Source organism: Hippoglossus stenolepis, chromosome 17, assembly GCF_022539355.2.
Source record: "Hippoglossus stenolepis isolate QCI-W04-F060 chromosome 17, HSTE1.2, whole genome shotgun sequence".
Classification (NCBI taxonomy): domain Eukaryota; kingdom Metazoa; phylum Chordata; class Actinopteri; order Pleuronectiformes; family Pleuronectidae; genus Hippoglossus; species Hippoglossus stenolepis.
The window spans coordinates 6,109,060-6,333,914 of NC_061499.1; the positions used below are offsets into that span (position 1 = coordinate 6,109,060).

The following is a 224,855-nucleotide window of genomic DNA, read 5'->3' on the forward strand; positions in this document are numbered from 1 at the left end:
AGCTGTGATTTATCAACAGCCATCCATCATTTTTTTTAAGTATGTTTTAATTAGCAATAATTAGAGTTGTTTACCAGATGTTTCTAGTTTTACACTCTCCATGTTTTGTCATTTAGACAAAAAATGCTTTTCTTTTTCTTTGTTTTAGATAACTTTTGTTTTTTTCTATCGTTGTTTGAAAACGTATTCACATCATTCTTAAAACGACCTATTTCCAGTTCTGTATATATTGGAAATTTACCATTTTTTAAAATAATTATAGTTTTTATCATACACCCTGTGTGAGATTTTCTTTTCTCACAATTGAAAGTCAAATCTATAATCAGTTTAAAAAAGCTCTTTAACCAAGTGAAGTGTCTCTGTAGGTCAGAATCCTGCAGGTCCCTGGATGCCAGTTTTGGGACCAATGACAAGAAACACACAGTATTGAGTTATGGTTTTCACTGTTGACGATACAAGTTCATTGGATGCAGATGAACGCACAAGAACTTTCTGAATGACACTTTATAGGTTTTCCACAGTTTTTCATGTCAAGTTCAATCTTTGAAGGCAGCAAATAAAGTACAGCTAAATATCCCCCTCTACTGGTCCCTTACTGCACTGCAACACACTGAACTTAAATATTTTCTATTTTGTGTTTTTATATCATGAGTTTTGCCTGTGTTCTTGTGTGTTTCTATTGTGCTTTTGTTTCTTTTTTACATTTAAGCAAAAGGAATTAAAAATATAATATGATCTAATACAGGAAAAAATATATATAGATACTAATTCTGCTGCTATTTAACTGTATTACAGAGTAAGCTGTAGGTAAAGTAAACTTCTGGGGAGACTAAGCTTAAAACAAATGTATATTTTATAGTTTCTTGTCAAACACCATTTTTTTGTGAGTTTCCAGGAGAATCCCATCCTTCTTACTCATTCACCAAAGTGTTAAAACTATCTGTAAGGTTCTTTGTGAGACATATTGTCATTCAGACTATACAACAATTAGGAAATTGTGTTTCTCCCAGCTCCATGTGCAAACATAAAAAGGCAGGGACACTAAACCCAACAAGAATAGATATAATATACAGACAAAAAATATACGTATAGCCATTTCACAGTGGTTGGGTTATTGCAAACAAACTGTAACAGTAAATGTAAAGTTGACACTGGTGAGTCATGGGTCAAACTCAGTAATAAATCATGACATCTCACCCTGTTTTATATATTTAAATAAACCAAACTTATTAGGAAAATTAACCTTTAAACATATATATCAGTATGATGGGAAATACCTGAAATGACAGAAACCATCTTTGGGAAACGTTTTTTACTTTGGTTTATGTCCCACCTACAAACATTTGAGGAGGTTGAGTTTATAACCAGCCACCAGGGGGGGCGTTTGAGATGATTTGGCTTCACTTTTGGGTAGCTGTCATGTCGTCCATCTTTCATACAAAGTCATCCGCCACGTGACTTTCAGCTTTTTTAATATCTAGCACAGTTTTGGAATCCTCACGGATCAGCCGGGAGCCACCCGTTGGCCACTGGGGCGAAACCACCGGCTAGCTGTTGAGGAACCTGTTTGGCGGTTTCTCTGCGGTAATTCCGACAAACAGCCAAAATAACACGTCATGTCACAGCGGTTGGATTATCGCACACAGCAACATTAAATGTAAACATGACACTGGGGAATATTAATAAAGTGTTTTACAAAAGAAAAAAAAAGTGAAAGTACCCTTTAATTTGGTGAAATTGGTTTATACCTTACAGATCAAAGCTGTGTCTCTTTTGGACTTAATTGCCCTTAAAGTGAATATAAGAGCACAGCCTCCATCTTTAAACCTCTTTGCTTCAATCCTCATCCGCCTTCATGTCTGCCTTCAGCGGGGTTTTCTGTTTTTTTTTCTTTTCTGGTTCAACGCGTCTTCCATCATGAGGTCGTGGCGTCGCCCGGGCACCAGGAAATGGAGGCAGAGCCGCGGTGGATGAGTTTGTAGCTGCGGCTCAGAACTGGGAGGAGAAACAACCGAGACGACAGGCGACGACTTCCAGCTCTTGAGAGGTATTTCACACGCAAACGACAATCAAAGAGTTTATTATTAAACTTTTCAAATCGTTAAAATCATCGGTAACATCCTGTTTCGTGTTCGCGCTGCAAATGTTCGCACTTTTTTGCCGCTTCCTCCGCGGGGCTCGAACACAGCGACACGGGGGAGATTCCGCTTTAGGTTCTCGTTTGTCAAAACTCAGCTTTCTGTTTCGCTCGGCTTCGCTTTGACCCCGCGTTTGTTTCCTCTGTCGTCGTGTTGTTGTTTTAATCTAAACCTCACAGGCTTCGTGCATCCGCAGGAGAAGATGAGCGACGCGACTCAGCCCAAAGTGGAGCTGTTTGTGAAGGTAAGAGACGCGAACGGAGGAGAAAAGACGCAGAAGGTTGACGCAGAGACACGATGTGACTTTACTGTATTTCAACTGCACACACACACACATGCACTCCTATCTTAGTGAGGACACTCATTGACTTAAACCCTTCTCTAGGCCCTGACCCTAACCGTAACTATCACAACTAAATGCCGAACCTAAACCTAAAACCTCAAACAGCTCATTAGAAAAATGGGGTCAAAATGTCCTCACTTTCTAAAAGTGTCCTCACTCTGTCGGGGGTCTATGCTTAAAATGGTCCCCACAAAGATATACATACACAGCCCCTTCCCCTAACCATAAACTAACCCAAACCCTAAAACTAACCTAAACTTCCCCCCCCCCCCCAACAAGCCTTTGAATTTGTGAGGAACCGCCAAAATGTCCTCAAAATGACCAACTCACACACACACACTCATGTTTGTACTCCTACTGTCTCTTAGTGAGGACACTCTAAGAGCCTCTAACCTTAACCATCACAACCAAATGCCTCACCGTCATCCTTACCTTTACCTGAACCCGAACCTAATTCTAACCCTAATCCTCAAACCAAGTCCTGACCCTCAAACGGTGGGTCAGAAAGTGAGGACCGGCTCCAAGATGTCCTCGCTTTCTCAGAATCTGTACGTTCTAGGTCTCAAACTGGTCCCCACAAAGACGTCTGTTTAAGTGCACACACATGCTGGAGTGCTGATGTTTGGTATCTTATCTCTTCATCTCTGTTATCTCTGTTTATTACACGCTGGTAACGTACCTCTGTCTGTGTTTTCATATCCATGTCAGTCAGACCACCTGTGCTGACTCAACACGCCTATAAACCACATTAGGACTAATCTAATTAAAAGCACATTAAGATAATGGACAGACGACTTTAACCTATATTTAGCATGCTAGCCAGGGGACGGCTAATCCCATGTTGTTTGAGCTGTTGCTCCAATATAACCAATATGTCTCCCCCCCCTGCCTCCCCTCGTGGTCTCACACCAGTTTCAATAATGATTCCTCTGTATGAACATGTGAACACCACCCTCTTCTCCTTTTTTCTTCTCCACCTTCAGGGGTGAATGATGCTGTTTGTAACGTCTCTAAACCCAATTTTTTTTGGTTTTTCTAGTTGCCCTCCTCCATGACACTCGATACCTGTAATTAAAAGAATATCTAAGCATAGTTTCACGTGGACGGTGGTAAAAGTAAAGAGTTTTCTGATTTACTGTACAGGCCGCACAGGCACAGACCCTTAAAGGAGGTATAGAGCGAGTGAAACATGAGAAATGGCTTCCTACAGCCACACAAAGCACATTTCACAGCTGTACGGTCATTTCCTGACAGGATGAAACGCTCCATTTCTTTTGATTTATGTTGCTTCCTCAACCAAACAGCTGTTTTCATTGTGGATTCTCATTATTTGATCTGCTAATTGATTGTTCTGCCGTTTTGAAATGGTCAGAAGATGGTAAAGAAAGTACATTTTCCATTTTCCACAGTCATATGTGATCGTTTGACAATGTTCTGACAATTGTTTTCTTCATTGGGCCACTTATTTAGCTCTGAACATTTGGTCGACAAAACTGCAAAAAAGCAAAGCTAGACAAAGACAGTGATAACAAATCTTTACACAGAATGTTTTGTCCAGATGAGAATCAGCCGATAGACGCATCTCACAGACATATCAGACATATCAGTACCAATGTATATGTTTGCTAATATGAAAACTTTTATTTTACAGAATAAATAAAGCAGAATATCACTTTTGCTGTTGGAAATTGTGTCAAGTCAATACAAATTCAAGTTTGTATTTGTGTTTTCACTTCATTTATAGTTATTTTAATAAAAGTTTATGGTTAATCTGTAAAATATCAAGCTTCAATTACATTTCTTTGCCTTAAGGGCTTGATACCGACATCTTAGGAATCATTGCCCAATTTTTTTTAATATAAACATAATATCGGTATTGGGATTGGCCGCCAAAAATCCATATCGCTCCGACTTAAGACCAAACCAACACTTCAAAACCGAAAGATATTTATTTTATTATCATATACAGAGCTGAAGTGGTAATCAGCTTGTCCAGTGACAGAAGTTGGCGACTGTTTTTAAAATCAGTTGTGATGATTTTGTGATTTTTATTTCATATTTGTTTTTGCTTGCCAGGCGGGGAGCGACGGCCAGAGCATCGGAAACTGTCCTTTCTCCCAGCGTCTCTTCATGGTGCTGTGGCTGAAAGGAGTCACCTTTGACGTTACCACCGTGGACATGAAGAGGTGAAAACACACTTCTCTCAGCTGCCTGTGTGTGTGTGTGTGTGTGTGTGTGTGTGTTGTTTTTAATCTCTGCCTGTGCTGCAGGTTTCTATTGGCAAAACAGAAGTATGTCCGCTGACTGTTTGAATTCTCCCTTATGTGCTGTGGAGTTCATTCGTTTAACAGGTGTTAAAAGATATGTAGCTGCGCTGGCAGGTTTTAGCCACAAACAGAAGTCATTTCCTTATTCGATTTTTCCTCCATTCCTCTCCTGCTGTTAAATCTCCTTCGATCCCTGTCGCTCTGACCGTTTCCTTTTCCATCCATGTCCAGGAAGCCTGACATCTTGAAGGACCTGGCTCCCGGCGCTCAGCCGCCCTTCCTGTTGTACGGTGGCGAGGTGAAAACTGACACCAACAAGATTGAGGAGTTCCTGGAGGAAAGTCTCTGCCCTCCAAAGTAAGTGATGTTTGAAGAGCTGCAACGAGTAGTTGATTCACACAAAATTAATTAGCAAACTATTTGTGATTATTGACTAATCATTTTATATAATTTTTCCAACCCAAAATACTGAACATTTTCTAATATCAGTTGGTGTTTTTTTTGCCTTATCTGGTTGTAAACTGAATATCGTTGAAGATCTTGTTAAACACATATTTCGGATGCTGTTTTTTGAAAACCTCACACATATTTTAGAACAAATGATTAATGACTCAAATGAGGAAATCATTAGTAGGTTAATCATTAATGAAAACAAAGATTTGTTGTAGCCCTGGTGGTGTAGCTTGTCCCCTAGTTTGACTTCCTCTCAGTTTGTGTGTCATCCTGTTGGAGGGACTCAGGCTCCTCTTGGTCTAAGCTTTATATTTTGGACCATATGTGAATTATTATCCATCTTTCCATTGCTTAGATATCCACGTCTGGCCGGTCGTAACCCAGAGTCCAACACAGCCGGCATGGACGTCTTCTCCAAATTCTCGGCTTACGTCAAGAACTCAAACCCTCAGGCCAACGAAAGTAAGTGAGGACCAACCTTTGTAATGATGTTTAATTTGAGCCTTTCTGTAACTAATGCTGCTGAGCTCCCCCTGACAGATAGGCAACCAGCAGGGAGCGTCCCAGTTAATAACATTATGTTCTGAGCTTTTCTGCCTCGCTGCAAACAGGTCACCTGCTGCTCTGGGTGTTGAGCCACTCGGAGTTGGGTGATCTCATTGGCAATGTCCCTGTGGTCGGATGAAAACTGTGTGGATTTAATCGACATGGTTATTTTGTTTTGAACATAATTCACTCAAAAGAAGGCTGCATAGTCTGGACTCAGGGTGGATTATCTATTTTAGTTCTTTAGCTTTGATTACTTGATGAAATATCACATTTTCTGTCTGTGCTCTTGTGCTCAGATCTAGAGAAAGGCCTGCTGAAGGCTCTGAAGAAGCTCGACGACTACCTCGGCTCCCCACTTCCTGATGAAATCGACGAGAATAGCGCCGATGAGGTCACTACCTCATCCCGCCCCTTCCTCGACAGCCAAGAGCTTACTCTGTCTGACTGCAACTTGCTGCCTAAGCTCCACATCGTGAAGGTAATCTTCTGTTTAAAGCGCCGCAGCACAGGGATGGTGCCTGGGTTGAATGGTAGTCGAATGTGTTTTGTGATTTATTGCTCGTGTCTACTCCAGGTGGTGTGTTTGAAATACAGGAAATTCAGCATCCCTCAGTATCTAACGAACCTGTGGAGGTACCTGAATGCTGCGTACGCCCGGGAGGAGTTTGCCTCCACCTGTCCGGTCGACGACGAGATCCACATCGCCTACTCCTCTGTAGCCAAAGCTCTCAAGTAGGAGGACAGCAGGATGCACAAGTCGCACATACACCAGCAGAACAACACACAAAAAGCACAAAAACAACACACATTCAATCTGCAAGCAACGTGATGGCTCTGATTCTCTGTTCCTGCAGCTTTTATGCCCGTTTCCTTGTTTCATGCAGCTTTAAAAGTTCATATTGTACTCATCACGGTTTCATAACCAACCAAAAACATTTAAAAGTATTTGAAGGATGCTCCCTTCCGCTATCGAGCCACAAAGTTGTTACCGTCTACGCAGACAATTCGACCTCATAGTTTCAGCTGCAGTCGTGGATGTAGTTCTCTCTCGTATGTCTAAAGTTTTCTTTCACTCTCAAGTCTGTGTGCCTGACACAAATGGGTTCTTTCCCGACTCATACAACATCCGTCGACCAAGTTTGGTGGTAATCCGTCCAGTAGTTTTTGTGAAACCCTGCTAATTTACAGATAGAAGAACAAAGCGAAAACATAACCTCCTTGGCCGAGGGAAAAAGTTCAATCCAGATTAAAGTTACTTGTTACTTGTTGACTGCCCTCATAGCATCTGAGTTTTCCTGCACAACCTCATCACGTTGCTTGAAGACACACACACACACACACACACACTTAAAACTACAGCCTTGCTTGTGTACATTTTCACCATCAGTAGATTTACACTGTAACGTTGGAAATGTTTCTTCATCCCTTCTCGACAATGACAGTGGCTACAGTTTATTCCTAATAATTGTTATTTACGGAGAATCAAACAGACACAAAGCTGCCTACGAGATCAGACTTTCACTAGAACCTCGCAAGCCTCTTACAAGCTGATTCAGCTCTTATTTTCCGTCTTGGTATTAAGGACATTTGACGATCCTAAAAAACTAAAATTACCAGCTCACCTGCCAAAGTGTCTTTTGTGGTTTGTCTGTAATCGCAGATGCTTCACATTTGAGTTTTTTATTTCATTACTGAGGGAACAAGGCCTTGAATTTTGTATTAAAGCCAATTTTCATTCAAACAGTGTTTTATTCTTTCACTCAGAGAGGAAGAGGGGTGCACACCAGGTGCCACATAAGGGAGGCAGGGCCGAAAACGGTTGTAGAGACAGGAAACGGTTTCAATAGACTCGGGCTTCCTCTTTCTCTGCTCCCACAGCAGGCGCGGAGGATTATTCAAGATTACCTAGCTCGGTTGTGATCCGCTGTAAGAGCCTCCTGCTCTGCTCTGCCCGTCATGTATGAAGTATCTTAATGTAGTTGAAGAATCCTATGAATGAAGGAGATCGGGTCGTCAGTGGAGGAAGAGGTGAAGGTCGTTTGTTGACTGCAGAAGTTTTCAGTGCAAACACTCGAGCTGCCGCGTGCAGCAGCTCGAGCTCTGTCATGTTCCTCATGACGTGGGGGGGGAGGAAAAGAGAAGTAAAATTTAAAATGCACAAAATGAAAATAGGATCTGCAACTTTATGTTGTAGTTTGTTATTAAGTCAAAGAAAAGGCTCATGTTGTTTATATTATCAGCAAATCCCATGAAAAGACCAGTAAGGTGTGCTTGCCTCTCTCTTTACTTTCTGTTCAGAGCCGCAGTGATTAGTCAATTTACTGATTATTTAATAAGAACTGAATCTGTAACTAGTTTGATAATCAAATAATTGTCGTAACACTAGTGCCACCCCTCCAAACTGAAGTCTTGCATATCTACACTTCGCCGTTTTACTTGTTGGACTTCCTGGCGATTCCTGACATTTTAGCTGACACTGGTTAACGCTGCACCACCGGAAATCAAAATTGCCAAAACTGCTGGTTTCGAGCAGCAAAAGAAAAGACACGTCAGGTTTTTATTTATCTTTCAACAACATGTGCAGAAGAAGCAGAAATGCTGTGACCCTGTAAGGTGTCTGATTAGAGAGAAAGAAATGGCAATATCCGATCGCCACATAGATTTCCGAACTCGTCGATGCCCGACCCGGCTTCTCTGACTGAATCAGAGGTATTTGTGATGCTTGTTCTTTTCATGGGATTTGTTGGCAATAAGAAGAACACAGAATATTACTAGTTTGCAGTCTGACATGTGTTTCCACCGGCCTGAAAATAGTCAGTAACACTCTGTACCAGCAGCTTGTGTAGAGGATTTTATAAACCGCAGGGCACCGTGCACATTAACATTTACTGAGGCTGTTTGCAATTAAAACTTAATTTTAACCGTATATAGCAGTGTAGACATCTTTTTGGTCGGCGTCTTCATATGTCGGGTCTCTCAGATCAGGGTGAAGCACATAAACAAAATGAAACCTAAGTGCAATTTAAACTGAAAAGACAATCCTCTGCACAGACTTTGATTTTAGACATGTGGTGTCATCACAGTTGGTTATTTTTTCCCCCAGATGTTTAATGAAACATGTTGAACCCCTCCGCTGTCTTTTACTGTTTTGTGTAATTCAAGTGTTGATCAAACCGAATGTTGTACTTGACTGAATTGTTGTGGATTTCATCTAGTTTCAAAAACATTTAAAGGGATCAAGTCTGAATAATTTAATCGTTAATGTATTTCAATATCTCTTCTCTCCAAGACAAAGAGTTTTTCATTCTCACCGTAGGACTTCATACAATTTCAGGGACCATTCAACCTGTTACATTCATTTATTTTCATTAGTTTTGTTTTTAACCCTTGATTATTATAATTTTTTTGTCTTTACCATGCATGGGACCTATATTGTGCTTTTCACTTTGTTTCCTGCCGCTTTGCATTTTCCTCCCAGTATTTTAGCCTTTGTCTTTTTTGCCCCAGCTGTTTGCCATGTAGTCTGAAGCAGTTGCACTTAAACGTCCGCCGGTTCAAACCGGTGCTGTGGACATTAAATAACAATAAAAACATCCAACTAATAGCACAGCAGAAATGCATTTTATACTTAAAAGCTCTTTTTTAAAAAACCACATTTATTAATGTCCCAATAAAAATATCTTCATGACGAAACAAACTGTGACAAATGTGTTTTCATTTTTAATCTTTGTAGAGAGTAACTTTGACATCGAGATGGAAGAAAGTGTCAAAAAAAAGATTGCAAACAACAAATTGTCTGTTAGAAGCAGTGCATTGGAATCTTAGACAGAAACATCTGTAAACATGTTAAAAAGAATAACTTTTAAAAATGACTAATAAAACACAAATGAGAAACATGATATTGAATAGAGTAGGTTATGGTTAAAGTTTTAAAGTGAGCAGAAAAAGGAGAACAGTTTTATTTTGGTGCAGGCAGGGATGAAGGTATATAAGGTATAATTCAAGAGGTGATATATTGTAGTATATTTAGTTTTTCCTTTATTTTCTTATCAGTTTTTTTGCTGATTGTATTTTTGTAAATTGTGTTTGGCATTTTAATGATCTTTTATTTTGTTTAAACCATACAATATTTAATTTTCTATCAAATGGTTTACAACCTGGAGACCCAGTATAATTCTACTTATAATATTTTTTTCTAGGCTTTTCTGTAATTCTTTCTCTATCAAGTTGTATATTTGACAACATCAAAACATATTTGTTTATGTAATCCACATTTTACATAAGGTTTTAGTCTGCAGTGTGTAGTAAAATATTGTAGCATATCTTATTACAGGCTTTTCAAATCTATTTAAGTGAATCACTCCTGTTATTTGCTGTGTGGCCATGTTTATTCTTTTTAAAAGCAGAATTGTTTTAAGCCTTCTTTCGTGCCCAAGTGCGTGTACATTTGTATCCATCTTTTCCAGATGATCTCTCTCAGGGCACCTACAACCTCTACGTCTGACGGCTCCAGCTTCAGGCGAGCAGCAGAGCGAGTGCAGGCGCGAGGCAGAGGGCGGCTCCTCTCCAGCTGAGGGCAGCAAAGGACACGGCACCGTTGCACAGGTCAGTGTCACAGCAGACGTTGGTGTAGTTGAAGGAGAGGCCCGAGGCGTATTTCTGTCCGCTCACGTCACACTGGACGGGGACGGCACAGCTCTTCTCGTACATCGTCACCTGTAGAGCTCCTGTGAGAGCAGAGAGAGGACAAGAGATTTATTGTGGTGCAGTGATGTGGAACAGATGGAAATAATATTTGATATTAATACAATAAAATAAATAAATAGAAATAGGTTAATAAACATTTATTGACCTTTCTTGAATCAGAGGTTAGACTGACTTATTAATGAAATATTTATTCTTGGTAGGTTTTGTTAGCTCGGGTGTTCACCATCGTCCACTGTGATACTGACTTGTACAATGGTGCAGTTTTTCTTTTATTAATGTTGGTTACATTGGAATCGTGAAAAAATGGGAATGAAAAAAATTCCTTGCACAATTTGAAATCTAGAAAGTTTCCAAAGAGGTGATTCAAAATACAGGAAATCAGCTGATTTTCACAATAATTTCTCAAAATTCTGCTATTTGTTTTATCTTGTCACATAAACATCACAAGATGTTAGGACACCATGTTTACTGAAGTGATTCTCATGGGTTAGTGTCACGTTATAAGAAATCGCCAGAAAAACAAGAAGTAGATTACTATCACTTTCCTGTATTGAGTTCAACTTTTAATTTATAGGAAGTAAACTTCTACTTTACTTGTTTATAGAAAACTTGGCCTTTACTTGGTGAACAGTGTTGGAGCTGTAGTTACACAAAGGATGAAAGCTTCTGCTCATTTCTTTGGGTCCGGGTGTAAAACACATGTATTAAAACTAAAAGATTAAAGTCAGCATTTCTCTTTAAATCCAGACGTCTGCAGATGAAAACGCGACAAAACTGTCTTCATAAATACAGACGGTACATTTCTCGAGTCCCAGACAGTTCTCTGCACAATGAGCCTTTGTTTGCTCATTCATGACCATTGTGCCCTCGACAATCAAAAAATAACCTCATCCACACACAAACTCACACACACACACACATCTTCACACGTCTTTGTGTGACATAACCCCTTACGGTAGCCATGACAACTAAAAACCTAAACCTCTAACCAAACCCTGAGACCACGTCAAGTCCCCATGAAGCTCCTGGACCTCACAAGTACCGCTGGGGCCCCGGTTTCCAGACCCCACAAGACAGTAAAACGAGTCCACGTGCACACGTGTGCACACAGACATGTATGTTACCTCGTTTTCCGATTGCAGTACTCGACAGGCAGCGCTGCCCGGCCGGACACTCCTGAGGGAACCTGAAGCAGTCCAGAGGAGAGATGGCGGGAAACACACAGGTGTAACAGCGCAAACAGGCTGACGGGGAAAAATAGAAGGAATCAAAAGTAGTTATTCAGAGTAAAGTTTGTCTGATTCAGGATTCTTGGGACTGAAATCAATTTGAGTTTTAATACATAACATAAACAAGCCAGTAATTTGTCTCCTAAAGACCAAGCAGCACATTAACCTGTCACTGCAACAAATTAAAATATATGTCACTTCACACACGAGGAGTTATCAGTTCCCTAAATGTGCCTGATCCATGAATCCCTGGGAAAATGTTGAAAAACGTCCCAACTCGCGATTCCTGGACCCCCACCCCCCTTGATTAGGATCAACACCAAAATTTAATACTCCTCTCAGACCCAAACCACATCCTTCCACCCAGTTTCCTGGAAAGCCGTTAATTTGTTTTTATGTAATCTTGCTCACAAACAAACAGACAGAGGTGACAACATAACTAATGAAGGGAGAGGAATCTAATCGCTTCAGTAACTCTGATGAAGAGTGAAGGGTTACAGGACGTAGTGCTCAACTTTTGATTAACTTTTGTTCTTTTGGTTTCATGGTTTGTTATTTGAAATGTGACAGAAAGTAGTCAGCTGGTTAATGGGGCTGTCTATGCGCTGGATTTTTATTGTCACTGTACACGTACGAGGATATTTTGTGTGGGCCGAACCTGTAGACGCCTGATTACACACACACACACACACAAATCGAGAGTATAAAAGGAAAAAGCAATACGAATGTTAAGATGAAGATAAAGTGGAGGAGGATAAAGTCAAAATATTTCGTGGACATTTGGCTTTTCTTTAAATTATAAAACTTAAAGAACTCTTATCGAAAGTCATCGAAGAGCCACATGTTTTGACAGCAGATCTGAACGTAACCTTAGCATATTTGCACTATTGCATATTTGCACTATTGCACACACTTGCACTATTGTTTTTCTTTTTTTCTTTAGGTGTATATATATATTTTAGATATGTATATTTTATTTTAAATTTTAAATTTTGGTTGAGCATTGTTATAAGAGAGCCTGTGACCCAAGCATTTCATTGCAAGCGACTGCTTAATGTTATCGTTGTGCATATGACAATAAACTCTTGAATCTTGAATCTTGAACAGAAGAGGAGGAAATGTAAAAAATCTTTACAATCAACATGTTTCACATTGAGTCAAACACTCTTTAAGTCCACTTTTGTAATATTTCCACCATTGAGATTAAAGGATCTTTTTATTGCTGTATTTATTCCTCTAACTTCCTAATAAGCCTCGAGATGAGGGACAAATTTCCACAGCCCTCGTTTTGTGCAAACATGTTTTCCAAAGTTTATCTGTAGCAGATTTATCTCAATAAAATGGTTTATCATCTTTTTAGTGTAAAATCCCCCCCCCCCCGTTTTGTTTCTTGGTAGGACAACAAATTGAAGAAGAAATTTTAAACTGAAACTAAAAACACTTTCACTGAACGTACCTGCCAACGGAAGACAACACAGGAAAACAAAGAGAAGCTGTTTCATGATTCTTCCAGTGAGACGTCTCGAGATAACTCTTCAAGCTGCTTGATACAGAAAATAAAATCCCCTCCTGGCGCTACAAGTCTCTCATTTAACCAACTGCAGCTGATCTACGCCCTCAACTCCTTCCTAAATTCAATTAGTTTTTCTTACAAGCCTGAAACTCTCGTCGTCGTGTTGACTTTTTGTCAAACTTTTTTTTGCTCTGGCACTTCCTCACATATCATCATTGGTTAAATATGAACGCTTGTGTTGCCCCGGCCGTCAGCGTCTCCGCCCTAAAACTTGTAATTTTATTTGGAGAGTTGATTCTGATCATACGAATTTAAAATGCAAATGATTTCTATCTGAAACAAATTCACTCAGCGTTTTGTTATCATTTCTTATAAATGAACAAACAAGGACAAAGCAAATGAGACGACTACATTTTCTCAGTTCTCTGCTTTGACTTGTACTTTACTTGAGTATTTCCATTTCATGCTACTTTATACTTTCACTCCCTGACAATTCTCAATTTTTTACTTGTCAACGTTTGTTCTTGCAGTTAATTTTCAGACGAAGACTGAACCATGTGGATAATAATAATAATACGTTTCATGATCTTATAAAATACAATGCATTATTTAAGACTAAACCAAATTTTAAAATGTTGAATTTAAAAATGTGTGAAGGACGTTTCACTGGGTTACTACAAATGATAACTAAAGATATGAATAAATGGAGTGTCCGAAAATTACCAAAGTAACCTGATTGTTAGGGGATTAAAACCTTTAGAATCTGTTATTTGGATAAGAACGTTTGTGTTTATGCATGTGTGAGATAATGGATAGGAAGTTAGAATGAGTCAGATAAAGTCAGCGGAGTGAAGGAAGAGTCAGCAGATAGAGGAACACAGAGAGAGAGAGAGAGAGAGAGAGCCTGTTTAACTGAATTATCCTTCAGGCTGTAATAGGAGACGTGAGGCCAGCATGCAGGACAGTCTGCTGACAGCAGTCTTGTGATGGAGGGATCCAAACAGGCTCAGACTGAATAAGCTGTTTACCACTTAATTAATTACACAGAGAAAAGCCTGAAAAACAGGGTGTATAGGTCGGGATGAAGACGGGCGTGTGAGCAGGATGACGAAAGGGTCGTAAATATCATATAGATTTTATGACATTGTCTGAAGTTTGTTCTTAAAGCAAACGTTTTTTTAACTGAGTTTGGTGTGAAACTGAGTTTGGTGTGAAACAGATTATGTTTCTTCTTTTATTCTCACGTGGCTGTTGACAGATGATTTTTTTTGTCTTAACCTCCACGAGAAATGCACAATCAAGAAATGTATATCTTGCTAAATGAAACGTGGAACCAAGTTCTCTTCAGTCAGATGATAAAATGTTGTCGTATGTTCACAAACATTTCAATTAGGTGATGACATTGTTTGACATAAAGATGTCTTACAAATTAAGAATCAGTTTTCTTCCAGTCGTCACTAACGAATCTGCAAAGCTTCAACCATAGACGACAATATTGACGACATGACAGCTCCTCTAAAGTGAATCCAAAGTGTATCGTTGCCCCCTGGTGGCTCGGTGCAGTATAGGTCACAAATTCCACCTCCTGACCCAATCCCTACTGAGCAAGATGGCGATGTTCGTATCCAGTTTCTGAATAGTGGAAGAATGTGGACACATGTCATCCGTCTTTATTTACAGTCCATGGTTCAAACCTGAGTTTATGGGCAACTCCGTCTCATTCACACAAACTACATTTGTTATTGTCTCTATGAATTAATTCTAAGAAAACACAGGCCAGTTGGAAAAACGTGAGGACAGAAGTTTCACTTTAACTCTAGCGTTGTGTTTAAGTGCAGCGTGTTAAACCCAGCGATGTGATATTTGACAGGGATGTTTCCTGTGCTGGCTAAAGGATCTCTGTGGACAGATGGTTCTTTAATCCCGTCTGTGTCCTCTACGTCCCATCCCCCACCCCTCCCTCTTCATCCCTCTGCTTCTACACAAACCTCACATTTCTTTTACTGTTGACGGATGATACACTGAGGTCTTTTCTTTCTTCTTTAGTCACCGTGTGGCCTCCGTATCTCTGACGCTCTGTCGCCGAACAACCTGGAGCAGCTGTAATTCAGCCGTTTCAAAAAGTAGTTGCACAAACTCAAGCGTCCACATTTACATACACAAAGCTCACAGCCATCCGGTACCTGGGATGTGTTTCTGCATGGTAACATCACCGCCGTCCAAATCTACAAATATCAGGTTTGCCAAAAAGCAGGTTTGCAGGTTAAACAGAGGGCACAATCAACAGTAGAGCTTCTCTGGGGTCTGACCAGGAAACCTGTTTATTTCAGTCTCTGCTGAGTCCAACATCATTTGACCCACATTTCCAGGAAAACCAGATTATAAATTTTTTTTGGCCATGTCACACAGACAAAAACAGACAGCGAGGGATCAGCGAGGACTCAGTAATACAGATACAGGCCTTTGTCTATGATGAGTTTGATCAGAGGAAGAGGAGGAAGATGAGTGAACCCTGTTTATACACACAGGTCAAATTTATCAACTGTAAACCTGGTAAATTAATAATTAATCCAGACATTTATCTAGACCTCTGTGGCATAGATAGATAGATAGATAGATAGATAGATAGATAGATAGATAGATAGATAGATAGATTAAAAATATAAACTTAAAATTTTATATTTTTTAATATATCTACAAACTTTGAAATATATAGAAGCAAACTGTTCTGTTGTGATCTGATCTTTCGTAAACTATTCATCAGGATTATGGGAGATATGAAAAATACCTTCATATAAAGTATTTTATTTTATAACCAGGAAAAGGGTAAAGAGAATGTCAGAAATTAAGATGTTTGGAGTTGGGCCCTGTTTTATTTTTCTAATATTATATCATGTTGAATTAACCTGGTTTATTTTTTACCCTGAGTGACATAGAGTTTTTTGTTTTCTTGTCAATAAGTCGTCGGTTTTCGGTCAAAAGGCCCCAAAATGGTAAGACTGGTCAAAACAGAGAATAGTTTATGTTTTGAAGGGAAATCAGCCTCACGTAAGACTTCAAATATTTGTTTGTTTGTTACTTCACAAAATCATAGTTCAATAAAGTCCAACTCTACACAGTAAAGTGACTAGATTTTGATTAGTTTACAATCAACTAACGCCTTTTGTTAACGAAGATAAAAGCCTCCGCTCGTGTTCATCTGAAAGTGTTCTAATAAAGTAATTGATTTTAAAGTGATTGCTTCTGTTTATTGTGTGTAAATAAATTAAATCAAACAATATTTAAAGCTGCTACAACAGTGACTGTGGAGGAAGCAACTCAAATCAACGCTGATTGGATCCGGACAGGACGTGTGGGGGATGGGGGGGGTGAGATGGAACTGTTGGAGAGAGATTCGTCAAACTGACCATAAATACACGAAGAGGACCGGAAGCTGAACCACTATGTTTTTCCAAAATAAGAGCATTATGGTTGACAAATTAAGACTTTTAAAAACTTGTTTTGCTTTTTGATTCATATCACAGTCATTATTTAATTAAAACTATCAGAAGGGGAGGAAACATCAGATCCTTTAGTTGAATTAAATATGAATGCAACAGCATAGATTATTTTTATCAGCTCATACTGGATTCAAAGGTTTTATCTTATTTCGTATCTTTCATATCACTTGATCTTTATTACTCAGTTAATTGTTTTTTGAAATGCTCAACAAGAAGCAACACGTCACAATCAGTCTAATCAAACCTTTAATTAGAACTTTTTTATATATATTTTTAAATGAACTGTTTTTACATTTTCTTTCAACGTGTTTCTATATTGTTACTTTTTAGGTGCGTTCTCTTGTGTTCAATATTCTTTTGTGTCCTTTAGTCTGTTTCTGTTTGCACTGTACAGATGTAGCAGTCTTAATTGTGTGTTGTTGTTGTTGTTGTTATTTTGTTCCTATTTTTAATAAATTCCTTTTCATACCGTGGGATCACGACATGTTTGATATCTGTTCTAAAATTGACGGATATCAAAATACTAACTGATTAATAGATTAATCTTCTCATGTCTAATTTCGCATTATTTATTTTTGTTTTGTTTGGCAATTTTATGTATAACAAAACGTATTTTATAAATACTTAGTGTGTTTTTTCTATGTAAAATGTTGACAAATAAATGTAGTGTAAAACGTTAATAATTTCAATGCAATATATAAAGTTCATTAAGTGGAAAGTACTTAAAGTAAAGTACTCAAAGTTAGTCAAATATGCACTTTAGTACAGTTTATTAGATACTTCTCACCCTTGGACACATTTATTTTGAAAGCAGTGACCGGAACTACTCGGCTCCACGGCGGCCATCTTGACAGGTGTCTGAGGGCACACAGGGAATAACGGAGCGGGGTCTGTTAGGAAATTAAATCACTGCGGAGGGAAACGAGGTCGAGCGGCAGGAATCGAACCTTCAACCCGGTGAGCGACAAACACACCTTTAAATACTCGTCATGTTTAGGGACTCGTGTGAATGTTGCGGACAGTTTCCTGCTGTTTTGTCGGGAGGAGACGGAGTTGATCCGCGGGGCGGTGCTCCGCTGCTCCTCCAGATGCGTTGTGTTCTGGCTGATGTTCACCTCGGTCTCTGCAGCTGCACAAAACAAACACACCTTTTTTCTCCTCCCGAACTCCAACGTGCTGCTTGAGGAGGAAAAAATCACTTTTTTAGTAAAACTCTTGTAAAAGTGTTAAAAGTTCAACTGGTTCTTTGGGGACACGTCCTGTGTGGAAGTGCCCCAGTGGGAGTCTGTGGTTTTCAGGAACTTGATGAAAGAGCGATTGTCCCAGATGTGAACCCGAGTCCAGAAGAAGAGAAGCTCTGCAGCAGATTGTTTCTGTAGGATCTGAGTCTGCAGGACAATGATCCCGTTGTTTACTCTCAGCTCGGTCATCTCTCTCTGTTGTTTCAGCTGCATGTGGATGGTTTTTATTATAATAATAATATATAATAGTACATTTTATCTGCAGCTTTACAATAAAATCCAAGACATGAAATAAGATGGATCGGTAAGAACATGGTAGCGATGAAACTAAGACTCAAGGTAAAAGCATAAAACTAGTAAAGGGTATAAAAAAAGAAGATAAAATTTAAATAAAAGCAGGATCATAGAAATTGGTCTTGAGTTGTTTCTTATCAACAGAAGTAGTTTGTCTGATGTGTGGTGGGAGTTTCCTCCAAACCGTTGGTGCATAACAACAGAAAACTGCTTCCCCAAAGTTGTTGTAGTTAATTTGTGGTTTGTTTAGCAAGAAGACCAGAGGGGACGGTGAGGAACATACTGGGGTGAACAACCAGACATGTATGAGGGTGCTGCACCATTAAGAGACTTAAAAACAAATCAATCCTCATTGACAAAACCCGAGTAACGGGATCTATTTTCCTTTTTCTCGTAAAAACTCTGATTGCAGACTTTTGTACAAACTGGAGCAGATCAATGGCATCTTTTGGCATCTTCCAGAGTGAGGAATGGTCTTACTTCATATTTCTTAAATGATAAAAGGCAAATCTTCGTGACATTATTTATGTGTGGATTAATATCTAGTTCTGAGTCAAGGGTAACACTCAGGTTCTTAACTTTTTATTTGTTTTGATGGATTTAATTGAAAACCAAGTCACCAAGTCTCAAAAGTAATGTGATCTACAACCTAACCATGAAATAAGAAGGCTTTTAGGTTTTTAAACAAGTCTTTTGTTTTATAATGAATACAAATTGACATTGAAAACCTCCTGAAATGCAGGTTTAGATGAAACTATAAATTAGTTCATCAAATGTGCACAGAACAGTAACACAACCACGTGTAAACAAGTCTAGAGCTTAAAGACATAAAACCACAACACAAAGCAAGCGGAGCCAGAGTGGAGGAGATAAGGGCGACAGCTCTTCACGTCGAGTGTAGACGTTGACCCCAAATGTCTGAATCAGGACCAAACATCAGCGTTTCTTAAACACACACAATTTGTGGATGCTAGTAGTTTCTAGATATGAGTACTAGCAGCTCTCCTGCTGTTACAGTACTAACTAAATCACAGAGGTTATCATGGTAGTTAAAGATTGAGACGGTAAAACGAACTGTCAGGAGTCATTGTGTTTGGCCGTTTCCTTGATGTGTCTGTTTGCTTCTCTCTAAAGCTGAGGTGGTCTGTTTCTGTCTCTCTGCAGACGGAGGAGCAGCCGGGACAGCGGTGAGATGAAAGAGGAACCACAGCGATGAAGACGAAGATGCTCTCCGCTCCCCTCTGGACCTCCTGATTCATCCGATTAGCTTCCACAGCTCATCTCCCTTCATACACAATCACATCTATCTCACTGGCTCCTTTTGGCTGAACACTAATACTCGCTACCACTTTACAAACAGCCTCTCTGTGAAAACATGGCCAACATGTGTCCATATGGCCGCTTCACCCACGCCGTGGTGCGGGGCATCCCAGAGACCTTTGGGAAGGCCGCGGCAGACGCCCGGGAGAACGGCGAGGCCTCGGTGGACCTGGCCAAAGCCCAGCGTCAGTTCGGCTGCCTGACGGGAGCCCTGAGGCAGAAGGTGGGCCTGCAGCTCATCGAGATCCCCCCCGACCCGGACCTGCCGGAGAGCTGGAGGATGGAGGACGTGGCGGTCATCCAGGGCGACACAGCGCTCATCACCAGGCCCTTCAAGCAGCAGAGACGCAGCGAGGTAACGCCAGGAGGGGGAAGAAAATGCTTTTAGTGACCCACTTCCTCTAATCTTAGGATAAAGCACTTAATCTTGCTTCGTGAGATAAACAGGCAGCGAGGAGAAGCCTTTTGTTTCAGTTCATATCATCGTGGTGTACGAAGAGGGAAATTAACTGGCAATGAATTATCTTCCATAGTTCCAGTATTGATACATAATTAACTGGATGAATTTAGTTTCCTTTGAGACTTGAGAGTAAAATGCAGAAAACAACCTGTTAAATATGACACATTCATTATTGTGACACATTATTTAAGAGCTGTTAATCAGTAAGTTGGTTGTAGTTATAGGAAATAATGGACCAATTAAATAAAACATTGATAAAATATTAAAAGCTTTCAAATGTTACTTATTTAACATGTCTGTAAAACCCTAATATTTTTTTCTATCGACAAAACAGGAATTAACTGAAGAAAAACAGCTCAAAAGCCCCAAAAACCTGAAATGATTGTTCTGCTATTATTGGCAAGTTTATGATTTGCATACGTTTGATTATTTGCTTTGTTAAGCTGGTCCCTCTCTCATTGTGTCTCCAGGCGGAGGCGGTCAGGAGGGTGATGTCGGAGCTGAACCTGACCGTGGTGGAGATGGGGAACGAGGAGGGCGACTCTGGAGGAGCCACGCTGGAGGGCAGCGACGTCCTCTTCACGGGGAGGGAGTTCTTTGTCGGCATCTCGTCCCACACCAACCGCCGAGGAGCCGAGGTGCTGGCTGACACTTTCAGGGTAAGAGGCGGATGCATGAATGTGAATCGGTGCGTGGATCAGAGTCCGACCTCTGGCTGCGTCTGTGAAAACATCAGACAAAAGCTCCTCAATAAACCGTGAAATAACCAGTGGAGTTTCAGTTTGTCGCCAGTGCAACAAAGATGGTTGTGTTGTCAAGATTCTTGTCAGAAGATGAACCCCTGCTGCCAAAGTGAGCAGGTGGCCACTTGCTGCAATGCATTGGGGGAATTATAGTCTGTAAACAGTGATGAATGAGGTTGTTCCTTTGTCCAAATAACAGAGACCACACAGAGGGACCCTCTGGCTCCACACATCAGTATTGATCCCCTCACTTCACTTAAGTGCATGTCACACACTTTTCATCTGTGTGTGTTGGGTGGGGGTTTGTGTGAGTGTGTTGTCAGTCTGGTATGAATCAGTGTGTGTGTGTGTGTGTGTGTGTGGGAGGTTTCATGTGGTCAGATCAGGAGGGAGGGGGTGAAAGAGGAAGAGCAGCAGATTGAACAGGTCATGTTTCAGTTGTTACTTGAGGTTTTCACAAGGCCCCCCCCCCCGTCTGTTCTTGTTAGTTAGCTGGATTATGCAAAAACTACTCAGTTGATTTTCAGATCATTCTGTGGAAGGGGTTCAGGTTGTGACCAAAGGACGAACCGATTACATTCTAGATCTGATCAGGATAAATGGGCGGATCTTTAACATTGTGAGATTGGGCGTTAGCTTTGGCGGAGGAATGGGATCTCCGGGTGCTAAAATACTAAAATGACTTCCACCAAATTAAGTGGAGAGATGAGGCCTGAGTCCGGGAATAACCCATCAAAGTTTGGTTCAGATGTAGATTAGTTAAGTGTTGGATTCAGGAAGGATTTCTCACTTTCTTCAACATTGCAACAAAAGCCGTTTTTAGGGGATAATTCATGGATCTTGATTTTTAAAAAATCAGGCATGTTTAGTGTATATTCAAGTAAAAATCTGAATGTTTGGTTGTTGAGGAATTGACATTTGGAGAAAACAATGAACACGTGGCTATAAGTGGTAAATTAGAATGGGGGGGGGAGCTGTACTTAAACCTGCATGTGTGTATCTGTGTGTGTTTGTCTGTGTGTGTGAATTCAACTTTTCAATCTCTAACTGCTTTGCAGGACTTTGCCGTGTCCACTGTCCCCGTCTGTGGTGGAGCCCGACTGAAGAACATCTGCTCCATGGGAGGACCAGACACGATCATCATCAGCAACAGTGACGGGGCCAAGAAGACACTCCGGGTATTGATGACATTTTGAAAATCATGAGCAGTTAAACAAGATAACGAGTCTTAATTAAAATCATATTTTTCAAATTTTCTGTCAATAGTCATTAACTGTTTCTCTGAGTATTAGAAAATCATTCATTAGCATTAGACTCTAACATCTCTCCCTTGTTATTTATCATGCGTGTGTTTCTCTTCTCTGTCCTAATGTGAACCACAGACATCATCTCAAAGCTGCTGATGTCATATTATTAATGCTGTTGTCCTCGAGTGTGTGTGTGTGTGTGTGTAATGCTGGGTGTGGTCTACTGCATTAAGTGTGTGTGTGTGTGTGTGTGTCTCCAGATGATGGAACAGCTGACTGATCACCATTATGAAATCCTGACGGTCCCAGAGGAAGTGGCCGCAAACTGCATCTACATCAAAGGTCCATCGAAACGCGACTTCCTGGTGCACCGGCCTGCGGAGGAGTGTCCTGAGAGCGTCTCTGTGAGTACAGCCAGAACCTTCACGTTCAAAAGGAGCCTCATCTTTGTCAAATTAAAGGATTTTCATCTTCCCTTCATTGTTTCTTATTGGGATTAAGAGGGCAGCCCAGCGTTAATAGCTTCTTTCCCCAGGAACTAGGAACCTTTGCAGGAACTCTGCGTTTCCATCGCAGGCCCCAGGAAAATCTAAATATAGCATTCAAACACAATTGGTTTTATTTACGGGGCAGATGTGCAGGAGTAGATGATCAGTAGATTTAACACAGGAAAATGGCCACTTAAGTAAAATCTGAAAATGATGACGGAAACAGGAATAATCATTAAACGATAAAAAAAAAGGGGATTAGGTATTGTTGTTGCTCTTTGCAAAGTTAAGTCTATCGTCATCTTTCAAGACTCATAATCTAACTTTTAGATATGGAAGAAAAGGGGAAACTACAGTGAAGATAAATCACTAAAGTCATGGTGTGATTTTTTCCTAATATAACCTCTGATTCTAGCCAGTGAAGCATTTTTTCCTTCTTTTGTTGGACTTCTTCCTCTTAGTGTGTTCTTCCAGCTCAGTGTGTTCCACTGCAGACGAGTGTGCGTCTGGATGAGTAACTTGTTTCCCCTCCGCAGGCCTTCCAGAAGCTGCAGGACTACACCCTCCTGCCTACAGCCTGCAGCGAGGCCTCCAAGCTGGGAGCGTCTCTGTCGTCGCTCTGCCTCCTCATCAACAGAAAACACACATATTTCTGAAGGGTTCGCTCAGTTTATTACACAGCATTTAACCTGCACGTGTTCATGTAGCAGTGGAGGCTTCCCACACTTTCCCCCCTCATCAAAATCCTTGTCTATTTATTGTTATAGGAAACACTGACATGCAGTATTTGTATGAAGGAGAGTATGATCCATCTGTTGCTGTGGTAAACAAGCTGATTGTTGGCACAGCTGCCCTCTGTTGGACAAACAGTGCAGCCCATTAAGTCTTAAAACCACTCATGAAGCCACTGAATTCATCTGTAGTTTCTCACTGTTCAACTCGTCGCTCGTGAGCCGACGACGCTTTGCAGAAACTGACGGACATGTAAAATAAAAATGTTTAAAATTGGACTGTTTATAATCCTCCGCCTGTTTCAGTTTGAGTTAACTAACCTTTATAACCGTGTGGTACCAAAATCTAATTCCAACCCATTTATAGCTTTTACATTGTAATACAAGTTTGGTATTAATTTCATGACAAAATAGCTGCACGTTAATTTGCTTTAACTTTTTCAATGTATGAATTTGTAGCTGGTGTAGATGCCAATAAAGTTCTACCGATACTTGTTCTGTTCATCTTGCTCCTGTTTAGTTTACTTGGAAGACCTAAATAAAAACAGTATAAATACAGATGTGCAGTTAATCCTGCGTTATGTCTTTATTGAAATCAAACTCGGTCAACTTAGTGGTGACTGGAGGCTGCAGTTTAAATGGATTGCATTTTACCCATTTGTCCCATTATTAATGAATTGAGGCTAAATAAACACCTATATAATGAAGGTTTAACAGCAGCACAAACAAATACATCCTTAAACCAGAAAACTGTTGAATCTTCACAACTTAGATTGATTTTAACCTTCATGAAGGGACTAAGTTCTAGCTAGGTGTTCCTAATAAACTGGTAACTGAGTGTCTGTTTTAGATACTGCACTTCCTGTCAAAACATTTGTGAGGAGTTTCATTAAAAGCCTGGAGCCAAACAGAAGTTTCTTCAAATTTATTTGTTTTGTTAGAAAGGAAACATGTTTAACGGTTGGACTTGGCGACTCTCTCCAACTCGTCCTTCTTCTTGATGGCGTAGGAGTTAGATGAACCCTGAAACAGAAGAGAGTCAAAGTTTACAATGCATCACAACTGATGTTTATGAGACTTGATGTCATTTCCAGTCATTAGGGACAAGGAAGACAGAGTTTTACACCAAGAATGAGGAAAAACGGTGTGAACATTTACCTTAGCTGCGTTGATCAGCTCATCAGCCAGACACTCGGCGATGGTCTTGATGTTCCTGAAAGCAGCTTCTCTTGCTCCTGTGCACAGCAGCCAGATGGCCTGAGACAAAACAAGAGAGAGGATGTGAAACAATCTGACAAATGATCAGTGAAGTAAAACCCTAGTAGGTGGTGAAATGTATCTGAGCTGGTGATTGGCTGGGCCACCTGAGACTACAGCCAATGAATAAGCAAAGACGTTCCTCTGCGAGCACTCTAGCACACTCAGGACAACGGTAGTATCCAGGCGTGACTCTAGCCTCGCACACAGTAGAAAACAGAGTAATGCACATCGTGAAAATAAAGCAGTGAATGGATGATTTATGGAATATTTACAGTGAAAATTTTAACTTCTAAATCTTAAATCTAATTTAAAAGCACTACATCCTGTTGATGTCGGGCTGTAAAAGGGTTTTATTGTAATTCCACATATTTAAAAGAGGAAACAGTTTTTAAAGTGAACAGGTGTGGTCATATCACCTGGTTGACTCTGCGGAGGGGCGACACGTCGACAGCCTGCCTCCTCACGGTACCGGCACGACCGATACGGGTGGAGTCCTCACGCGGTCCACTGTTGATGATGGCGTTCACCAAGACCTGAAGGGGATTCTGGAAAGAAAATTTTAAAATAGTATTTAGAAATATCCAAATCAACACACAACACCGGGTAACCAATACCATGCCTGTTATCTGCTTAATGTGGTGTTTTGCCAACAGTGATATTTTTCAGTTGCTCTCACACCAGAACAGCTTCTGCCAACAAGTGACCTATGTAACATGCACTATGACTTGTAGTGTTTCTTGAGTGTTGGTTAAATTAAACTTTAACCAACTTTAGACCATTTAATACCACTTTCATGGTCATACTGGATAAAAACGTAAGTACAACCAGAATCTGTGGAGACTTTTAACAGTTAAAAGTAAGTAGTGTAGAATTACTTTCCGGATTACTCTTTATACCTTGATTACAGACTATTTGAAGGTGTCGCCTTGACAAACAATGGTGGAAGGTGTTGCACATTAGCCGTGTGTACCTCTCCAGTCAGCAGGTGGATGATCTCGAAGGCATGCTTGACGATGCGCACGGTCATCAGCTTCTTGCCGTTGTTGCGGCCGTGCATCATCATGGAGTTGGTCAGACGCTCCACGATGGGGCACTGGGCCTTACGGAAACGCTTGGCGGCATAGCGGCCTCCAGAGTGTGGCAGGTACTTGGCGTACTTCTCTTTCACTGCAATGTAATCCTGTAGTGACGAGGGGGCAGTTTAGGTGAGGTGGTTCATACAGGTTCATTTTAAAGAATAACTTTGCACAACACATATGGAGACATCATGTATCTGAGCTGGTGGTTGACTGGGACACATGAGACTACAGCCAATGAATAAGCAAAGATCGTTTCCTCTGCGAGCACTCTAGCACACCAGGACAACAGTAGTATCCAGGCGTGACTCTAGCCTCGCTTTGAATCATCAAAATTACAACAACAAGCAGCTGAAGAAGGGGAAATCTCACCTGCAGGGAGATGTCGTTGATCTGAACATCGTCGGTGCTCCACTTGCCAAAGAGCTTGATCTCTGGGCTCTCAGCCACGGCTGGGGCAGTCTCCCACTCAGTCACTGAAGGGGCAGAAAGATGGATAATTAATGATCGGTAACATCATCCAGGCATGTGGCAGAGATGAATGGCTCAATGACAAACATTATAAATATTATGTAGTTATACACAGAAACAATGACTGACGGGTGGGAGTAGCTCATCTGTTGTCTGCTTTAATTAATTTATACCAAACACGTTAACTATTATAAGATGACTTAAAGTTTCCCATGGATCAAACCGTGTGTTACTTACTTACAAAGGTTTGAGCATCATTCACGACTTAAATGTTATAAATCGACGCAGATGAAAGCAGGAAGTGCAGCCTCACAACGCATAATGTTACTAAATGGAGGAAACAACGAGTTTTGATTTATCGTTAAGCTGCAGAGAACATGTCTAAGACTTTTAAAAACATCGCAGATAAACAGTGAACGTGAGATCAGAGCAGGCAGAAGTGAAGACGGCTTCACAGCAGGGCCGGAGATGGAGCCCGTTTCCAACATGGAGGCTGAGAAACCAGCGTTATGACGATATAACGCGACTTTTAACCAGCGGCGGGTTTTCATATCGTGAGTATACGAGGATACAGATCTAGACAAACGCAACTTTTTTTACGCAATTAGCCTCTGAACGTGAAATCGAGCGACTTCCATCCGGCGCTGGTCGACATGCCGCATCCACACGTGCTAACCAGCTAGCCACATGCTAACGCTAACCGCCGTTGTGACATTTAGGAGGAAATAAAACCTTCGTTTCCGCCAAACTACCGCGTCCGCGTGGTTTGTCCCGAACAACGGGATCGTGCGAGGCTTCTTCTGCACGATCACATGCATTTCAGCGTGAAATAAACCGAGTAAAAGGGAGAATTTCTCACTCACTCGTGTCTGTCGCTCTGTACGACGCTGCTCACAGACGGGAAAGGGCCTGCCGAGGCGCCGCGGACTGATATCCGGTGGACTGGCCGGGCACTTCCGGTGAGCAAGGCATGCGTGGAAATGTAGTCCTGGAGTTCAACAGGCGCCATCCTCCAGATTTTAGAGGCAGGGAAATAATAAGGAAACTTTAATGCTGCTGGTGTTATACTTTTACATTGAGGGCTCGAGCACCTATTATTATTTTACTATTATTATTATTATTATTTGGGCCCAAACTCATTAAACTCAAAAGTGGTGGAAATGTATTTTCAACAATCACAGCATAACAAATAACAAGGAAAGAAACAAAACACTCAACCCCCTCCCAATAAAAACACAACATATATATGTGGATGCAAAATACAGAGTAAAATAAAAATACAGTAAAAACTAGTGCAAATAGCATCTGCTCGGTCTCGTTATTTAAAAAAAAATGATGATGGGGGGGTTCAGTGCGCTTTATACTCAAGTACAATTGTGTGGTACTTGTACTCCTTCAGAATAAAACGTACACGCACAAGCCTATTTGTGCTCACAGAATTTGACTCCAGTTTCTGGTGGATTTCATTGCACTTATTGGATTTCAATAGGGAGAATGTTCAGGAAGATAAACATGAGGGTAGAGACTGAGTAAATATTTAAACACAAAATGAAAAGTAGCAGCAATAATGTACACAAAATACAATATCTATAAAGAAGCTGACTAGTTTACTGAAGTTGTTAAACAGTTGGTGCAGGAGAGCTGTAATAAATAAAAGTATTGAAAGTAATGCTTTACATTTATACACGCAGGAGGCGGTTATGGGCATTGTGTGCATGTATACACATATTTGTACAGTATTTGCATATATAAATAGAAAGATGGATGATAAACCTGTAATTGCACAAACAGTTTTAAACAAAAATAAAATTCAGTGGTTCTTTTAGTTCTTAATGGGTTATTTATTATACATTAGTGTCATTTCTGATGTTACTTGACTGATTCGCTGTTCTACATGAGCATTTCTACTGTCTGTGTTTTTATACAACTACATGACTGAGAGAAATCTACCTTTTACGCCCCTCTTTTATTTGACAGCTAGAGTATGATCAGAATATTTCTCATGTTTCTACTACATATTCTTTTTACTCATCAACACAAAGAAAATGTGTGTGACTGTATAAGCCTTGCTTCTGTATCAGTCTGTGTTAGTTTGGTTCATTTGAGGTATTTTGTGTCGTGAGCTGACCAGACTGTGACACTTGAAATAAAACTAAACCTGAAGCAGATCTTCAAAAACAGCCTTTTATTGAGGACGTGACAAAATTTGACACATTTTCAGTCGCAGATCAAATACTGTAGAAACAGTGGGATAATGTCAAAACAGCAATTTCTGTTTGAGTTTTAAAAAGTTGTTATATCCACATTTAATACCTGCAAGAAGACTGAGCTTAGAGGACGTCCCTTAAATCCTTTATCCACATGCAGTCGCTGAGGATCAATTCATTTTTAACAAGCATCAGTCAACAATATTAAAAGCAATACATCAAATTTAGCAACTTCAAATACTTCAAATCCCTCTTTATCATTTCCCTTCATCTGGCTGAACATTGTGCAACAGTAGTTCACTTTTTTTTTTTTTTAAAGACCACAGATTAGATATTTCAATTTCTTCTTCTTTGACAAATATCTGTAAATACAACAGGCAGCAAATATAACATCCTACAAAATGCAAAGTTACAATAAAAACAAATCCCTTTTTCTAACAGAGACAAACAAACATGGTTGCTCAAACGCCTGAGATATCTAAACGCGATGGGAGGTAAAGAGCGTCACGTACAATAGTCTGGTGGACAAGTAAACACTGACACACCACTGCCGCTCTCCAGCCACTCTACGTCTCCAATCACTCTACGTCTCCAATCATTATTTGTAACACCGACACAAGAGGCAGTGGGTCGTAGCACTTCGGTAATGGACATGAAACACTGAGGCATGAGGGGGAAATATTAAGGCTCGATCTAAGAACACGATAGAGTACAGCTCCGAAGCACTGCATGATAAAGACAGCAAGATGTACACACTAAAAAAAAGGATTAAAAATGGAAGGATTAAAAAAAATACATAAATTACTGCATCAAAAGATGAGCGGGAAAGTGAATCTGTACATGTGGATGACAGAACGTCGCTCAGGCACTGTTGTGGGGGTGTTTCTGAGGTATGTGTGAGGAAACACACACATGGGTATACTGTATGTATGAGGGCTCGGTATTTGATAGTAATTCACTCCCCTTTTTTTATATTAATTAATTAAAAAGGGCACTCCACCAATTTTTAGGTATTGTTTGAAAAACGTTTTCAGACAGTCTCTCTCGAAAGACATTCATTTTGTCGCATTTGTGTTCACGTGAAAACTGACAGTCAAATAAATAAACATGAGATAATTGTGTAAAGAATTAAAAAGGAGAGAGAAGCCATCCAAGCATTAGACAGGTACTGTAGCTCTGATGGCCTCTTAACTCTCACCAGGGTCTTCTCTTTTTAATCTGTTCCTTGCTAACTTCATGAAAATGCAGACTCAAATTCACGGAATGCTCCTTTAATGTCGGATATGCTTTTCCCTTTGCAGAATGTGATAATATAATCAGAGTTAAACCATTACCAGGTTTATGAAAGCCTATCTGTGTTGGATTTGACTTTTTAAAAGAAACACTTAGAAATTTGGGAAAATGATGGAAAATGTCAAACCATTCATTTTAAAGTTACCTCGTAGACAACAGGATGAACATAAGAACAAAATGAATCTTTAAAAACATAAACTTGATCAAAACAAGGAGAAAAATAGGAGGAAAAGTTAAACATAGCACTGTTTGATTGAGAGGAGATCTCTGTGAAGGGTAATCCAAAGTGTGTTAATGACCTTAAAACTCACAAATGTTTGTGAGGATACTACAAAATGATTTCCGCGCCCGAGTTTCAAACAGGTGGAAAGTTAAGAGCTTATAAATCTGCAAATGTGTATATCTTTGTGTGCGTGAGTGTGCGTGCGAGTGTGCAGGAGTTTGGATCTACACCAGCCACTTCTCCATACACATGTGGAACACAGTCTCGTTCGAGTGCCACAAGGTGTGTACAACGCCGGGAACAGAACAGATCATCAGATCCCCGCGAGCCGACAGCGTCTTCAGACCAAAAACATCCCTCAAGAAGAACTGGAACGAGACGAACAAAACCCACAGTTAGTGTTAAGTTAAGTTAAGACAATGTACTACTGATCTTCCTTCTATACATGGATCTACTACAGTTCCTATTATATTTTAAGGGGATGTAAAGAGGAAGCATAATGTGGGGCAACAATTATAGTTAACAACCTGATAATATTTTAAGCCTATACATGTTTACATTTTGGCCTTTGGCTCCATTAAAGCTTTAAATTGAATATTGTCTGTCTCTGTTTGCAGTGGACTCATGATTGCACAGATCACTGGACTGACCAAACCTTTAAAAAATGTTATGATTGAAGGCCAAATTACACACTTATATTTTGAGTTCTGCACTTATATAGTATATTAAGAATTTAAGAATATTGTTTCAGCACTACAATGACACCGTGTCCGCTTGTGGATGACACGATAAATAACTAACAAAAAGTTAATAATAACACCAGAGAGGCCGTAAACATGAACCAACATCCAGTGTTGTGTATGTGTGTGTGTGTCTGTTGCACGGTGCACACTCACATCTTGCTGCTGCATTTCCACAACGGTCTCATTGTCGTCAAAAAATCCAAACTGACTGTAAAGTTCAGACAGGATGAAAATAATGTGTGAGAATCACATGAGAGTCATCAGATCATAAAAACACATTTCCCTAATGTGTGAACAGAAAGTGGAAAAAAAACAGACTGTGCTGTCAACAACTACTGAATTGTTCTGTTTTCCTGTGGGAACCATGTGAACGAGCGATGTTCACAGAAGTCCATTAACACTGGTTTCTTAAGAGGTATTTTAGCATCATGCTCAGTTTAATGCAACTGGCGAAGTAGAAAACCACAACTTTCACTTTGTCAAAGCGGGAATAATGTGCATCTATGTTCTGATTCTTTACAACAAAATCACATGCGCAGTGTTTTCACAGATTACTGGGAAACAGATGCGTCTGTAAGAAAGATCACGACATGAAATCGCAGTGTTTGTCAGGTTTAAAATCCACGAGAACCAAAACAGTTTACAAGAAGCTGAACAGGAGAACTCACCTCGACTGCCAGGGAGTGATGACGCCATCGTCAGGTCCACCGATCAACACCAGCTTTGTGATCTTGAGGAAGTTTTTCTTCCACTCTGAGATTTAGAAGCGAAACACTGAACAGATAAATACGCTGTGTAGCTGATAATTACATATCCATCACGTTTGGTGTATTCTCAGGAATAACAATCTTCTGCTGCTAAAGAAATGCGCTGACCTGTCGAGTTGGGATTGGTTCTCTCACTGTTGAGCAGAGCCAGATAATCACTGCTGTTCACATACAGGTCTCTGTGGTGGGGGTCTGGAAAAGGAGAGACAACAACCAGTACGTCAACCTGAGGCTCACGTGGCTTCACAAGCTCACTCAGTCTATGTGTGAGATATTCCAGATGTTTCTCACCGTTCCAGTAATTGCAGATGGATATTCTCTGACCTAACCCAGTGTAGCAGAGGTGGAAGAGGTTGGACTTGACCAAATGAGGGAAGAGGTACTTTAAGTAGTCTGTGTCTGAAAGGGAAACAAGAGACGAGATCAAGAGCTGGAGAGAAGAACCCAGTCCAGAAACCAGTTGACATGTCCTCACGCTTCATGTCAAACTTCAGCAGAAAGTCAGAATCTTGACTATAGCCACTCTTCAGCTTGTGAAGTTGAACACACCTCCATACTGCCCGGCCTGAGGCGAGGACAGAGAGATGAAGGAGTGGACGTTGTGGTCGGGCAGGGTGGAGAGGATTCCTCTGCAAACCAGCCCGCCTGTAAAAACAAACACAGAATATTTCCCATCAGGCTTTGAGGATGCAAGTAGGACACTGCAAAGTAAAAATCTTTTGTCAGCTTCTGATTATATTAAATACATGTAATGTTATTCTTCACATTGATGTACCTGAAAATACAGGACTTTTAATCTGAAAAAATGAATTGAAAATGAAATTGAAAACCTAACTTCTTTAAAGAAACATTCATGTTCTGTGGAAAATTGTTCCACAAAATTGCCCAATGGTAAATTACATGTATGTTGGGAAAAGAAAATCTCATTTGAACAAACAGGAACATTTAGTGCTGCTGGCTGGTGAAAGTATAAATCATAAAAATGTGTCATAGAAAACTCAAATTGAATCTTTTAAAGCCTTATCTTTAAATAAAGATATGATGATAAACGTTTAGTTTATAGAAACAAGTGTCATACTGAGATCAGTTTTTGTCAGAATGAAGTAATAAATTAATTACATACCAAGCATTATCTTAATGTTTATTTCACCTGCACAAATACACTCACACACCTTGAGAGTAGCAGATGAAATGGACGCCGTCTGCTGCGTTTTGCAGGAGTGGATAAATAGCTGCCTTGAATCCCTCCACCTGCTTCCACATGGGCTGCAGGCTGGCACTTCTGTCAAACAGGTCGATGACGGTCACGTTTGTTCCAGGGTGAGACTGCGGGAGAGAGCAGGAGTGGAAGTTATTCCCCCAAAACACGAGCCTTAGCATTTAAACAACAACAGCGTTAAGAAGCAGACTTTCACTACTGTGCACGTTTGGCTTCTAATTAACCTGGATGTGCTTTAAATATCATTGATTCATAGACGGCAGGAGACAAACTAACTGAAGCAGAAAGAGCAAGGTCTGACTTTGCACTTGTGGTTGTTTCGGTTTGACTCTTTCTAATACAGCGGAGGTGAAAAACAGGAACCGAAGCTTGGTTTAACCCCATCGACCTCGCCATTGTCCCCTGAATTAAACCTCCATGTGTGAAACGTCACCCCCTCAACTAGGTGGTCCTGAGTTTCAGTTACATGGAATTGAATCTCTTCGTTATCTGAAATAAATAAAACCAAACTGATTCCCACGACCGTAATGCACCAAAAATGAATTGAAATCCAAATGAACATAATAGAACATTAAAATGAAAACTGCATGTTTAATTAAACCAAAATAATGTAGTTACAAGTCTATCACACCTTCAAGTGTATGGACTCACATTACAGTCTCTCTCCTGCTGTTGTCAGATCTTTAACTTATAGAAATACAGTGATTTCAACATTTTTAGTGTATTTTTAAATATATACATGACTTAAGCGACGACAGTTTGGCCTCTAAGAAAGTGTGATATATATTTTAAATTTTTATATTATTTTATATAAACATTTATATAACAAAACAATGAATTGAGGAAGTAATCAGCCGATTCGTCAATGATACAAATAACTGTAACCTGCAGCTCTACTGGGAAACTTGTGAATCCCAATAAAGAGATTAATACACTCTAATCTTGACCTGTGATAACATAGGATCATATATTTCTGTTTTAATAAAATGTTGCTTTATTAATTTTTAAAAATGCAAAGTAACTGTAGTTTTAAAGCACCTGTAGAGTAAAAAGTACAACATCTGCCTCTATGAAGGCGAATAAAATGGAAATACTCAAGTATAATAACTAAATATTGTACATAAACAAAGTACTTGAGTCAATGTACCTGACAGTTAACGTTATAAAACAATCTCCTGGCTCTACCATTAAAACCAGTGAATAGTACACAGTGTATCTGAGGAGGTGATGAAAGGCCTGTGTTGACACTGGGAGGGGAAACTGTACATGACACAAGTTTGTGTACTTTGAACGAACCCACCGGGGGAAACTTCCTCTTCCTTCTGCCCACTCACCTCGTTGATGAACCGCTGCAAGTTTTTAAAATCCCCGGAGCTGTCGAACAAACCGTGGACGATGATCACCGGCTTGAATCCGACCACCGCAGCCCAGAGACACGCACCGAGCAGCGGGTACAGGAGCCCGGCCGCCCCGCTGCTGCTGCTCCTCCTCCGGCTCGACATGAGGGAGCGGGAGCCCTTCATTTACACGCAAAATGATTTATAAAAAAAAAATCCAAACTAAACGTCTCGGTTTACGAATTAAAAAATACAATAGGTGATGTTAAAATAAAATAAAAACATGAAATCCTGATGTTTGGCTAATGTTGTGCTAACATCTTCAGTTTCTTTCTCCGGCTGCAGATGAAATGTGTGTTACTCTGCTCCACACACACACAGACACACACACACCGGGAACTTCAATATTTAATCTGAACTCAAACACGAACAGCTGATCTGCTCCTGCTGCTTTTTGTTTGTTCCGGTTTTTCCACAAGACGGGGCGTCACATCCTACTCGTTGCTTGTCCAATCAGCGTCGAGCAAACCGATGACGTAGTGTTCCTTTCCTAAACAGCACCACTTTTATCTTTAACCTCAATAATCTTTTTTGGTAGTTTATTATTATCATCATTATTGTTAATATTATTATTTTATCTACATGTATATTGTATGCATTTCTTGTATGAAAGGTGCTATACACATATTTATTATCATATTCATAATTTATTAATACATATATTTCTTTGCCACACATTTTCCTTTCTCTCTTTAAACATGTTTAACAATATATAAATCTGATTTCTAATTCGAACGACAAAAACTAAAATATGAATAAGTGGCATTTGGGGCCCTGATGTTCTGGGTCCTGAGGAAGTTGTCGGTTTCCCCCTCCAGCCTCTAGTTCTTATCACTGCTGTAGAAATGACTTGGTGAGCGCCACGTGGCGACTTGTGGTTTTTCTGCATGGCTGACATAGCTCAGATTTCCGTAGTGATGCAACGAAAGTTGCACCAGTCAACACAAAACACACACACACACACCTCTGAGCAGTTTTTCCTCGTCACTGTCATACTCACATCACACACATACACAACGCGTTTCAATGATGATTCATGTGATAAAAGGCTTTATTAACCAGTCCTCTTCACATACAACATACAGTGAACACAGTTTCTTTGTACCGTCACCAACAACAACCTGCTTTCTGACTTTTGGTCCTTTTCAAGCGAAATCACTGATCCAACAAAATCAGAGGGATTATAAACATTTGACAATAATCACTGACGGCAGTGCAGCACATTTAGTCTCTGTAGAGGGAACTAGAAATGATACTGGTCATTACATGACTTGGAAAAAGGAGTGCGGACAGTTTCAAAAACACTTTGGCTTGATCTGATAAATGCTGGAGTGTCAGGTTAGCTTTACTTTTGCTTTGGATTCATTCGGAATTACAAATAGAAGACACTTGCATCCATTGCAGCAAATATAATGCAGCTAAAAAAACATCTACTGTTTCAAAAGCTTAAAAAAAGCATCAAAAGCAGATAAGAGAGAACAAACCTCATCCAGAATTGAAAATGAATGAAAAGAACGGGGGTTTTTTTCCAGGTGGAGACGAGTGGGTTGATCCTGTTGGTTATGTTGTGCGGATGGAGCAGCTCTACACAGTAGGCTGCAGCAGCTCCTGGAGCTGACCCAACGTGTCCTTCAGCGTGAGCGCTAGCGTTTCAGCATGCGTCTCCTCGCAGCAGTTGAAGGCGGTGATGGAGAAGTGGACGTGGTCCGCCTGGGGGTTGTAACAAATGGCGTAACCGTCGGGAACCAGGGGCCCGAAACACATCACGCTGTCAGTGTTCGCAGGCACCTGAAGGGACAAGAGAGGAGAAGATGACTGTTAAAGCTCCATTTTTTTTTTTACTAGTAGTAAACAGTAATGAATCCTTTGATGGACTAAATTGATAATTGACCAGATATATAAAATATAACAGAACATGATCATATCACTCCACACCACACAGCCTATTCAAGAATATTTCCTTTTCATAGTTCAGAAGTTTGGGGTTATTAGGGTTGGATAATTGGTAACTAAGGTAATTGGTATGTTTACCAAATCGATGAAAATGACTATTTCGATAATAGATTTTGCTCTGTGCTAAGAAAAACCTTCTTAAACGTATCCCTCTTCAATTGAATACTAAACTACAGGAGGAACTGCTGATAGACAAAGTTCTCACATGTTTGCAGTTTCATGTAAAAACAAAAAATTTCTGTTAATCAGATAAACCCTTTCACACGGGAACACACCTGCCCTGTTCGCAGTTTCCAGTGCGTCGCCAGCCCGTACGCCGTGTCCATGAAGATCTTGGGGATGGTCAGTCCTTTCTCGATAGACTGCAGCTTGAGCCCCAGCAGGTGTCGGTCGATGCCGAGTCCGTTAAGTGTCTGAACAGAGCAGCAAAAACAAGAGAGGATAAGCATACAAGCATTTAGCCGTTTTCTCAGCATCAAATAAGTGATTAAAACCAAACTCATTTCAAAAATTAACATTTGGACCAACACCAGTGTGACAAGAACTACCTAAAATGACAGAAAATAATCTTGTGTACTTTGACGTTTTAGTTTAGTCCTTGTCCCGTCCACTAACATGGAGGAGGTTGGGATTATGACCTATGCTGCAGCAAGCTTCACTTTTGGGAACTGTCATGTCATCCATGTTTATAAACAGTCTCTGGTCCGAGCTTGTTCACTCGGTATTTACCAGATTAGTCAGAGCTGTGTAGGCGTCGACAGCTTCTCTGAACAGTTGTAGTTTGGCTTCCCGCTGCAACACAACAATAAAAACACACAATGATCACAAACCTACAAACACATTTCCCTCCTGTTAATAGACTGTCAGTGCTGTTTTTCTCACCGACACAGTGGGATCGTCGAAGGCCAGTATGAACCTCAGCGTCTGGTTTGTTGGCGAGCGAATAAATTCCGTCCTTCCTCCTCGAAACATCCGCTGAGATACGATGTCACAGGCCGGACAGACCTCATTGTGAACTCTTGAAAAATAAAAAGGAGCGCAATATTAAAACTGCCTCTTTGTCAAGTCAACAACAACAACAACAACAACACTTGACAAGGATGGAAATCTTTTGATAATCTCTGACCTGTAGTAGGCGAGCTGCAGGGCGACCTGGATGAAGGAGTTCGGACTCATGTCGTGCTTCTTGGGAAGCTCCTTCCCGAACCTCTTGAAGTTAAACACGTTGACGTCGAGGTCGTTGATCAATCTGCAGGAAATTTGAAATATCGTTCAGGATTTGTGATGAAATTATCTGGCTTTGTCTGGAACTTCTGGTCAAACCTCAAGGTCCTTTAAGGCAATTTAACGGCTGAGTATGGAAGCTTGTTTGTGTGATAACAGGTGACTGTGTAACCGAAGCCATGACTTAACCTCCATCCACCTCTAAAACTTAAAAAAGAAGCTAAAAACACATTAGTACAACCTGGCATCTTGTGTATTAAATGCTCTATACAAGTAGAGTTATTATAATTACTGTTGCTTATAAGCACATTTTAAAGGGTTTTCTCATGCAAAACATTTGTCAAGTTAGTTTGTTATGTACCTTTAAATATTTAAATACTGCTTATAAATGATAAATACAGGGGAATATAATCCTTCAATATTTACAGCAGTGGTAACATCTGTCCAATCCAAACCCACAGCACGTGTTCGAAAAAAAACTATGAAGTCGGTTTGTGGTCAGGAAATAAAAAGCCTGGATCACAATAACAACTTCTTCTTCTATTTCCTCAAGGTCACGTCAATGCAGAGGAGATAAATGTGTTTACTCTGCTGTGGCTTTTCTTTCAGCTCACTTTCAGCTTTGTTAGATAAGAACAAGCAAACATCCAGCTCACACTGAGCAGCGGGTGCCGAGTTTTGTTTACGTTTAAACCCTCACTCCGCCCTGAGCGGGGAGACGGAGAGCTTACATGTCGAGGTTCTGCTTGGCGTGCTCGATGTCCCTCTTGATTTCTCTGTCGATGTGAAAGTAAAGCTTCTTGGGCATCGGCAGAGGGACCAGCGGCGCTCTCTTCGGGTCTGGTTTGTCACTGCAGACAAGAAAACACACGTTACCTCAATCCAACGTAGAAAAAGAAAAAATAAACAGCATAAAACATCAGGAACAACCACTTTGCTCTTAATTAACCCCTTTGTCTCACCAGTACTGCTGGATGTGATCCAGCAGCGTTGCGATGGGCGGACCCTCAGCAGTGGCCTGCTCGTACAGAAGACCCCACGATCCGTCCTCGCCCACCACAAACTGTCAAAACAAACACAGACCGGAGTTAAAGCTACACTTCTACTTAATCTGACATTTCCTGGTCAAACTGCTCACCTGCAGCGTTTTGTCGAACCAGCGGTTTCCACTGTTGGAGAAGGTCCCGCCTCCGTGCAGGATCTGAGCTGCTTTGCGGCTGGCGTACCTGTCAGTCAAAGTTGGAACAGGAACAAGATACTAAGAAAATAAAATTGCCAAGTAGCTAGAAAGAGAATAAATTAATAATCAGTTTTTCCCAAATCTGGAGATAGTAAGTGAATACTTGTTTGTTTGTAAATCTTTAAGTCAAAATGCGAGTGATTTTCCACTTTTGTACTGAACTGAACATATTTGGGTTGAACCTCAAACCTATTTTAAAATTAGGATGTTAACATGTCAAAACTAAATTTCTCTCCACCCTCCACCCTCTGGTATTTCTGTGTTTGCCGGATGTTGTGTAATCCTGTGTGTAATACATACTTCTCATCTGATATCCTCATCACCGGAGAGTCCAGACACAGAGAGAAAAGTCCCGTCTCTATCATCCGCACTGACTCCTTGTTCAGTTTGTCTGAGTCACACACAGACGATAGAAACACACACTGAACATGGAACATGTCCGATATAACAGTTTCACTTATTCATTCAACAGTGATCAATAAATCAGCTTTCTTTGTTTCTGTTGGATGGGAGTGTACTCCTTCCTGGTGTCTACCTCTCAGCAGGCGGTTGTAGGCCTGTCCCCAGGTGTGGCGGTGCTCGCTGGTCAGGATGCCCATCGGCTCCTTGTCCGTCTTCCAGGACTGAGACCGGATCCTCAGCAGCTGGCTGTGGATCTGACTCTCCGTCAGTCGAGAGCCGTCACTGTTGTAAACCTCCAGCTGGAAGAACTGGGGACAGAAAGACATCAGGAGACAGCAGTCAGTATTTAACGTGTAGAAAGAAAGAGAGATGTGAGACAGCACTCGTTAATCCTGACCCACAAAGTCCCATACACAACTCTGTGTTTCCAAAACACACACAAAGAAACCTGAAATGACCAAAACAGAGTCTGGGACAGGTCACATATTCAGGGTTGGGTCTGACAAGAGAAGCTAAATAAATACCCAGCAGGATTGTCTTAATAAAAATCTGACTTGTTTTGATTTCTCTGTCTGTCAAAATCTCTAATCTCACAGGACGACCTGCTGCCAAACCTCTGTCCAATCACAGAGCTCCTGGTGAGGCCATGTGACTGGTGTTCACAAGGCTGGGTTCAGGTGTGACAGCACAAGACCCGACACGACTGCTGCGTCGTACAACTTGTAATTGGAACAGACGCTGAGTCAACAAACAGGAGAGAACAAAAGAGAGAATGTGAATCTGGCTGCTGGCTCGTCCCACCTGGTAGTTCCTGACGACCGTGATGTGCGTCGGAAGGCGGCGCGAGCGGCCATAGTGAGCGATGTGGTCATGTTTGGGACCAGGGATCCTGCAGGAGGAGAAGAGGAGCGGGTAGAGCTCCATGCACAGAGGCTTCCCTCGCATGTACTCCACCGGCAGCTGGCCGCTGACAGAGAGAAGTTTAATAGTTGTTACCCTGCACGGCGCCATAGCAGTATGTAAGATAACTCAGCAATGCACGAGCAGATTTTCACCAAACTTTGTGGGAATATTACTTAGGAGGGTATCTGCAAAATATTAACTTGTGCAGCCTTGATCTTAACGTATTGTGTGTGTGGGTTCTGTGACAATTATTTTTGGGAGTGTAAAATAAGCGCCCTAAAAATAAAACCATTGATACCTTTCGAGGTTGAAAACTTTACACATCACTTGGTGCAGTAACCGCTCTCGGCCTTTGCAGGGCAGCAGACTGTTACAGACTGTTACCATTAGATGATGATACTGGCACTGAAATGTGTGTGCAGCTAATATTTCACCCATCAGGTCAAAGAGTTTTCATGACAAGTTGTGTTTCAGCGGCGAGCAGCTGTTGACTTAGCAACGATGCAGTTACTGACAGGGTGTGCAAATAAATTTAGACAGAGATTAACTTAATACAGCAGAGAAATACGAGGCCTAAAATACTACCACTAAAATAGAAGCGAGGCAGGCGACAGAGACTGTTGGACGACAGGTTAAAAAAATTAAATATATATATACTTACGTTTTGATTTTGGCCTTGAAGTCCAGAACTGCTGCTATAAGTTTGGATGCAAACCTACGGAGACAAACATGAGGTCAGTATTTTATTATGTAATAAACGTGCAAATGATTCATGGCTCATATTCAGTAAAATGTGCAAAAGGTTTAAAAATTTACATTTAGAAATCACTAATAAATAACTAAACAGGACTAAAAAAGGACTTTTCTGTTTATTCAGGTGAAAACTCTGCATCATCACACTGGAAAAGGGGAAGAATCTCAAATAATCAATATTTTAAACTCGACATAATGATTTGTTATAAGTTTAAAGGTTGTGGAGTTTGTTATGAACACAGTGGGACAGATAAACAGGTGTTTGTATCGTAGCAACACAGGCCCAGCACCTCGACTGTAAACACAGCGAATGACCCTGGAACACAACACTTAAGTGAACATGTTATCTGCTCTCACGCTGCAGCGGAGTTCAAAACTAATAGAACTGAAGTGGCTGATTAATTGATCTATTGGAAATATATGTATCTTAGTAAAAGTGTTTCTCTTAAATCATTGAAACAAAGCAGATTTTAAAATATTTAATGTAATGAAAGAATGAGCTAATTTTCAAATTGACATATATATACGATAAATTTACAGAAAATTAACTATCAACTCAAAATGTCTCAGTCTATTGGTGAACCAGTCAACAGGTGTGTGCAGATTCTAAAGGTTTTCTCAGTAGGAACATGGTCTTCCTGTGTTTTAACAATCGTTAAAACAGATTTAAATTGTGTTTCGTGGTATAAGAAGTGATGTTTATCCTGGACTCTTCTCTGCTGTGTCATTGTTAGTTTGTGCTGACTCACACTAGCTGGCTCCTCCAGTCGTTATAATCTCTCCTGGGCAGAGAGATGGCCGGACTTGAGTGCACGGGCAGAGGCTGTCTGCTCTCCAGGTACGCCCACTGCACCCACCAGTCTGAGATCTGCAGGGAGGAGACACCACACACCCACACCCACACACACACACACACACACACACACACACACACACACACACACACACACACACACACACACACACACACACACACACACACACACACACACACACACACACACACACACACACACACACACACACACACACACACACACCTTTCAAATTAACAAATTAGCAATTTGTTGATTTTGTTTTGTTGGTCTTAATATCCATTGCGAAGCCCTAAGTGACGCTTTACCAGCACTCTCTAGCCTATATTCATTTATTTAGCACAACTGTGGGAATGTGCTCGTATTAAAATAAAAACTACAGAACTGGAAGTAACAACTATTTTCCTTATCGATTAATCCAGACTAGGGGCCTGCATGCCTTTGGGGGTCACGAGACACGGAGGGGGTGATCGTGAAATGATCAAATACAATTTAAAACCAATTAAAAATAGAATATCTTAGCTGTAATTGTTACAAAAGCTGTGCAAATTTTAAATATTTCAACAACCATGTAGTTATTTTCCTCGTCCCCACGTGACCCCTGAGGTGATTATGAGATTAGTCAAAGCACCAGTGGCAGCAGGTGAATTTATAGAACCATAGGATTCAGTGCAACATGTGCACAAAGGAGTTTTAATGCAAACAAGCTAAAATCAATATCCTCTGGGATGATCCTAAGTTATGTTTGTGTGTATAAAACATGAGAAAACAGAAGAAAATGTTGCTAAACAAAAATATCAAATCATTATATCAGCCTCAGACACACCACACCAGCTGTATCTACATTTGAAACCACATCCCTCTCCGACACGTGTCCCACTTCCCACACTGACGCAGGACAAAACAAACCCAGTTCTTGTTGTGTCTCGCTCTCTTCTCCAGCCCCTCCTGCAGCTGAGCGCCCAGGCCGCCCGGCCGGCCGAACTCCTGCACCATCTTGCGGGTGTGGCTGATCTCCTCGGGGGGCAGCAGGGGCTCCAGGGCCCTCAGGTACCCCTGCAAGGTGTGGGCCAGCGGGGGCACCGGCTGGGGGGGCACGGAGGAGAAGAAACACAGCTCCTGCCTCAATGAAACCTGGAAGAGAGGGAGAAGGTTAAGGCTGGACCACATGGCAAAAAACATCTAGATAAGAATTTACATATCAGTCGATAATAATCATGATAAATGTCACGTTTTTATTTCTTTTAAGTTTAAAGACTGATTATTGATCCTGAGTGAAGATTGTGGTTTTAAACTTTTCTGTGTAAGTTGACAAAGTGCAAAACAATGTACAAATCTGAGGTAGAACAACTGTGTGTTATACCTCCTCACATGTACAGTGTCAATAACCTTTGTTATGTTTTGTTAAGTTCTGCTTTCAATGAATATAAGATAAGATAAAACATTATTGATCCCACGCCCGGGGAAAGTACACCTTTCACTAAGGAAATAATGTTTGTTTACAAATGTACATGTAGAGCAAAGGGACACTGGATGATTGCATGAGGGTGTAAACTATATTTGTGCATTAGTATATGGAGATTTCAAAATAAGATAGATAGATAGATAGATAGATAGATAGATAGATAGAAATGGGTATAATTTCCCCATAGTATGAAAACTTTGTTGCTTTAATTATTTGTACTGTTTTATTTCCCAGGCCTACAGAAGTTGAGAGGTTTTCTGCAGGTATGTTCATGTTCTACAGTGCAAACCCAGTTAAAGTGTCCTGACAGAACAGTAAGTGTGTATATGAGCTCTTCCATGACACTGTGGGCAAATGCCAGTGACAGGCAGGGCACGACTAGGGCGTATCACCAAGAGGAAGTGTAGGAGCCTGGGAGTTTCACGGGCCCGCAGCTCGCAACACAAACACTGTGGCCGAGCAAGTCGAGTGTCAACAAAGTCCAGCAGCCGAAAAACAAACTCACCCGGGACAGCCACGCTCTGCAGGACCCGGGCTGGATCCTCCTGAAAAGCATGGTTCCTCAGATCACTGGTCCCGTGCGTGTGCGTGTGTGTGTGTCCGCGTTGTGCACAGTTTCCTCAGGGTGTGATCGTCAAAGAGAAGCTCAGCCCTCCTCCTCCTCATACTTCTCCTGCTCCTCCTCGGTGCTCCTCCAGACGAGAGTCCGCGGTGTCCTCGGAGTTTCAGATCCGGGTTTGAAAAGTCATGTGCACGAAGCAGAGAAGGAGAAACTCCCCTTCTGGTTTCTGCGTCTAGGCTGCGAACATGCACGGGTTCACGTACCGAGCGGAGCTGGACTGAAGGTGCATACAAGCCTGCACACGTGTTGACCTAAAAGGGTTTCCGTAAACAGCTACGTGACTCCAAACTTCGCCCGCAGTACCGCATGTGGCCGCAGATGGAAAGTGTCGCTGTTGCTAAGCATGCAGTACCGCATGTGGCCGCAGATGGAAAGTGTCGCTGTTGCTAAGCATGCAGTACCGCCTGTGGCCGCAGAGGGACGCTGTTACACCTCAGGATGATGCATATACATATACAAGTACATATACTTCAGGTACTTATGAAATACTACTACTATTCTTTTTGGTACTATAACTGCAGGTGTAGTGGAAGAAAACAACAGTAGAGGGAAAAAGGATAATGGGATAATTCTGAGAAATGCTGATGCCAAGTCGTGGAGAGATGGTTTATTGTGTTTATTGTGTATTTTAAGGCAAAAACAACACATAAAATCCGTAAAATTAGCATGAAATCAACCATTTAAAATCAATTAAAGAATTCCGAAGCCCAAAAAAGCTTATTTCCGCCTGTTAAATCAAACCAAGTATGTTAAACACAAGTTACCAGTTTGATGTCACTAAGCAGAAGAAGAACCTTCCAAAAGATTCAGGCCTATAACTTATTATAATATTTCAACAGTTTTCTCAGGTGTAATCTGCTCATTTTCAAAAGAATATATATATGTGATAATATATTTGTTAAGCACCATCCTCTGAGAAAGACCATGAGATACATAGAATTTTAAAAAAGGGTATTTTGGGGGGAATTTCTGTTTTATACGATATCAACAAATGAAAGAAAACAGGAAACCTTTTTTCAGAATTATTTATTAGATTTTTGTTTCTCTCGAAGCCAGCTTCTCTTATCCTTCATATAGGAAAAAATTAATTTGCAAAGAATGTGCACATCATTTATATCACACACGTCTTCTTTTACCAATTCAATTATTCATTCACAACAACATTATACAGCCAAAAGTCAGATCAGCTGCAATATAATGTTAATCCAGTTATAAAGACTTCTTCCTCTCAGGGACTTCCACTCACATAACTCTCTCCACTTCCACAAAAATAACAAAATAACACCTTTATTTTAATCCACACACACTTTAACTGTTACGTTTCCAGAGTTGTTTATTGAAGAGTCAGGCTCAATTAAACCCCCCATGAGACAGAGACCCCACACATTGCACCAACACCCTTTCCTGCAACGTTCAACACGACCGCCGCTGAGAGGAGGTTTTTTTTCCCGAAAGGCTTCAGACGTCTTCACGAACTCATCTTTCACATCATCCGTACGAGCAAATCCGGCAGGCACATGAAAACAGATGACACGAACATCACTCTTCTGTGCGGAGGCAGTGCTGATTTTCAACTTAGAAAATAACGAACAGAGAAGAAACTATCAAATACATTAACTAAAAAATAAAATCTTCAATCAGTATTTCCATATATTGCATAGACAAGCGACCCACCATCGCCCGACAGTGCACACCTGAGGGTCTTTTTAAATATTACAAATGGGATTTATAATATTTTTGCAATATGTACCATTCTTATACATTCACATTTGTCCCCCCCCCATTTCCCTGAAAATAAACTAGGTCATATTTTCCCCAGTAAACACAAATATGTCTTTTTTTTTTTACATCTGGATAAATCAACTGTACATTTCTTACTCAAAAGTTTTTCATTTTGATGCTATATCTAGGTACAATGAACAAAAAAAACAACATTACAAAACACTCAATAATTAAAATGAAACCAAACATGATAACAATCACATTAAAATGTTGGTGATCTCATCACAAGGGCAATTTTGGCGAAGAAGACCGAGGGCAAGACTCATCTGGAAGACAGAGAGATGGAGGTGGAAGGTAAATAACGGGAATCTAGGATTTCATGTTTCAATTCGGAATCTGATTTGATCCCATTTACCAACAGCGACATTTATGGTTTTGTGAGAACCATAAATACGATACCGTTCCATTTGTTCTCCAAAAATCAACAATCATCATTTTATATATATTTAATATTGCTGCATTTAATGTTGCGTGGGATTGTTAATGTGCATTTCTTCCCTATGCTGAGCTTGCCCACACTGCGACCACTAAGAAAAGACTGAAAACTGGCCAGTTCATCTGTTTAAAGGACAAGGCTGCTGTTATTCCAAATTTTTCTTTTTACCAACAAACTCGATGGCATTAATTATGTTAAGGCCAAGTCCCAGTCAGGTGCATAATTTTTGTGCTTCTAGTTCGACTGAATGAACTCGCCAAACAGCAAACTGTCCAAAATGAAAGCAGCAACTTGTTTTACCGATAACTTTAAAACTCCTCCGTCCAAGTATATGAAAATGTTTGCATATGGGTCAGAAGTTGATGATATTACAAATAGTTTGCACTTATTCAAAACAGGCTTTGTTATTCACAATAAGCTCAGTACAGAGAAAATAAAAGGTTCGTAGAGTTTTCTTTTAATTGGCTCTTTTCAGAATTCACTATCCTGTCTGTATAGCAATTAGTTAATTGGATGATACTGAAGATGTGGCCTCAATCTTTAAACAGGTCACAAATATATTGTTTCAGAGTAAACAGCCCATTCATTAAGGACTTTATAGCTACAATTGGGACTATTTTTTGCAGATTGATTTTGTATTTGTTGTGTTAGTGAGTATGTGGGTTTAACAGAGTGCTCATGTTCTCTGTAATGAAAGAACATGTGGTTCGACTCCTTTATGTGTCTTTACTGGAGTTCTATGGCACAAAGGAATAAGATACATCAGGTTTACTTGTTAGTTGGATAAATTCATTGTTGGTTTTGGGCTTTTCATGGAGTTTGTAGAAAAATATAAAATAGCGCCATCCTCATCCTTTAAGTAAAGTCTGTGGGAACTTTCCCAGCAGAGCACAGAAGACTGTGAGAAATGTTGACAAGCAGAACAATCATCATTACACGCTATGTTTTTTGAGAAGAGGGTGACACTGACCCACTCTTAGACCTCGTCCTGTCGCAGTCCCAATGTTCCTTGTGCTCTTGGACACGATCATTTCTCCGTCCATGTCGGCCTCCTCCTCCTGGGCCTCGTCCCCCTGCAGCCTCTCCGTCCTCCCCAGGTCGGGAGGGTGCGGGACACACGCCAGCATGGAGGTCTCTGACGGGTACTCACAGACCTGCTCCAGCCGATCCTCGTTGAAGCACACTTTCCCCTGGAAACACGAGAAGGGGAAATGGTAAATGGACTGCACTTTGATGTGTGGACCGGAGGAGCGTGGACTCAAACCACCCACGAGCTGAGATTATGCCTTTAGCTCCAGTCAGCTACATTTGTGTAAACAAATTTGCTGCCACGTGTAAAGCACTTTGGTTGGAGTTAAAAAAGGCTTCATTCTTATAGTGTAGTCTGTCTTCTATTCAGATAATGTGAGAAAAATGTGGCTATAAATTTGCTAGGCTGTTTCTAAAAGGTGTGTACTGTGACCAAAAAATTGCATGAAAGAAGCAAAGGAAATTAGAAAAACTCAAAGTTAAAATACACATTTTCTGCAGAATAATCACTATATTTTTTAGACCGACATGGTGAACGTAAAAACAGTCTGGAGGAACTGAGTAGTGCTTACGCTGTCAGTGTAATGTTAACTGACAGCATGAGGCTTAACACAGCAGAAATACTCCCTCTGTGAGAGTGTTTACTGACTGAACACTTCATGCACTGAGTTATTAATCATTCAGGGAAATTCATATCATATTGAGAAAGTACGTGACACGTGTTCAGTTGGAGAAACAGAAAAACCAGGTCAGATTGCAGCTTCTCCTCAAGTGTTGAAAAGGAAAACGAGATGTTTCAGATTCTTACGTTGAGTTTGTTTACTCAAAGGTCAACATGCAGTAAACTGACGGACAGGAAGCAGCAGCACTTCCACAGTGTGCCTTACAACAACAGCAGCCTCGACTTGTAAACACACCCGGATGTACAGAGCCAGGCTGGGCAGAGCCTGAGACCTGCAGACACCAGACTGCACACGCTCTACAAGTCACTTCACCCTGGGGCTGTGGCCGTCTGCAGAGTAGTGCAGATAATAGCTCTGCATTAGAGAGGCTGGGCCAATCATGGTCAGGCACAGGAGGCTAATCCTCCCTCCCTGAACCTGATTAACCCAGGCAGCACAGCAGGACAGCAGAGGCGACCAGGGAGACACAGAAACTGAAACAGTAGAAGAGACGGAAAGAGGGAAGTTTGAAGCTATATTATATAACTGCAGTTCTTCTGAGTTCAGGAGAGGTTTCACCTTTCAAAATGCATGCATCTGTAGCAGAAGAAGACAAAGTGAATATTTAGATAAAAGTTAATTTCAACAAAAACAAAAACAAAAAAATCTATTGGGGGATTTTGACAAAAATAATTCAGGATAATTTCAGGATTTGATGCACAAATGTCCAAGATAGAAAGCACATGTACGAGGAGAAACTTCAGAGTAAAAGAGGACGACGAAGGCGGGGAGGAAGCAGGTGAACTCCCCCACCCCCCACCCCCATGATGCCGTGGTTCGGTGGGGGGAGGAAAGGCGACCTGACGTCAAAGAGTCTGAAGGGCATGGATGTGAGAGTGACAGGTGGTCAGAGAATCACCGGGTGGTCAAAGAGGAATTAAACGACTGCGTTCCTGAAACTAAAAAACAAACCGTGACGGATGAAACTAAATGTTTAGTTATTTCATTGGGAGTCACTGTAGATGGGAAACCTGCGCCTGCAGAAATACATTTACAAGGAAAAGCACCAAATCTTTCTGACCTATAGTTTCTCTTTCGCTCTTTTAGTCGAGTCTTTTGACACCTGCTAAAATGGCACAGATTTAAAAAAAGGGACACCACGTCACTTCCCTATGTCGATCTTTGTCTCTTGTTTGGAGGAAGTGCAGAAGTTTTAAAGAGGAAGTGAGCAAAAACAAGCAGCTTTTAACACAAGCCTTTAATCGCCCTTAATCCTCTCAGTATGACTGTCAAACTGTCATTTTTCTCTGCCCTGCCTCTCCTGGCGGGTGTCAGACCTCCATCGAGCTTTTTCCTCCCGTCTCTCTGCAGCACCCTTCTCTGTCTTTATTCTCTTTTCCCTTCGCCCGTGTCAAACTGTGAGTGGGCGGCCCGCTGTCAGAAACACTCAGGCGTGCAGTGGAAGGTCAGCGTGGTCAAAAAGTGTTTGCCAAGACTCCAGTCTAACAAACCAAACCCCTGCTGTACAGCCAAGAAGATACAAAGAGAGATTTGTCTGAGGGGAAGGGAGGGCTGACTCTGCAAAAAGTGGCAGAATTGGTGTGAGGGAACGAGGAAGCAGCCCGCAACGCACTCAGATGCAGACTGAGGGGAAACTCTCAGCAGTTTGACAACTCCTATTATAGGAAAATGGTACTAAAAAAACAATGCAATTCTTCTAACAGGCTGTCAGGTGCAGTAAAAGCCATGAGCACACCATCCTGTGTTCACAGGAGAGTCAGGATAACTTCCACTCAGGAAAAGAGGAAACACAAAGTCCTTACGTGAACTTTAACTACAGCAAGATTCATTTGCAGTTTCAGCTGGCAGGTCTCAGAATGAATTAGTGTAAATACCAGAGAGGTTAGCTACAAAAAGAAGAGACGGAGGAAGGAGCTGGCTGTGTCTCATTGTGGTTTCCTACTCAACTTGTCTGTCAGTGACGTCTGCAACGTTCCTGTGAACTGTCTGTTTCTGCAGAGGAGTGAAGATGAAAACACTGGTCTTTTGTTTTCGTTAGGCCACAAAACAAATAGCTTCAATTACTGCGGACTAAAGCAATCTGCTGTCGAAGCCACTGCTTACACGTGTTGGGGTGAACATGCGTAGGGTGGCGAATCCAAATCAGGGGCGTAAAGTCAAAAGTCTGCAAAGCATCAGACTGCACATCCGAGTGGAAAAGCAGATCACAGCGGGATTTTATGGCTAAGAATCAAGATGTCGTGCTTGATAAGGCTTTAACCGGCTTAGGTCGGTCTCTGTGATCGCACTTCTCAATCAAAAGGGATGTTCTCCCAGTGAAAGGGGATTCCGCTTGACGACCGGGGGGGCCGTCAGACAGGTGACACAAGGTGACACCGTCTGGACCACCTACGATAACCTGTAGTAGGGGAGCGACCATTTTTGCAGTCTTACAATTTTCGCACAAGGACATGGCAGAATTATTGGAAGAGGACGATATGTTCTCTGAGTTTTGGTGACAGTGTTTGTATCATCAAGAGGTCAAAGGCCAAAAAGAAAATGTGCAGTTTCTACTCACCCTTTTCGGGGTCCCTCTGTTTTTGACCAGGCAGGACTTCTCCAGATTTAGATATCCACCGATCACCTTGATCTCCTCCGCTGTCGGGTACTTCTTCTTGATTGGCTGAGCCACAGCGGGGTTTGTCTGGGCCTGCTGCGATGGAGTCTTTGCAGGACTCGACCCAGCCGATGATCCCGCTGAGGGTGCGGATGCCGTCCCTTCGCCTCCTCCTCCAGCAGCGACAGGCTTCTTTGGTTTGATTGTAACGGTGGCGCCTCTCTTCACTTGGCCCCCAGAGGCACTCCTGATGGAGAAGAGCGTGGGCGACGGGCTGTGTGATGGAGACATGCTGGGAGACTGGGAGGGAGACGGGGAACACGGGGAGGAGGCTGGTGTTGGGGCCGTATCAGAGGGTTTCAGAGCATTGTCTGGGGATTGGCTTCGGAAAAATGAGGGGTTAACAGCGACGGTTTGTTTGAGCTGAGCTGTCGGAGAACAAACACGTAGAGGCGACATTTTGTAGTTTGATTCTGACTGATCCTTCTCCTGGCTTTTGACTTCGTCCTTCACCTGCTGCTTTAACCCTCCTCTGGGGCTTTGCTGCCATTGTGTCTCTTTGTCCCTCAGAGGATTGTTTGTTGACTTCAGCGCTTCCTGCTCTTTCAGCTGAAACTGCTCTATCTGTCGCTGTATCGTCTGAACCCCAGAGACGTCTCCACCCGGTAAAGTTTTGCCGTCCCCCTGCTGTGAGTTTGATATGTGGGGCGTCACTTTTACAAGATGCACCGATGGACAGGTCCTGTCCCTCAGGCACAAACCTGATCTTGAGCCGACAGTTTCCAAGTTGTAGATCCGGCTCATGGCTGCAAGGGAGTTTGGATGAGGGGGCGAAGGGGAGAGAGCTTGTGTTGGATCGAGGGGTGATGTATATTCCTCTACCTCCTCGTCCGACAGCTTTTCCTCCTCCTCACTCTCCTCTTCTCTGCTCTCGCGTCGGCCCCCGTGGCTCCTCAGCTGTTCCTCTTCATGTTTCAGGGGCTCGTCTTCATCCTCAGATATCAGAGAGCCGTCAGAGATAACTTCAGCAGCAGCAGCGGCGTACCCGCTTGATACTTCCTCTCCTCCGGCGGCTTGTGAGTGTGGGGCTGAAACAGGAAGCTGAGGGCAGGTTTTCAACACTTCCTGCGTGACGTCAAATGCAGCCGTGGCTGACTGCGCTGCTGCTTCTTCCTGTGCAGTATCTGCGTCGACCAGCTTCTTCCGTATATGAGCTGCAGCTTCCCACTCTTGCTCTATTTCAGTTCCCCTCTCGTCATGCATGTCCCCAGCTGTCGGAGTATCACTGTCCTCTGCAGCCGCGCTCCCCTCTCCATCCCGTGTCTGTCTCAGCCTCTCCAGCCTCTCCAGCTCCTTTTGTCTGATTTTCTCTCGCAGGGACTCGATGCGGCTCAGGGGCTTCCCGATCCTCCAGCTATCCCTCCTCTCGACCCCTTGTCCTCCTTCCCTGTCTCGGCCCTCGTCGTTTTGGACGGCCACCTTTTTTCTCTCCACCACTTCTTCTGCGACATAAAACACAGTCCTGGGGATTTGAATCTCGAGGGGACCTGGAGGCGCGACCCTTTTTGGAGATCTGGGTGTTGCGTCCTGGACGAGACTCTCTGATCCGACATCGCTGTAATGCTGTCCATCCTTCCTGCACTCCTTGGTCAGTTCGTGACCTCTGTTAGGCCTTTCCCCTCTCTCGTTGCCATAAACAGTTGTGTCCCCTATTTTTTCTATTTTACTGATGAGCTCCTCTGTGTGCTGAGACAAAACGGAGTGCGTAGGGAAGGGTCCTCGTGGTCCAGTCCACTCGGCCCCTCGTTGGGGGTCTCTGTTCCTGTCTGTGACTGTGCAGAGCAGACTGGAGCACTCGGTGAAAGCTGACTCATGTCTGTAGTGAGTCTCCGCACTGAGGCATGGACTCGTCGTGTCTGCTGATGCGGCCATGACGTAACTCTGCGTCGCTTCAGCTGGGATTGCGCTTTCAAATCCATCTCCTCGTAGAAAATCCTTTTTGTTGCTAACTTGTGCCTCAACTCTTTCCTCTGGGTCGTTCTCTACACTCAGCTCTCGCTCTAAACTTTTCTCATCCGCCAGTCGCTTTGCTTCTCTTTCAGCTCTTGCTTTCCCATCCTGCCTGATTGGGACTCTTCTAGCAAATGAGATGCCCTCTGTGTTTTTGACAGACGCAACCGTGAACCCCTCATCTCCGTCTCCATTACCGGACCTCTCTGCCGCCCTCTTATCAATGGGCTCGACTCTCTTAGCTTCACCCCTCTGTTGGATGGAGATGCACATGTCGGCGTCATTCCTCCTCTGCATTGATCCTGCCTTTTCATCTGTTTTCACACATCCATCCTTGTGTTTTCCCGACTTGTCTAAAAGCCATGCGCACCCCATTTTGATCTTTGCCGTGGCGTCCCTCCCTAAACCTGCAACATCCACCCACGCTGCCACGCTCTTGTCTGAGTGTATCCTCTCACGCAGTTTCCAGTCGTAACACCTTTCGTCATCTAAACCGTTCTCCTTTGCACAGATGACTCGATCAGAGAAGCTAAATGAGCGCTTTGGGATGCCTTTCAGCGGCATATTCCTCCCGTCCACCTTCCTCTCCTCAGATTGTTGGACATCTTCATCGGAGTATTTTCTCCTCCCAGGCCGGAGGAAGTTATCAGAGCTTTTGGATCGAGATGGCGGTTTCGGGAGCTCGCCGAATTTGCTCAGCAGCTGGCTGACCCTCCCTCCTCTCTCAATAAACACATTATCCTCCAGGCTGCCTGTCCTGTTATCCTTGATAACTAACGCCTGGCCCCAGGGTCTTTCTTTCTCCTTCCCAGGCTCTTTTTCTCTGAGCCAGGATATGTCTGTCCTGAGCTCCCTGCTCTCCCTCCTTACATCCATGCCGCACTTCATCTCTCCATCCTCTCTCCCTTTTCCTCCTGTACTCCTCTCCTCGGGGGTTGTCGAGGGCTTTATGATCAGAACCTCAGAGGCTCGGATCTCGGTGACGCTCCCTCCTCCGGCCAGGATCTCCCTCAGGTTCATCTTCATCCCTCTGTTCCCCTGGTGATCCTCCTCTGGCCTCTCCCTCTCCCCCTCCCTCCATCTCCCCCTTCTCTCGTCATTACCCTTCCTGTCCTGTTCGATGATGATGATGTTGTCGGCTCGGATGGTTCGCAGACAAGGGACATGGGGAGAAAACGATCCAGATGGTGAATCTGTTTCTTTCTCCTCCTCGTCTTTTCTTACTTTGAGGAATTCCCTCTCCCTCGTTACATCTTTAACCGACTCTTTCCATTGGTTTTTATCTTTCTCCCATCTCTCCCTGCTATTATCTCTTTCTCTTCCCTGACTCCTGTCCCTGCTTCTCTCTTTTTCCCGTCCCTCACTTAAATCTCTGAACCTCTCGATTTTCAGCTCTATGTCTCGTCCTCTTCCTGAGTCTCCATCTTGACCCCTCGGGCTGGATTTGTCTTTCTCCCTCTCGGACTCGTTCCCTACATCTGCATCCTTGCCCTTCCTCCATGCACTCTGCGTGCGAATAAATGGGTTTTCATGGAACGGCACTATAGTTTCCACAGACACCTGACTTACTGATCTGGGGTCTGCATCCAACCATAGCCCCGGATCTGGACTGAGCGACGGTTCACTTCCCAGATTGACCGTTACAGAGCTGTCTGTGTCGCTCAGGCCTTCAGAGGGAGATCTGAAATCCACCTGCAGGAAACACATGTCCCTCTCCTTCTCCCTGTCACCCACACAGTCCTGCTTTGCCTTCCTCCGCTGGATGATCCCTCGCTTCCAGGCGGGCATGCTGGCAAGCTTCTCCTCCTCCTCTTTTTCTCTCCTCTCTCGTTCCTCCTCGTCTCGCCTCTTTTTCTCCAGCAGGAGTTGCTTCCATTCCGGCAGAGAGGAGACAGACATAACAGAAAAAAGGTGCAGGGTTTCTGGTCAAAACGGTCGGCGCTGGTCCTCGAATGGTCTGCAAAAAACGGGGAATGATAAAGTAAAATAAAGTTGTCTCTGACAGTCATTTTAAATAAAGGTGTGCATGAACCAAAATAAAACTTTTGGCATATAGAAGACAGCTGAACGAACTGAGTTCACATCAAGTAATTGGTATATAATTAACAATGTTTAACAGCATATTGGAAGAGACACATCAATGCACCATCACAAGGTGTTGATCATTTCTTGCAGTCTAACTTTATCTGTTGTCTATTGGGTCTAAATTTCTAACTAATAATATCCTCAACTTCTTCAGATTAACTTGCAGCACATGATGCATATGAATTACTGATTAAAATAACATTAACTGAAACTCACCTAAAGTTTTTGCCTGGATATCACTGCATCCGCTTCGTCTTTACAGTTGTCATCTCCACTCGTGCGTCTTGGCTGTGCGTAATGCGCGCTCCGGTTGCTCGATGGAAAATAGTCCAATAACTCCGCGTCTAATCGAAGCTGTCAAAACAAGAGGGTTTAAAAACCTGAGGGCAGTCAAATCACCCCCTGACCTGCCTGCGCATCGGAGCAGGAAAACTCCTCCGTCGTCGGTATAGTAGTAAATATTTGCAGCGTCGGAGCAGCAGCGCAGTAATCCGATAATTACATTAAATTCCGTCAGGAGAGTTTAGTGCCCCACACCATATTGTCGGACCTAAGAAAAGGCGTTTACAGCCGTCTGCCCGGGCACCAACCCCCCCCCACCCTCCTCCTGTCCTCCCCCGTCTCATCCCTCCGTCCTGCGGGGGCTAATTGGAAGAGGAGGAGGAGGTGGAGGGAGGTGGAGGAGGTGTGGCTGTGAACCATGCAGGCTGTGTGAGTGGGAGGTGCAGGAGTTTACCTGAAGCAACACTAAAAACACTCATGTTGTGCTGTTACACTGAGTTTAGTCCTGATTGTTTGATTCCTGTCAACACGTGTTAGAAGAAGGTTGTTACATCCTTTACTTAAATACAAGTATAACACCACACGGTGAAAAGTGTCTGGTTACAAGTTGAGTTTGCAAAATCTGAATTCAGTGCATTTCATTTCATTAAAGAAATCAAAAATACTCTATTCTATTATTGAATATGATGCAATTTGTTGATTATTACACAAACATGACGTCTAAATGGTGTTTAATGTTGTAGCAGCTCAGGAATATTAACTAATCTACATTTTGGGTGTCTCCTGTCTTTTGAACACTTTCTGCTGCTGTTAGATTTTCCTGCATTGTATAGACTGCACATTATAGACTTCCAGTGGGTCGGATCTATTGCAGGACTTTTATTATAACTGACTGTTTTAATTTGAGCTCGCTGTACTTATTAAACTGCCAACCCAAAGTATAGCAATATTTTTATTCTGTTTGTATTATTTCTGTTGTGTATTTTTTGATGCAGATCAATAGACAGGATCAATGACTCTCTGCTGTTTTAAAGTATGTGTTAAAAAGAGGTTATATAACAGTGGAAATAAACCAAATTTAAACTTGTGTGACTATTACAAATAAGTTACAGACCAGATAAGATTACGAACACATACATTTAAACAAGAAAGGAAAATGCCACCCACCTACGTTATACCGCTTATTACATTTATTCAACATTGTCTTGAAAATAATGAAACTTTATACATATGTATATACAGCACAATACATATGAAACCAAGGATGTTACTTCACGTAACATGAACTGGGAAATAAGAGAAATACATGAAAACACGAGTAGTTAAATTTCCAGTGGCTTATTCTGACGTTACCACAGACGCACCCACGACATAAAAAATACAGCAAATACATTCACAATCTGAGAAATTGTTGTTTCCATTATAGCTATAGGTTCGTTTTGCCAGTGTGAAATCTCAATTTTACATTCTCTTCCAAGGACAATTAAAATTCAAAATCAGTGTACTGAAAAATACAGTAAAATAAACCTACTTGGCACATGGTATTTAACAGCATATAAAACTATACTCTGATAATGACATTCAATGTTCATATTCATTGCAAAAATATTTCAGCTTCAACTTTAAGTGTTTATTTTTTATTATGCATCTTGGTGACAATTTAAAGATAAATCTACATACATCTAGTTTTTGTTTAATATTTAATACTACATATTGTTTTAATGTAAAGGCAAATGTAGATATATTACTTGTACTAATTACTACTACAATTCAGTATCAGCCCAAAAAATCTGGTATTAGTGTGGCTATACGATACATGACATAACATATCCACTTTAAATTAATTCTTTCTTATAAAATTGAACGTGAAGATAAATTTATTTATAAAAAATATAACCATTAAATTGAGTTGGCTCAGAAATGTAACAGTAATAGTGGCCAACCTTCAGAGACCTGATCATCATCAGTAGTAGAGGAGGTGTTTGTTATACAACGTTCCCTGTCTGAAACCATTAAAAAGAAAATGTTGAAAAGATAATGTAAAGTAAGGTTACGTTTTTTTTATGTTCTTATTCAGCACAGCAGATTTCAGGCTTACAGAGGATCACAGTCTCTGCTGAAGTCAGTTTTACAAAAATACTTTTGGTTAGTATTAAGACAGCAGTCAGCGTCACACCTCAGCAGTCACACCTTTGCTTCACTTCTCCTTGCTGTAGCTGTCGGTGGTGTCGGTGGTGTCAGTGGTGTCGGTGATGCCGCGCTGTGGCTCGGCAAGGAGCTGCATCTTGCTCCTAATCTGGACGCAGAGGTAGGCTAAATCCTGTTTGTCCAGAGAGTGTGCCAGGGCCAGGTAGGTCGACAGAGTCCCCGCCAGCAGGAGCCGGTCCAGGGACAAGGCCGGCAGGAACCACAGCACGACACCCAGCTCCAGGCACACCGGGTGGCGGAGGTGAGCCAGGAAGCGCTGGGCGCGGGTGGACTTGTAGGAGAGAGGGTCTCCCAAACCGAGACACTCGTAGTACACCTGAGAGAGAGAGAGAGGAGAGGGTGAGACAGTGGAACCGAAATGAGTTTGAGCAACAGCACCAGGAATAAATCTCTATTTACATTTGAGAGGTTTTCATTGCCACAGATTACACTGTTACACTTAATTACATCTGTTTTATAAATATCTCATGTTGCTGTTTTTAATTAAAATGAGGACATTAATCCTGTTTGTCGAATGATGTGGATTTTTGAGTTTGCCGTTGAATTAATTGAAATGTGTGGGTTAGATAAAATAAAACCTTCCTGTAACCAGAGATGAGTCGTATATATACACACAACTCAAAGGTGTGGTGTCGTTAACATGCACACCACACACCTTAACAACAAAGATGGTAGTTTGAGTCCCTGGGTACCTGCTTGATGCCCAACAGTTCTGGGTAATCAAAGATCATGAGGATGCTGCAGATGATCGCCCAGCAGAGGAAGTGCAGAGTGAAGCAGAGCAGAGGGAACCAGATACTCCAGGGTGCATGACGCACCGACCACAGACAGGGGGCGCCAGTCACTGGCTGCCAGTACCTCATCAGGATCTAACAAAGGGGGAAATAAATATATTTAAAGCTTATGTGGTGCTATGTGTGATGAATTTAAGTATTTGCATTGAAATGTGTATTGATAATACAATAATTATAAAATCGTGACATGATTTTTTTTCTTTCTGTTTGTCCCATATAACAAACATATCCTTTTTTATTGTTATATATTATATAAACACAACAGCATTTACATACTGAGGCTATGAGAGTGTGTGTTGCTGTACCTGCAGGGCCAGTGCGGTGGTGAAACAGTATGCCGTCCGGTTCAGGGCCCCCAGCACCGACTGGAGAGCCTGTTTGACGGGCGCCCAGGCCAGCAGACTGTGCTGGGTGGTGAAGAGAGCCAGCAGCCCCACGTCCACAACCAGGGACCAGAGGACGGAGCCGTCCTGCAGCGCCTCCGCCCACGGGATGGAGTCTGAGGTTCAGGCAAACGACGGGAACAAGAGGAGGAGGGAACAGAACTGAACATTAGTTAGTTTAAATAACACATACAGTAGAAACCTACTTTATTTGAACTGTTTAATCGTTTTCTCATAACACTGTAGAGTTGTGTACATTCCATTCATGGCCTGATAACACGCGGTCATCCACGGAGCCACTGAGAACACACCACTACTGTTCACAGGCACTCAGGCATCAAACGTGTGACAGAATTTACACAATGTTCTAAATGGATTTACATCAAAGACCAATTGTCACTGCAACACAAATGAACATTTTGTCCAAATAAAATCGTTGAATTTAATTAAATTCAATTTGAGTTAAATTAAATCAAATCAAACAATTGATGTAATTTCCCTGAGATCTTTGGAAAGTGTTTGTGTTTCCACTGAGGGACAACAAAACAAATCGTTGTTGTTAGCTGGTCTTGTGTTTAGTTTTTTTGTGACCATAGTGTTTTATGGTTTGTTGTTGTGTTATGTTATTTGCCGTTGAACAGCTGGTGGTCAAACTACAAAAAAAACTTATAATGATGTTGGGATATTATTACTTTAGAGACCTCGGTGATGTCGTGTGAGTGAAATGTTTGTGGCTGCAGGAATCAACACTTTCTGATCTGTCCTAACAAATCTGATATACTCTTATAAACTTATAAACTTATTCCATGAGGATGATACTATTTGCTATTCCACGGGTAAACAGATAAATCCCAGTAAATGACACACGCTATCAGATAAAGTGCTGAAACAAACTCAAACTACTCCAATATAAATATTAAACTACGTCAGCAACCAACGCAAAAAGTAAACAGTTGGAATTTAAGCACTGGCGCTGAACTGGAAAATGAAAAGTGTAAGCGCCCAACGTGGGGCTCGAACCCACGACCCTGAGATTAAGAGTCTCATGCTCTACCGACTGAGCTAGCCGGGCGGTGCTGCCATCTGCCGGCGATCCCTATATCAACATCAAGGAAGTCAGAAGTTATTTAGACTCTTGTTCTACTTCGTTATGAATCATGTTGTTGTTAAAATCCTGAAGCTTTAACTTTGTAGTCAACAACAGCAGCAGCGGAAGCAGCGGAAGCACCGGAAGCCTCGTGCTGCGCTCCGGCTCGGTGAGTGTTACCTTGACACAGGCTCGTCTCTCCGGTGATGTTGTGGTAAATCGCCCGGAACGACACGAAGCGGATGAAGTCTGCGGCGGAGATGAAGACAAACCCGAAGTTCAGCAGCGACACTGCGCCGAGGAAGCAGCCGCGACCCGTGAGTGACGCCATTTCAATCCAGGAGTCTTCATTTGCACACTTCACCCGGTTTCTTCCGGGAGCTGGAGGCAGTACCACTTACCGACACACGGTGGCGCTACAGGGAGTTGTTTCTGATGATACATGATTAATTTATAATCATCAACGATTCAATAAAATATATGAAATTAAACTAGAGTATCAAACTAAAATATACACCTAAAATATAAATTATAAACTGAAATAATGTATTTTACTGAGTAGAATCAATGATAGACAATATTAGACTCGGATGAAGATGTATTTCCTTGTGATTGGTCTGATCTGTCAATATTTCTGAGTTCATTCAAATGTTGAAAACTAATTTAAACATCAAATAAAGCCTGAGCTAAAACTTTCCTGTCCCACTTTGATCTAAGCGTCGTTATTTAGTGTCGAGGAGCAGAACGTGTGTGACTCCATCTGCAGAACCGCCGCCATGTAATGTGTGCACAGCTATTTCAGCTTTATCGACCTAACACTGATACAGTCGAGTCAAAGAATTTGATTTATAGATCTGTAGAAGTAGAGTTGTGCATTATTTGTATTTAAATAGGAAAAACAAGCAACAGTGTTTGACCACAAGGTGTCAGAAAAGATCACATTTAGTTACAGACAACATCTTATAAACAATGTGAATATAGATAGATAGATAGATCGATAGATAGATAGATAGATAGATAGATAGATAAAGAAATAAAGTGCACACAAGAGTTTGGGTCTTTTTTCTGGGGATTTTTTATTGCAGACCACAAATGGTGTAACCACTTACTGAGGAATGAACTCATAAATAAACTATATACATGTACAAACAAAGAGCAGCAGGGAGATGTGCGTCAGCCGGATTCTGTCCTTAGATGAGGCTCACGTCACCACTGTAACACTCGACATGGTAACTTCTGCTTAGTGACACCACTCTTACAGACTCTGTAGACCCCTGAAATAAAACACAACACATGGAGGGAAACTGTTTTTAAAAACTGTCCAAAAGTTAATATGTGAATTTTTTTTTTTTTAAATCTTCCATTTATCAAACAAAGGCACAAATGTATGAATTTGAATGTAGCTGCAGCTCACCTCAGTTGGCAGTATCGGTGTTCTGCAGGCGGCACAGCAGGGGGCCCGGAGCCTGAAACCACAGAGGAGTCTCAATATAAAGTGACAGAAACTGAGAAGTGAGGTCACTTGTGGGTGTGACGTATCTCGTCTGACAGGCTTTTGATAAAAATCTCTTCTTTGGAGTGTGAATCAAAGGCTTGGGGCCCATTGTGTAGAGCCAGGGTAAGAAGGTCACCTGTGGTAGTCGCTGACACAGTAAACCCGGCTGTCTGCGTCCACAGAGAAGGGCTGACCCTCCAGGCTCCGGCTGCAGACCACGCAGCGGAAGCAGGACGGATGGTAGGACCTCCCACGGGCCTGCAGGACCTGAGCGTGCAAGACGAGCTCTTCTTTTACTCACTGTCACGTGCACTCACACAAACTGTAGTGAATAAAATCCAACTTACCATATTATCCATGATTAAAGACCCACAGCTGTTACACACCTCTGGGGCCGGATGAACTCCTGAGTACTACGGTAAATAACAATATTTGTAGATTTGCTGAAGTTTTTCTAAACGTGGATTCAAATTGTCACTTAATAACCAACTTTACAGCCATGATTAAAAAGTAGGTACTCACCAAAAAGTCATTTTCACAGTAGATTCCTCCCGACACTGTGTAGAATGGTTGGCCACTCAGCTTTTTACCTGAACATGGAACAAAGCACAGGGAAGAAGCTGAATGCAGGGAAATCTCTCATTTCCCGTAATGTGACATTTGATATCTGACAAATCACTTTAAACACTAAATATACTGTGACACATTTAACGTTACATTCTATCAGTAGTTTTAATAGTTGATCTTGAATGATGTTTAATTTTGTAAACCTGGAGAATTCAACATTTACTGATATTTCAGCTGTGGAAGGGTCTAGACAATAAACATAAAAGCATCAAAAGTGAAAATGTTTATCAAAAGTCTGAATGTCTTGAAAACAAACATGTCTTTGTTCACATTATCTCCACAAAACCTTTGAGGAAAATGACTCAGTGTCACATGCAGGAAAATGACTGATCCTGGTTCAGTTTTTAAGTTTATTTGAGACAAGCTTTTCACAACAAACCCGGCTTTTCTGAGCCAACTTGATGAAACCGCTCTCCGATGAAGCAGATTATCAATAAAAACATTCTTGTATTTTTAGTTGTGAATATTCAAAGTTACAGTTTTTTTGGTAAGTGTAAGATCAGACACTGAGAGGACTCACTGCAAACGCTGCAGGTGAAACATGTGTCGTGGAATAAATGTCCCATCGCCCGGCAGCCTCTCCCTGCTCCGTACACTGCTTTACTGCATCTTGTACAACTTCCTGTACACAAAAACACGACAAAAAGAAAGACACACAACAACATGATTACTATGGTCCACTTCATTCACTGGAAACAAACTGACAACACACTCACACACACGTGCTGATCAATGATCTGTCTTCAACCTACAGAGGGTTGAAATATCCAGTATATTTCTGCCTTACCAAAGTAAAGACTGGTTCTGTAGCTGGGGTCCATCTCCTGCAGGATTTGCCTCAGCTGTCCTGTCCTGCTGGAGGCTGCAGTATGACTGTGTGGGGGTCTAATTTTATGTGACAGCTGTAAGGGGAGCTCCCATCTCAGTTTATGGGTGTTCGGTGCTTTTGGTCTCAAGTGGGGCGACGAGTCTTCAGACGCTCTGACTCCTCCGAGGCCGAGCAGGCGTCAACCGATATATTTCACTTGGTTCACACGTGGAACCTGCGTAGAAATCCTGGGCAGTTTCTTATTAAGGTTATTGTCATCGTCTTGTCACTTATTTACTCTCCGCAAATGATGACAAATGATGTAAAATAAAACTTTGAACTCATTTTCAAAAGACTGATAATAGGTGACGGGATATGAGATAATGTTTCTGAAATGAGTGACAGTGAATCACACCTGCATTTTTAACATCTGGAGGTCAGCATGTAAAGTGAAACTAAATGAGTAACTGGCTGCTGTAGGTTTTTCTGCTTTTTTCCAAACCATTTCCTGCTCCAGTGAATGTTATACTGTAAAAAACACACTGGACTTTGATTGAGCCTCACTGCTGAACTTTTCATTTCGATCAGGGTCCAGAAGCTGTTGAATCATTAGCGGTGAGCGGACGACTGCGGCTGCTGCTGCTGTGCTTCACTCAAATCTACATTTAGAAACTTCTCGAGGCCATAAATTATATTTTACCTTTATGTTTATTATTCTAATAAAAATGCTGCTGATCCAGTTTATGTATATTTGCTGCCCTCACCTGGACTGTTCCTCGTTTCACAGCTGCAGTACCTCCTGACCTAAAAACCAGACCCGCCCAGATATCAGTCATGTTGGTATTTGTGTTAACCGACTGTGCCAAGAGAGCGGGGATGATGTAACCGAACAATTCATAGAGTCTGTTTTTTTCTAGTCTAAATTCCTCCGCTAATTTTACATTAGCCCTGCTTTTATATACTGTATGTCCCATATTTTTCTTTATAAGGAATGAGGAAGGCATTAAGCGACGCCTGACTTTCACATTCTTACACCTTTCCACTTCAACCTATCACAACCCAGTTTAAAATAATACAAAAGCGACGTATAATACATGGACAGCTCAGGGTTAAAAGTGCCGTATCGGTTTTAAAACTTGTCGTGACCTCTCGGCGGCAAATGTTTGGCCTTCGTGGACCGACAGTAACGTGGGAGGGGAGGGGGGGGATGTGTGACAGCTGCCGATTCTCCACTGAGCTCCTTTGTTGAGACACAGTGTGTGAAGCCGTCTAACTTCACCACAACAGCCACTCTGCATGCTGCCAGACTGGTTCAGCCAAAACCTCTCTGTGTCACCACTGTGTGACCGTAAAGGTGTGTGAGTGTGTGTGTGTGAGTGTGTGTATGTGTGTGTGTTTGTGTTTGTTTGGGGGATTAAAGAGCTTTTATACAAATACAAAGATTAAGACAAATGAGAGAATTCTAACTTTTTTTCTTCTTTTTATGTTTCGTGGCTTAAATTTAAGATTTAGATGAGAACACCTTAAAGTTGAACTGAGGCTACACGGGGTTAAACTGAGGTTAATCTGGGTTTTGGCCGTTTGTCGTTTTAAACATTGTGTTGATTGTGTAATTTGTGACGAAGAGCAAATAAGTGTTTTAAAAAAAGTGAGCACATGTGGGTGTTTGTAAGTGGTCGTGCCCTCAGGTATGTTTCTGAGCAGGAATGTCTTGTGTCATGAGGCGTGTGGAGGCAGGAGGGAGCCTCTTCTTCACAGGAGTGTTATTCACGAAGTCTGCGATCAAACACAAACACACACACAATCACAAATATTGTCATCATCATTTTTCAAAAGCAGAGAACTTCCTGCCAGCGTGACACAACCTGAGATTTTTAACATTAACAGTAAACTTGTGATATTGGATTTAACCTTATTCTCTGCTTTTTATCTCCACATCATTTATTTGGGTTTTAATCATGCATATAACACTGTAAACTTAAGTTAGAGAGAAACTTCTGCTTGGAGCTGTGTTACCACACCCTCTCCTGCCTCATTGTGGGGACACACAGCCCCATGCCAACAATCCCTGGCATGTCTGGGTCTTAAAGGACAAATTATATATATATGTATTTATGTTTTTAATGGTGCAAATAATACAATAACCTTAACGTAGTCACACACAGATACACTTCTGCTTTAAGCTCAGTTTCCACACCCTCCTCTGCCTCCTTTTGGGGATACTCAGCCCCATGCCAACAATCCTTGGCATGTTTGGGTCCTAAATAGGGCAGTCATTGTGGCGCACAGTCACACAAGGACTCCTCTTTACCCCACAAGTCCATATTCTGTGAGTGTGTGTGTGTGTGTGTGTTAGTCCTGCAGGCTCAGGGGCACCTCGGCAGGACCTGATCCTCCACACTCGTCAAGTTTGGACAGGTAACCGTAAACCACCTATAAGGTCCACGCCCTCCGTCGCGCCGTTGCGCACAGGTAATGTGGAACAGGAAGTGGCTGCTGTCAACCCCGTCGCTGCTGTTGTGGATTGAAATGCAGCGGAGTGTTTGAGACTTAAAAGAGCTGCTTTTGGTTTTGCTTTTATTATTTTTACACCGTTTGGATTCTCTTTTTTAAAAAACAGGAGGAAGATCCTCATTTCTGTCAGGAGAAGATGCGGCTCCGTGAGACGCGCGCGTTGCTGGGACTTTTGGTTTGGACAGTGTTCGGGTCCTCAGGTGAGAAAACGCAGGGAAATATTCCCTCTCGGGCAACAAGCAGATGTTCCTCTAATGTTTGGTGAAGCTTCGTTGCTTGTTTGAGTTTAAAATGTCAGAATAAAAGTAGGAAAACATCCTCAGGAAACATCCCGGACTTCTCTTGACAACATTGTGCCAAATGGGTCGAGCTGTGATCCTCTGTTCGTTGGGTTCAGACGTGCTCAGGTGTGGGAGAACGCAGAGATGCACTCGTGGGGAACTGTGTGGGTGTAGCTGTGTGGGTGTGAACGCGCAGCAGAGGCACCATTACATGTGATTGATTGATTGATTGACAGGGGAGATGAGAAATGACTGCAGCACATTTCATCAGCCCGAGCCTTGACTTCTAGACCTCCATTTTCAAACTGTTTATGAGGCATTTATGGAGCTTCCTGGAGGCATGAATTCATCACAGCGTCATTAATGATTGACCAAGCAATCTGCTGCTGAGCTCTGAATCATATTATTAAGCTCTGCTGCTTTGTTCTCCCCATGACTTCATCCATTTCTGTTCCCAGCAGCCTGGTGGAGCCATAAACATCTGTGCAAATGTTCTCTATTGGTGTTAAATATGATCCTTCTGAACTCTGTGATGTCCCCAAAACACTGACTGTTTGCTGTCACGTCGAGAAGAACGTCAGCACACGTTCCCTGTAAATGCTGCAGATTTGTTCTGTGCTGCTTTCGAGCTTTCACAATGTCAGGCGGACGGTTTCTCATATCTTAACACACACTCGTCTGTGAGTGACTCCAAACTGCAGAGACATTTAGATGAATGCAAAGTGGCCTGAAGCTCACACCGTGGAGTCCTTTAGGTTATAAATTTGATTTACATCCTGTAGACTGTGACGTCTACAGTCCCATCAGGTAATAATCCACACAGCCGTAATAGAGGAAAGACTTGTAGAAGATTATGTGACCGGTCTGTGGAACATTAATCTCAGTGATGAAATACAGAACAATGAGAGGAAGTAGATTTGTTTATGTTGGTATGTAGGTTTTTTTGTTTGTGTGCTTGTAGCTGTGCAGGTCTGTAATACAGCCAGTGTGTTTGTACTCAAGCCTATTTGCTAAGCAAATGTGTATGCAGGTTTATATATTCATGTTGTTCCTAATTTTTTGTATATATTAAGAGATCATTAAGCATCGTTAACATTAGGGCTGCGATCAACCATTATTTTCATGATCGATTAGTCTGTCGAGTGTTTTCTTGATTAATCGATTAGTTACTTGGTTCAGAAAATGTCATAAAATGTGTGTTTGTGTTTCCCGAGCCACAGGATGACCTCCTCTAATGATATATAAAATAATATATATGGCCAGAGCAACTACATATATAGACATATACAGAAAAAGAACATGTGGATAACATTGAATCAGAGCCCGTCAGTTAGTTTTTAACTGTGACCATGATAACTAGGCTATTGATTATTGATTGCTATTTATTTTATGATTAAAATATTAACTGGGCGATGAACTTAAATGACCTTAAACCTACTTTTAAAATGTCTGTTCTGCAATTTTTGGTTCTTTCCAGCCGACAAATACTTTGAAAACTGATTAACATCTATGTGCATTGAGTTGTTGGTGTATCAGTCTAGTTTCACAGGAAATACTTTGATATGACAGTGTAAACGGATCAGGCTCCATATCAACAGAAGTTTGTGGTCAGCACAGGATAATGTGATATCACAGAAAGTTAGTAATGAGTTTCACGCTCTGCTTGAGCTCCTGTCATTAATCTGAGTTCATATGACAACATATATATATGACAACAATGAGAATCTCATTAATTGGCTCTGGTCCGTCACCACAGTACATGAGGATAGGTGTGTCTGGGACCTCTGTGTTTACTCAAGCATCAGACTGTGTGTGTTTGGTTCCTTTTGTCCTTCTCGAACTGATGCTGTACCTTAGATTAACATCTGCTTTGTGTGAACTCGCTTCTCTGGTTCCTTCCTCCTCTCTGATATAAGATATCATCACGATACTTTAATGACTTAACAGTTAGTCCTCTCAGATTCAGCTCTGCAGGTCATTCAGCTAATTTGAATGATATTTTTATGAGATAGTGTAATGAGCCTGTTGGAGTGTATGATTGTGCAATATCCAAAAAGACTGATGTCTAAACACGAGAATCTGTCGAAGCATGCACTCAGACATTCTACTGTGCAGCTGAAACAGGACGACACTGGTCATAAAGATCCTTTCTCTCATTTTACTTTGTTAATATGTTTTTAATTTCTTTCACCGTCTGACCTGTGTCCTCAGAGTGCCTGCAGACGGTGGTCCGGTCCGGCAATGGCTCGTCGGTGACGGTGTCCACCGAGCTGCCTCTGGATCAGTGTGCCGTGTGCACGGTCAGCGGAGTGAATGACACAGAGACTTCCTGCCACCCCTCTTTCACTCTGGTACCCGAGGAGGAGGTCAAGCTGCTGTTCAACTGCTCGCAGCCGATAGAGCAGTCTTACACTGTCACGGTAACCCGGGCCATCGGTGAGTGTTTTTAATTTGAAATATACAGAAATGACGCCTCATCAAATCATAAGTTATAGAATATTTAATCCTCAAACCAACCTGTGATACTTTTCCTTGACTTTAATTGTAATCCAGAATGTACTAAAGACGCCTGCAGCCCAGCGACGGTAGAAACTCAACCCATCCTCACAGAGTTCAGCAGAATCTTCATCTGGGAGCTGAAGGCCCCCGAGAAGACGGTGGTGAGTCTGAACATCCTCGGGGATGGACTGAAGGAGACGTCCCAACCGTGCACTGATGGATTTCAGTACTTGGTGGCCACGTCCAAAACAGACAGCAAGAGTCAGACTCAGTACTGTCGAGGCGGATCGGTGACTCGTCTGGATCTGCCCAGTGAAGCCGTCGTGTCTCTGACAGTTCAACCAAAGGCTCAGGTGGAATCTGTGTTTCAGGCGTCTGCTGGACCGTTAAGTAAGAAACGTTTACTTAATACACACTCTTTATTTTATTACAATGATGTTTTTAGTTGGAGCTGTTCAAACGTACCCAAGATATAATGGTCACTTAATATTTGCCGCTAAACATGAACGAATTGTGGTTATGTGCACCACACATACACACACATCACTAAATATACTGTAGCTCCAAACTTTTTCGATACGTTTCTAATGGTGTATTCAGCCCGCTGTAGGAAATCCCTTTTGAAATTAGCTCACACTTTGTCCTCCTCCTCCTCCTCCTCCTCCTCCAGAGGGCCGAACGATGGTCGTGAGCGTCGATCCCAGCACCACTGCCGTCGTCAGCCGGGATCCGGGCGAACCGGAGTGTGAAGTTTGCACCGTTGATGGTTCTGCTCCGAACTGCAGCCCGACAGAGAAGACGCTGACCAACGTGGACAAACTCTCGCTGGAGTTCAGCTGCCCCAAACCCCAGGAAATGTACAGTGTGAAGATGGAGAAGAAGATAGGTGAGAGCTTTGGACACGTTATACAATTTATTTCATCTGCCAGCAAAAAATGGGCTTGATGCTCGTAAAATAACTGTACATGTATGGAAGACAAAGACATAACTTACTTATCAATAAATATATAAATTTATAATATGGTCAATTAGTAAAAAATATATAAAAGTTAGATAAATTAATTCCTAGATTATTATAATAAACAACAATAATATAATAATGTATTGCAATGTAAATAAATTACAACTTAAATCTGTAATTGAATAAATAAATATTGATCATTCATATGTATACAACACTGTTTACTCAATTTCTACTAGTTCTACTATAAATTCAAAATTTTAATTTCATTTCTGTATTTTCTGTTATATACAGAAATATACAAATATTGAAACAAATAAAATCTGAAATGTGGAAATACAGAAATAGAAATTGTAGGAATATATGTATGTATTTATTAGCTCAATACATTTATTTGTGATTTTTTTTTTTTGGGGATGCAACCTAAGATTCCTTTAATTATTACCTAATCTGCCAATTATCTTCTTGATTTAAAAAATTCTGGTTTTGTAAAATGTGAGAAAAGAAAAGTGTCAACCATTTTCTCTCTGTTTCTTGACTCAGAATGCACACAGACGTCCTGCGCTCCTGCGGCAGGAGACGTGGATCCCAGCCTCTTCGTGGATTTCAAAAGATCCATAACGTGGGACATCAAAGTCCCAGAGAGAACCGTGATATCTTTGGATTTCACCGGTGCTGGACTGAAGGCGATTTCCGGAGCAGAAAGCTGTAAAGATGGCTACCAGTACTCTGTGAGTACAACCAAAGGTGACGGAAGCATCAAAGATCAAAGCTTCTGCAGGGGCGGGACGGTGTCTCACCTGGATCTGCTCGGAGCCACGACGGTGACGGTCGAGGTGCCCAAAGAAGGAGAAGTGGAGCAGAAGGTTTTCAGTGTTAAAGCAACACCAAGAGGCAAGAGGCTTTTCCAGATCTTTGCACACACACACACACACACACACACACACACACACACACACACACACACACACACACACACACACACACACACACACACACACACACACACACACACACACACACACACACACCCATTCAATTTATTTGAATAGTGCCAAATCACAACATACTGTATCTCAAGGTACTTTACCACTACACTACTACACTACCACTACTTTATGTACAATACTATTATACTGAATTATTAGTCTATGGTTCAGACAAGAAAGAAAGAGAATGAGCTATAAGTGTTATTTTATCAAACTAAAAATGTAAAAATGTCTTTTACATAATTATATCACAAATATGGTTCATTAATCATATTGATATAATTTTTAATTAAGTTGTGTAAATCTCTTACAGTCACTGTTGGGTAACCAAATGCTAAAACTTATAGACTAGTTTTAGTTTATTTTACAAAGCCAGTGATCAACTTGAGAGAAAAAATGTGAAGTTACAGAGAAGCCTTATACTGACGTGAAACATTAAAGTGAAGTGTAGTATTTTGATACAAAATTTCTCATTTTACTTGAGAAGCCATTGTTCTCAGAATGTCTGGGCTCTTGGGTGTGATCAGTTTCTTATCGTGTTTCTCTTCAGGCAGCAGAATAATGTCCGTGACCCCTGACCCCAAAACCATCATCCTCATCACCAGGGTGTCAGACGAGCCCGACTGCAGCGTGTGTGTGGACAAGGCTCCTGAGCAGAAATGCAACCCGAGGCATCTGAGAATCGTAGACCCTCGCAACACGTCCGTGGAGTTTACCTGTCCTCGCCCTCAGGATGTGTTCAGGGTGGAGATCAACAGAGAAATTGGTACGAATATCAGATTATGGCCATTATGGATATTTATGTTGTTCAAAAAAATATGTTTCATTGGGATTCTCACAAGTGCTTCTCGGCCACTTTGCAAAATGTATGATCGACAAATTAAAAATAGACAAGTCTGTAATATACTGTGGTCTTTAAACACAAGTATAACTCTCATCCAACCAGCGGAGAAATACAGTGGAATGAATATTTTTTTTAAAACAATGAAATCAACGAAGACCGAAATATCAGAGCCATCTTGTTATGACCGTCAATGTATGTATTTTTTCTGGAGATTCTCTGGATTTTAAAGTTTACCTTCCATTTAAAACATTTTCAAAGTCCTCATAATTAAAAGAATAAGCACGTAATGTTCTTGATGATGTTTTTCCTGCACAAACCCCCAAACTAAGTGAGTTTGTTACAAGTTTTCAGTCTAGTTAACAATAAAAATGAAAATGGTTTGGTTTTTATACTAATTTTTATGCCTTGACAACGCAGCAATTTGAGTCTCTGTCGACACAAAACTCTTTGAAAACCTGAATCCCCGTCTCTTCCTCTAACTCTATGATCCCCAGACTGCACAGAGACGTCCTGCTCCGGTGACATCGTCCAGGCCGAGTCGTCGCTGTTCCCCGACTTCAACCGCACCTTCACCTGGGACATGAAAGTCGTCGCCACTCGGGCTTTTCAACTGGACTTCCCGGAGACGGGAATGCGACAGATTCCCAACAAGGAGGCGTGTCCGGACGGTCACACGTACACTCTTATCACGTACCTGCGTGGGGTGACAACCGTTGGGACCTTTTGCAAAGGGGGAACTGTGACCACCATCCTGGCTCGCTACAAGGGCCGAGTGTCTCTGGAGGTGGCCGGGGACACGAAGCTCGACCCTGTTGACTTCAAACTCAGAGTTGGACCAGAGACCAACAGTAAGTTGGCGAGTTTTTGGTCACGATAAACATTTGGTCCATCGCACAATGGATTGGAAGACACCCCTTTAGAATATAGAAATCGTATAGTAACAATTAGAACTATAAACATCAGTTATAGCTTTGTATATACTTCTTTGTAATGTCCTGTTATTTACCCTATTGTCATTGATACAAATGGGGTGGACAAAATAATAAAAACACTTCGACAGCACATCAAACATCATCTTATGAAACCCAGCTGCCCTTTTCTTCTGCTAGTCCGACACACCATCAAATCTCAGCTGGCCACGTAAAGATCATCACTTCTTATATAAACTTTAAACAATATTGTCAACAAAATCACATGTTTCCTCTCCAGATAAATGCCTTTTTTATTTAGTCTTGACATCAAGACCCTTTCAATCTCAGCAATCATTGCTTCTCTTAATTATTATTACTGATATTTTTACTTTTACTATTTTTCTTTACAGGCTGTAAATACCATATAGTTGCATGTCAAAGCGTAAGAGATAAACCGTATATGTGCGTGTTTCTAACCATCACATTGTCTCCTTGTTTCCCTCCAGTGACTGCCATAATGAAGGTCAATCTACCACGAGGTGTATCAGACACAGACTTCATGGCAGCCAACTATCCCGCTAATTTCCCCGATGACCAGCAGATGCAGTGGAACTTCACGGTGCCCGGCATGCACAACTACACCGTGCATTTTCGGAACCACACGGCACCGGAGTGTCTCAGCAAAAAAGTGGAGGTGGAGTACAAGAAAGAGGACAAGAAGGGGAAGACGCTGACTCTGACGGACGCTCAGCCGGCGCATCAGCAGGGCAACTTCAACATGGTGCTGAAGAACTGTCAAACCAACCAGACGCTGCAAGGACTCACCCTGAACTACACAGTTTCTGTGATGAGGAGTGGTCATCCAGGTACGGTGTTCAAACTTCACAGCTGGATGTGGTAAAAACAGAAATGTGGTCATTTGATGTGGATCTTGAGCGACCATAGACGGCCGGGGTTCAATTTAGACAGTGTTAGAAATTCGGGATCAAATTCTCCCAGTGTGACCGCTATCGTACGTTTAAGAACATGTTTACATGCACTGTAGCAACCATGTCACTTTAAATCCACAAATACAAAAATCTGATTTCGACCTTGACCTCCAACCTTATTGTGAACTCGTGTCTTACTTATTGTGTTTTCAGTTTTGATCGAACTTTGGATTATTTAATCATTTTAAATACGACGATGCATCACTCTGTAAAGTTACCACTTCCTTCTTCCAGCTGCTTCTTTCACTGTCTGTAAGCTGGTTACCTAAATGCATGCTGGTTACCCAAAGTCACTTTTTCAATAACAATATAACTTTGTTTCACTGAGTAGATCCAAACAGACTAAATGTTCCATTCAATGAGCCATAATTAGGAAGGGATGTGTATGTGAATTTCTAATGGTGCATTTTACAAAAGGCGATTCCACATTTTAGATGTTGTAGGATCTATGATAAAACTGTCTTGAGACATGATGTTGATGAATGTCGTCTGTGCTGCGTTTCCCTCTCAGTTCTGTGCACCGTGGATCTGACCAGTCGACGAGTGTCCCTGCAGATAGAGAAAGTTGGTTCTGATCCGTACTGTGAGATGAGCATCGGCTCCAAGGTTGAAAAGAAGATAAACGTGGCTGCAGGCACAAAGGCCAGTCTGTCCTTCCTCGACTGTCCCAATGAAGAAGTGCGCCTGACTGCCAGTGAAGTCATCGGTACAATTCTTATTATTTCTTTATATATAGCTAGACGATTTTTTTTAAGAATGGTTCATCCTTGTATTTGTTGCCTAAACTGATCCTTTACATTGAAAACCCTAATATTCTCAATCTCTTTTAAAACAGGCTGCGAGAATGTGTCGTCGTGCTCTTCGATTCGCCTCGGTTTGCCCAAACTGGTTTCCTGTCTACCGATGCCCCTCCACAGCTTCACCTGGCACATCGACGTCCCTCAGGACGGCACAGTGAACCTGGTGTCGCCCAAGGGGGGCTTCCAGCAGTCCCTGCCGGCCCAGAGGTGTAATGGGCAAGTCTTATTTAACGTGGCAGAGAGGGACGGGTATTCGCTCGGAGATTTCTGCTTTACTGGAATCATCCAGAAAATCCAGGCGAACGCCAACGTCTCCATCACGGCTACGGCCAAAGACTTCAGCATGTTCAGGGGGCCTTTTCCGAACGTCAGCTTCAGTCAGGAGATCCCAGGTAAAACGAGGAATGTGCTGTAGCTAATGATTATTTTACTTGTTTAAAAAATACCTGTGGGTTTGGGACTTCAGGTCAAACTAAAATGTAGTACATGCAAATACTTTTGAGCAAATAATAAGCAGATGAATCTATAATGAAAATAAAATTGGTTGTAATGTGCCGTCATTTTGATCTGGAATAAGCCGTGGAAAATATGTTCTATCTGTTTTACTTTGAAATTCCACTCAGGGGCACTGTTGCACTGCAAATGCTGGAGACACACTCTGAATGTATTGACCAGCAGCGACTCACACTTCTGAGACTCAGCATGTTTCCGCTCTTCTTTCAGAGACCTTTATTTACAGAATCAGCCCTAAGCCGAACACTCCCACCCTGCTGGCCACCCCCAACTGGCCCCAGGGTATGAAGCCGTCCTCCACCATGTCCTGGATCGTCACCCTGCCGAGCCAGTACCAGGCGCACTTGCAGTTTGTCAACGTCAGCCAGCCCAAGTGCCTCGACCGGCACACCGCCATGACGGTGAAGATGCTGGGCTACGAGGAGGAGATCATGAGCCGCAGGGAGGACGAGCAGGCGGAGGACAAGCTGCTGGTGCCGCAGAGTTTCTATCTCAACATGTCCAACTGCATACCGGAGGAGGGACACTTTGCTGCAGTCACCAAAATCGTCCTGCAGAAGAAGACCAGTAAGAAAGCACTAGTCTCAGCCTTTGTAGTGCTTTCTAAAAAAAATACTTACTTTAAAAACTAAACAAATAATGTTTTTCTTAATCCCGCCACAGATCTGCTGGCCATCCTCCTCGGGATAGCAGGAGCCCTTTTGCTTGTGCTGATAGTGCTGGCTGTGGTCTGTGTCGTCACAAAGTGAGTACACCAGAATTATAAAAAATTATAATATCAACAACTTTGATTTATTCAGCGTCTACCGAGGTACCTGAGGCCGCTTCACAGAGTTAGAAAAGGGGAATAAAGATAAAAACAAACCGAGGACAGGAAAATATGAGTGGAAATGTTTGCTGTGAAGAAAGTAGTGGTCAAAAACCAGAGGGTTCAGAGGGTAATGATTTCTGACGTGGTCAGATTTAGTAAGTTTTATAATATGTGGGTCCGTATTTAACAAACTATTAGAAATCCCATTCTGCGCACAAGTACAAAATAAATGAACGAATCCTCCACTTTGACTTTTAAGCACTTTTGAAGCTCATTATCATTGACTATGATGAGTTTGTTGATGATGAATTATTATTTGTTTTCACTGACGAACCTCGTCTCTCAACAGTGGAATTTCCACTTCAGTCAAGTTTTCATTTGTTTGTTTGTTTCCATTTTATCCAGATTATAATCGTCTTTCTTTTAATAAGCTTTCTTTGATCAATTGTTGACATATTATATTTTATTAGATATTTTACTACATTTTGTCAGTTTTGAGTCTTTATTCTTAAGTCTGATGAAGACTGGGTCCTTGTTTCTAAGCAGGTCGACGCTGTCTTAGATAAAATGATATTTATTTGTATTCTGGCAGCATTCTCAAGCTCTCTCTCATCGATTCTGCTCTGCATCATCTTTTCAAAACAGGAAAAAGAAACAACAAAGAATGAACAAAGAATCCTCCATCTACATCGCCAAGGGGAATGTCTTCCGCCCGGGTGACCGTCATTTCACCAAAAACCGCTCTGACAACGAGTCCCACGTCTACGCCTCCATCGACGAGTCGATGATTTACGGACATCTCCTGGGCGACACCAGCTACGCCGACAGCATGCAGGACCACTTCAACGGGATGCCGGTGGACTCCTATCAGACCTTTACGGGCCCCAGTGATGGACAGCTGCCGGTAATCAATGAACCGGATCCCGAGCCCCAGATGGACCAGTACAAGACGTTCCTGGACCCCTCCGAGTCTTTCATCCCGTCCCGTCCGCGCACCCCCATCACCCGGGAGGACAGCCTCGGCTTCCAGGACCGCAGGATGGTGGACAACGAGCTGTACACGTTCAAGAGCACCGGGGACATGAACACCATCCGGCTCTCTGCTGTTGACCTGGAGCCGGAGCCGTCGATACTTGAGGATTCCTTGTAGTGGGTCACAACTGGCGCTGGGTGATGGACGGCTGTTACTCCGTACCTCTGGCCTGTGCTGATGTGAATGTCCATGTCTCCATCACACACAGTGGACCCGAGCTCGATTTACGTTTTTAATGTGACGCTCGTCGTCTTCGTCGGTTAATTTCTTAAGCTTCAGGAGCAGAAGCTGTGATCGTCTTCTTTGAAGAACAACATTTTGGGAGATACTTTTGCTTTCCTGCAGAGTTCGGCAAGAGCACGGATTCCAACCTCATGTCTGTGAAGTAAATATGACTAGTACTAGCTTAGCTTAGCTTAGCATAAAGGCTGGAAACAGGACAACAGCTTGACTGGTTCTACTTGAACTCACTCACCCACCAGCACCTTTTTATATCTCGTTTACTTTTACTCCGTGCAGCGACTTGTTCATCATGAGGGTAATATCGATGTTCTCCGAATTTTCAGCAGGAAAGCGAAACACTTATATTTCGCAAAATGTCAAACTGTTCCTTTTAAAGTTTGATTTGTTTAGTTTTATTAAATCTCTGACTGTAGCTGTGTCTCCAGTCGGGGGCCGCATCCTTCGGAGGCTGCACTTGAAGGCGGATTGCGTCCAAGCAGTGTGACGAGGCTGTCCCATTGCAGAGGCTCCTCCCAATGCAGCCTTCCATCCCTGAGAAGCAAAGCCTCCAGTGGGTGAATCCTTCGCAGGACTCATTGTCGCTTCATTTTTTTCAAAGCAGACCTTTCATTTTGGTTCGGCCCACCAAGGAGGAGGATGCAGCCCCTGAATTGATACACAGCCCATGTGACGTGGACTCAGGAGCAGGAATGTGTTTCTAAATGTGTTTTTTTATAATGTTTGATAGTCTCTTTTAAATATTTTTGTCTTTACTTGTAAATACTGCTGTTTCTTTTGCAATAAATTCTTGCTAAATAGCTTGTTGGGGAAGCACTTCTCTTCTTGGGGGTAATGGGAGCCATCACACTTCTGGACACTGAGAACAATTTCAACCACAGGAACTCCAGCCATGAACAACAGGTGGAAGGAGGGTGTGGAAGAGACGACTGCAGAGCTGCAGCCAGTGTTTACTGTGGAGAAGAAGTGTTTCACTGGAAACAACACACCCAGACGCCATGTTCACATAGTTGCATCACATTTCTCGTAGCTGTAAGTGTGAAGAGTCTGCGTTTGTCTTTCAGTTCTGAGCCTTTGAGACTTTAGGGTGCGACGTATTCAGTGTTAAATCATATTCTGCAGGGGATAATTCTGTACAATTATTATTCAGTCTTCGAATAAGTGAAGGAGCGGTGAAGTACCTGACTCCATTTAAATAGATTTGATTTTGTTCAGTTTTCAGGCACACGTCGTTGAAATTAAACACTTTTATTCTGCAGGTCCTTTGTCGAGCTGCTCCTGACACTTTGAATAATAATCTAGTAATTATTAAGAATTTATTATTTCCTCACTTCCTCATTTAAGACTGAATAACAACATCAGGGGTCAACAGGAGCGCCCCCCTATGGTCACATCATAGCATGCATATAAAGATGGACGACATATCAGCTCTCCATAAAGTGTCTTGATCACCCCCTGGTGGCTGTCTGCAGCATAGATTATGAATCCTGCCTCCTCCCTGTCAGTGGATGGGACATGGACCCAATTTAAAAAGTGCATGTCATAAATATTTTTCTCCAAGATGGTTTCTGATTTTCTCCAGGCTGGTACCAAATGCCAGGCAACCAGTGAAGGGTTCACAATAACTCCTGTATCTCAAGCTCTTTGCAGTTCACACACAGTTTTTTGTTTGAATCAACCGAACCAGATTCATCATGTTAATTTGTGAGTTTTCTACTCAGCAGACGTGACCATTGCACAGAGCTGTTTCCAGTGTTTCTGCCAAGTGGAAAACTAAAGCAGAGGAAACTGTCGCCTGGTTGTTGGCTGCAGCTTCATATTTGCTTCATATCCTCTCATATAAAAACTCGACAAGAAAACACAAAGTGACAATAGAGGAACATTCTTTTGTATTTTATTGATTGTTTTCTTCAGCTTATATCAGGCTTGACATTATAGGAGACTACAAAAACTAGCAAGCTGAAATAATCTTAAAAGAATTCTCAATTAAGGTGTTTGTTTTCTTTATGCGTCTTATATATTATTCTGGCTCCATGTGCGTCTTGTCGGGAAACTACAGTAGTTATTATTTGTGAAGGGAGGCCTGAGTTTAAACCAGCGGTTCTCTACCAGTGAGTTGAGGAGCGTTTTGTAATAGAGATGTGGAAAAGTGAAGTTACACCCAGTTTTTTATGACTGTGAAAGGTGCCAGCACCTTCACACAACTCTTATTGCTGGAACATTTGTATTTTGAATCATGGACATCTAACAGCCTGCTTATGTTTTTATATAATTGGAGGAAATAAAATTTGTGTACATATTCTTTTTAAACAAATGATAGAAGATGCAAAATTACTGATGCCTTGGAAATAAGACAATGTCCCATAATTTCTTTCTTACTCTCGACTGAACTTTTTGGGTTTCCTTGGTTTTACTGTGGCCACGGAGAAAGCTGCAAATTACACATCACCGGGTCTATTTTGTGAGAAATAACCACTTCATGACTTTTTTCCATTTGAATTTGGTTTCAGGTGAAAAACCAGCTGAGAACCACTGGCTTAAAAACTCCTTTAAACTTTTAAAAGTAGCAGGCAAAGTGGCGTTGCAGCAAGAGTACACAGACAAAGCAGCTATGAGCATGCGGAGTCACTGATGCGATAAATGTGTTCAAACAATGTTGAACTGGCAGACAGACGCCTTCTCGTCACGACAGTTCTCGTCAGACCACTTCCCACGGGCGGCCCCGGACAGGCTGGCACAGTTCTGGGACTTGCCGCCATCCGGCTGAGGGGACCGGGAGTTGGAGGTGTCCCAGTTTTTGTATGTGATGCTGGAGGCGGTCTGGTCCATCCAGGTGCCCTCGGTGATCATGTCGTTGACGCCCAGCCAGATCTGCTCGTCCGGGCCGATGCTTTGGCGGACGTAATCTCTGAGCTGGTCGTTCTCGTCGCTGGATGTGGGCGTGCCGAGGACTCCGCCCATGGCGTTGCAGTCTTCGCTGGCGGTGTGATAGCCCTTCTTCACGGGGTCAGCTAAGAAACACTTGCCATGGAACTTTATGCCTTTCAAACAGACTAAAGAGGGACATACAAGAAAGTCATGTAAAAATAAACTGTGATTCAGTGTCACCTTTAATTTTTTCTCTAGCGATGATACTAGTGCTCTGTTTTCTGCTGGATATAATTTAGTGTTCTGCCCTGGAGAGCAGACCAAGGTTTGCCATCTGTCTTCCACATTAAGAGATGTGGTTCAAACGCTACACATGTATCCCATCTGTCTTTATTTTGAAAAGAAGCAGAGCTCAGTCTGTTGGATACAACTTGGAAAAATATCTGTGGTGTTATTGATGTAGCTCATGTCATGATATTAAAGGATTTAACAATTTAAACCATGTCTCTTTTTTATGACTTGAATGTGCCCACAATCTGTAATCTCGACATTATTATTATCCACCTTGAGCTAATTAGTATAACTTAACTTTTAGAACAGATGTGATCACACAGTCATGATTGGACCAAAACAGTCATGTGACACATGCAGTTGGAATAAAATAGGTTAAATGATAATAATGAATAAATGAAACTAATATACAGGAACTTTCCCAGGTTGGTCCACTGGATTGCAATATGTCTGCAGGTTTTTAAAAAGGCCAGGTGTGAAGCGCTGCTGCACCAGCAGATACATTATGTTGATATTTACTTATGCTAACTGCTAAAAACACTATGCTATGACAGTTTAAATGAATATAGGCTCTAATCCACTTATGCCTCTGCCTATTAAAAGAAATTGCACATGTTAAGCATTACTGATTTTCATGCAGTTGTGCACTTTGCCTGATTAGGAGTCCACCTTGGTTATCGATCAGACTAACACCACTGTTAGTATTCATCAGGACCTTCATGTCTCCGTGTACCTGTCTGCAGGGCCTGTTGCTCCTTCAGGTGGTTGAGCTCCTCGAAAATGTCGTTGATCTGTTTCTGCAGCTTCTCGATGGCAGAATCATTTGTTGCTTCTGAGTCCAACAGCAGCAGAGACACAAGAACATTCATATCAGTTGTGCATAAAAAACACCTCATAGAGTAAAAGGAAAATCAAGAAAATTCAATTTGACAGCAGAATCTCAACCAGCCCATAACAAGCTTCATAGGCTTCATAGGCTCTGAAGAATAGGCTCTGAAGAATCTACCTTTTTTCACCGGCTTCTTCCTCTGCTGCAGCGAGCAGTTCACCAGCAGAAGAACTCCCAGCAGCACGCACACTCCTCTGAGCTCCATGATCAGACCTGTTGAATGAAACTGTTCCGACGTGGACGTCTGCAATTTATCTCTCTCTCCCTCAGTCTCTCTCTCTCTCTCCTTCTTACACCCTCCCTCTCATACCTCAGAACAGGGGGAAATACTCCAGTCCAAAACTGTCTTTTGCAGGAATAACAATTCAACCTCAGGAGCCTTAAAGGATGGTGTGTGTGTGTGTGTGTGTGTGTGTGTGTGTGTGTGTGGTTGTGGGTGTGGTCCAGGTATTACTCATGTTGTAAGGACCTAAATCTGTTTACACAGTCCCATTATGGGGACCTGTGTTCCTTATGGTGCCACAAAAACAGCCCCAACGTAAATTATTACATTTTCAGACGAATACATATTTCAAGGTTAGAGTTAGGTTCGGTTTAGGTTTAGTTTAAGGTTAGGGTTTTGCAAGTAGTAACTATGTGTGTGAGTGCTCCAGGTATTACTCATGTTGTGGGGACCTAAATCTATTTACACAGTCACCTAATGGGGGCTTGTCTTCAGACAACCAGACCCCATAACATAAATGATTAAATTTAAGCTGAAGATACATTTTTACGGTTAGGTTTAGGTTCGGGGTTATGTAAGTATTAACTGTGTGTGTGTGTGTCTCATCTGACTCCAGACACTTAACCAGAGCCAGGTGAGGCCTGTAGGTGGAGCCAGGCAGACAGGGCGAGACCGTGTGGAAAAGGTTAGGACATAACCTGGTGCAGCTTTCATCAAAGTGTATGAAACAGAAATAAACACTGACTCATCTGTTACATAAAAGCCTCAATAACCCAGGTACAGTTTATTTTTGCCTTAAAAAGAAAGAATAAGACTTTCTTTCCTAAAAAACGGCCAAGAGGTGCTTTGAAAGCTCGGAGTTACCGGCCTCATTCGGAAAGAATGTGATTTCCAGGTGTTTTTGGCTGCAGTGAAGCACTGAAATCAAAAGTTCTTCAATCATTACATTTGAAACATCTCATCATTTCATGATTCCTTCTATGAAGAATTTGTATCTTTTAGTTTCAAACTCTGCAATGAGAGCTCAGGCCATAAATATGAATTTGCCTGGGAGCTGTTTGCTGCACAACAACAGGCTGCGTGGAAACGGTCCAGTCACATCTGGTGTTTCCGTGAAGACTTCAGCTTCACACAATCCTCCACCGACACGTGGCAAAGACAGAAGGACGCACAGAGGCTGGACTTTTACTGTGAACTGCAGCTTAACTGATCACTTATCAGTGATAGTAAAATCAATTAGGAGTTGCTGCCTAACGTAATGTAAATCCCATCTTTTTGTGTTTATTAAAAACATTAACACCACACTGCATTGTCTCCATTCTCCACGTTTCAGCAAATACAAAAACAAGCAGACTCTACAAATTAAAAGTTTTATTAGAAAACTACGTTTACATGTACACACATCATGTAGATACAGTCCTAACCGAGGAAGCCGACTTTCTGCTTCTTCTTTCCCAAACTCTCCTCCTGCCGCAGCAGCTTCATGAGCGGAGCATGAAGAGCTTTACCGACCCGTTTACCGGCCTGGAGACAGAAAAAAAAAAACGTATTCATGCACAATCAGATAAAAAAAAACATTTACATTTAGAAAATAATCAATACTCTGACATTTTGGTAAATATACTTCATGCATATTAAAGATGCATCAACAGCTTCACCCGTCTGACACAATAACCTGGTTATTAGCTCAAGGTCGACTCTCGCTGCTTTTGTCATAGTAACGATTTATAATAATAGAAAAACAGCACATTATGCTAATGTGGCAGCTGTGGAGGGAGAGGGCCAGATGGTGGAGGAGGACGGCCGGACTCACCTGTGTCATTTCAAAGATGCTCTCTGGATCCAAGCTGCCTCCGCCCACCTTCCTCGTGCAGGTGACCGTGCCCTTGTGTGTGACCGAGATGATGAGGCTCGCCACCGAGCACGCCTTCTCCTGCAGCGTTGCGTCCACCACGTGTCTGTGGCCCACCTGCACATAAACAGTGTGTACGTGTCATCGTTTGTGCGATCGTGGGCTTTATAAATAGAGTACCAGTCAGTGAGCTCACCTTGCACAAGGTCACGATACAGGGGACGTTTTCTACATTCAGTCTCATGCAGTCATACGGGTCGTCCGACAGCTCAATTTCCTTTGCCCCCTCCTCATCTGCGGAAATGTGCACTTTGGGAATTCTGTCGGTAATGAGGTCAGAAGACTTTTTTTATAACTGAACAATATAACAGCTGTGAGAGATCTTAGGCTTAACAATCCAGACTTAAAACAAACAGCAGAATGACACTTTACTTACTTTGTGTTGAAGAGCGCTGCTTTGATCGCTATTGAAATGGCATCGTACAAGTTTCCATCGCACTGCAGGAGCTGTAGAAACATACAGGAGTGAAATATTATGAATCAAATAAGCAGTTCTAGGAGCAAAAATCCTACAAAACTCCTTAAAATGTGGACAGACGATGGCAATGTGCGACCACCCACCAGCACGTCCACGTAGAGCACCCAGCAGTGTTCTCCTGCACTGATACACAGACTCTTAAGGTCCACACTGTGTTTGTTGTTGAACACTTTGTAGAGAGTGTTGCTCAGCTCCGTCCCCAGCTCGTCGCCTCCTCTGCCCTCAAATTCGGGGGTTGCATTGGCCGAACTAGCGAAGGAAGGAGAAAACAAGACAATAAACATGCGCTGTAACAGAATGTCTATCCGTCTGTGTTTCTATTCTTTCTTGAGTTAGTGGGAAAGAGGTGAGGAAGAATATGAAGGGAGAGCAGAGACTGACTGAGCCTACTACACCTCTCCACATGCATGTTGAAAGTTGATTGTGTTACATTACACAGGGAACAGACTATACAACTCTTCCTAGTGGCAGGGAATCAATTAAACACTACTAAACCTGTTCACCTAAAATTACAATTATATTAATTAGGACAAATGTCATTTTGATACAGTAATTGGGTTGACATGGATGTGTTGAAGACCAAACATTTCACAGTTTTTTATCTTCTTTCCCATAACACTGAGGGATTTGTTCCAGATCAGATGGGAAAAGACCAGGTGACTGAGTTCGAAAAAAAATACCTGTGGTGTGCTATTAAAATCCCATTTTATTGAATATATATGTGTATATATCTAATGGATGGTAAATGGAAAATTGAAGTGATGAAAGGAAGATTAAAGTTAATACATTCAAAAGTTAATTAATTTGAAAACTAAATCTCACTTGATTCTTGTAACTCATGACTTTATGCACCACACCTACCAGTCAACAAAGAACTCCAAGTAACCTTCATTAGGTACCAGGGGCCTCGGTTTGCCAATGTCCGCCTTAATCCCAACCAGCACTGCAGTGTGGCCCTGACGGAGACACAACACGAAATCAAAGACTATCAGTCAGTCAGCGAAAATACACACAACAAAAGGGAAGACACAATTACAATGTGCTAGTTGTGTGCACAAGAAACGAGTCAGAGCCTGTTTTAGTTTAAAGAGAAAATTAAATGAATGTTGGACTTGAGCTGCAGATGCTGAGATACTGTGTGTGTGTGTGTGTGTGTGTGCGTGCGTGTGTGTGTGTGTATACCAGTGTGACTTTAGCAGATCCGTCGGTGTTGGACACCACGTCAGTCTCTATCTCCACGTGTCTGTAGTCCTCACAGCCTCGTCCATCCACCCTCAGATCATCCTGACGGTCAAAGGATCAACATGTCAACAACAACAACACTGGCTCTGTTAGCAACGTGCGGACGCAGCTCGCCTTCCGGCGTCGTACGGCGCAACCCACAGCTCCACAGGGACACTATCTCGGGTGGAGAGTTAGATACCGACGTGTGAAAGCAAACTCACCCGTATTCCGTGTAAAATGTAGACTTTCTCCGCCTCACTGACTCTTACAGTCGCCATAATGCTGTGAAAACCACCGGCGGCCGTGTGTGTGTGTGTGTGTGGGGGGGTCGCTTTTCTTCTACGTCATAAAAAGACGACGGCAAGAAAAAGAATCACTCTCGCTTGTTTTTGTCTGATTTGCTCACCTGCGCGTCCCGGACGAGGAAAGAACCCGCCCAACCGGTGCAGCCAGACTTTAACATAAAAACACTTTTTTTTAAAATAACCTTTCTGTGCGTTTACGGCCTATTTCACATGTTATTATGTAATTCAGCTGAACATAGTGTATTACAGCGGTTTACAGAGAAATAAAGAGTCTCACTGCTGAAAGGAGCCGCTCCCTGTCAGACGTCACTCAGGGCAGCAGTGCTACACACACACATACAGACAGGGAGACACTTCCGGGTTGGCTCTGCGGGGTTTTGTTGTCCCTCCGCCCGCAGAGCTGTTCTCTGGACCCGAGGCCTGTTCGGAAGCTCGGCCCTCGGCTGTAGTTTCCACACGGACCGCACACCCACGACCGGCTCGTCGGAACCGAGGAGGCGGCGGCGGAGAGAGGCAGCGGGAGCAGCGGGGCCGCGGAGAGCAGCTGCCCGGGGATCGGTGAGGCTGGGCTGGGGCTGAGATATCAGGAGGAGACTCCCACCCCCATGGTGGATCTGTTTTAACCTCACAAGCCTCCAAACTACCAGAGGACTTCAGGGAAACTTGTGCTGAGCCGCCGGGAGACTGCGAGGTTTGTGTTTCACAACATATCGACCCTCTACTTGTTATGTCATTTAATATAACGTTAAATTATAACACCGGGAAACACAGAGATATCCCGGCTGCACAGTTACTTCCTGCTCCGGGTTACTTAACTTTCTGGAAGTTCACTCATTGCAAACCGCTGTGATCCTCATGATAACGGTGCAGTCAGCACCAGAGGTTATTTTAGCAGCAGAAGAAACCTCTGCTCAAAGGCACTACAGCAGGACAGTTCATTTAAATCCCCGTTATTAAGTTTTATTTTGTTTCCGTTATCCTCCATTAAATCAAACTCCAAAACATGTGCAAACAAAGATGCCATGTGTATTTTCTTATCAGTATAATGAAAAGTAATTCTGCAAGCAATTCACTTTCACTATCAAATCATTTGTCGTCCATATATTTATTAGATATTCTTTCAATCATATGAATCGAACTCAAACAGAGTGAATGCTAAGTTTCCAGGTTCAAGCTTCACACAATCAGGAGTTCACACTTTACCTTTCAAATCTGATCTGAGGTTTCCCGTGTATTTACCCCTCCAGTGCCACAGATTTCCCTCAACTCAAATCCCAGTTATCATCATGTATGACCCTGTCTAAATACCACGGAGGCACCGTGTTTGGTTACTGCTGGAAAGATGTGATGAAGTTGAATAAATACACCCGGGGGAAACGAAACTGAAATTACAGGTTTCCACTTTTTCAGTATCACAAACCTCTGATTTCACAAGCCGCCTAATGAAAATCTCAGTAAACTGACACCGTTAGTTGAAGGGTTATCTCACCGGGAGGTCCGATCTATTTCCTTCTCATCTCTGCATCCCACACCTCTGAGTTCTTATCATCCTCCCTGCCCATGAACATTCCTGTAAATCATTGCCTGGATATGTGTCTGTGCCGTGTATACATCTGGAGTTAGTTCCCGGACTCAGGGGGCTGTAAATCTGCAGGGACGTCATGATTAGCAGCATTTCAGCGGCTCTCAGCGGTTGAGTCTTTTCCTCTGGTTTTGTACACATGAAGAAGGGCTGTTCTCTGGAGAGTTTCTGTTACTTTCAACTCATCCAGTCAGTCCCCCGAAGTGTAAACACATAGTCAATGAGTGAAAGAAGAAATCTATAGACTTTCACAAAAGAATCCATTCACCGAGTTGTTAATGAACCCTGGTTGTTCAGTTTCAGTTTCATCCCAGGTCTCTTGTGACTTTGTGTGTTTCGGTTTCGTCTGATCATCTGCCTTTTCAGGAAACATCCTTTTTAGGGCCCCTTTTTTTTTAATCTTTTTGTCTGGTGGAGTAAAGTTATTAAAGCAGTCGAGCAGTTTTCAATCTCTGTATCCCCCGTCCTGGAACCAGTTTGACTTGAAATGGCTCCGCTTCCAACATCTGAATGGGTCTGACACACAGTCACATGGATGACTAACAGTCATTTTGACTGATGAAACCAAAACCTGCTTAACGAGGATTTCGTCCAAGAACTTGAAATTGTTTTGTCCTTTTTTTGACGTAGATGTGTGAAATTGCCTCGATGAGATTGCCTGTGCTGAAACTGCAAAAGAGAAGTGGTTGGGTTGAAACGTTTGTTTTGCAGAATTCTACGGTTCCTTCCTAAAAAAATATATGAATTTCACGTCTCTGTTAGCCTAAATGTAAAAATATAACATTTAAGTAGACTACAATGGAAAGTAACAAAAAAAACATTGATTCCACATAGTAAACATACTGAGACAACAACACATACACATAGCTTTTAAGGGAAGTTGTATTTTGTTGTGAAGTTGTACCTTTTTGTTTAGACCAGACTTGACTTTGATTATTTATTATTAGAACACGAGTTTCTGCCAGGATCACTGACCGGGGTTAAACCTTATGGTTGGATTGAATCCTCAGGAATGTCCAGACTGTTTAAATACGCTCACTGAAAGCTCAGGTTTAGGTTAGAACTACACTGAGGTCCAGACGTCCTCAGGGAAGAGGCAGTTTTATTCCACTCTTTGTTATGTGTATAATAATGAGGCCTATTGTAGGTTTTCTGACATTTGATCCTCTTTGAAGTCTCTTCATCTTCGTCCACACACACTCAGACCGATCGCTTATTCATCAGCCTCGTCTCCAGACAGACCTGGACTCGCACTCAGGTCCAGTGCAGCTCACGATTCAACTGTGTTTTAAGACCAAATGTGAATTTCAGCCTCTAAATCCAACTCCATCTTCTTTTTGGTGTGAGAGGAAAGTTGGCCTCCTGGGATCAGATCAGTCAGTGTTTGTTCCTCCTGCAGTTAAAGCTTCCTCCAGAGATTTGTCCTCAACCTCATTTGCTGATTCTCTTTATCTTATTAGTTCCCATCCTTCTCCATACTCCTCAAGGATGTAGTGTCCTCATTAGTTTGTTAACACAGACTGCTAATTGTTGAGGGACAGCACTCCTACAGTTTGAATGCAGTCGGGACATATCTGCTTACAAAAGGGCGATTGACTCCTTTCCCATTGCCAGTAGAAGAATTATCTGTGTGCAGAGTTTGCAGCTTCATCTCTCGATCGATATCTGGGATGTTTTGGCTTCATATTTGGATAGTGGGAGGACGTGGAGATGCATCGTCCATCTTTATAAACATCTTTATCAAGAAATAATCAGCAGATTAATACTCATTATGAAAATAATCACCACTAGCAGCGCTACGATGAAACCACAAACTTAATCCTAATCCCCTGTCTAACTCTGTCGTTCTGTTTTCTTTTCATGTCTCTTCCCCTCTCGTCGCAGTATGTGGTCGAGGCCACGGGCGTTGTAGGATGAAGAGCCCGGCGCACCGCACCAGGGACATCGAGCGCCAAGCTGGCTACCTGAGGCCCGAGCACTGTGCCCCTCCCCCGCTCCGCAACAGCTCCGACACCATGTGGTTCATCCGCGACGGCTGCGGCATCGTGTGCGGCGTCATCACCTGGCTCCTGATCTTCTACGCCGAGTTCGTTGTGGGGTTTGTGATGCTGCTGCCCGCCAAGAACATTATCTACAGCTTCTTCAACGGGGTGCTCTTCAGCAGCCTCGCCTTCCTCGCCCTCGCCTCTCACGCCAAGGCCATGTGCACAGACCCGGTCAGTAAGACTAAATTAGACTATAGGAAACGTATCAGGTGACACCCAATGTAACAGATACTACAATTTCTTTTCTCCCCCGTCTCACCCAGGGAGCCGTGCCTAAAGGAAACGCTACCAAAGAATTCATCGAAAGCCTGCAGCTCAAACCAGGACAGGTGGTGTACAAGTGTCCCAAGTGCTGCAGCATCAAGCCGGACCGAGCTCATCACTGCAGGTACACTGACACCCAGTCAATGTGTGAGAAGATTCATTGCAAAACCCTGCACCCTGATTGTGAATCTGGGCGTGCAGCGTTCTGCTGATGTGTGCAGCTTCCAGGGGAGAGTCCTGGAGAGCCTCTCCCACAGGGACTCCACTCCTCTGCGTTCCTGCCCCTCCCCCGTCTCCCCTCTGTGTTTTGTTTTAAGGGGTAGCTATGAGGCGTCTCCCTGTAGACTCTGCAGCTTGATGTTAGGGAGTTTCCTCTGTGGCTGCTCAGTGTGCATCCTGGGATCTGGAGGCATGAAAAGTGCAATAACACTGCAGAGTAATTGAATTGTAACGGCAGTGAGTCAGTTTGAAAGAAATGGATGATTTTCTTTTGCTTAGTATTGAGTCATCCTTGCCTGTGGTTCAGATGACACTCTCGTCTCTAATGACCCATAACAATCATATATTACACACAGTTTGGGAGCTTTTGAAACTGCTGAAGATGGACTGACAGTCTGTTATTAAAGTTCTATATATATATACTCCACATCTAGATTGGTCTGTTGCCTATTTTTGTCCCATTTTCTCACCGTCCTGATGAATGTGTGTGTGTCCACAGTGTGTGTAAACGCTGCATCAAGAAGATGGACCACCACTGTCCCTGGGTGAACAACTGTGTCGGAGAGAGCAACCAGAAATACTTTGTGCTCTTCACAGTGAGTGTTGGAGCACGACACGATGCAGAATAATGAAGGAATCGCATTAATGCTCACCTCTTACATTATTGTCTGATTTTGTTTTTCAGATGTACATTGCACTTATATCCTTCCATGCACTCATCCTGGTGGCTTTTCATTTCGTGCTCTGCTTTGAAGAAGACTGGACAAGTGAGTAACCACTTTCCACCAGTGACTGTACTGGTTTACCACCTCAGTTTCAAGGGACTGGTTGGGGTGGATCTTCTTGAATGGAAAACTGCAGGATTATAATTTTGATTCATTTAAAAAAAAGGGCCTGCATCAGGATACATTACTATATGTATATTACAAATCATTTTTAGCATTTAAAACCAATCAGTTGGAGCTGAGTGTATTTTCAATGTACAACTCCATTTCCAAAGGTTTTATACTGGTACCAAACTTCTTTTTGAAATGAAAACTCTTCCTCTTCTTCCTCAGAGTGCAGCAACTTCTCTCCACCAGCAACCGTCATCCTCCTCATCCTCCTCTGCTTTGAAGCTCTCCTCTTTTTGATCTTCACCGCCGTCATGTTTGGGACTCAGGTTCACTCCATCTGTACCGATGAGACGGTGAGTGAAGCTGCGGTAATTTCTCCTCCTCGTCGCTCCACTGTGACCCCTACTGAAAATGAATTTCAGCCACGTGCCCAGTGTCAGTGATGACGGTTGGGTTCAGGCAGTCGAGTTAGGATGTAGGCATTTTGTTTTTTTCTGTTTGAACATGCCCGAACCCAACGTTTTGCCGATTCCAGGCATCTGCAGCGTGACAGAACTCGACCCGAGCCCAAATATCATTTCAAATATTTGTCCGAACCAGGCCCGGTCCATCGAGTTTAGTTAACCGGGCACAGGTGAAGGTTATAAACAGAAAAACAGTTTGCAGTGGAGCTGCAATTTATGCCTCATATCTGTCATCCTGAAGTACGTCACACAGGGTTAATGGTTCTAAATTCACTGAGTTGGTGTTTACAATAATACTCCGATGTAAATAACAACAGGTAATTGACAGTTTCCAGGGAGATGAACTCATAAGGTATCTGCTCCAAACCCCCATTAGGAGGGTGACTCACACTGTCATAATATCCACCACAGAGATCATCTGTTTCAGTCGACTTCTGTCTCATAGAGCCGTGTGTGTGTGTGTGTGTGTGTGTGTGTGTGTGTGTGTGTGTGTGTGTGTGTGTGTGTGTGTGTGTGTGTGTGTGTGTGTGTGTGTGTGTGTGTGTGTGTGTGTGTGTGTGTGTGTGTGTGTGTGTGTGTGTGTTACTCATCAGGCAATACTGGGAGTGGGTCACTTCACCCTGATAAAGACTTCAGAGAGCTTTATGCTTCATTTTTAAATCCCTGTGGTTATTTTCTGTTTGTGCATTAAATTTTAAAGACGCAGCTTTATCTTCACAGTTGATACAGCCTGTATTTTGCATCAGCTTTGAATTTGAATCAGTGTTGGGAGACTCTTTCTATCTTCTCAAGTCTTCCATCCTATCTCACTCCTGCAGGGTATCGAGCAGCTGAAGAAGGAGGAGCGACGATGGGCCAAAAGGTCTAAATGGATGAATCTGAAGTTGGTGTTTGGCCATCCCTTCTCCGTATCCTGGCTGAGCCCGTTTGCTAAACCCGACCACGGCAAGGCGGACGTTTACCAGTACATAGTGTGAAAGCCGGAAACGAAGCTGAGCTCTGCTGCTGTGGAATAAGACTGATCGGTCCCGGGTCTGACGTCCTATTGGCCGGACCTGAACGAGCATGAACTCCTTTCAACCACATACACATTTTCTTTCATTTATTGAAATTTCAGGGTATTCTAGTGTTGTTGTTTCTTTACATTTTATAGTTTCCCTCTTGGTGCTGACTGAGATTAATGATGTGTAGCTCAACAAAACCAACTGAGCAACTTGCAAAGGAGCACTTACTAAGAGTTGGTGAAACGACACAGAGAGAGTTCCGCCTTCTCCCGAGTCCATGTTCCTGCATCATTTCCTGCTTCCAATACTAAACAATGGGAACTGAAGTGCAGGAGTTTTTTTTTGCACGGAGCAGCACTGTCCATGTATTTCTTTTTTTTTTTTCACCATCTCTGTGATCCTGTCCTGTTTTTTTCTGTATTTCTCTTGATGCAATAGTATTTAGCTGGATGCTGCGGATCATGTTGCCTTAGAACAGTGCATTAGTGAACGGTGGCATCTATTGTTTTTAAAAGAAATGTTGTTTTTGCCTTAATGTGAAAGTCAGGGTGAGACACCAGTTCATATTGTTTTAAATCCCGAGTCTCGTTGAAGTAAATGGGGAAAGTATTCTGACTTTTGGTGGATTTGTTCAGGTGATCTTTGTCCATTTGATAAAGTTTTGATTTACTCTGTGGAGTTTTTGTTGGAAGTAAACCTCCGAGAAAGTTAGAACAAATCACATGTAAGAGCAATATGAGTAAGTTTTTAGTGCTGTAAGAAGAAGTAGAGAAGCATTAGTCTCACAGTGGCCAGTTAAAGTCTTAATCCTTAAGATTTTAGTCCTGGTTGATTTGGTGTTTATTTACATTGCAACCAAACAAACTCATGCTGCTTTAATTAAGAAGTGGGTCAATAATTAGTAGTTTTACATGATCATCAGCAAATTAGATCTGATTCATGCTGCACAAGTAGTTTACCACCATAGACAGTTTATAAAGATGAACGACGAGTATCCGCTGCCTCCTGCTATCCAGAAATCATGTCAAAAATATTATATATAATAATTTGACTTCTTACTTTGGTCTATGTCCCATCCACAAACATGGAGAAGGGGCCAGTGGTCTTACTCAGTCAGTGCTGCTTGCTTGTCAGTGCCAACTCTTGCGACAAATCAATTGTTTCCTTTTGATTCCTTCACAGTGAAAGCGAGTGAGTGTTTTGCAAGTTGAGTGCTTTTAGTGTGAACGGTAAATGTAAAGAGTGTCAGTAAACACAGCACAGGTTTTAAATGAATTTGCAGAAATGAGTCGAAAGAAAATAGAAGTACCCGTTTCCTTCCACATTCGTTCTAAGAGACAGTTGGTGTGTATTTGCAGAAGAATGAGATGACGCAAGTGGAGGAGCCCCGATCGGATGTTTTAATCTGCAGCAGTTTTCTTTGTCTCTGCAGTGGAAGTATAATTGAATGAATGTTTTGTGATTTATTTTTGTTACACTAAGTCTTTTTCCGTTGACCTTTGTCGCATTCTGTTTTTTATCGTTACACAAACTTTTCCACCTCAGCCAAGCGTAAAAACATTTAAAAATTGCTGTTTGTTGTAAAAAAAAATTACTATTGATTCATTTCAGGACAATCTTAAGGATTACAACTTTAAAATCTGAGACATTGCAGGTGAAGACAATTGTTTTTAATCTAAGAGGAAACATGTGGAAGGCTGTGTGTTAAACTCCCATCAGGCAGTTTGACCGGCGTCCTTTTGTTCATTTGACACGTCTGTGCAGTAAACGTAGACGACCTCCTCGCTTTGATCATTATCACAGTCACCAGCTTAGATGGAAAAGTCAGGGAATAAAAAAAAAGACGTTGCTCTCTGAATGCACTGGAGTGTAATTGACACGCTCTCATTTGAGGGAATTAGTTCATGGATAATCCAGTTTGTCATAGATGGTGGACGTGAGCCTGACTGGAGGCAGCGGTGAAGCCTCACAGGGTGAAAGTGTGATTACAAATTTGGGGCGAGTGGAAAACGTTTGCCTGAAAGAATGAGTCTAGAAATGCCCGTCACAGCTGCGGACATTGCCGGGGCCACCCAGTGTGACGAGGAGAATTTCACCCGGACAGGAAACGGGCCACTTCCGAACATTTCCACACAAACAAAAAAGGCCTTTGCCCAGATGTGTCTGAACGCCTTACTTATTACTGCATCATGTTTTATAGATGAGCAGAATCCTGAGAACATTAACCTACGTGTTGCCAAATTGAACCCCCTTGATCAACGGAGGCAGTGAAGTGACCATTTCAAGTGTAGAGCATGCATTGTCAGGAGTGACGTTTTCTTAGATTTTTAAAATCACTAGGAGTTTTTTAATCGATGTCAAAACGTTGCTACACGGTGCACAGACACAGTAAACCAGCGTTCTTCTTTTTCTTCAGTGTTCTGCGTGGTCGGGGTTTGAATTACCGAGGACCACGTTTTGTTTTTCTTTGTTAATTTTGACTGTGGTATGTTTAAATGGGAATGAAATAAAACTATGTGACTGCTTTATAGTTTTTTTTATAGTTTATTGACTATCACTTTGCTTTGGTAGATAAGGTCTCACCTGAGGAGGATTTGGGCACTAGATTTTAATTTAATGGATATAATTGATACTGTGTCTAAAACAAAATGAAAATAGCCAAATATCCTTTAAACTAATTGATTATTTTCTTTTGCATACCATTATTTAACATCTTTACAATGGGAAAAGTATAAGTATTTTCAGATTAGCTCAAGGCAAACATCCCATCCAGCTGTATTATAATAAGCCCTTTCTGTATTAAAACATCATGTTTGAATGCAAAGAAAGGACACTGAGCTTAATGGGTTCAGTTCCTCTTCGCTGCAGGAAAACCACAGACCTTCACATCTAATTGTATTTATGTGGATGAAGAGCAGCTCGGAGAAGCTGCTCTGTGTGAGGCCGTCTCCTGAACGTCTCCCTAAAGCCAACATGAGCGACGGAAACAGGAAACTTGTTTGTCGGATAAGATGTTTATTTAATAATTTAACAGTGTTTCTTCTTTCGGGCGGAGACAACAATTCACCCATCATCCATTAAGTGTCTGCTATCAACAGAATGTATTTACACTTTTACAAACATCTGTAAAACACATTGTCAGGTTTATATCAGAGCAATCAGCCTCTCTCTCTTATGATCTGCTCGTGTGGAGAGAACCAACAAAGATGAGCTTCCTTCACTTTAAATTCAAAATATTAGGACTGAACACACTTGTGTGGCTCTGCTGTCAACAGAACAGCTTCATATAGTTAAAATCCTAATTGATTCAATGGTTTCTGATACTTGTTTCCTTGCAGTGCAGCACATGAACTCGTCAGTATAGTTTTATAATCTCTCCGTACGCTCATCTACAGTTTATGTGCACATGGACATAAATACATCCCACTCAGGGCCATGCCTCTGCCACAGGGCTGCAGAGCTCTGATTGGTTATATTACACAGAGTGGGTTCACAGGTCCATGGTTTCCCCTCAGGTCACATCATGTCATGCCGTTAAGTGGAAACAAAAGCCAGGCACCATAACATTTTCAAAATCAAAGCAGAAATCACAGATATTAAAGGTACCGTATGTTAACGGAGTTGTTTGACGTTTTGGGAAAGTCTGCTTGTATTCGTTTTCTCGCCACAATTCAAATGACTACACACTAGTGAAAACATTATGAGGATTATTTTATATTCAAGTCTTACACACTGGACCTTTAATGATGCTCCTAGGAAGGTTTTGTTATCTTTGCAAAGACCAGGCTACCTGTTCTCTCTGTTTCTACTCTTTATGCTAAGCTAGGCTAATTGACTTCTGGCTCCAGCTACAGACAACAAAACAAAACGCGAATAAGCAGAATTTCCCAATTCGTCTGACAACTCATAAACGACTCAACACACCCAGGATCCCAAAACACGGAGGCACAAACAAGGGCTGAAAAAATCCTGCACGGTGAGTGAACGGCCCTGCTACAAACACCACTCAGCTGATCCTTAGGATGAGATCTAGTCACATTGTCACTGCAGTCACATTAACAGGGATGCATGTAAATCTCATGATACGATTCCTGCACAGCAGCGGTTGGAAGGACGTGTGGTAGAAATGTTTGTGCGACGCTGCTGTGGGATATTACAGCCCGGTATGATAGCTACCATTATGCAGTTATATTATGATATGTATCCAAACAACAGCACAGTGTGATTTTTTTAAAAATGCCATTCAACGAAGCAGCCTCAGATGTCATGCGAACAGAAAACATCTGTCTTGTAGCAGGTATTGCCATTTTTCTACGTTCCATTATTAATGCTCAAAGCTCCCTCGCTTACACACGTCACAGTGTCATGAGACTTTAAAGGAAGTACGTTATTGCACTCTTGCAGACAACTCCAGGGATGAAGAGGGAAGCTTAGGGCTCTAATGAACCCACATAGATGACGAGCCATGGACTGATATTTCCGACGTGCAACAGAATAATACGAGATTGCAAATGCAGGGATATATAAATCTCAAGCAGCCAAAAAAGTCCAGTGTGATGTGTCTGACGCTGGAGAGACAGTTTGGCCGCCTAAGTCACGAGATAAATAAAACGATGCGGCTCACAGGGACGTCCCTCCGACGTGAAATGACGCTGCAGGAGAGACCAGCTGCTTCCGGATCACAACACGCGGCATGCTCGTATCTTGAGGTTAAGATTCAAGCTGCCGAAGAAAAAAGAAGAAGAAAGACCCTGGTGCCGGGGCGAAGTCGTCACACCAGGGTCGAGCCTTTCAGCGCTACATCACTGGGGTTATTACTTGTGAAATACACCTCGTTAGCTTCGTGTATACAACATCGCTTTGAGCATGCAGACGATGGAATGTCGGTGTAGGATGTTTACAGTGAGTGTCTTAGTAACTCAAGGAAAATGTAAGTAAGGAAAGCTGTCGTGATCAAACAGCTGCAGTTTATAATGCACAGTTTGATAGATGGTAACATGCACATGGGAAATAAAGCAATTTACCCAAAAGATTCTGTCAATATGAACAAAGGTCCTCACATTATATTCACATAACGTGTTTTCTTCCTCCCTGAAATACGCTTATTGTTTTTCCTGCTGAGAGTTAAAAGAGAGGATTCGGTGCTTTTACTCCAAAAAGCTCCAAGCACTTTTAAGTTTTGATTTAACGTTTGAGATTTTCAAGCCAAATTAACAAAAAATATAATGACACCAGCTTCTCAAATGTGAATCTTCTGGGTTTTTGACTGATGTCTGTGTCTGTGTCTTGTTTGTTTCCTTATTTGTCAGCAGGATAACACAAAAAGAACAGAACTGATTTGCACCGAACCTGGTGGAGGGTTGAGGCAAAGACCAGGAGAGAATCACCGGCTCCAGAGTGGATCCGGTTAAAGGTTCGGATCCAGAATGTGTTTTTATCACTCAACTACATTGCGAGTTAGGGGCATTATTCAAATAACAAATCCTCTCTATTCTCAGCAAGAAAGCAACTAAAAGTATTTCACAAAATGTAGAATTATTCTTCCTTCACATCTGCTGTGTTAGCCCATGAGTTCTTGTTGTGCTGTTGTTGAATAAATAGTTTCCAAAACATAACATAAAGCGAGTGTAATTTTTGCTTCGTTGTGAGTCTCTGGAGGAGGATGATATTGGGACTTCAGGGGAAACTGGATGCAGGCGTCTGTTACTTTGTCTCCACCAGCCACAGTGAAGCTGCACCATGGACAGAGACGGCATCTCCTCTGATTTCAGAACAGCAGCTGGCACGGCTTCACCACCTGCACTGTTACAAAAAGAAGGATAAATACTTTTAAAACGTATTTTAAAATCGTATTTTAAAATCAGAGGAGTTGCTGAACTGAAAACACACCACGTACCACAGCCAGCAGGAGCCAGGCTGAACTGAACTAGTGGAGACCAGACATATTATTCATCCTTCTGGGCGACGGCGCTCCGGTGTCCCTCCTGTGGTGAGACCCTCTGCAGTACCAGCAGACCGGAGAAGGTCAGAGAGATCCCAACCCACCACAGTGTTATCTGGGCTTCACCAAAGATCAGCTGCCCGAGGAAAGCCTGCAGAGGTGGAGGATAAATCAGGGTGAATTAAGTTCCTTCTAAATAGAGTCTGAGACGAGAAAGGAAATGAGAGCAAACGAGAGGACTTGTGCGAGAGGCTGCTACTCACGGAAGATACGAAGTTGGAGGCGGTGGTGGTCACAGTGGTTTGGGTGGAGGAGGAGGAATACCTGAGTGCTTTGGCAAGGAAGGTCCACATCACAGCGTTACAGGTGAACAGGAGTCCGCCACACAGCAGCCTCAGAGGGATGTGGAGCTGGAAAACACAAACACGAGCTCGTACAGACAGCTCACGACAACTCGAGACGAACGACAAACTCAAAGACAGTGGGGTTGCCATTCGATTGAGAAAGCAAAGTGGCTCGGTTTGTCCATTCTGGGCTACTCTAGAAACATGGCGGCCTCCGTGGAAGGAGACCCTGGATATAAACATCCATTCTAAGGCAACTAAATCAGGATTCCTACAGTTTCACATGATTAATACTAAAAATAACATCCCTCTGCCAGCCAGGGCCACGGGGACGTGACTTCTATTGTGAAATCTAATTGTGCCGAGTTTAAACCTGGGGCTTTAGACGCATGGAGTTCTTTAGTTCTCCTGCAGATTAGAGGTCACTGTTTGACGTCTCCACTGCCTCACGCTTCAAACTGCTGCCTGCGGAGGTTTCTGACATCACTGTGTGCAGAGAGCATGAAGGTCATTGAGGAAACATGACCCCCAGCTCCAACACCGTCAGGGACCGAGCAACGCGACAACACATCACACTGCAATGTCATTCAGCACGAGGACACGGCAGCTGCAGCATGGGGTCTCCCGTGTGATGCTGCTGCTGATGCTGAGGGAATCAGGGAGGAGAGGGGGGAGGGGGGAGGGGGGAGGAGGGGAGAGGAGAGGAGAGGAGAGGAGGAGAGGGGGAGATAAGATGAGAGTAAAGGAAAGGAGAGGAGAGGAATCAGGGAGGAAGTGAAGGGTAAATGAGAGGAGAGGAGAGGAGAGTAAAGGAAAGGAGAGGGAAGAGGTGGACAGGAAAGGAAAGGAGAGGAGGTAAAGATGAGTCAGGGAGGAGGGGGAGAGTAAAGGAAAGGAGAGGAGATGGAGTCAGGGAGGAGGTGGACAGGAGAGGAGATGGAGTCAGGGAAGAGGTGGACATGAGAGGAGATGGAGTCAGGGAGGAGGTGGAGAGTAAAGGAGAGGAGAGGAGGTGAAGATGAGTCAGGGAGGAGGTGGAGAGTAAAGGAAAGGAGAGGAGATGGAGTCAGGGAGGAGGTGAAGAGGAGACAGGCAGGAGGTGGACAGGAGAGGAGATGGAGTCAGGGAAGAGGTGGAGAGTAAAGGAGAGGAGAGGAGGTGAAGATGAGTCAGGGAGGAGGTGGAGAGTAAAGGAAATGAGAGGAGATGGAGTCAGGGAAGAGGTGGACATGAGAGGAGATGGAGTCATGGAGGAGGTGGAGAGTAAAGGAGAGGAGGTGGAGAAGACGGGATCACCAGCACCTCCCGTCCCAACTTCCTCCGGGAGAACCCAGCCCTCTCTCGGACACACACACGCTCGCCGCTGCATTATTCACATCACATCCTCATCAGGTGAATAATTCACAGTAACCGCGGCGGAGCCTCCTCACCCGGTCACAGGTGGTGGTCTCGTCCGCGTGTCTGAATCTGCGCTGCTCCCCCCACGTCCGGAGTCCGGTCTCGCACACTCCCTTCAGGTAGTCCGCTCCCAGGGACAGCTTGGCCGAGGACGACGCCACGGCCCCGAGGAAACCCGCCAGCAGTGCATAGCAAACTCCCGGGAACATGATGAGGATGATGGCGGCGGCCGAGGCTCATTATTCTCGAACAAACCTCCACATCTCTGCTGCTGCTGCCGCTGCTGGTCCGGATCGAGCTGCCCGCATCGTACTGTGTGTGTCCGTGTGTGTGTGTGTCTCCGTGTGTGTGTGTCACCGAGCACGTTTTCCTGCACTTTCTACCCACAACCGTCCGGTGGCAGTCAAACAGCACATGTTCAACCCGGAGCAGTGCAGTGGTTGGACCGATAAGACCCCGTGGCATTCTGGGAATTGTAGTTACATCATTTTATAACCTTATAAAAAATTGTATAACTTAGTAGCTGCAATAAGGGGTCTGAAATAATAACAACTTTTTTTTAATCTGGGATTTATTTTTTATAAAGTACATATTATGATTATATTTATTTATATATATGATAATAATACTTTTATTATGACTACTGTTTTTGTTATCATTACTACTGCAACTACTACTACTACATCTTTATTGCGTATTCATTTTTATAATAAAATAATACTAATGTTATGTATAATACAAAATCAATAATTAAATACTCAAATAACACGTATATTAATATATATATGAATATAGTATTTTTACAATGCAGTCACCTACTCTGCACCCTTATTCTAGGAATTGTAGTTCAATAATTTCATAACCATGGCTGAATAAAAAAAATACTTTGATGCAGTAAAAGGTGTCTCTGAACATGCTGGAATTATAATAATTGACACCATAATAAAAAGAAGAATAACTATTATTCTTCTTATTAAAGAGGGAGTGTATTCAAGCAAAGCCTCCTGTTCCTCTGCGCCGGGATGCTGGCTGGAGAAGAGGGCAATCAATGCTAACGTAATGTCCTTGAGTGTGGGAACGACTCCACTCTATCCAAACGGCTTGAATCCCAGGGTCAGACCTCAGTTCCCTCCAGCATACTGATGAGCTGCATTATAAAGAATCATTATAACACAAAGCGTATAAATGGGATGCGTGGGAGGTGAGTGTATAGGCAGTAGATGGCTGCACATGTACGTCCACACATGATCCTCATTCTCTTTGCTCTGTGCCCTTTACAGAGAGATGAGCTCGTCAAAGAGGACGAACCAGAATAGGACTGAATTCTTCTTCTTATTAGGGAAGTGAAAGGAGCCATTGTCATGAATGTATGGGCCTGTACTGACTGTATTAATCAGAGCGTCACGATTAAAAGTTACCATTAAATTCGATGGCAAGCAAGAATGGCTCGTACCTCCGCCAAGGTCGACATTCCTACTAACGATTGTTTAGTTCTTATGGTAGGAATATATTTATACAAAAAAGGAAGTGGGCTGAAGATTTATTTATCAAAAAACATTGTTAAAAATAGTGAGACCCTGTATCCGCCCCATTAACGCGCATCCCTCTACTAAGTTTGATGGTAATTGTAGTAGTTTTCTTTTTGGGTAATCCTGCTGACAAATAAAAAAACAAGCAAATACACAAAAAGACAAATTCCAAATTTCGGTTCATTAAAAGTTCTCTGTAACAAAAAAAGTTTACAGACGGAAAATAATCTATATTAGGAGGCAGCTGCACAACACCAGGGTCCGGAAATGGAAGCAGACAAATATAATTCAACTGTTCAAATATTAAAGACTGCGCTTTTCCTTCTGTGACATGTCTTCTGAAAGTCTACTTGGCTGTATCTCAGTGAGGAGGGTGGAATTTCTAAATGCTCCCGGGAAAAATACATCACACACTGAAGATGAGCTCATCATTTTCTCCGCCAGACCAAATGTAAACTAAATTAGTGTTGTTGCCCAGCAGATGTCTCCAGTGTGCTTCTGTAGAGAGACACGTCCACATTTACCACAACTGGCTGTACATGTGTAAATCTGTATTTTACTTACACAGCTCAGTCTTATATTGTCATTTTGAGCAATTGTGAGCAATAAAATTCTAATTATTTTATAAAGTAGCTGTTATGGCGTCATCGCTGCTTTAAATATATATTGACCTCTGACCACCCAGATCTAATCAGTTCATTGATGAGTCTTAGAAAACGTGTGAGCCAAATTTTAAAAGATTCCCTCAAGGTGTTCCTGAGATATCGCGTTCACAAGGTAAACATGTTGTTTTGTGAGGTCACAGTGACCTTGACCTTCAAAATCAAATTGTTTCATCCTTGAGTCCAACTGAAGGTTTGTAACAAATTTGAAGAGATTCCCTCAAGGCTTTCTGGATATAATGCGCTCACAAAACGGGATGAACGGATGGAGAACCAGAAAAAATAATGCCCCCGGCCACTAGCTGTCGCCAGCGTGGAGGTGTAAAATAAAAATGTAGAGCCAAGACTTCCATGTGTCTGTATGTGTCTGTGTTTGTGTGTTTTCCTGTTGTTTGTGAAAAAGGATATTAGAGCTGTTGTGACGGAGCCGAGAAGCAGAGGTTGTTGTTTCTCTTACAGTGTCCTCTGTTCTGATCTCTGTGAAACAAGCTTCAGGGGGCCGACCGCCCTCAGTCCGTCACACAGTCATTGTTCTGTCTGCCTCGTCGGAAAAGTCTGAAATCCAACTGAGCCATTAGCTGTTGTCGCCAGAAGCTCCGCTGACAAACACAAGTGTCAGGTTAGAGCACTAATTGGGACCCTCGTGCTGCTGCTCAATAGAGCGATAATTGAGCCCACAGAGCGTCAGTGACACTTTTACAGAAGGTCTGTCATCGTCTTCCTGTGTCTTTGTCCACATTTGTGCTTTTGGACCAGTGAGGTGATTTAATAGGGGGGGAAAGGCTTTCTTCAAAGTGTAAGGTTCATTAGTGTAAGAACCTTTACTATGACCTTTAAGTCTGATGTCAGCTCCTATAAATCAGAAATAGATTTGAATGAATTAAAGGAAGAATTTAGCGGTTTTAAAATGGACCTCTTATATTTGCAGGATTTTTCTCTCCATTTCCTTTGCATCCATTTACCTGATTACATCTAAATACGAGACCTGTTCATTTCATCTTGAGATGCATCGAAACATAGTTAATCACATTTTCTTTAAAAATCATTTAACTATATTTAAATTTACATAGCATGGAGCAGAGAGGATGTTCAAGGACATAAATACCTTAGGAACAAACCTTTTTTTTTGATCAAACTGCAATAATCAGGCTACTTTTGCTCGATTGTTGAGTGTCTGTGATATAAAAACACAAAAGATGACTTGAAAACAATGTTCTCCATCGGTTTATGGTCTCTTGGATGTTGATGTGCTGTTCCTAATTCTTCACTCTTTCTTTTAGAGATGTAAAGATGCTCTGACCTTCAGGGAGATTCCTGACAACTGAGGGTTCCCAACACAACAACGTAAAAACAGTAAGAATATACAGCCTTTATATTCATCTCTGTTCATCACTGAGCTTTATTCTTCAGCTGATCCAATTGATAGTCATGGCGTCATCTTTCAGCTCTGCATGGAAAGAGGCAGCACAGGGAGAGGTATGGTCAAATGTTCACTTACAGGCAGGGCCCACATCCTTGAACTATAAAATCTCTCGCTCCTGCTATCAGCTACACACACACACACACACACACACACACACACACACACACACAAATGCTGTATGCTGACCTTGTCAACATGCAGGGTCAATAGCCCCCCTCCAGTCCATTATTGGCGAGGTTGCAGCTCTTTGTGAGTAATGCAGGCTGTTGTGCAAACAGTTTCAAGCTTTTGGCAAGTCGAGCATCCCCACACGTCGGTTGTACTTTAGACTGAACCGAGGCAGAAATGAAATCAGCCGAATCACAGTTATACACCAGGTCAAATCAAAGTAAGAGCCCAGAGACAAAGTTAAGTTCATTTGGGCTTCTTCTCCAGACGGTTTATGGAGCCATGTTGCCGGGCGGCAGACTTCACATCGAGCAGATAAAATGTTCCCAAAACAAACAGACTCCAGATAATGTCCGTTCCTGTTGTTGCCAGGAACAATTAGAGCAGGTGAGATGCTAATCTGATCCAGCTGTTCTTTGTGAACGCAGCATAAGCAGAACGCGGAAACAATCCAAGGTCGGCCGAAGCTGTCTGTACGATATAGTTGTGTTTTGTTTCGGGCTCTCAGAAACTCGAGGATGTGGATTATGTGTATTTGTACATTATGGGATGGACAGCAGCAGGGTGCAGATAGCTGTCAGGGGCAAGGACAGCGAGGCTCACACGGCCAAACGCTGATGAGATTTCACTGATGAAATACACCCATCCTTATTCAAATTCTGACAGCCTGCTCCAAAAGAACCTGCACTACTTTTTTCCGGTAACCTTTGAAGATGTGCACCGACTGCACAACGATGGTCTTTCCGACAAACAGTATCAACGAAAACTCTCTGTCCTGCCACTCACGACGGACGCGCTCGAAATGCCAGGATCCATTAAAAACTGTGAAAGATCATGTCGTGGAAATTGATGCATTAGAAGTGAGAGATGAAGATGTGTCCTGAGGGAGGACGTGATCGCACGACTTAATCTTTAACGCTGAGTCTCTGGCTTTTTATTTGCTGAGCCTTGTGGTCAATCATCAATTATTTTCTTAAAGGCTGTCAGACGTCCGGTGCTGGACAGCCGCTCGCTTTGATCAAGTAAAGTTTTGCTTGCTTAACTTTTGCTGCGGCAACATGCTGAAAAATTCTGAAACAAAACTACTTCCCACTACACTTCATGGACGAAAAAATATGGACATGCAATATATTAATGTTCCTATTCTATTAACAATCAGTGAGCCACTTCATCCCAATTGTTTTGACGATCTGGGCCAAAACAATTTTGCTATGTGGGATGCACACGCAGACGGTTATGCACCAATCACTGTGGGTTGTAAGCTAGTTAGCCAAGCATGCTAATGTGGACGGCTCGTATTAGAGCAGATAAACTCACAGTTTAATCATTGGCTGCATATTGTTTTATGGTCTGGTGATAAAAAAGATACATAGCCAATCAAACTATACATTGACTATGTGAAGGAAGGGTTTAGCAAATGCTAATTTCCTTTATGTTGAAAAATGAACATGATGATTACATTTTTCTATAATATTTTAGATACATTATCAACTGAAATGGGATGATGAAGGCCTCAGAGTCAAACTGCCATGGCCTCTTATAATGAAATGCAGTTGACCGTTGCTTGACTCTCAGCTCGAGCTTTTACCAAACCACTAACTCTCGGTTGCACAGGGATTTTCTTTTCCGCTGCCTCGTATTGATCTTTGCTTTGTGGCTGCCTCAGCTGACAAGCAGCAGGAATCTATCCGTGCTCTTATAAGTGTCCTGTGGAGATTCACGCCTTCGATTGCTCAGCGCAATCTCGGCCTCCTGCTAATAGCCTGCAATGCTCTTCAGTCTGGTCTTCATTAAAGGTTCAGTGTGTAAGATTTAGGTGAAAGGGATCTATTGGCAGAAATTGAATATAAAATAAACCTGATGTTTTCACTAGTTTTATCTAAATAGTACGAGTTGTTTGTTTTTTTTACCCTAGAATGGGCCCTTTATATTTAAATACTTTATATTTACATCAGGAGCGGGTCCTCTCTATGGAAGCCACCATGTTTTTTACAGTAGCCCAGACTGGACAAACTAAACCTTTTGAGTTTTTATGACAACTGAAGTCTACCACAGGTTCTCTTTTCGTGTTTGGAAGGGGAGGGTGAGGTGAGGGGTGTTCAGCTGCAACACGCAACTTCACCACTGGATGTCACTAAATTCTACACCCTGAACCTTTAACGTGTGAGTGTGCATATGAGTGGATTACATAACACTTTGATGAAATGTATAATGATAGTGTATATATCACAAGGACATACACGTATGTATAGACCATATTCACAAAACACAATTTGTCTCATAGGGCTTAACAAGGCTAACACGGCATCCTCTGCCCTTAACCCTCGACAAGTGTAAGGAAAAACTACCAGAATTTTTTTTATTATCATGGGAAAATAACGTAGAAACCTCAGAAACGGACAGAAGTGCATTTGATTAGAAGAAACAGATTTGAGCATAATGGAAAATCAGTCTTGTGATGATCAGATGCCACCATGTTCATGATCCATTTTCCATGAGGATCCACCAGCCTCATGCATGAGTCATCTGAGTTTTTCCTGCAGGTATTTGCAGTATTTGTATTTGATAAATTTTCTCTGTCACTTTTTCTTTTAGTGCGATGATGTGTCCATCAAGACTGTAACATCCGGGGGCGGGTCCACAGTGGAGTGGGCGTGTCTGCGCTGGCTACCAGGAAAAACGCTGGAGGAGAACCGGACTCACACACACACGCACGCACGCACACGCACACTCACTGCAGAGGAGCGAGCGGGACACCAGGAGGAACATGTCCGCCTCCTCACGCACCGAGGGACGGTCACACCACCGGAGCAGCGCGGTCCAAGCTCGCCCTCCACCTCCTCCGCTGTAGTTGAGCAGACACTCGCCGCCTGGTTCCACACTTATGTTCTGAAGGCTTCTCTGCTGCTGCTGGTCCATCCTCCTCCTCCTCCTCCTCTTCCTCCTCCTTCCTCCTCCTCCTCCTCCTCCTCCTGCTGCTGCTGTTCACCGTCCCGTCGCCAGGATGGACAAGTCTCTCTGCAGTCCGCATCACGGGACCAACAAAACAAACTCTCCCTCCACGGAGCGGGGGAACTCAGCGAGGAAGCCCGGCGGCCGGACCGGGACGCACAGCCCCGGCTCCAGCTCCTGCTCCGGCTCCGGCTCTGGCTCCGGCTCCGGCTCCCTGGGCGGCCCGGCCGGAGCAGGAGGCAGCCGGGAAGCGGGGCTGGGGAACAGCATGAATGTGCAGCAGAGGAGGAGGCAGCTGGAAGGAGTGCTGAGCAAATACACCAACCTGATCCAGGGCTGGCAGAACAGGTAAGAGGAGCACGGATGGAGTTCAGGTGGAGGGAGGAGGTGGGAGGAGGTGTGAGGAGGTGTTGGCTTCATGTGTCCGTGGCTTCATGTTGTTTTGGCTCCGTCCACGTTGCACTTTTACCACCACGTCACTGTGAGGGGGGGGGGAGGAAGGGAGGTGGGAGGTTGTGGGGTTCAGATCCAAACAACCCCCCACACACACACAGGCCTGATGGTGACTGACCATTATCACTCATACCTTCATATATTAAGTATTTACAGTATTTCAAATTAGTCAAATCAAACTTCATTGTACTCATTGATGGTGAGATGCATTTTAAGAATCTAAAGTTCAACTCTGCTTTTGCAAATTATATAATAAAATAAGTATTTACAGAGATTCCTGCATTGAATCACATGGCCCGTGTTACATTTAGACCTGGATCAGCAGGTGTTTCATTGATTCATAATTTACTTAAGTCATTCTTTGACTAAAAACTATTAGATATCAATGATTTTTGACTAAATACTTGCTGGTTTTCTTTGGCACCAATAAGAGTAAGAGAGGAATATCTGTTTGGAAAGTTGTGAACTGCAATTTCCACTATTTTGACATTTGCCAGTGAGAATATTAAAGACTAATTGATAATGAAAGTAATCAGCCATTGTCATTCTAGTTGTGTTGGATTGCATTTTCTAATATTGAGTTGCCTCATGTATGTATATTGGCAAGTATGTTTTATTAAAGACAGGATATATCAACACACTCCTCATTCCCATAAAGAAAATAAATGCCCTCATGAAAGCATGTATTCGTCTGACATGTAAACAGGAATATGAATGCAATATTCGATTAGCAACTCATATAATAAACATCATGATAATGTCTTATTTGGAATAATGTCAATAGCAGGAATATTGCTGCTTAAAAGTAGTCACTGACATTTCCCCTTATGGCAGAAATACTTAAATACAGTCAGTCGTGCAGCAGCTATGGAGAAACATCACCATTCATGTGCAGTCGTGTTTCTGGCCACCTGATGAGTGTAAGTCCAACACTGACCCTCTCTTAAGTCTGTGTTTGCTTTCTAGCAACTCCTTTTCTACCAGCTTATCCCTCGGCTGTGTGTGTCTGCTGTTTGGTGCTGAGCAGGTAAAGCCCAGTGGGAGTTTTCAGAGGCTTTTCTCTGGAGACAGGTGCCCGCTGCGGCTGAAAATCACTCGGTAAGAGCAGCGAGAGGGAATCAGACGAGTGAAGTTGTGAGATGGACAGAGAAACAATGAGTCGGGAGTACAAAGGAGCTGCAGACGCACACCGTCACACTGTTTTCAACTTCAGTATGTCTTAACTACATAAATACACATGATGGTCACTTTAAGGGATGTTTATGTTCTATATTTATTCAAAATAAATATGATTTGTTGTCAGCAAAAAGTAATTGTTATAAGTAGAGCTGAACAAATTAATAATTTAATTATCGATTAATCTCCTGGTTCCTTTTTCACATTAATTGCTTAATCATTTGCTCTGTGACATGTCAGAAAATCTTTAGATATCTCGTTTCATCATAAATAAACAATAAATAGTAATATAATGAATAGATCATCCATTAATGAGTCTGATGTTTATAGGCATAAAGCTTGATGTGGCTCTTTAACTCCTGAGGATAAGTGACAGTTAGACAGTTTGTGTGTGTGTGTGTGTGTGTGTGTGTGTGTGTGTGTGTGTGTGTGTGTGTGTGTGTGTGTGTGTGTGTGTGTGTGTGTGTGTGTGTGTGTGTGTGTGTGTGTGTGTGTGTGTGTGTGTGTGGTGTCTGAGGCGAATTGATTAATTGACCAACTGTATAAGATAGGATTTATTCAAGGGCTGCTGCATTGGATTGTACAGGTGTACCTAATAATGTGGTAGCATAAAAGTGTATAGGGGGCGTTCACGCTGCGCTGTGCGCTTCCTGCTGCAGGTTGTAGATAATATGACTTATTGGGTTTATTTGACTGTTTCAGACATCTTACCTGTAGTTGTGTGATATTCCGTTGCTCGTTGGGAACAGAATATCTCGGTGCTTTACTGTGCGACTGAACGTCATGTAGCATTTATGGGTTCGCTCCCTGATTAACTCAACTCCCACGCCGGAAACCAAGTTTTTATGAGAAACTGTGAGTGTGCTTTTAATTTGAAAACATCACTGCAGCCTGCACTTGTTGCTCTGAGCAACACATACAACATCTGGTTGCTGTTTAGGATGTTCTAATGTAATGGAAAAAGCCTTTTCTTGCAAATTTCCTGTGCACTGCTGAACACCTGTACAGCTGATGAATAATGCAGGATTTCGGCTCTGCAGCTGTATAATTTTGTGAATGGAATTTCTTCTTCTTTTTTACCCATATGCACACAAAAATAGCTGATGTGTGCTGCTTCGCTGTAGTGGTGCTGCAGAGGAGAAGGAAGCCAGTGTGAGTGGGAGAGGTGTGGGGATATATAGGGAGGTGGAGGTGGAGAAAACGAACGGCTGCTCCCTGCTCTCCTATCAAACTGACAGACAGATGATGCACTGAACTGGATCTCGATCTGCACCCCCTGAGATACCTGGGTAAAAAAATACACACATGTTCTCTTCAAAGAGGAAACAGCGAGGTGGCGTTGATCAAAAGAAAATTATGTCTGCGATGTTCATGTGGGATTTGTCGTCAGTTGCTTGAACACACTCACACACACACACACACAGTATGTATGTAAACAGACATGCTGTGCAGGCTGTTTTCTGCAGGGTTAGGTTATTTCCTTTGAGATGGTGCCTTGCTCTGTTCCAGTGTCACAGAGCCTGAAGGCAAAGGTCCCGCTTTCAACCGGAGATTCCTTTCAGTTCATTGACCAGAGCCTTAGCCTCGGCCTGGAGCTCCACTGTGCACACACAGATCGTGAGCATCGACTAAAGGATCCTGAATATGTAGCCCGGAGCTGGAAATGCTATCAGATCAGATGTTTGCACAAACCCCTGATTTTCTGCAGTACTGCTCCTCGTTAGAACTATGATGACTTGTACCTCCCAGGTCGCCTGTGAAGATTAATAATTATCACCAAGACTCCTCTTATCTCATCAGGAAGCAGTTTTGATCTCTCAAAGAGCCGCGCACAAAGACGGAACAATCATCGTGTCATTTGAATGCAAATTTATGAAATTAAATTTCTTAGTTTAGTCTTTAGAAGGAAGGGAAAGGCTTCATATTTTGTTGAATGCTGCCATTCCACACATCCAATACACGTGTTGTTCATGTGAATCTGAAATGAAGATGAGTTAATTCTACACTACGTGAATTTAAATGACTCCTGGGGTCGTGCTATTATTATGTTGTATAAAGCCATTATGTCACTCAGTGAAAGGGGGCTTTGATTTGCAAAAGCAGAGTTGTCCTCCAGATTCTTATCAGCAGCTTGAATATATTCTAGATATTTGCTTTCCTTTGTGTGTGTGTGTGTGTGTGTGTGTGTGTGTGTGTGTGTGTGTGTGTGTGTGTGTGTGTGTGTGTGTGTGTGTGTGTGTGTGTGTGTGTGTGTGTGTGTGTGTGTGTGTGTGTGTGTGTGTGTGTGTGTGTGTAATACATTTCAGGAAAAACTTCAGTGCACATGGGATAAATGGCTCTGGTTCTTATAGAAGCTTTCAAACACAGAATCGTTTGAAGCAGGAGAGACTGCGACTGGTGGAACTCGGTGCCGGAGTAATAACAGTCACGTTCTCAGTGTTCGTCATGTGGAGGGAGTCGTAGTGTGTGTTTGGCTGGTGGTGTCGTGGTGGGCCGCGGACCTGAGTGGAGCTAATTCTGCCACTGTGTGGGTGGCCATGTGTCAATGTGAAGTGCTGCTAGGTTGACGTGTGTGTGTGTGTGTGTGTGTGTGTGTGTGTGTGTGTGTGTGTGTGTGTGTGTGTGTGTGTGTGTGTGTGTGTGTGTGTGTGTGTGTGTGTGTGTGTGTGTGTGTGTGTCAGAGAAAATGTGAAAAGGTAGCAGTTTTTTCTCTATACACACAAACGCACACACGTATATTTGCACACGTTCAGACTCAGCCTGTGAAAACAGATGTATGAAGACATGTTAAGTAAATTGCAACAGAACGGCCGCATTACAAACTGGAGGTGTGGTGTTTCCTGTGCAGTCAGGATGCAGATAGGCTGCTCTACAAAGCTGCTTTTGAATTGCTTTGGAGGAAACGTAGGATTCAGCGTTTTTTGGAGCTTGACCCATAATAGATAATAATGAAAGAAAATCACCTTGGTTCTGTTAGACTGGGTCAGAGTCGCGTATGAAGTGCAACAAAGCTTCTGCAGCCAGGAGTCAAACCGTGTATGTTTGGGTTTTGTGGAATGTGACCTAATCACTGGAGCCCCGACTGTTCTATTTTTAATCTGTCTCTCGGGATTCCCTCAAATTAAAGTGCAATTTGAATTCCACCTTTAAAAGATAATTAGTTTCTTACTATTGTAGGTTTGACATATGTATATAAAAAAAGCCAATAATTCCTAAGATCCCATACAATTCTTCATGATATAATAATAATAATAGACATTGCATGTTCTCAGCGCATATGTAGATTTTCCCTGGGTACTCGGGGATGTTGGCCCTGCCATATGATGGCGACCTGTCCCGGCTGTACCACGCTTCTGGCCCAATGTCTGCTTTGATTAGCTCCACCACACATACAGGATAAGTGGTGTGTATACAGTAGAAAATGGATACAAGAAATACAATATTAAACATAACGTTTCTGCACTGTTTCTCTGTAAGATAAAACTTGCATCATATTGGAACATATCAACAAACATAAACCCTGATACAATATGTCTGTGAAAGTCATATCAGACAATTTTTCATCGTCCAGGTTATAAATCGGTCGGGCTGTCGCAAAAAGACCAGATTTATTTGCAAACTGATCAAACAAATGTGGGAGATATTCCTCTGCGTTCAGCTTTTAATTCAGGTTGTCATCTGTTTATCCTGAGGATTGTTTGTGCACCTAATGCCCAACATTTACACGCAGATCACAGAAATCGTGCAGAGCTCTCTCTCAGTCTCCTCTTTAGACATCACGTTGTAGAAAATCAGGCTGTAAGTAATGCTACACGTGTTTGTTCTGCATTTATATGGTCTTAAGTGGCCAGTGGAGTGGGGAGTTAAGGATTGTGAGGGATGAATCATCTCTTTGCAGATGTGCTCGGTGGAAAGCTGCACCGCTGTGCCTTCTCTGATCAAAGCTGTGAGTTGAGTTAATGTGGCTCTGCTGTTTGTCTCTCTGGAAGAGGAGGAGGAGGAGGAGGAGGAGGAAGATTTGGATTCATGATTTCTTTTCTTATGCTGGTAGCTTCAAAACAACAGGTGTGGTAGAAGTTGACAAAACATCTCAAGTCAAGGTTCACCTCCTCATTTGTTCTGGAGCTTTTGATCACATGTCTTCGTTGGCAGATTGTGTTTTCTGTACATGCTCAAACTCAAAGTGCGGTTAAAAGCTCCAGAACAAGCATGGATCATTTTGTCACCTTCTGTTTCTCAGGTCAGGAATCACCCGTCAAACAAACTTTTAACTGCAGCTCCAAATGGTCCGGCATCAATATTTTTGATGTTAACTTTTTGAAAATGTCTCCCTTTTATATAAAGTATAAAGTAAAGTCTTTTTTTTTACTGTGATGTGTCAATATAGTTGTTTTCAGACGTGCACTGAAGTCCAGACGTTTTCCTGAAAATGGCTCAACCCTTTTTTGCCCCACATTAGTTAAAAATCATCTATTGCTACTTTAATATTTTCCTTTGATTAGGGTGTGATAGTAAAACGTTGGCTCACATCACCTCTGTGACACTGCAGTGCTACACATTTGACTCCAGGACAAGCATCAGCCACATCTCCTGCCAATAACCGCTGTGCTTTACAACTTTCCTCCTGCTCCGATTATCGTCTGAGCATTTTTTTTAAAGAACTATCTACCAAAAGAGCAGCAAGGAGACATCACAACAAATCCTGCTGACGAGCGGTTTCCTGCAGAATCCGTGTTAATGCCATTAGGAAGTAGCAGTGTTTCTGTGGACGTGGGCGAATGTGCTCGACTAAGCTCTTTGTCACGGCGTCATTCTCGTTATGTCGGTGATTTATTTGAATGATATCAGCACAAATGCTCAGTAGTAGAAAGCTCTCTGTTGTTACAGATGTCTGCTCTTGAGTGGGTGAGTGATTTCTGAGCTGTGAGCCAGGGATCAGAAAAGCCTCTATATATAGATCCGAATTTTCCTTGCCAGAAAAAGTTAGAAAGTGTTCATGTCCTTATACAGATAAGGTGGAAATTTGCCTGAAAATGTTATGATTCTATTTCCCAAACCCTGACAACAAATCATTTAAATCATGCCATTAATGCCCAAGGGGGAAATATTTAGTTGGGTTTTTTTTGTGGGTGAGGACATGTTGGTGTTTGGACTGGAAACAGCCCTGCGTCACGAGGAGCTGCAGTGGTAATCCTATGAGAAAACATGACCCAGTAAGCCCAGTTTGAGAAAAGCAATCTTGAGGTTTTTCAGACATCAAAAACACGAGTCATTACTCTGGCGTTTTCCCATTTACACCGAACCAAACAAGCATATTGCTTCTTCCTCACCCACTATGCAGGCTCTCCTTTTTTACATCGCCTTATCTCCCTCCCTTATTCTAGTACACGGCCGTGGTATTAGATCCGTCCATCCATCATCTGTACCGCTTATCCTTTGAGGGTCGTGAGGGGGATGGAGTCAGTCCCAGCTGACATTGGTTGAGAAGCGTGGTACACCCCGGTCGCCAGTGTATCACAGGGCTCTCATGTATCGACAAACGATCTCCAATGAACCGAACCTGCATGTAAAATGGACTGTATTCATTTAGCACTTTGCTAGTCTTAAGTCCCACACACTAAAAAATCCGTGCAGCGATTCTTCTATCACACACTCCAGGTACATTCACAGTACAGTCGTCCTGCAGTGGCCACAGGTTCGATTCCTTCCCTCGTCGTCCCTGCTCTGTCTCCTCCTTCCACGCTTAAATCTATACTGTCAAATAAGGGATTGAGGCCCAAAAATATCTTTAAAATACACAGATAAATATGTCGACTAAATTAAGTTCACAACATCTTCAGCTCAACTCGACACCGTGAAACTAATTCACTGGAAATGACGTGAAATTGACTGCTCGTGGTCTAAGTGGTGAAACAAGCGCGGTGCCAAACTTCATTGATCCATCAGTCCATCATCTATTTCATTTTCTCCGGTTTGCTGCAGCTTCTTGCTTCCAAAGGTTAAGAGTTCAGCCTGAGCTCAGAGTCTGCAGCGTCGCTGATCGGGTGATGTCAGCACTGTTATGACACCAGCGAATGTAAGGACCAAGCTTTGTTGTCCAGCTCCATCCATCATGTTAAAGGTCTGCGTTATGGTTTAACTGGTGCCTGGAGGGGGTCAACATAACTGCTGACGGAATAAGGGATAAGACTTCATACATAGGACAGTGTGTGTGTGTGTGTGTGTGTGAGAAGCCTGGACAGAAACTGACGCAGGCAGATTGTTCCCTGGTTGGCTGTGGTCGACATAAATCACCAGCTCTCCTGGTAGAAGGCGGCAAGCCTGTGAGCGGGGATACATTTTCAGACAGCACCATTCACTGCTTCCTCTTCAGGGAACTCCAGAGGGTTCATGGGAAAATGCCTCCAGTAATAAGGATGCACACACACGCACGCACGCACGCACGCACGCACACACACACACACGCGCACACACACACACACACACACACACACACACACACACACACACACACACACGCACACACGCACGCACGCACGCACGCACACACACACACACGCGCACACACACACAGCGCCCTTTCCTCTTACTGCTGGCATATTTGAAAGCTAAAGCTATTTCTGATGTCATCTGTCCTAATATATAACAACTGTTCGATGTTCTAGTGCTGAAATATAATTGCTCACAGAAAATATTTGGGTTTTGCAATATTAATCGGACAAAACAAGCAATTTCAAAATGTCACTTTGGACTCTCAGGACTTGTGAGTGTTTTTGTTTTTGTTATTTGACATTTTATAGACTATTGATTTATTAAAAAAATATAATAGGACTGTACAGCCAAGTTATTGAGTTTATCCTGCAGGTGAACACAAATATCTGAAGCAAGGTTCATGATAATCCACACGCTGGGACATTTCACTCAAGGCTGCAAATGGTGGCGCTAGCGGAAAAGTCCAGCAACATTTACTGGGCTTCATCCTCTCAGAAATATCAATATAGTCCATCCATCAGATGTTAATGTATTTCAGTCTGGACCAACATGATTGAGCGATTCACAGACGCACGTGTCGTCGCTGCAGCCACGAAGCTAACATGGCGAGAAACTAGATCTAACTTTTGCAGAATACTGCTACCAGGGCTTTTTTTTCCTAATCTTAATACACTTAGTTACCAGGTTTTTAGACACATCTCGCTAAAACTAAAACAGTCTTGCAATAGACCCAGCGTTTGTGTAGGTTTTATGATTCAGTTTTTGTTGAATAAAAAGCAGTAAGTCTAAGACTACAGCATGAGGGCACGTTGAAATCAACTGTTGCTGTTCTTTGACACATCCGTGGAGAAATCAAACCCTGAGAGACAGCGGGGCGGACAGGTGTCTCCTCGCAGTCTCTTCAATTATCACATGCAGCCGCGATGTGGCGATAGGAAGAAGCAACATCTGTATCTGTGCCATGGACGAAGCTGCTCGATAAACGCCCGATCAATACTGCAGCTTCTTTAATCGGGGATGAAAGGGGAGCATTGATTGGTAAAATGGTGAATCTCGGGGGCGGGGGAGGAATGAGGGCGGCGCAAGGAGCGGTGTTCCAAACCGAAAGACGCGGACAAAGACGACCGCCGTGACCTCGGGTGTCTTTGCACAAACATGCAAAGGTTAGCCAAAGCGTCCTAGTGGCTCTCCGCTGTGTTGAGCTGCAGAACCAGAACAAAGAGTCGAGTGGAGTGGCCTGTTTCTTAAATGTCATAGAGAAACCTTTCTGGTAACAGGAAATGAAATGTGTGTGTGTGTGTGTGTGTGTGTGTGTGTGTGTGTGTGTGTGTGTGTGTGTGTGTGTGTGTGTGTGTGTGTGTGTGTGTGTGTGTGTGTGTGTGTGTGTGTGTGTGTGTGTGTGTGTGTGTGTGTGTGCATATGGTTGTGTGTCTGGCTGGCATTAAATCTTCCATCCAGCGATTCAATTACACAGTGATTGAATGTGATTCATTAATCACAAAAGGGGAAATGTGGGGTTTAATTTCCACGCCTGGAGCTGCGGGTTCTGCCAAAGATGACCACACTAATCGCTACCTTTAGTAATTTGGAACGAGGATTGCCAGCTTTATGTTGGTTAAAGCAAACTTTAATATGCACACAGGGGAGTTTTTTTTTTATGAATCTTGTGTGAACAGAACAATATCCCGCAGGTGTCGTTGGAATGAGAGGTAAGAAATTTAAAGGCGTTCGTTTTTTACGGCATCTCCCTTCGGTGTCATCTCACACACATTCCTCGCTCTCCTCCTCATCTTTCCTTCTCCCTCCCACATCCTGAAAAGTTTGTGTATGCAGCAAATAAAAAAAAAAGGTTTAAGTTTCTCTGGTAAACAAGATAATGAGAGCATAAAACAAAATGATGATAACATTGCTGGCGCTTCCAATATTTCCCTCTCTGGTTCATTACTTTCTTATTTCCCTCTCTCCGTCTCCTCTGTTGCAGGTACTTTGTGTTGGATCCAGAGTTGGGACAGCTGCAGTATTTCGTCAACGAGCAGGGGAAAAGCCAGAAGCCCCGTGGGTCCCTGCCCCTGATTGGTGCCTCCGTAACCCCGAGCGACGAGGCTCCGCACATGTTCGTCGTAAACTCCGTCAACGGAGAGCTGTACAAGCTCAGAGGTATGACCTCACGCCGTCCTCAGGCTGCCCGTATATGGCAAAGCACAAACACTGAGTGGAGTGTGTGTTTTATGTTGGGAGTCACTTGGAGAGCAGAGTGCATGCTGGGAGTTATGAATTAATTTTTTTTTCTTTGTGTTATTTTTGAATGTGCAGAACCGCTGGTTATCAAAAGAACGTGTTTTATTTCTAAAGCTGCTCTAATTCATATTTTTATGAAATTATTATGCTTAAAACCAAAGAAGTCTGTTATTAGTGATGGAACATTTCGCACTTAGCAGCTCATTATTTGGCTTTAACGCTCAATAGCTTCACTGGCTTGGTCGGCACAATCCTCAACTATAGTAAAGATGTTTCCGAGGCCAAACTCTGAGCACCGCTGCACCGGAGTGGAATATTTCTTTAAGACCTGGTTCCTGACAAAGCGCCTGTAGCTGGTCCCTGTGCTGAAGGCCGCTGCTTTCAGTGACCTGTATCCACTGCTTCAAGAGAGACTCCTTTTCACTGCTGCTCCACTTGAGTCGCTGGAATGTCCCCTCGCACTCTCAAGGGGGAGGATATCAGAATAACATGGCCTATATTCCCTGTGTAACGCAGTGATCCATGTGTACTGAAGCTAAGAGGAAACACTGATCCCACTGAGGAGAGGAGGTTGTGGGGCTGAGCAGCTCACAGACGGAGGTGTTTTCATTTCCAACAGCTCTGTGAGATTCAAGAAATATCAAGAAAGTCTCTGAGGGAAAAATATTTATCTTTTGAAGTTGATCTGTTTTTCGAGGTTCAGCTGCTGCCAAAACTATGCCAGCGACGAAAAAGCAATATTATTGATAAAAAACTTCAATTTGTTTGAACAGCAGGGGACAAAGTGCCTCATGTGTGAGTCCTCTGCAACCTGTGATTAAGCCATTAGACTAAGATGTGGTTACCATGGGAACATCCAAAAGACCACCTTAAGGGAGTGGGGGGGCTATAAGGTTCAGTCAAGAGTCACTGTTTTTCCGGCTTCACTTATAAGCACGTATCATCTTACAGAAGCTTTAAATGCCACCTTTGTTCTGTGGTTCTTTTCACAAGAAGGTTTTGAATTCATTTCCTTATCGCTAACTGGTGTAAGAAGATACTGGACACCGAGAGAACCTGGAGCTAATGCAAAGAGCCCACTCCTCACCTATATAGTTTCAATTCACGCTCTAAAAGACCATTCACTCCTCTGAATGTCAAACTGCCCAAATCCAGATGAGAGACGGTCTGGGAGTCATCAAGGAGTTTAGTTTCAAGTCCTCCTGAATACAGCATGATGTTCATTTTATGAATTATGGTCCCATTTAAAGTCAAATAGACATGAAACACCATATGTATTGGGGCATAGATACCGATTGATTGACAGCTATTATTATCCAATGGGTGCAGGTGTCAGGTGTAGGTGGGCTTTACAAAAACCAAGATGGCGCTGCGCAAAATGCCAAAGACTGTAAAACAGCAGCCCACGAACCAACTTGATGACGTCACAGTGGGTTGCCACTTGGCGATATATCCAGTCCATTTACCATCGACTCCTCGGGGGGGCCCCTAACCCCACCACCAATACCTGAATCCAAACCTGCACAGCTGCCTTGAGGTGTCTCTTGTGCAACCACTGATCTCAACGTCTAACTTAATCCGTCAGGGGACTTTCGTGTGACATCTAACACAGCTGTAATGTAGCCTGAGGGTTTTTCTGGCTCCGACCCAAAAGGAGCACAGTGTAATTAGCTAAAGCCGAGGAATAGAAAGGGAGTATTTCATTATTGGATGTAGGGAGACTGCAGGGCCTTGTGCTCCGTCTGTGCTGCTGAGCAGAGGTGAAGAGCAGGGGGACTTAAATCATGTCTGAATGCTCGGATTGTAAATTAAGCTGTTAATCATAACGACGTCAGCCAACGGAAGGGTCAAGTTGTGTTCAACAGGGCTGATTAAGATGCATCAGAAATAATGAAAACTCTACATTTCATCCTGTGTTTTGATTTCGATACGTCCTCGTGATTGATGGTTATAAACCCGGCGAGACATTACGATACAAACGCGGCGTTCTGCAACAGCATGAGGCCGTTTAGCTGCAGACTTGACATTTTCAGCTGATGTGATTATCCACAGCAGCGTCCTCCACGTTATTATCTTGCTGGAAGTGAGCATCACATTTCGCCAGCTACAAACATTTAAGTGTCCTCCGACTGTATTTCATGGATAGTTTGACATTCGGAAAAGCTGTTACCGATGAAGATGATTGATACCATTCTTACATTTGAACATTAGATATGGAGTCAGCATCAGGAGATGCTTAGCTTAGATTAGCATTAGAATCTAAGGCAGTGGGACAAAGCTAACCCTGGTCTGTGTCACTAAAACAACATCAGCCTACTAACACCTCTAAATATGACAATTTGATAAGTGAGGTTTTTATTTGGTGCGTGTGGTGGTTTTGACTGTAGCTTTATATGTACAGAAAATATAATGATATCAAACTTCTCATCTTACTTTCAGCAAGAAAGACACAATTATTCCTCTAAGTCAATTTTGAGTAGCCTGTGCGTACTTTTCTGTATCTCGAATAAATTTATTAAATTCACAAATATGTGGCAAAAGCTAATTTACCTGGATGTTTCAGGCTCTTGGCTTCACTTGTGTCACCTTTCGTGCCGATGTGGTAAAATATCATTCTGCTTAAATATGACATTCAAGCCCATTCAAAGCAATTAAACCTGAAATAAGGACTAATTCACCTTTAGTGTATAATATAGTGTTACTGCCCGAGTATGAATTATCACAGGGTCGAATTACATTGTGTCATATTGACCAAATACATATGTTTAAAGTGCCCTGCTCATAATACCTCCCAGCACTTGAATCAAATCCAACTGCCGATCAATCCTCACACTTACCATCGTCATAACCACATCTCTCACAAAGCTGTAATTAAAAATTGTGTAATTAGATGATGATGGTGGTGATGAATGATTGAGTGGGAAGGAAGTTTCTCTCCCTCTTACTCAGCAATGTCCTGATATCATTTCTGGGATAGATATTTCCAGTGGAATATAATGCACAGACCCGGAAGGGGGGTGTCTGTTGTTTTTCATTTGAAACCTGCAGATGGACCAGATTCTCATTTCATTGTTAATCTCCTCAGTTTCTGACACGAGCCCTGTGCATTCATCAGACGAATCGGAAATGGCACAACGTCACCTCCAGGTCTCTTGTGACAAAAACAACCAGCTGTGCCTTTTTTTTATTTATTTTTTTTTAAGTATCAGGATCATAGAATTCTGCCTGAATGAGAACATCACGTCCTGCTGTCGGCGGAGAGCGGTGTGTATGTCGTTTGCGTCACCACATCACGAACAGGTGCTTATTAGCATAGCCACATGCGGAGGCTGCTCTGCTCAATACAGACAACTAATTATCTTTAATCACAGCTAAGCTTGTGCACATCACAGAGGAAAATATCAGATTTAGATGCCTGCTCACTGTCAGGGTACAAGGTCCCGTTTTGACTCGGATGACAAGAAGAGGAAAAGTGCTGGGTGCTGGGTATATTTTCTTGGTTCAGGTGTTTCTGTACGAGGCGAGCAGACGCTCCCAGTGGGAGAGCGCACGTCTAAATGCAGCACTTGACAAGAGTTTCATCTCGTTTTCTCAAGACTTGCCTCTTCACTTAAAAAGGACTTTTGTTCTCATGGCGGTGGCAGGTGTCTGCGGTGCAGGTGACTGACAAGTGTGAATTGAGTTCTCCATACTTCTGAAATAGCCTCCATCAGCATGGGGAGAAAACGCTTAACGTAGTTCGTAAAGAATACAGTTAAGTTTTATATAAAACTAAAGTGTTAAGTGTGTTTTAAACAGAAAGATGGACGACTTGAGAGCTCTGCAAAAGTGAAGCCAAAGTGTCCTGATTGCCACCAGGGCGTACCGGGACCTTCCCCCTGCGGCTCCCCACTCTGATCCAACTCTGGATCCATGTGTACAAACATGGCAGCGTTTCATTTCTGGATAGTGGGAGGAAGTGCAAACATTTGTGCATTTTAAGTGTTGTGAATGGGTTTATATGCAAAAAGTGACGTATGTAGTTTCACACCTCCAAACCTGGCGGCAAAGAAAAACTAATAGATACTTTATGTAATAGATATTTTGTTGGGGATGCACCAGGTGCGCCGGATTGGCATCTGCCCCGATACTGACCTCTCCAATAATTAGTCAGTGAAATGGGATCAGAAGGATATCATTTTCTGACCTGGAGCGAGTCAGCACAAGCAAACAGTCAGCGTCTCCTTCACCTGGAGTTCTGCAGCTTTCCATGTCCGTCATCAAGTTTTGGCTATTTCTGTTCAGATAGACGGAATCTGTGCCGGGGGGGGGGGGGCCACCACAAGCAGGCAGAGGGAATCAATGCACTTCCTGTGCTGCGTGCAAATCGGCCAAATGTGTCGCTGGTGTTTGTTGAATACTGAATGCTACAGGACATCATTCAGAGGGCAACGGGATCAAATGGTCAGGTAGACTGTTGACAAGTTGAATAATAATAATGTGGCAGCAGATGAGATCAGTGACATCCGGCAGGACGTCCTCAGTCAAACACTGTCCTCGTCACCTTTTGTCCACATGGGAAACTTTCTTTAAATCACATAAACACTGATGTTGGCTGTTGTCTCTCCTAAAAAGAACCTGCAATTATTATCATTAAAAGTCACAAAATCCTAGAAATTCTCAAGATTCAACATTCGCTTCGTTCCTTGTGCTCAGACAATAATTTTACTATAAAAAGTGCAATTTTTTGAATTGTCTTCGATCACAAGCATCGTGTTCCACAAGCTGCTGTTTCCAGTACAATAATATAAATGTAATAGTAACTATCTGTGGATGTGGAGACACTCAACAGACAGACAACTCTATAACTGCATATTGACACAACTGTGAACGCATGTAAGGACTTATTGGTCTTTCTGAATGTCATGTGTGTCTTGTAATTTTATCAACATCTTCTTGTTGAATGTCTCTTTGCAGCCTCTGACGCCAAAGAACAGCAGTTGTGGATCACTCAGCTCCAAGCATGTGCCAGACGCCACTCCGACAGCAGCGCCAAGGTAACACACACACACACACACACACACACACACACACACACACACACACACACACACACACACACACACACACACACACACACACACACACACACACACACACGAACAGTAACCGTTGGCTAAGCTCTTGTTGTGTGCTGCTCAGGAGGAAATGCCTCGACATTTCCCTGTGGATTCCTGTTCTCCTGTATGTTTATAACTGCGACTGTATCAGTACACCCAGGTTCATGAGTTCAGCTGTTGGTCATTGTTACACATGAGGCCATCCGGCCTTGTCTTTCTTTCAGTTCTGCTTTTACTGAGTGTGAAGGTGACTTCTCGTTTTAATTTAAATGGTGTTATCTCCTTTCCCTCGAGTCTCTTTTAACACTCCAGAGTTTTGAAGTGGTGGGAAGTGTTTTTTTAAATAGTTTCAGCATTTTTTTTCATCTCTTTTCCTTCCTTCATCTTTTTGGTCCATGTAAAACTAGCTGTTCTTTCTATGAAGTCTTGAATTGACACCAGTTCTTTAAAAGTACAAACTAATGAAATGTGGTTGATATATCTAAACAGGTAATTGATTAGAATGCTGTTTAAAAGACTATTTTATCACTTTGCTAAATAATAATAAATGTACAGAATATTATGCTAATACCTTTTGGCTAAATAACACTTAGTGAGGCTATTTGTCTTTGCTCTGTTTTCTCTGAACAGTGTGAAAACTATTTAGGTCTAAAACAAATATTTCTTCATATTCATACATAAATATGAATTTATTTACTTGGTAAAACCTTGTTGTTTTATTGTGGGCATTTACCAAACAGCTGTAATATAAAATATGTCCTCCGTCTGTATCTTGAATTTCTTGAAGCTAATATAAGTGTGTGGATTTACCAGTGACTTGGTTTTGAGGGGCGGATGAATGACCTGAAGCAGATGGTGGAAGCCTTCTTCAGATATTTTAGCATGAAAGCAAAACACGACTGAGCCAACTCGAGGGGGATTTCGTCTCAATGCACCACATGATTTTCTTTCATGTGCTGTTCAGAGCTTCCTTTAATTTTCTGACTCCCTTTCATTTTCTCCTCGTGAACACAAACAGAGCAAATCCACAGTCGCACGCGTTAACAAATGTCATCCGTATAAATGCCACGTCTCCGCAGACAACAATTAATTAAATCTGTCAGCGTGTCTCTGACATTAGAACTCAGCGTTCTGCTCAAAAAAGAAAGGAAACATTTAACAAAAGTAAGGAAATTATTGAAAAGTGAGGAAAAATTTGTTTAACAAAAGAAGAAATTATAAAAATTTAGCATGGGGGGGATAAATGAGACAAGCTATTTTAAAAAGCAAAACTAATGATAAGATACTAGAACTGAGAAATAAAGAATTTGAAATTTAAAAATGTAAAATACATAAAGATGTGGGTCTTTCCAAACACAGCTTCTTCTGCACGGAGTGAAGAGCTGAGTTTCCACCCACCAGGTGAAACTTGTCTAATTCGAGTGTATTTTTAGCTCCTCCATCCACAGAAGATGATTTTGGTAAATATGGAAGCAAGCTCCTGCTGCTTCATTTCAACTTGAGTGTTTAGCTAAATGTCCCTGGTGTCACTGTCGTCCTCAAATCCCTCTGTGGGCGTATTTCTGAAAGATTACTGTGTCGGACGTAGTTTAACCACATTTATCCACAACCACTCTTTTTTTTTTTAACGTGGGCTGCATGGATTAATATTTAGTCATGTGCATTTTTGGGGGGTTTAGCGTGGGTTTCAAGGGATTAGACAGTGTGTGTCTGTGTGTTTTTGTGTGCTGACTGTATCTCTGTGGGGTGTTTCTCCATTGGCCGGATCCAGTGGAGAATGAGGCTTGTTATCGAGCTGCCTCTGGAGCTGCACCACAGTTCGTGACAATGTGAGAATCAGCTGCACTCGAGGGACAGAAATAATCCAGGATGTATCATTTCCATCGTCGACTTTTCCAATAAAGTGGATTTTGTACATTGACTTTGTGAAGGGAGGTCGTTTCCTTGCTCTTCGCTGCAGCTTTGAAGGAACGAGCTGATGTTGTTGAGATGCTGGTCGTGATGAGTTTGGGTCTCGTGTATATTGATGCCTTGTAAAGATTACATTTCATACCACTGACGTTTATCATTGTAGGAAAATGTATGACTTTATCAGTTTAGGAGCATCTGTGCTATTGTTCAATAAAACCTTGCAGTAAATCTGAACTTTGTGAAGCTTATAAAATGTATTTTTTATTGACCCTGTCAGACAGGTGTTGATTAAACTCTGCTTTATGCTCGTTAGAGATTTTATTGTATTTGATTGCATTAAATCAATAGATCTTTCTACTGTATCCACCCAGTTTGCAGACATACGAGTAGCTGCATACTGTAAATTGTTCATACAAGACATGAGTTGTTTTACAAATTTATTAGAGAATTTGGCTGAAAGCAAAGTGTCCATGACTATCCGACTACTTCTCACTGTACTAACTTTTTCTTTTATTGGTTGACGTGGGTTTGTTAATTGTCTGTAATATAAAAATACTTCCAATTGTATAGTATGTAGTTATATACCTCCAATTGTACTATGTATGCGTAGTGATAAGGGGACAAGTAATAATATAAATATCACTGTGACTTTACAGCAAATTTGGGGAAACTTTCAGAAAGTTTTGTCTAAACTACTTACACAAATAGTTAACCAATTAAAGATAAAGAAGGAAGATAAGGCATCTTATCAAGGTGTTGGGTCACAAGCTGCAACAACAGCCTTAATGCACCTTGGTCGAGATTGTCCAAGTTTCTACCAAATATATAAACACCACTTATCAAAGATATTCCCTCATTTAGAGTTTTAATGATGAGCACTGACAATGTTTACCATAGAACCTTCCACAGGTGTTTTAGCCTTCAAGATCTCAACACAGTTAAAGTGAATACTTCACACATTTTCAAACCATTCAGTGTCCAGTGGTTTCCTGTTGCGAGGAAATTACAATTGTTTTGTTTCTTCTCAAAGTTGTTCAGGCGACTCATTTCATTTCTCTCTCGCTCTCTTTGTGTGTGTGTGTGTGTGTGTGTGTTTGATTTCAGGTGAGGAAACTGAAGGGCTCAGATGAGCACCTGAGTGTGGAGAGAGCAGGAGGAGGCCAGGAGGTGCTGGTGGGTCTCCACACACACAGACACACACACACACACACACACACACACACACACACACACACACACACACACACACACACACACACACACACACACATCTCAGAGCACCTGACGTCTCTGTACTTTACTTTCACAAACTTAGTTTCACCTTCAAACAGAGGAAATGAAAGGGAAAGCTCCGTCTGTCCTCTAATGTCCATTTTCCCCCCACACACACACTCTTTCATGTGTCTTTTTAAACAATTAAATACTACAGCCTCATTATAATGCCTCATTGCCGATTCGCTTATTCAACATGTATATATCTCCTCAACACTTGAAACTGCTGCACAGCTGGAGCGAGGGGGGGAGGGGGGGGAGTCCTATTACTCTGCTCAGCCGTGATGAGAAAAGCAATCAAAAGATGAGAGAAAATTGGATAAGCGAGGAAAAAGTGGCAGTAGAAAGACGGCCTCTCTCTGTCTTTTTTTGTTTCTCCTCTGCCCTGCGGAGCCGAGCGGGCGTTTTGTTCCTGTTCGGTGACTGTGGGGCTTTTCCCCGGCAGCAGCTGTTGTGACGATACCCACTGCTGTGGTCTAATCCTTCCCTGAGCTGCACTGTCTGCCTCTCAGATCGTTATCGCAGCTACTCTGCTGATGAGGCTGCCAGCGGTGGGAGGCTCTGCACCGTCTCTGATCACGGGAGCTTGGGCAGAATAATTTATTTATCACAAAAAAAAGGGTCAGAAGCTGTTTGACAGAGCGCTGACTCATTTTACGCTGCTGATCGATGCAGGTGCAGTAAATGCATATTTCAAAGTATACTTTATTTTGAAGTTCATCTTGTTTAGTATGTTGGGATGCTAGTTTTCTCGCAGCGTTTTGTATAATACAGTAGTTGGTGTGTGGATAAATCTGCAGGGGGTAACGACCTGGTGGTGCTTCTGTGGGTGAGGTAGGATATTCCTTGTGGTTCATAAAATCTAATTAGTTTAAAAGTAATAAATAAGTAAATATACAATATAAAAATCTACACAAATATGAAAATAGCAATTATATGGACAATGTAAACAGAATTAAAAAATTGTTGAAAATTGTATTGAAAGTATTTATGTATTGAAAGTACAGGGACATATTAATTCCACAAACAAATGGGTTTTGCACAGTTGAATGAGTGAACTAGTCGTGCAGCTGCAGAGTGTGAGTGTGTGAGCAGAGCTGCAGGAAGGAGAAACCTGTGGATCAGTCTGTGGCTTTACAATCATGTGTCCTTGTAGGAGACACTAGATATCAGGCATTTGAGCTGTTTGTCTTGGACCCAGGACGTCGGTTCATGGTCCCCCAGGTGTGTGTCGGGAAGCTGGCTGCAGGTGGGGAGACGAGGCGGCTCGGTCGGGTAGTTGTAGGTTATCGAGCTGATGAATTCAGCTCGCTGTTTTTGTTGATGAAGCTGAATCTACACACACACACACACACACACACACACACACACACACACACACACACACACACACACACACACACACACACACACACACACACACACACACACACACTCCTGACAACTCCTGACAGGAAGGGCACATGAGTCAAACCATGGACTTTGAGTTGCTGGTAATGTTGTTTACTCTCTGCTTGACTAAAGTGTATTTCTGCGGCTGCTGCACAGCTCAGGCTCCACCGCTGTGTTTGTCTTTCAAACTCAGCTTGAGCTCAAATCTCCACATGTTGAAATACGGGTGGAAAGAAGAAACCAGGAGGCTGTTTCCGAGGCTTTTCCTAATAATAAACCTTTAGGCCAGAAACAGAATCACTTGATACTTTTATCTGAATGCAACTTTGAACCAAGGTTGTTCCTGAACAGCACGCTGAAGAGCGTGTAATTGGTTTTGTTCCCTGTTGTGTAGAATATGACAGGTCGGCAGCTGACTGGTTTCGACCCACGCTGCCTCACGTGGGGCCCAGTCCGCCCACGCTCGAGTGACCACAGAGCACCTGTGAAGAAGAGACAGTGTTTTATACCCAGAAAGAACTTAAGTCACACCAGTCCCCTAATTTTCCAATGGACGACAATTTATGTCATAAGTGTATTTAAAATTTTAATTGGAAAGGCAGATTTCACAGGTTTGACATTTAAGTCTACTTGTTTGAAAACCTGACATTTGAATGCTACTACTACTACTGCTAATAATAATAATGATAATATTAACTTCTTCTTACAAATCTTTTTTCCTTTAGTAATGTAAAATCTTTCTTCTTGGAGACAAGTCGCTCATTTCTTGAACATTTTAAAAACAAGTTTCTACTATAAACTGGAATCCTCTCTTTTTTTTCACTTGTTTGAAGATAATTTGGGTTTTAAAATGTAATTTAGGTGAATTTTTGGGGGGGAAAAGAAATACAATTATATTCATTCTTCCTGACTTTTTAGTAGTAGTTGATATTCACTTGTAAAGGGAAAAAGGAAACCACTTACAGCAAATGTTCACGCTGAGACCGGAACCTGTGACGTGGGGTCGCAATCAGACTTTGCTTCATTTTAAAGGAGTCACAAGCTCCACAGTCTACAGTGACGAGCCCAAAGGAGCTGGACCCCCTGCTGTGTGATGTGATTACACCTCAGTTTTAGTTTATAGCTCTTATATTCCCTGCGTTGCTCACACCTGTACTTCTCCACCTCCCTTCCATCGCTGCCCCTCTTTTCCTCTTCCTCTTGGTCGGACGTCTTCCAGTTTACGGACGTCTACGGAAACTCTCGGGGCTCTGTGCCAGTTTTGGAGGACAAAACCTCCGAGTGTCGATCTGTTCTCAGCACGGCTCCTTTTTCTGCTTACTCACGGCTCGTGGCCCAAAGCCTCGCACAATACGACAGTGTTCTCTCATGTAAGCTGATTATTTTCCGTTAAAATGATTACACAGGGACCCACCTACTATAACTCACTTTATTTACTGTTTGGCTGCATCTAATCTAATCAGGAGAATGTTCTTGCAGTTATATTAACCTCTGACACTTATATTAACATGTTTGTATAAATGTGATGTTTTTGCCCCCAAAAGAACAACTCAAACAAGCAGAATAACAATAAAGTTGTTATCCCAAATCATAATGTGACATGTTACAACCGCACATTGGCCATAGATTTGATTTTCCTGCTTTGCTGCAGAGCTGGCAGCGTTTCTGCAAAATAACAAATGCGAGTTGTGTCCCTCTCGGTGAGCAGTGCGCTGGGGTGGAAGTTGTTTATTTGATCCATTTTATTTTCACGGCTGCAGTGACCAGACCTCTGTGTTTATCTTCTGGAGGATGAATCTCTGGTGGCTTTTCCTCGCTGCGCTGCTGTAAACTAATGGAGTGCGAGGACGGACGAGAGGGAGAGACACTGGTCTGACATGGCTGCGTGTGTGAGCGCTCAGGTCAGCGGGCGGAAGAGGAAAGAGTCACACAGGGGCAGTGCAGGAGGTGTCAGCATGAAGGATGTGATGTGACTGTTGCTTTGGCACAGAGAGAAACAAAACAACATAATGGATGGCTCCCTCTTTGTTGGAACTTTTTTTAAATAAAACTTCTCAATTCTCAGACCTAGACACCAAAATGACTGTTATAATCCATCAAATGTAGCTGCACACGTCAGGGACAAATGTTTTGGAGTCATGACTCATCAGGGGACACATTATTGGACTTTCTATGGATTTGTAAGTTTTGTTTTATATCTTAAAAACATTCGTTCAACCTCTCACCTGCAGCTCCGTGCAGGTGTACTCACATGCACAGTGACATCACTGATGGGTGCGGCTACAGCTTCAGAACACATTTATGACCACGCAGGTGAAACTTTAAACAGCAAAACACTGTTACACCCCGGTGTTATGTTGCTCTTTAAGTCATAAAATCATTATGTTATGAACCTTTACCCACCTGAGTTGCATATATAATAAAAAAGAATAATTAACTTCTCTATATTGAACCTTTGGATATAAACGTTATAATAATCAGAAGAATAAATTGTTTGTATTCCCAAAAAATGTTTTTAAACTCTTGACTTTCAGAGTATTTGCATTTACACACAAATATACAGTGATACAGGAGCATAAATCTGATTACATGTACACAAATAATCATTCTATTAATGATGCTCGGCTATTTTCTTTATTGATTTATTGTTTTATTTCTTGAAGTACTTTCCTCAAGGTTAATAAGCAGAACATTGACGCCCTGTCAGCTCTAAATAATTATTGTTAGGTTCATAGATAATTTTAATTGTGTTGATTTACAGTGAAGGGCAGCATCTCTCTTGAATCCGAGAACCAAGAAGAATGCTAGTGGTTAATAGTAGCCGACTAATGGCTGATATCAAAATAGCTACTAGCACTTTATTTGTTTACCCAACATTAATAGCTCATGCTGTTGCTGTTCATTCACCCTCTCCCTCCCTCCATCCCTCCTCCAGGGCTACTCGTCCTCCGGTCGGACCCGTAGCTTCTCCCTGCTCCCCCACCTAACCCCATCCTCATCCCCGGGTTCCCAGAGGCACCTGGGCCACGCGCCCGCGCCCGGCAACATCGTCTCCATCACCCACCACAAATCTCCGGCTGCGGCTCGGCGGGCCAAGAGTCAGTACCCGGGTCGGCTGCTGGAGGTCAAAGAGGTGGGTGTCGAAAGGAATGACGGTTGTCTGCACAGTATGAGAGTCAACAAGCTGAGACAGCGTGAATGGACAGTTGGTCTCATTTTCATTATTTATACCAGTTAAGATCACGTTGTCGTAGTCACCACATCTGCTGCTGAGATCTGGAAACACAGCCACGTTGTCTTTAGGTTACCATGGTTACATTTCAGCATGACATCCAGGCGCTCGGTGCCTGTCCTGAATTAGAATGAGGTGATATTTGAACAGATAATGGATACAACTTCAAAAGAACTCATACACTGTAGTTAAGACATAAAACGATTTTAAACGTGGACACAGTTTGTCCTCGGTGACTTCAGCCACACAGCTGCGTTGCAGTTTGCGTGGCCTCTGTCTTCAGAGCCTTTCCTCTGGTCTCAGGTGGGACCGTGGTGCAGTGAGTTCAGCAGATATTTGTGGCGTCCTGGCAGCCTTGACTCTGACTGCAGAGCGTCCCAGTGCTCCGCTGCACCTTTAGCTTTGTTGGCATTTTCGCGGTGTGCAGTATATCAATACTGCTTAACATGTCTGTGACAGAGGCAAGAGCTGGTGGAGCTTAGGCTGCGGATTCAGGGTCCGTGTGGTGGAGTGTGTTCAGTCATCAACATATGAGATGAGTTGGCAAAGAAGATAAACTGTGAAGGTGATGAGCGGAGAGAAGTGACTGAGCTCGTCCATATGGAACATTTCATATTATTTAATCCCTGAATGAATATGGAGCAAAGCTTGTGCAGTTTAATAGTTTTTGCCACGATTTCCATGAGTTTAAACATTTATAGTTGTGCAAGCACATTCGGACTTAATTAAAAATAGGTCACCAGACCTGTCAGTTGTGGTTAACACGTTGTCCTCATCTGCTACATCTCTACACACTCATCACAGTCATTCACTGTTCTCTGCTTATCTCTGGAGAAGATTGTTTTCCCCCCGTCTCGTCCTAATAGCCTGTCTTCATTTGGGCTTTGGTGATTAATTACGAGAGATTTGACCAGAAGGCAGGCGAGAGAAAAAGATACAGAAACAAATATATGTTTGTATACCTGGCCGGCAAACTGCAGATCCATCAGCTGCACTACTTTTGCCTTCCCCTTTTTGTTTGGAGATGAAATGTGGTTTTTCGGATCGTGACCAGGAAGCGTGTGTGTACCTGGCTTCTGAATTATGGAGATGAAATGTCCTCACAGGTGAAAGAAGCGTGGACCGGGAGAGACAGGAGGCTTTCTAAATGTAAAATACTTCTGCTGCTGTAAACTGTTGGTGCAGATGATGAGAATACAAGTTGACGTACGATCCTCGCAGGATGAGCAGCAAACCGTCGCATTTCAAAAGCTGGAACCACTGGACGTTTGTCTTTGCTGAATAAATGAAGGAAGTGAATACATGTTTGTTTGTGAGACAAATTGTTTCAGCAGTAATTACCCGTATAACTTTGTCTTCTTGACGCTTATTTATGCTGCCTTTACGTACAAAAAGTGAATCGTCAAATACGGAAGAAATCAACGTAGAGTACGGACAGAAGGCTCCGTCTCTTTTCTGTGTAAATATCTATTTAAGGTTTAGTTTTTATTCAGACACTGCAAGCAAAGGTTTTGATCTTGTTGCTCATTGAAGTTTAAGACAATATTTCCCCTGTACGACTCTCAGTTTGTGACTTGTCTGAAAGTCAACACCCCACAGGAACAAAAGAATTACACACATTTTGCCTAATAACCTGTCGTGTGATAGAAACCTCACAGTCGGATCTGAGCACCTTCAGTAAAACTGGTACCCCAACAGTTCATCTGTCTCCTCTACTCGTCTTCCTGATGACTCTTTGACGAGCATCAGTATTTCATGCAAAGCTCTCTCTCTCTCTCTCTCTCTCTCTCTCTCTCTCTCTCTCTCTCTCTCTCTCTCTCTCTCTCTCTCTCTCTTTGAGGACCTGCCTGGCTTCGACTTGTTAAATTCCCCATTCGGATGCGTCACGCTGTGTGTCTGCGCCGCTCTGCTAAGAATATCTCTCCTAAATGATTCACTCTTTCACAGAAAGAGAGCAACCAGCGATCAATGTGAGCGGAGACTAATTTCTCACCTCTCAGGAGCGGCGCCTGCCTCCTCAAACCGACCTGGGACACTTTGAGTAAATAGCGAGCAGATGGTGTGATCATTAAGCAAAACAAACACTCCTCTGGTGCCCGGGTTGTCTCCGCAGACAGAGAAAACGAGGCCCCTCTGTGATGGTGCGATTCATTTTTCTGTTCTGCTTCACGTTTCTTTTCGGTCCAGACGAGCTTGGCTGCCGCTTCCTGTGACCTGATTCTTATCTGTGATTTAGCTCCTCTTGTCATCTCTCGCTCCGCATCCACTGCTCCTCCTGCCTCAGCCCCCCCTCCTTCCTCTTGTCATTTGTTGTTCTCCAGCCCTTTATTCATAACAGGCTCATAAACTTGTCTGACGGGTCTGGCAAAGGGCCGGGGGATGCTTGAGTCGACGGTAAAGGAGTCTGCTTGAAATGTGATTAATGCACCACTGGTCACGGCAGAGACCGGAAACCTGCAGCGTGCTGATTGTCAGGCGATTTATCGTCAAGCAGAAGATGTTGCGTTATCCATTTGATTTCCTGGTCACTATTGCTGATGATAATCATAAACACCACTCTGGTTCTTCCTGTCCAACAACTTGGGTCGTGCAGGGAAAGTGGTTCTTGCACCTCAGTGAATCTCCACAGGATCTCCCTCCTCAGATTTGCCCTGTGGAGCTCCGTCCCTGCAGCGCTCGCTGAACCAGGCAGAGACACAACGAGAGACACAACGAGAGACACCACCGAGTCGGACATGATTGTTGTTTCTGAGTGTTCACCGCTCACCTGGATCTGAGGCTCAGCTAGAGGTGTCAGAACAGCAATAACAAGCGGCACAATAAAGAACTTTGAAGCTACGTGCATACAAATATGATTTTAGCTCGGTGTCAGTAATAATAATCCCCGTTCAAACTAACAACCCTGAAAATGCACATCCCCAGATCATTCACCTTCACTGGGTATGTGTGCGCCAGTGTAAACAGGAAGTAGATTGTCTACCTTGCAGCCGATTCGCTTACCTACAGAAAATAAAAGGAAGGAGAAACGGCAATGATGAAATGGAAGATGAGGGATTTCTTTGACTGAGGGCGAGGTGGAAGTATTTTGCCTTCACTGCTTCTAGCGAAACATATTTGTTCTTTTTGTTTTTACATCTTGGGAAAACAGCAATCATTTCTGTGTATCATGCTTAGATGCAAGTGATCAAAAAAAAGTTCAGTCTCGGCTAGAGTTGAAAGAGGGATTGAGGTAACAATATAAAAGTGTAACCACCAGAAGCCTTGTCACTGGTTCTCCATTTGGGGCTTTCATCTGTTGTGTGTTGTTTCCCCGATTCTGTCACTTCTGTTTCTGACGCATTTGTGACGTCGAGCATGACTCAGCTGAGAAGAAAGTCAAAAAGGCAAACTCCTCTTTTCTCAATTGGAAAAGAGGGAATAACCTTTTTTTTTCTGGATTTACCTGCATTGAAAAAAAACATGTATACCTGCTAATTTTGGTGTAAAACAGGTATAATTGTAGTGTTTCTGGATTTGGCTTCATCTTAACGAACGTGGGCTAAAACATTAGAATTACTCTATACCAGTACATACTGTTGTTATGTATGTTTGAAGTTGTAATTAAGCACAACATGCTTATGCAATGTATGTTTTGTGATTATTATTTTTGATTGACGTACATTTGGAGTCCTGATAAATTTCAGGTTGTAACATTTTACAAAATGCATAATTTGTTCTGGAATAATTTAACGTCCAGAGTAGACTTTAAAATATTCCTCTTTATGTTTGAAACAACAGATTTCACGCTGACTTCTCTGTAAAGCAGCAGCATGTTGCCGTGGTTTTGTGTTTCGGGATCATGTCACTGTCGTGCTGTCGCCTTGCATCCGTCTGTCCGTCCATGAACGCATCTGTCTGTCCACTGAGTGTGTGACAGTGGGAGTCAGACCACATCACTGTCTCTCCTGCGCCTGCTTGTCACCGCACAAACTCATCAAACGCCTCCTGGCGCAGCAGCACCACTGGGCACTTACTCTGCTGCAGCCGAGCTGGATCACTGGGTTAGGCTATTTCTGGAAGCAGCACTGGTCCTCTTGGCTCCAGAGGTGTGCGTGTGTGCGTGCATGTCTATATGTGTGTACGTGTGTGCATGTGTGTGTTCTATAAGTGTGTACAACACAACCAAACTGCCTTTACCGTCAGCCCTCTGACTCTTTAGCTTTGTGTTTCTTTTATAATCATGTCCACTAGAATAACCTGCTTTAAAACCATCCAAAGAAATGTGTATTATGTAATATTAACTGTATCACAGAGAACAACATCAATTCAAAACTCAATTTCTATGCATATATTTGTCTTTTTTGACATTTATCAGCTTGTTTGTGTTGTAATATGAGGAAGAAGAAATTAGTTTTATGCAGAACATTTATTATGAGTGTTTTAGTGTGGTGGTTTGAAGGTGACTCTTGTTGAAGGCTCATTTATGATCTTCACCTGCTGACAGCTTTACACTCAGGACCTGTACAAGGATTTGTGTTGTGTGTCCTTATTCTGTCAGGTGTTCTGAGGGATTAAACCTTAGTTCATATTTAGCTTTTACTCTTTAGACTTGGTTTTCTCCTTTTTTAAAAAAATACTATGTTTGTTTTTCTCCTTTTTTCCGTAGCTATTTATCTCTTTTCATCTCGTCCTCTTTATCTCGTGCTTGCGTCTCTCTCGGTCTGATTATCCTCCACTACAGGCGCTTTTTCATGCTTCTGGGAAAATGTCATGTTTTGCTTCTGTCAAGAAAAGGTGGCTCAGTCTCATTTTACTCGGCACTATAAAACCCAGTGAGCTGTGTTATTTTCGACTATGTTATATGGTTGCATGGCAACACACTTTATGTACTGCCACCCGCCAAAGGCCACTTTGGAGAATATAGGCGCCGAGGCAGCTCTGATTTCTGGTATCATTAGTCAAGCACAGATGCAGTTATACGTCCTCTAAATCTCAGTGTTATGTTACTTGATGCCTATGCTCCAGTAAATGAGAGTATATACTTTTAAATAGAGATGTTCTCTATCGGCATATACAGAGACACCTGTATCAGACACCAAATGAATGATACAGTGTGTTTTCACAGCTGTCCTAACGCTGTATGGAAGTGATGCTATCATTGTTGTTTGGCCTCAGGTGGAACTCTTTGGATAACAAATACATACAGATAATAAATGCCGTACAACTTCTTTAACTATATCAGTCTTCAGTCGTCTAATATAGACTTATTTTTTAGCTCTTCACAAAATACCATTATCCGATCTGTAATAACCCTTAAAGGTCCACATCTGTTTCAAAAATCTTATCTTACAGTCTGACTTTTATTAAAGATCATTTTTCATGATTAAAAACATCCAGAGTAACATCTGGAGCCACTTCTGCATCTTAATCCCCTCGTCATCCATAGTGAATGTTCCCATCATGAATATGTTATTAAGCGCTTATGATCTCACGCTGCAGCAGATTGGTCAGATTGAACTCATCACACTTGCATGAGAATTGTTATATGTTGATGTAATGGAGAAAAACTGTCACGATATAAAGTAAAAAGGTAAATTATGATATTCAGCCGTGTGTGAACTCCGTACATGCAGTAAAAATTCTGTCCATCTTTAAAAAGCCACATCAACATCTGTCTCATAGCTTTAAAAAAAAATAGAGGGCTGTGTGAAATGAAATAGCGAGTCATGATTATTTGAAGGGCAGTGAGGAAACGATAGGGGATCAGTTCAGCTGAACACCAAGAATCTATTTATAACAAGCAACGGAAACAAAAAGTTGAGCTCCATCTGCCTGAGGAGTTTAACATCCGACCCCAGTTTAATTAGCAGAATAATTGGACGAGCTCGGTGCTTTTTTCTAAAAGAAACTCGCTTCACATGAACGTCTCTGCCACATAAACACGCTGCTCTCGGTGGCTCGGAAACAGCTCTGCGTTCGGATGCAGGCAAACAGATGTGTGCGACTGAGGTGCGTGTGGAGGACGAGATTTCGTGAAGCCATACAATATTAATGAATACAACATTTCCAGGCTGATAAACAACCCAGATTCATTAGCCCCGGGAGAAGCTTATCACCTGCGAGCGAGGACTGACTCTTTCGTGTTTTCTTTTTTACTTTTCTGATACATTTAGACTCTGCTGGGTTGAGACGCATAAATAATTCTCAGAGTGAGAGCATGTGGAGAAGTTTTATTATTTGCAGAGTTTTAGCAGATTATAGTTTCGGCAACGCAACAGATGCTTGTGTGGATCAGTTGACGTCAGTGTTGAAGACCACAAGATGCCACAAGAATTAATGTTATGTCGGTTATAATAGAAAAAGTATGGACCAGTGGTTCTTTTACTGTTGGACGTAACCCCCTGGGATGGGGAGCATAGATTTTTATTGCTGCTTTCAGACCTGCACTATACTACAAGTTTCTGGAGAAGCCTTTTGTGAGAATGCAAACGTCAGAGTCAGATTCTTCTGATCCTTCTCTGCCAGCCCACTCGTAAAATCTGTGTTGATGATGTTTCTAACATACAATGAACATGAAAGTGGAGGAAAAAGAGGGGCAATAGTCCGGAGAATGTCCAGACCCAGAGTGCATGTCTGAAAACGGCTTAGTGTCTCACTAGTAATTTGAGTAATGATATTGTTAACTGTGTTTTTAAATACTGTGCATCACTGTTGTACGCAGGTGATGTCCCAAGCCGAGGGCCAACAGAAGAACCTGGTCCAGTCCATTGACTCTCTACCCACCAAAGGCCCCCTCTCCTGCCTGGACCAGGACCTGCTGCTACTCAAAGCCACATCTGCCGCCACACTGAGCTGCCTGGGAGAGTGCCTGAACATCCTCCAACAGAGCCAGAGCCACAGCCAGGCGCCACCTCAGTCTCAGGCCTCCCAGCGCAACCACGCCGACCACGGAGCCCCCTCCGGTGAGTCTGCCGCCCCGGGCCCCGTTCCAGTGCTGCTACTGGAGCCCCCGACTCCTCCATCTCCCCTATCCCCCTTGTCTTTCCAGTACCCTCCTCCAGATCCCAGCACCAGTGGCAAGGGCCAGCTGGGGCAGCTGAACTGTGGCTCTTGTCCCTGCCTGATTGGTACCATGAACTTCCGTGTTTGTAGTAAATGTTGTTGAACGTCGCATTTGAGTGTAAATTTCTTTCCGTTCACATTCTTGTCATAGTTTATAATTGTCTGTGCAGTTCTGTGTTGTGTTCCATTAAGTGTTGTACGTTGAGTTGCATTGAAATGACAGTAACTCCTCCCAGATGGTTGTGCCAAGTACAAGCATGAATGTGAAGTGTGTTTGAACTTCTCGTCAATAATAATAATGTTTACAGAACCTTTGATAGCATTTCAAACTGTGACCTTACGTGCATGTCGGGAAAAAAAATCAGGGTTCAGTGTGAATGGGTAAAACTAATTATAATGACGTATACTATGCACTTCTGAATCTCCTCGAAGGATTACGTAATTTGCCAAAGGAATCCACACTGGTGCCTAAAATGTCAGAGCTCTGCCATGTTTAACCCTCTTTGTGCCAGGTCAGGATGGATCCAATAAAGTTGTTTCGATTTAAACCATTTGAAGCCTGAGGGTGGTTCTATTGGCATAACACCAAGGATTAGGATTAGCAAAGTGTTCCCTAAAGGAGGAAGGTAGAGCCAAAATACAGGTTAAGTGGAGATTAAACATCAGGTGTTGGAACTATTCTCATTTTCCCAAGTACAAAAAAACATTTGTAATCAAGTAACAGTCTCCTGGTTACTGTAAATCAACAGCAACAGAAATATTTTCTCCAGGATCCAGTAGTAGAGATGATTTTAAAGTAATATTCCACTGAAAATCCTAAAGCTCACTTCATGCTTCTGTGTCGAAGCTACGTGGACGACGTCTTTCTTTTCTTCATTGCAAATCTTTTAGAAAAAGTAATTGCTCTTCAACATCTATCAGCTCCAACACGATCCGCTTACTAACTGAGGTTCACAAAGACGCCAGAGAATTTGTAAATATGTGAACTGGAAACCGGAAGACACTCAACACCAGCATAGAAACTCGTCCACCACTAGTGTTTCGGCTGTGTAATTGCAGCGTGTCTCACAAACACCTACGCACAACTTTAAATGCTTGACCCCGTGCGTTAGCTACGTGTGTAGCTACAGCGTGGCTTCAACACAGAAGCATGAATTGAGCTTAATGTGTGTAGGTTTTGGAAAGTGGCTCTGGAAGTTTATAACTTGCTCCGATGCTGTGCGATGGCAGGCGTAGTGAGTTTGGATTCACAGCTGTTTACAATGGATCCTATGAGAGTTATTGGAAACCATTGTAATTGCCGTGAATCCAAACTGATGCCAACGGTTTTCCTCCCAGTTAGCAAACTACAAAGATTTCAGAGCCATCTTTTAAACCCTACAGGTTCGTCTCTTTTCCGTGATGAATGTTGAGCGTAGTCCACCGATGACCTTGAGATGGTGTTTTGGGATCTGGGTTTGGTTGGGTGCTGGATCCCATCCAGAATCTGCTGGTCCTCACAGTTTGTTGGTCTTCTCTTTGCACCAGCGATCCCCCTGCCCTGTGCCTGTTCATCAGACAGGGGGTGGTGTGGAGTGGGAACGCCGGGCCGCAAGTACAAACTTCTTTCCTTCCGCTGCCTGGCTGATAAGTCCTGTGGGGGTCCAGCTGCTCCCCGCTTCCGGCATGTACCCCCCACACCTCAGTGAGGAGTCTTTTGTTAGGACCCTCGGTTCAACCGGGGGAAGGGTAGCGTGGTTCACTGGCATGGGCAGCATCCAGATTTGCTGCAGCTGATAAAGGGAGTGGCTGGCTGGTCGGTTTGTTGGTTGGTTGGTTGGTTGGTTGGCTGAATGGTTGTGTTACGACCACACGGGGAAGCTTTGCCACTGCATGGGCAACACAAGCCTTTGGTAGAGAGCCGAGCATGAGGTCGGACTGAGTTTGGCCGGCACGTCGGTCCCTCCTGGCTCCTCTTACGACAGAACCAGAGCAGCTTGTTTGTGTCGGCTCGAGAGAGTCAAGGAACTTGAATGGATCTTGCCACCAACAACCTGCCAGTCACAAACCAGACAGTGTGTTATCAGCTGAAGTCAGGGAGGATCTCTGCTGCTTGCTCCAGCTCTTTGTGGATCCCTCCTTCCCTCTGTTATTGCCCTAAAGAGCTTGAAGCCCAACTCTCCACCACCCACACACATTTTCCTTTAAAGGACTGAAAAATCCATAAAGGAAATTTACTTTGCAAACACCTTCTGTTGCAGCCCAACATAAAGAATTTAAAGCACCATGAGAAATTGAAAAAAAGGGCAAGAAGAACACGTAGTGTCAGAGCTGGATCACAAAATCTGAACTGATGTCACTGCCCAGAAATGGAAGGTGAAGTCATTGGAAACATCTTCTGCATGAATGTTTGTCTCTTCACTGTTTGATCTGCAACAGCCTCTGGATTCACCTGCATGCTTTCTTATCCAATGGCCCAGACACCCCCAAGCTCACTGAATATTTCTACTTCTGGTGCTTCATTGTGACATCTCTGAGAACGTAGACGTGTCTGTGATTGTATTTGTAAAGCAGCCATTTGTGTCCCTTTATATCTTTATCCTGAAATGAACTCTCAGGAACCCATTAACCTCCAAATGTCTTGAGAATCACACTTTCAAGAAATACCTCAAACATTCAATTTTCGCCGTATTTCCAGCTCACTCACGCCTCACAGAGCCACTCGAGCTCATGTCTCCGCTGAACCATTTCCAGGGATCTGTAGAGGCGGGTTCGCTAACACTCGTCATGTTCCCGTCACTCAGACTGTCAGTCGACTGAAGCGCCGGCCTGGCCTGAGGGCTACTGCAGCACATTCGGTGGAGGCAGTCTGGCCTCGGGCTCGGCAGCGTCCTGACTTGTGTCAGCGCAGCTTGCTTCTCACTAATGGATATTAAAGAAACCTCCTGGTGCATTAGACTTTTAACCCAATTTCGGTATTGGGATTGGAGACGAGCAGGGGCCTCCGGGGCTGTTCCATTAGCAGTACTTTGAAATGGGATCATAGATGCACAGTCGCTTCAGGAAGTACTCAGACCCAATCTCTTTTGGCGCATTTTATTTATTGTGTTGTGAAATATATTCTCAGGGGATAACATTGCCTTTCTGCCCACCACTCTGGATGCCTGGGAATTTAGACATGATATATCTCTTGTTCACAGAACTATTCCGACCTTTTGTGGCGCTCGCAACTGTCGTCTGTTGCTTTAATTATGCTTGAGATGTGTGTAGAATTTGATTGAAGTGGACCGATTGGACACAGGTTAGAAAAGCGAACAGCTGTGTACATACGATCCAATAATTTACTCAGGACAAAACCCAAATGATGAAATCTTAAAAAACCCTTTGGACCTCCACAGTAAATTGTGTAATAGTATGAGGAAACATATTCTCTGGTCTGATGAGTCAAAACTAAAACAGTTTGGACATTATGGACAGAGGAAGGTAGAGTCAAAAGACAGGTTAAGATTGTCCATCAAGTGTTGGGAACTATTCTTATTTTTACAACTACAAAAGAATATTTGTAATCAATTAAAAGTTCCGAACCACCATTCAATCTGATGGTGTTTGAGAGGATGCACAAGGAAAGAACTGCCCAAATCAAGATGTAGGCTACAAAGCTTGTAGAGACTTTCCCATGAAGAATTTAAGGGTCTGAATAATCGTCACTTTGGGTTATTGATGGACAAAACTCCCAGTTAAATCTACAACACAACTTTTGCCAAAGACGAAGAGGTCTGAATACTTTATGAAGTTGCTTTATGAAAAAAAAACATTTAAATGTCACGAGTTCATTTATAGATTAGAAAAGAAACATTATCGAACACATGACAACACAATGGCTCTGAGCTCGTAGTGCTGCTCGTGTGGCTGTAGACTCTAAAGTCACTTGTAGAGATTTATCTGAACAGCACCGCAAACTATGGCCTCAAAAACGACCCTGGTGTTGAATTATCACCTCTTGAAGTCCAAAGTCAGTAGAAGTCGGCTGCTCTCACACTATTTATTTCCTATATAACTGTAATAACTGCAGCTGTTTCCAGGCTCAGTTACTGTATATGAGACAAACAGTCCTGGACGTAGGTTTCTTATATCCCTGCAGTTTATTGTTTGTGGCTCGGAGTGAAAACGGATCGTCATTTTTAGTCTTTTTCTGTTTATTGAGGTGAATCGGCACATCGTAACAGATCCAGGATATGATAAAGAGCAAATATTACATTTCAAACACACACACACACACAATTTCCTGTTGTCTAGCCTCTGTCCATCACACACCCTCAGCTCGATAACATTTATGAGAACTTCAATATTGAATGTGAGAGATGAGTAGGAGGCGTGTGAGTCTTCTCCCTCGTCCCTCTTTGATTCTGCCAAACCTTAAATTAAGCATTAACACACACACACACACTATAACAACACAACAGTGTAAAACACATACAGTATCCTCCCCTCACTGTTGTTAGCTAGCAGCCAGTAACCGGCTCTGACCCGGCTCTGTCATGTCCTCAGATGGTGTTCCTGTGTGGACTGTACCAAAGTCGCCCTCAGGGGAGCAGCTGAAGAACGGAGGTCTGACCCCTCTACGATCAGCCGAGCCCTCGCCGGCCCTCAGGATAAGGAGTCTGTCCCATGGTGCTGAGGTGAGGAACGTGATGTCACATTGTCAATTATCACCTTCTGCTCTCCATCGTGCTCGTCTTCCTCTCTCTCTCTCTCGCTCTCTCTCTCTCTCTCTCTCTCTCTCTTCCTCGCTGTGTTGGAGGGTTTATAATGTGTCAGATGTGGGACTGAGACTCGGGCTGCACAATCAAGAAGAATTAAGGAAACCATTTTCATTCCTACATCTGAATCCTCCTCGCTGTGCCTGCAGACTCTGAAACATTTCCGCAGTAATGACGATGTAAAGGAAGGGAGGATCTTTCCCTCTCGCTTTCTTCTCTTCTCTTCGCCCCCTTGTTGCGCAGCGGGGGGAAGCAGCCGTGGCTTCTCAAAGTTTGAACAGAGCTACTGTCGGATAAGTGGGTCACACAGTATAGAGCTGGAACTGAGCCCGATCCCGTGAGGGGGTTTCATTAATTCCTGCCTGGTTGCCTGCTGCAGAGAGCGGCTGTCTGACTGTCTAGACCCCCCCCTGCTTCAGTGGGGCCGCTCGGCGATGACGTGAACGTGCGTCAGTCAGGTGGAGAGAAGGAGTCGTGGGTGAACGTGTGACGCTCAGAAGGGATTTGACATCGGTGCTTTGGCTTCAGTCCCACATGGATAAATCACGTCTCAATAATTTTGTTAAAATTGCTGTTTGATAACTTGTTTTAATCCATTGGAATCTTTTTTACAAACTGCCGCGTTAATTGTACATGAGAGATTTAATGCTGTTAAAAAGCTGTTAATTTATCCATATGTTGCATTTTGCATGTTGGAGGCGTATTTGGCCTGTTGCCTTGGAAACAGATCACTTTGAGATGTGTCATCTATAGCTACAATAGATATATGCTCTAATATCAGAGACACATCGTCTCTTATAGATTCACTAAGTCAGTTATTCTGTTGTAAACGGATTAGAGGGAACACAGAGACGCCAAATCCTAACTGGATGGAATCATAGTCACATTTATCAATCATGTCATTATCCAACGTAAGTTTCTTTCGATAGTCTCACCGATTAATCAACTATTTCTCGAGCTCAGTCACAGATCTGATAAAGTGGCGGGTGCATCAGCTGTGTCTCAATTCAGGCGTCTCGTTCTTCAGAGGCTGCGGCGTCAAAAACTCAAAACTTCAACTTCTGATGCTTGCACTTTTAAATGTGATTATCAGGAAAAGAAAATCCTTGGCTCTGTTATTCAAACTCTGCAGAATAATGAGCTTTTCATAACAAGGTGATGATTGATGGCGTCTTCTCAGCAGCCGCCCATAACATCCTCCATGTCAAATGTTACACTCGTGTCATTCGCTGTGGTGTTAAATCCAAACTGCAGAAAGAGGAAGGGACATTTCACCTTTCACATAAGCAGTGAATCAGCCTCAACCCCACGAGGGACTTCCTGTGCCCACAGCCGTCTCCTCCACAGACACCGAGATGTATTCTGTCACGTTAATGATCCTTTCCCATTGACATATGAGTGGAAAATGGATATAACAGCGTCGAGGTGTCAGCTAATTTACTGCTAATTGTCGAGCTGTTCAACGTTCGTCATGGTCCTCAGCGAAGAGCGGAGGAGCGAGGGCAGCTCCTCACGGCTATTTGACGCATTAAAGACAATTCACGATGATATTATTGCAGTTATGATTCAGGAGGCCACGGCCAAGAAAGAGATTTCTGCCAAATAAAGTAGGATACTGTGCTCCACTAATGCCAAGTCTTAAAATGAAATAAACTAAGATATGGACGTTAAGGAAATTATAAAAAAAGTCAGACGTAGATCTTTGTTTTGTGTTAAACACTGAGGCCTCAGACACGAATCTGTCAGGCCAGAAAAATGAAAGCTGTGCCCTTCAATATTTTAAGATCATTATATGCAGCATTATCACTGCGACTAGCTGCTGTTTCTCATGTGTCATAGTTGCTGCCAGAGTTGTCTGTCAACTGAAGAAAAAAAAAAATGTGAGCAATGCAAGAGTGTGTGCAGCTTACAAATTCACTGTCAAACAGGGATTTTCCTGCAGCTGCTTTAGTGGAAATGATCAGCTGTTACGACACGAGGAAATGTGTTTTCTGCCCAAGTGCTGTCTGTGACAGAATCTGGAAAAACAGGACATTAGGGAAACAGTGTGGACCTGGTGTCAACGCGGTTTTTACCCAGTAGGTGATTTGTTCCTTTTAACCGGGGGGGTCACCACGTCACTGCTGAAGACAGTAAAATCTTTTCTGGATGGCCACTGACCCCCAGACGTGCCTTTATTGTTTGTAAACGAGAAACCTGTCAATTTATATTTATATATATGTGTCTGTGCTATTTTCTGGATCTTTTTTAACCCGTCATACATCAAATCAAAGTATTTTATAGCTTGTGTAGATGTGTACATTTCCTTCTGAAATAGTACCATAACATTTGTGATGTCAAAATAAGCGTAAGCATCTTAATTTGCAACAACAGACTTAAAGTCGTGTTTGTAGCTGCTCCCCATCACTCCTCATACGTTGCTGTGCTCTGCAGCTTGTGGCAGGTTTCATCAGAGCCTTTGGAAGATGCTCTGGCTGCTGTTTGAAGAAGCAGGACAGAGGTGTTATGATCTATGCAGCACGGATTTACTGAGGCACATGAGTGCAACTTGACACTTTATTCACGTTTTAACACGATCAGCAGCGTCATGCGTCTGATTGCATCACGTCCAGAGTGAAAGTTAGAACAGAGCAGGAGACGGAGGAAGGTTGAGGTCTCTTCAGTCGATCGTCTTACCTTTAGTTAGGAAGCTAATGTTTAGATGATGGAGTGAAGTGATTTGTATGATCATTTACGTGTTTGTCACTGTGAAGGTGGATGTGGTGAGATGGTTATTTTGCCATCTTGTGGCAGGCAAACACAATGCAGAGGATTAACTGCAAAGTGCTCTGGGCCACTGAATCACGAGGTTTCTGATCAAGACGACTTTAAAAGTGATATTTGATATTTATTCTTAGAACGAGGCCAACGAGAGACAGAAATACTTTTGATTAAATGTTCTTGCACTGCTGCAAGCTCCAGCCTTTGTGACTCAGGTGTCACCGTGACATTGTACCTTCAACATCAGAGCTCAAGGTCAGTTCCTCGATCTAATCTTGCTTTTATAATCCTGGTCGCTGGCCAGTTTACCATTTCCCCTGTAATCTCGGGAGTAGTCTTCAGAGCTGGGGAGAAAACGCATTACCTCGGAATAATAAAGGTTTTCTGCTTGAATTATGTATCAGCGCAGCAGCTAGTGTGGAGAGAGAGAGAGAGAGAGAGAGAGAGAGGGAGAGAGAGAGAGAGAGAGAGAGAGAGAGAGAGAGAGAGAGAGAGAGAGAGAGAGAGAGAGAGAGAGAGAGAGAGAGAGAGAGAGAGAGAGAGAGAGAGAGAGAGCGCACAGGGGCTTATGGAGGAAGAATTGCTGATGCTGGCAGAAATCAGGAGGGTTTATGCATTTGGAAACAGCAGCAGCAAAACTCCCCAGACACATATTAGACCTGTCCGCTGTTATTCAACCTGCTGCTGGAGAACAGAGCGCTGATCACAGACCTGCAGTCAGCGCTCACTATTTTACTGAAGTTTTTTGATATCAGACAGAATTTATTTTTTCGCTTTAAAAACTCTGGGGAACTTTGCCCTGTCATATTTGCTTGTGTTTGACTTTGCCCTCTTGGTGCTGTGTGTGCAGAATAAACAGAAAAAAACAACATATATAATAACAATAATAACGGTTGTGTCAGAAAATAGTTTCATTTTCCTTCTCTCTTGTCCTTTTCCTGTGTTTTTAAGCTAAAAACTCTTTTCCTTTTTCCTTCTCTCTGAGTTTGTGTCTGTGTTTTCCCAGCAGAGGGCAGCAGAGTGTTTAAGTTTCTCCCAGGAAGCACAACACGTGTACACAAGATGAGTCACATTGTTTAAATAGTGTCAATGAAATCTGCCTCTAATAATCTTGTGGCTTGTAGCTCTTGTAGTGAGCTTCAAAATGTTAAAATGTTGTTTTTCCTAAATCTTATCAATAGACATAAATGTTCTGTCGGTTCCAAATCACTCGATATGTTCTCCACCTTTATTCTGTCTGTTCAGCATCAACCACTGAATTACTCTCTGCTCCTGAAGCAGCTTTAGTTTGGGACAGTAAATATGACGCCTGTCTATTAGAAACTGACACAGAGTTAATTAATATTAATCCAGTTAACGAATCCTCTGATCAGACTGAGTTACGTTATATTCACAAAGGGATTCTTTGAACCTGATTATTATGCTCCTCTGCTCCTTTTATGGTTATTTTGAGTGTTTAACGAGAAGAGTTTCATTTTAAAATTAGTTTCCTCGGCTGCTTCGACTCTTTGTTGTTAAATCGCCTCAAAGCTCCTTGACAAAGACAGTTTGATGCTCAGTGTTTGATCTTCTTCAGGTTTTATATCAGAGATGGAGAAGTTGGCACTAAAGAGATTTCCATGTGAAGTTATAAGTAAAACACTCGATATTAAACACATAACTGTATATAAATACACAAATACAACCAAAAAATATAGAACTTTACTGCAGAAAATACATTTTTTCGAGTAAAATATAAATGACAATTTAAACATAAACACTTATTCGTTTTTTTCAGAGCTAACTGATAAAAGACACATCACTGACTTGTTTAGTATCTCAACATGGATACGTGTTGTATTGTTTTACTGTTAAAAGCTGCTAGAGCTTAAACTTGTAGCAGCCTGAAGATGACTCACCCTCAAGTGCAATTAGTTCCTTTAATCTTGGCGTTGGTACGAGTGTGTGTGCGTGTGTGAGTGTGAGTCTGCACCGGCTGTATTTCATATCCTCATTAGATGCTGCACTGATGTAACTGCTCATTATAATTTATATATGAAGCACTGGAACTCAACATCTCAGACCCACTTGCCTCATTTTTATTTAAAGAAGAAGAAGAAGAGGAGGAGGGAGAGATTTGGGAGATTTGTATCTGACTCTGACTCTGACTCTGATTGCGATTCTGACCCTAATTTTATTAGTGGCAATTTTTTGTCTTGCTGGTGCTACTGGGCCGCTCCCTTTACCTTCTTTCCTCATATCACTGCTTTACAGCTTTTAATACATTCACTATTATGCTTTTGTCTGGTCTGTCTCAATCTCTGCTTCAATTATGTTTTCATCATTTTTGTCGATACAGTTTGGGCAGAAAACCTTGTGCTGATTTAGATCTGCACCTATACCCCAAAATAACTGGATAGCTTTAAAATCTATTGTTAATCACGTGTGTTGTGTCTGTGCCTCAGGTCTCTGCTTAGTGCTTTAGTCTTTCCAGACATCTGTTCATCACTAAAATCTCTTTAAAGCTCATAATCAACTTAAAATTGCTGTGGATCTTATTAAATATAAACCATGAACACTCATGTACTTTAACATACCAGGTAAATAAACAGTATCTTTGAGATGAATGCCAACCGGGACCCAAGCTGGAAACTTTAGAAGCTGCAACTCAAAAGCTTCTCAAGAAGCTGACATTCAAAACACACCTGACATTTAACAGGAAGGAAGAGGAGCGGGGGGGGGGGGAAATGAAGGAAGAAAAACTCCCACTTAAGTTGTGAACTCATCAAGTTATTTAAATGTCTGGCTCCTGCAGGCAGCGATCCTGGTCTGAATAAAGGATGAGTTCAACTCACGCAGGGACTTGAGTCACAGTTTGACTAAATGTCAAACAGTCGAACAGGAGGTTGATTTTTTAAGCTTGTTGAGATATTTGGTGTCAGATACTTAACTGAGAAATGATGTGAAACAAAACAGATGTTCCACAACAGCTGCAGATGTGTGTGATCTATCAGTCAGTATCAACAGGCAGGAGAATAACACGGTGGCATTTTATGTGTCTGGGCAGCAATGACATGATTATGTGGACACACAAATAGCACTGATTTGTTGCTTATGAGATTATTTTCCTAATCAAACAATAATTTATTTTTAAAGTACGTTGCATTTTCTTTCTATTTTGAAATCTGTGCTTTAGATTTTGCGTTATCCTGCTAACAAACAGAAAAAAACAAATAGGTGTAAAACACATGGAGATAATAATGACAACATTTGTTCGTTGCCTTGACAACTCTCTACTCTGCTATTGAAATGGATCTGTTGTTCTAACATGTTCTAACTTCAGCCGAAGACGTGTGAGCCGCTCTATTTCATTTTGAATCTGAGCCGCTAAACATAATGAAAACTACATCTTAGTAGATGCTGTTTTATTTATTCTGCTGCTCGAGATCCTGGTGATAGGTATAACTTCAGTTTACCATCTTTTCTGCTCTTTACGGTACAAAAAGCAGCAGAAGGAGGAGAAATGAACTGAAACTCACACTTGAAAGACAGAACTAAAACAAAACAGGGCACGTCTGTCAGTGACTTCACAGCAAAAGGACTGAGTGAGTGGAGATGGATAGAGCGATGAGGAGGATGGATGGTGAAGGAGGAGAAGTGAGGAGGAAAAAGGAGTTCTGGCTCATCTTCATCCCAATCTGAGCCTCCTGCAGCCGCCCACACTCTCCCCTGACGCTCCGAGAGAGAGAGAGAGAGACACAAGCAGAGGGTGAGACCGAGAGGAAAGTTAGGGAAAAAAACCGAATGGAGGGGGAGACGGATGACGATGAAACAGAATAGCGGATGGTGTGATGTAATGAGGAGACGAGGAGGAGGGAGGGTGAATGGAAGAAGCGGCGACGGAGATGACAGCACGAGGGCGGAGGAGGAAGAAGAAGAAGAATGAATCAAAGGCAAGAGTGAAGTGAGTTAGAAGTGACGCTGACGGGATGAGAAGACGGGCACAGAGGCAGGAGGAAGACAAAAATAATAAGAGAAGACGTGTTGTCCATGTGTTCCTGAGAGAGAGTAGAGGTGGAAGGAGGGATGAAGCTGGAAGGAGGGATGTCATGTCAAGAGGAGAACAGGAGGGAGGTAGTGACGAGGAGAGGGAGGAGGTGGAGGGAAAATTGGAAGGAGATGTAGCAGAGGGACGATAGGAGGGTGTAGATGGAAACGTCACAGGGACTTTCCTCAGCTTCCTCCTCCCCTCCTCCCTGTTTCTCACTCTTTCTCCCTCAGAGTGGGTGGTGGGTGAGAGAGGAGAGACTCTCTCTGTCACGCACAGCAGCTCACCACCACCTCCACTCACACTTTGTCTCTATAACAAGACCCAGGACGCCGGTAAGAGAGCGGCTCCCTCGCTCTGTGAAGAGACCCTCGAAACTCTCTTTGACAGAGTTCACCTGTGTAATTGGATTATAGTCCCGTCCTGTCTGAGCGGCGGTCGTCCCTTCCCTCCTCGTGCTGGATTTCACGCTTGTTGGTGTTCACCTGAGGCCGCTCTGAGATGAGATCCAGCTTCATGCAGGTCAAGCCTGTAGCTACACAGCAATGCAGCGTGCAGAGTGTGAGCGTGAGTATCAGCTGGTGTTTGTGTGGATGCATCTTTGCAGGATGAAGTGTTATCTGCTGTGGATGTGGGGTGAACAGTGGAGCTGCAGCCTGTGGGCGCACTCTTTGCATTTTGGTTCTAAACATCTCTCGTGTGAAATGTTGAGCCCAGTTTCCTGCAACACCGAGGCTCTTTGTTGACTTCATAAATTATGGAGTAATCTCCCCAGGGCTGCTCGTTCTGCTGCTCAACATTTAGAGCATCTGCAGAAGTTGCTGGAATTATTTTTCAAACTAAAAGACGATGAAAAATGGGATCTGTTTCTACTGTAAAGCATAAAAAATCTGATCAATAGAACAAGTTTTTACTAATAGACCCTTTAAAAATGAGTACTTAAATATTAAATAAACCAATGCTGTATACATCATACAACTTACTCTGGGTTGTCAGGTCCTTTCTATTCAGAAATAATCCACTTATAGATTTGGTAGAATGAAAACAAGTATCTTTAATAACTATATTTCCCTTTCATTTTACTTAATACCTCGATTCTTTGGAGGCAAATCATGTGCTTTTTAATCTAAATCATTTATTTGGTTACACAGCAGCTTCTGATTATTATTACAAAATATAAATCAACTATAATTTCTGATTATTATTATTATTACATTATTATAGATAAAGCTACACTGCGAGAGGTAGGCTAGTAGAAATTAGCCCCAGCTTTAGCCTCTGTAACATTAATGATACATAATGTGTATGTTTGTCTTACGTATATTTAATTTAACACATTTAATGACAGGAAGTGCTGATCAACAGTAAAAACTACAGCTTTCACTACTGTTGATATGCGGAGCGGCCATCTTGGATTTTGAAGTCACCACCCCGGTGAGGTGCCTCCAATCTTCAAGTTGCAACTTCCGACTCGGGGGTCGGAAATTTCAATTCGCGGCATAAAATCATATTACAACTTAAAGTGAAAAGATTTCATGCTGTAATGACCAACGTGATTTAAACCTCTCTTTCCCCTCAAAGTGTCAGATCATCAACCCAAACACACTCTGTGCTAATGTGTGACTTGTGACACGTTATTTTTCCACTTTTGGATTAAACTAACGATAGCCACCAGAGGAGGTTTTTATCCAGCGTTGCCACATGGGAAATGTTGAAGTATCGTACCAGAAGCTTCAATTTATCGTATTTTGGGGGAAATTATTGTACATGATCAGAGTAGGGATGGGACGCTCCATATCGACGTTTCCAAGTGTCGAGATTCCGAAGCGATTTAGTCACAGAAACGATTCTTTTTTTTAATTTGAAACATGATACAGGAAGTGTCACAAAATGATCAAATTATCGCACATGATGAATTATTGATCGTACATCGTACAGAGGCCAGAAATGATCGTACAAATATGATAATCATCTGGCTACACTGTACAGCAGTAATATCCTGTTGCTGCCAGGAGCCTCTTTAATTAGTTAGAACCAGTGGAATCATAACAGACCTCCCCCATCCTCCTTCTCCCTTCACGTCTATATATATCACTCTGCAACCCGCTCCTGTATGTGGGTTCCCTTGTCAGTGTGTGTGTGTGTGTGTGTGTGTTTGTGTGTGTGTCTTTTGTGCATAAACGTGTTGTCATTGTGTTAATGTGTGAGTGGATGTGTGGAGCTTTTGGCATGCATGCATTGAATGAAATATTCAGGTGACAGGCAGGCACGCCAGTCCTGGAAATCTCGTTTTCTTCAGTGTTTTACCCCCGTCTCTGCAGGGCCACTCGATGTAATTATGCTGCCTGGAGTTTCATCTCAGATCTTTCCTCAGCTTTTCTGCTTACTTAGCTTTTTTTTTTTAAATCAAGCTGCAGTTGCGTTAAAATGAGATATCAAGTTGAAAACAGGACGCATGTATAAATGATTGTAATTGCTCAGAGACACAGATAGAGACGGAGGATAAAGAGCGGTGGGGCGGATGGGGGTGCAGGGAGTTGTTGTTGCCCACAGGCTCCAGAGCACTTTCTGCATTATACATCAGCCTCTTTCTTGTTTTTTTCTTTCCTCTCCGTCTTCCTTCCTGCCCCGAGTCACTGCAGGAGATATCAAAGACATGTGCTCTTCTTTAACCTCCACTGGATCCATTTCCACTTGAATGCTGGAACACAAACGAAACACGCGTCTCTGTGCTCCGGCCAATGGAGGCATTGTGCGGATCAATGCTGAAGGCGAACAGGCGGGGGGGGGCTCCGGCTGCTCGGAGGAAATACGCTGCTTCCATTGTCACGTGAAACTCTGAGAGTGGCTCAAAAGACATGGCTGAACGGAGTATGAATGGAAGGCAGTGTCAAGTAAATGAGGTTGTGCCCTTTGGTATTTATAGGCTGCTTCTCGAACAGGTCGTCGCCTCGTCTCTAAATGAGCCGGCTGACCTTATCGCTGGTATCAACAGTTGAACGTTGGGCGAAGGGAAAAACGGCTTCATCTTCCTCCGTTTGGCCTTTTCTAGTGACAGGTTCCACAAGGAACCTGTCACTAGAAAAGTGAGCAGTAAGTGTAGAGGATGAAGTGGAATAATTTGAGTCCTCTTCAAAAGTCAGAATAATTTATATGGAAGGGTTTTTTTTTTATTTCCTTTGTTGGCTCGTAATAGTCTATATCATTTAGGGTTTTATTTGAGAAAGTTGTAAAACAAATACCTGGAACCATCCCCTGATCCAGATCTGCACTAGAATGTATTGAATTCCTTCCCGGACTCATAGTTCATCCTTCCACCAAGTGTCATCCGTAGCTTTCGTGTAATTTACAAACAAACCAACAAACAAACAAGGGTGAAAACACAACACACTGATTCTCTCACATGCTCCTTCATCAGATTTTTTCCCCGCTCCTCTTGTCTTCACAGCACCCCCCAGGGCTGGAAGACATCAGCCCCAGTGAAGAGGTCACAGACACGGAGGACAACGACGAGGAGGACCTCGGCGTCCTGGACGACCAGCGGAGCATCATCCTCCACCTGCTCTCTCAGCTCAAACTGGGCATGGACCTCACACGGGTAAGAACAAAGTGTGGATGGATGTTCTGTGTTTCCCTGAACAAACACTATCCCTTTAACATTTTCTTTTTCTTCAGGTGGTGTTGCCTACCTTCATTTTGGAAAAGCGATCGCTGCTGGAGATGTACGCCAACTTCATGGCCCACCCCGATATGTTCCTGTCCATCACAGCCGGGGCCACGGCAGAAGACCGCATCGTCCGCTTCGTGGAGTACTACCTGACCGCCTTCCACGAGGGACGTAAGGGGGCCGTGGCCAAGAAGCCCTACAACCCTGTGCTGGGGGAGACCTTTCACTGTTCGTGGGAAGTGCCGCGGGACAAAGTCAAGCCTTCGGTCAGATCGAACCAGGGGTCGACCTGGGAGCCGAGCAGGGGCCCCAACAACACGCAGCAGGGGGACGAGTCGCCGGGAGGCTGCTACAGAGTGCGATTTGTGGCCGAGCAGGTTTCCCATCATCCACCGGTGTCAGGGTTTTACTGCGAGTGTCGGGAGAGGCAGATGTGCGTCAACGCACACGTCTGGACCAAGAGCAAGTTCATGGGGATGTCGATAGGAGTGTCCATGGTGGGAGAAGGTGAATCAAACACAACACGACACTCATGAAATATTTATATGAATCACTTAAAATCTGGACCCTTAAATTTTCTCTGTACGGGTCATGAAGGTCCAGCTAACAAGGCGAGTGGTGTTGGAGAATCTTTTACGGGTCTTATTTCTCACTTTTGACACGTCTCACTTTAGCGTTCACACATGAGAAAAGTTAACAGGCTTAAAAAACCTTCAATATAGGTGATTATTTAGGTTATTTATTCATTTAGGCTGCCAGTATAAATACAGTAATGAGCAGAAGCTATACACACATATTTATTTAAATAAATTCATTGTGTAACAAGGATGCACAATTAAAACAGAAATCAGACAACGTATCATTCACTTGATAGAGGTTGATTATTGTTATTCATTGAAAATAATGCAAAAATTAAAAATTAAAAGGTCACAACAACCAATGACTTAAAGAGGGAAAGAGGCCTGTTTTTTTAAACAACACTGAAAAGTATAGTTTCAAAAACAACCTTTGAATTAAACCAAAGATCAAAACAAGAGCACTGCCCTTAAAACACAGTTCTTTCTTTCTAATATAAATTACTTGTTTTTATGATGTCAGTTGAATCACAGGAGGAACAGAACATTTTTAGACGATGACTGATAACCCACCAGGTGCTCTCTCTCTCCTCACATGAGAGCAGACTGAAACCTCCTCTGTGTCGTGGCTCTGGGGCTTCGCTCAGTAGATTTATCGCTCTGTGTCACGATGTGGCCACAGCGACGCCTCGTGCAGTTCAACCCTGCAGGCGTCAGTCGGAGAAACGCAGCTGCACAAGTCGTCTCTTGTAATCATGAGTTTTTACGAAGAACATGTGAGGAGCTGAGGAACCTGGGAAAAGTGGTGACGAGATAAATGAACCCGTTGATCACGATGATGACTTGTGTCTAAAGTAAAAACAGCGAGTGAATGTGTATTTGTAACGTCCGTACAAGTGGTGAAAATCAATTCTGAGTATTTTACATCACATGTAATAGAAAACAATTATTGCTGCCTCCAGCCAGGTTAATGAATAATGTATTTCCCTATTTACCCAGAAGCACCCTCAGTTTAAAACATAACATGAAGATTAAAAGCTTCAGAGACGGTTTCTTGAATAATATTAACACCATTTAAAAGCACTATAAAATGTTTTTAATGTGATGTTCATATGGAATATTCAGCTGCTGGCTTTCACAAATACATAATGAAAATCAGTGGCAGGCACACGATGGAATTAATGTTTATCACCCCTATATTTCATGATGCATTTATACAAAGAGAGGGTGTGTGTGTGTGTGCGTCGTCATAGAACCTTGTGGGTTTCTGATTTTAAGTTCTCCCCAGAATTATATTTTTCCCAACATGAGGAGATAATTTCAGCATTTTCTTATCACGGTTTAAACGTTTTCCTCCAGGAGTCCTCTGTCTGCTGGAGCACGACGAGGAGTACGTCTTCACGCTGCCCTGCGCCTACGCCCGCTCCATCCTCACCGTGCCCTGGGTGGAGCTGGGGGGCAAAGTGTCCATCAGCTGCGCCAAGAGCGGCTACTCAGCCACCGTCACCTTCCACACCAAGCCTTTCTACGGAGGGAAGGTGCACAGGTGGGAGATTCTCCACGCACGTCCACGTCACTGAGAGAAGAAATCACCTAAAACTCATCCGTTACACAAACACTGACGGTGTAACATCAGATATCAGGCTGAGGATGTCACATACTACTGATGCAATAAAAGTAATGGCTGCATAAAAAACATTTAATAAGTTTAAATAGCTGTAGATTTAAAAGATAGATTTAAAAAGCTGCTCAAGTAAAACTTTAAACAACACATGAATGCTACAAATCAAAATTTCTCTGTGGCGCTTTAAGCCAATTTCACTTTTTTTAAATATTTCTTCCAAGCATGTGCACAGTCTTTGATTCTCACAAACATATCTAATAACAATAACATCTTAAGATCAGATCTCATCACTGGTGCAGACAATTTAATGTAAAAACTAATTCCCTGCCTAAAATATGTCATTTCATATTAACATATAAATAAAATATTAAATTGATTTTTTCCACAACCTTTTTGTGGCCCTCAGAAATGATCTTGTGAGGCTCAGGACACAATGTTTCAAAAATGCCAAATGAAAACGCTCAAGATAAAGTTTGCTGTCCTGAATGTTCAGTTCCAACTCTCTGTGTGTGTTGTGTTGCAGAGTGACGGCAGAGGTCAAACACAACCCGACCAACACCATCGTGTGCAAAGCGCAGGGCGAGTGGAACGGCACGCTGGAGTTCACGTACAGCAGCGGGGAAACCAAAGTGATCGACACGGCCAAACTCCCGGTCACCAGGAAGAAGCTGCGGCCGGTGGAACAACAGGGGAGAAAGGAATCCAGGTTAAAAAGACAACAACTAAACACTGACTCAAAGCAGAGTGACGTCACTGATCTGGGAGCTTTTAATGCAACCGTGTGTTTTACAGGTTGTTATGGCAACACGTCACCAAATCGCTGAAGGAAGGAAACATCGACGAGGCCACGGAGCACAAACACAGACTGGAGGAGCGGCAGAGGGGGGAGGAGAGGAAGAGAGCGGCCGACAACAAACCATGGACGCCCAAGTACTTCACTAAAGAGGTACATGAACTTCTCCTGATACGACTCACTAGAGGATTTAAATGTGGTTTCATAAGGAGACTGTGGGGCCCTGGTGGAGGTGCACACACACTCTACTGTAGTGTTGTCTGTTAGAACCCTGCTGATCCCCTCACGTCACTGTAAACAGCCTCTTCAGTTGAAAGTGTTTCTTCTGAAAACTGATGGCAGAAAATTCACGTTTAATCCAGATTAACCAAACAATCACCTGCGCACCAAAACGTTCCAGGATCTAAAGCCACAGAATGAAAACTACAGACTGAAAATCCTGTTTGCGTTTCTGAAGCAGACATTTTTACTGTGTCGGGAAACACAACAGGAAATGTCCATCTCTCAACGTATTATGATGCCACCGCTGTTTACTTTGTGAACTGTAGGGTGAATACTGTACTTGGGCCAAGGCTACTGCCCCCTGTGGCCAAACTAAAGACAGAGACAGAGATAATATTCCGGGAAATCGGTTCAGTAGTTTTTGAGTAATCCAGCTGAGTTCCTGAAAACAGTCTTGTTAACGATCTTATTTCCAGGGAGACGGTTGGATCTACAACAACTCACTGTGGAAGTCGACCTGACACCAGAGCAACGCCTCTCAACAACCGAGACCCTGCCTCCCCCCCCACCCCGAGGGCGGAGGTCCGGAGGTCGGACGCAGGGAGCAGCGCCTCCCGCAGGCCTCTGGACCTACAGACTCTGAGCGACACCACGGAGACACAATCATACAAACAAGCAAGGTGCCAAAGGGATCTCCACTGTTAGAACCGAGACGGGGGGGGGGTTCCAGAGCTCTTGGGACAGAAGTACATTTTTATATACAGTTAATAGTATTACTATTCAAAGTAGAGTATTTCTATTTTTCACCTTGCCAAGGCCTTTTTTGCACATGCACAGTTATGACGTTTGCCACTGGTGTTTTATGATCAATCGGTTTTCTCTCAGACATCATTTGGTTCAGAGCTTTTAGTTTATCGTGCAGCGTTAGTCGATGGACGTTCCCTGTAACACATAATACTGTAGCTGTGTGTAAGTACATATAAAGAGTCGTTTATAAGAAGCACTTTTCCCATAGAAATAAATTTAATATTTTATATCTATGGCTTTTACCAATCAGGGTCGTCTCCAAGAGCTTTATGGAAAAATAAGACCACCTGATCAGATAGAAACCGAGTGTGTGCTACATTAGATCATGTGTTAAAGTATATTATTATTCAGTACATTACAGTGAGCTACTAGAAAGTAAGAGGTCCTGATTGTTTTGTCTGCACTATGAATGTATCTGGACACATTGTAATGGAACGCCACATTTCCCCATCTTGTCCTGTGCACGACTTCACCTCACGCTCTTTGTGTCTCCTGTTGTATTTCACCCACCGAGTGAGACGCCTCCACTTTCCATTACTACCTCTCTCATTCAGCTTCTCCATCGTGACGTTATGACTCCAAAAGGAAAACACAGGTTTGTCTGTGGTGAAGTAGAATCACCTCGACATTAGGAGACAGTTTTCACCCCTTTGTTTGTGAGCAAGATTTCACAAAACCCACAGGAAGGACTCAAAAAGGAAATGATGAGTCTAGATCGAGCTATTCAAGCCCTTTCTGAATCTGTGCCCCTCATAACGACCCTTTGAGTAACTAGATTGGCTCTCAGGAGAGTGTACACCACCACCAGTCCCCTTGAATTCAATCAAGCTGCACCAAATTACACAGATAGAAACCAGTCCCCTTAACCTGCCTGATTTGATCCTGTGAGCCGTGAATTGGGAAAAGGGTGAAAATGTTGAAAAACGCCATATGGCACGTTTTTTAAAATGTGGGTAAACCTGCCAAAAAAGGTGATGAACTCCTTTCCCATCGCCAGGTGAGTTTGCCTTGTTCTGTTTGTCCCGTAAACGCCACAGAAGCCTGATGTTTGTGGGGTTTTCTGACCAGTGGAAGAGGAGATTATGTTAAAGAAAAGATTCCTGGATCCACACCAGATTTCAACAGGTTCTTCCCTGACCCACGTCTTGTTCTGTAGTTTTTAACAGAATCTCGCTCACAATCAAAACCACCAACAAGCAAACGGACGGGTATGAAAACCTCCTTGGCCGAGGTGACTAAGCAGCCGCCGCACGTCCAGGGCAACGCTTCCCCTCATGATGAATATGGATGAGGGTTTGCAGGAGAGCGGCCATGTTCTCGTATCATGGGGGGGGGGGGTTGGAAGGTCGGTTCTGTGAAGGTAACGGCCCGTTGGATAGAAAAGGGTCAGACGACTGTAGAACCAGACTGAAATACAAACATATCCAATGAATCATGTTGTTCTTCACCGAACGTTTGCTTTTATGGCCTTTTTTTCTTTCACTCTTCACTGCTTCTTCCTTCAGTTGTATTCGTAGTGTTGATATTTTTAGCCAGGTGAATTTACCAGATGCCAGTTTGTAGCCTCGGCCGTGACAGCACACGGCCGATTCCATCTCACTGCAGGGCAGAGTGAAACCCGTCACCTCTGCTCCACCCTGTTCTCCGACACTCGCCTTACGTGAAACTGTCAACAAGGAGTTTTCTATATTCCAGAGGATCCGGACTCACCTGAGTAGACAGTGATTGTGGATAAATGAAGGAAATGTCCATTAATAAAGACCTTGTACCTTTTTAAAACAATGTCCTCTCGTTGTGAATGTGCAACTGTGACATGATGTCGTGCATCTGCGAACTCTTCAACAGGGGCGGATCCAGGAGGGGGACCAGGGGGCACTGGTCAAAATATCGTATTGTATGTTGTATGTATGTTCGACATATAATTGGCCCCTCTGTGTAAACTGTGGCCCCCGATTTAGACAAATCCTAGATCCGCCACTGGTTGTCAAACACTTCAACATGGATCATTTAATCCTCATCAACTGAACGGAGCAGTTTGAATACTTTTGCTTTAGACTTAAAATGCATGACTTTATCTATTGTAGTTTTTACTGTGTACTTCTACACTGTGTCACTGCTCATTTTACTTATGTTTTTATATTTCCACCACTACCAATTAGTATGAGTACAACTTGATGATCGCTAAATATGTTGAAACTAACAGGTTGATCTGCAATTTATCGAAAGCCAATAAGACCACCAAGCATTCAACTACTTTTACTATTTCAAAGTTTAAAAAGTATGCAATGTATTTTTAGTAACTGTACTCTATAGCTAGTTACAATTTAAACAGGTAGTAATCAATGACTCATACTTTGTATCAAATATGTTACATGTCTGTTATTGTTACTTCCCCACCACTGAAAACGTATAACATTAAATAATCAGTTCCTCGGTGGCAGTAAGTAGATGTTGGAACGATGGATCAACATTTCTTTAAAATACTGCAACTAATTCTCAAAAGAAGCTAAAGCAGCAAATATTTTGACAGTTAATTGTCATGGATCAAACATAAATTTGTAATTTCTACCCACAATCTGTAAATACCTTCTTTTTCCTCACGTTCATGGTAATAAATTAAAAATAGTTGTGTTTTGGACGGATTTACGGACAAAACAAGTGTTTTCAGATTTTTGAAAATTAAATTTTAGACTTCGGCACCTCCCAAGTCCTATTTTGAGGAAAGTGACGTCAGTGCTATTTCAGGAGCCGCTGATCCGCCGCTACCAGCTACATCCAACTTATGTTTAATTCAGGGATTTGCTGAGCGTGTGGCGTGCAGCTTTTCAAACTGTGTGTACAAGTACAACGCTTCACGAGGTTCTACTCGAAAAATCAACACCACCCGACCAATTTTCACGCACATGCAAAGTGGCTGCGTCTGAATCCCCCCCCCCACCACCACCAGCAGGACCAGCAGCACCAGCAGCAGCTTCCCTCAACACACTGAGGATTACGTCACTTTCTGCACAAACTGCTGCAGACTCGAGAGCGACCATCTTCATTCAGAGGCTACTGCTGCCATCTAGTGGTTCACTCTGTCTTCACCATGTGACAGCACAGCACTGTCTAATCAACCGACACTTCTGAGGAGGAGGAGACAACAATAAACAACTGACACAAGTTTTTCATTGAAGTGTATATTTAACGATGACTGAACAGAACAACAATGTAAAAATGTAAACTTTGAAGGTGAGCAGAGAAGCAGGGGGGGGGGGGACTGCATCAAACAAAAGAACGGTGTCTGGGACAGACGGCACTGAGCTACTAAGAAATGAGCAAACTTAGTAGAGGAAAGAACTGTTCCACCGTTACTTGTTCTAAAAAGAAAAACAACAAAAAACAAATCAGAAGGTAAGAGGGCGACAAACTGTACATCACATTAAGGCTTAGTCTCAACTTCTTCTCCTCTCCACAAATGAGAAATCAAAAAGAGCCTAAAAGCCGAAAAACGTGACACAGTTCCAGGCTTTGTGCGAACAGGAGGAAACGACGCGGCACCGAGCTGAAGGTCTGACGCCTGAAACGGTGGCGTTCAGTTTCCGAGAAGATCAAAAGCAAAGAGAACAAAGTGATGGAGACAAGTTTTTTTTTGTTTTTTGTTTTTAAGTAGAAGAAAAAAAACAAAAAAACAAGGAACAGGTGAAAGTAATAAAGTCACTGTTTGATGTGTTAGTCGTTTGATGTGTCACTTGATAAAGAAAATAAAATAAAAAGGTAGCTGAAGCGTGCACGTACAGAAACTCCTCTCGTGTTTAACCAACATAAAGAACAGTGCAGCGCCCGATCAGAGGTCACAGGTCACTGCTGATCGGAGCCATGTCCCAACCCCAGTCTGTTCATCCACAGATCCAATGACTTATCGATTAACAGAAGTAAAACAATTATTTATTAAATCATCATTTTTAAAGCAAATTCTAAGATATTAACCTACATTTGTTTGAGTTTTTGGACAGAAACAGAAAAACATTCACAATATTGTCAAACCTGGATTTTTGAAAATGAAATAAGTGAGTTGCAGCTCTACTGTTTACTAATATTACAAAGAATGGACCAAGTAAAGAATTATTTCTGAAGTATTATCATAGAGCAGATTTAAGGGTTTTAAAAAACCAAAAACATTTTGAATCTCGTATCTGTTCTAGAGCTGAAACCATGATAAAGACAGGTAAAGGGCCATTCCACCATTTTACACATGACACAAAGATATCAATTTGAAAAACATAAGAGAAGTTAAGTCAGGAAATCTCAGTCGCTGCAAAATCCCAGTATTGTTTTTACTGTCAATCATTGGAGTCACGATTTCGGCAAAAAAAGCCAAATGTAGATTTCTGTATTTCCAACTTTTCATATGTGAAGATTTTATATTTTTGGGTTTTGTATTATTCGTTTTCCTATTTTTTTTTGTTATTTTTCAACATTTTAAACACAACAAAGTTAATCGAATCATCAAGAAACAAATTGGCAGATGATTAACAATAATCAAAACGCCTTGTTAGAGACGTATTTGAGAACTGCTGTTAATTCTGCAGAGAACTTAAAACTACATCTAGAAAGTTATTTACTTATAAATCATTTTAATCATTAAAGCATCAACAACAAATACTTGTTTCCGCTTCATACATGTGAGAACTTGCTGCTTTCCTGTTTAATATCAGGATCAATTATCGTAGTTTCTTTTTAAACCGTTTAGCAGGCAAGACGAGATGTTTCAATGCATCACACCAGGCTTATTTTTTTTTTTACTTTACAGACAAAAGAAGTCATTGATTAACAGTTGGTTCTAATGATTAGTGACATGTTTTGAGAACAGCAGCTGGACTTGAAGGATTCGCCTGTAGTGTGGAATTGGGACACAGCTCTATCCTAAAGTTTCAGACAGTGATGGAAGTTCTTGCCTCTGTTCTTTTTTCTGCCGTCAGTGTCTGTGAACGAACTCCACCTCTTCACCGGCTCGCGGCTGAAGCAGTCGAACGAAACGTTAACGAGGGCGACGGTTACAAATTAACGAGGTTGACGATGACCAGGGATGAGGCACTAGGCTTCGCTCGCTGAACTGCAGAGCTCCCTCCGCCTAATTTATTAGCACTACTTTTTACACACAGTTGCGCGCGTCCGTCTTTAAAACCCTAGCAGCAGAAATATACAATCTACGCAATTCATGAAAAACAGGGGGAGGAACGTTGTAAAAATTCACATTCATTCTTTTCAACAAAATCTCGAGCCCCTCTGTACAAGAATTATTGCATTCACTGTTCTATTTGCTGTCATACAAAAAAAAAAAATAAACTCCGAAAAGAATCACAGAATGAAATTAAGAGAAAAACTGCATATTTAAAAATCACCACAATAATCCAATATATTATCATCCTTTTAGACATTTTCTTTACATCACATATTTACACATTCGGCCAATTTTTTTGTCTTAAGAATTAGTTGAAAAATAAAGGTCAGGGAGCCAAGCAGACAGAAAGGAGATGATGAAGATGAAGAAGAAGATGATGATGATAAAAAGGTTAATATTACAGATGAGCTGTGCCTAGACGGTAACGTTCCTCCATACCGCATACTGTCCTCTGTACACGTGTCAGGAACAAAGTCCTCAGCTTTCACTCCCGCACTTCCACATTCTCAGCAAGAAGTTCACATGTGCCTCGGAGCAAGGTCGATGGGTCTTTGGTGCAAATGTTCCTAAGTCTTCTTTCGTTTCCCCTTCACCCCCGAACCCCCAACTGATAAGCAATCGATTAACGTACCACGAAAAAAAATTAACAGACGCCAAAAAAAACAAGTAGAGCAGCCCAATACCTTACCAAACATTCAAGTACAAAAGAAAAAATCAACAGCAGAAAAAACAAAAACAGGGAGGGAGGAGAAAAAAAAACAAAAACAAAAAAAAAGCAAGACAGCAGTCCTCGGGAAAAAACGGACAATAGTTCTGGTGCTAGCCAGACGTTTACACTTCAACTTCCTCAACACACAGGGACGCCCTAATGAGAAGCTCTTGAGACCAAGTGCCACAGAAACGGCCCCCCGTGTTCTTCTTCATTGGTTGTTAGAGGTTTCTTCGCATTTGTTTGTTTGTTTGTTTTCCTAGAAGAGTTCGTCATCGTCGTCATTATTTTTTCTGTAGCTTCTTGCCTTTCCTCAGGGCGAGCTTGTTCTTGATGTGTCCTCGCTTCCTCTTGGCCGTCTGGTCGGAGACAGAAGAGGAAATATATATCGAAAAAATATCTCAACAAAATATTCTGGAACCAAAACAGCTTTGATACAGAATCCAGGAGAAACCACTGCACATGAATCACTGGGTATCAAACTGAACTTTTTTCCTACAACCTAATGATTCGGATGAATGATTAATACTGGTTTTAAAAAACACGATGCAACTTTTTAACCTTAAAACAGCAGCTTCACAGGGATCATGAGTAATATCCTCTGTTCAGTTGTGTGGGACGACGCAGTGTTTTCTCTAAATGAAATGTACTTTGACCAATAACGTCACAATGATCTAGTTTTTATTACAAAAAAATAAAAATAATAATCCTGTTAAAGCTGGGAGACATAATGAACCACCCACACGCTGTGAGGCGACATGAATCACGGAAATATCCCCGGTACCTTTTTGGACGTGTACTTCTGTTTGGGCACGACGCTGCGGAGCTTGTGGTCCAGCGGCTCTCGGTTGTCCAGGTTCTTCACCTTGTAGATTCTGACCAGCCAGTGCTCCGAGGTGAACGCCTCCTCCAGGTGCTTGAACTTGATGTCCTTGTTGCCGATCTCAGCGTTACGCGTCCGGTCGAAGCCGGGTGGCGTCCGGAAGTCCAGCTGGGAAACAGAGAAGGTTGATATCTGAAGTTAGACTTAAATTCACGTCTAAGATCTTTTGAAAAAGAAACATGAAAAGACATGAATGCGAGTTGATACCTGATTCACGATCACGCTGACTTAAGGTCATGATTAATTAAATGATTCTGTCTTGAAACTGGATGAGCAGCAGAACGGATTAATGGATTTACCAATTAAAAATAATTCACTATTTTTGAACTGCAATGATGAGTCAACGAATGCCAGAGTCTGTCAAAAGAAAATTACTCTTCATCATAAACTAATCTTGCTCGTGTCATTTACAGCAAATTGAAAACAAAATGATCTTTTTTCAGTCGCGTAGAGCAGGAGCTGAAAATATCTTTTGAGCTTCAGATCAATGTAGAGATAAAATAAAACAGCAGGCGAGAAAATATCCAAGTCTTTAAAATCTAAGACTTCTTAATACCTTATAAAGCTTTTCACTGAGGAATATGAAGCTTTTAAAGACTTTAATAGCCGCAGATGCACAGTAATGGCTTGGAATTCCAGGAAACAACACTTTTTAGTTAGATGAGAAATTAACTGGGAGGAGCTGGAAAACCTTTGCTTTTGAAAAATAAAACACGTTTAAAAGAGAAATAAACTGTTTTATAGAACTTAAATAAGCATCATTTACGTTTCACTTGGGTTGAGCCACTTTCACCCACTCTTTCCTAATATTCTGCTCCAAAAGCCTTTGACGTCTCCTCCAGTGTCTCCTACTGTTAAAATGTCCTTCTCACATTTGATGCGCCCTCATCACCTCTATTCTTCTTCTATTCCTCCTCCAGTCTCCTCCCCATGTTTCTATCTACAGTATTTCCTGTGAGGGTTCAAGCTGCTTCAGAGGACACAGACCATGAAATGTTAAGTTTATTATTAGCCACCGAAGTTTATTCTCTTGACACAGATATTAATGCTTTTCACACTCTCTATTTAAATGCTTAGAGAAGGAGATAGATGTGCCGGTTTCTGGGAGCGAGCATCGATTCTATTCATTATAATCTCTCTACTCTGGACTATATTACACATTTTCTCTATTATCCTCTATTCTCCACTTGCCTCTAAACAGCTTCCTCAACCATCCTCTACCCACCACTCTTCTTATTGTCCTCATAGCCTTTATTTCCCCTCGTCACACCCTGTTTCCATGAAGCTAATCTACTCCCCTGATGCTAACTCTCTTTCCTCCCTCGATGGACTCACTCCCTCCCATCCTCCATGTCTCTACCCTGAATCATGGCTGTGAGCTGCACAGAGCGTTGCCTGTCTGTCTGCAGATGGCGGCTGCATTGATTCTCCCATCTCAGCCGAGCCGCTGGCCGGGCCACATCTACGGGGGGGGGAAGCAAGCACCTGGCAGGAAGGATCCCTCTTATCTCTGTGCTCCTACCTGCCAGAAGTAGCCGTGGCACATTTCAAAGCTTCTGCCAATCCTTCATATTCCTCCTCCATCCCTTTCTTTCCTCCAACTCGCCACTCTCTGAACCTCAGGAAATCCCAGAGGCATCTCCTTAAATCCTGCTCTGCTCCCCTGTCAGCCACCTCTGCTTTAAGACACAGTAGCAAGAGGTTCGACACCTCTGGTGGCAGCAGCTACTCGTTCCTTTCTGATCCCAGCACAGACCTGGAACTTTTTGTTCGTACCTATGAAGTGAATCAAAACTCTCGACCCTAAAGTCAGTGGAGAGTTTCTCTGAAGCTCTGACTTTACCCGACAGAGGTGGAAGAAGGATCAAACACATGGTTTCAGTGATGAGTCTGTGTTCCTCACCTGCATCTCACCGAACCGATAATAGGACATCTTGTACATGAGGCAGTTGAGTAGGGTTGGTGAACCGGCCTTGTCCACCCTGAACTCGCCCTGTGGGGTGAAGTAGTCGCTCTCCTGAAGAAGACGAGGAGGGAGAGTGAGGTCCAGACAATGAGAAGATGGATATGATGATGGTATGGGTTAGGGAGGTGGGGGGAGTTATCACACAAGCTGCTTTCAGACATGCACTGAAGTCTGGACATTTTTTCCACAGGGGCTGTATGTCAGATACCAAATGTCCAAGTCGGCTGCCTGGGACATTTTCAGAAATTTTTCCTGTCAACCCCCAAAGTAAAATGTCCGATTGAGCCCACAAGAGAATACAACAGTAAAATGTCTGGAAAGGTTACAGTGAGAGAGTCCTGCACCCCCCCGCCTGAATGTTCTGGACATTTTCCTGCTGCGTTCTTCATGTGTGAAAGAGGACATGTCTGAAAGCAGCTACTAATTGATGGGTCAAATTAATAATGTTCACATACACATAAATATGACAATTATCACATTGAATGCTACACAATGGCATGTACAGTAGATCTCTGCAATAACTACGGACTGCGTTCTTCAATCAGTGTGTGGGTGTGTAGGAATAGTTGATTTGTGAACTTTAAAAAGGTGCTAGTTTGTGTTTTTTAAACTTTGGATTAGAAGGACGTTGATCTCAAAGCTGGATGTTCCACTGGTAACTCCAAGTCAATGATTACATATAATGAATACGTCATAACTGGCTAAACAGAGTCTCGTCTAAGCTACAAACGTGTGTAAACATCAGTCTGGCCCCGAAGCAACATGTGAAGCCTGAAGAATATTGATTTCACAGTGTTTACCACATGATTTCCTGCAGAACGTCTCACACTTACCCTGATGTCCTTTGGGTGCTCGCCCTCCGCTATCCTCACCATCCACAGGAACTTGTTTATGTCGTCGCCCGAGTATCCGATCACTCCTCCGAAGATGATCAGCACGTAGTCCACATCGAGCGACCTCATGATTTTATAGGCCGCGGTCTCATTGGATGACATGGCTTTCCCCACCTACAAACGAAAAAACAAGTCATACTTCCATAGGGGTTTCCTCCATTTCACCAAACAGTGCTTTAAATGCAGCAGAGGTATAAAAAAAAAAAACGGGAATCATTAAACAGATCCATCATAGACGCTGAGGAGACGACAGATGAAAAGAGAAGAGAGAAGAAAGCTAGAGGGCTTTCACAGAGTTAACGAAAAGACAAATCATTCCTCCACGTTTGGCAGCAGGGTGAGAAATAAAAAAAAATCTATCAAAACTGCAGAACCTGACAGCAATTAACTTACATCCCCCTACAGTGTAAAGTCAACAGGAAAAAGTTTAAACAAACAAGATTATCTGGCTTGTTGGCAAGAGCACTTTTATACATTGTGGTAATTACATAAAAAAAAAAAAAAAGCAGTGAAGAGCCTGAATCAGGAGAGAGAAACAGGAAGAGAGCGTAGAGATGAGGGCGAGAAAGAGAGTATGATAAAGACTGAACAGGGCTCACCAGGGCTATATGACTGTTGTTCCAAGTGTTATTATCTACGAGCGTGGTCCGGTTGGCCATGCCGGCGATCTGGTAACCGTAGTCCCACCACGACATGACCCGCGCGTGCTCGTCCGTGTTCTGCCTCAACCAGTAGTAAGCCTCCCTGAAGTCGTCCAGGATGTTGCGCGTCCTAACAAGGAAAACATGGTTGACAGGTAACGGTGTTGACAGGCTGCGGAGGCTATTAATATTTCAGACTGAGACTTTCAATAAACAAGGGCAGCAACTGTTGGAGATAGAGCATCCACGCGTAGTAATATTAATAAAAAGAAGACCTCACACTTTTAAACCCTTGTGTCCTCAATTTACCTCGAGCGGCAGCAGCAAGATATGAAGCCAGACATCCAATTAACAGTAGGTATGGTAATCGCACCGCATCTGTGTGTCCGCGAGTGTGTGTGTGTGTATATAAGAAAGAGCAACTGCCAGTGTATTGCTGTGTGAATTCGAGTCTAGCATTTAGTCTTGGCCTTCGATATTCCCCCCTAATGCTTAAAGAGAATAATTACGCCTGTAAAGGAGCTCAGAGAGAATAATATATCAGCTTTCAGTAAATTCAGCGATGGTCCGCAGACATTCTCTTCTCTGTGACCTAGAAACTCTAAGTTAAGCAATCATCTTGAAGCTTATAGGTGCACTTACCAATATTTCCACAAAACCTCTTACTATGAAATATACATGAACTCCCTCTCTATTCTGCTGCACTGTGTTTCTGCATGCAAACACACACACGGGCTAATTTGCACACGAGGTGGAGCACTCCATCCGCCTGCATTATGACCCATTACTCTGGGCTCTGCTCCACTCTTTGCAGTTATTTAAAAATCCATTTACACGTTACAATGCAGGTGCGTGTGTGTGTGTGTGTGTGTATCTGTACCCGTCGTGGTTATAGGAGGCGAGCACCACGCTGGGGCTGGAGTAGGCGTTGCTGGTGACCCAGGTGCAGTGGACGGCGAACATCATCAGCAGCATCAGCATCAACATGGTCACGATGGACTTGATGTTTGGACCCAAACCCTCCTCAGCTTTCTCCTGCTCTGACACATGTTTGCGCACCTTTCCGGCCTGCAGGGGGAGACAAACACTCTCGTGAAGAAGGGGAAAGCCTGACACATTCCAGAATTATGAATTAATGTGTGTGATAAATTATTGAAATGAATTATTGAATGAAGTAATTGTATCTTAGCGTATCCTCAAGCTTTATATCTGAAGACACATCTGTGGGGATTATGAGATGAACCCTGTGATTATTTAATATTATTTTAGAGCAGCTGCAGAGAAATGCTGGTGAGACGATGATTTGCACAATATGAACGTGCTTCTTTCACATTCTCCTCCAACTACTTTCACTGACACTGAAACGAGGGCTAATCATGTGCAATGACAGACGTTAGTTAACATAACGACATCTGAATTCTGTCAATAATGTGAGAAACAACCAAACGCTGAGATCACTTGTGTTGGGCTGAATTACAAACATAACTCATTACATCAACATAAAAGTAACTGGGCTACAAGAAACTTACGTTTTTCAATGTGAACCTTAAAATCAAATATTTTTCAGATGTTCAGTTTTTACAGAAAATCCAGTGAGCCTCTAAAAGATGTTTTTTTTTTTGCTTGAGAAGAAAACAAACACTTGTGGAGATCACAGCTGACTTGCTATGTCAAACTGTTCTTTGTATTTATTTTTCCTTCAAAAATAAATTCTGTTTCTTTCATCTTGAAGAAAATACGTTTCTTTTCTGCAGAGCTGTTCTGTTTATAAGCCCAGTTTGTTTCTATCCGATTGGCACGTCTCTGTTTTACTTATCAGTTTATTTAAAATGCGCAGGCAGCAAGTATTAAAATAAGGCGAAGACTTCAAGTATATCCAAAGTGCATCACTGCCCATTTTTCTGCCAGTGCAGGGCAGCGAGGATGTGTAACAACCAGACTCAGCATAAAACACATCACAATCATACTGAATTCTTCATGTTCAAAAACTAAACATGTCATTTTCACAGAACGTCTCACGCAGCTTTGGATGAAAGGTGTGAAATTATGTAATTATGAGACAAACGAGGGAAAACACACAGCTCAACTGTGATTACACCAATCAGCTCAAAATTGACCAAAGGGAAACTGCTAAAATCGTGGCGGCTGATTCACAGTTGAATGGCAGTTTATCAAAAGTGGTGGGGGGGGTGAGGAGAGGAGCTGACAAATCCAAATCCCAGTATGTGCTATAAAAGAGGTTAACAGTAACTGGGAAAAACATCTCAGCTACTGCTGTTTTATGATACTTTTTTAATCATCTTGTTTTTCTAGCCTTCCACTTGGCAGGTTAAATCTAAGTGTCCTGACAATTTGACCTGAAAAGGTGTTTCAATAACTTATACCACTGTAGACTTATGCAATATTCTGCCTTCACCTTGTCATAGAGATTCCCAGAATTCCTCTTGTCGTCTTCGTCGCTGCTGTCTTCGGCGGGGGGCTTCTCCCTCTTTGTGTCGTCTCCCATGTAATGCTCGAAGACGCTGGAGAACGCCACCGCCGACAGCATGCACACCACCGGGGTCAGCGTCAGCATTAGACGCACCATCACACCGGCAAAATACACGGCGCTGATGGCGTACAGGGCCACTGGAACGGAGAAGGAGGAAGATAATGAGAGAGAGAAAATAAAACAGACAGAAGGTCAGAAGAGGAGAAGGATGGTGTGAAATGTAGAGATAAGAGAAAAAATAGAGATAAAGACATGAACAGGAGAAATTTAGTTGTTAAAGTAACGCTGCATAATCAGTCTGTGTTAGCTGTGTTCAAAACTCTCCATGGAGACAGAGCTGGTCTCTCTCCGTCCTTGAGAAGCGTCGACCCGGCTCAACAGGTGCACGGCTAATCGATAGCTGTAATTGGCTGATTAAGTCTGAGGGAGAAACAAGCAGCCGAAGGACTGTGTTTCTCGGAGCTTCTCTGCCCTTGATCCGGGCCGTCGTGTGGCTGCTAAGTTGTTTTCTCTTGTTGTTTTCTCGTGCGGTTTAAATGATAAGAGCTCATCACACAGGAGACAGAGAAGAAACGGGTACAGGTGGGAATCTGTTCTGATCTGGACATGTTTTATGTTTAGAGACTGTTTATAAAGATGGAGGACATATCCACTCATGAGTGAAGCCAAGCGCTTCAAATGCCCCCTGATGGATTCTTTAATCTTAGGTAGTTCTTATCACACTAGTGTATGTGTTTGGTTTTCATTTGATAAATCATTATACACAGTCTATGGTTTATACACTGTTTACAAATCAGGCACGTTCATCACTGTTTAGTGTTAATAAAGCAGATAAACGACAGTAATAGCAGAACAATTAGTGAGTAATGAACTGTTCTTGTTACACAGAAATGATGAATGACAAGAGAGTTGTGATGCAGGAAGAGCTGTTTGAGGATCACATTCAGAAAGTTAGGTGGCTGACGGCTGGAGGGATATGAACTATGAATCAGCAGAAAAAATGTCAAGGTAGGTGAGAAAGGGAACTTCTCAATCACTTCTCCTTTGATAAAACGCTAAACGCACAAACCTTTTGTTCATAAAACACTTGAGGAAGGAAGCTGCTTTTTCTCTCATATATTTATGATAGAACCGTCCAATCAAAGAGTAAAATTCTGCGATGTGTGATGCTAACAGCTGGAGGAAGTTACAAATTATGCTGATGTGAAACCTCAACACAATTATTTTTCTCTCTTGGATGAATTCAACGACTGAACTGAAACGCTTTCACAACTGTAACCGCTGACTCCGGCCTCTGTTCCAACTGCAGCTGAGGCTCATGGTATATGGACTGTATTTAATGGACTGTAGTTATGTAGCACTTTTCTAGTCCTATCGACCACCCAAAGCTCTTTCCAATACAAGTCACCCATTCACACACATTCATACTTCTATATATAGCTTTTATTCTCCCAGACACACTCATACACCCTCAATTTGGGATTCAGCGTCTTGCCCAAGGGCACCTATGCATGTACACTCAAGGAGCTAGAGATCGAACCACAGACCTGAAAGTACTTTTGGGTAATGTAGTACTTCTGGGTACGCACCAAGCTGCAGATCATCCTCTACTGAGCACAACTATCTGTACAAAATTGCATGGCAGTACATCCAACAGTTGTTGAAATATAAAATAATTCTGGTACCAGCGGCTCTTTGCACCTTAGAACTCTGTGCCACAGGAAAAATTAAGGTTTTGAAGCTTGGGGGTAAAATAAATATAGAGCTGGGAAATTAGATTAAAGGTTTCCTACCAAACACCCGTTCATCATTGATGTTCTTGATGCAGAACCAGAGGCCTGCTGGGAAGGTGCACACCAGGATGTGAAGGTCAAAGAAGAAGGAGACCCACGTCGTCGGCTGGTGCTCCGACACAGACGCTATGATGGGGATGTGGATCTTGGCATAGCTGGAGATACGAAGGAGGGAGGGAGAGGGGGTGAGGAGGAGGGAGAGACAGACAGATGCAATTCATGTTGGGTTTAGCGCATTGGGAGTGTCGAGACAAATTATACAATAGATCCTCCCGATTAACTCCAGAATTATGAGCAGCAAAATAGATAATTCAGCTCCCCTAGCATGCTTCTGGTAAAATATGAAGACATTTAGCTCTGCTGATGAGTACGGTTCTTTGTTTTGCTTTTTAGTTTCTGATCTGCCTCTTCCCTCTTTATTCATTATGTGCTTTTACACAGCAGTTTCTATATGATTCTACATTTTTCTCTCTTAAGTGTTTTGTGATTACAGCCGGGAAAGAAAACACAAAGCACATTAACAAATTAGTATAGGTCTCCAAAGGAAAGAGGAAAAAAAACAAAAACACATTCTAATCTGCTTGAGTCAGCAAACGTCAGAAGAATTGATGATGTGCGGATATACCACACATGTTGCAGTGCACTCTACTGAGCACCGGACAGCACAGAGCCCGTGTTGTGCTGTCCTTGCATGTAGGATTGTGCAGACGGGGTTTAGAGCCGTCTTGGAAAACAAACGCATGCATTCGATTGAACAAGTGTATCCATCGATAGTGAGAGCGTGAAGGTCAGCGCAGCTTACCCCGTGTCCCAGAGAGAGTAGAAACGACCGCTCCAAGGAGCAATGTATCCTAGAGAAGGAAAAGACAATCAGTAAAGCAAAATGTTAACTTCTCCACTTAAAAGCTTTCTACTTGAGCTGTGGTAAACAAGAGCTGTTGATACATGTGCAGGAAGTTTGTTTAACAGAGTGAAGTAAAGAGACAAGTGAGCTAAAGGTCAGTTACATAAAAATGCATTAAAACAACCCTAAAACTACTTCATGTTGTTTGTTACAACAAAGTTTAATTATTGTTATACGGCAAATTCAACCCAACTGTGCAGCTTTGAATGAATAAAACACTATTTGACCTAAAGAGCAGAAGAAATGTGAGGCGGAAATTGCCTGAGGATAATACAACAGATATCTACAGTATAAGTCTTACTGTTTACTGCTGGAAACTAAACTGGAATATAAACTTTATATCTACTTATCTAAAGCACCAGAGCTTTCTGAGGAAGTAAACTCATTCATCATGTTAAAGAAAACATTCAGTGAGGAACAGTGAATGTAAACTTTTGTTTCGTTAGAAGACGGCTTAAACAATCAACTTAAATGACCACTCTGCAGTTTCAGACCCTCCCGGTAAAAATAATGCCTGAAGCTAATCTGCTTCATCAGGACTGTGTGGATGTGGTTTGATCCAATGACAGCACTGGCATATACACAAACAACCCCTTCATCTACCATCACATTAGAACTGAAATGATGCAAAGCTCTGATTGGCGCGTGCACACATTCTTTATACTAAGAACTTGACGGAGAAAATCGGTTTCCAGAACGTTCATGTGTTCAGTGACTAAGCTGTGAGACGCTGGACGGTGCCAACCGAGGTTCAAAACCAAGGCAACACTCAGAAGAGGCTCCGTCAGCGCTGGAAATATATTCTATTGATGATATCTAATTAATGCAATTGACTTGTTTATAAATGCAACTAAAACCGTTTAAGCTGCAAATGAGAGCGCACAGGGCATTTATGTGCACATACATATGTCTTACTTTGGTTTAGCTTTGATCTGGAATACATTTTAGCTGTGAACTGTTGCCTTGAGGCTCACAGACGCACACGCATGTACACAAACAACACAACAGGCTTGGCTCCATATTTCAAAATTCCTCCAACATATAGAACTGTATCATGTCATTGTGAAAATTACATTTACTCCCGATGATGTCGTAATGAACAGCGTAAGAAAAAAGAGCACTAACGTAATTTACAGAGCACTGAACCAGGGCGGGCGCGAAAATGAAGTTTAAAAAGCAGCAAACGTGCGATGGAGCTATTTTTCGAGAGGTGATTTAAAGGAGGACACTTGATTCAACCAATCAATACTTGGCTCCGTGTTCACAATACAGAGGAAACCAACCCGCCATTTTCATCTTTATGAAATGAAAACGTCTGTCAGACGGACGAGGGCAGGACATGCAGAGCTTTGCTGCAAAACTGGCTCATCACCAAGCATTGACTGCCTGCCCCCTCCCTCCGCCCCACTCCGTTCAGATGGATGACAGATAGCAACGTTTTCAGGCCGGGCCAGTCGAAGCCAGTATCCCCAACAGACCAGTCGTCTGCATCAGACAGGAGCGGCCAGTCACTTCTGAAACAGGCGGGCGACCAATCTGAGGACGCCGATATATCACTGCAGATGTAATGTGCCACCATTCCTTCTACTGTGTGGCTGCAGTGTAAACTGGATTGACATAAAGTCAGATTATGGTTTAAGGCGAGTAAATAATCTGCTACCTAGATCACAGCGAGAAAACCAATATGTGATGTCAGGTAAGAACAGTCACATACTTTATTAAGGCTCATTACACAGCAGGAACACTACCTAAGGGGATAAGTGAGTGTCCTTTCTACGCAATAAACTCTATTAGGTTTCTTGGGACCAGTCTGAGCTAATACACCACTAGATGAGAGAAGTAAAGCCAGTGAGATGCTGCGGAGAGGATTTAGAAATAGTTTCTGTTGGGGAATTTGTGCACTAAACTCTCTGTCTCTCGGTGCTTTTATAATAAGATTGAACTCCGTGTATTTCTTTTAAGTAGTTCAAGATGCCGCATTTGTCCTCCTGGATCTAAACACTTCAGCAGACATACAATTAATAAATAGCAAGGAGGCAACACTTTGCCTTAAACCTCCAGCCCCCCCACTGTGAACCCAAACCCAGACAGAGCTGAAATAAAAGGCAGAGCTGGGGGAAAAACTGGAGGAAAACATTAACCAGGACAAAGATCAAGCAGCTGGCTGTGCACATCAGGGTTCAACGAGGCCAGTCAAAAACTAAAACTACACAAGTTCACAAAAAGTCACTGGATACTAGAGCACGATCCTCCACCAATGTTCAACGCATCAGTTTAGATATGTTTATCATTTGCCTTCCGGGCAATTTTCTGACAATCCATGCGCCGATTAGCAGCCCACTATAGCAGGGGACTGGAGGTCAGGGCATGATGGGATAGTGCATTAACCACATAAATAAACACTCAAATGAAATCGGCTAAAACGGCTAAAATCCCAGATCTGGATCGCCATCAAAATTCAAGTCAACTGATCCCTGAACAAAAGGCCATTTGCTCACCAACCCTCAGAGGATATTTCCACTTTTGGCTGTTTATCTGGTTCATAGCACCATATGTAAATTTGACAAATTTATTTGATTCTAGGAGTGTTACACACAGACTCCGACTATTTCCAAGATCTTGAAGTGATGACTACATATTTCTTGCTTCGTCTGATCAACTGTTTAAAACCATAGACCAAAGAATTGAATATTCACTCTGTTTTTATAGCATCAAACAACTAATTAAAACCAAACTTTCCTGTTAAATGAACACTTGCATCTCAAATGACAGAAACCATCTTTGAGAAAAACTGATTTGACCTGTATTGTGATTTTTAGTTTGGTCCCCCTTCCATTAACAAGGAGGAGATGGGATTTATGACCTATACTGCAGCCAGCCACCAGGTGGAGATAAACATGCTTTGGCTTGACTTTTAGGCAGCCATCTTGTCCTCCATCTTAAATAAAGTCTGTGGTTTAAAAGACATTTCATTTACCTCGAAAACTAACAGAAGAGAAAACAACCAAATGTGAGTAAATGTTTAGAATTTTCACCTAATAATTGACTGAAATAAGTAATTGATTACAATTCAAATAGATTTTCAGATAATCAACAAATCAAGTATTAATGGTAATGACTTCAAAAGATAAAACACAATTCACTAAATGAAATGGTCTTTACATGAGTGCAAAACTGTTTCTACATGTGAGCAGGACATACAGACCTGTGTACGTGAGATAGATCACAGTGAGGAAGACCACACCGGCAGCCAGAGAGACTCCGAGGAAGAACAGCGTCTGGAACTCCTGTTTGGTAAGCCTGTCCTTCAGGTACTGCAGGAAGGCATAGGCTTGCAGAAGTGCGAACACACCTGAGAGAAAGCCACAGGGAGGAGCAGAAAGAATGAGCAGACATAAAAAAAGTGAATCTCGCATTGAATATCTGACAAGGGCCTGATTCATCCTGCCTCCTGCAGGGAACAAACTGGGTTTAAGGTGGTGGAGAAGTGCCAGTCAGTTCGGCAGAATCTCAGACAAAGCAAATCGCAATAGCCCCTTTGGCTGCTCATCCAGATGTGAAAGACAAATACTGGGAGGACAATACATTTCAAATTCAAGAAACAGATCTGTGTAAATAAGCCCTTCTCTTTCCCTCGCCTTGTCTTACTTGTCGCAGCTCCTTCGGTCACGCTCCCCCCCATTTCTCTGCTCTGTCACGTTTTCTCCAGTGAGTTGTTTTTTGTTTGTCTGGTGAATTCAACATAAAAAAAATTGAGAAGAGGCCTGGTTTCCCCCCCCGTTTCGTCACCTCCCATCCTTTAACAAACCTTGTGTGAAATAGCCTTACTCCTCCTCTGGCCCACAACCACCCCGAGCAGGTCTCACCCACTTCTAAGGTGACGCTCCTGAACGTCTCCTGGAGAGGCGCCATTGGGGCTCACACTCTTGTCACTCTCTGCCCGCCTGCCTCAGAGGATGATATCACAGCGTTACCGACAGGTCCACGGCGCTGTCACTCTCTTCCCGTCCCCCACTGAGCTCCCTGAATGCCACCACCAGATGTTCTGAGCAGCTGCTACCCCGGTGACATGAAAAAACACACTTGCTCTTTGAGCGATAGGCAGAGATGATTTTTGGTGGTGCATTCTTCAAAGCCTCTCAGGATGTTGTTTGTGCAGCCGACACCCAGGAAAACGGGGACACTTCAACATACGCGTGCTGCGGTGTAAAGAGAATTCTCAAAAAAGATGTCAACGACAGCACCCTCCCAATCTGGATGTATACGAACACGAGATCTGTGCACGTAAATGCACACATCCATGCTGTCAGGCAGCAGATGGGCCGTCTCTGGAGGCGAAGATGAAACTTTAATCAGGTACCAACATGCCAAAACTAAAAAGTACTTTATGCTAAACACCTATATGGGTGACACGCGAAGCTGCTTACTTATTTCTACTTGGTTAATGTATTCCAGGCAGGTCCTGTTGTGTTCCTCTACAGACAAAGCATGACTAACGCAATCAGAGCAGACGGATTCAAGTCCCGCTGCAGCCAACTAATCTCAAGTGTGTATCCACGCTGCTGTAAGGTGCTTGGGATAACAAGCAAGTGGCTTATGGAAAGTCACACCTTTAATACATGAACTGCTGCAGTCAGCCTGAACCTTCTCCCCGGAGCTTTGTGTTTCACATTTGTTAGTGTTTCCTGTTTTTGGGGTCAGTTGTACGTTGTGTAACAAGCTCACACACACACACACACACACACACACACACACACACACACACACACACACACACACACACACACACACACACACACACACACACACACACACACACACACACACACACACACACACACACACACACACACACACACGATATAACTGAAGCTGCTTATTAAGACATTTAAAATACAACATTAGCATAATTCATCATATATAACATATTCATAGCATCACTTCATGATGATATGTTTTTATTAGGCTACACATGGTGTTGTTAATTTGCTGACTCTCATTGCTAATCACAATTTTCTGCTGTTAATTTAGCATTTTCTAATTTTGTGAAATGTTAATATTTAAATAAGGGCTTTAAAGTAAGTTCACTGGGTTTTCTGCCTCCCTCTATTATTAGTCATTCTCTATGCATTATTTAACCTGTGCTAAATAAGAGTTAATATGCAGTTTGTATATATGCAGGTAGGTGCTTGGCAGGAGGGGTGCAGCGAGAAACCAAGTTGATGAGAGTGAACCAAGACAGTAAAGTTTGCCATAAAACCAAACTAATGAGTTGAAAGACACAAACACTCGGCAGAGCTGAGGGAAACTGCTGAGTCAAGTTATAGTTTCACTTACCGGCAGCAGCCATGTGCTCGCTTGTCCTGATTGGTTGGAAGCCGACGAAAGGGATCTGCATCGACAGTACGAGACCCACGATGTAGAAAGTGCTGTACGCTGTGAAGAGAAAAGGACAAACCAGACCAGATAAGAAATCAATTAATCAAACTATCCAATTCACCACTGAAAATCCTCTCCACCACTCAAGTTCTGGTTCCACTGAGGGAGTAAATCCACCTCAAACCTGGTGTTTAAAGTTGACTGATTTTCACTGTGGCACCTCAGAGGGAGTAAATACAAAATACCTAATTCAATGACATTTAATGAGAATGAGAGTTGGCTTGGCGCAGTGTGGCGGTGAAGTCTGGAGTGACACAACGGCGCTGAGAACATTTGAACTCGCACCTTCGTAGCATCTGCGAATGAAACCGATTCGCAGATGCAGCAGCTAAATTAAGATCTCATATGCCTCGATTTTGATTTAGTTGTGACCGCCCTCAGCGATCTCTTCCTCACATCTGCTATTGACTCAAGACAGAGCGAGATGAATAGTGAAGGAACATCGACTCTGAGGCATTTTTTATTACTTTTTCTCCTTTTGTATGTTCCCGTGCTGCAGCCGAGAGACACCTGGCTCTGAAAAGAAGAGCTGAAAGATGAAGCGAGGAGGGAAGGTGAGGAGCACGGAAAGCGCTTGAAGACCTAATATCTGTTCCGCCGACAGAACATGTCTACAAATATATTTCTCCGGCTCTCATTTGCTACCTAAAGGTGCAAAGGGGTTGCTGGATGATGCTCAGGCTGCAGATATCCTTGAGGAACAGTGAAGGGAGAAGGAAATTTTCCACTTCGTCTGACAGCCTGTATCACCAAGTAGAATCTCACTGTTGAAGAACCGATGCAGCAGAGGTAGGTTACTTTGAAGAGGCCATAATTCGTTTTCAAAGCTCTCAAAAGACTCTGAGTAAAACATATAATCATATGTAAATGATACTTGACATGGTATCATTTATCTTGACCAGAGCAGCAGCGCCTGCTGCGAGCTCAATGCTAAGCAGTGTGGATGGTGGAAGGATTGAGCTCGAGTTACGCTGGAGCAGCCACGTGTTCCGAGTGACCAGGATGTTCAGTGGAATAACAGAGCCTATCCACTTCACCAGCGCTCGGTGTCTGGTTGTGAACAAAATGAGGATCAGGTAGCAGGTGGCTGCGTTTACTGTTAAGTGGTGTGTGGGTGTGTGGCTGTCTGCACTGTCAATGATGGAATGCTTATGGAAGTGAGAGATGAGCACAAGCATGACTGAGCATTTGAGCTCGTTTCAGGGTCAAATGCATGGGGAACAATGATGGGAGACGCACGGGAAAGGACAAGCAGGTTGTCTGCTTATTGCATTCACTGCTATTCTAATGGGAGAAGATCCGAAAACACTTTTCCATTTCAGATAGTGTATGTGGGGGAGTTTTAAACATCATGTTGAACACTAAAAGTGATTGCCTGGTTTAATTGCCTGTGCTCGTGTGTGAGTGTGCCCCTTACCGATGTAGACTCTTTTGCTGTAGCGTTGCATCAGCAGCAGCACAAACACGTGCAGAGGAATCAGGTTGATAATAAACACGTAGCCTCCCCATGCCGACACCTGGAACACACACAAAAACACACACTGGTAAACATACTGTCACTGTTCTTCATTTGTTTCAGATTCTTGGGTTTGTTTTTTTCTGAATTAAATGAGCCAACCCTGTCTAGTGGAGGCTTTCCTCCAACAAATTAGCTCAGCAGGAAATGTGCTCAGGTCTGCCCCCATGAAGGGAGCTATTCAAAAAGGTCCAGTGGAGACACACAGCACATTCATCGTCAAAGGAAAACTATACTTCTACAATTTTTTAAAGCAAAACTGCAGGACCAAATATTTATTTGTGAGTTAGTAAATTTCTCCTGTTTCTCAAACTGAAAACAGGAATAATTTAGAAACAAAATGGAAAAATACCTGTCACAAAAAGAGGGTTTACAGGGTTATCATGAAAACAGCAACAATAACAATTTATTTGAGCATCAAACGCAAACAAGCGTTTTATTGTTCAAAGGTTTCTGTGGAAAGGACAGAAAAAAAAAACCTGTTTATTCACGTGCGATCATATGACACAATTAGTGTTGCTTGTGGATTCACTGCTGTTTGCAGCCTTCTACTCCTACAGAGTCAGCTTCTACAATCAATTTTTAACCTCTGGCAACACTGAATGTTTCATGCAATGAAGCTGTCAGACAATTCTCATTTAGCCCCTTAAACAGTCCTAAAATGACTAGAGGATCAATTAATTACCATTTCTATTGCTAATTAGCCCACTGATTATTTTCCCAATTATCAATTGTTTAGACTTTGAAATAACATCAGTCACGTTTTATTGCAAAAGCAGAAAATCCCCACATTTGAGAAGGATGAGCTACAAAAACTAAATAGGTGCAAAATACATGTATAACAATGATTTAACTCATTTGTATCATTTAGATTACACGATTAGACACAAGCAGCTAAGTGATATAGAGTACATAGATATTATCTATCAAAACTAGGCAAAGATATATGTTCTGTAAAATGTGAGATGCACAAAAACCTTAAAAGCTCCACTCAAATTTAGCCAAACTGCTTTTGAGGTCCACACATCTACCACCTAAAACCGTCCATGATTAGTTTTCAGTTGACTGCAACTTGAAACAATGAGCACCAGACTGAAAGGTAGAGGGGCATGGAGAAGGAGTAAAAGAAGAGTAAAAGAAACCAGAAAAAAATAAGGTGTTAAGAAAGATAAAAGGGAAAGAAAAGAGTGAGTACTAGAGTAAAAAAAGAAGGTTAACAGCAAAGGAAAAATGAATTTAGCAAGAATAAAAAGGGAGTGAAGACAACAGCTTGTCAGTAACGCCTCCATTTCACCTGCTGAGTGCAATGATCAGTCTACACTTCCGGAATCACAGGAAAACCAAGAACATCCTGTTTAATTGATAAACACATTAATGCGCTACATTAACGCAAGAAAAAAACCCTCCTAAATAAGTTCCTTGCTAAATGTTTAGGTACAATTATGTTCTGGCAGCCATCTGCATCTGTTCTTCCAGATGGTGACTGTCAGTCAGTATCATGCGAACCATAATTTGAATGAATACCAGAGATGACTTTAATTTAAGACTCATTTTGGAACAGAGGCGGCGGAAAAAGTCTCTGCTGCTGACTGGCTGAGAACGTATTAACAAGACGAGGTCAAAACCTAGTGCATGGCTCCGCCTCTTTGCCACTCCGAGAAAACACAGGAAGGTGAGTGTCTCTGTCACAGGGAAATACTGCCGCCAGTGAGTCTATCTAACAAATTGCTGGATTTGTCACTCGAAAAAATGTCTCGAAAGGTTCTGAAAGGTCAGTAAATCAAGCTGCAAAAGTGCAAAGTTGGCAACACCTGCCTGTGAACACTGTTCTGATGATGCAATACAAACTGTCGGTGCCAATTTACTTCGAAGGAACAAAGACTTGAAAATCCCAGTGATGGAGGTCACCAGCAGCACAGATTGACCAAACAAACTAATCTACTTCAAACCTACAAGATGATAAGAGAAGGACTAAAGATAGTGGAGTTACCCACTGGCTTATAACCATTACCTGCATTTGTTACAAATACCTGGTAACCTCAGCAGATTTCCTCAAGGTAAAACTAATAAAAAAAAGCTTTTTTCAAACATCGACTCCCTGATTCAGCAGGGTTTGTCGTTGACTTAGAAATTCAAAGTTACACAACATTATTTTTGGCTTGTTTTCCCCATTTGGATACTTAGCTGGGCACCAGTGTGGGAGGCTCAATGCCAGCTCAATGGGATGAAAGATACTGACTGGAAATGTTCCCATAGTCACGATTTTCAAATGTTCAGGGCAACAAAGCAACTAAAAATTCAGATGACCACCAATGTCATTTGGATATTGTCCTGAATGGTTTTTTAAAAAACGAGTCAATACTTTGATTTCTATATAAATGTGAAGATGGTGTGATCGTCTGTTATTTAGCCAACTCCACAATGCACCCTGGTTACAGATTTACTTCCGCAATCTTCAGAATAAATGGTCCAACCAGCAGAGCGAACAATCGACTGGAGGAAAAAAGATTGGGAGAAAGTGGCCATCTGGTCACATTAGAGGACCATGCAAAGATGAATGCCTGTGACAAAATACCAAATACGTGTGTGTCTGCACGAACAGGCTCCATTTGAAACCGTGGTTCTAACAGCCAGTCATCCGCCCGAGCCAGCGGCCAACAGCTGAGGGCAAGAATCGGAAAATATTGGGAGCAAAGTCTTTGCCGTTATCGCTTTCTGCATTTCATGCAGGGCTTATCTGATGACCATGTGGCCACATTCAACAGTATATAGAGAACACCGCATGCAACAGGAAGAAAGGCTTTACTGTGTTTGCTTGTGTGTGTCTGCGCACATCTGTTACCAGCCAGTGTATTTGCATCTTCCCTTCTATTTATGACAGTGAAAATGAATGTTCCGTTTGTGTGTGTGTACTCCTCTCTAATAACATTGGAGACTTTCAGGTTCATTAAAAAGACTTTAAGTGGACTTCATGATCAAGGTCAACAGAGGTTGTGCGGCTGTAACAGAAACTGTGAATCTAGATGACAGTTCTTTAGCAGGTCATGTATTAGAGTGTATGCACACAAGTCAGATGCTGATCGCTGCACAGCGAAATTCGGTCAAAGGCCGCTCCCCTGCAGGCTTTTCTCTGACCACGGTAATATTCTACTCTCCTGATAAGCTAGACTGTTATCACTTACTTATAATTAAACAGGACTATCCAGCTCCACAGCCATGTTAATAGCTCTGTGAGGGATGGTTGTGAACTAAATGCTAATGTCTGCATTCTAACATGCTGATAATGACGATGGTAACATGCTGATAATCAGCAGGTATAATGTTTCCCATGTTCCTCCTCTTAGTTCAGAGTGTTAGTAAGCTAATATTTTTGGTAAGCCAAACCCAAAGTACAGCGGAGGCTAATGGGAGGATGTGAATGACATTAGCTTTGCAGGGATAAAATGTGCATTGAAAAAAACTGGGAGTGGCATGGTGGTACAGTGGTTAGCACTATCGATCTAATAGCAGAGACTTTAAATTGGATGTAGATGTGAATGTGTGAGAGAATAGATGCTTGTCTTTGTGTGTCGGCCTTGTTACATCGACATCTTCTCCATTCAAGTTTAAAAACACACTCATCTCATGAACAAGTTCAATAGTTACAGCTCAAGGAAGAAGCAGGTCTAAATAGCCTGTAAATGATTAGCCAGAAAGTTGCTTAAAGAAGTAGAAAGCAATGTGAGCACAGCTAGTGTAAGTTTAAATGTACAGAGGGTATTTAGTTGCTGTAATTAAAGGAACATCTTGGGGCTACCAGCGTATTCTCTCCATTCCCAGGAGAGAAGTGCACCGAAAGCAACTAATTCAGTTGCAGTCAGGCACTTTGCAGCCTGTGCAAACAGATAATTACAAATATACACTGAGGTGGCAGTTTATTAGGTACATGTAGCTAATACTAATGCAGTCTAAAACAGACCTGCATTAATCCTCCCTTACTCAGGGTCCAGTTTGGAATCATAATTGTTTTACAGAAGCAACTGTTGGATGATTCTGGAGGATGTTAAACTTGCATTAAACAGAGGTGATCCTGTTTTTGAAACTCCTCTCATTGCTATAAATGGGATGGATAAAATAGACTTCATATAGCAGAAATTGTATATTGGAGTTTGTATTATTCAAAATTTTAACACCACCGTTTTGATTTTTACTGCAAATGCATATTGATTCCACATATCTCCCATCAGTCTCCCTGATTCGATTTTGGCCCTGAAAAAAAACCATATCTTTTAAATATGCCGTTTCAGTAGATTAAATTTGAGTGCCAATCTATTTTGCAGATGTTGAGATTTTTTTGGCTGGACAAATGAAAACTTTTTGACCCACTGCTGGCGTTAGTAGAAGGCTTCATCTTGTCGTCTGTACAAAATGTCCTTTCTTCTGCTTTTGTTCTGTCCTCCGTTTTTCTCCCCCTCGCTCCACCCTCACCCTCTCTGGGGATGAAGAGTAGGAGGATATTGCAATGCCAACCGTCCGTTTCCTGTGGCTGCTGTCTTTCAGTGGTTATGGCTGCTCTGATCCTCTTCTTAATCCCATCCCTCTCTTCTCTGATCATACCAATTTCCAGGTTGGAGTTCTCTCCCTCTCCGTCACCATATCTGCCTTCACGTTCACTTAAATCCCATCAGAAAATCTATCCATGGCTATATCCTGCTTCAAATAACAGCATAACGTGTCTGGGTGGTTAAAAAAAAAAGGTAGATGGGGTCAACGAGTGTATGCGGCACTTTGTGTGCAGGTCCAACATGGACAGTTTTTACTCCCTGTGAGAGGAATCATCTGCATCAGTGGGTGGGCCGCAGAAACAGTACAAAGGAACATCACATCACAGAGGAAAGAAAGAGGGTGCAAAGGAGGAGAAGAAGGAATACGGAGAAAGAAGCATGAAGATTCATGTCCCCATTGCTTCTAACTGAGAGTGTGGAACATCGCAATGTATTATATTTATCAGTCCACACCTCTCTCCAGTCCTTCTCTTCTGCTCTCGGTTTTGTCTCCCATTCGTCTTTCCGTAACTCCTGTCTCCCCTTCTCTTGTCTACAATACTCTGCACTGCCATTGGATGCTGTGGCCCAGAGTGATCGATGAAGGTAGATTTCAGTAATCTGTTTCATTTGACATCTATCTCACTGCTGGCCATAGAGATTTAGCCTAGAATGGGCAAGAAACTGGAGATCATAGGCTCTCCCACTCCCACTCACACACACGACCAAACAATCTGTCGCTGAGGCAGTGTGCCTGGATCTTTTTTTTTATCTAATCTCTGTTATCAAACCCTCGATGGGCCTGTGCCTGAATTTATAAATAATGCAGAATCCGCTGGCCTAAGTGCACAATGCATTGGGTTGTCCATGTTACACAGAGAACAGTTGCTATTATTCTCTCAACTGATTGTTTTGTTGGAGAATAGGGAAAAACTTTTAATTTAGAAATGATTTGTTCTGTAAACATAATTAGTTTAAAATCCATACAAAACAGAAAAGAACAGAAAATCCTCACTAATGATAAACTAGAACTGGAATGTGTGGCAAAATAGTTGCAGATTATTAGTACATTAGTGAAATAGAAACAAAATCAACATAAAAATATCAACCATTCACATCATATGTGTGATAGAAATACTATCGTAGACATGTGTAAAAGCAGATTGCACAATTTCAAAGAAATTATATATTAAGTTAAATATGAATGAATTAAAATAAAAAATTTGGATGAGAGGAATCCATACAATCATCATCTGTACCACATATCTTTTTGGAATATATAAAAAATTCCTGTTGAAATAAGTCAAATCAGCCTATGGATAAAACTGTAAATACCCATGTGTTTGATATTCTTACCATGTAGAAATAGCAGAGACAGCAGCCGATAGTCCAGAACACCGAGCCTGTTTTCACCGACTTCACCTGCAAGAGAGAAAGAAAGAACAAACAGTGATACAAGAATCACAGCAGTATGTTTTCCATATACGCCTCAACATCAAATGAGACGCGTAGAATTACAGTCTGCGGTTCGGGGACACTACAAACTGAAGCGTCGCAGGCGGCACATTTTCTGTGATAATGACATGTTCTCTTTCAATCATAGCAGGAACATCTGAAATCTGTGCAGAGGGCAGCGCGTCTCTTTCAGTCGCCATTTGTTTTATAGTCCACGGCTGTCGCTGTGGTCGAGAGGCTTGATCACATCCAACAATGCATGAGATGTTACTGATGAGGGGCCGTTAATGATGGCTGGACCTAAGGTGGTCTCGCCTTGCCCAAATACCCGGCACAGACCGACCGTGGATCAAACACCAATCAATCGGCTGCACAGACACTTCTTCAAACTGCAGATGCACGCAGAAACAACTTGAGACTAAAATAAATCGTCCTCGAGTTTCCCCGCGTGCTGAGGAAGGCCACGGTAAGTAGGTCTGTAGTGACCTGATTATCACTCTGTCACATGAGAAAGTGGACGATCTGCTTGTTGAAGAAGGAAATGACAGTGTTTTAGGCTCTTGTTGCTCTGATCACATAAGAGGACCAAAGCCCCATTCACATGGGATTTATTTCTCCAGGGCACACAGGGTGATATGTGCACTGATCATTGATTTTAATTCCTCCCAGAGAGCATATGTCTGATTTGATTTTTCTCTGCCGTCTATTCTATGATCACACCGATGATGGTGATGATAAAAGCCAGTAATTACTTGCTTACAGTGAACTTGCTGGTTCCTTAACTTAGGTCCAGTCTGGAGAGACATTTTCCATTTTAGAAGTGGATTCTTACAAAGAGCTTGGTTGATTGTTGCCAAGTTCCATCAGCTCTGCAGTGTTGCAAGTGAAGAAGAAAAGGATTTTTTTTACTCAATAGATCGTTTCTTAAAGGCAGTCAAATCAAACAGGGAAAGAGAAAAAAGAAAAAACAGATTTTATGAGACAAAGAACCTGAAATTTAATGTGCTGCTGTAATGTCACATTAGAAGATGATTCTGGTTTAATTAGTCCGACTTTGCTTTAGTTAAACTGATTGTTGTGAGTTCATTTTGTAAATAATTTTATTGCAGTGCCTTTCTTACTATTAAAGTTGACATTTAAGAGACACTGAATTACTTTAAAAGTGTTGATAGCCCGGAACCCTTTTATTTCATTATGTTATTTAGAATATTTTTTAGATTTTACTGTGCTCTCTGTCAAACAGGTGCCTCTTTCTTAGACTACAAACCAACAGGTACAAACAGTAACCTGAACCTGAAAGACACATATCACACACTTGACCTGACTGTCATGATGGTGGAATGTATTACTATATTCTTGTATAAGACTACATTAGCTTTAGCTACACTGAAGAACTGAGTGGACACTGCCCTTTGCCCATGGGTGAAACTGCATGATGATGAGTAGGAGGACAACAAACTGCTTTGTTTTCCTCAGACAATATTCACACTCAGGCTGGGTCACAGCCAGCGTTCAGCCGTGTGTCACCCCATTCAGTGCATGTACGAGCCATGCTCAACTGGTGCCTCAGCCCAACTCTTCCAACTGCCCTCCCAGCCACATCTCCTTTTGTGAAGACACAGCAGTCACAGCGTGATACTGGTCCAGCTAATTAAATTTGAGCTGGGAGAAAGAGTGGAATTACTGTTACAACAATGTAGGCATGGTGCACAGGGTTAGAGCAAACGAGGAAGGCAGGAGGGCAACGCTGTGTGGGTGGGTGGTTGTGTATGTGCATCTGTATGTGTATTCATGTTATGAAGAGCTACAGTGTTAAAAAGAGTAGCTCTCCTGGGTTAGGGAGGATTCAATTATAGATTATGGGAGGGTGAGAGCATGTGTGTGTGCGCGTGTGTGTTTTGGGAGAAAGGAGGGGGGGTAAACACAGATTAAGCGGCTGGAGTTGGATGGGTTATTAGTGGATAAAATGAAGGAGTGGGATAATGAAGATTGGGCTGAGACTTGAGAGAACGACGCGTTTGCCATGTGGGGGAGAGGACGGCTGGAAAGAGACGAGGAAGAGAGCAGGAGAAAAGAATGAGCAATAATGAGTTACAGAGAGAGAAACCAAGGCAGGAAGAACAAGATGAAAGACAAAAGGCAGATAGCAGAACGCAGCACAAGCTAAACAATGGCGGGGACAAAGACAATTAGAGAGAGATGAGATGGAAGAACGACAGAGTGGAGGAAAGGAAAACACAAAGACAAATGTGGGTAAATGGGACTGATAATGGGAAGCAGTGGTGCATGGCCGGGATGATTGTTTTTCCGGCCCCTTGCCAAATAGAACGGACGACGCAAGAGGGTGGTGGGTGAGTGGCGGGGGGATTTTTTTCTGATGGCACCGCTCCGCTGATGACACATCACCTTGAGAGGCAGTGATGGCTGCCACAAGGAGCACCTGCCTACCTGTGTATTGTCCATACACACAAGATGACAAGAGGCCATTAGAATAACACAGAGACAAACAGATGTCCCTAACACCACCCCCTAATACACATTTCCAGGAGCGAGATAAATAATTGTGGTGACAGTTTTCTGGATGAGCCCTGAAAAGTTAAATGGGGGGGGGGGATTTGAAGGCTCCTGCAGAATAAAAAATGACTTTGGATTAGGGTTCACACATCTACTCAAAATCGTATTCAAGGACTTTTCTCAGCCCAAGTCCCATAAATTAAAGAACCCGACACAGCACATTTTGAGACAAAGAACTAGCTTAATTACCGTTTAAGCACAAATAATGTTTCTAATGAGAACTAACAAGCTTTACAGAAGCTCACAAACAATTAAAAAGGGAGGGTTGATTGAGCTGTGCTACAGTTGTGAGGGTTCTTTGACAAAGACACATTATTCAAACCATTCGCCTTCTGTTGCTACTAGTGGTGGATAAAAAAAAATCTGATACATCAATTCTTTAAAATCTTGAACTCAGTCTTTGCATATCAGCCTTTTCTCAGTGTAAATCCGGTATGAAGTGGTTACTTGTTGTTCAGTCGGGGCGGCACGATGAAGTGTGAAGTGGTTTATTTTTGCAAAAAGGTAATTTTAGGTTTAACGGTCATATATAAGCAAGCTGACAGATGAGCCGCTGTGAGTCACGACATTACGCACTGTAAAGTGAATAATTACAGTACTTGTGGACTCGCTGAAGTTTACAGGGGACTGTCGTGACTGGGGACGGATTGTGACTCTTGTTATCTTGTTGTGGCTCTAGAGAGTTATATCTACAAAATGGATAGAATGTGGAAAAGACACTGATCAGAGCGTGTTTTGTGTTTGTTGAAGAGATATCTCTGGCTACTTGATGTGAGGATGTCGACTGTCCCGCGTGTGAATTCTATGTTCTTCAATCTGTCCCTGTCGTGTTGTTAAACTTAGCGAACAGCTCTCTGCAGATGTCAGGCCGACGTCTAATCCACTCTAATCTCGCATATCCAGACAATACATATCTTGGTTTGTGGGTTAGGGTTTGTTTTATGTTTCTCTGTAGCCAGGCTGTATGTTGTAGTGTAGACTCTCCCAGTGAGTGACACTCTCAGCTGCTTGGTTGCGCTCCGTTGTGCACAGTCCCACAGACACTGATCCAGTTGTGTTGTGTTGCGACTTTAGCTGTAGACACAACAGGCGCGCTCAGCCAGCCACCCGGACACTAAACGGTGGGTCGTTGCCAGATCAGTGATAGTGAGCGAATTCAAAAAAGCCACAGAGCTGTGTGCAAGCACAGTCAAGCTTAGTGACTCATGCTACCTTGAAACCACATGCAGCGATGCAGCCTTACACAAAGTGACAAACTGGGGTGGCTGAATCCTTGAACGGATAAAAAGGTCCCTTCCAACCTGGCGCCAACTGTACTGCAAAGCTTGTTGTGCTATGCCAAACACCAGTAAGACATGGCATGATGAAATACCTGCTAAAATACTTCTCACTACATCCACCTGGATGAAAGCCACTGTGCAGCACGTCTTTACAATACAGCATCAAGCAATGTGAAAGCCTAAAGTAAAATCTACCACTCACCTCGTGTCATATATAAACACAGTTGGAGAATTAAATTTTCCTGCTCATCATCGTGTGTCTTTGCATTAGCTGTGTAGATAGATTATGTATTTTGTATCTGCGACTGTGTGCTGTGCAGTAACCGGCTCACCAAACTTTCGGCTAAGCCAGAACATTTATCCTGAACGCTGACGTGCACCGTTGTTTAGCGTCTAAATACGCGTCCACATAAATGTGGGACTCCTGCGGGTCTTGCACTGTTTTGAGAAGCGATGGTATTTTGCTGCAGCTGCAGGCGATCACGCTTGAACACCGGGGGTATCATGAAAAAATAATCAATCTAGTTTAAATAAAACTGTGGTTGCGTTTGTATGCATTATTTGAGCAGCTCGAGTCTCGCTTTTGAAGCAGCAGTGAATGATGCATCTCCCTACAACTACACGGCTTCGTTGGGTCAATAAAAGACACGCGGCTTATTTGCCCTAGTCTCACTGCGGCATCGTACCATGGAGTAATCTCTTCTAAATAATAACAGCTTCTGGGCTAAGAAAAAACAAGACAGTGTCCTCTCTGCAAAGTAAACTGAGCAGCAGGTGCAATGAATAGGCAAAGAATGTAAGCAGCGTGTGATTGGCATCTGAGTTTCTTTTATTTCTGCTCTAACAAATTAATAAATATATGGTTTAAACCCCAAGTTACTGGCACAACTGGAGGATAGTCAAAATCAGGCTTTCATTTACAGCCAAATATTAAGAATAAATCATTTCATCAGTGTCTCACTGTTGTATGCAATTTTTTGGAAGAGGTTCATCGGGTGGAGGTGAATGACTCGGTTTGGATTTAATAAATAAACCCTGTGCAAATTACAAACAATTCCCCTTAGAATAAATTTTATCTTTTGCCATATATCTTTTTACATTGATAAAATCTACAACATTAAATCAAGTCTCACTTTAAATATGCTGCCATATTCATTTGACACCTGCTCCCGCGCAGGTTAACTCTGCGGCCTTTAAAATTATTTTAACAGCAATGACGGTAATTGCTCTAACTTTATATTCCATCAATGCTGTTGACATGAAAAGGAGGCAATTTTCTTAATAGAAAATCATTTTATGGATTCAAGAAGATGACATGATGCTCTATAAATGAGAAGTATGCCCACTGTGCTCTAACGACAGGCAGTAATATTTATGCATTCATAGTATCCGCAGTTTGCCTCCATCAAGCCTCAGAGGCAGGAACAAGATTAACATTGATTTCTACATTATCCTGCATTGATCACATCTATGATCTTTATGACAGAAGAACACAGATGTTTGAAATCCACAAGTGTCGATTATCTAACGTGTTCGAAGTAACGTCAGCAAAATCAACATTATTCCACATCTATTTTTATAAATGAATTGATGTTATTTCATTCAATTGTATTTTTGCAACAAGATTATTTTCTACTGCATTGTTCTTATCAGTTGATGTAGCATACACAAGGGTGTGTACATTCTCAACCCATTTTTTTAATGTTAGGAGAAACCTGGTTTACTAGAAATAGTTGATTACTCATTAAGCGTGTTATCTGGATACATTAAGTATTTCTACATCTCAAATTTCCTTTCCAAAGTTGTATTTTCACGTGCATCCTTTCTGGGTGTGACCATGTTTATTGTGGGTTTAAAAGTAAAAGATAAAAGCGCGTGTCACTGAACGGATACGGCTCAATGCAGAATGAATTGAGCCGTACTTGTCTCAATACTAGTCACGGTCAACTCCAGTAACAAGGAAGAAGGGAATGCTGATAAAATTGTTTGAAAAGCAGTGCTCTTCAATTTCACACGCGCACGCACATACACAAACAGTGATCTTTCTATAGTTGTAAGGACATCCTACCCCTAACCTAAACTATCAGAAACACTCAGCATAAATGAGCTGAACCTTAAAACACAGTCTGAACCATTAAACAGTCATGTGAGGTTTGTTACATACCAAAATTTGTCTTCACAACTATAGAAATGCATAAAACACAAAAACAGCATTCAAAGTATTGTGGCTGGAGGCTTGCAAGGCAGCTGCTGATGCAACTGAGGAGTGGACAGACTGAGGTACAGACAAGGTTGAACTGGACAAATTATGTTTTAAGCAGTGAAGGAAACAAAAAAAACATAACATCTAACACAAAATAAATGTGAACGTGTTGAAAACAGTGATGCAATAAATTCAACAAGGTCAGTTAACCTGTGGCGTAACCTGCTGTGCTCCCCTTAAGTATGTTTGGAAAGGACAGCAGAAAAGGAGGGGGCAATTCAACCTTTAACCTGAGATATTTTCAATTCAACTCTTTAAAAGGTCATCTGACTGAAGGTTTTAGAGTGCAGCATGCCGTTTCCTGGGCTCCACATGGTCGGTGTGCCTTTCAAGGCTCTGGATAAATAATTCAACATCTGAGGCCAGGCTACATTTGAAAACAGGGCTTCCTTTCTGGCTTCATAAAGCATATCCCCTACAAAGTAAAAAGCATATACTCAACTGAGGTCGACTTTGACATATTTTTCCTGCTAAAACAGATTTAATACCTTAGCGAGCCTCGTCTATCATACATTTGCAACAAGATTCTCTCTTATTGCACTTTTCCATCAAGTAAAAAATGTACATACCCAGAGGTAGTAGGTGAACTGCAGGGCGAAAATGGCGATGCCCTCGTTGTCGAAAGAGCCTGCCACCGAGCGGGAGATATAGCCAGGGACGATGGCAATGAAGCAGGCCGCCAGCAGCCCTGCACCCTGGTTCCACAGCTCCCGTGTCAGCAGGAAGGTGGAGATGGCGGTCAGACCGCTGAACACTGGTGCCAGAAAGACGCACACATCACGGATGTGGACAGTGATGTGGAGCAAGTTGAGCACATAGTGGATGAGGCCTGCAGTCACCATTAACCCTGGGTATACCTGAGGGGGGGGAGAAAAGAGAGGTTGTAAGAAGGAGAGCAACATAAAAAGTAGGTGAGATTGCGAGTCCGACATGAGAAATGGTGGCTGAGGGAAAGAGACAGAGAATCTGTGGAGGTAGAATGAGAAAACTAGAATTACCACCTCACAGTTGTATGTCTCTGCCAACCAGTCAAGAAGTGGGTTATATTTGTGTCTGTGCAGGCATTTCTGTATTTGGCCATTAGTTAGTGCATGAATGCTCCACTTAAAAATGTTTTCTGCAACATTTGCACATTAAGCTTGACCTTTGAACCCCGTAATGTACTCAGTTCATCCTCGACACCAAGTGAGCTTTTGTGCTAAATTCAAAGACATTGCTTGTAGGTGTTCCTGAGATTCCTCAGATATTTTCAGCAGAGACATGGTTCTACAGATGGCATGTAGCTCTGTAGGTAGATCTATAAGTGGTTGAATGCTAACACACTGAAATAACACGGTGAACATGGTAAACATTAAATCCGCTGAACTTCAACATGTATTGTGGCTGTTTGTAGTTAAAGCAGTGCTTTGCAAAAGTCACAGAGTTGCAAATACGTGCAACGGACATCACCTAGTGGCACAACTAAATGAATCTACAGTTCATTCTGACAGTTACACTTCAGTCTTCTCTTGTCTCATGAATTGATCGAGTCATTAGTCAGTCAATACGATGTGAGCAAATAGTGAAAGAAATGCAGAATCCAATTTTTCCAGAGCCTGAGGTTGTCTGACTAACACTTCAAACCGATGGCAGACAACAGAGGTGAACAAGCTGGAACAGGCAGTTTTTGCTTGTGTTAAAAAAAAAAAAATCAATGATCAAAAACTATTGTGTTTGTTCTCCAAAACAAAGTTGAGGAATAATTAAACCCTCCACACAGTTGAGGCTGGGGCCTGAGTTGGCGAGGCCTCGTGGCCCTGTCTCGTCTGTACATGAGCAGATCCAATTAGGGCCCGGTGCAGTGCACTGGCTGTCTGAAGTAAAAAGCAAGGCTATGTTTAACGTGTGAGTGATGTCCCTGATGTGTGTTCACTGTAGCCGCAGTCCATGCACTTTGCCTTGCAGCTAATAAACTCAGGTTTTCACGTCTCTAATTAGCCAGTGCCTAGGAGACCTGAGCTTCACCAACCAATCTGCTTCAATGAAAATCAACCTCGACTTTCCTCTTGGCTCTGGGGATTGAACTCTGTCTAATGGAGCAGTATCCTGCCATTTATAAAACTACTCTTGTAATTATTAGTCATTTTGAACTCTGTGGTGGGGCCAAGGTCCCCAAAATGTTAGAGATGATTGAGATCTTGATTCATCACAGCAAAGTTAATTCTTGCACAAGCTTCGGCTTGATGGGTACAAGTCTATGGTCTCTAAATTGGCATTCAAAATGCATTACAAAGCCTGTTCATTAAGACAACATCAGCAACTAGAAGTGACAAAAGCTGTTAACAAAAAAATGCACTTGACTCATTGTCCTTATGGCAACAAAGAGTGGCATCGGCTGCGTCCTATTATATGGACTGTCACATTAGAGGGGCCTTCATTCCTGATCTGTGGCTCAGGAGGAAAAAGCCACTGGCAGTCGTCCTCTGGGGAGCAGAGGGTCGGTGGGAGTGAAAGGCAAACAATAAGGGAGGGGGCAGCTGGACTGGTCACATTAACTGATACTGGCTCATCTGTCTTGTGACCCATCTGAGTGCTTCAGAGACTTAACGCTACCATACACAATTAATGAGGATAGTCAGCATTATCCGTCTGATTTTGAATAAAAAAAGAAAGTCGGGCATGTAAGGATACGGGAGGGAGCGACCATGGGGGTGAGAAAGGACAGTGGCCCATTAGAGAAAGGCAGAGGCAGACAGTAGAGGAGAGATGATAAAAGATAAAAGGGAGAGGGCGAGAGATAAAGTGAGCTATAGGGGTTGAAGGGGGAGAAGGGACGTGTAAAACAGAGTGCAGGCTGGGTAAAACAGTCTCCATCACCGCCCTTGGAGCAAAGGTGGTTTTACGAATTCCACCTGGATCTGGAGGGGTAACAGACCACCACTCACACTGGCAACATGTCGCGACAGGTGGAAATAAGAAGAGAAGCTTGTACTTTAAGTTAAATTCAAGCATAAGGCCGTGTGTTGTCTGTGCGACAAACTGCACCAATCTGAGACGAACCCGGTGCTTATAAAAACACCCCTGCATGCTTTACAGGCACGTGCTTGATGCAAATCAGACCTCTCGCACTTTGACTTTATGATTGTGAATGCAGTGTGGGAGTCAGCTAAATGCCTTCCTTCCCTGAAGCCTGTTTATGCCGTACAAAAAAATTGATCTAGCTCAGTCATGCAAACAAGTGGGATTTTGACAATTAACCTTCACAGTAAATGAGTGAGTGGCTATTTATTTTTTGCAGCAGCTACATTTGTGGTGCCTCTGAGCAAAGCATCAGATTGTCCTCGCAACCAGTCACAGCCAAGCCGCTCAGAGTCAATTTCAGGCTTTCAGGTAAAAGCCAGAAATTGACATGGATCCATTGCTGAGCCAGCTGGTCAGGTCTCTGCAGCAGCCGTCAGATCTCCTCTATGCATCAATTCATGGTTCTTGCTCTATTTTGCATAGATTTGCATGATATAGGAGGACATTTGCATTTTAGTACGGCCTACAGAATGACCCGTCCACCTGCTATTGAGGCCAGTTAACGGCAGAAGAGTTAATTTTCCATCTGGCAACTCAACTTATTCCAAGTCCACTGTGGGCTACAACCGATCTGCTCCCTTCAAGAATAAGATATATTTAATTTCTTGCTGTCATCTCTTATAATCCCATTAAAAGACCAAAACAACAATGCATTAGTGTTACTCTCAATAGTTTGACTTCCCTACATTCTCTGTGACAGTCACACCAATTAAGATTAATTACTTACGATATAAACCTTAAGAAACTGTCAGAAATATATAACTATGACATTCAAAGTAATTTCCTAACACAAGCAGGAACTATAGTTTTAAACAAACCTCAACAAAACAGAAGAAAATAGTTAATCTGTTGAGAACTCAGGGTTATGGTAAGAAATGCCAACCCATTACAATGAAGGGGCTCATTGATGTGTTATAATAGCCTTTGGACGGCAATGGAACTCAATTGGCACATAGAAAATAGCCGTACACAGACAATACTTGACCTCACTGTCGATAGTGGTCTTATCACCTGACTAGACTGACACCTTCTCAGTCTGATACAATCATTCTACTACAGCGCATCTTTTTGGGACATAGTTGGTTGCGTAAAGTGGCACGTAAATCAACTAAATGATGCCAGTAGACCTACTATTTGTGTCTAACATATCCCAACAGTAGCATCCTTTAGCGTCTAGAACTAAAGGTGTAATTAGTGGCAGTGGTGTGGAAACATTCATCCACTGTTCAAAATAGCACACGTTGCAAGGACAACATGACCTATGTAATGGCTTTGTAATTGCTAAGAGACGCACCCTGGCCAGAAGAATCGCTCCACAAATTATACCCGCTGAAATCGCTCTGCTCACACTCACTGCTCGGTTTCACACTTCGAAGACAGGAGCATCAGGATTCACACGGCTATGCCTCAGAGTCACTTTTAATTCTAATGTCTTTGCTTTAAAAAGGTATTCAAGTCATTGTACATTGTGTGTTGGTATGATATTTAACTGTTTTCAGTTTTTACCTGCCTGACAAAGCCATCCAAGGTCAAAGCAACATTTTATATCTAAGATAAATGTTATACTTTATGACAGATAGATTATGTTCAGAGCAACGTAGTCGATGTTCATAAAGTGAAATCATCTAAAGATATAAGTCAGCTCCGCTCCAGACCCAGTTAAACATTAAACTGACTCACCACTGCACCCATCTGTCTTTGTACCTCACACAGGACCCCCAGCTGTGATACAGTGCGAGCTCTCATGTCTTCTATTTTCACATTGGTTTAGTTTGAGGGTCGTCTGGTGAGCGTAGTTAAATATTTAAAGCAATGATCAAATGAAAAATCTAATGATTTTTAAGTGAAACTAAATGTGAGCTCAGGGGAGTTTTTAAGTGCTATACAAAGGCAACTGTACTTGCTTGGGGCTTTTAAAAACATCTCACCTCTCATCTGAAAAGGCTCCTTCAAGAACATGGTTAATTTGACGTAAATTCTTTTTCAGTGGTTTTATTTATTTCTTTGCACATTCATTTATGAAATGCCAATAGAAGTTTACAGAGGAAGGATATTCTTATTTGCATGCAGAAGATAAAGCGTCGTTCTTCCCAGGAATCGGAATTCTGATTACCAGTCTAATCATGAGTTTCAGTTTGCACCTTGTGGGTACGAGGCCTAACTCAAGTATCCATGTACAGAACCAGCACATCCATTATTATAAGCCAGGCTTGTCATATGCAATTACCAGTAGCTGATGGTAATTGCTTATGACGGATGAATGCTGATGGATGGCTTTTGGATTCCAGTGCCTAGGGTCTCCTGTTCAGTAATGAATACTATATTCTAACATCAGAATGTAGAGCAGCTACAGCTCCTGCCCTGCACCATCTGCTGGGTGCTGTAACGGTAACAACATGCAATGCACAGCATTAACCGGCCTCCCTGTCTCAACTATGCAAAGAGACATTCAAATTAATCTGCAGGTCTGAGTCTATGCAGAAACGAGAAGAAAGAAGAAAGAGCTAACCCCCTCTTAGCTGGACCCAATAACGGAAACACGTTGGGAGAAATTTCAGCATTTATCTTACACGGAGGACCCGGATTATGTAGTCCTGATGCATCATTAGCTAGTGCAATTACAGCTCTGAGTGCAGCCCTGGTGGGTCCGTGAAGCTCGGCTGAGAGAATAGACGGCAGGTGGAGTTGTTAAAGACGAGAGGGAGATGGATAGGCCAGAGGTATTTTACTCACACAGACCTCACCGCTCACAGGAGGCAGGGCTGAGAAGATGAGGTCGGGGGGAGAGACTCACAGAGGAGGGGAGGCAGGGAAATGGGAGATAAATTGCGTGGAATCAGCACATTGTATTTTTCACAGGAAAGGCTCAATGTTTCACAACAATCCTTACTGCAGGTAAACAGGGAAGCAGTGGCGGTCTACGGGGATCCGTCAAGTTGAAAGCTCAGTGTTGCTACTTGATAGTGACTTAAATCCATGCTGCCCAGTGGAGTCTTGGACGGCTCTATGGTATCTGCACTGCCGAACCTCACCTCAGATAATCCCATGCTCCCACAACACGCTCCCATAACAACAGACTGTTCCTCGTATTAATCATTGATTACAACATAAATAATGGCTGCATATGAATGTGTGCTCATGAATAGAGCTTAACACACAAAATGTTGTATTTTGATAATTTAAACACATTGTGATTAAGATACGAGTACATTTTACCTTTATCAAAAGTACTGCGATTACTTCAATGTCGCTAAAACTGCATATAGATATATATGTAAGTACTTAAATCATAATTCAATGCCTGACTGACACTTACTGTTGGGAGGATTAAAGACAGGTTGGTGTTACAGAAAGGCTGATGTGGTTTTTCATATTAAACTTTTTTTCACACATCCCTCGTTTTAAAACCAGGTCAGAGAAACCATGTCGAGGCACTTCAGATTTCCTTATTCCCAGCATGCACCTCCTGAGGAATCCCAAGGCATTTCCAGGACAGGTGAGTAATCCCTCCAGCATGTTCTGTGTCTTGACCATCTCCATGGGGACTTGTGTGGGTGGTTTCCTGATCAGACTCCCAAAGTGGCCAAACTGTTTTTTTTCTGGCAGAGTATCTGATTCTCGGCCCAACCACTTCATATTATGATGCACAAAAACACTTCACATCGCAGGTCACACAATGATTAAGCTGACAGCTGTGCATCATCGGAAAAAATTAGCAAACCAATCTGTGGATGACCAAATTAGGAATTCTCTACCTCTCTGCTGTTCCTCAACTAGAGAAAAACCGTTGGTGGAGTCCAACGTCTTGCATACAGAGCTCTCATTCTAGCAAACAACTTTCTCTATCAGTGGCCTCAGCATTTCATATTTCCAAAATGCGCCCCATCATACCAGACACCCAGTGGGACACTGTCCAGGAGGGCTGCACTGCTCCTCATCAGTCAGATGGAGCCTCCTTTGCATCTGCTTTCCATAAGCCCTCCGGGACAGGAGGAGCAGTACGATACCGCAAAAGCATAATTTTTCTCCCCCCTTATTTGAAAAGGGCAAACCACCACTCCCATGGCTGTATGTGCTCATGTCAAATAATTCAAACACAAGACATAATTTCCTTCTTACTTCACAGGGATGACATTTTGACTGAATCTGAACTCTAATAACGACGCCCCAGAGATGACAAATAATGAAACAAGTGAATGTGGGAAAAACTTACTGTGCCGCCAACGATCCTGCCCAAGGGGTACCAGGCCCTTTCATCAAACCAGTTGAGGAACTCATAGAAGCCATTTGTGGTGAGATGGTGTGTTGATCTATAGTTGAACCTGAGGCAACAGAAGAGAAAGAAGAGGCATAGTTCAGTAGATTGTAAGATATTAACCACACACAGAAGACTATATATTTCCATTTATAGACCACACTTTGACAGAATGTTATAGCTATTGACAGAGCAAAAAAATACAAAACACTAAACTCGAGGAAGAATGGGTTATTTTATTTTCAGATTTTCGGGGGCAGGAGGAATGGGTAAGCTGCGGAGACGTTGCCTTGTTAGAATTGGGCAGATAAAGCCTCAATTTCGCTGCGTGAGCTTTTGTGCTCACGCCAACAACTCCAACACATTGTGGCATTTTTTCAGAACAAAGCCCACTTATTGTACAGATAATTCCAACAGCAACCACTGGCTTGTGCTGAGGTGACAAAGACATAAATGGCTCTGGTGTTGGAACAGAGATATGACTATAAAAAAATACTCAAAATAAGGAATATGACTGCAAACAGGCCTTGATTCACACTGTAGCTGTGGTAAGCTGAGGGGGTTGGATCACTGTCAAGAAGCAGAACGAAAGAGCTGACAGTGTTAAGAGGACTGCTGCCAACGAGAATGAAGCAAGTGTTAGGTACATTTTCAGAGGCACCTTTTTCCCTACACAACTCGTTAATGTGGGCTGCTTTATGTTCAGAGGCCCGTGTACCCGATACACTTGATGCATAAAGAACCCACACCACAGCTAAAAAAAAAAGACAGTTACCCGTTTTGGCTTTGTCTAATATTGATGTGCAGTATACCAAAGAGGAGGAGTGATAACCTTGTATGTGTGACTAATCGGCTCAGGAGAGGATCTTTGATTCGTATTACATATGTATGACAATACTGTCAACCAACAAAAGGTAGGAGTACAATAAGGAGCTTACGCAATTCCAAATAATACAGTGCAACATTCACATGGATGGCTGGTGAGCTGCGGATTGTCAGTATCATGGTGTGCACTCGCAAATCATCTGGTCACCACAACTCACTCAATACACTACTAAGCTTTCATCACCCATCATGTCAGAGAGAGTATATGGCTTCATCCAAAACCTTCTAAAACTATCTTTGACTGAGCATTTAATCTCTGTATCAGTGATAATCCCTGTCCATACTGAACACACATGACTATTTACATACATTGGGCATGTGTGTACTGGTGTGAACGAGAAGCAGATTTTCTACTCTGCAGCTGGTTGCTCTGTTACATAAAGAAACAAGAAACTAATGTTAAAAAGTAAGAAAAGGGATTTCTTTTCTTGAACCAAGGATAAGAACTGCTACAGATCGTTTTTACAATGTTTTGTCTTCAGCTATGGAGGTTGAGCTGTGACTGAATGGAAGTGAACTGCGTCATTGTGTCAAAATGCAGTGATACATTTAAAAACTAAAAACATAGTAGTATGGAAGAAACCTATAGAGCCACAAAAGTACAGTTGAGTGCTCAAATAAAAATAAATACGTTTTATGTTCGTCTAAATCAAAATCTGCATCGTAATGGACTGACAGACAATCGTGCATGTTTTATTTATCAAGTTGCAATCGTTAATGAGAATATCAGAACATTTTGCAATGTTTAAATACCTTCAATCAGGAAATAAAACCATTCTGGACTTGCAGCAGTAGTAACATTCTGCAAATTTAATTTAAAGCTCTACTACCCTTAAATACTAACAATTAAATGGGACCAACACATAACCTGCTTAGTAGAGGTAATTATGAGCAAATAAATTTTTACTGACATTCTGGCAATTAAGTCTCCTGGTACATTAATCATGGCCTGAGTATAAGAGTCGACTCAGACACACGAGCAGGGGAAAAAAAGCACGTCATCAGCCCAAAACCAAATCCCCACACTTGAGTTTCAGCAGGCACTTATTCGGTTTATGGCTGTTTGTGTTTGTGTAAATACAAGTCAGCCGATGCTAGAGGGAGAGGAAGCAGTCGTGGTCACAAAGCAGCAGCAGTGTGGGCTGCTCACACTTGCGATCAGTACAGTGTGCTTAAAATGCTGGCATGAGGTGAAGCCCATTTATCATCACAAGGTGCTTGGTTTTCTAACGCCTTCACATTGCACCTGAAGCCCTCCTCCATCATCCAGGGCCTCCCATCTTGGCTCTCTTTCCCAGACAGCACGGGGTGGCCACTCACTTCAAATCCAATAATGGGAACTGATCTCGTCTCCATACTGAGCCCAGTTTTTCATCCTTTGGAAAAAGTCCACTTTTCCCAAAATATCCTAGATTTTTTTTATCCCCACTTACAATTTAAGTCACAGTTATTATAAGGTTGCTGCTGTGAGTGAAGAGAATAGAAATTAAATGTGAAATCTTCTCCATACATTGTATGAAAACATGGGGGGGAATAGAAAGTGTTACTTTAAAGGGCACTGTGTCTCTTAAAGTGATCTTGAGACGCTATGAGAAGCTGGCCTGAGTGTTTATCCTTGTGGCTCCTCAGACAATCGTATATCACTCAACAACCTGCGGCCTGAGGGTTGGAATCTGGGTGCAGGACAGTCTAGGACAAACAAACTGCCACACAGACACAAACATACTTGGATCTCAGTGCTGGTGAAGTAAAATTATATTTAAATTTAATAAGCAATTAAAGACTCAGTCATGTCCTTCACAATGTAATTCTTCTATCCTGGAAAAGCTTAACTGGCTTCATATTACTTGCACCGCAAACTAATCAAACTGCTATTTCGTTCCATGGATAGCAGTCCAGACAATACTATTGTTCTTCCAGTGACTGAGTCCATTTCCTTACATACTGAGGTGTGCGAAGAGCCCCGGTGTTATTAAATACAAAGCTACAGAGGCAGCCAGCTGTGAGAAAGCTCGAGCACAGTGGGACCTCCCATGCAGGTGGAACTGGCCACTTCTGCCTCATCTTTCTGCATCTGTCAAATCAGCGACGCGGAAACCAAGCAAATTCTAAGAAAATATTATAAAAGACAACTTTGTACACTGCCAAGCCTTATCCAGAAAACCCCATTTTCCAATGATCTCATGGACAGCCAAGCAGAGTGCTTTATCCCTGCCCTTGTCACTTTGATGGTGCGGATAATGTAGCTCTGCCAGCCACATTAGCAATTTAATGTGCAGCTGCCAATATGGTCTCAAGCGACAGAGCACATGATTAGTCGTGATGCCACTGCAGCACCTCCAACCACTGGCAAGAGAAACTTCATGCTGAGCAACACACCCTTTACACCACAAAATTCACTCCTGGATTCATGGCTTGATTCCTACTCTTTTCCCCGAAGAGCACATGTGGTACTCAGTTAAAAAAAAGAGTAGTGCATGAAGAATTTTAATAGCACATTAACACAAATGTGCTTTTTATTAAGAATAACTCTGCGTCAAGGACATTCAGGAAATTCTTTAGATTTGGATTTCTATTTGAATCTACGTCAAATTGCACACACTCAAACATATCAGTCCCAGTTAACATGCCTGATTTATTTCATCAAGATCAATGAATCATTCTCTGAGAAGTCAAGAAAAATGGAGCAAAATGGTCTAAATCACAATGTGTCCTGGTTCGGAGCCACACCAAAATCTAATGGGTTCCTTGCTGTCCCATTTCCCAAGCTGCCACCAAGTGGTGGTTGGTTGTGGTTATGCTTCCAGTAGTTTCCGCGTAAACATGCAAAAAATACAACCAACAAGCAGACAGGGGTAAAAACATCATCTCCAATGTTATCTTATTCATCTGAATCTATAAGTACACAAATTATAACATTTCCGCTTTAACGCCTCAAGACTTTCTAAATAGAAGCTGCTTGTGCTGAATTCTTAACAGTGTGATTGCTACTAAATAGATTTTTACAGCGTACGTCTATTTTTAGTATCAAATGCTACTAAAATGGTGGCACTGTCGAGCCCTGGGATTAATAGCAAGGAAGATGAAGGGGAAAAGGGGGCCCCTGTATCAAATCCTCAGATAATATCTCAAAGCCAAAAAAAAAGACAATTAGGAGTGGCATATTGTGCACTTTAGATCACTCGAGGCCTCCTGCAGGCATCATAATTCATTTTAATCAAGGTCCGTTTCACTGATTATCAGATTCCTGTTGAGACAGGGCCATCATCAGCAGCATGACTAAGTGGGCTCCATTGCTGTTTACAAGCCAGTAATGCCTCACTCTGCAGCGACTATATAATCAGATGCATCATTGCTTTTCCCCCCACTTGTTCTCAATATGGTGAAATGTGTCTAAATAGACTTTTGGATCCAGGGGTGTAATCACCGACTTGACTAATTAGCCACCTCTGTTCAAAGCCTGAATGAATAACCTGTAAATGAGGGCCTGCTCGGGGACCCAGAAGGAAGGAGAGCAAATACAACATGGGCTTCACACATCAGATGGCCAGGTTTGATCATCTCCACGGTGTCATGTTATTGGGTTTTTTTCAAAGGCAGCAGTCTCAAAAGTAGTTATTGAAAGGAGCACAGCACATGACATCTCATCAAAGAGTGTGCCATGAAAAGAGGGGTCCTTAGATGAAGATAGGGTGACGTTGGTGGCCTGGATCATCAAATGCACAGGTTTGCTGGTCAGCTGCCAAAGCTTTAATAGTGTGTCCAGAATTCCTGCCATCACCTGACAAGATGAGGCATCCTGGGCATCGCATCCTTTAAAGGTGGAGGCGTGTGTGCATGTGCAAGGTAACAGCATTTTGTGGATGTGGGGCTGCAATATTGTGGAAATGCTGCAAGATTTATGAGCTGCTAAATATGAAATGAAATATTGGCTGCAATTACTGGCTAACCAGGATGTGCAGAAGGCTCAATGTGGCTCTGTCCTGGTTGATGCAGAGTTGTTTACACAAACGGGCTAAGGAAAGAACACGAGAACAATAATCATTAGGAAATAAATAATAAATATAAAACTAATTACTCTGCCAGGTCAACCATTTCCAAAATCCCAAATAGGAAAAGAACATTATTATCCCAATTTCATTGAGTGAACACCTGCTGACACTGCAGTGAGCAATGTTCCCACTGAATATTGAGTGTAGAGCTGCTCTTTTGAATTAAAAATGCCCAGGAAGAGCAAAGCTTTTGTAAATCAGGCAGCGCTTTAAACTCCAACATGAAAATAGCTGAACAATACGATAAAGCTTCAATGTTTTGTTGATAAATCTCACAGCCAATGTTTAGAAAATTGTTTTGATTTTAATAATTGTTTTTCTTATAGGTTCATCATCTCAGCTGAGATCATGTGCTGCTTTTCTTTGTCATTCTGAACAACTTCACGTTGTGGATTGCTTGCTGAATAAAACAATTTCAATACACAGCACTATCTTGGCATTTAGGAAATTACAGCGGGAACCCTTTTATTACTTTGACATTTTACTGACAAACCAATTAATCCAGAAACTAATCGGCAATAAAAATACCTGTTAATCACAGCAATATATTAAACACTGCTTGAAACAAAGCTCTCTAAAGGAATTATTTCAAGTTAAATACAGTCCAATAGCAAAGGGTTCAGCATACATACTTAAATACTTAGTTTGCGGTCATGTAGAGATGAGTGTGAAGCCTGTTGGGGTTCCTGTCTTACCATTTGGTCAGGGGGACTGCAGTGACAAAAGCAGGTCGAAAGCAGTGGATAGGGACATCATGTGGCTCAGCAGAGTCATATAACCTTCCCTAGCATCCCAAGGACAGCAAATAGAAAACTGCAGCGCTTACAGCAAGGGTATTCCAAATTTAATGAAAACGGGGGCAACATTTACAAAAATAATGGGTACTCAGTAGGACATACTGAGAACATTGCAAGAGAACACTGTGAACAACCCACACAGGAATTTACATCACAATATTGGACTGATTAAATATGTAACAGTCTTTACTGCTTTGTTGGTACAAAAAAAATATCCCTCTGATCTTAACTTTTCAGAATAAACCAGCTGGCAATAGTAACACAGACAGATGGTTTTGTTTTCTACGTCAGGGATGGGGTGTAAGATCATCGTGTCAATATGCAAAACAGCCAAACTGTTGCCTGTGTAAACTAATGAATGAAAATTGAAAAACACCATTGCATCTTGAGGTGAAGAGACATAATGGCATAAATATTGACTTGCCTGGGGGGAATAACTTCAATACACATTACTTCAGCTCTAACTGGGACCATTAGACACGGAACAGCTATAAACTAGCATTGTTTATTTGCACCAATGCCTCCGCATTTTGACAGTCAAAATAAAGATTCACAGCAGAGTTATACAATTCTGAAATTGAGCACAGTCTGATAGACTTGTCTATGCCTTGGTGCTGGTCTGTTAATGTGTTTATTCAGTGTCGCACTACAAGTCTGTGGTTCAATATATTTTTTCAGTTTTGAAACATACTGCTTTTTGTACAATAACAGAGTTATAATGGCAATCAGCCAATGAGCTCCACATATCCCTAATTTGCAGCGTTAGACAGGAGCATATAGTCACTGCTATTGACATCCTAATTATGTTTCCGCAGACACATAGGTTCTCATCACACCTGTGTGAAAACAGCTTGGTAATAACTAACAATGGCAGAGACTAATAATACCCCGTGGGTCTAATAGAACAATCGATCTTAAATTAGCCTATTTCCTTAGCCAAGCTAGACAAGATGCTTACACAAGCTATACGCAGACAAGGAGAAGCATTGAATAATACATTATCCAAACAGGGTCGAGAATGCACAGTGATCATGGATGCAGTAGGAGCAGTTCTAAGACAAAGAGTCCAAGGCAAGAATGTGAAACCTTGTCTAACTGTTGGATTCATTTAAGTGGCTCATTCATTGCTGAACAGGACTAGAGAAGCTGATGAAATTACTCTTTTGGCTGCTGGTAAACTAAAACCATGTGATAGGTCCAGAGTGATGAGGTACGGGCATGTAAGATAAAGTGATAATTAAGGAAGCTTAAACAGAGGCAGCACAACTCTGCAGTTGTTCAGAAGCAAATGACTAAATGCATGTGTATAAAACTTTAACCTTGTGGCTTAAGCTGGAGGTCTGCTGCTGCTGCCAGTGGAGGTCTATTAAAAAAACTAAAGAGGAGGTTTTGTACAACAGTCATTTCAAACTCGATAGCTTTCAGGAATAAACTACAACAAAGACATTTGTGATGGCAAAAAAGCATGTGCTCACTGTGATCACCATGACAGGAAGATGTCGAAGAATGTGCCTGGTCAACTGCGTCCAATGAGGCAGACCCAATGAGACAGACCCTCACCCTAAAACCATAAAATGTTTTCTCCCAATATAGGAATGACATCTAAAAAGATGTGAGAAATAGCCTTGTTTTACTGCTTGGTGTGAATCGTTCCTCCTCATTACTTTGTTGATACCATGACCTTTCTTCTAGCGCCACCCTCGAGTCACAAGTTGTCATTTATACTATAAAAAAAAAATCTGATTGATGGTTTGGCACAGAATTTTGTACAGACAGTAGAGGCAGAACTTCTCCCCCCCCCGCCCTTGTATGCATCTGGGTTGGACTAAAAATATACCACTCTTTCCCTACAAAGAATTGCAGGCACTTAAGTCTCACAGAGGTATATTTGATTCATCGCACAGGGAACTCTACTCTTTTGGTCATCCAGTATGCAAAGGAGAACAGAGGGAGGCAGATGGGTCTATTGTCTGAAAATAACCTGAGTGTATGATGATTGGGAAAAGCTTCATAAAAAAAAAACATGCTTAGAATATTGTAGAAACAAACAGGACAGAGACTTGGGGGTCAGCACTAAAAGGCTAGTTTAAGATTATCAGTACTTGTACTATGTACTGGAAAACCATCTATGACAAAACCACGAAGCAACTGTGCTCTGTCTCCAATAACACTTTACAGAGGCAGCTATGTGTGGTATACAATTAACCAACTACAGGCAAGGTTAGTGTTGATCAGTAATTACGGATGAGGCATCTGAGCCCAAACCATTAATGGTTAAACCCAACGGTACTTACTGTGAAGAAAGTTTTCTTAGCTAAGATAGGAGGTATAAAATGATCAGCCAGACTCCCATACACCCTTGTAACAAAAGTGTAAACTACAAACAAGAGAATTATCTCCTGTGATAGCTTTAACATTCCCGTGCAAACTGAACATCATTTAGAAGATTAAGCTTCTCCTACTGTGGGCTGTAATACTCTGAATTTCCTACAGAGATGGCTTAACTTCCCATCTCCAAAGAACATCCCTGACGAAGCTTGGACAGGACCAGAAATATGGACTAAGCATTGGGTAAAAATGCAAAACATTCACACTTGAACTTCTCTCCAACGGATCGTCAAGATAAAAACTAAAGCCTTACCTGTAGCAATGAATACTCCGGCAAATTTATGGAATACATTTGGGTCACCTTTTTATCTACGTTTGTGAAGGGCAAGATTCAGAAGAGCGACTGAAATATCACTCCACAACAACAAATTTTATATCGAGCTCTCAAAATACACACCAACATGCAGCGAGATACTGAACTTTTCACATTAAGAATTAGCATACATAATAATACTTTGGTACAGCTCACAAAAACAAAATGTCATCTCTTTCCTAACAGATAAAACTGATCGACAGGCCATTAACATTTCACAAAGCCTACTATTTTTGGGATAAATCAATGATCTTTGCTAAAAATCTGTTTTCAGACACGCAGTTATCCATATTTGTATATGACTCCTCCAAAGGAACGCTCTGAACGTTGGTTTGACAACTGATGGGTGGACTTTAATTGCAACAGATGCTGCTGTGCCAGTTGCTGCATGCTACATGGATGCCAGAGGGCAAATCATAAGCATGGATCCTAGCAGTCGAGATTAAGCGCAAGCGAAAAGATGAGCATCACTAACAGGAATGTGCAAACTGTGGGGTTTTGATTTTCCACATATATATAAGTCAGCTAGTGAAAGTTTTAAGCTCACAGCAGTTCATTTTACAAAGCCAATAAGAGATTCCCACCTCTGATAGACCCAACGGAAACAGGTCAGTGTTAAATCGCTGAGGATAATTAAAGATTGTAGGGGACAAGCAAAGGAGAAACGGTCAATACTGAAGGCTGTTTAATCTACTCGTGAGTGGACAATGATGTTAAAAAGGTAGAAAACCGTTCAATATTCAAACTAGTCATGAAAAATTGATCAAATTTAATTCTGCAGGTATATCAAGAATATATACCAGTCAAGATAGAAAATACCTGTTTGCACCATATGTTCAACCGCGTGCTTCACTTAAGTTTAACACATCAAGCTTGGATAACACAAAGGCAATACAAGAATCTACTTCAAATATATTTGTGTCTGTGAGCTTTGAAAAGCCTTGAAACTTATAGCAGCTGTAGTTTGAAATGACAGAGCAATGAGAGTGTGTGAAAGGGGATTCTCCAAGTGATGAAACCTTCAGAGAGTTATTGCCCGCGTCTGCAGCTCCCCTCTGCTTTAAGTAGCTATATAATGAGTTTCAGCTCATTGTTTTAGCTGTCTGCCTGCTACTTTACTGTTCTGGTTCTCTCTCGCTGCTCTCATAAGAGTTATTTTCAGCCACAGTAGTGAGTTATTGAAAAAGCTTCAAAAACTCAATGTACACTACCTGCTCAGCACCAAAAAGCAGACAGACATAGTTCGTGAATAGCTGGTGAACAAAACAGGGTTTGGGTGGGGCTAAATTCAAACCAGTTTCATATTAAACCGAACAATGCACTGGTCTCGTAAACCAAAGTTTACTACTGGTTGATGCACCTCCCTCAGCTGACACTCCTGAGTGGAACATAATGACAGAGAAAGCCTAAGAATTAGGGTGTAGTGTCTCTAATCCGCTTGGTGATAATACACCTCTAAGTTGGTTTACCAACAGCCAATAAAGCCTAAGTAAGAAGCAGCACCACAATCAGCAGGACAAATGAGATATATTGTTTTAATATGTCCTACAACAACCATTTCACCTTGTTTCAAATCCAAAACGTTGTTTTCTTTGAGATCTGAGGTAATGATAATCCACTTTGAGTCTGCCATGTCTCCACTCATCATTACCTCAAAAAAACATGGTAAAAAAGCTTTCTTGGAAAAACTAAATTAAAACTACTTGCCAGAAACTGTCGTAATAACAAATTTTAGTTCAGCTGGCTCACATCAATTTTAGCTCTTACAGACCAGACCATAAATGGACCAACTATTAATGGGGTGAAGCATTTTTCCGGGAAATGAGCCTCAGGACATTGTAGAGACCAAAAATCGAGCTAAAACAGTGAGTAGTGATGCCAGGTTATCAGCAACAGTCAATTATTATGGCAACACCTTAATAACAACGTCATTATGTCAATTTCCTATTATACATGTTTTATTCACGCCTTTCTTCTGCTCCCAAGAAGCCAGAAACAGTTTTTGCAGTCACTGTGTTTAAATGGCTTGTACAGTAAGTGTTAAGGAAATTTAGACTTGTCTCAATAAGTTTTCTTCAAGCGCATTTTTCCAAGTCGGGCCTTCAGGTGACAAAGCTTTGCACAATGCCGGATTTAAAATAATGTTAAATGTCTTTGACACAGGAAGGATTCAAAGGCAACTAAAGATTTGTACTCTCAGCCAATTTAAAAGGTAAGGAGGGGATAAGAAATGTGACGTTCCCAAAAGCTCAAGTCACTGAAATTCAAACTGCAGCTCGTGAATCAAAGGGAATGGATGAAAGGCGTGCCAATTCTACATTTAGCAAAAAGTCCACTGGGGCAGAGGCTTCTCTTTTATCAAAAACCCACTGTTACCATTGAACAAAAATAGGGAAGGCACTGGGAGAGCCAGGCATTAACAGCAGGCAGCAGTGAATCCCGGAAAATGGGAGTAATTACTGGCGTGCAAGGAGCTTGCTTCCATAACGAGCGGCTAATCAATTCGATATCACAAACACAGCAACAGCAGCAGCAATAATTACATGCCTAATCATTACAGGCTGAAATCTCTATTGAAGGCACTTTCAAAAGAAATAATGTCTCATGTTTCATCATAATTTGGAAAAAATAGATTTTAGGTTGAAAGTAAAACTATTACCAAGATGCAAGGAAATTAGCACACAAGTACAACCCGTGATGATTCACTCGTGTTTGCCCTCAAAATGTCCTTATGCTACAAATGTGAATGAATTCAACATCAAAGCTTAAGAGCCAGACTAACACATATCAACCCCGCCCCCCCGTGAGGGTCCATGCTTAAAATCCTGTAGTGCGGGTAAACTCAGGGCAGCGGCCCACAGCCATCTACAGCTTAAAAATCCTCTTCTCTTCAGCCAAACATCCACCTTCTGCACTAAAGGGAGAAGCTGGAAGAAAAAAGGAACACAGCTGCAGACAATTATACTGTCTACATGCAACTGATTCCCCAGGACAAAAGGTTATTATTGCTCTGCCTTTGAGCATAATGCCTTTGCTATGAGCTGGAGAGCCACTAGGAGACAGTAGAAAAAGCCAGTAAGACATTTACGCCTCATTGGGTTAAACATCAGTGCAGGACGCTCAATAACACTCAAGTCAAGAAGATACTAAACACTTTACACAACCCCTCACTACAAACTTGGCAATCATTAAGACAGTGCACCTACATCATAACACAAGTTACTGGTGCCCCAAAGCTGCCATATCTGCATGAATGGGCTTGTCACTCTGGTTCAGAAATCCTGAGGGGTCAAGATTTACTGCCAGGGCTGAGTAATTATACACAGTCTTATGTACCACTGTGGTCCCACCATCATTATTTCCAAACACATTGCTGCCACTTCATATTCTATAGCTGTGAAATAATGAAAGATAACAGAGCAGAGTGCTTTGCTCTCCCACTCTCCCTTTTCTCTAGAGTGGTGACAATGCAATGTTTCATTCTCCCACAGGGGACTCTTTGAGGAACTATAAATTCCCACATCTTCCAGCCTCTTCAGTGCACAGAGAGCACAAATACATGAAGTCTGTGCGACCTACTGTATCTATCCTACTAACTAACTAGCCTGGGGTATACGCTGTTTTTGCATGAAAATTGAGATCTTTTGCTGTAACTGGTTAATTCAAAATGAACCTTCGAGGGAAGAACACTGCTCTTTGAATAGCAAAAGATGCCTGTGAGACTTGAACATGCCCTGCTGATAGACAGGGCTCTGCCATGTACTGCTGTACAATCAACAAGTGATAAGGACATACAGAGGAGACGTCAATCAAAGGCAACTGCATTTCCTGATCTATTTTGTAAGTTTTTCCAATTTTCAAGTGAAAAGTCATTAAAACTACATTTGAACTTGATCTTTAGACTAGGGGGACAGCCTTTGTTTGGACTATTACTAGAGATGCCATTTTAATGACTGCACAAATGTCCTCTGCATACTGAGCTTGTGTAAGGACTTGAATGACTGAACTAATGTGATGGAATGCATTGTTAACGATGACAAAAGATGCTAACAAAGATCTTCAGTAGTTCAGTGACTCAATGTGTAAACAAGCAATTTAAAAAGGCTTTACTCAGTTCCTTGGAAAACAGTTACAGGCACGCATTTTAAAAACAAATGTCATCATATTAGATTCAGTTACAATATTAATTGCTAATGAACCCTACAATCAAAGATCCACTGACAGATCAGCTCTTCTTTGTAGAAGCTAAGATGAACATCGACAATATAGGCAACATGAGCCCAGTGCACGCATCCCAGAGAGCACTTGTTTGATGTAGCAGTCCTTAATGATCCACGCAATCTAATGAGCAACCATGCCGAATACAGACATCAACGGGGGGTTTCCCGAACTTGTAAAACACAGAAAAGCAACTTTGTCATAACTGTGACTCTGCATGCATAAATGTACTGAGGGAAGAGGACATTGCTTTGTTTAGAGGGGTGTTGAGCAAAATGACTCTGGTAATTTCCAGTAGAGGAAACACAATTAGCCATTTGTCATTCCTCCAATAGAATATAACCCCAGACATGGTAAAGCTTGCATGCTTAAGGGCTTCAGTACCAAGGAGGAAGGATTGCTTGTGGCTAAATGGAGAATACTGTAGCTGCATGCCCTGCTGCTCTTCATTTAGGTCGAGGCATCCCGAATGCATCTCAGCACAGGGACGAGTTTTGTTCTGTGACTGAGACGGAGCAGCAAGAGATCTTATTTCCCAAGCTGAGTCACTGTAGTCCAAGTAACCACAGTTTTGTGGAACTTTTGACATGTGGTGCCAACTAAAACAGCTGCATGACCTATTTTAGTCACACTGGAGAAGAACTGAGAAACCTTTTCCACATCCTCTGAACGCAATACCTTTCTAAGTTGCTGTAATGTGGATACATGTTCTTTTTCCTCAAACATGAAACACAATGAAAACATCCAGTGTTTTATTACTGTCAGTTACTGTCAAGTTGTTGCACAGCCTCTGGTTATCACTAAAATAAACTAACAACACATCTGAAAAAATGTGTTAGAACAACACAGCCTCCTCATTACAGATATCAAAGCTTTTCATGGTCAGCGCTGCTCTAGTATGAGCATGGTGTCTACAACAGCCCCACCAACAAAAATCTAATCATTCATTCCTAACTGAAAACACACAGCTGCCCTGATCTGACTTTGAAACTTCAGCAAAGATAAAAATCAAGCAGCACAAGCAGTCAGATAATGTATCTGTGTGAAATGCGCAGTGATAGCATCTTAGTAGAAAACGGGGCTCCGGGCAAAGAGAATACATAGGACAACAATGAACTCATCCTGGATATAAACTCCACACTCTCTCACCAACTCCCAGTAGATTTGGAGTAGTGAATGAGACCAAAGGCTTCCGCCCGCTCTCTTGTCTGGGTAGCAAATCTCCAAATCCCAGCCAGAGGGGGAAACAGATCCAGCACCCTATTACAGGGGGCCTGAGAGATGGGACTACGTTTCATTTGCAGCCAAATTCAGCTTTGGTCTAAAAAGGCCCCATCAAATAGGACCCAGCCTTCGCTAGGAGTGTTGTAATGACATTATGCCAGCTCTAGCTGTAGTAGTGTGTGTTTTCAATGATGAGAGCTGGTGATGGAACAGGAGAAAGAGACAGATGACTCTCTCAGCCCAAGACTCCTGATTGAACTGCAGCCCAGAAATGCAGAAGAGGGAACAGACCCCGTTGATTTACCTTTGCAAGTGAATGATGCTGATGCAGACAGCAAGACTAATGTCACAGACCCTACGTCCCTGCACCTCTAAAAGAGACAAGCTTAGTGCTAATGTCAGAAATCTTGACAACTATCTTCATTTGATCAATGAAGAGGTAGAAGTAGTTATACTTTGTATCTTCAACAACATGTGGTAACAGGGCAGCTCAAGATAAAGGTGAAAAATAAATAAAATCATCTGCTAAAACAGCCAAAAACAAAATGTATTATTTCTCCACAAGGCAAGTTCTACATTCCAAAATATTCAACACCAAAGGTTTAAAAAACAGTTCACGTTGCCATTTTCAAAGCAAAATAGCCTTAAAAGACCTGATGAAGAGAAACATGGATGGATTTTGGCAGCCAAATCACATGGGAAATTACTTCAAATGTGACCAGACGGTAACAGTAAGAGCTTAGTCAAAAAATAATATTCTTTGACAACCTTGCCGGCACACTGACTGCAGGGGGTAAGCATGCAATCAAAGTCAGCAGAACATACACATGAGCCATAAAAACAACAGTGCTTCTTGTGATAGACTGAGGTTTATAACAGTATAATTTTCTAGACCAATGGAAGGGTCCAAGTTTGTGTGACTTTTAAGAAAAGTAGGATGACAGGTGACAGAGCTATACAAGTTCATCTCGCTTTGAAATGAAACTCTTGGCTGCAGGGAGGGCTGGCTGGGAGTTGGATCACAGATTGAGAACAAGACTTGCTTGCTAAGTTACAAAGACACACTCATGGGGAGAGAACAGAGACCCATAAAAGAAACCAAAGAAAGTGGCAAATAAAAAACTGAGAATGACAGAATAGTATCTCAGTCAGATTGCCACTTGAATTGAAAAAGTATGTTTCAAGGTCGAGATAAGCAGTCATGGTAAATGAAATCCTAATGACCACAGTAATCGTCCAAATTGCTGGGACTGCATTGAAAGGGAAATGTCAAAGTCGGGGGTCACTTAGCTCTCCTGAGTGAAATCATATCAAGTGCCTAATGATCTCCTTCATATATTCCAATGAAGCTTCGGGAGCATTTTTAATGGAGAGATGTCATCATCAGAGCTGGATTCATTGCTCAAGTGTAAAAACTATCCTCTTGATCTTGCTAACTAGAGTGTATCTGCTCAAAAAGAAACAAGCTTTGAAGGCCACAGGTTGAAATGAAAACCTCTCAGAGAGAAGATGACACCATCACAGCCCCACTTTAACTTCACAGGCTTTGATTTTACTGTCAAATACAAAAAGGACCAGGCCGGAGGAGGCAGGAAGGCAGTTATTGTCACAAAGAGAAAAAAAACAAGAACACAAAAGTAAAATAAGTGAATAAACCTATTGAAGAGCTATAACAGAAACATTGAAATACAGAGTTGATCATTTATTATATTTTCCAAGCAGTGACATCATCACACTGAGCAGATTAGTTGAGGGACAAGACAAATCAAGAAAATTAACAACTGGCTGTATTTTATTAATGACAGACATTTACCAAGAGCCAGAAGTAACTTTATAGGTTATGCACTAAAAGACAAAAGGACACTTCCCGAAAAACATCAATCATCTCAAATGAAGCAAGCAGGTCAACCCCAGAGACCTTTTCATGGTGGACCCTTAACAGGTAGAGCAAATGTAACATATTGTTACACAAAAAGAAATCAACAAGGAAGTAAGAAGAAGTGCAGCCTTAAGACCCTATGATTATTGTATCATTCAATTTTACAAGGACTTGGCAGTGGTGGCCTAAAACACATGGTAGTCAGCCAAGCCTCTTTACTATTTCTTACACAGCAGAAAATCTCATCTGGATTCCTCTCACTATTCCTGCAGTGCTCTTACATCAAATCTTTAGAACATGGGTCCAAAAAGAAGGAAGTCAATCAAATTTGTGCTTGATTAAAATTGCAAAAATGAAAACCATGGAAGAATGTACAATATCCCTCTTGTGCTTAGATCAAAAACTAATTCTAAATTATATCTTCCGGTTTTGGAAGGTTTTTTTGGAGGCATTTCTTCCCTTACCCTAGTTGAGGGTTAAGGACAGAGAAGGTTGAATCTTGTTAAGCCGTATGAGACAAATTGTGATTTGTGAATATGGGCTATACAAATAAAATCTGATTGTTTGTTTTACATGTGTGCAGGGCATCTACATGCAGCCCAGAATTTAGCAGCATGCATTGTGATGATGTATTAAGAAATCCATGTACATACACACCAAATGTTGTAACAACATACAAGACACTGCATTTTCACCATGTTTTCTCCTGACAAAACAAGAAGATGTGAGGCCTGTGAAGGATATGTTGGCATCAACATGATGCCCATATGGCAGCTGACTCTGCTCTGACTCAGTAACTACAGAGTCCAAGACTCATTGGGTTTCTTCTTCCCTACTGAGCAAAATCAGCTTGGCAGAAATGTGAACAATGAGACCAAAAGCTTTTGAGGATGACAGCAAGTTTCCAGCGTATCAGTGGTAAGAAAAGACTAAAGCAGAAAATCAAGTGGGTCAGTACATCCTGTGGTTGGAAAAAGCCGAGCGACCACAGCAGACGTGGGGGACTGCGGCATTTGGGACAATGATTAGCATTTGGAAGGAAAAGCTCTTCTACTCCTGTGGTGCTTCGTTTCTCAAGGACACATTAAATTGAAGAGTTGGGGGGGTCGTTTTATTTAATAATATCAGAGAATCTGTTTGGAAGACTTGGCTGGATCGGGTGGAGGGATGTTAAATGGTAAAGTGAGAGGGCAGATGTGTTTTTTCTGTAGAAATGTGATGTGGGAAGAGAAAACGATTATAAAATATTATATATTTATTGTCAATTAAACACTTAAAACAGATATTATCTGCAATTAGCTTAAATTGGCCACTAAAACCGACCTGTTGATGCATCTGTGTGGCTCGACTGTCATTGATGCAGCAGCAGAGGAGTTTTTTGTACATGGTGAAAGACAGAGGGAATTACAAATCGTTTTGGCCTCTATAAACTATACAACGTTACTTTATTCATCAGTCCAACAAGGTTAAAAAGCATTCAGTGATAAGCCTATATCTTTCACTTGAATTTGAAAGGGTTGCGTTTTAAAATTGGAAACGTCTTAAGGCCGAACAACAAACTGTTTATCTAATGGCCGGCAATTGCACTGATGCCTGCTGCGGGTTGCCTGGAGCCACAATGACTCATGCTATTCTCAAAGCACTCCTTTGACTTTTTATAGCAGCAGGTTAGATGCATGCCAACAATGCCCACTGTTTCCATGAAGGAACATGTTCTCAGAAAGCTCTTACAATATATTATACCTTCTGTCACTCTGACTGGCATGGAGATGATAGTGAAAAGTTTGATCAATATCAAAATATGACATTGTCCTAAGCAAACAGTTTGAACAAATATAGGCCTATGGCTCTATCCTTGCAGGGGTTCAAAACCTCTCACATGGGATATTTAATGTCTATAATGGATTTTTAGGGACATTTAACTTTCTTGATTAATTGGTTTCAGATGACTACTTTTAATCTAAGTTTCCCTCCACCCCTTTTGAGCAGAAATGTCACCTTTGCCACATAGAGATCCAGAGCCATCATTGGTTTTAGAGGTCAGTAAAAAATAGCCTAACAACTAAGCGAATACAATTTTGTGAAAAGAAATGTGCAAGAGCAACAGTAGGACCAGATATTTGCAACCTGCATGTAATATGATCTACAAATCTCTGACGTGGCCTTACATCAGGCCCACTTCAGTGTTTGCCGTGGACTGAGCTCTACCTTGCTTTATAGCTGGTGCGGCTCGCCCAGCCTACCTGCCAGCTGCTCTGCTCGATAACCACAATGATATGACAGCCTCCTGACAAGTTCGTCTTTCTCTGCCACTCACACACTGACAACCTATTCCAGCTGTCATTTTGTCCCGCTTGACACCACTCCATTCGTCCAGCTGTCATTTCCCATCCTCTGCCCAGACTCTTCTTCCGCCCACTCCGCCGAGAAACATCCCCTTCAGAGCCCCCACCGTTCCAGAAGTACGCATGCGCAAATCCCCCAGCCACCGTAGAGATGTACGCATGCACCACCAGTTTGACTTACGCGGAAAACCAGGAGAACTGAACTCTATCAAGGCTTATTTTTATTACAATTATATTAAAAAAATTACTACATTACACACACACACACACACACATATATATATATATATATATACACACACATGCACAAGTCTAAAAAGGTGGGGGGGTAGAGCTGGAGATCTGCAGTAGCTCTCTGGCTCTGCAGGTCAATGACATTGAGTCCGCCCCTCAACAACTCCTCCATTCAGCTGTGCCCTGCAACAACAGAAAGCAACCCTGGGCAGTGGTGTCCTTTCCTGGCTGTCATCCATTCTGGCGACCTGATACAAAGCTGTAGCCTCAGACCATAATGCTTCGTAATGTCACACCAGGTGGGCTTGCCAGTGGCCAGGCTGCGACAATTAAGTAATCCCCCTCTCAATGGGTTGACGAGAATGACCATCAAGACAATAAACATTTGAACAATGGACACATCTGAATTTGGAAAACATGAGTAGGTTTTGCCAAAATGGAAAGATGTGATAATCTGGACACATTGTTTTAAAAACAAAACCAAACCCACTCAACTAATCAAGGATAGAATCAGTATTGATTTCTTATATTTAAAAAGAAATGGTCAAAGAATAGATCTCATATAAGGATGCATGAAACATCTCCAATTCCTCCTGTAGTAAAAAATGAGGCCATAATATCCTGGATAAAGGTGCAACCATCTTGCACTTTGACCTGTGCCACCGATCCATGCACTCAACCAATCACGAGTCAGTCTCAGCTATAATAATAATAAAAAGACTTTAGACTTAACTAACTTGTGATGTTAGTTTATCCACTATTTTCTATAATTTCATAAGTCAAACAATAATTGTTAAAATGAACAGAGCAGATTGAAGCAGATTAATCTGTTGTGAAAATATTAATTAGTTCCTGTCCTCAACATAGATTCACTTTCTTAAAGAAAAACTGAGCATTCGTTACATGATTTCATTAGTAAACCTTCTTCTCCATTGGATACATCCTAATTTCTTCTGAGCTGTGGGAAGCCACCATGTGGGTCCCAGCTTAAATTGTGAGGTCGGTGCCTTAGTGAACTACAACCAAAGACCCAACCAACTCCTTTAATCACAGGGTCTAACATACAATCAGAATCCCAAAAAGATGACAGCTCCACCAAAGTGTAGATATTCTAACCAACGATGGCAGGGTAAGGGATTTACTGTGACATTTAAAACAGAGTGGTGGAAGAAGAGGCAGCAGACACATAAACCTGTCTAGGAAATACAGTAATCAGCTCTGAGATTAGCTTTAGTAATGGATTTAGTTTATCTGCATAGAAATAAGAGCGAAACGGATTGTGCTGACTGCAACAACTCTATAAGAGAATCTGAAAACTAAATAACAGATTCAAATGCATACGATATGAACATATGCAATAGGCTTACAGAAATCTTACCTTGAAAATTGGAGGGGGAATAAAATACCTCCAAAAAAAGACGGAATAATCTAAATGACAACAGCACAAAAGGCATTTGAAAGACTTCAAAACTGACAGCTAGCCAATCATCCAAGCAGAGATCCAGCCAATGGGCACAACACACAGAAATAAGCAGACAATTCTCAATGTAAAATTTGCAGTGAAGACTTAATACAACACATTAACGGCTCACTGAATAGAGAGCACAAACACCACGGGGTTGCTACAAATACCCAACCTTCATAATAACCACTACATTTGGGATTTATTTGATTAAGCCCGCTCTTAGCCATCTACCTTGGTTTGCTGCTGATGCTAAACAGGGAATTTCTAGGGACTTTCCGCAAAACATTGGAGGGATTAAATTGGAAGGAGAAAAAATTACTCAAGAGTAAGCTGCATTGAGCTATTTGAAGTATTCAGTAATGCTTTAGAGATGCTTTAAGCAGCTGATCTTATTAAATTGGCTCTGCTGTAAGTAATCTATCAACTACAGAAGACATTCAATTTAACCTAAGGCAGAGGCTGACAAAATAACAATACATTTTAAAAAACCTATCCTCTCTGCATTAAAACAAAAACATCAAGCATGTACATGCGCACACACACAAACTGATGAAGCAGTTTTCTGAACAATTAAATCCTCTTTGGCTCCACCACCAAAACCTCCCTCAGATTGGATGTCTGGCAGGCATTCATTTCTTCTCTTCCTTCACGCCTCCTACCATAGTTTCTCTCACTCCTCCTTTCTTCTCCTCTCTGTATACAGGTGCGCTCGCCCACAGAGTTGCATGCTGACTCCCGTCAGTAAGAGGACAGGGATGTATGATATGATCTCTGTTCCTTCTGCCCCACTTCCACCCCACCAACCTCTGCTTTCCATCCAGAGGGCATCAATGAATACTTCAAAGCTAACGTGGAGGAGAGCTGAAGGGGGATAAAGCGAGCCAATATTCTGAGAACTGTAAAATCAACAGTAATCTACAGTAACCACAGACAAAGTCACATGAGTGTCATAACAAGCAGATAGCCATTTTCTTATTCAACTACATCTTGTTTACCCTCAGGATAAGCCCTACTTTAGGTTTGTCTCAGCACATGCATCATCTACACCTGTTGGTCTTATGTTGTTTGGTCTCATCTAGAAGGAATACAACCCCCCACTTTGCAGCCCAATTTGAAAAAGAGCACACCCTGTAAACTATGGTTAATATTACTTGTTCAACGTGTTCATTTTGATGTTGGTTCTGCTTGGTGGTGTAACTAAATAAATTCAAAGCATGGGGACCGCCTGCTGACCAGTTGTACTACTGATGTACATAAGCACCGCTATAGAAAAACCAACAAGCTTGAAAGGAGCGAAGTCAATTACAGCCTCGCATTTGTTAAACGCAAACACCGCTCCTTCTGCTTTTCCCTGGGCGGATGGGTTCTGCAGGCTGGGTGGTCATGGAACAACAATCACATCAAAGTACCCATGACAACACAGAACAAACTGCGAGACAAAAGCTGCATCAGCCACACATCCCCACGCTGCCTGACACATACTGGTGTGCATGAAGTTAGTCCAGTTGTTCCTGTAGCATTTTCTGAAGATGAGAAAGCGGAGGATACATTTTGTTTTGTTATCCAGGTTTGTTCATGGTTCCACACCCACAACATCAGTTCCAGTTGTGGATACAGTGAAGGAAAACACTACTTTGACTGTTATATCAAGACCTATTAGGGTATTCACAAAACAAGAAAAACAGATCAAAATAAGGCCTTTTTGAGAACGCCCTATCCTGCCAAGTAAAAAAACAAACAAAAAGGTATTCCTGGATCTGCCCCTTTATCCAGGTTCATCCATGGGTCGTGCCCCACCCCTCCACAAAATGTCATAGAATCATTTCTGTAGTTTTTGAGTAATCCTTTTGACAGACAGACAAATGGTAATGAAAGCATAACCTCAGTTGGCAGAGGTAAATACTGCCTTTGGTGCAAATATCGAATGATATGGTAAGCATTATTAAATTGAACCTTGTAACAACTGTAGCACGATAAAAGTACTTAGATAATCCCTTCATCAGAGCAAGACTTGTCTTCCTCAAAATAACCACCTCTGAAATAACATTATCAAAGACAACTGTGCCATGTCATGTTGGCTCACATTTCGACATCAATGCTCTGCTCAGTGTTTGTCAAATGCAAGCATTACATTTTTGGGGGTCAAATTTTAATGGGTTCTTTCGCCCACCCTTCCATAAAGTTTCATGGAAATCTGTTCGAATAGTTTTTGCGTGATCCTACTGACAAAGACGGGGGAAAACATCAGTGTTTCCCTAAGGATTTCTTTAGCAGCGGGGACCGGCTGGCCAAACCCAGCGCCGGTCCTTAGCTCTTTTCTAATCACTCACACGTAGAACTGATCTTTATAACAACCTGCTGAATTAATATTTATGTTCCTGGATAAATGGGGCGTCGCTTCTTCTGCAACAATGAAGTTAACATAACGGCATTAGCTGTAATTTCTGATGTGTTGCTGTTTATCTTTAACATGTAAAGTGAGCACAGGTTAGCGGGGGAGTGAGGACACGCAGACATTGCTTCACATCTGAAATTTGTAAGAGCATAAGATCACACTCCTTAGACTTCAATAAAGAGAGAATAGTTGTAATACACAGGTCGTAGCTGTCAGAGGACATTGCTCTTAAAAGCTCATTAGTGAATGACTGCCAACACCAGCTACAGGACTGTCGTTAAGAAAGGTAGGGCAGAGGACAGACAAAATGTAATTTGCAATGAATAATAGCCATGGCAGCATTGTGCTGAATCTAATGCAAACAGCGAGCTATGCTAAGCCTCTCCCACCCCACGTAATTAAATGTTAAGTTTAAACACTTAACTGGCTCCAAACATCCTGTGATGCTTATATTGTGCTAGTCTGCACACTAATATCGCTGAGAATGTGCAGCAGAGGTAATTCATCATGCTAACAAATTGGGCTACCATTAAGGTGTCACCATCGAGGCATCTGTGACTCATGTGGCCTCAAAGCTGCTGAAAAGAACCCTTGTTAGGTGGTAGTTTTTTCCAATGGCCTCCACCAAACTGGCTGACAGGCAAAGTGGGACCTAAAAACCAGGCCATTTCCCACCTCAATTCAGCTTAGATTGAATTGACCAGTGCTGTTCTTTATATGGCAGGTTGCCTTTTGTTACTGTCCTGGACAGCATCCTAGAAAAGCCTGCAAAAACCTGAATACACAAATGTTTGCACAACAAAGAGGATAACCTCAGAATCAAGGGTATGAAGAAAGGAAGAAATTCATTCTTGCTGGCATTAATAGTTATGGGAGATAAAAAATTCTCTTGCAGATGTTTTGAATAATTAGCACAATTATTATAACTCACTGTAAACCCAGGCTTCTGTAGAACAAACACCAGCCAACCAAATCTGGTATTAATGTGTTTGTGTGCCTTTCATTGTGATAGCCAGTGGCTTTGTCATGCCGGATGCTTCTTCCCGTCAGAAGCAGCTCATCCACACATGCCCCAGGTGCTCCGGAACAGATCCGTCTCTCACACATGCAGCACACCTCGGATTCACAGACTCCCCTGCTATGCCTGACACTAGTCCGCTGGGAGGCCCGGTCTGGGAAATAGCACTTAATCATCAGGGGCTTGACATCAAGCCTTCTGACTGGGGAGAAACCAGAAAATAAAACAGTTCTGCAAGGGAGGGGATAAAAATGGGGATGTGTTTGGTTTTCTTGTGTGCGCTACATGTTGTGATACGACTCTAGTGCACGAGGGCCTGAACTGTGAGGCTTTAGTGGAGACAACAGAGCATGAGCCAAAACAGTCATTGGCTTTGGCACTGAAGTATGCTGTGAAATGGAAAATAAGTTGCCGTGGTTACTCCAATCTATTAAATGTGGGTCTAGGAAACCTGCCTATTGTAATGACCAACGAAGGGAGCACACCAAAATGTTTCGTGCTGCAGGTAACTGGACACTGTATCCACACTGAATATTTCATAAGCTGTTGGACAGTCAGTCAGGGGGTTTAAGCTGGGATCACAGCACCAGCCAAGTGTCTGGTGGGAAGATCAATCACGACTTATTCTCCATTTTCCCACACTACTGCTCTGGCTACAGTGTTGCTGTGCCAGCAGCTGCTACTGGGATGGCCCAATCTACTTTCAGCTAGATGTCATGTTTTTAGTGTGTGAAAAAGACAGGAGAGCAAAAAGAGGATGTTTGATTGCGTGCGTGCGAGAGAGTGAACACACAAAAAAGCTGCAAACCGCACTAATGCTGCTGGCCTTACGAAAAAAAGCTGAGCTGGTAACATCACTTGTGGGGCAATTTCATTTTCACAGCACTGAACAAGTTTTTTGCAGCAAAAAACGATGTTATCAATGAAGTCAGAAACACTACCGCATCCTGTGTGTGCTGTTATCAAACGGTTGTTTGAGATAGTGGAGAAATTCTGTGGAACTGTTGACACATTTTAGGTGTTAAATATCACTTGATTTTTTTAGTTTGTGTGTTGCCTGAAAAATGTTCAAACCCATGCATCCAAATTTTGCTATAAACCCATTGAGAGGCAGGTGAGAGAGAGAACACGGGCAGGATGAGCTGAGGAACAGAAAGAAAGACGATAGTTTTAGGTGAGGCACTTTCCACTGATGGTAAGATGAACCCATACAGCTCTAACATGGAACAGCAAACACGAAACAAATGTTCCAATTAATTGTGACCTGAAACCTTTTGGTATTCCCACAAAATAAATGAGGATTGTCTGAAAAATGTACTTATCGATTATCAACTCAACTCTCGGGTGCTGTCTGGGTTCTGGGGGCGGTGGTTAATGGGGCAGTTTAAAAGAACTCGACATAAATTAGACATTTACTGGTTAAGATTTCCGTGCACCTTGATGCATGCACTTTATTAAATTATCATAAAACAAAATTAATTTAGAACAGGATTATAATTTAATTAAATTTTGAATATAACCAAATTATTCTTTCTATATCGTCAGTAGTAAATGTAAAATCACAATGTAGATCAATGCCGACGACTGTGCAGTGCACACACACATTGTTGGTCTTTATGAGCAGAAACGATGATTATGTGTGTGTTTGCACATAGAACAAGGAAGAGCTCGAGAGGGATGTTTTGTGTGTGCGTGACATCAGAAGATAAGAGCCCTCCTCGGTCAGGCAGAGGACTGAGAAGCTAGCCCGTCCATACATGAGAGCAAAATGTGGTCAAAACCTGTCTGCATAGCTTTTCCCCCCCATTCAGCTAAAGTGCCGTGAATGAACTCTTAGCTGCTGCATCTAAGTGTCAGAGTTATGAAGAACCCTGCATGTCAGTTTTAATGGACTTGGCTACTAAAAGCTAACGTCCTATATGACACATAGGAAGCATCCATCTAGACCTCGAGCACAGCTCCGGTCATGCAAGAAGCAGCAGTTGTAATGCTGACAGGCTGAGGGGAAAGTATAGTGAGTGTGAATGTACATGTCTGTCCTGCTATACCAGAGTATCCAGCTCATTATTTGCCTGCCAGAGATGCTTCTTCTCCCCTCTTTCTACTGTCAGAATGGACTGAATGGTTCCCCGACATAGCCAAGGTGGAAAAAACTCAACTGCTTCCATGGAACCTTCACCATACAGCTTCCAGTCTAATTCAATTTTCCTGCCGCTAACTCAATAAACCGGACAAAGAATTTGTATAAAAGCCAACATAGGGAGCAGGAACAAATATCACTCTTCTGAGGGGCAGCAGTAGCATAATACAATTACTTCAAAAAAGGAGGGTGGGTGTATATTTGTACCTGCACACTTGGGAAGTTAAACCTTCACAAGGCAAAGTCTAGCAAGCAACCACTGACTCTTTGCCTGCAGAAGACTGAGCATTAATATGGAGTTGGTTTAAGAAAGTAAAATGCACAGGACACAATTTTTGAATTTCATTACTTTCGATGAATGAAATAGAGAAAAAGACAACTAAAGCCTGCCTGGTTTTTAAACATTTAAATATTAGGAAACCAAAATGAGCGTGGCTAGATAACAGACGCATCATATCAGGGACTCGCCTGCACAATCAGTACGGCTCGTGGTGTTTGCATATTGCAGAATAAGCTTGTTATTTTGGTGCTTGTAAATCAAATCTCTTCAAATTGCCTGCTTGTTTAATGTAATGGTTAACTGTAGATAATTTGGAGCTCTGCGCAGAGGAAAATCACTAACAGCATCCAAGCATTCAGACGACAACGGCACTAATCATGCGTGTCTGGGAGTGACGGCCACTTCCAATCATGTGCCTGCAGTTGTAGAATACGCATTTTTGTTCCTCACAGTCGAAAATATGAGGAAGCAATAATACACTGTGCAGCGTAATCATAGAAAAACACGTTTTTCGAGAGATAAAGGCTCATTTCTTGGAGTCAACAGAATATATCAAAACACAGAAAACATATTTGAATAATGGCCCATTTAGTATTCGGGGGCAAAAAACACCACTCTCCGGGGTCAGGTTTATGTGTTAATCTCGCACTGGTGCTGACATACACACCGAAGAACGCCCGAGAGTGTTAACTATTGCAAAATAATGTAGGCCAGCGGCTCTCAGCGAGCTGATCAGGATTACACGCAGGGTCAAAGGATGGCTATAGGGAGGGGGTGATTGTTGCAAGATGGGTTTTTTCTCATTAAAAAAAAGAAGCACTTGGTGACTGAATTTCACCATGTTGCACATTTAAGCCTGCAACAGAAGGCTCCATTCAAGCATGGCTTTGTTTTCAGGGTCCAAGAGAAAAATGTTGGGAGAACAACAGATGCAGACCACTCAACGCTGTGAGGGCTTTTTTTTTCTTTTTTTATATATATATCAAAGAATGCCTTTGCTTTCATTTCTGGACACATTGCCAAAGAGCTCTGCAGTTCTTGCTCTGTAACTGTGGAAACTGATGCCCACTTTATAGCCTTACACCGCGGCAACATATCTCCTAATGGGACTGTGAAGCGTGACAAAATACCATAGGTAACACGGTGCATGTACCAAGTGTGTGGCCACCGCGGATTATAAATCGGATATAGTTGGGCTGTAAAGAAAGAGCACAATTCCTAACAAGCGTGTGACACATGGAAGTGCTCATTATCGGTGCTCAGGTTAGATCCCTGATGCGAATGTCAGCCTCGGAGCGGGATCGAGTTCACCTGAACCATGCGGACGCGGTAAACCTCTCCTAACCCCGCGCCTTGGCCCCTGGCTATAAAATGCAATCAAGTTATCAACATAATTGCAAAAAGGGGAATGTCACCCTGGGCAAGACGGAGCACCTGCCCTTGAAGATTAATAAAGGAATGCCTCAGCCATGCTGTGTGGTTGCACGCCACGGGAGTTTACATGTGCATGGGATCTGCGAGGGGAGTGACAGTGCCTTCATTTCACCAAGACACACACACACACACACACACACGTGGGCCCATGTGACACTGTTACAAAGCGGAATAATCCTGCATTGTGATGACAGGCACACCAGACCGGATCAGTTGGCTTCCGGGTTACAAACAGCCTGCTGGTGGGAGGAGCACCGGCGGCGTTTGGTGCAAAAAAACCTGCTTCTCCCAATGTGCATTTATCTCAGAAACACATCAATGCATATGGATTTTTAAAAAAAATGAAATAATCAACGCATTAAAAACACTCAATCAACCGCATTGAATTCACTTTCCGACGATTCAAAACTCGCTCCACCTGCTTGTTCACGCACGTTTTTTTCCCCAGCAAACCTAAAAAGAAAAGTTGTGTCTGCGGATGAAAGTGCATCACATGTCTTTATTGTATAAAACTTGAATGGAGGCTAAAGCAAAAGCGCACGAGCTAGCGGCGTGGTTTAAAATGTCAGGGTCCACCCCGGCGCGGAGACACACGTCAGGCCGGCGGACCCCCCCCACCATGTTCACGCGGATCGTCCCGATGAGAGCCGGCCGTTGTTCATTGTGGAGAAACTGTTCCGCATGAGGAGCTAACATGCGACCGCCGGGAACACGTATGTGCTCAAAAAAAACCAGCCTCCATTGTGGTGCCGACTTCTACAGATTCAAATAAAAAAACAGTGGATTTCATATGAATGAGCTTTTAATTTAAATTTTTAAAAAGAAAGAAAGAAGGAAACCCGACACCGCCCGGGGGCCACTCGGAGGTCTGCCTCCTCTACGAGCGGCGGAGACCGGGGGGGAAAGCCACCCGGGGCCTGGCGGACGTTAGCTAGCTTACCATGGGTCAAACTCGTGGATGATGCTCTCGAACCGGATCACGGCGAAAAGTCTGGAGCTGAATCCCGCCAGGCAGGCCAGGAAGAGGATGCTGAACGAGAGCAGGGACTGCCACCCTGCCGGCTGTGCCAGTCCAATGGACAGGCCTCCCTTGCCCGGTGCTCCACCCGCGGCCACGGCTCGGCTGTTCCCGTGCAGCGAGCCCCCGGCGTTGGCGGACGCTTTGTGTTTCCCGTCGCTGGCTGCGTGGTGCTCCGCCATTTCTGCGCGCGGTGACGGTTTTTTTCTCCTTTCAGGCTCGAGCGTCCCTGCTGCTGCTGCTGCCACGCTCCCGGTCCGTGCTGCCGTAAAACTCCCCCGACGTCGATCCCGCTCTCCTCCGGTATCCGACCTACCGAGGCCCGCTGGTCATACGCAACCGAGTGTGCGGGGTTTGAATTCAGTGTCGTTCCACCGATAGATCGCCGTTACGTCCCGTCACGCACGCTCATGCGCCACATCGAGCCCGCAACAGTCAATCTGCTTCACGACTGAACCGGCGGAAAGGGGGCGGGACTTCTGGGGTTGGGCGACGCGTCAGGGAGCGCTCTCGACCACTCGCGCGCCGACAGGTACGAGAAGGCGGGGCTTTGCGTGTCCAAGCCAATCGGAATCACGCACCCTCTCGAAAGACAGATAAGCCCGCCAATCGAAACAGACCAAGTATTTGTGGCTGTTCCTGATTGAGATAACGAACCTCCCCCTGTTGTGTGTGAAGTAGAGTCATGCTCAGCAGTTATTACTCAACTTAAAGTTGTCTGTGTTGAGTTGAATTTCAGATATTTTCAAAGAGAATAACAAAGACAGGGTCATGTTCAAAGATTCAAAGAAGGAGGTGGTTTCCCCCTTTGAAGCTAGAGGCCACAGGAGGCTCTGTGAAGGTAGATGTACGGAGGCCAAGTGAGCTCAACACACTGCAAATATAGAAAAAACGCATGCAAATGGGAGAAAAAACACGTGCAAACTCAGAAAACATCTTAATCAATTTGATGTCAAAAAGTCACAATGCACGCAAATACAGAAACACGTTGCAAATTGCGAAAAACGACAATGGAATAAGTCATAAACCTGGCTGTAGGTCAATACTTTGTGAAGTTACTGAAGTCTGCTACTTGTCAGCGGTGATGCAACAATTTGCATTGCCTTTCTGTATTTGCATGTGTTGTGACTTCTTGCAGTGCATGTGTCGTTGAATTTATTTTCTATTTGCATGCGCATTGAGCTCTCTCGGCCACAGTAGAGATGCTATCTGGGAGTGCAATATTTTCTGTTTTGGTGCCCTTGGTTGTTCTGGACTGGGTGCTGGAGTGGTAATAAAGATTGATGTGTTTCATCATTATTATGTCCCCCAGCGAAAACAAGAGCACAGCATTCATCATCCGCTTAAACTTGGGATGTACTTTTCACAACTCACCCCCTCTCCTTTCCAAAACCTTGAAAGCCAGTGTCAGAATAAGACGCCTTTCTCTTTTTCCTACATTTATAAAGAATCTTCAAAGTTTTTCTTGTTTTTG

General features: G+C 42.4%; 16 protein-coding genes, 1 long non-coding RNA gene and 3 other non-coding genes across 30 annotated transcripts; 6 read left to right on the forward strand and 14 right to left on the reverse strand.

The window, feature by feature from the left end:
* The first annotated feature begins 1,847 nt into the window (after positions 1 to 1,847).
* On the forward strand, positions 1,848 to 7,491 carry clic1 (chloride intracellular channel 1). Of its 3 annotated transcripts, none has more exons than XM_035182848.2 (7): positions 1,848 to 2,047; positions 2,295 to 2,382; positions 4,558 to 4,667; positions 4,980 to 5,105; positions 5,557 to 5,663; positions 6,047 to 6,228; positions 6,325 to 7,491. In XM_035182848.2, the coding sequence occupies exons 2-7, from the start codon at positions 2,341 to 2,343 to the stop codon at positions 6,484 to 6,486; spliced, it is 729 nt and encodes a 242-aa protein (XP_035038739.1). In that variant the 5' UTR covers positions 1,848 to 2,047; positions 2,295 to 2,340; the 3' UTR covers positions 6,487 to 7,491. The 3 variants fall into 3 exon arrangements, with proteins under 3 accessions (XP_035038739.1, XP_035038740.1, XP_035038738.1); XM_035182849.2 differs by having other exon boundaries at positions 1,849 to 2,047; positions 2,318 to 2,382; XM_035182847.2 differs by having other exon boundaries at positions 1,849 to 2,047; positions 2,335 to 2,382.
* Positions 7,492 to 8,327: 836 nt separating this feature from the next.
* On the forward strand, positions 8,328 to 23,794 carry ddah2 (dimethylarginine dimethylaminohydrolase 2). 3 transcript variants are annotated; one of them, XM_035182845.2, is made up of 7 exons: positions 8,331 to 8,459; positions 10,217 to 10,355; positions 19,399 to 19,909; positions 20,485 to 20,673; positions 21,816 to 21,935; positions 22,265 to 22,408; positions 23,029 to 23,794. In XM_035182845.2, the coding sequence occupies exons 3-7, from the start codon at positions 19,610 to 19,612 to the stop codon at positions 23,146 to 23,148; spliced, it is 873 nt and encodes a 290-aa protein (XP_035038736.1). In that variant the 5' UTR covers positions 8,331 to 8,459; positions 10,217 to 10,355; positions 19,399 to 19,609; the 3' UTR covers positions 23,149 to 23,794. The 3 variants fall into 3 exon arrangements, with proteins under 3 accessions (XP_035038737.1, XP_035038736.1, XP_035038735.1); XM_035182846.2 differs by lacking the exon at positions 10,217 to 10,355 and having other exon boundaries at positions 8,328 to 8,459; XM_035182844.2 differs by lacking the exons at positions 8,331 to 8,459; positions 10,217 to 10,355 and adding an exon at positions 17,514 to 17,656.
* On the reverse strand, positions 9,446 to 13,413 carry LOC118124758 (prostate stem cell antigen-like). The gene is made up of 3 exons (XM_035182853.2): positions 13,143 to 13,413; positions 11,582 to 11,701; positions 9,446 to 10,477 (listed from the first exon to the last, which is right to left on the reverse strand). Exons 1-3 carry the CDS (start codon positions 13,186 to 13,188, stop codon positions 10,266 to 10,268), a joined length of 378 nt encoding a protein of 125 aa, XP_035038744.1. The 5' UTR covers positions 13,189 to 13,413; the 3' UTR covers positions 9,446 to 10,265.
* Positions 23,795 to 24,133: 339 nt separating the features above from the next.
* Positions 24,134 to 26,996, reverse strand: rps5 (ribosomal protein S5). Of its 2 annotated transcripts, none has more exons than XM_035182850.1 (6): positions 26,894 to 26,996; positions 25,932 to 26,035; positions 25,454 to 25,663; positions 24,900 to 25,028; positions 24,382 to 24,480; positions 24,134 to 24,246 (listed from the first exon to the last, which is right to left on the reverse strand). In XM_035182850.1, coding segments are annotated over exons 1-6 (612 nt in total). In that variant the 5' UTR covers positions 26,895 to 26,996; the 3' UTR covers positions 24,134 to 24,177. The 2 variants fall into 2 exon arrangements, with proteins under 2 accessions (XP_035038741.1, XP_035038742.1); XM_035182851.1 differs by lacking the exon at positions 26,894 to 26,996 and adding an exon at positions 26,268 to 26,286.
* LOC118125315 lies at positions 24,555 to 24,685 on the reverse strand. Its single transcript, XR_004698815.2, has one exon. It is a non-coding gene; the product is annotated as a small nucleolar RNA SNORA3/SNORA45 family (small nucleolar RNA).
* Positions 25,749 to 25,880, reverse strand: LOC118125316. Its single transcript, XR_004698816.1, has one exon. It is a non-coding gene; the product is annotated as a small nucleolar RNA SNORA3/SNORA45 family (small nucleolar RNA).
* A 1,204-nt stretch (positions 26,997 to 28,200) lies between the features above and the next one.
* Positions 28,201 to 34,307, reverse strand: ppt2b (palmitoyl-protein thioesterase 2b). Its single transcript, XM_035182842.2, has 8 exons — positions 33,817 to 34,307; positions 32,436 to 32,589; positions 31,813 to 31,908; positions 31,555 to 31,662; positions 31,372 to 31,455; positions 31,165 to 31,249; positions 30,650 to 30,704; positions 28,201 to 30,121 (listed from the first exon to the last, which is right to left on the reverse strand). Exons 1-8 carry the CDS (start codon positions 34,003 to 34,005, stop codon positions 29,978 to 29,980), a joined length of 915 nt encoding a protein of 304 aa, XP_035038733.1. The 5' UTR covers positions 34,006 to 34,307; the 3' UTR covers positions 28,201 to 29,977.
* Positions 34,308 to 34,912: 605 nt separating this feature from the next.
* Positions 34,913 to 43,534, reverse strand: cratb (carnitine O-acetyltransferase b). Its single transcript, XM_035182841.2, has 15 exons — positions 43,140 to 43,534; positions 42,079 to 42,303; positions 41,104 to 41,222; positions 40,263 to 40,316; positions 39,500 to 39,665; positions 38,832 to 39,006; positions 38,597 to 38,687; positions 38,195 to 38,282; positions 38,019 to 38,119; positions 37,788 to 37,907; positions 36,959 to 37,081; positions 36,715 to 36,850; positions 36,562 to 36,624; positions 36,108 to 36,245; positions 34,913 to 35,667 (listed from the first exon to the last, which is right to left on the reverse strand). Exons 1-15 carry the CDS (start codon positions 43,188 to 43,190, stop codon positions 35,464 to 35,466), a joined length of 1,854 nt encoding a protein of 617 aa, XP_035038732.1. The 5' UTR covers positions 43,191 to 43,534; the 3' UTR covers positions 34,913 to 35,463.
* A 993-nt stretch (positions 43,535 to 44,527) lies between these two features.
* ppp1r18 (protein phosphatase 1, regulatory subunit 18) lies at positions 44,528 to 54,412 on the reverse strand. 3 transcript variants are annotated; one of them, XM_035182839.2, is made up of 5 exons: positions 54,094 to 54,412; positions 49,744 to 53,749; positions 46,445 to 46,664; positions 45,240 to 45,304; positions 44,528 to 44,830 (listed from the first exon to the last, which is right to left on the reverse strand). In XM_035182839.2, exons 2-4 carry the CDS (start codon positions 53,689 to 53,691, stop codon positions 45,261 to 45,263), a joined length of 4,212 nt encoding a protein of 1,403 aa, XP_035038730.2. In that variant the 5' UTR covers positions 53,692 to 53,749; positions 54,094 to 54,412; the 3' UTR covers positions 44,528 to 44,830; positions 45,240 to 45,260. The 3 variants fall into 3 exon arrangements, with proteins under 3 accessions (XP_035038730.2, XP_035038731.2, XP_035038729.2); XM_035182840.2 differs by lacking the exon at positions 45,240 to 45,304; XM_035182838.2 differs by having other exon boundaries at positions 44,528 to 45,304.
* Positions 54,413 to 55,334: 922 nt separating this feature from the next.
* Positions 55,335 to 59,046, reverse strand: nrm (nurim). Its single transcript, XM_035183726.2, has 4 exons — positions 58,812 to 59,046; positions 57,467 to 57,660; positions 57,060 to 57,236; positions 55,335 to 56,683 (listed from the first exon to the last, which is right to left on the reverse strand). Exons 1-4 carry the CDS (start codon positions 58,960 to 58,962, stop codon positions 56,357 to 56,359), a joined length of 849 nt encoding a protein of 282 aa, XP_035039617.1. The 5' UTR covers positions 58,963 to 59,046; the 3' UTR covers positions 55,335 to 56,356.
* On the forward strand, positions 56,450 to 58,343 carry LOC118125282. Its single transcript, XR_004698813.2, has 2 exons — positions 56,450 to 56,608; positions 57,473 to 58,343. It is a non-coding gene; the product is annotated as an uncharacterized LOC118125282 (long non-coding RNA).
* Positions 58,544 to 58,616, reverse strand: trnak-cuu. Its single transcript has one exon. It is a non-coding gene; the product is annotated as a tRNA-Lys (tRNA).
* Positions 59,047 to 59,687: 641 nt separating the features above from the next.
* Positions 59,688 to 61,698, reverse strand: limd1b (LIM domains containing 1b). The gene is made up of 7 exons (XM_035183051.1): positions 61,541 to 61,698; positions 61,274 to 61,375; positions 60,649 to 60,716; positions 60,474 to 60,539; positions 60,263 to 60,393; positions 60,046 to 60,097; positions 59,688 to 59,905 (listed from the first exon to the last, which is right to left on the reverse strand). The coding sequence occupies exons 1-7, from the start codon at positions 61,572 to 61,574 to the stop codon at positions 59,822 to 59,824; spliced, it is 537 nt and encodes a 178-aa protein (XP_035038942.1). The 5' UTR covers positions 61,575 to 61,698; the 3' UTR covers positions 59,688 to 59,821.
* A 2,100-nt stretch (positions 61,699 to 63,798) lies between these two features.
* cdcp1b (CUB domain containing protein 1b) lies at positions 63,799 to 75,749 on the forward strand. Of its 2 annotated transcripts, none has more exons than XM_035183458.2 (14): positions 63,799 to 64,033; positions 64,182 to 64,275; positions 66,568 to 66,792; positions 66,910 to 67,245; positions 67,526 to 67,741; positions 68,360 to 68,710; positions 69,356 to 69,571; positions 70,144 to 70,497; positions 71,067 to 71,426; positions 72,061 to 72,255; positions 72,385 to 72,741; positions 73,073 to 73,429; positions 73,526 to 73,607; positions 74,319 to 75,749. In XM_035183458.2, the coding sequence occupies exons 2-14, from the start codon at positions 64,212 to 64,214 to the stop codon at positions 74,821 to 74,823; spliced, it is 3,618 nt and encodes a 1,205-aa protein (XP_035039349.2). In that variant the 5' UTR covers positions 63,799 to 64,033; positions 64,182 to 64,211; the 3' UTR covers positions 74,824 to 75,749. The 2 variants fall into 2 exon arrangements, with proteins under 2 accessions (XP_035039349.2, XP_047200217.1); XM_047344261.1 differs by having other exon boundaries at positions 63,799 to 63,979.
* A 1,074-nt stretch (positions 75,750 to 76,823) lies between these two features.
* Positions 76,824 to 79,318, reverse strand: LOC118125237 (tetranectin). Its single transcript, XM_035183654.2, has 3 exons — positions 79,112 to 79,318; positions 78,839 to 78,937; positions 76,824 to 77,999 (listed from the first exon to the last, which is right to left on the reverse strand). The coding sequence occupies exons 1-3, from the start codon at positions 79,197 to 79,199 to the stop codon at positions 77,593 to 77,595; spliced, it is 594 nt and encodes a 197-aa protein (XP_035039545.1). The 5' UTR covers positions 79,200 to 79,318; the 3' UTR covers positions 76,824 to 77,592.
* A 1,255-nt stretch (positions 79,319 to 80,573) lies between these two features.
* On the reverse strand, positions 80,574 to 83,210 carry exosc7 (exosome component 7). Its single transcript, XM_035182400.2, has 8 exons — positions 83,053 to 83,210; positions 82,790 to 82,891; positions 82,469 to 82,563; positions 81,691 to 81,856; positions 81,506 to 81,576; positions 81,266 to 81,389; positions 81,031 to 81,186; positions 80,574 to 80,741 (listed from the first exon to the last, which is right to left on the reverse strand). Exons 1-8 carry the CDS (start codon positions 83,107 to 83,109, stop codon positions 80,637 to 80,639), a joined length of 876 nt encoding a protein of 291 aa, XP_035038291.1. The 5' UTR covers positions 83,110 to 83,210; the 3' UTR covers positions 80,574 to 80,636.
* Positions 83,211 to 83,358: 148 nt separating this feature from the next.
* On the forward strand, positions 83,359 to 92,080 carry zdhhc3b (zinc finger DHHC-type palmitoyltransferase 3b). Its single transcript, XM_035182399.2, has 7 exons — positions 83,359 to 83,827; positions 86,603 to 86,934; positions 87,027 to 87,151; positions 87,746 to 87,842; positions 87,932 to 88,013; positions 88,305 to 88,435; positions 89,365 to 92,080. The coding sequence occupies exons 2-7, from the start codon at positions 86,632 to 86,634 to the stop codon at positions 89,521 to 89,523; spliced, it is 897 nt and encodes a 298-aa protein (XP_035038290.1). The 5' UTR covers positions 83,359 to 83,827; positions 86,603 to 86,631; the 3' UTR covers positions 89,524 to 92,080.
* A 468-nt stretch (positions 92,081 to 92,548) lies between these two features.
* LOC118124512 (transmembrane protein 42) lies at positions 92,549 to 97,653 on the reverse strand. Of its 2 annotated transcripts, none has more exons than XM_035182402.2 (4): positions 97,266 to 97,653; positions 95,755 to 95,901; positions 95,447 to 95,642; positions 92,549 to 95,347 (listed from the first exon to the last, which is right to left on the reverse strand). In XM_035182402.2, the coding sequence occupies exons 1-3, from the start codon at positions 97,440 to 97,442 to the stop codon at positions 95,496 to 95,498; spliced, it is 471 nt and encodes a 156-aa protein (XP_035038293.1). In that variant the 5' UTR covers positions 97,443 to 97,653; the 3' UTR covers positions 92,549 to 95,347; positions 95,447 to 95,495. The 2 variants fall into 2 exon arrangements, with proteins under 2 accessions (XP_035038293.1, XP_035038292.1); XM_035182401.2 differs by having other exon boundaries at positions 92,549 to 95,352.
* A 6,034-nt stretch (positions 97,654 to 103,687) lies between these two features.
* Positions 103,688 to 155,266, forward strand: LOC118125213 (oxysterol-binding protein-related protein 10). 2 transcript variants are annotated; one of them, XM_035183614.2, is made up of 13 exons: positions 103,689 to 104,315; positions 114,070 to 114,245; positions 119,283 to 119,362; positions 122,441 to 122,509; positions 126,936 to 127,133; positions 133,933 to 134,173; positions 138,801 to 138,931; positions 149,248 to 149,397; positions 149,475 to 149,973; positions 151,401 to 151,587; positions 152,189 to 152,371; positions 152,458 to 152,611; positions 153,157 to 155,266. In XM_035183614.2, exons 1-13 carry the CDS (start codon positions 104,020 to 104,022, stop codon positions 153,199 to 153,201), a joined length of 2,409 nt encoding a protein of 802 aa, XP_035039505.1. In that variant the 5' UTR covers positions 103,689 to 104,019; the 3' UTR covers positions 153,202 to 155,266. The 2 variants fall into 2 exon arrangements, with proteins under 2 accessions (XP_035039506.1, XP_035039505.1); XM_035183615.2 differs by lacking the exon at positions 126,936 to 127,133 and having other exon boundaries at positions 103,688 to 104,315.
* Positions 155,267 to 156,650: 1,384 nt separating this feature from the next.
* Positions 156,651 to 223,863, reverse strand: stt3b (STT3 oligosaccharyltransferase complex catalytic subunit B). Its single transcript, XM_035183613.2, has 16 exons — positions 223,304 to 223,863; positions 195,255 to 195,363; positions 188,551 to 188,838; positions 181,766 to 181,831; positions 175,788 to 175,887; positions 174,269 to 174,367; positions 172,137 to 172,283; positions 168,830 to 168,878; positions 168,028 to 168,182; positions 166,160 to 166,371; positions 164,624 to 164,811; positions 163,702 to 163,873; positions 163,043 to 163,216; positions 162,147 to 162,260; positions 160,145 to 160,351; positions 156,651 to 159,719 (listed from the first exon to the last, which is right to left on the reverse strand). Exons 1-16 carry the CDS (start codon positions 223,561 to 223,563, stop codon positions 159,645 to 159,647), a joined length of 2,415 nt encoding a protein of 804 aa, XP_035039504.1. The 5' UTR covers positions 223,564 to 223,863; the 3' UTR covers positions 156,651 to 159,644.
* Between the last annotated feature and the right edge of the window lie 992 nt (positions 223,864 to 224,855).

Coding starts and splice junctions, on each gene's coding strand:
- LOC118124512 (XM_035182402.2), bottom strand. CDS start 97,442: ATGTTCCCGGGAGTTTGCTATGCACTGCTGGCGGGTTTCCTCGGGGCC. Junction 95,902..97,265: donor AGACCACCACCTGTGACCGG/GTGAGGAGGCTC, acceptor TGTGTTTTCCAG/CTCCACATCCCTCTGAGGCT. Junction 95,643..95,754: donor CCTCCAACTTCGTATCTTCC/GTGAGTAGCAGC, acceptor CCACCTCTGCAG/GCTTTCCTCGGGCAGCTGAT.
- ddah2 (XM_035182846.2), top strand. CDS start 19,610: ATGGCCAACATGTGTCCATATGGCCGCTTCACCCACGCCGTGGTGCGG. Junction 19,910..20,484: donor AGCAGCAGAGACGCAGCGAG/GTAACGCCAGGA, acceptor TTGTGTCTCCAG/GCGGAGGCGGTCAGGAGGGT. Junction 22,409..23,028: donor AGTGTCCTGAGAGCGTCTCT/GTGAGTACAGCC, acceptor TCCCCTCCGCAG/GCCTTCCAGAAGCTGCAGGA.
- ppt2b (XM_035182842.2), bottom strand. CDS start 34,005: ATGAAGGGCTCCCGCTCCCTCATGTCGAGCCGGAGGAGGAGCAGCAGC. Junction 32,590..33,816: donor TGCAGCGGTTCATCAACGAG/GTGAGTGGGCAG, acceptor TCTCTCCCGCAG/TCTCACCCTGGAACAAACGT. Junction 31,250..31,371: donor AACCAATCCCAACTCGACAG/GTCAGCGCATTT, acceptor TCTAAATCTCAG/AGTGGAAGAAAAACTTCCTC.
- stt3b (XM_035183613.2), bottom strand. CDS start 223,563: ATGGCGGAGCACCACGCAGCCAGCGACGGGAAACACAAAGCGTCCGCC. Junction 175,888..181,765: donor GTCTCTGCTATTTCTACATG/GTAAGAATATCA, acceptor TGTGTGTTCCAG/GTGTCGGCATGGGGAGGCTA. Junction 162,261..163,042: donor AGCACCCAAAGGACATCAGG/GTAAGTGTGAGA, acceptor CGTCTTCTTCAG/GAGAGCGACTACTTCACCCC.
- exosc7 (XM_035182400.2), bottom strand. CDS start 83,109: ATGGCGACTGTAAGAGTCAGTGAGGCGGAGAAAGTCTACATTTTACAC. Junction 81,857..82,468: donor TTGGAGTTCTTTGTTGACTG/GTAGGTGTGGTG, acceptor TTCCTTCGCTAG/TTCGGCCAATGCAACCCCCG. Junction 81,187..81,265: donor GTATCGTGACCTTGTGCAAG/GTGAGCTCACTG, acceptor GTTTATGTGCAG/GTGGGCCACAGACACGTGGT.
- ppp1r18 (XM_035182839.2), bottom strand. CDS start 53,691: ATGTCTGTCTCCTCTCTGCCGGAATGGAAGCAACTCCTGCTGGAGAAA. Junction 46,665..49,743: donor ACAGAGGGACCCCGAAAAGG/GTGAGTAGAAAC, acceptor TCGTGTTTCCAG/GGGAAAGTGTGCTTCAACGA. Junction 45,305..46,444: donor AGGACGAGGTCTAAGAGTGG/GTCAGTGTCACC, acceptor TCTGTCTTCCAG/ATGAGTCTTGCCCTCGGTCT.
- LOC118124758 (XM_035182853.2), bottom strand. CDS start 13,188: ATGAAACAGCTTCTCTTTGTTTTCCTGTGTTGTCTTCCGTTGGCAG. Junction 11,702..13,142: donor GTGTTGTCTTCCGTTGGCAG/GTACGTTCAGTG, acceptor TTTCCCCGTCAG/CCTGTTTGCGCTGTTACACC. Junction 10,478..11,581: donor TACTGCAATCGGAAAACGAG/GTAACATACATG, acceptor CTGCTCTCACAG/GAGCTCTACAGGTGACGATG.
- clic1 (XM_035182848.2), top strand. CDS start 2,341: ATGAGCGACGCGACTCAGCCCAAAGTGGAGCTGTTTGTGAAG. Junction 2,383..4,557: donor AAGTGGAGCTGTTTGTGAAG/GTAAGAGACGCG, acceptor TTTGCTTGCCAG/GCGGGGAGCGACGGCCAGAG. Junction 5,106..5,556: donor GAAAGTCTCTGCCCTCCAAA/GTAAGTGATGTT, acceptor TCCATTGCTTAG/ATATCCACGTCTGGCCGGTC.
- LOC118125213 (XM_035183614.2), top strand. CDS start 104,020: ATGGACAAGTCTCTCTGCAGTCCGCATCACGGGACCAACAAAACAAAC. Junction 127,134..133,932: donor GGCTGCTGGAGGTCAAAGAG/GTGGGTGTCGAA, acceptor TGTTGTACGCAG/GTGATGTCCCAAGCCGAGGG. Junction 149,974..151,400: donor AGTGTCCATGGTGGGAGAAG/GTGAATCAAACA, acceptor GTTTTCCTCCAG/GAGTCCTCTGTCTGCTGGAG.
- cratb (XM_035182841.2), bottom strand. CDS start 43,190: ATGCTTTTCAGGAGGATCCAGCCCGGGTCCTGCAGAGCGTGGCTGTCC. Junction 39,007..39,499: donor CGGTCGTCAGGAACTACCAG/GTGGGACGAGCC, acceptor TTCTGTCCCCAG/TTCTTCCAGCTGGAGGTTTA. Junction 38,283..38,596: donor ATGAGGATATCAGATGAGAA/GTATGTATTACA, acceptor TTTGACTGACAG/GTACGCCAGCCGCAAAGCAG.
- limd1b (XM_035183051.1), bottom strand. CDS start 61,574: ATGGACCCCAGCTACAGAACCAGTCTTTACTTTG. Junction 60,717..61,273: donor TTTCACCTGCAGCGTTTGCA/GTGAGTCCTCTC, acceptor TTCCATGTTCAG/GTAAAAAGCTGAGTGGCCAA. Junction 60,540..60,648: donor ACTGTGAAAATGACTTTTTG/GTGAGTACCTAC, acceptor TATTTACCGTAG/TACTCAGGAGTTCATCCGGC.
- zdhhc3b (XM_035182399.2), top strand. CDS start 86,632: ATGAAGAGCCCGGCGCACCGCACCAGGGACATCGAGCGCCAAGCTGGC. Junction 87,152..87,745: donor GACCGAGCTCATCACTGCAG/GTACACTGACAC, acceptor GTGTGTCCACAG/TGTGTGTAAACGCTGCATCA. Junction 88,014..88,304: donor CTTTGAAGAAGACTGGACAA/GTGAGTAACCAC, acceptor CTTCTTCCTCAG/AGTGCAGCAACTTCTCTCCA.
- cdcp1b (XM_035183458.2), top strand. CDS start 64,212: ATGCGGCTCCGTGAGACGCGCGCGTTGCTGGGACTTTTGGTTTGGACA. Junction 71,427..72,060: donor GATGAGGAGTGGTCATCCAG/GTACGGTGTTCA, acceptor TTTCCCTCTCAG/TTCTGTGCACCGTGGATCTG. Junction 73,430..73,525: donor CGTCCTGCAGAAGAAGACCA/GTAAGAAAGCAC, acceptor ATCCCGCCACAG/ATCTGCTGGCCATCCTCCTC.
- nrm (XM_035183726.2), bottom strand. CDS start 58,962: ATGGCGTCACTCACGGGTCGCGGCTGCTTCCTCGGCGCAGTGTCGCTG. Junction 57,237..57,466: donor CCACCGCACTGGCCCTGCAG/GTACAGCAACAC, acceptor CCCCTTTGTTAG/ATCCTGATGAGGTACTGGCA. Junction 56,684..57,059: donor AACTGTTGGGCATCAAGCAG/GTACCCAGGGAC, acceptor TCTCTCTCTCAG/GTGTACTACGAGTGTCTCGG.
- rps5 (XM_035182850.1), bottom strand. Junction 25,664..25,931: donor TCAACGACATCTCCCTGCAG/GTGAGATTTCCC, acceptor TCGTCACTACAG/GATTACATTGCAGTGAAAGA. Junction 24,247..24,381: donor AGCTGATCAACGCAGCTAAG/GTAAATGTTCAC, acceptor CTTCTGTTTCAG/GGTTCATCTAACTCCTACGC.
- LOC118125237 (XM_035183654.2), bottom strand. CDS start 79,199: ATGGAGCTCAGAGGAGTGTGCGTGCTGCTGGGAGTTCTTCTGCTGGTG. Junction 78,938..79,111: donor GAAGAAGCCGGTGAAAAAAG/GTAGATTCTTCA, acceptor TGTTGGACTCAG/AAGCAACAAATGATTCTGCC. Junction 78,000..78,838: donor GCAACAGGCCCTGCAGACAG/GTACACGGAGAC, acceptor GTCCCTCTTTAG/TCTGTTTGAAAGGCATAAAG.